General features: G+C 41.9%; 3 protein-coding genes and 1 long non-coding RNA gene across 5 annotated transcripts; 2 read left to right on the top strand and 2 right to left on the bottom strand.

Moving 5' to 3' along the window:
• Window positions 1–3,532: 3,532 nt before the first annotated feature.
• On the bottom strand, window positions 3,533–6,712 carry LOC132669254 (uncharacterized). Its single transcript, XR_009606055.3, has 2 exons — window positions 6,465–6,712; window positions 3,533–4,697 (listed from the first exon to the last, which is right to left on the bottom strand). It is a non-coding gene; the product is annotated as an uncharacterized LOC132669254 (long non-coding RNA).
• A 415-nt stretch (window positions 6,713–7,127) lies between these two features.
• Window positions 7,128–16,493, top strand: DLL4 (delta like canonical Notch ligand 4). Its single transcript, XM_060618908.3, has 11 exons — window positions 7,128–7,526; window positions 7,638–7,907; window positions 8,411–8,468; window positions 9,317–9,580; window positions 10,007–10,067; window positions 10,155–10,285; window positions 11,838–12,007; window positions 12,176–12,395; window positions 13,596–14,298; window positions 14,815–14,923; window positions 15,420–16,493. Exons 1-11 carry the CDS (start codon window positions 7,461–7,463, stop codon window positions 15,423–15,425), a joined length of 2,058 nt encoding a protein of 685 aa, XP_060474891.1. The 5' UTR covers window positions 7,128–7,460; the 3' UTR covers window positions 15,426–16,493.
• Window positions 16,494–27,117: 10,624 nt separating this feature from the next.
• On the top strand, window positions 27,118–29,686 carry CHAC1 (ChaC glutathione specific gamma-glutamylcyclotransferase 1). The gene is made up of 3 exons (XM_060618907.3): window positions 27,118–27,731; window positions 28,139–28,174; window positions 28,629–29,686. The coding sequence occupies exons 1-3, from the start codon at window positions 27,501–27,503 to the stop codon at window positions 29,028–29,030; spliced, it is 669 nt and encodes a 222-aa protein (XP_060474890.1). The 5' UTR covers window positions 27,118–27,500; the 3' UTR covers window positions 29,031–29,686.
• Window positions 29,687–50,217: 20,531 nt separating this feature from the next.
• INO80 (INO80 complex ATPase subunit) lies at window positions 50,218–186,924 on the bottom strand. Of its 2 annotated transcripts, none has more exons than XM_060618905.3 (36): window positions 186,406–186,924; window positions 158,760–158,945; window positions 158,355–158,524; window positions 158,194–158,261; window positions 156,095–156,262; window positions 150,326–150,446; window positions 148,795–149,009; window positions 141,159–141,212; window positions 140,138–140,341; window positions 137,931–138,126; window positions 136,988–137,055; window positions 135,926–136,135; window positions 135,334–135,414; window positions 134,434–134,529; window positions 126,006–126,065; window positions 125,439–125,581; window positions 123,608–123,692; window positions 122,438–122,555; window positions 121,419–121,504; window positions 118,015–118,182; window positions 117,663–117,796; window positions 116,310–116,377; window positions 115,520–115,613; window positions 114,224–114,395; window positions 96,208–96,348; window positions 89,958–90,183; window positions 85,733–85,860; window positions 74,640–74,734; window positions 67,568–67,640; window positions 59,924–60,082; window positions 59,204–59,306; window positions 57,625–57,713; window positions 55,028–55,180; window positions 54,573–54,732; window positions 53,719–53,934; window positions 50,218–51,806 (listed from the first exon to the last, which is right to left on the bottom strand). In XM_060618905.3, exons 2-36 carry the CDS (start codon window positions 158,900–158,902, stop codon window positions 51,589–51,591), a joined length of 4,683 nt encoding a protein of 1,560 aa, XP_060474888.1. In that variant the 5' UTR covers window positions 158,903–158,945; window positions 186,406–186,924; the 3' UTR covers window positions 50,218–51,588. The 2 variants fall into 2 exon arrangements, with proteins under 2 accessions (XP_060474888.1, XP_060474887.1); XM_060618904.3 differs by having other exon boundaries at window positions 55,028–55,183; window positions 186,406–186,921.
• Window positions 186,925–231,268: the final 44,344 nt, after the last annotated feature.

Below are 231,268 nucleotides of genomic sequence, written 5' to 3'. Positions count from 1 at the left end.
ATAGTGTAGACACTGTCATAGGAAGTTCTCCCATATGTCTAACCTAAGTCCTTCCTGCCATAATTGAAGCCCATTTCCTCTCATTCTGACCATGGGAGGAGAAGGAGACAGCCAGTCACCATCCTTTGCTAAAGACCCATCACCTACTTGACCATGGCAGTCAGATTCCTCCTCAGCCTTCTCCAGGGAGCCATGCCCTGCCTGCTCAGGCAGCTGTTCGGAGTTGGCACCTGTCCCTGATGTCTTTCTCTCTCCATGAGAGTATTTGAAACACAGCACTTCCTGGTTCAGGCCTGACCCTTCCCTCCAGTGAGGCTGTCTGAGTAGCCCCCACTCCCAGGTTCCTAGGGCTGCCTGTACCCTATCTCTTGCTTGCTTCAAGTCCTGAGTAGCAGCTGGGATCAGAGATCAGAGGCTGTGTGGAGAAATGAGAGGTCAGAGTTCCTTCCAGGAGATGAATTGTTGCTCGGTGGAAGAAGGTGAAGATCACACAAGGACCTGGGGACACCAAGGGGTCAGGGACAACACTGAGCCTGGATGGTAATGGAATGCCAAAGCCGGAAGAGGGGAGTGTGGGCCGAGTGGGAGAGTGGGGCTTGGGAGAGCTTCCCACCTATCAAAGTTTACAGAGAAGAGAGGTTTCAGAGATAAGTGATCTGTATGCTGGGGAGGGGCAAGAGGAGAGCACAGTGGAGACAGGCCAGCCAGAGGAGAGAGGACGAGTGCGAGTGCATGAGGAGGCTTCTTCCAGGAAAGAAAAACCTCAGCTAGGGAAGCCAGTCCAAGATCTAGGGCCCAGATGAACCTTTGCTTTCAGGCTCTGCCCCCACTCCCTCCATCCTTCAGCACAAATTGGCAGAAGGTTCTCTCTCAGTCCCATCATGCTTAGCAGTGTCTTTGCCCTGTACCCTCTGCTCTCTAGCCCGTAAACCACCTGTCAGGGTCCTCCGCACCCTGAGGGATATGGGCAGGAGTCAAGGGTAGGCTGGGGCTTGGCCTGCAGCCTGAGGGTCCCCATGCAGAGGCCTCTCTGAGCCTTCCCTCTTTTGCCCTGAGCCTCCCTGTTCATTCACTAGGGTGGGGACAGGAAGGAGCAAGGGAAGGGGAAGCCAGGGGCTCTGGGAAAGTTGCCGTGGAGGCTACCATAAACCCCGGACTCCTCTGTGTCTGGAAATACCCGCTGCATGGCTCCTGACCCTAGCTTTCCAGGCATCCCCTGGGTTTGGCAAATGAAGCTGGGGCAGCTGCTGGATCGCCACCAGTGAGGACCCTTGCTTTCAGCTAGGAGGTTTCCACCCTGCTCCTCCTTTCTCTCCTTTTCTCTTGATCAGCACACAGGAGGCCTCGGGAGAGCTTCCTTCTTATACAATTAAGAGGGGCTTCTCAGGTCAGGGGGCCTCAGCTTCTCCTCTCTTGAGCCCATTGTCTCTGCATGCTAAAATGTTCTCCTAGAAGGAGAGGGCCCTGTCCACACCAATAACTCCAGCTCCAGGTGCCAGAGGCCCTGGTCTTCCAAGAAGGCAAAGGAGACAGAGTGTGGGGCTAGCCTCAGACCTTGGGCTCCTGGGAACCAAGGAGATTGAAGGTGGGAGGCCCTCCTGGTCTCACGAGGAGCCAGAGCAGGCACTCTGCCTCATGCTCAATGGTCTTACCCATTCAGACATCCATTCTTTGAAACGTTGGGTCATCAGTCATGAGCCACCATCCAGTAGACAGTCCAGCCCAGTCTTTGGACCACCCAGCCCTCTCGGTGATGTGGGGAGGGCTGAGTCCCCCGAGTTGCCAGGAGCCTCAATGACCAGGGCAATTCAGAAGTTGACTTCTCCTTCCTCCTACACACCTCTGCTTTAAAACACCACTATGAAGGAGGGCTGCCATCTTAAGACCCACACTTGGCCCTAGCAGGAGAAATATCTCTGGAAGGTCAAGGCCATGGGCAGTTGGTTCTTCCCACCTTCATCTCTTCTCCAAACCCATTCTTCAAGCTTCAGTCTTCTCCCTCCAGCCAAGAACCTTATCATATCCTCTTCCCACAAAAGACTCTTACAGTCAAGGTTTTCTACTAGGTCCACCTCCTTTCCATGCCCCACCTGGCTTTCCTTGCTTTTTTTTCTGCCCTTTGCTTTCTTGCCTCATCCCTTATGACTATTTGCCTCCAGCTATCCCTTTTTCTTCCCTTCCTCCTGGACCTCATTTGATGTCAAGGATCTCCCTTCTACTCCAAGTCTGCCCTTGGCTGTCAGGATGTCACCTGAGGGAAAGGCAACTAATGTTTATTGAGCCCTGCAAATGTGTAATCAGATATAGTCCCTCAGTCACTCTCCCTAGTCGCTATTATTATTATCCCCATTGCACAGAAAACTGAGGGGCTTGAGTCAGAGTTAAATTACAAGCCCCAAGAGAGGCACCTGGCTGGCTCAGTCAGTAGAGCATGTGACTCCTGATCTTGGCATTGTGAGCACATGTTGGATGTAGAGATTACTTAAAAATAACATTTAAAAAATACTTCTTAAAAAATAAAATAAAAATAGGTCCCCTGGGTGGCTTAATCAGTTAAGCATTGGACTCTCGATTTCAGCTCAGGTCATGATCTCATGTTTGTTGAGTTCGAGCCCCACATCAGGCTCTGTGCTGACTGTGGAGCCTGCTTAGGATTTTCTCTCTGTCTCTGACCTTTCCCTGTTCACACTCATTTTCTCTCTCTTTGTCTCTATCTCTCTCTCAAAAATAAATAAATAAACATTAAAAAATAAGGGGTGCCTGGGTGTCTGAGTTGGTAAAGCAGCCAACTTCAGCTCAGGTCATGATCTAGCAGTTCGTGGGTTCGAGCCCGATGTCTGGCTCTGTGCTGGCAGCTCAGAGCCTGGAGCCTGCTTCGGATTCTGTGTCTGCCTTTCTCTCTGTCCCTCCCTGGCTCTCTCTCTCTCTCCCTCTCTCCCCCTCCCTCCCTCTCAAAAATAAAATAAACATTAAAAAATTAAATTAAATCAAATTAAATTAAAATAAATTACAAGCCCCAAGATCACATGGTTGAGAAGTGCCAAAAACCAGGTCCATGTTATGCTTATTCACCAGACTCAGCCAGAGCGGGCGCTGGGGAGAGGCCCCCATTCCAGCTCAGCCCTCTCCGCATCGCTATCATGGAGAGGCTTCAGGACTCGGTGTCTCTCGAAGTCCACGCCCCAGGTCCTACCCCTTTCTCCTTACAGGGGCTCTCACATCTTATCATCAGCCACTGCATCCTGTTCCCCCATGAAGCCCCAAATGAGTCCTCAAGGCCACCGCTATGTCATCATCTTTTCTCCTCCATCAGCCTCAGGCCTGTCCTATGGGAAACCCACTCTGTTCCGCGGGAAAGACCCTGCGCAGGCAGTTCCTTGTAGGGACTTGAGAAAGGTGAAGGAGGCCCCGCGGGGCACCGCCTGCCGAGCGGGAATCCCTGCCCTAACCGCTGGCGCCCCTCGAGGGGAGGGGTGAGGGCGGAGGTGGTTCTGCGGCGGCATCTGTCCCAGGCGGGCGGGAAGCTGCTGCATTAAATTGTAAAATCGATTTATTGACCGGCAGGTGCGAGCAGCGGCAGATGGAGAGTAGCGCTGCCGGGGCGCATCTGCGGGGAGCGGCGGCATCGATCCTGGCCCCCCTCCGAAACCCGTCCGTCCCGGGCCTTTCTCGTCGGCTCAATCCCAATTGCAGGGCCAAGGTCCGCGAAAAACTGCGGCGCCTGAGCGGCTAGGATAACTCGGTTCCCTTCCCCTCCCCCCTCCTGGCCTCAGGGCTCGGGCTGCGCCCCCACGGCTGGCAGGCCCTGCCAGCCCCACTGCCCCAGTTGGCACGCGGCGGGCCGGGCTGACGCGTGGCAGCGCCCTGCGGCAGATGAGGCACGCGCCGGCCTCATTTCAATGTGAATGGATCGAAAGGAGCAGCCATGTGGCAGCAACAGTTTGCAAATCTCCCCGCCTTCTGTGCAGCTCCCCGGCCGCGGCTCCCTGCACGTGGCCCCTTCTCTGCTGCGACCGCAGCGGCGCCCCTCAAGGCTTAAGCGCCCCGCCCAAACCAGGCCCTCTCCCCCGCCCCTGGCCTGCCCAGTGGGCTCTGTGGCCAGGCCTCAGCCGTGCTCCTACCTGGGCGCAGTTTGCCCGGCGGAGACCGGGAGTAGGGGGAGGGCGAAAAGACGCTGGAAGCCTCGGAGCTGGGCTCTTGGCTCCGGGGGCTGGGGGGCGAGCAAGGCTACCTAGTGGGGGAGGGGTCCAGAGGCTCTATACAGCCCCTGTTGTACCCCGAAAACCCGGGGTCAGCTTAGGGGCATGGCTGGAAGGCAACCTTGGCGCTTCAAAGTCCCAGGTGCGGGTGGTGCCTGCTGGGGGGCTGTGTGCAGCGGCCAAAAGGAGAGGGTAACAGAAGCAGAAGTGCCCTGCAGGGGAGGCTGTGGGCCTTGCACGATGCCAGGACTGAACCCTGCTCTGGCTCCTGATGTTGTCAGTGCGGGTCCAGATGAGGGCCGGTGGACTTTTAGAAGGTCCACAGTCAGTCCAGGGGAGCCTATGTCAGTTGAGGCTTGCACCCATGCCAAGCATCAGCATAGGGGCAGGGGCAGTAGGCACCCAGGAGGGTCCAACTCCATGTGGTTTGCAGCCTCCGATGGCCTCATGGCCTCCTGCTCCTGGTGGCCCCCAGGACACATGCTGGGTTCTTCTGGTCTGGAGTGGGAGAAAAAGAGAGGAGTCCCAGCTGTGGATATTTGCATTTCAGTTCTGGGCCTGCAGCAGGACCCTTTCTTGCTCAGCAAATGTAGGCAAAGAGGGACTCCAGCAGACTGGAGCACTGGTGGCTTTTCAGGGCCAAGGGTGGCATCTTAGCAGGATAGTGAACTTCTGGGACAGTGCCCAAGTGGCAAATAGATGCTTCATAAATGCCTTTTGATGATGAGGAGAATTTAACCCTTTCCTCCTCAAAGAGGATTTCTAGGTCTCTGGGATCTCTTGCATTTTGCATCCCTGAGGATAATAATACCTCTGTTTGGTCCTTGACTATTTGCAAAGTGCTTTGGGGCACATTAGTCAGGATGTGTAACAAGGGTAGAGAGTGTCCCAGATCTACCAGTATTGAGCAAGATGCATCCCATAGGGCTGGATGTGTCTCTTGAGGGTCAGACAAGTGCCAGAGTCAGAAAAGGAGTGAGTTCTTCTGAACTCCTAGGCTAGGATTTGGAGGTGGAAGCGGACAGAACTAGGCAGGGATGGATGCCAGCTCAGAGGAGAGCGAGGAACACTCTTTGGCATCCTAGGCAGGTCTAGGGATCATAGAGTATGGGTGGAGAGAGGGTGGGGAACCCACTTGTCAGGATCGCTGGGAGGCAAGCCCTGGGCTCCCCCTCCCTCGGGCCTGGGGACTCCGCCTGCCCATAACCTACATTAACTCTGGAGCGCAGCCTGGGCCCATCTGCCGGCCCCCCGCCCCACCTCGGTTCCCCACGCCAACCCGCTCGCGCCAGATGGTGGCTGGGAGGGGTGGCCGTGCGTGGGGGACCCCGGAGCCCATCTCCTCATCTCGCCCCTCCCCCAACCCACGCTCCCAACCTCTTGTTTCTCATCCTTCCCCCCCAATCCTCCAACACCACCCACAACTCAAAAAAATCAGACCGTGCGAGGCATAGGCAGCTGTTGTGCTCCACTGCCGTACCTCCCCCCCCCTACGGCCTTCCCCCCGGGCCCGCGCCGCGTCCCTGCCCACCGCCTCTCCCCTCCCCCACCCCCCCACCCCCGCGCCGATCTTATCGCTAGACGACAGCCATAGCTGTGCGGGCGGGCTGACAGCTGAAGCCACCGGGCCCCCGCTGCCCTCAGCGTCGCAGAGAGAGAGAGAGAGATCCCCAGCACCCCCGAGACTGGGAGAAGGCGGCTCTCCCTGGTCTAAGGCCTCCGGGGATCATGCCGGGTTCCGGGAAAGCAGCTGCACTGCCGCCGCTCGGAGAAGTGGGGCCACCCAAGGGAGCCGCGAAGGCGAGACGGGTGAAGCCGCCTGAAACTCAAATGAGTCCGCGCGCTTTCAGTTCCACTCTGCATCTTGCCCCTATGAGGAGAGGACCCGGGTAGCCCGACCTCAGCCCCTCACCAGGACTCTCTAGTGGCTTGAGCCAACGCTGGAGCCGGGGGAGTTCCACCCTGCCCCAACGGAGCGACAGGACGCGGGAAGGGGCTTGGGGCTGCTAGGGTGGGGGGAGACTGTGGGCAGTGGAATTGAAGCAGAACCCAGGTGAGGTGAGGCGCTGGAGGCGGGGTCAGACTCTCATTACCATACAGCTGAGGACGCGCCCCCCCCTTCTCAGACCTCGGGGACCACGCCCCCTTCCCTCATCTCCCGGACCACGCGTCTAGGGGCTGGCACCAGTGGAACCCAGGCTGGGGGCAGAAGGGAGAAGGCACGCGCTGGACACGCCCCCCGCAAGTAGGGAGGGAGACGCCTACCAGGTGGAGGATGGGAGCCCCTGAGAGCCCCACAGTCTTAGACTCAAGTCCCTCGCCTTGGCCAGTGTGGTCACTGAGAGGTTAAAGCGTCCGCTGGCTTCCCTCCTGCGCTGGGGACGCGAGGTGGGTGGGCGCTCACAGGTTGCGGGCCGAGGAGACTACAACTTCCGAAGCTCCGGGAAGAAGAAGATCCAAGTCCTTCCGTGCTATTTTCGCTTTGCGAGCTTAAGTTTCTTTTACCTGCTCAAAGGCTGAAGGTAACTAGCGCCGGCTGCGGACAGACCGCCTACCGGGACTCCCCAGTGTCTCCGCCTCCAAGACCATCCGGGAACCACTCGCTCACCTCCCGCCCCATTCCCCCAGGCCCTCCCCCTCCTCCCATCGCCGGGGTCTCGACCCGTAACCCCTTGGTCGCGGAGAACTGGTCACTTTGGCACGCGCAGACTTAGGGGACCTAGGGACTGAGAGCGCCACTGAGGGGCGGGGACCTATGTTTGACTGGCTGACGGAGACAGGGGATGGCGGGGGCGGAGGCCCCCTCCAGGCCGTGCTGGGGCTGTAGCGCTGGAGGCCCGGAGGGGAGGGGAGAGTGACCATGGGTTCTGAGTGACAGGCGGCGAAGAGAGGAGCCAATATATATAAGGAAGGCTCCCGAGCGCGCAGGTTTCAGTAGCGGCTCAGAGCGCAAGCTGGAAACACGAGGCCAAGAGCCGCAGCTCGAACCGCCTCAGTGCGCTGTACCCGGGCACTAGCCCGCTTGCAGCCCCAGGATTAGCCCGAGGACACGTCCTCAGTCCGGCCACCGCCCAGCCGCCCTCACCTGGATTACCTACCGCCGCAGCTGGAGCAGAGCTAGCGAGAAGGCGAAGCGGGAGGAAAGCCCCAGAAGAGCCTGGCTTCTCAGGGACCCCTCTGGCGGATAGACGCGCGGGAAAGCGGCGTCCCAAACGAAGCCAGCTACAGGGCGGGCGCGGGGAGAGAGCGACGCTCCAGGGGATGGCAGCCGCGTCCCGTAGCGCCTTTAGCTGGGCGCTACTGCTGCTGGTGACACTTTGGCAGCAGGTAACGTCCCGCGCCCCCTCCACCCCCTCCCGCCGCTCCCTGAGCCTGAGCCCTGGGCGTCTGCCGAGCTGACCGCTCCCCTTCTTCCTTCCCTCGGTCTCTGTGCAATAGCTCGCAGCCGGCTCCGGAGTCTTCCAGCTGCAGCTGCAGGAGTTTGCCAACGAGCGCGGCGTACTGGCTAGCGGGCGGCCGTGCGAACCCGGCTGCAGGACCTTCTTCCGCGTCTGCCTTAAGCACTTCCAGGCGGTCGTCTCGCCCGGGCCCTGCACCTTTGGCAGCGTCTCGACGCCTGTGTTGGGCACCAACTCCTTCGCCGTCGGGGACGATAGTAGCGGCGGGGGACGCAACCCTCTTCAACTCCCTTTCAATTTCACCTGGCCGGTGAGCACAGCCGGGGAGCACTGGGAGGTCACGAAAGACGTGAAGGGGGCTCCCTGGGCCCAAAGCCCTCTCCCCAGATTTCCTCGCTTCCAACTAAACAAAACAAAAAACAAAGGGCGCTCTCTTTTGATACTTTCTTCCGACTCTCTCCTGGGACCTCATCCTCAGGAAAGCTCTCACCAGGCTCCCTCTTCCCACTTCTAAGGCCTATCTTCTCCCAACTCTTGGGATGATTTTTATTACCTACTACCCCGGCGCGTTTCCCACCTTCGAATGACTCGCTAACATTCCCCTGTCTCCTAACCCTTGTCCCACTCGGGGTTCTCCTCTCATATTCCCTGGTCGCGCGATGCGGCGCACAGACACGTTATGTTGACCCGGGAGCCGTAACTGTATCCTGCAATTAGATTAATTAAACCCGCTGCCGCAAGGCACCCCCATCTCCCCCCCTTGCTTATCTCGCGCTCTCTCTGTCTTCCCCCGCCCCCTCCTTTGGCCTCCAGGGTACCTTCTCACTCATCATCGAAGCTTGGCACGCGCCAGGAGACGACCTGAGGCCAGGTGAGTAGCTCGCTCTGCCGCCACAGGGGGGCGACACAGCGCAGCGCCGAAAGAGTTAACCTGTAAAAGGCGGGGGAAGTGCGGGGTGGAGGTGGGGAGGAGGGGGGGGCAGGACGCTAAGCTCAGCCTGGAACTGCGCCCCGCGCTGGATGCTCGGATTCCGCCCGCTGCCTGGACTCTGAGCACAATTGCGTTTCCTGCGGGTTATTTTTGGCGTGGGAACGCGGGGAGCACGGCGGTGAGAAAGGCCGAAGCTGCCAGCGCCGCTGACGGGCCCCTTCCTGTATTTTACACCTTTTGCGAATTCCGCTCCTTTGGAAAGGGAATAATGGCTTTGGGATGTTGTTCTGACACAGAGGAAAAGGATATTTCAGCAGCACAACAATTCTCACTTTGAAAAGGAAAAAGAAAAGCATTACCCATCTCTGAGGGCAGAACCCTTGAATGGGCACCAGAGGACCCCTTGCTCACAGTGTCCTTCCAGCCTGGCTTTCTTTCCTTTTTCCTTTTTCTCTCTCTTTTTTTTCCTTCCTCATTTTGACCTCTTTTCCTCTTTCTTGGTCTGTCTGCCTCCAGAACACTGGGATATCTTAACACCCTTCTATTGTCCCTTTTTTGAATGGTATCAGGCATTCAGCACCCACCGGCGCGTGCGTGCGCGCGCACACACACACACACACACACACACACACACACACACCTAGAAGCTAAGCAGTGGGTCGCTTGGGTTCCTCTGGCCTGTGCTTGCTGGCAGGTGGGGATCATCTGGACTGTTGGTTTGATCCAGCAGTTGCTGGCACTCTCAGGGACTGGCTGCCCTTCCTTGACCTGGCCCTCTGCCCCTTCAGAGGCCTTGCCACCAGATGCGCTTATCAGCAAGATCGCCATCCAGGGCTCCCTAGCTGTGGGCAAGAACTGGTTATTGGACGAGCAGACCAGCCCTCCCACGAGGCTGCGCTACTCTTACCGGGTCATCTGCAGTGACAACTACTATGGGGACAGCTGCTCACGCCTGTGCAAGAAGCGTAATGACCACTTCGGCCACTACGTGTGCCAGCCAGATGGCAGCCTGTCCTGCCTACCCGGCTGGACTGGGGAGTACTGCGAACAGCGTAAGCAGCCAAGCTCCTGTCTACCTGGTGTGTGTGTGTGTGTGGGGGGGTTCCTGGAGCAAACACAGTGGCCTCTCTCTGGCCACAGCCTACCTCCCTCACTGAGCAGGTCTGGGCTGCCCACTAGCTGGGCCTCAGGAACAGGTGGGGATGCTTAGGACAGGTGTGGACTCTGACCTCTCTCTTCTTAGTGCTCCTCCCCATCTTGCCAGAGTCCAAATGACCCTGTTACTGCATTCCATCCAGCTTGGATTCTCCTTCCCTGTGCCACTGTTTCCCTTTATGCCCCCATGGCTCCTCTGGGAGGCCAGGAGTGGGAAGTGAGCCCAGTAGAGCTGGGGGGCAACCCCAGGGCCAGGAGAGGGAGAGTCGGACTTAAGAGTCCTTGGAATTCCACCCTCACCCAGCTCTGTTTTCTTTCCTCAGCTGTCTGTCTTTCTGGCTGTCATGAACAAAATGGTTACTGCAGCAAGCCAGCAGAATGCATGTGAGTAGGGGACAGGAAGCAGTGAGGAGGGAACTGTCTCCTGGCCAAGCCCTCACCTCATGGTCAGCTTTTCTTTTTGCTCAACAGCTGCCGCCCAGGCTGGCAGGGACGCCTGTGCAACGAGTGCATCCCCCACAATGGCTGTCGCCATGGCACCTGCAGCATCCCCTGGCAATGCACCTGTGATGAGGGCTGGGGGGGCCTATTCTGTGACCAAGGTGAGTCAGGGCAAAGAGAGATGCAGAGGGCATGAGAGAGATGGGCACGGGGTGGGAACCAGAAGTGTCACACTTCTTACGTGGCCACCACTGACTTGGCTTTCCCAGTATCCTTTAAGGAGTTTAGGACTTTTAAGGATCCCGACAATTGGCCTAGAATGAGATTGTGGGTCCTTCTTGCTCAGGTGCTGGGGAGGCAGGGTGGCTGGTGAAGCCCAGAGGATGACAAGTTGGCAGCCTGGAAGTTGCACTCAAATTCCAGCAAGGCCAAGGAGGAGGGATGCTGGGCTTAGTTCCTCTTTCTACCTTGTAGTTACCTATTAACCCCCTAAGTGTTTGCTTACCTGCCAGCCCTGTTTGAGCAGCTCTCCCTCAAACAGCTGTCTGGTGGGGTGTGCCCACCAGCTGCCCCGAGGCTGTGGGTGAGCTGCGCCTCTGGGCGGAGTGACATCTAACCGACTTCTTGCTGTGGGCAGAAACAGCCTCCCTTGTTCTTCCCCATTTGCATTTGCCAGGCAGCTGCCTGAGCCCACAGTCAAGTTCTGGGTTTGGGGAGGGCGGCTGGTCACTCTTCTGGCTGTACAGGAGTCTGCCAGCCCCAACCGTGGTGGCGGGGGGGGGGGGGGGGGGGGGGAGGGAGCCTCTTCTCCTTCATCCTGGTAGCCAGCTGCAGCATGTGTCTCCCATTTTCAGGGTCAAATAGGGTGGCTGCTGCCATGGAGACACCAGCACCAGGCTTGGGAGGGGTGGGCAGGGGGCTTGCCAGGATAGAAAGAACTTGTCTAGGCTCTGACTTGCTGGCAATGAGGGGCTTGGAATTCAGCTCCTGTATTCTGTGTGTGTGTGTGTGTGTGTGTGTGTGTGTGTGTGTGTGTGTGTGTTGCTTTCTCCCTCCTCTCCCCTACCCCAAACACACATACACACCTGGTTCCTGCCCATTCTCTTTCCTCTTCCCACATTTGCTCCCAGGTGACACGGTCATATACTCATCATATGTAAACATAGCCCTTACAGTCTGTATATTTGCTCTACATTTGCTCCCTCCCTGTCCTTCTCAAGTAAGAAAACAAACACTTATATTTCAAAATACTCTTGTAACACATTTCCCTTTTTAAAATACCTGGCCACTACTTACAGTGGCTTTGGCCCCTCTCTACCATTTCTACCTGTTAAAATTTTATCCCTCCTTCTGGGTGAATCTCAGCTGCCCCTCCTCCCTGAAACCTTTTCTGACTTCCCCCTCAACATGTGGCCTTGCCATCCACTCCTCTTCCTTCTCTTCATTCTACCCTGGTGGCCAGTTGTTGTAAGCTTCCTAGCAGGCAATTGTCCCATCTGTGGTTTTTTTCAACTTTGGCTGCTTGCACCAGTCAGATGTGGTTCAACGTGCCTTGATATACATGACTGGAGGAGGAGGGAGGGTAGTTGGGTCAGGACAACTTTGAGTTGAAGCCTCTGGGCCAAACACCGACAGTGAACCTGCACTACATGGAGCCTGGAGGTAGGGAGCATTCTACAGCCCTCCTCAGCTGGCTGGTTCCTGCCTCCACAGATCTCAATTACTGCACCCACCACTCTCCATGCAAGAACGGGGCAACGTGCTCCAACAGTGGGCAGCGGAGCTACACCTGCACCTGTCGCCCAGGCTACACTGGCGTGGACTGTGAACTGGAGCTCAGCGAGTGTGATAGCAACCCTTGTCGCAATGGAGGCAGCTGTAAGGTGAGCCTCAGGCTGGCGGTGATCTGGCCAGGCAGTGCCCAGGCATGCCTACCCCAGGTGGCCAGTGGACGTGCAGCCATGGGCAGACATTGTGGGCAGGTGGGGTCTAGCACCTAGCATCCTTACCCCCCAGGGTCTGACTTTTGCCCCTTTTTGGTCTCTCTCCAGGACCAGGAGGATGGCTACCGCTGCCTGTGTCCCCCGGGCTACTATGGCTTGCACTGTGAACACAGCACTTTGAGCTGTGCAGACTCACCCTGCTTCAATGGGGGCTCTTGCCGGGAGCGCAACCAGGGGGCCAGCTATGCCTGTGAATGCCCCCCCAACTTCATGGGCTCCAACTGTGAGAAAAAGGTGGACAGGTGTACCAGCAACCCATGTGCCAATGGTGAGTCTTATTGCCTCGCTAACCTAGTGGGCCAGTCTTAGGACTAAGAGCGCCTTCTGGTGAGGGAGGGTCAAGAGAGGAGCGAGGCCGGGTCTGTCCCTCTAGGCAGGCTGAGATGGTCCCAACCTGCTCTGGACAGTGAAGAGCCTATGTAATCATCTGGGTGGCTTTGGAAGAGGAGCAGGTGGGCAGTGGGTGCAAGCTTTAGGAGGAGGAGTGATGGGTACCCTGCTTCACTTCTTATCCTCACATCAGAGCCCTCTCCTGGCTCTGGGTGGCCTCTGGCCCTCCCCAGGAAGTCCTGGGCTCGGGAGAGGGACATGTGAGATCTTGTGTCCCTCCTAGAAGGAGGCTGGCACAGTCAGGGCCCTACTATTGAAGGTGTCACCTTGCCCCGTGGCCATTTGGAACCTGGCATGGCACAAGACATCTGAAATGCTCAGCATCTTGGGGCACCTGGCTGGCTCAGTCCGTAGAGCATGCAACTCTTGGCGGTGATCTGGCCAAGTTTGATCTGAGTTTGAGTCCTGTGTTGGGTGTCGAGATTACTTAAAAATCAAATCTTAAAAAATTTAAAAAATAAAATCTTCAGCAACTTTTAGGGGTGCAAGTCATGCTGGTTATCTTTGTCTCCTTGGCCTCCTGGTGACCTTCCATGAGGCAGGCAGATAGCTCCATGCAGGAGAGAAGCCTCAGGAGCTGGAGAGGAGTTGGAAGGGCTGAGATGAAGTCTGTTCTCTAGCTAATCACTGTGTTAATTCTATTAACTGATAATTACATTTATTTATTTGAGCATTTACTATATAGTAGGCATGTGCGCCTCCCTTCATGCGTCATTCTACCTAGCCCTCAGAGATCTCCTATGGAGGGGATAGCATTACACTTTAATTTAACAAGTGAGGAAACTGAGGCTTAGAATAAGGCAAAGCAACAGGTGCCAGGTTCCCTTCAGCTTGAGGGAGACAGCTGAGATTCAAACCCAAGCATACCTGTTCGATTCTACTGTGAAGCTCTGTAAGATGCCCGTAGTTTTTATACATGAGCTCACTGAGGCATACAGAGCCAGAGGCACCCTCAAGCCCAGGTCTCCTGACCCTTGGTACAGTGCTCTCTGTAGTGGGATCTGGGGTAGGGCACTTACCCACTGCACCAGGGGGGTTCCAAGGTGATTGCTGACTTGTGCCCCATATATACCCACAGGGGGCCAGTGCGTGAACCGTGGCCCGAACCGCATGTGCCGCTGCCGTCCTGGATTCACAGGCCTCCACTGTGAACTCCCCATCAGCGACTGTGCCCGCAGCCCTTGTGCCCACGGCGGCACTTGCCATGATCTAGAGAATGGGCTCATGTGCACCTGCCCTGCTGGTTTCTCTGGCCGGCGCTGCGAGGTGCCTATTCCTGGTGACGCCTGTGTCTCAGGACCCTGCTTCAATGGGGCCACCTGCTACCCTGGCCTCTCCCGGGACAGCTTCGTCTGCAACTGTCCCTATGGCTTTGTGGGCAGCCGCTGCGAGTTCCCTATGAGCATGCCACCCAGCTTCCCCTGGGTGGCTGTCTCTCTGGGCGTGGGACTGGTGGTGGTGCTGGTGTTGCTGGGCATGGTGGCAGTGGCAGTGCGGCAGCTGCGACTTCGGCGGCCTGATGATGGCGGCAGGGAGGCCATGAACAACTTGTCAGACTTCCAGAAGGACAACCTGATCCCTGCAGCCCAGCTCAAGAACACAAACCAGAAGAAGGAGCTGGAAGTGGACTGTGGCCTGGACAAGTCCAACTGTGGCAAACAACAGAACCACACACTGGACTATAATCTGGCCCCGGGGCCTCTGGGGCGAGGGACCATGGCGGGGAAGTATTCCCACAGTGATAAGAGCTTAGGGGAGAAGGCGCCACTGAGGTTACACAGGTGAGCAGTGCCTAGAGGCCCAGGGCCTGGCCACAGAGCCCTGCATGGTACTCCCTGGGCTCCCCAGGGCAGGCAGAAGGCTGGCACCAGGCCCCTGACTGCTCTTAAACAAACAGGGAGTTTTGCTACTGACAGAAAGCTCCTCCAACAAGATTTCTGCCAGGGGTCCTTCATGCCTCTTCCTCATGCATTCATTCATCCATTCATTCACAAATGTCATATGTCCACACTGTGTCTCTTCTGACTTCCATCTTTCCATTGCATGGCTTGCCTGTAGAGGCAGTGCTGGCTTTTTTCAGGCCTGAGACCTTGGTAAGGTTGGGGGTCTTGTGGCTCTCATAAGGGGCTGTTCCTAACTGCTCCCCCAGGCTAGCATTGGGCATCCTTGGTCCCTGTGTCCTCTCAGAGCCACCCCTGCCAGGGCCCTTTGGCTCTCCATCATCCAAGTTAGCGCTCCATCTGCCCCACCATCCCTCTCCCATCCCTCCCTCACCGGCCTGTCTTGTGTTCCCTCAGTGAAAAGCCAGAGTGTCGGATATCAGCGATATGCTCCCCCAGGGAATCCATGTACCAGTCTGTGTGTTTGATATCAGAAGAGAGGAACGAATGTGTCATTGCCACAGAGGTGAGTGCTGGGCTCGCCTTCCCTTCCAGCGTGTCCCCACCTGCCATTTGGGGATGGGAAAGAGGCCTGGTTACTTTCAAACCCCGGGTGGGTCAGAACCCCTCCTTGGCAGGCCAGGTTCAGTGGCTCTTGGGTCCTGGCTGGCCTTGTTGCCACAGAGGGTGTGAAACAGGAGCTGGGCCTAGCTCCTCTTGCTATGTTAGTGCTGGGCTGGGCAACCGCGGCACCTGGCCAGCTCCCCGGCACTGCTTTCAAGCAGTTGATGAGAGTGTGCCCTTCCTGCCCCTTCTTGCTGCTTCCTCCACCAGCCCACCTCACGAACACAGGCTCCCAGGCAGTGCATGTATCAGGGCAGAAGTCTGGGAAGGGCTGCCCCACCTTCTTCTCTTTACCCCAGCTGGCTGAGTGGCTTCTCTCAGGGAGGCCCAGGGTAGCCTTGGAGGCAGTGCCAGTGCTCCAGGGTAACCTACCTCCCCACTTTCCACGTGATCCCCAGGTATAAGGCAGGAGCCTTCCCAGGACATCCCAGCTTTGCCCCAGCAGCTGGATCTTCCTTCTGCATTGTTTACATTGCATCCTGGATGGGACATTTCTTAATATGCAACGTGCTGCTCTCAGGAGGAAGAGGGAATGGCATGACCTGGACAGACTGTGAACTTGCCAAGAGACGCAGTACCCTTCCACGCGTTGGGGTGTCTGTCTGGCATCAGCTTGGCGGCCGTGCCAGCCAGGGGAACAGAGAGGAGAGGTGCCACTGGGACCTGCCCTGCCAGCTGTGGCCTTCAGAGGGCTCCTCTGGGGATCTGGCCTCTGTTCCAGAGGGAGAGGCTGTGGTCCCCTGGGGCCTGGAGCTGCTGTGGCCTCCACTGGCATCTGTGTTTCCAAAAGTGCCTTTGGCCCAGGCTCCATGGTGACAGCTGGGTCCAAATCAGAGAGGAGAGAGGAGGCCAGTATGGGCAGGGCCATCTGTGGGCCAGGATACCACCAGGTGCGGCTCTTGGCAGGAGTTGCCCTGCAGGTGAGGTGAGCGCCTGAAGCGGGAGGAGCACTTTCTGCCCCGTGCCTGCAACCACTGCATGTGGGCCTTGCTCATAACTCCACTCCAGCTTCTCCCTGGCCAGGGCCCTCTGGGAAGGGCTGTTGGTAAGACTCATTTGGCTTCCACAGCCTCCGGCCTTGCGTGCCTCTGGGTTCCTGTGAGCAGACAGGTGGAGGGCATGCCCCATCTGTCAGCCAGGGACACCAGGCCCAACTGGGGAGCTCAGGGCAGTGATGCTGGAAATTCTAGCGAGGGAGAAGTGAGGTGCTGTTGCCGCCTAGGCCCTTTCGTCCCTCAAACCATTCCTACAGCCTTGAGCCTACACCCACTACTGCCCCCAGACCGCCCTTGAAGCCGATCTTCAGAAATCAATAATATGAGTTTTTATTTTGTTTTTTTTGTAGTTTATTTTGGAGTCTAGTATTTCGATAATTTAAGAATCAGAAGCACTGACCTTTCTACATTTTATAACATTATTTTGTATATAATGTGTATTTATAATATGGAACAGACGTGTACAGGAGTTTATTACTTCTTGGGTCCTGTCTTTGTGATGGCAGAGTGGGAATCCTCTCTCTATCCTCTCTGACTCCCCTTCTCATATTGCTGCTGGCCGCCCTGCCAGAACCCCCAGGACCTGTGCATGCACTTGGTCTTGGCCTGGCGGGCTCCTTCCAAGTCCTTGCAGAGCCCCGTCTCACCATCCAGTCCCAGGCCTATGCCAGCCTTCCCCGCCTGCTGGCTTTCCCCCTGTGCTTCCACCATAACTTGAGGGATATGCCCCCTGACCTGAATTATCCTCCTTTCTTTCCTTAAGCCTGAAAGTTGTGGGGCTCCCTAGTCAGCCTGGGAGATAGAGGAATTTGGGGAAATTCCTGTTTTCCTCTTTTCAAAAGGATTCACTTATTGGACAATGGGGTCTCTGAACCATAATGACATCAGGGTCCTTTCTCCTGCCATTGCAGGGTTTTAGATGGACTGGCACCTACATACTCTTTTCTCAGTCCAGTAGGGCACTGGTCTTGGTGGGGAGGGCCTTACCTTAGGTCTGCACTCCTTGCAGCTGGGCAAGGGTGCTGAGTCTGGACACCTGGTCCACCCAGAGCTGCAGGAATTTATTGAAGACTGCAGGGAGAGGAGAAGGAGGTAGCCTTCCCTGGGACCAGGTTTCTCTGGCTGAGGCACTAATGAGCGAGTTTCAGTCTCTACTTCATGTCTATCTTCCTCTAAGGTGCAGGATTGTCCTAGGGGTGGTCCCTAGGGGGCCACAGTCCTCTCTCTACAGCCACAGGCATACGGCATGGAGAATAAATGACGAAAAAATTGAGCTGCTGGCAAAAAGCCAAGCAGATGCTCCCAGCTCAGCCTGTCCACAGTAAAGCAACATAGGCCTACCAGATGCTCCCCATGGAGTCCAAACGTGTGCAGTGCCCTCTTGCAGTGGGCTCTTGACCTCCCTGACCTGGGAGCTTATGCCAGAGACCTGGGAGCAAGGGACCTCAGCTCACCCACACTCACACACACGCTCCAAGCCTCACTCTTGCTCCCTGTTCCCCTCATTGCACACACAGGGTATCAAACAGGAAAGCATTCAGGGAACCGTTCCCACAGCCTGAGCCGGCAGCAGGGGGAAGAACAACACGACCTCACTCTTCCTGCCCAAAATGAAACAGGAAAGCAGCTCCCGGGCCCTGGGGGCTGGGGAAACTGGGCTGGGACACAAGGCAGATGACGAGGCTCCCATGTGGGGGACAGGTAGGACACCCGCGAGCCTGCACGTCCACACAGCCAGGCTGTGCTGAGCTTCACCAGCAGTCAGCCCCTCCGAGAAGAGCCTTGGAGGGTAGCTGACTAGCCAAACCCACTCATTGGCTCTGATACCCTAGCCACGGAGCCGGAAGAGCCCACCACATAGGCTTTCTGGGGAAAAAGGGGATCTAAGCACAGGTTCGGATTCAGCAGCTCCAACCAGTATCCCCACTTCTAGTGACAAGAAGAAGCAGGGCCAAGCAGCTGGGGTGTGAACAGGCCACAGCAGAAGCCCTCCTATCCCTAGCCTGGAGGTCACGCCCTGAGGGTCCAGCCCCTTCTCATAGGTAACCCAAGACTTTCCTGATGGAGTCTTCAGGTATACAGGAGAGGTCCCAGGCTTGGCAGAAACAAAGCCAAACAGAGCACTGGGAAATGCTCTCCATGGTTTAGCAAATGCCCGTTTCATTCGCCCGAGTATTTCATAAGAGAAATCAGAGTTCAGTGGTTCCTTAACAGGCTGGAGGCAGTGCCCAGCCCAAAGGCTAATCTGGCCCCATGGTGACCTCCAGCTCTGGGGACAGCTGCTTTTCCAGGGCCCACTGGCTCCTAACCACCTGCATCTCTCTGTGGGGAGATGAGTCAGTAAGAGGCCGTGACTGGAGGAATGCCTTTATCCTACTTGTTAAACCAGGGCCCCCTCCCCTGCCTTAGCACCAAGGTCAGACTGGTTAAGGGGTAGGAAAAAAGGACAGTGGCTCCTATCCGCTCCCTCCATCCTAGGCTAGATAAGGCCATCACACTCAGGCAGTAATGGATGGATGCTACATCTCTGATGGGGACCCACACACAAGGCTCTCCTGTCCCTGCATCTCTCCCAGCCCTTCCTAAGCAGGATCGGCGAACCCAGCCCTCCGTCCCACGTGGCCTGCCGCATTCCGGGAAGGGGATGGAAGTGATTCACTCAGGGAACTGTGACTGTCCCTTCCCGGGGAGAGGATGCGACTTCCCCGGGTGGCCGCGCCCAGGGCGCACGGTTCGGCCCCTTGGCCCAGCCGTATCCCGGCAGACCCGGAGCCCCGCGCGGCGGAAAATGCAGGTGCGGCGCTCTCGCTGTGCCGGCACTCCACCTGCCGCAGCCGCCGCCGCCGCCGCCGGGCGCCCCGGAGGTCCCGCAGCTCCCCGCCCCCCGCGCTCTTTGTTACAGCCCGACTTCCTGTTTGCGGCCTCCCGACCCCGGCTCACTTCCCGGGCCGGGAAGCTGCCGAAGGCCGCGAGTTTCTCGGAGACGCCCCCACCCGCTAGTCTCCACCTCCTGCCTCCCCTAATCCCGCCCCCGGCCTGGGAGTCCACGCGGGGCCGGGGCCGCGGCAAGCGGGTGTCGCCGGCGGGCCAGCGGGCCGGACTGCCGGGTCCCCGCTGCCCGGCACCAGAGGGCGCTGCGCGGCCGGCGGGGCTGCGCACGGTTGGGGACCGCAGTCTCTCGCCGGGGGTCCGGGGTCAGCCCTTCTCAGTCCTGGGGCCCCGACGAGACTAGCCGGGGGACGGGGCGGCGGCCACGAGTTCAGTTTTTGTCTCTGTGGCGCAGAGCTCTCTACAGGCCCCCACCCCGAGGGAGTAAACTGAAGAGAGCTCAGCGCAAGCCTCCGGGAAATACGCCTCAGGGTATCCAGAGAAGCGAGATTCTTTCGCATACAGACAGCTCCCCCCACCACCTCCCAGTCCTCAGTCCTCAGCCCTGGAAAGGGCGCCGGGTCTGAGTTGGGAGACTGAAGTTCCTTTGCAGCAACACTTCTCATTGCCAGGTGACCTGGGACACAAGTCCATCTATTTCTGCATTCCTTCCACACTGATCAAGCACCTTTTATACGCCAGTCGTTGGCAATAAAACATGGTCTCTGCCCAAGGAGGCTAACCATCCAGTTAATTATCTCTAACCTCTCAGGGGATGCTAATACCTCTTGCACATTACTATGAGGTTGGAATGAGTTGGTGTATGAAAATATTCGTCAGCAACGAGTTCCCCAATGGTGGTTAATCCTCAAGCTTATGCCAACAAACCATTTTCTGGGGCTTCTACTCTCCCAGCCCACAGGATGGGTGGTGGGCTAGAAAGGAGCTTGGAGGCTGGCTGGATAGTCCCAGCAGTAGCCTTAGGATCAAGGAGGTGACTGAGATCCCAGGTTGTCTCCACCGTTGTTTCCTGACGTGCCCCTGTCTTCAAGGAACACTACTTGTTTAGGTCAGCCTCTGATGTGGGAATAGGAAAAAGGGGACCCTGGCTCTGGGAAGGGATGGCGGGACCCCAAGTCCTCAATAGTCCTCTTTCCCTTGGAGATCTGTCACAAGTGTCTTTTGCCACCTTTTCCCTGGCCTCTGGGGCACTGTACCCTTCTAACACTCAGGCCAAGAGCAGGCTCAGCCTGTTCCCTTCATGCCCAAAGACCCTCTGAGTCCACAATGCAGGATCCAAAAAGACAGTCAAAGCTATGGCAGACACAAGGTAACTAGCATCTCCAGAGTCTGGATTTAGCAACAAGTCAGCTCTGGGCAGGAGCCTGTCCTATGTCATGGCACCCCCTGCAGGGCAGAGCCAAAGCCCTGCCAGGCATGGCCAGCCTGTCTGTCTCTAGTGTTCCTGCTTCCTTGCTCAGTTTGGAGGCAAAGCAAGCCATGGGCATTAGCACTGCCCATGCCACTTGGCTTGTCCAAGAATTGCTGTCCCTTACCCACCCTGGCAAACATCAGGCCAGGCCCGTCCTCTTAGGCCCAGTCTGTTCGGTATCCTCTCCACCAGTGACTCCATTCACTCTGTGCTTCCTCCTCTATCTAAAAGTTTCTAGAATCTCCTTCCCATTTGCAATAGGCTCATGGGGGATGGTGTCCCAGCTGCTCTCATTTAAGGGGCTTTACTTTCTTGGCTCTCTGTGGGCCTGAGTCATACTTCTCCACATAGATTGTTTTTCTAGATTCTCTTAAGCCAGGTCTTACCTCACTGTAGCATTTCTGCGGGGTGTGACATTCGGCTCTGGTCCCATGGGCCGCCTCAGCATCCCTGCCACTCCACTGACATGCTCCTCATTGCCGTTCTCCTCAGCCCTGCATCCAGCCACTTCCTGCTGCCACAAAAGGCACCCTCCCCACTCCTCAGAATCAGGAAAGAGTCTTGGCCTTCCCAGCCCTCTGCTGGAGTCCTGGCCCCTCCCCTTCCAGGTGGTCTACGCCCGAGGTCTGAGTAATTGGAACGCTGGCCACACCAGGGTGCCCTATCAGCTGGGTGCCCTCCCTCCTTAGAAGCTAGAAGTGGAGCCAGGTTTTCCCACTATCCCATGCACCCTTCTGTCAGGACACAGGAAGGGAGAATCCTTCCAGTCCCTGCTTTTGTAGACAGGGAACCAAGTAAGCTTCCCCCCTTGGCCCTGGATCCAGCCGGCATAACCAGCACAACAGCTGTCTTTTCTCCCTCACCTGAGGCAGACTGTATTGGGGGATTTAGCCATTCCTTCTTCCCATCCTTCTGCCAGTGTTGACAGGACCTATGTCCTTGCACATGGGCCAAGGAAGTGAGGACACGCTTATCTCCCAGAAGTCTGTGGGAGGTGTAGCCCCTCATAGATTGTGCATTATTTTATTCATTAAATTTTTAAAATTTTTTTAATGTTTATTTTTGAGAGAGAGACAGAAAGAGAGAGAGAGCTTGAGTGGGGGAGGAGCAGAAAGAGAGGGAGATACAGAATCCGAAGCAGGCTCCAGGCTCTGAGCTGTCAGCATGGAGCGCACTGTGGGGCTTGAGACCACAAACCATGAGATCATGACAAAAGCCAAAGTCGGACGCTTAACCAACTGAGCCACCCAGGTGCCCCCATTTATCTTTTAAAGTTTATTTTGAGAGAGAGAGTGAGTGCATGTGTGCATGCACCAGCAGGGGAGAGACAAAGAGAGAGGGAGAGAGAATCCCAAGTAGGCCCTGTGCTGTCATAGCAGAGCCCGATGCAGGGCTCCAACCCATGAGCTGTGAGATCATGACCTAAGCCCAAAACCAAGAGTCGAATGCTTAACCAGCTGAGCCACCCAGGTGCCCCTCATTTATTTTAGCTTCCCTCCCCTCCAAGCATGCACAGAAAATCTCTCAGCTCAAGCAACTGTTCTATTAATAATGGGCTTGGGGCAGATTGTCACCCGTCCTGCCTTTTAAAAACACTCCTTTAGCACCCTATTTGCTAGAACAATCTGTGAATTGTATGGCAAGACTGGAGGGTGAGATAACCGGAGGTTTCCTCCATTGAATCAATAAGAATACCATGACCACTTTCCTGACCTACTCAATTCTTCTGACCTGTGTCAGACTCGAGAGGTAGAGTGAAGAAAAACAAACCCTTCCTGTGCTTTTCATCTATTCTCAATACTCCGCTATGACCATAGTTCACTTCTGACACCAGACCTGTGGGTTTTCCACATATCCAGCAATTCTGCCACACCAGCTGGACATGCAGCAATTTAACTTAGTCCTGACACCTTCTGCCTGGTGACAGCATCAGCCCCACAAGACTGCCTCCACCTCAGATGCCAGTGAAAAGTCCAGGTTACTTGTGCTTCTAACCACTATAGATAGGGTAGAGGTTCCCACAACTCCCTCCTTAGGTTTGATTAACTTGCTGGAGTGGATCACAGAACTCAGATTACTAAATTACTGGCTTATTATAAGCGGATATAACTCAAGAGCAGCCAGAAGGAAGAGACCCATAGGGCAAGGTATGCGGGAAGGAGCCCAAAGCTTTCAGGTCCTCTTTCAGGGGGCCGTCCTTCTAGCACCCCCGTGAATTTAACAACCGAGAAGCTGACCACACCCCTGTCCTTTGGGGTTTTTATGGAGGCTTCATTACATAGGTGTGGTTGATTGAATCATTGGTTGATCAAATCATTGGCCACAGGTGACTGAACTCAATCTCTAGCCCTTCTCTCCCTTACCCAGAGGATGGAAGTTGGGGCTGAGAGTTCCAACCCTCTAATCACATGGCTGGTTTCCCTGGCAACCAGCCCTTTCCCCCACCTCCAATCCTTAGGGACTTCCCAAAAGTTCCCCCCCAACATAAACTAAACTCAGGTGTGGTTGATATGAGCTTGTTTATCACCTTTCTCACTCTTATCACTGAGGAAATTCCAAGGCTTTTAGAAGCTCTGTGCCAGGAACAGGATGAAGACCAAATATATATTTCTTGTTATAAATGACAATAGTAGACTATGGCTCTATCCTGAATAAAATGGAAAGTGTATAGTTTGTAGTAAAAATAAGGAGCCAGGTGCTGGCTAAGGTCTCTTCCTCCTTCCTTCCTTTCTTTCTATGTTTATTTTTGAGAGAGAGACAGAGTGAGAGGGAGACACAGAATCTGCAGGAGGCTCCAGGTTCCGAGCTGTCAGCACAGAGCCCGATGTGGGGCTGGAACTCACAAACTGCGAAAACATGACCTGAGCCAGTCAGATGCTTAACTGACTGAACCACCCAGGTTCCCCTGAGGTTTTATTTCTTTCAATCCTCATCAGAACCTACAAGTTGGATACTATTATTCCTCATTTCACAGTTGAGAAAACTGAGAACCAGAGACAGTGAGCCTGATGGTAAATGATGGAGCTGGACTCAAATCTGGGCAAGCTGGGTTTAGAGCCCATGTCTAGGAAGCGTTTTCATCCCTTGGGGATCAGCAGCTTTATCAAGTAACCTCATCGGTTAGCATAATAAATTAGTATGATTCCCCCAGCTTCCAAACACATCCTTCCCTTGTTTCAGATGATTGTGTCCAATGATACCAGAAGTTGATTGCATTGACTGGAAGAAGTGAGTAGGAACAGATTATAAGGAAATGAGAAGTGATTGCCTGAAGGGGAACAATAAGGAAAGATTAAGTTGGGAAAGGACTAAAAAAGGAAGCCATCATGGATGCCTCATGTGCAAATCATGTGCCACTCTTCGAGGTGGAGGTGATCCTCTCATGAGCTGGTACTTCTGTGGGTATGACATCTGCAGCCCCTTCCTGAGGGGATTTTCAGAAGAAAGTCGGGATGGCTGCTTGCAGATGTTACAGAGGCACTGCTGAGTGGGATGATTTACTGCCTGGGAGTGTCCCACTGGAAGGGAAGGAGACATATGTTGGCAAGGATAAGTGAGGAATGGAAACAGGCAAGACTTGTTCCCAGGAAGGTGGCCAAGACCCCTGGGCCAACTTTTGTGGGGATTCCTATTTTGAGAGGTCAAGGTTGAACCTGTGTCTTGCAAGATTCCTCCTCCTCTGAACCCCAGGCTGCCCTGGCCTTTTCAAAGTAAAAGCTCCACTTCTACCTACTTTTGTGGAGAACCTTCCATGAGCCAGTCCTGTGTGGGTCCCCTGGGGGCTTAAAAGATGAAGTCTGCTTTCAGGGAGCTCTCAGGTTCTCAGAAAGCAGGATATGCAAAGCTTAGCAGCAAGGTAAGCTCTGGGGTGGGACTGCCTGCCTTTAGATCTAGGCTCCACAACTTGCCTTGCTGTGGCATCACCACGAGTGGGTTACCTAACTTCCCTATGCTCAGTTTGCTCACCTGTGAAATGATACTTCCCTCACAAAGTAGGGGAGAAGTTTGTAATTAGAACGGATGTAAAGCATTTAGCAAACTACCTAGCTCATGGTAAGCATTCAATAAATGATTTCTGTTATAGGCATGAGGTGGAGGGGACTGATAAACAGAAGCGAGGTAAGAAGTTGTGGAAGCACAGAGGAGGAAGTGCCTAACTTTCCTGGAGCAAGTGGTTCTTACTGATGACCTGACCAGCCGGCTTTGTTCCGTTGGGAGGAGGTCTGATCTTGAAAATGTTGCCCAGGTAATTCCAATATACTCTCTGCCTCTTAGCCCCCAGAAAACCTTACCTACCCTTTAAACTTTTATTATTAAAAATTACATTTCATAAGCCTTGAAAAACAAAGAATCACCTGCAACACATCCATCACTAGTATAGGATGCCCCCCTCTTTTTCCTTATGTATCTTGTTATTGTTTTAATAGTTTTAATCATAGTGCATGTGATGGTTATTATGCATTTTTGCCTGACTATGCAGTCCTAGGCATTTTTACTACATTGTTTTCCTAGTGGATTTTTTAAGTAGGCTTCACACCCAGCACGGAGCCCAATGTGGGGCTTGAACTCATAACCGTGAGAACCGACTGAGCCACTCAGGTGCCCCTCATAATGCATTTTTATTTTGACTTTTTCTTTTCTAAATGGAAGTGGTTTATGTTCTCTTAGACAATCCCAGACCATCTGAATTGGCATAAAAAAGAAAGTGCAAATCTCATGTAGTCCTACCACTCAGAGGTAATCACTGAACTTTTTATGTGTTCTTCTGGATTTTTTTCTATGCAAATACACACTATAGACTTTTTAAGTTTAAAACAGTTATATTATGTTATTTTATAACTTGTTTTTTCCCTGAATTATACATCACAGATAAGTTCCCTTGTCAGTAAGTATAGGCATACATCTGTTTTAATGACCACAGAGCTTTAATTTTATGTCTATATCAAATTTATTTAATTAATCATCTATTGCTACATATTTAAGTTATTCTCTTTGTGTGTAGTTCTCCACCACGTGGAGTAATCCTATAAGTTACTTAAATGTTTAGCTATTTTGGGATATTTAGGTAGTTTCTCTTCTTTTGTTTTGCTATAATAAATAACAATGCATTGAAAAATCTTTAGGGATATGACTTTTCCTATATTTTGAATAATTTCCTGGAGTGGAAGTATTGGGTCAAAGGTCAGGGACATTTTGACTTTTGATTTGTATCACTAAGTTGCTGTTTCAAAGCAATGTTTGTGCAAATTTAGATGCTTCCAGGAATATGTTGGTACCAGCTTCCTGCCTCCTATCCCACTACTGAAAGGTGGTAGAGGAGGTGGGGATATTCTTCTTAAGAAGCTAGTAGCAAAGGAGGCGGCCATATGGACTAAAGGGGACAGGATGGGGGGTACAGAAGAGGGGAGAGTGAACATGGAGAACGGAGGGAAAGAAATAACCAGAAACAACCATTTTGCCTGTATTTTTTTTTCCAATTGGAAAAGTAATTCGTGCTCCTTGTAAGAGACAAAACCAAAACAAACAACAGCTACCACCACCAACAAACTTTTTCATAAACATTTACATTTAATATTGCAAGTTCTTCTCTGGTGACAGGCTCTGTTAACAGTTTAGGTATATGCTTCCAGACTACTTCTTTTACCAATATTAATGTGTAACTTATTTTGCTTTTACAGAACTAGCTTCATACTCTACACACTGAAGTGCAACTTACACACTTTTGTGTGTATCTTATACACTTTTGGAATGACTACTTTAAGTGTGCAGGTGCTTTTTAGTTTAAACATCTAATTAGAATATAATGAGAAGCAATATTGCCCATTTCGCCTGCCAGAGGGCTCACCCTGGACCTCATTAGCAGTTTCCCCGAGGCTGTTCTGCAGTGGGGGGGAAAGGAGGGGGAGGGCGGGGGGCAGTTCTGCTGCTGCCTCTCTTCCCCCTTTCCATCCAGAGACATCCCCAGGGGCAGCCTTTTGCCCCTGCTGAGGGGGCTCAACCCAGACAGCCTGCAGACCCTCCGTGGGTCAGGAGGCCAACAGCCAAGAGAGAAGGCCGGTAGCTGCTCACCGTCGTCTGGGAGCGTCAATTTGGCTGCGTTGCCTGCCGCTTACGGAAGGTCCTGGAACTTCTGTGCCTAAGGATGAACCCAATCATTGTTGCAAAAGTTTCAGGTCTGAGCAGAACTAAACTTCTCGCCTCAGGGCAGAGAAGGACAGAGGCCTGTCTTTATGGCCTCTCTCCGCAGGTCTGGACACCACCACCAAAGTGACATAGGTGGTTGCAAGTGCTCCACCCCAAGCCTACCTGGGCTCAGAGGGTTCCACAACTGGCCCTGGGCGTACCCCTCACGTGAGGCCCGCAAGTTCCCGGCGCCCGGCCTGACTCAGCCTCGCAGCTTCTGCAGAACCACTTGCCAGCCCCGTGACTCAGTTTCTCCATTTGCTCACGCGGGCCAACCGCGTGAGGCACCTGTGTGGAATGCAGAAGGTGTCTCCAACTGCTTCTCTAGAGTACGTGACGTGCTCCCAGGCGGAGGAGCCCCAGAGACGGGCGCTTACGCCTCCCATAGAGCTCCTGCGGGACGTGCCCTGCACAGGCCCTGGTAATGAGTCCGTGCTAACTGGGGGCAGTGACCCGACCAGGTGCACCCGCAGGGATGCTGAGGCGACGCCCACCTGTGACCCGCCGGTCCTGGTTGCTGAAGGGCCCAGGCCACGGAGGGGCTGCCGGAGAGACGACCAGTGCCCGCGTCGGTGCCCACTGCCCTCCGCCTGACGCAATCCGAGGTGCCCTTGCTGCATGCCGGAGCTGGGAAAACCTCCCCCGCGGTTGCATCACTCCTGCCAGATTTGCTACAGAGGTGGAACCGAGCCAATCAGCGGGCGAGCTGGGTCTGGGGCAGGTCCATCAGTTACCCACTCAGAGGGCGGCGCGGTTAACCGGGAAGCAAAACACGAAGGTGATTGGTCAAAAGGGGACTTGCCCCGCCCCAATCACCGCGACAGCTGGCGCGGTGGGCGGGGGCCCGCCTGGCCGGAGGGTTTAAAAGGCGCCTCCGAAGGGGCCGCGCAGCTGGAGCGACCAAGCGGTGCCAGGCCAGGTGTGCGCGTCCGTTGGTCCTTCCGTGCCCGCGCCGGAGACCAGCCCCGGAGGCCGCCGGGCTCGTCCCTGTGCCCGGCACCATGAAGCAGGAGTCCACAGCCCAGAACACCCCTCCCGCCTCGCCGCCCACTTCGTCACCGGTGCAGCACCCCCGGGATGACGGTGACCCCCAAGCCCTGTGGATTTTCGGGTACGGCTCTCTCGTGTGGAGGCCCGACTTCGCCTACAGTGACAGCCGTGTGGGTTTCGTGCGCGGCTATAGCCGCCGCTTCTGGCAGGGAGACACCTTCCATCGGGGCAGCGACAAGATGGTGAGCATCTGACTATGCTCAGGGGAATGCAGGAGTTGGGGGCAGGGTAGTGGGCACCAGTGCCCTGGGGTTCTCTGGGCAGCCGGTGCCTCCGTGCTGGTGGGGGGAAGTGTATAAACCTGTGCTTGGGCTTTGTGGCTTAAATTTCTGTGCCCAGTAGATCACTGTGATGGCTGGAATCTGTGATCCTGTGGATCACAGTGTTGATGAATGTTTCTGATTTATCAGTTTGGGCCACTGCCATGGGTCTGTTTCTCCTGTAGTCATGCATCACTCTCTCCACTTTCCCCTGGATGCGTGGGGTTCTCTGAGGCCTGGGCCAGCAGTGTTAATATGGGTTTCCTTTAGTACCGGTGGCAGAGCTGATTCCTAACTTATCTTTTTCAAAATCTTTGCTTTCTCCTCAGCCTGGCCGTGTGGTGACCCTACTTGAAGATCATGAGGTAAGTGTCCAAGTCAAGAGAGAGACCCCATAGGGCCTAGCATGGAGGGTCTAAGAGAGTTTATGTGTCCTTGGCTGCAGGCTAGATTAGATGCCACACTGGCAGAGGGGAAGGGTGGTCTAGCTCAGTGCTTTTCACAAGAACCCTCTGAGGACCTTGTTAAAATGCAGATTTCAATTTAAATGGACCAGGGTGGGGCCTTAAATTCCTCACATTTGACTTAAGTGTACAGATGATACCACTGGTTCTCAAGCCACACTCTGAGTAGGAATCCTCTTCTGCCTTGGGGGCAGACCACCTTGTCAGCCCTTGTTAACAAAGGGAGAATGAGCTTGATGTATTGCTACTAGATGACTCATCAGTCCTCTGCCCACTTGCCTTATAGAGCGCAGACCTGAGGTGGGACCAGCCAGGAGCTGTTTTGACTGACCCCGGTGTCCGTGTTTCCTCCTAGGGCTGCACTTGGGGTGTGGCATACCAGGTTCAAGGTGAGCAGGTGAGCGAGGCCCTGAAGTACCTGAACGTGCGGGAGGCAGTGCTTGGTGGCTATGATACCAAGGAAGTCACCTTCTACCCCCAAGATAACCCTGACCAACCACTCAAGGCATTGGCTTATGTGGCCACCCCACAAAATCCTGGTTACCTGGGCCCTGCACCTGAAGAGGCCATTGCAACTCAGATCCTGGCCTGTCGCGGCTTCTCTGGTCACAACCTCGAGTACTTGCTACGCCTGGCAGACTTCATGCAGCTCTGTGGGCCTCAGGCACAGGATGAGCACCTGGCAGCCATCGTGGACGCTGTGGGCACCATGCTGCCCTGTTTCTGCCCCACTGAGCAGGCTTTGGCCCTGGTCTGAGGGGTTGAGCCCCTGCAGGGAGTGCCCACGTAGACATGGGGCCACATCCCTACTCCTGTGGCACACAGTGGACTTGATACAGCTGGAGCTCACTGAGAGGACTTGGTGGGTGGCTGGGAGCTTCTCTCCTTAAGCCCCTGCCTATCCCAGCAGTCTCCAGTTCTCCTGCCTGACACTGACTTATTACTTGAAACTATTTATTGCACCATGTTGGTGTAGTGGGCAGGGTGGGGGGCCTGCCCTGGACATAGGGGCCCTGCTGAGCGGTGCCTGACTAGATTCCCCCCAGTGCTGCTGCTAACCCCATACCACCCAGGCCACTGGCTCCCCATCCCCAGACCAACTGTTCCTAGCCCCGGAAATATACCACCTGTGAAAAGTCCCAGCCTGCTGGTAAGGGACGGGAGGGATTGAAGAGAAGGGGGCCTTACAAGAACTGAGGCACCTGCGGGTCTCGCTCTTCCTCTTCCTCCCACATTCCTAGGGCAGAACTGGATCTGGAGCCCAGGCACAGTTGCCTGGGCCTCTTTTAGCCATCTGGCTTTGTTTCCCTGTCCCTCTGTTTTCTTGTCTGTTGAGGCCTATAGCTCCTCACTAAAGGCCTGGTACCTTCTCAGTCTGACCGATACTGTTACCCATAAACTGATCCCTTATTATCTGTGTTGTGCTGCGTTGTGGTTCTTTCTTCAGTTGGGGCATTGGGGCAAGTAAGACGATAAAGCCCTGGAAGGCTCATGAGAGGGGCAGGGGCTCCCTCTTTGTCTCCATCCCTCTCTTCCGGGTAGCTGAGCAGACAGGACCAGCAACCAGGGCACAGCACTCTCACGGGCACCATTCACAACTAAGTGTCGTACAGAATTCAGCCCATGTGGCTCTACTCGGCAGCCTTGTAGGCAGTGTTCCTCCCACAGACCTGGTGCCCTGCTCCTGCTCTCAGCTGCCCCAAATAGGCCAGCAGGCTTGGAGGTCACACCAGGTCTTCCTCTAGCTGCTGCCTCTTCGTGACAGCATGACTGGACCCCTGGCTTCCTGCTAAAGGAGCATGTGGGTTAGAGTAGGGTGGTGATGACTTGAGTAGTGCTGAGAGCAGAGAACTATGGCCTGGAGGACCTAAGTGGCCCTGTGATTTTGAGATCAAAATTGTGGTTACTGTTGTCTTCTGGGACTGTGGTGTGATCTGTGCTTTCTCTGTTAACTTGACCTGCCAGGAGTCTTGCTCACAATGGAATGAGTTGCCAGGGTGCCCTCTTGGCTGCTACTTGTTCCCTCTCTGTGTGCCCCTGGCTGCTCCTCCCCACCCTGATCCGCAGGTGCAAATTCCCCCCCCACGGTCTCAGAATGGCGTCTCAGTGGGCTCAGCTTCTAGTCCTGGGCCTGCAGAATGGGTATAGGGCCCAGGTGACTGCCTTCTTGCAGCAGAAGAGCCTGCTTGCACCCCAGCCTCACTGGCCTAGTAACCTCCAAAAACCTCTTCAGTCCCCTGAGCATCAGTTTACATTGGGATGCTATGTGGTATGTTTTGCTGCTGCTGCTGTTATGGCTGGTGCCCTGGATTGGTCTGGGTGTCCCCAGAGGGGTCAGCTCTGACCAAGTTGGGCAGCTGTTGTGGTGCCCGGTGTGTTGGTGGCCTCGTGTCTTACCATTGATGGGAGAAGTGTGGAGTCCAGCCAAGTTCTTCTGGGAGTTTGTCAGGGCAACACAGCAGGAGGGGGCAGCGGGTGGCAGGGAGACTTGGACAGCGCCTCCTGGGCCAGGGCAGGGCAAGACAGCCAGTTTGGGTGCTCAGAACAGAGCCCTGCTCTCTACCGAGCAGGGGTGGGGAGGGCTTCCTGTCAGCTGTACATGGGCTCCCATTCTTCAAGCCTTATTCATTCAAGTATTTACTAAACTGCTGTATGCCAGACACTGACCTGGGCACTGGGGATACGGCAGTGAAGCAATCTTCCTCCTTAGGGTACTAAGAGACTCTGAATGGGACCATTTAGCATGAAATGTGCTGTGATGGGAGGCCAAGAGTGGGCTCCTGACATGGAGGTGGTGGTCAGGGAAGGCTTTCTGGGGGAGGGAATGATGAGGCCAAGCTCTGAGCCTGAGAAGGGGTCTCTGGTGAAAAGAGGCAAGGAACAACTTGTGCCAGAGAAGGAAGCAAGGTCAGGCTAGCTGGGACAGAGTGGACAGAGTGGCATGGGGGATTGGACACAGGACTGGACAGGTGGCAGGACCACATCCTGTGGCTGGGCCTGATGCTGTAGAGGTGGCATCCCTCCTGGGTTGGTGGGGGCCTCCTGTGAATTCTGAGTGAAAAGACTGCTTAAGAGGAGCCCTGGTTTCTGTCAGGTTGGAGCAGGAAGGCCAAAGACAGCCTAGGGAAGGATGAAGGTGGCCTGAGCTGAGGTGAGGCAGTGGGGACAGAAGGGAGGATAGATCTGACAGTCGCCAGGGCATGAGGCTGGCAGGGTTGGGTGTGGCTGGATGAAGGGGAGAGCGAGGGAGGGGTAGAGGTCCAGGGCTGCTAGTACAGTTGTAGGTCTGGAAGGGCAGGGGTAGAGATCAGCTCTGCATGAGTGTTTGATCTGGGGGTGCCTGTGTAGGGCAATGGCATCCACATGGATATTCAGGGGGCAGCTGGGGAATGTGGGTCTGTGATTCAGAGAGAAATATGGGCTGGAGTAAGAGATCTGGGGGCCATACACATGGAGACAGTACTTGAAAGCCTTGGAAGTGGGGAGAAAAGAGAACAGGGCCCATGCTCAGCCCTGGTGGCTTGAGTGAAGCAAGAAAAGTGGAGAGCAAGCAGCTGGAGAGATAGGAGAACCAGGGTGATGCTGCTGAATGGTCAGGGCAATAAAGAGAGAGGAGCATCCATTAGATGAAATAGCAGAGGGTGCTCTGTGGCCTCAGAGCAATTTCAGAAGAGTGGCATGAAGCCACAGAGCTGGGGAACCTGTAGGAGGGGAAGGAGATCACTCAAGAAATTGATTGCTAGGGCACCTGGGTAGCTCAGTCAGTTAAGTGTCCAACTTCGGCTCAGTTTGAGCCCCACATTGGGCTCTGGGCTGTCAGTACAGAGCCTACTTCAGATCCTCTGTCTTCCCCTCCTCTCTCTGCCCCTCCTCCACTCATGCTCGTTCTCTCTCTCTCAAAAATAAATATTAAAAAAAAAAAAAAAAGGTGCCTGGGTAGCTCAGCTGGTTAGTGTCTGACTTGGGCTCATTTCATGATCTTGCGGTTCGTGAGTTGGAGCCCCACATCGGGCTCTGTGCTGACAGCTCGGAGCCTGCAGCCTCCTTGGGATTCTGTGTCTCCCTCTCTCTTTGACCCTCCCCTGCTTGCGCTCTGTCTCTCTCTCTCAAAAATAAAAAAAGAAATTGCTGAGAGACGCAACAGAGGGGTGATGGAAGGTATGAGGATGTAGGGGTCTCAGGACTTGTTTACAAATTAAAAACTGAGGATCCCAGGGGTTGTTGTTTACCTGGGATATAACATTTGGCAACATTTAGTGTATTAGAGATTAAAATGGAGAAGTGTAAAATGTATTACTAAAAATAAAAACAATCTATTACATGTTAATGTATTTTTATGGGCGCCTGGGTGGCTTACTTGTTAAGGGTCTGACTCTTGATTCCAGCTCAGGTCATGATCTCACAGTTTGTGGAATTGGAACTCTGAGTGGTGCTGCTTGGGATTCTCTCTCCCTCTCTCTCTGTCCCTCCCCCACTTGTGTACTCTCTCCTTAAAATAAACTTTAACATTTTTAAGGAAAAATGAATCTTTTCCAAAACAAGCAAATTTAGTGAAAAGAACAGCGCTGTTTTATGTTCTTAATTTTTTGCTTGATGAAAGCAGCTGGGTTCTCATTTGTTTCTGCATTCATTTTGTTGCAAATCCACCTTTTGTAAAGTTATGGAAAACTCCACTCTACACTTGAGAGGAAATGTGAGTAAAAAGGCAGATAACCTCTTAGTTTGACTATGAAAATAATTTTGACCTTGCAGTCCCCCTGAGAGGGTTTTGGGGATCCACAGGCATTCCTGGGCCATTTCTTAGGACTTCTGGTATAGTGGCATTAAAAAAATATATATTTATTTTTTGCTGGTGGGATTCAAACAGAGTGATGGTTGAGTGCCGAGGCCTAGGCTGCAGCATTAAGGGGTTTCAGAGTTAGCAGGCAACTCGGGAATCAACTTGTCCATCTCCAAGGGCACCCTTCTGGAGAACCAGGAGTGAGTAGGAAGGATCAGCCAGTTCAACTGCTGTTTATTGAGTCTTTGGTAGGTCAAGCTCCCGCTGTGGAAGACGGGAGGCACAGGAGTGCCCTCACACCTGGTCTGGGTAAGGGCAACTCTAGGAGCTCGGGTTGGGGCAGAGGTGGTCAGGTCTAGGAGGGCCTTAAAGAAGCTGCAGGAATCCAGCAGGCAGAGGAGGCATTCTGGGTGTGTGGGGATGGCACAAGCAAAGGGGAAAGCGATATAGAGCAGCTGGTAGGTGGCCGCGTGCAAGAAGCCTTGCAGTGTTGGCACAAGGCTGAGAGCTACTCTGCAGTCAGTTCATAGAGGAAGTGTTAGACTTTATCTTGTAGGGAAGTTGAGTTCTATAGTGATGTTTTTGTTTTTCCTCCCACGGAAGGGTCTTTTTGTTCTTTTTGTTTTGTCTACTTGGAGTATTGTGTTCAGGCTTGGGTTTGTTGTGTCAGGGAAGATGATTTGAAGGCTGCAAGACCTGGTGTGTACCTGTTGCCATGTACCCAGGCAGGGGCTGGGGAGGGCTGAGCTAGAACCAGGAACTGGTAATGTGGGGACACCTCCTGGCAGCCCGTTAGAAATGGGGGACAAGTAGGAGGGAGGAGGCTGGGGATCCCAGGGTTTTGCCAGGGGGTCATGGACAGGCAGGGGGACATGGGTGAACCCCACTCTGGCCTCTCCACGCACCCTTCTAGGGTGGACAGGCTCCTAGGGGTTCTCCAGGTTGTCCCCCACTGGGCACCAGGAAGGACCATATTCCTCTGGGGGTTGCTATTTCCCCCAGACAGTGGCGGCACCCATGTGAGTCATCAGGAAAGCAGAGGGTGTGGGGAGAAGGACCTTGAATGGGGGAGACCCTGCCTTTCTGCAAGCTTGGCTCCGAGGTGGGTTGGGGTGCTCCAGGGTGTGAATCCAGCTTCAGTGCCCCGGCCAGGTTAGGGGAGGTAACAGTCACAGGGAGGGTGTCCCTGTGGGCCAGAGTTGGAGCACAAGGACCAGACTTGTGCTCCAGGCTAGGGTGACCACATATCCCACTGCCCAGGACAGGCCTACTTTACTCCTGTTGTCCTGGAATAATTATCACTTTCACTCTCAAAAGCATCCAGGTTTGGACAATAAATTGCATGGTAGCTGTGGAAACTGGGACTGAGAAGTTTTGCTTTACTGGCTGGCTGTCAGAGGGTGTTGACCAAAGCCCCTGATCAGCCTTCCCTTTGCCCTCCTCATCCTATTCCTGGACCTTCACCCCTCGCTCAGCAGCCCAGAATGGCCTCTCTCCTATGCCCTTTCCTGCTCTGCTCTTGGCGAAGGCCCCACCAGGCCTGCCCTTCCTGGTTTAGGTCTGCACCTGCCCTTACCCTCAGCCTGGGCATTTCTTGGGGTGTGAGAGAGAACTTGACACATCCTGAAGGTTCAACCACAGAGCTGCTCCCTGGTCACTGGTCCTTCCCCTGCAAGAGGGAGAGGGCAGCTCTACACCCACACACCCTCTTCCTCCTGTGCACGTCTCTCTTCCTTAGTCCTGGACCCAGCACTGTACGCTCACCTCTCATGCTCTGTTCCTTCCCCTGGCGCTTCAGTCCTCTTGGGCTTTGTTATGGATCCTTTGCTCAGCCCCTTCTTGGGCCACTGGCCCAACAGTAAGGTGTAGCCCAGGGTGAATGTTTCCCTCTCACCCAAACTTAAATGTGGGGCCCAGCCCTCTTCCTCAAACCTTCCCATTGTCTGGGATCTAAGGGCTTCTTATGTTCGCCCCACCACCACTGCCCTAATGTGTGCCCTCCTTCCCTAGATGATTGTTTTTTACGTCCAAACTGATCTACCTTCCCACTTTCTCCTTGGATATTCATTTTCCATAATGTAAAATGCAACCCTGGCCACGACCCTCTGCACTAACAAACCTCAGCAGTCCTTCCTGGCCCTCAGGATAAACTTCTCTGCAGCCTTGGCACTGCCCCGCCCCCCCCCCCCCCCCCCCAGCAACACCACCCCCACCTCATGCTATTTGTGGCTACCAAGCCTGTGCTCCCACTGCTTTCCTTGCCTGACAACTTTGCCCATGCCTCTCATATCCTTCAGAATTCAGTACCAGCATCATGTCTCCAGAAGCTGCGGCTGGTGCCCCTCCTTGGGCCCCCCACAACCCCTGTTTTGCACCCAACACATTGTATTGGTGTGCCCTGCTCGCAGGTCTGCCCCCACTAACTGCGCATCCTAGCACACAGCACAGCACACAGTCCCATAGGAGCTCAGGGGACCTACGTGGGAAGGGAGTTTAATGTGACACCCTTCTGAAAGCAATGTCACACATCCTTTTGGAGAGAAAGACCTGTGAAAGCCTCCGTCATAACCAAGGGGAAGTGCCAAGCTGCCTCCCCTAGCTAATATTCCACCTGAATATTTATGTGCACAGCCCAGGAATGTGGGACAGGGAACCACAAGGACAAGGGCAGACCAGCTGGGCATAGTCAGCCTAGTACGTACCTGACTGGGGCAGTGCTGACCCACGCTGGTGGCTGCCATACTGGCCTGGCCACTCTCCCTCTCCCTTCCTCTGTCTGAGAGAGGTCAGGCCCTGAACACATAAGAGGAGAAGGGCTAGCCTTGGGCATTCACGGTAGGGGGCAACTTCTATGCCCTTGCTTCCTCCTCCCTGCTCTGGGCGCTAAGCCAGAGGGCTGTTTGTGCTTCTCATGGGGTGCTGTTCCCAGTCCCCACAGGAAGGGGAGCTTGGCTTCACAGGCACAGCCTGAGGGTACTGGTGATGGGTGGGGGCAGGGAGAAAGCAGACAGTACTATATTCACCTGTGGCTCCTCCCCGCCCCCCCGCCCCAGTCAAAGCCTCCAGCCCAGCACAGCCCCTCCTGGGCCTAGTCATACTCATGCGCCAGGTCGGGAGTGCAGGACACAGGGAGTGTCAGATATGCTGATGTCTCTGGCTGGGAGGAATGGTGAGTCTTTGGGGGTGAAAGCTGATGAGCTGCTTACGTGGGGTGCCTGAGTCATCTGTTCACAGGAGCAGGCCCTCGCCCATGGGGGTTTCCACAGGAAGGGAGCCCCAGTTCCTGCTCACAGGCCACTTGCAGCCCCGGGAGCACAACACACACTGAACAGATGGGAGCTGACCCGAAAGAAACCTGCAACATGCCTGTGACATGAGGGGTGATTTCTGACCTTGTCCTGCACCTTCTGTTCCCTCACCCTGGAAGTCCCTGCGCTGCTAGCTCTGGCCTGGGGAATTGTCACTCAGACTTCAGGGCTCATGAGATGTCACCTTCTCTGGGAAGCCTTCCCTGACCCTCCTCTACCTAACTGCCAAGACGTGGCTGTGGGGCCCTGTCAGGTGTCAGAGACACTTTTTCTCCTGCAGCTTTGATAGCACTGTTTCTTGCCTACCTTCCAGCACCCCACAGAGCCTGACAGTAGGTGCTCACACTGCATTTGTTAAGCAAAAGCTTTGGACAGGCAGGCACTGGTGAGGGGAGGATGGGGCTGGGGAAGGCACTCTTGGGCTGTCTCCTCACAAGAAGGGGTGAGCTCAGTAGGAGTGCAAGGGAGGGAAGGGGACAGACCTACTATGATACTCCCTACCCTGAAAATGCCAGGGCCTGGTCAGGGCATTGAAGAGCTAGCTCTTCAGAGGCAAAGAACAAGTACTGACCTGGGATCCAGAGGTTCTAGTCCCTGTTTTATTTTTTTTAAGTTTATTCATATATTATTTCTGAGAGAGGGGGGAGAGAGAGAGAGAGAGAAAATGTGCGTGTGTGCACAAGCGGGGGATGGGCAGAGAGAAAGGGAGACACAGAATCTGAAGCAGGCTCCAGGCTCCGAGCTGTCAGCACAGAGCCCGATGCAGGGCTCAAACTCACTAACTGCAAGATCATGGCCTGAGCAGAAGTCGGACACTTAACCAAATGAGCCACCCAGGCACCCCTTATTTTTTCAAAGTTTCTTTATTTATTTTTGAGAGAGACAGAGAGCACAAGCAGGGGAGGGGCAGAGAAAGAGGGGGCCAAAGGATTTGAAGCAGGCTCCATACTGACAGCAGAGAGCCCAATGCAGGCAGGGCTCAAACCCACAAACTACAAGTTCACAACTTGCACTGAAGTCCAGAGCTTAACTTGACTGAGCCACCCAGGTACCCCTCTAATCCCTGTTTGTCTTAGCCAAGGCATTTTCCTTCTCTCTGGGCCTCTGTCTTAGCAAATGCAAAATCAAGAGCTGCCAATTCCCATCCAGTTCCAGTGGCTCCCCTTTTTCAGGACAGACATGGGCTTGGGGTCAGAGGGACTGGATTCCATGTATCTTGTGAGTCCCTGACCAGGTTATTGAATATCTCTGAGCTGCCATTTCTTCATCTCTGAAGTGGGATGGATAATCATAACTACCTTTCACATTCTTGGGACTAGGTGTGTTATAGGTGAAAACCTGTACACTTTAAAGCACTCTGTGAATGTTGCTTATTACTTAACCCTCTTAATGTTAAACTAATTTTCCACCAGTACCTAATTAGGTACTGGATTGTCTCTAACCACTAGAGTGTAAGCTCCATAAAGGTCATTGCTGGCACCTTCCTGCTCATTGCTATATCCTTGGTGCCTAGCACAGAGCCTGGCTTATTCTCAGGCCCTCAAAAAAAACAGTTGCTGGACAAATAAACAGATAAATGAGCTGACATGGATGAATGACTACGTGAATGAACTCAGCTACTTTGCAGAGCACTGAGGACAAATCAGGGTGACCAGGTGGAGGGAGAAAGGGAAAAGGGGGAGGAGGCAGAGGAGGAATGGAGTGCTGCTGGGGCTATCTAGGCTCTGCGAGTTGGGGAAGGCAGGTGAAGAAAGGCAAGGGGGGAAATGACAAAAACAAACTTGGGGTTAGTGAGACAGGCCACTTTGCTGCTGGGTGCCTGGCAGGAGGCCCCCCTGAAAAGCCCTCTTCCTGGTCAGGGCCCTCCTCTACCTCTCTCAGGCCCTGCCCTGCCAGCAAGTTGGGGAGAAGAAGGAGGAAGGAGGGCTGGCTGAGGTCACTCCATTTTGGTTTGTTTACCAACAGCACAATCCTCTTGGGTCATGACACAGTCAACAGCCTCTGACCCAGCTAAATATATCTCCTCTGTTGGCCAGCCTCTGAAGGCCAGGGACCACTCCGCTCATCCCTTTGGGTTGGGCCCTGGGTCTCCTCCTCACCCCAGAGCCCTGTGTCCCAGGGGGGCCAAAAGCCAATCATTGTCCAAACCAAATACAATTACTGGCTGAACCCAGGTGGGTAGATTCATATGGACAGAATCAGAGAACTTTCAGGGGGGAAACCCCTAACTGTCCAGCAGTAGGACAACCAGAAGGCTCACCCTCTTCGACAGCATATTTGCAGTCACTGTGAATATCTAGGAAGAGTATTTACTACTGTTACTTTCTTTATACTACTCTCTCAACATTACCGTATAATGTTAAATGAGAAAAAAAGCATACAAAGTTAGATACATAGTATGAATACAATCATGTCTTTTAAAAAGCATAGAAATGTCTGGAAGGAATCACCAAAAACTGTCAACGCAGTTTGCCTCCCAGGAGGGGAACTGGAGGCCAGGGGATGGGATGAGAAAGACTTCTTACACCCTTTTGTATGTTTTTGATTTTGAACGATGCAAATTCATTACTTATTCATAAGTAAGTAACTCAAATAGATAATAAAATGCAGATTTGAAAAAAAAAAGGGGGGGGGTGTCTATGCATTAAGACGTGGTGAAACAGCCCTGAGAGGTTAAGAGCACTTGTCTGGGTGGTGGGTTCCCTTTCCTACCCAGAGGAAAATCTGGCCCTATGCCCAGGTAAACCAGAACATCAGCCTTGCAAACAGAAATAGGGGCCCTATCAATGCTCAGAATCTAATTTGAGGCATGAAGAAGGACATACCTGCCTTAAACCATTTCCCCATGGTATTTGAAATAGCAGCACATGCCTTTGCCTGAAGTACAGTTTCTCTAAAGTCCCCTTGAAAACATTATTGTATGTGTGCAGGGGCGTTACCGTAATTTTATTTTATCACGTGAACCAAATGAAAGAGGGGGACATCTTGTAAGAAAGCTTTCATTTCTGGGAAGTATTCCTTACTGCTTTTGAGTTTTTTCCCTGAATTTCCCTAAGAAACATTTGCTTCTTTTATTTTTTTTTTTAACGTTTTTTTTTTTTTTTTTTTTAATTTATTTTTGAGACAGGGAGAGACAGAGCATGAACGGGGGAGGGGCAGAGAGAGAGGGAGACACAGAATGGGAAGCAGGCTCCAGGCTCTGAGCCATCAGCCCAGAGCCCGACGTGGGGCTCGAACTCACAGACCGCGAGATCGTGACCTGAGCTGAAGTCGGCCGCTTAACCGACTGAGCCACCCAGGCGCCCCTTGCTTCTTTTATTAATAGCACTTATAATTATATATAAAAAGAACACATAATCACAGTGGAAGTTTGGAATATAGAATGGGAGGAAGCATTAAAAATTCATAATTCTGCCATCCAGGGAAGTTTACTTCCTTCTAGTCTAACCTCTTACTACTCTATTAAAAACCTTTATTATATATATAGGTAAGTGAAAAGACAAAATTGATCATGTTCTACTACCTTGTGTCTACACCTTTTTGCCTAATTAACATTAAATTGTGAGGATTTTCCTATGTCCTCAAATATTTTTGAAAATATGATTGCTGATGGCTAATATTCCACCATATCAATGTACAAACATTTATATAACCAATCCTATAGTTTCCGTTCGAGTTGTTTCCAACCTTTTGCAAGGTTTGATTATGCTGCTATGAACCTCTTATTTTAATTGCATATAGCAGAAAATCCAGTCAAGTGGGCTTAATTTAGCCTAAGAGGAGTTATTGGCAAAACCCAGAATTAAAAGGAGCGTCAGGGAAAGGCTCTCTCAGGGTTTCTGCTTCATTTCTGGCCTCTCCTTCAGGTTGGCTGGCTTCTTCTTAGCCCCTGGGGCAATAGGCTTTCAAGTTCACACCTGAGGAGGTGGGAGAGCGGGAGCGAGGGCTCAGGTCCTGTTTCCCTCTGATTGGCCAATTTATGACAAGATAGCTAGGCAGGAGGGAAATAGGCTGATTGCCCTGGGGCTGGGGTCTGGCCCATCCTTGCCTAGGTCACGGTGGCAGGGTATGTATGTGGGGGTTAGGCCTACCCCTGTGGTTTTTGCACAAAAGCAGGAAGGAAAAATGCTGGCTAGGCAGCCAAAAAATGTCCTCTGCAGCCTGGCTACTCAGATTGGGGTCTGTGAACCAGCAGGCTCCACATCATCTGGAACTAATTGGAAATGCAAAAATCTTAGGGACCTCCCCACACCTACTGAATGGCAGTCTGCATTTTAATAAGAGCCCCACTCAGGAGACTGCTCATTAAGACTGAAGAGCCCTGCCCTACAGCAAACTTGATTATCCTCTGAAAATAGATCTCTAAAAGTGGAGTGGCTGGGTCAAAGGATGTGGATATTTCTAAAAGTCATGGTACATATGGTCAAACTGTCCCTTATAAATAAGGCTCTATCACTTTACATTCCTACCCTGGGATCTGGGTATGTGAGTCCTAAAGCTTAAGCAATTTGGGAAAACCTATCTTTAAGAAAAAGAATACAGGGGTGCCTAGGTGGCTCAGTTGGTTGGGTGTCCGACTTCAGCTCAGTCATGATCTCAGAGTTTTGTGAATTTGAGCCCCACATAGGGCTCTGTGCTGACAGTTCAGAGCCTGGAACCTGCTTCAGAATCTGTGTCTCCCTCTCTCTCTGCCCCTCCCCTGCTTGCACTCTCTTCTCTCTCAAAAATAAACATTAGGAAAAAAAAAGTACAAAAGTAAATATTAAGAATAAAAAAATCCTGAAAAATACTTCAAAATTATAATATTTAAAATTATCAATAGCTTGAAACATATGAAACTGCCATTATTTGTAGGTAAAAAAGTCACAAATGGTTAACAAGCAATTTCACTTTTTCCCTATATTTTTGGCTGCATCCCCCCCACCCCCGCCCTACTTTAAAGCTTTATTGAAATGTAATTCACAAACCACACAACTCACCCTTTAAAGTGTAGAATTCAATGGCTCAAGGAGGTATGCAATTACCATCACAGTCACCTCTGGAACACTTTCATTAGCCCAAAAAGAAACCTCACACCCCTTACCTGTTACCACCCAATCCCCCAGCCTTAGGCAACCGCTAAATCTGTCTCTATAGATTTGCCTATTCTGGAAATTTCACAATCATGTAATACATGATCTTTGGTATTTAGGTTCTTTCACTTAACATAACGTTTTCAAGCTTCATCCATGTTGTAGCATGTGTCAGCACTTCACTCTTTTTTATTGCTGGGTAATGCACTGTATGGACATACCACATTGTATTTATCCATTCATCAGTTGATGGACATTTGGGTTGCTTCTACTTTTTTGCTATTTAAGAATAATGCTGCTGTGAACCTTTGTGTATTGGTTTTGTGTGAATTTTTTCATTTCTCTTGGGTTTACCTGGGAATGGAATTCCCAAGTATATTATTAGTCAGGGCTCTCCAGAGATACAGAACCAATAGGTTTATCTGTCTATCTATCTAGTTGACTAACCTACAGAGAGATAAATAAGATAGATCTAGCATAATTGGCTTGTGTGATTATGAAAGCTGACAAGTCCCAAGATCTGCAGGATAAGCCAGCAAGCTAAAACCCAGGAGAGCCAGTGGTGGAGTCAGGTGCAAGAGATAGCAGCAAGAGTGAACATTTCAGTTCCAGTCTGAAGGCAGGAGAAAGCCAACATTCCAGTTCAAAGGCAGTCAGTCAGGATGAATTCTCACTTACTGGAGGGAGGGTGAGCCTTATTCTATGCAGGCCTGCAGCTGATTGAATGAGGCCCACCTACTGAGCAAGGGCAGTGTGCTTTACACAGTCTATTGACTTAAATGTTAATCTCATCCAAAAACACCCTCACAGAAACACCCAAATGTCAGGGTACTCTGTGGCCCAAACTGATACATAAAATCAACCATCATAGTAACTATGTTTAACTTTTTCAGGAATTGCCAAACTGTTTTCCAAAGTACCTGTAGCATTTTACTTTACCACCAACAATGAATGATTCCGATTTCTCCATATTCTCATCACTTATTATTATCAGTTTTATTATAGTTATTGGGTATGAAGGGCTGCATATTCTTTGATTGCCTTTTCAAGCAATAATGATATTGCAATTGCAGTTTCTATAGAAAAAATAGGAAGGAAATGTCTTTTTTATGGCATGTTTAATATACATTTTTTTTTTTTTGATAGTTTTGGGTGTCCTATTGCTACCTCTGTAATTTTCTCAGAGATGCCTGTTCAGTCTAGGCATCGCTCACTGATCTCAATAAACATGGTTTCCCATGGTCCAGTCAGCCAGGGCCTTACTGTTCTGGTGCCACCCACCATGCCTGTCCTTGGGGGGCTTGTTGGCTGAGAAGCCGAGATCAAGGTGGAACAGTGTCTTGTTCAGATCATTCTCCTTGGAGTTAACAGTGGGATCTGAACACTAGATGAACTCCAATGGCAGAGTTTTATTGGAGGTTGAAGAATAGTTCCAGGACCACCTCTTCCAAGGCAGAGGGGTTCTCCTAGGCTGAAGTAGTGCCCCATGCCATCTGTGCAAAAAAGGCCCACACAAAGTGAGGTGACCTGAAGCTTAAACTACAGAATCTCACAGTAAACGAGGTTCTGATTCTACCAGGATTTGTAACAAAGCACATTTCCTTGTATCCTCCCCCAACTCCTGCAACTGTTATTTAAAAATAAATCTCGGGGCGCCTGGATGGCGCAGTCGGTTAAGCGTCCGACTTCAGCCAGGTCACGATCTTGCGGTCCGTGAGTTCGAGCCCCGCGTCAGGCTCTGGGCTGATGGCTCGGAGCCTGGAGCCTGTTTCCGATTCTGTGTCTCCCTCTCTCTCTGCCCCTCCCCCGTTCATGCTCTGTCTCTCTCTGTCCCAAAAATAAATAAAAAACGTTGAAAAAAAAAAAAAAAAAAAAAGAAATAGAAAAAAAAAAAATAAATAAAAAAATAAAAAATAAAAATAAATCTCAGCCGGGGTGCCTGGGTGGCTCAGTCGGTTGAGCATCTGACTCTCGGTTTCAGCTCAGGTCATGATCTCACGTTTCGTGAGTTGGAGCCCCACATCGGGCTCTAAGCTGACAGCACGGAGCCTGCTTGGGTTTCTCTCTCCCCATCTCTCTGCCCCTCCCTGGCTTGTGCTGTCTCAGTCTCTCTCAAAATAAGTAAATAAACTTAAAAAAAGATTTATAAAAAAAATTAATAAATCTCAATCTGATAGGAAAAGCTTAGAATCTCATTGTTTTATTTTGTATTTCTTTGCTTATTAATGAGGTTGAACATTTCCCTGTATGATTATTAACATTTGCACATGTGTGTGTACATTTTCTATGCATGTACAGGGTCCAGCACGTAGAAGGTGCTTAATAAATAAATCTTTAATAAACAGTTTTGCCCATTTTCCTTTGGAGTGTTCCTTTGGAGTGTTAGTTTGGAGGACTAACAGCTATCCATTCAAATCTGTTCTCTTCTTCTTAAATTGTATGGCAGCCTCCTTTGCAGTTAGGTGGGTCTTTGGGTCTAAAGCTTGTTCTGAGAATGTTAGACAAAGTGCTAGAAGCCACTTACGGGTCTAACCCTTAAGACAGCAGGTTAACCTCCTCCCCAGTCTTTCCCCATCATATGTGTTTGCAAACCAGCACTGACTGACCATGAAGATGAGGACAATGCATGGAGAATTGGCAAGAAACAGAATGAAAAGAACGTGGGACCTTAGTGTGTACAACAGATTGAAACTCTTATGTGAGAAAACTATGGATTTATAACTTATTTGAACAATTGCATGTGGGATCTCTGTTATAGCAGTGTGTGCTACCCTAACTAACGTAAGCAACGATATTATTTGGTCAGAGGATTTATGGCCGAACCAGTGGACATCTGCAATTAGTCCCTAGGGATGACCAGCCTGTTCCCATAAAGATGAGGCACAGGGAAGAGGAGGAGATCAGATCAGGTTCAATGACACTGGCCTTTGAGATCACCCATTTCATTTTCCCTGCTCTTCCTAACCTAGGATGACGGACTATATTTCCTCACATTGCCTTCTGAGAGTGAGCTGCATCAATCTATTGCCTAGACCCCTTGGCAGAGCTGTTCCTTGTCATTTAAGTTAATCAGTACTTTTTTTTTTTTTTTTTTGCTTTTTAAGGGTAATTAAAAAAAGGGGGGAGGGGGTGCCTGGATGGCTCAGTCGGTTAAACATGTGACTCTTGATCTCAGCTCAGATCATGATCTCACGGTTCCTGAGATTGAGCCCTGGGGTCGGGCTCTGCGCTGACAGCACAGAGCCTGCATGAGATTCTCTTTCCTTCTCTCTGCTCCTCTCCACTCTCTCTCAAAATAAATAAACATTAAACAAAAAAAAAAAAAAAAAAAAAAAGGAGAGAAAAAATACAGACAGCAAACTTTAGTGAACTGGTTAAAAACCAGAACATGCTTATCTAAGACATTTGTCTTATCCAGAGCTCAGTTACTAGAGGCCCTCGGAGGGCCAGAAAACAGGACAAACAGGAGGCATGTACTGAAGCTCAATTACATCATTCCTAGAAGACCCCACAATTCCTCCTTCAGAGTACTTTTCATTGGTTCAGAAGTTCCAAATCCGGTAAAATGATTTGCAAGCCCTCCAGAATTTGGAAAAAGTTAGGAGAGGGCTACCTCATATGGGCACAAAAACAGTGAGGGGGCAGAGGCCATCTTCAAAGTAGACTTAAGAATTGTGCCAGTGTAGCTGTTGGTGTTATTTAATGTTGTGCACATGGTAGTCACTTTGCAGTGAGCCTGGGCACCAAGATCCTCACATGACCCAGGGCCTTGGGAAATGTTAAGACAGGTTTACTAGGTATGGTGTGTTTAAGCAGTGACATTAATAAAACCTTTTAAAAAGAGTTCTAGGGATGCCTGGGTGGCTGAGTTGGTTAAGCATCCGACTTCAGCTTAAGTTATGATCTCAGTTCGTGGGTTCAAGCCCTGCATTGGGCTCTGCGCTACTGTGCAGAGCCTGCTTGGGATCCTGTCTCCCCCTCTCTTAAAAATAAACAAACATTGAAATTTTTTTTTATCTTGTTTTAAACGATGTGCTTCCCATACCTGGGCAATGGGAAGGAAGCCCCTTCTCTCTTCTCTGGTAGAAGGAACAGCCATAGGTAGGCCTGATTTAGGGTGGGGTTTTTGGTTTGCGATGGTGGAGGAGGAGGTAAAACATTTGGGATGCTCCTGGCTATTCTCTCACAGAGCTGCTCTCTGGGGGATCACCAGCTGGGAATGGGGGAGCTTAGAAAAACTGCCATGGTCTCCTGTAACTTTCACAGGAGCTTCCTTTTTGCCTTGGGAATCCCCAAGGCTATGGAATCCCCAATTGCTATGGCCCAATCCCCAGTCCAGGTTGGACCCAGAGAGGCCACTCTAGCCCCTGGGGCCAGGCCTTCATTCTTGAGCTTTGGGTCCCAAGACACAGAAATCCCATGGGAGAGCAGAGGCATGGGCCCTGCAGGGGTGCTCACAGGAGCACATTCTCCTGCCTTTTGGGAAGGAACTCTTACCTATGAGGAAAGAAAGAGTTGGGGGGCCTCTCTCTCTGGAATCCTGGTCTCTCTCCCCCAGGTGCCAGGAACTAGGAACCAAAGGCTCCATGAGAACTGGAGAGATATCTTGAGCTTTGTGACTTCCTATGTCCAGTTCTGCTTTTACCTGGTGTCCTTGTTTTGATGACCAAGAAAACCCTTAACATAGAAAAAAGCAAGAGGTTTATCTTTGGCAGTATTTCTAGGAGAAAACCAGGGGTACATCCTCTTGCCATTATGGGGAGCGAGTGGTGGTGGAATGAGAGAGTGGGTGGTAGCAGTTTAAAATTTCAAATTTTAATTTCCATATCCAACATGGGCTCAAACTCACAATCCCGAAATCAAGAGTTGCATGCTCTACTGACTGAGCCAGCCAGGCACCCCTAAAGTGGCAGTTTCAGAGAGGAAAGGGGAACCACCAAGTCTGTGGACCGGAAGCAAAGTGGAAATGGGAACACAGGAAGAGGCTGGGAGCCTGGTGATTAGTGAGACATCCAGCCCTCAACACCCAGGAAGTGGGCTTCAGGCATGTCCTCTCTCCTCCCTTTTCCTTCCACCATTTATACCCATCCCTGGTGACTGTCACCTGAGACTAGCATCTCCATAGCCAAGGCCTGGCACTATTTGGCCCAGATGCTTGCGGGGTGACAAATGGGTGGGTCGTTTCCATGAGGGCTGAAACAGCCCAAGCTCCTGCCACCCCAGTCCTCAGGAGCCTCCACATAGGAGTCTTTCTGATCACCATTTGCCACCATAGATAGAGCAAGTGCCCACGTGCACAGTTTTAAGGCAGCCAGAGGCCCTGAGTTTTCTGCAACAGACTCTGCCCTCCACACACCTGCCCCATCTAAGTTGTCTAAATGAGCATTGTGAAGATGCTCGTGGGCAGCCAGCACTGACCACAGCTGCCTCCCAAATCACACGGCTTCACCACAAGCCAGGAGTCCGGTCTCTAAGAAGCTTGGGGGAGCGGCCAAATTTCCCCACACCCTTGAGAAGGGTTTAGCAATGAGCTAAGAATGCTAACTGACCCTGAGGAGTCTGGTGGCCATGACAAGAAAGGCAGCAGAAAGTGCGCCTAGGGATCACAGACTCTCCAGTAGCTGCCAGCAACTAAAGAGGCTACATCTTGGGGCGCCTGGGTGGCTCAGTCGGTTAAGCGACCAACTTCGGCTCAGGTCATGAGTTCACGGCTTGTGGGTTCGAGCCCTGCCTCGGGCTCTGTGCTGACAGCTTCGAGTCTGGAGGCTGCTTCGGATTCTTTGTCTCCCTCTCTTTCTGCCCCTCCCTACTCGCACTCTGTCTCTCTCTCTCTCAAAAATAAATATTAAAAAAAATTTTTTTTTAAATAAAGAGGCTACCTCTTGCTGGAAGCCACACCAGACAGAGGAACAGCAGCAGATGAGACCTCTCATACCTAACATGTTTAACAGAGGTGCTACCCGGAGGGGAAGTGTGTTAGAGAAAATCATGAATTAACAGTTTAAAAAAAACAAAACACTGGAGAAAACGCATATGAGACTGAATTTTCCTGGAAATATTAGGATTTCATTTTCTGTCATTAGGTGGATGAGGCGGAATAAGAGAAAAACAAAGCTGTTATATCCTTCACAAGGTTTCCTGGCTGGGGTGGCAACACACAGAGGTGGCTTACTTGGGACTGGCAGAGGTGGAACGTGCTCTAAGGCCCCGTTATTCCAGGCGTGGTCCAAGGACTGGCGGCATGGCCATCACCTGGGATGTAGTAGAAATGCAGTCGACTGTAGGTCTCATCTTGGACTTTCTAAAACTCAATCTGCATTTCAAGATCCTAAGGTGATTCATGCATATTAAGTTTGAGGAAAAACTGCCTTAAGGGATGATCCAGGTTTCAAATCCTTTTCTTTCCCTAACAGTTGAACTCCACACTGTACTGGTTAATTTGGGTGGCCATGCTGCTTTACTCCTCACAGCAGCCCTTGAGGCACATCTGGGGATCTCTAAAACTTTGAGACCCGCTAAAACCTACTATCTCACCTCAGCTCCCTGTTTGGCATTAACAGGAGCTAAAGAGATCTCTAATAACAGATGGTCTGCTGCAAGGGGCACAGGTGAGGGCATGTGGACTGTACTTGCAAGCCAGCATGGCTTTACTGATGGAACATGCTGCCAGACATCAGGGCAAGGCTGTGAAGAACCCCGCTCACTGCTCACTCGGCATTGCCCTGCCTCCTGCCCAGCCCAACCTCAGGACCACAGACACAAACAAGCCTTGGGTATGTCTCCAGAGTCCTGGGTGCCTCAACAAGTCCCTACACACAGAAACAAGGATAGTAAGCCCACTGCACACCCTCCATTTCCAGGGCTGTTCATACAGACTCACGATCTTAAAATTCACTCACCTGGGGTCCTCAGAGCTGGCTCATGTGGCAAAGTGACCTCGGCCAAAGAGACAGCCCTCACTGTGATCCACACCAGATCTGCACTCTAAGGCCTGGGCTTCTAGGCTTCCTGAGGGATGCTTCTTTTAGCAGGCAAGAGCCCTCCCCCAGCCCTTTTCCATTTTAGGGTACTGGCTCCCTGGGTTCCTGAGAGCTGGGCTCTCTCACATGGAAGATGTACAAGTCTTCAGAAAGTGGGTAGACAGAGCATGAGTCATAACTTGGGGACTGGTTAATGAGCTTGGAGTCTTCACTTTTTAGGTTCCAGTTTCATCCATCTATCCTCAGGGAAGGGAGAGACAGGTGAGGAGGAACATTAGGGCTGTGAGTGTTTCTCATTATGAAATGTTAGCTGTGTTTCTTTAGGGACTGGATTAAAAATGGGTGAAAGGGGAGTATGGCAGCATGTTTGGGAATTGAGAAGATTAGGTCTCTAATCCAAATCTTACATGTTTTTTCAGGCAAGGGCAACTAGCCTACCACATCTGGACAAAGCTGTGAGAGAATCTGAGTTGTCATGTCTCCAGAGAGGTGGCCACTGCCAACCTTGGCAAGGCTCCAGCAGGAATGTCATTGGGGGCCTTGCTGAGAACTGGAGAGGACCATCCTAGTGGGCTTGTTGACCAGAAGCCACAGCGGTGACAACAAGAGACCACCGGTTAATTGGGAAACTGATGCTGGTTTGTTCTGTGTGAAGCATTGGTCAAAGTTACCAGCAGGGAAAACAAGAGGGAGCATACACAACAGTGCTACTTGAGATCAACAAAACAAAAAGGCTGATCCTGTGACTGGGTGAGCAGCAGCTGCTCAGTACCCAGCCCTCTGCGATCAAGGGTGTGCAGGGTGAGCCAAGGCTCGGGAAGCCACACGGCCAGCACACTTGGGAACAGCACGAGCCCTGCTCAGAGGTGATGCAAGAGCATATCAGTGTTTTAGCTCAGTCAGAGAAACACCAACTGCCAGTTGAGGCTGGGAACTTGCTCTTTTACCAACTGATGAGAGAAGTAAGTTTTCAAAGCCTGGATGTCTTTGGAATCACTGAAACATATTTCACTCTATTTTCTTTCATGATTCTTACAAACACGGCTAACTCTGAGAACACGGGAATTCCATTCACAGTTTGTCAGTATTCACAGTCTGTTAGTATTTCTGCTAACAGATCTATATACGTATTTTTGTACACACGCCACAGCTTTGGATATTGGGACCATAAACTTGTTCCTATTAGCTGGATATTTTACACATTACACACTGCCAGGATCATCTCTCACTTGCGGTTTTTGGAGCAAGAACCTGTCGGTATTAAGATTGCCACCACGAAACTACCTGATGGTGGACCAGGCCAAGCTGTCCACACCTGAGTCTTAGAGTCTAGGTCCTGAGTCATAATGAGTTCACCCTCCAAGGGCCTCAGCATGCCAGGCACTGGTCAAGCCTCCTCTCTGATGGCTGGAGGCAAATTCCTAAGCCTGATTAAAAATGCCACTGGTGATGGGGCACCTGGGTGGCTCAGTCGGTTGAGCATCGACTTCAGCTCAGGTCATGATCTTGCGGTTTGTGGGTTCGAGCCCCGCATCAGGCTCTGTGCTGACAGCTCAGAGTCTGGAGCCTACTTCGGATTCTGTGTCTCCTTCTCTCTCTGCCCCTCCCCCACTTGTGCTCTCTCTCTCAAAAATAAATACATGTAAAAAAAATTTTTTTTTTTAAATTGTCCCAATGACGACTTGTTCTCTCCAACCACAGGAAGGATGTTGGGGCTCTGTGTCCCCTTTACCCAGTCACATTCCTCTAAGAACCCTACTGTGCCCCGAGGCAGCTGCAAAGACCACAGACATCCTGATTTACATAAAATTATCTCACTCCATTTTATTTAAGATTTTTTTTCTCCAGTTAGTAAAAGAAAGATGTGTCTCTCTTTGTACATATATACAAGTTCAGTTATAAAAATAGACAGCACATTCAAAGAGAAAAAAGGCTTGGCATTTTTCTGATTCCCTCTAAATAGCTTCTGTACACAAGAGTCTGGGTTTGGGCAGGGGAATCTCAATGATTTAAATTAAATGATTCCCCTACCAACCCTACTCCAAAAAAAAGTTTTAAAAATCAATCTGTCTAAACTCAATTCCGCGATTTTCAGGTGTGCAAATTAGAGGCTGGCCCTCCCGGAAGCACCCGCTCCACCAGGGACATCAGGCTGGGGGCAGGCAGGAACACCTCCCATGCAAACACCACCCCTTTGCCTCTCTGGGGGGAAGCAAGCTCAGGCGGGTGGGGCTAGGGCCGGGAGGGTTGGTGCTGAGCTTTGCCCTTTCTCTATCCTCTCCACCTCACTCCTGCTGTCCCTTCCTTTCTCAGTGCAATACAGACAGTGCATACAGCCAAGCAGGGGGCTGAAGGGCAGGGGTGGGGAGACTGTGCATTCAGGAAGGGCAAGGGGAGTTGCAAGAGGGGCAGTGAGGATGTCCTGCTGATTGAGGTGGCTCCTGGTCTCTTTACTGGCTTCTGGGAGTCCTGGGGTGGAAGCTGCTGCTACGGTTGCTGGTGGGACCTGAAGGTTCTCTGGCGTGAACCATGCAGGACAGGGGAGGAAATGCTGGGGAAACAAGTGCCTCCGGCATGCCTCCTCTAGCCTCTGTCACCCTCACAAGCCACTACCTTCTTACACTCACTGTTCTCTTCAGTGCTGACACTCTGGCAAATGGGGTCTGGAGACATGGGGAGCTGCCCAAAGACTGAGGATGCCAGATACAGGATTTCCTCCCTTCTTAGCCCTACAGGAAATCACAGCCCTAAGAGTGGTCTCCACTATGGAAGGTTCTTCACAGCACTTGCACAGCTTTTGCAAGGGACACGGCCAGAGCCCAAGAGTGAATGGGGATGGAGACTGTGTGCCTGAGCATCTAAATGGGATCTATGTCAGGCTCTTCCCCAGTGCGAGGTTTAAGACGTGGCTGTAAAGTTCATTTGAGATGCTGCAGGGCCGATCTCTGTCCTTGGGCCTTCTTCCTATAGGCCACCCCATAGCACTCCTCTTGACACACAGGTGAGAAAAGTGCTCACACCAAGCACCTGCCTGTCCTTCCCTTGCTGCAACTGGTCATCTCTGCCCTCTGACCTGGGATGTAAGATGCTGCACTGGGCAAGCCATCCAAAGACCACTTGCGGGCCAGGACTCTAGCCCCTCGTTTGGTTGAAAGAAGCTAGAGGGTTCAGGTAGTTACCGTCCTCCAGAGGGGTTGGTGCCTTTGCCCTGTTTCCGGACCAGGGAATCTGGGGCTAGGCTGCTGGTCAAGTGGAGGCTCTTAGGAGTCCCGGGAACATTATTTCCTTTGCTTAAAGGGGAACTCAAGGGAGAAGAGGCGCTTGAAGGTCCAAAGTCAGCAAGGCCAGCAGGCCGAACAAGGGACGTCTGCAGAGGACTGCTGGCCGAGATTCCTGTAGGAATGGAGAAAGAGACAAGAAGCGTATAGGTAGCAGGCCTGTCTGAGCTGCCCTGGTGCCTGACCTTGGTTAGTCTGGGCTGGAGGTGAGGCTGTGGAGAACCCCTCTCCCTGCCACTCCTTGCCAACCTCTTCTTAGCACAACCTCTTACTTGCTTTCCTGTCAACTGTCTTTTCAGTAAGAGGGATGTGTTTTTAAGAGAAAAATGATACCTACCTAGCCTTCTCCACATCATCTCATCCACAAGGACAAGATGTCTCCTTGGTGCTCAAGGACACAGCACACATTACACAAATGCGGGCAAACCAAGGCTACAGGATGGTATGTAACTTCCTAGGCGCTAATGTATTCTCTTACACATTCCTTCTTCCTTCTTGGGACACCGCTTGTGAATAACTGCTTCTTTCTTAACTTCACAAGATGTCCTCCACTCCCCCAAGACCTGTAGTTTCAAGGACCCAGTTGAAACTGCTCCTCTTCAGTGATGGTTCTGTGGGTGACAACTCTTTTTCCTTCATATGAGCCAAATCCATTTACACCTGATAACACAGTGTCTAATATGTGTCAATTGTTTCTTGTGGACTGATTTTACTTTCCTAAAAAAGCGTATTAAGCACTCGGTGGGCAGACGGCTGTCTCTTCCTATCCACAGTGGAGCTGCAAGAGATCTGTGAATCAGTCCATTCCCAGTTACCAAGCACTGTTGTTTTTCTTGTGAACTCTACCCCTGCTGCCTCACTTACCCCTCCTGCCTCTTCTCAGACCAGGTCTCCAGAAGAAAGTCTGATGGGTGTTATACTCTGCCCATCTGTGGGTGAGACAGCCTGCCATGGCAGCCTTGGCTGCTGGTATGACTGTTGTTTTTCAAGGATGTGATAAGCTGGCAAAAGGTTAAGAAATGCTGGACTAGCCTATTATACTTCATATTTGTAGAATGAAGAAAATACGTGAAAGCAGAGATTCCTGCAGGAGGAGGAAGTGGGGGAGGGCAGCTGACATTCACTAAATAAGCTAATGCCCGTACCTGCTACAACAACACTATCAGCTAAACATGAAGCCTAGGTTGTGACTGGGGAGAGAGGTCAAGCAGTCAGTCATAGATGTCCTACCAGCTATGGTTATAATCATCCTCCACGTGTCATGCTCACCACAGCCACTTTCTTTCTCACTCTTTCCAGAGCCCCTCATCACACACTTCATAAGCCCATCCCCACCAGGTCTTGCCCTGTTTTTCCACTCTTGACTGCTACTGCTCCTCTTAAGCACAGCCTGACTGACCTGCTTTGTGACCCCTGATAGGCCCAAATCTTTGTCATCCTTCTTTCTGAATTACAGATTGGCAACTTCATATTCAGGCCCATGGCTCCTCCTTTTTCCGGGCTACAACTACAATGAAGGCCTCCCCTCTTTTGTCACTCAGTACAAGCATACTGCTGTGCACTGCTGTTTAAATGTATTCCATGGAAAACTTCCCTTCTCACTTCTACTGTAAACTCCAGAGTGGGGTCCATGCACACGAAGCACGAGTGATGGAGCACACATACTTAGGTAAATGTTAACTATGCTGGCCTGGACTACTGAAACGTGAAATGCTGGTCTTAGGGAAAAAAATGAGTTCTCAAAGCAGGAAGAATTCTGATGGTTTAAAATAGTATAGTCCAGAAATACAACTCTCTCCTTTCATAGTTACTTCCACTTCAAAGGTGAAACTGTACTAAGTCACAAGGGCAAGGGGAGAGTCAGGACTGCTCAGTGCAGAAGCAGAACCCAAGGTGGCCTTTGGGAAGGAGCTTTCTGGCCTTGGGAGTGCCCTACCTGCTCTCCCAGAATGCTTAATAGACCCTCCAGACTGGCCCTCACCAGAATGGAGCCTGCAGCTCACCCTTGCCCCCTGAGGCCTCCGCACCTTTAGACACGTTGTACCCGTATGCAGCATAGGCGGCTGCGGACGCTGCCGCAGCCCCTGCTTTGGCTCCTGCCATAGCGGCAGCACTGCCTGCAGTGGACTTCCGGCTCCGGCCTTTCCCTGCTCCTTTGGCTGTGCTTCCTGAACCTTTGGGGCGGCCTCGGCTTCGCGCTGAGTGACCACGTCCTGCGGCTGGCATTTCCTGAATGGAAATTCCTGTGGGAACAAATGGACCAAGAGGTAAAAAAGTCAACATGTGATGTTAACAGAATTTTCCCCTAACAGGGAGGGCTGGCTCTCAGGGTATCTCAGGACTTCCAGGGAGGTCTCTGTCCCCATTTAGTGGCTGGGCCAAGGAGTCACAGAGTTAGTAAGAATTCTAAACAGCTAAAACTAGTTCATTACTAAATGAACCTCAGGGGTGTGCTCTCTGTGATTCATGTGCACACCTCAACATGCTCCTGCCCTGGAGAGTCAACTTTTACTCCCAAGATTTAAATCTAGAACTCCTCGAGAAACAGCAACAACACTGGGCCCCACAGAACAAACACTGGAAAGGCCCAGAAAAGCAAACTTTAATTAAAAACTAACAAAAATGAAGGTGAAATATGAAAGATAGGGCTGACTAGAAAACAAGTCTGAAATCTTTATCAAGTTCTTTCTCACTTTCAGTTGACAGGGCTACTGAAAGAATGAGCCTGTAAGTTTTTGTTTTTACTCCACTTGACTCTTCTTTACACAGCAGAAAATGTCATGATCTCAGACAGAACTGGGACCTTGGCCAGCACCAAACCAATGCTTCTCCTGAGGCAGAGGACCAGGCCCAAGCTATATAAGACAGCAGGATCACTTACCATTCACGGTGTCTGAAACGGAGCCCGTTATGGAAGCAGGAGAGTTGGTGGCTCGAGACTGGGGGGCTGAGGAGGCTGGGTCATCCACGATCACCAGCATATCACTGCTGCTCTCATCGGGGGGGATAGAGCCAGTGTGCAGTTCACTGCTGATGGAAATCTGGAGGAAGAAGGATCGAGATCACCACCATTCCTGATACTCACAGCCCATGGCCCTTGTACCCACGTGAGGATGTGATTCTTAGGCTATTTCTCTCCTGCCTGGCTTCACTCCAGAGGGTGAAATCCCCTGCCTTGGCTCCAGAGAAGCCAGCTTGTCCTCATTTCCTTTCCTCCTTACGGATTCCATGTGCAGCCCCCTTCCCCAAGGCAGGAGAACTCCAGGAGAAGCAAAGGCTACAATGTCAGGATGCAGTCTCCACTGCTGTGATGAAGGCATCTAAAAGGAGCCTCACCTCACTGAAAGGGCTGGGCATGGCCGAGTCCACACTAATGAAGGAGTCGTCCCCGTCAGCAGAAAGGTTGGAGTTATCAGCCGAGGGAACAAATGGAATTACTAGGTTCACACCCTCTTTTCTCCTTTTCCCATCCAATTCATCTTCCTTTTTCTTCTGGGAACACACAAATGAAGAAATATGGAAAAAGCATGAAGACAGGCATCAAAAAGAAAAGCTGAGTTGGTAAAGAAAGTGAGGATAGAAACCTCTCTGTAAACTTCCAGGTTTTGTTTTTTGTTTTCAATTAGCATACTTTTAAGGAAAGAAAAAACTCCTATGGAAGGAGGAAAGAAGAGCTCAAGAAGAGTTTATGTATATTCCACCCCAATAATACGGAGTTGAGAAGTAGGCCAGTCACACTGAATCAGAGCCGCACTAAGCCTCACCCATGGGGGTGAGCTCCACGGTCAGCTTCCGGCATGTCCAAGCTGCAGCACTTAGAGGGGTTGAACAGATTCAGTCCTATAAGAGGGAGGCCAGTGCCTTTAGTATATTTTCTGCACATCTGTTTTTACTCTGCTTTCTTTTTAAATATGCATAAGGAGAATGAAAGTTATCATATCCAAGAAACTGGTTTTTTTTTTTTTGTCATTTTCTCAGTTTACATGTAATTGCTTACGGGTTGAGCTACATTAAGCAGTTCTAGAACCAAGCTCAGTAGGGTGCTGTCACAGATTAGGGACCTGAAATCATTGAATGTGCTTGGAAAATTCTGGAATCACATTCAGCCACTGCATCTAACTACATTTGTATCTACATCTATATTAGGGTTAATGTCATTGCGTAGTTTATACTACCATTGGGGTTTATCTGAAACTTCTGTGCTCAGAGTGGGGATGGCTTCTGATGCAAACTCAGAAAACCCTACAATCTCTTATATTAGAAAGCCACCTTTTCTTCTTTGATGTTGTTTCTGCATGTTAGAGCTATTTAAAATCTAAACAGTAGTAAGTAATGGGTTAGAGATTTGAGAGTGGAGTCATACATAGTTCTTGGATGTTTCAACTTTATAAATATAGTGAATACTATATTTAGTGAGTACTTTCTAACCTTCAGGTTAGAAATAGTTTTGCTTAGGGGTGCTTGGGTAGCTCAATCAGTTAAGCGTCCTACTTTGGCTCAGGCCATGATCTCGCAGTTCATGAGTTCAAGTCCTGCATCAGGCTCTGTGCTGACAGCTCAGATTCTATGTCTCCCTTTCTCTCTCTGCCCCTCCCCTGCTCATGCTCTCTCTCTCTCTCTCTCAAAAATGAATAAACTTAAAAAAATTTTTTTAAATAAAAAAAATAGTTCTGCTTAGCAGAAGGTACAACTGAGGGTGTAGATTTTACAAAAGAAGGAAAAGGGACATAAGGCCCAATACAAGCTTGGATAAGGGGAAGAAGTCAACCTCCACTTAAGACAGAACAAATTTAAACATGTGGCCAGACAATATGCTTCAGACAAACCAAACAGTTCAAGGAAATGAAGCATGGACAACTGTTGGACTTGAGGGCCCAGAGCTATCAAGATGTCTGAAGCTCATGGCAGCTATCTTGCTCAAGACAAGGGGCTCAACAAGGGCTGATGAAGGGCTTACCCAATGGTAAGCCAGGCCCACTAGAAAAAATTAGGAAGCACTTTCTGGAAGGTAGCAAAGTGGTTCCGAACCAACAATCCTTGGCATAACTCTGGGAACCTAGTCAGAACCAATGGGCTGACTCCTGCAACTAGAATAAATCCTGAAGGCCTCACTTCGATTTACTTGTCAATAAAGACCAGGAATAAAGATCACTGAAACAGGGGCGCCTGGGTGGCTCAGTTGGTTAAGCATCTGATTTTGGCTCAGGTAATGATCTTATGGTTCATGAGTCTGAGCCCCACAGACAGCTCGCTGCTGTTAGCCTGCTAGTGCAGAGCCCACTTCATATTCTCTGCCCCTGTCCCACTTATGCTCTCTCAAAAAATAAATAAAATATTAAGAAAAAAAAGATCACTGAAATAATATTCTGGTAGAAACAGCAAGATTGGGAGAAATGTAGGGGAACTACATCCCAGTTAGCAGCTAGCCTAGTGGGCTCAAGTGGGAAATGTCAAAAGGGAGACAAAACACAGCCTGAATTTTTGGCATAAGTTGGACAAAAAGAGATGAACAGACCGCGCAGTGATTTATTTTGCTAACACTAGATGACATTGAATGGAACACTAGCAGAATTATGGTAGGATTGGACATAATGACATCTTAGGCCCTAAGATTCTATGGAATCTGATAATGTAAGATCGATCCATCTTACCCACATTTAGCCTTCTGCTCTCTAACAGTTTCAAGAAATGATTTCCATAATTACATGTGACCACAGAGACAGCAGGTCTGTGTAGGGGGTACTGGTCTAACAAGGCTTCATTTCTGTGGATCAAATGTCAATCAGCACAGAACTGTTGTTACTTATAACATATAGCTGCTGGAGCTGGATACCAACTAGTAACCAAGATGACAAGCCATGTACCCAAAGCCTTTTTGTAAGCACCACTCTGCCCCACACCGGTCCCTGTTGGCCACCTCAAACTTGAGATACCTTCTCTGCATACTTTTCCCGCTTGCGCTTGCGCTCTTTAACTCGGTTGGTTTCCTCCTGCTGCCGTTTCTCTTCTTGCCGCAGCCTCACTATCAAGAAAATTGTAAAGATCTGATGAAGTACCTGTGTTAACTGTAATCCTCATTCTCTGAAATTAAGGTGGCCATACCCCCTGATATTTGTGTTCCAGGGTACGACTTCTAAGACAGATAACTGGTGTTTTTTTTTTAACTTGGAGAAGGAACAGAGTTCTTGGATTCTTAACAGTTTTTTGGGTTCCAACTACTATTTGGTTTCAATGTTGTGGGCCTTTCCTTGCCTTTCTTCTTTTTCTTTTCAGCCTTTTAAGATCTCTGCACTGTACAGATCAAGTATGGTTGGAGAGTACTGAAAGGTTTTTAGAAGGTGGTGGTAAATGTGAGCACTGTAAGAAAGGAACCTCATCATGCTTTCTTGTATGATGCTATGAAATACTCAGGGGCTCATAAGGTAATTCTGAAACCAACTGTTCTCAAAAGCCAGAGATACATGGAAGAAGTGTTATAGAAGTATGGTTCTCAAACTTCTCCACGAAAACATTTCTTCGGTATATGCTAACTAATTTGGATGTAAATTAAAAAAAATAAAATAAAATAAATAATTTTAAATAGAACTACCCTGTGACTCAGCAATTGCACTATTAGTTATTTATTCAAAGGATACCAAAATGCTGATTTGAAGGGGCACATGCACCCCAATGTTCATAACAGCTCTATCAGTAATAGCCGAATTATGGAAAAAGCTTGTATGTATGTATACAGGCATACCTATATATGGTACACACACAATGGAATATTACTTGGCGATGAAAAAGAATGAAATATTGCCACTGGCAACCATGTGAATGTAAGTAGAGTGTATTTTGTTATGTAAAATAAGTCAGAAAAACAAATATCATGATTTCACTCTTGTTGAATTAAGAAACAAAACAGATGAACATATGGGAAGGAAGAAAAAATAAGGTAAAAACCGAAAGGGAGGGAAAACATAGGGTTTCTTAAACACAGACTGAAATCTGAGGATTGTAGGAGTGGAGGTGGGGGGGATGGGCTAAATGGGTGATGGCCATTAAGGAGGGAATTTTTTGGGATGAGCACTGTTATATGTAAGTGATGAATCATTAAATTCTACTCCTGAAACCAACAGTATACCATATGTTAACTAAGTTGAATTTAAATCAAAAATAATATGAAGAAATAAATTCTCTTTCAGACATCAAAGAAAAACAAAAACATTTCTTTGTGCAGAACAGAGTAAATTTGTCACTGCTGAGGAGTCTAGGGATACAGCTTCCCTGATGTAAATGAATTCAAAGTCATGTTACTTTTAAAATACATGCAAATTTTGCCTTCTACTCCATAACACATTCTTGCTTGGGTTTTAATACAAGTTATTAACATAAAAAATGTTTCTCCCCAAATACAGTCTTTGGCTTTGCTTACCCATGGCGCATAGCCAAGGGCCTCTACCATTTTCAGATATGTGGGGATAGAGAAACATCTTTTGCAGGGAGGAAAGGGCTTTAGTTTAGAGTACGTACATTTCTTCTCCAGTTCTTCATCATCTAGAAGAAGACTAACCACCTCTTTGGGTTTCAAGGTATCTGGTTTGAAGTTCCCACCAGAAATCACCATCCGCTGAATCTATACCAAAGCAGATCGAAACATCACTACCAGGCACCCATTCCCTTATGGCAAATATTCAGAAAGAAGGCAACATCTTTCTCAATCTGCTCCTCTGGCACTTAGATTCCCCATTTCCTCTCATTCATCTCACTGGATCATCCAGATTATTTGTCCAACACAAAGAACAATGAGAACTTCTTTTGCTTGGGACTGCTAATTGAGAGCTAGAAGATCCAATACTGAAATCAAGATTAAAAAAAAAAAATACACAAACCCCAAATAATCGTTTCTTTGGAAACTAACAAATCTGGCATACAAATTAGAGGCTGTCAAATCAGGAGTCCTATGATGAGAGCTCCTTCTTCCCCTGAATGTGAAAGTATGTGAAACACAAGGGCTATGACTGATGTCGCCGCCACATGAACAATAGCCCTATCTAGGCTGTAGAAGCCATTTATGTAGGAAAGGAATGAGGAATGAATAGCCAGAGCAGTACAGGCCCTGATTTTATTTTCTATTCAGAAGAAATTTTCTCCCCTTCGTGATGAATGAAAGGCAAGCATCTTAGCCCGGTAAATGTGGCTGGACTTTCCAATTTCTTCACCAGTACAGTACTCCCTCTACCTTGTGCTTACCTCACTCTTCTCCTTGGCTCGCTGTAGAATGCGTTCTTCAATGGTGCCTTTACAGATGAGCCGGTACACAGTAACCTGTTTTGTCTGCCCCAAGCGGTGGGCCCTGTCCATGGCCTGTTGGTCCACAGTGGGGTTCCAGTCACTATCATAAAAAATCACCTGAACAGGCAGGACAAAAATACAGCAAAGACTGAGGCATTCTCACAGAAAAACCATGGATTCTGAGAACAACCCAGCCGCTCGTCATCTGCAATAGTTTGATGCCAGATTTTTTTCTATGATAGTACGATGAGCCAATATCCACTCATAAAACCAAGCCATCCCTTCACTTGCCCGGGGCAAAATAGATACACTCTAGCTTTTTTTCAGGGTTTTCACATTTAAAAAAAGGGAACAGAGACACTATTAATAGTTAACCCTTAGTGCTTACCATTTGCCAGTCACTGTTCTAGGTGCTTTATGTGTGTTAACTCATTTAAATCCCATAATCACTATGACTTAGGTACTACTAAGACTCCCATTTTATAGATGAAGAAACTGAGGCACATAGGAATTACAGAATTTATCCAAGATCACATAGCCTAAGTAAGTGGTAGGCCTGGGAGGTGAGGGATATGAAAGCCTTCTCTCTCTGGCTCACCCCTGCCCCCCTTTTTTATAGTTTTTATTTAAGTAATCTCTAACCCCAATGTGGGGCTCAAACTCACAACCCTGAGATCAAGAGTCCCATGCTCTTCCGACTAAGCCAGCCAGATGCTCCTGAAAGCCTTCTTTTTAACACTAAGCTTACCATGGTAAGAAAGACAGGCATGGATTTCCTGGCATTCTCTAGCTCCTATTTCCTGTCCCTTGAATTCAGCAAAGAAATGTTTAAAAAAAGGGATCCCTGGCAGCTACTTTTAGTTTGCTAAACAACAAACACAAATGACAACAAAATGTACACCCCTCTCCTCTATCCTATGAATGACCCTACAATTAACAGACTCCTAAATTCTTAGCCCTAAGGCTACTATCGAATACAGGGGGCATCCTGAAAGAAAGCCAGTTCCAAATTATCCTTAGTCTCTCCCATGTGCCCTCATCTATATAGAAGCAAGTCACCAAATCTAGCCCCTGCTTCTTGAGAAATGAACTAATCCTTTTTAGAGTTCACTGTCCCTATCATGCAATGGCCCTCACCACCTGTGCCTGGCTCACTGCGGCAGTCAGACCAGCAGGCTTTCTAGGGCTCAGTTTCCCTTTTCTTCGGTCTACTTTGGATACCACTGTAGGCCACTCTACCTCTGTGCCAGTTATGTGATAACACACCAACTCCAAACTGCCCTCAATAGTCAGACCCTGCTATGCTGAGCCAACTTCATCACCATTCTTTTCTGAAATAAACACGCTCCTTCCCTTTTGTCAGGTCTCTTCAGCGTTCCTCACTTATGTTTGTTTGCACCACTTTTTGCTCAAGTTGCTTTTCTGACCTGGAATCCCTCACTTCTGAATTGGTCCTTTATAGGTTCAGTTCAAGTTTCCCACTGTCAGGAAGGCCTGATTTATTTCTTTCTTCCCTTTTTTTAAAAAGTAGGCTCCATGCCCAATGTGGGGCTTGAACTCACAACCCTGAGATCAAGAATCGCATGCTCTACTAAATAAGTCAGCCAGGCATCCCGGCCTCCCTGATTTCTCTTGCCTGTAACAATGTCCCTTTTTCCTATTTCTCATGGATTCCGAGTAGACATAATAATGGTTAAAATCTGTTTAGCACTTACAACATATCTGGCCCTAGGGTGCATACGTATTTCACTCAATTTTCACAAAAACCTGTATGTTTCTTTCATCTTATAAATCAGGAAGAGACTAGCCTGAGCTCACAGTCTTAACAGTCTGCTTCCACAACTTGCATTATTAAGAATACCTTGCATTGCCTATCCTGGTCCAAGTTCCCACTTATTTACTATCTTCCATGGGTAACCAATTATTTCATGTGTATTATGTAAAAAAATCTCCATATCTAGGGGCACCTGGCTGGCTCAGTGGGTAGAATATCTGACTCTTGATCCCAGGGCCATGCGTTCAAGCCCCACGCTGGGTATGGAGCCTATTTAAAAAAACAAACAAAAAAAACTCCCTATCTAGTCTTACTGTAGAACAGATACCATCCATCACTGCCAAGTAGAATTCCACAAATACTAGTCAATGAATACTAGACTAATCTCTAAGGGGACTGATCAACACTAGATTAAGCCTAAAAATGTAAACTGAAGAGTGATTCACTCCAAATGAATTTATTTGTTCTCTCATTTAAAATATGAGGCAATTCTGCCATTCTCTGCAGAATTAAGACTTTGAGTGAAGATAGACAAAAGGCATTGGCATTTTCAAAGCTCTCGCTTGTAATAATAAAACCTCCTGTGGCTCTTTCTTATGCTGCTCCTTTTGTCTGGGTTTTACATGAGGTATAATCCCGTAATTTTTAGCATTAAGAATCCTTGGGGAGAAACTACAAACTGTGTGCCAAAGAAAAAAAAAAATCAGTGTGAAAACTTACTGTTAATCCATAGCGTCCACAGACCTAGGCTTTCAAAGTGCACAATGCTTGCCATTTGTAAAGGAGCATAGCAAACCTGATCACAGGATATTTTAGAGATTCAATAGGATATGCAAAATTCTAGAAAATCTACTTTAAACTTTCAGAGAGAATAAGGAAGAGAAGACAGAGTTAAATGACAAGGAGGACTCCAAGTGGACTCGGGGGAAACACTACTTGCCCAACATACCTAAAATATCTACATATGTGGAAAATGACAGCTGATGTCACATCCAAAAGATAATACTTTTAGTTAGTTACCTAAGCCTGAGGCAATGGTACAGCATCAATTCACAATGGGAAATTCAATCTTATGAATCATTTTATAGGTGCTTCCTTACACATTTACATTTTTTCCTAGAAGTCTTAGTGGCAACCAAACCTGATTCAACTTGTGTTTTTTTTTTTTTAACTCATAAACAGGAAAAACATTAAAGCATGGGAGACAGGTCTGAAATTTAACTTCAAAACAACCCCTACACATTTAGTGGCTAATTATCATTTAAATAGGTTAAAAGAGGTGGGGAATTTGGGAGGACAAGAATAAAGTTAAGATTCTGTTAAGAAAAATACCCAGGAAAAAAAGAGTATGAAGTATGTATAAGCTCTAAGGTTAGAACAAGAATGAGAGAACTAAAAACAAAGCCAATAATATGGTTATTGTCTAACCTGACAATAAAATGAACACTGAATCAACCATGACATGAACTGGGGGTGATAGGGAGGGGTGCTGGGGGGGAGACAATACCCCCCAGAGTGGGAAAAAGATGACACCTATATTTGGTAATTAGGTTTATGGAGCTCAGTGAGACATTCCAGAGAAAAACAAATAACAATTAAAGGATAAGAACTAACTTAGCCAGGAAAAATTAAAGCAAGTCTATGCACAGCCATAAAGCATGACCCAGCAATGACGAAGGGGAAATACATTACTAGACAGCACCTTCATGAAGTTGTACACTCCAAGCTGGACAGGTATGGGGGAGGGGCAAGGTCAGAGCTGAGAGAGGGTGGAGGCGCCTGGCTTTATAGGTCAATGACAGGGAGTTTCAGGGGATGATGGAGTGAAACAGAAAACAGGAAAAATCTGAGAGAAACAACTAGAAAAAGTTGGACCAACACTCGGAGGGTGAAACTCTGACCCAAGAGAATGGGAGGGCTGAAAGAAGTCCCATCTTGTCCCATGGGACATATAGGAATTCTCACACTGCTACCAAGGGAGAAAAGCTCCCCCTTCTCTCTCTACATGTGAGCCTTTAAAACAGGTCTTACACAGGAACAAAACAAATAGTACAGTTTATAACAACTCCTCGCTAAAGAAAGTCAAATGTAAAGATACACCTACTTCAGAAAGAATACACGAAGAACATAGACAGTTAAGGGGCCATTAATCACATGCTAAAATCATGTTTTTACTAACAGAGTGGGCCAGAGTCCCATTGTTTACAAAAACATGTTTATATATGCATTCTCAATCATAAGACATTAACTTTTTCCTGACATTTTAGGCTGACTAACCTCTTCCTTGTCCATAAATGGTTCTGGGGATCTTCCAAAGCTAAATAAATCTCAGGACAAAGGAAGAATGCCAGGCAAGCAGTTAACCTATTGTTTGTCTAATCACACACACACACACACACACACACACACACACACACACACACACACACCTTGACTGCTCCCAAAGCATAACTAGAAATTCATTTCAATCTTGTCTCATTTTACTGAGAAGTATTACAGGAGGTTCTAGTTTACAAGGGAGTACCCAAGCCCTCCCCTCAAATTTAAATGTAAATTATTTTGGAATTGGGAACTCAATATACAGAGCTTTTCTCTAGCTGCTAGGACGAAAAGAGAATTCCTACTTCTGCTCCTCTAGCTATGGGTTAGGCCTACTTTGGTTCTTTGAGGCCGGCAGGAGCTCCTTACCTCCACAGGGTAAGGTGTAAATACTGGAAGCATAATGCAGATCTCCCCGCTGAAATCTGCTTTGTTTTTTTCTGACCATGCAAATAAGTAACTAGAAGAACTATTCCTTACAAACCATAGACCAAACCTCAGATCGGCAGGCTGAGAAGAGAAATGCATTTTAATCACATGAACTTATACTAGACTTCCCAGGTGACCTCATCCAACGTCATGACCTTAAATATCATCTAGGATCTGATGATTTAAAAACTACATCTTTAGCCTCAATCTTTCTACTGAACTCCAGACCCTGCTGCCTGGGTGCCTTTGCCCCTTAATGTCTGTTAAGAATCTTGACCTGAATATACCCCAAACCAAACTCTTAATTTCCCCACTCAAACCTGTTCCTTCTCACCTTTCCCTTAATAAGTAATTGGTGTCTTCATCGTTCCAGGTGCCTAGGTCAAACCCCCTGGAGTTTTCCATGACACCTCCTATACATCCCACATCCAGTGTAAGAGCCAACCCCAATGGCTGTGCCTTCAAAATACATGCAGATTCCTATTATTTTTCCCCATCTCTACTGCTTTAATCCTTGTCCAAGTCATCATCATCTTGTGTCTAACTCCTAACTGAATTTCCTGCTTCTACCTTTCTCCCTATAGCTCTTCCCACCTCACTCCCCCAAAGTTGGGGGGACACATTTAAAACCCAAGCCAAATCCTGTTACCCCTCTGTTCAAATTCTCCCAGTGGCCTCCCATCTCAAAATCCTTACTACAGCCCACCGTGCCTTACAGGATCTGCTCCACAACACCCATCTCACAACCTCTCCTCCTCATTTGCTACATCTACAAAGGGCCGCTTGCTATTGCCTAATCATGCCAAGCACGTTCTCACCTCAGGGCTTTGCACTTATCTCTTCTGCCTGGAATGCTCTTCTTTCTGCCAGATATATGCTTGGCTTGCTTCCTTACTTTCTTCAGATCTCAGCTCATGTATCACCTTATCAGAGAAGCTATACCAGTGCATATAAAACAACCCCTGATCATGAAAGGGGTTTTGAAGAACAAACAGAAGTTTACCAGGTGGAAGATGAGGCGCTGAGGAAACAGTTCATGCAGCAGTGTGATATAGTATGGTATGTTTAGGAAACAAGTCAATCATTATTTCTGGAACATAAATTTTGGAAGGTGGAAGTAATGTAGCAATTAGACTGGAAAGGAAGATAAAAGCCACAAAATGAAGGGCCTTGTAAGCCATGTAAAGGAGTTTATCCTTTATCTTGTAGATGATGGAGAGTCCCTCAAGAGTTCTAGGCAAAGGGAGTGGCATGACTAATCAAGAAGGGTATAAATAAACCAAGAGAATAAATATGGGGCTAAGGGATGAGATTGGAGTCCAAAAGATCCACTAGGAGAAAGTGGTGACTCCTGCATTTACATTGAAATATGACTAACCTGGGGCTGTATGGAATGCTTACAAGGTAGAGCAGAAAACCAAGGAGTAAAGAGAAAGCCAAATTTCTGCTATCTGATATGACACACGTGAGCCACCACCTCAGAGAACCCATAAGAACACACCTACCACCATCGACAGCCTTCCTTTAGGAAAACTGAGGCTGATGATGTGCATATTAGATACAGCATCTACCCTACGAGGCTTTCAGTGGTCCTCTGGTCCTGGAGCCTTGTCCAAACTTGGTAAAATGGCTAAGGTTTACATGCCAAGGATGGTACAGTTGAGTCCTATGGTTGATATTCTACTTAGTGTTGTTACAGAATCTGTTTTTCATTCTTGAGGCCAGGCAGTTTTACGGTATAATAGTTAATAAGGAGAAAGCAGACAGAGCCTAGGAATGGAGACTAGGAAACACAGGCTCTGCTTCTAGTTCTACAACTTAGGAGTCTATTCAAGCCTTTTCCCCCACACACCTCATTTCTCCAGGACTCTCTAGGGTTTGCATCTTCCTTCTATTCCTGGGAATTTTCATGCTCTGTATTTCACATAGAGGCATCACAGCCACATAAAATGACATTTTTATAGTCATGCCTTCTACAAAACAATTTCCCATTTATGCATTTTTATGTCTCAGGGTTACTGAAAGTGTTTTAAAATTTGTTTGGGGGTGCCTGGATGGCTCAGTCAGTTAAGTGTCTGACTCCTGATTTTGGCTTAGGTCACAATCTCATAGTTCGTAAGATCAAGCCCCACGTCAGGCTCTGCGCTGATAGAAGAGTCTGCTTGGGATTCTCTCTCCTCTCTCTCTGGCCCTCCCCCATACTTGTACTCTCTTTCTCTCATTCACAAAAAATAAATAAGTGAAAATTAAAAAAACATATATGTAGATATATATATATTTGAATCCTGGGAATAATTCTGAGATTCAAAATGAATGCTCTTTTCCTTTTTATTTATTTATTTACATTTTATCTATTTTTGAGAGAGAGTCAGAGCACAAGTTGGGGGAGGAGCAGAGAGAGAGGGAGACACAGAATTTGAAGCAGGCTCCAGGCTCTGAGCTGTCAGCACAGAGCCTGATGCAGGGCTCAAACTCACAAACCGTGAGATCATGACCTGAGCCAAAGTCGGATGCTCAACCAACTGACCTACCCAGGCGCCCCAAAGCTTTTTTCCTTTTCAGTCACTGAAGTATTCTTCCAAAGAGACTGGATATGAAAGGATAGATAATTTGATAGAATGTCCTTATTTTTTAAATTACCAATTTCATTGCTTTCCAACCCTGTTTTAAAGTTTGGGATACAAAAGTATGAGTTTTTCCCATGGTGGAATCAATGCATAAGAGTAACAAAATAATCATTTCTGATTTGCTGCTATAGTTTCTAAAACAATTTGGCTGGATTGACAGATTTTTTTTTTTTTTACTCTGTTTATTCACTGATATACTCTAAGTGTTTAGGACAGTATTGGACACATAGTTGCATTCACTAAATATTTGTTGAATGAATGTGTAAGAAAAGAGAATGGAGAGAAAAGTCCAGAAGGAAAGCTAAAATGTCCTAGTTCTAGGCAAAACGCAACTCTCTTTTAACATAATGAGGCAAAGAAAAAGTGTGACACAAAGCAAAGAATAACACCAACTGAACAACATATTTATAGTAGACAACCTGCTGTCTGATATATTGTGCTCTCGTTACTTACTGTATCTGCAGCAGTGAGATTGATACCCAGTCCTCCAGCTCGAGTGCTCAGCAGGAACACAAAGATGTCATTCCTGCAGAAAAGGGAAGAAGACAGGTTAAAAGGGAAAACTGAAAAAGAAAAATGGCATGTGACAAAAGACAGGGATTTCTGAATACAGACCAGTATCTAGGGCTAGAAAGCGTTACCTACACCTGATGCCTGACCCACATTTCTTGACACATTGTATCAAGGTACTCTAACATAAAAATCAAACGAGGTTGTCATCTTCCAATCTGCAGATATACTTCTGCTGCCCACTAATAATGATAGGCAATATACTTATAAAGATATAACAAATATAACAGACATACAAGTTATCATGGAAGTAGTCATGTAATAATCGTGTTTTAAACAAGTAAAACCATTCTTAGTTCATACAGAGGGGACAAATAAATCAACATTCCCTGGTGCCTCCCCAGAGAATCATGACTTCCAGTAATTTGGGAACTAATGATTATAATTCCCAAAGCACTCACTTTCAGATGAATAAAGTCAGTCCCAGAAAAATGACCTGAGGTCAGGACTAAGACCCAGGTCATGCCTTCTCTGTATTAAGCTGAATTTATGATTGATCTATGAAGACAGGCTAGAATTAAAGTACTTTTTAATGAATGGCAACATAGCCCTTACACAGAAATCATCAGATGTAGTTGCCTCAGTTTTTCTTTACATCCTTCATCCTTTTATTTTATTTTATTTTATTTTTCAAAGTGTTTATTTTTGAGACAGAGAGAGACAGAGCATGAACGGGGGAGGGTCAGAGAGAGAGGGAGGCACAGAATCCGAAGCAGGCTCCAGGCTCTGAGCTGTCAGCACAGAGTCTGACGCGGGGCTCGAACCCACTGACCGTGAGATCATGACCTGAGCCGAAGCCGGACACTTAACCGACTGAGCCACCCAGGTGCCCCTCCTTCATCCTTTTAAAGAAACCCAGAATTACAAATAAACCAATAGGTGCCACTGTCACTCAGGCAACAAATATTTACTGAATACCTTCTAGGACCAAGGACTGTGCCAGATCACAGGGAGCAGGCTTGGACTACAAGATTTATCTCTGTAGGCACATACAATTAGGGGCTCAGTTTGAACCCAATTCTTGCATATATTTTAAGATTATCTTGCATTTTCATGTTCCTGCCATACGAAGTTATTTTCTAGAAAATTTCTGAGGGAAAAGGACGGCATTATACTGGTAAGCGAACTTTCCAGTCCTTCAAATCAAGCTGCTAATCCCTTTTCTTCATGACTAAAATGAAGAGTGCAACTAGAAATTCATTTATACCAAGTGTTATTCAAATCGCAGGTCACACCTATTACTGGTCATGAAATCAGTTTGGTGGATCAGACTGCATTAAAGAAATAAAGGAACAGAACAGATTAAAAATATTGTAATATAGGGGTGCCTGGCTGGCTCAGTCTGAAGAGCAGATGACTCAAATTTCAGATATGGCATAGAGGTACTAAATTCCAACATAAAATGAATTTTTATTCTGTTGGTTCAAAAAAAAAAACACAAAACAACAACAACAACAACAACAAAAAAACAAAAAGCAAACAGTGATACCAGGATGTTCTCAAGGGCTCTTTTTTCTTGGTAAAGTCATTTAACTGCTGAAGGTCTGTTTCCTGGACTATAAAATGAGGATGCTCTGAATATAGCTGAAGTGACTAAGTGATGACATATCAACAGTAAACATGAGTATCAGTGAAGGAACTATTTTGAAATAAGCCTCCTTGTTAATCACTAAGCTGTGCTGGTCCTAGTAGAAATCTGTCCACTATTTGTATTTAGGTAAATACAAGGTTCCTAGAGGCAGGCATAATAATAAAGTATGTCTGCAGGCCTGATTCCAAAAGTTCTATACTCTCACTAATGTTCTACTAGTTTATCCTTGAATTATGTTATCAATTTAATTATTTCATAATTTTATTTATTTAATTTATAAAAGTCCTCTTTAAAATTTTTTTTAATGTTATTTTTGAGAAACAGAGAGAGAGAGAGAGAGAGAGAGAGAGCGCAAGTGAGCGTGGGGGAGGGGCAGAGACAGAGGGAGACACAGAATCTGAAGCAGGCTCTAGGCTCCGAGCTGTCAGCACAGAGCCCAACATGGAGTCTGAACCCACAACCTGCAAGATCATGACCTGAGCTGAAGTCAGATGCTTAACCGACTGAGGCACCTAGGTGCCCCAGAAGTTCTCTTTTATAGTTAACACATATAGGGCAAATCAAAAACTTAAAAGGCACACGCTAGTTTGCAAACATATTTTCTTACAGATATGAGATGATACAAATGGAAGCTTGACACCTTACAGCCCACAGGAAAATAACCATGAGGCTGCAAATAAAAACTGATAGAGCTTTCCAGGGCTATACTAATCTCTACAGAAAAGTCCTTCCCACCTCTGGCCCTGAGAGGATTGCTCTTCCACATACTTCTCTCTCCTGCTTTGGTGGATACAGAAGCAGGGGTCAGAAGGTTCTCTCCAACACCCTTGTGAGAGCTGATAGAAGCACCCAACAGCTAGGACTCTTTTGGTTATTCCTAAACAAGTCCAGACTTGAGCAAGGGGAGCGAGCAGAGGAAGAGGGATGAGACAGGGAGGGAGGTAGAAAGCAACTGGGAACTGCAATATAAGGAAGGGCAGAGGCAAAGGGGTACCTGGGTGGCTTAGTCAGTTAAGCGTCCTGACTTTTGATTTTGGCTCAGGTCATGATCTCACAGCTCATGAGCTCAAGCACCATGTTGGGCTCTGTGCTGACAGCAAGGAGCCTGCTTGGGATTCTCTCTCTCCTCTGTCCTCCCCTGCTTGCTCTCTCTCTCAAAAATAAACAAACATTAAAAAAAAAAAAAAAGAAAAAAGAAAGGGTAGAGACAGAAAGACGGGTCATTTCCATAGTCTGGACAGCCAGAGAGATAATTCCCCAGATATGGTAATGATTTATAAACAAGGACCATGTATAGAAAAACAGTGAAGGAAATGTAGGTAAAAATAAGTCAGCAGCAAAACTTAGAAATATAATGCTAGAAGACACTTTTTTTTGGGATATTAACTATATACGGAAAAGACACCTCAAAAAAAGAAAACAGAAGATGCCTTTTAATGATAAGGCAGATGGTAACTTTTTGGCTGTATTCAATATCATTTTATCACACAGTAATGGAAAAATAAGGATTATGGAAACCTTGGGTTGTTAAATTATTGTTCATTCTGGATAACAGTATTGGATCATTTATAAACAAAAACACCTAAATCAAACTGCTGAGTAGTTCTTTTCAACTTAACAAATCTAGTATTGATAATGTGAATTAATGTTTTGGGGACTTTGACTAAACAGAAGAAAACAGAATCCCTGAAGCATCATGATGGTTTGGGTGCCCTCTAGGGGGCTGAAAAAGAATTTCAACTCAGGGTTTCTGTTGGAACATGCCTTTGAGACCAGGCTTTTGGGTGGTCTGTGAAGGACCCTATGAAATCATGTAGCAAAGATATGCTCAGGTCTCACTCTTATTCTCATTTAATGACCCATTGAGGCTACTCTGCACCAGAATACCCAAACAGTGCTGGGTATGTAGCCTGACTGACTGCAGTGAAGACTTGCTGAATGAAAAAAGAACCAGAATGAAAGACAACACTGGAAGTCTACAACACTCTCACCAAGAAAACTTGATGCTACACTCACTTTTTCTCATATTTTCCAAAGGGTCACCCCAAGTGATCAGATAATGGGGGGGGGGGGGGTCTATTTGCTAAATGTCATGGGGTAGGAGGAAGGGAAGCAAAGGCCAAGGCACTCCAGAGCAAAGACCTTGTGAATGGCTTCTAGGATCATGCACTGATCACATGTTCTGAATGTTGCCCAGTCAGGACATCCTGGCCAAACAGTCTTTAGTCTCAGTCAGACTCTTTCCTGGAAGGATCCCTCATAAATAAATCTTGTATGAAGGGAATGTAAATGGCTTTTTATAGGAGTTCTTGTTTACTCTGGCTGACCTTTGAGCCACAGGGCTCTCTAGCTGAAACTACTTTTTTTTTTTTCTTTTGATGTCTTTTCATTAATAATAATGAAAATATTTGGCAAGGCAGACTTCTTCATTTTCAAAAACACCTGTCTTTTTCTCTATATTGGGCTACCTCAGCCACTCAAATTTACAAGTTGAGAATTTTTTCCCATTTGAAGGGGTCTGATAAGCTTCTGATAGCACTGGCATAGTTCGGACTCCATATACAAGAAGCAGGAGATTATATTCTAGCTGCAATCCCAACTCTGTCATCTGTCTAGCTCATAATGTAGGCAGGGAAAGACACATTCGTCTGTTTGTTTCATTTTGCCTAATATTAGATACAGGTGTTAAAATGATGGTTACTCAAATGTTGAACCTAAATAAAACTCACTGCTTCCTACTGACTCACAGTTGTAGGGTCTGGAAATTCAAGGAACGTTCCCCAAAGAAAGTCATGTATTTATTAAGCACATCTAGTACAGTTAATGGTGAAAATACCCTTCTTTTAGAGCTAAGGTTTCCAAAACTATCACACGATACTGCGAGTGCTAAAACAACTGTCCACAAGTTCAACAAAAGATTTTAGAAGTAATAAATCAGATACATCTACTGATTTTTTTCACTAGAAGGTCACTATAAAATATACGGTGTCTGGGATCTCACGTCCACTGGGTCCGCTAGAAGAGCTGTACCTCTACAACTCAGAAGACCAAATCATTACATGTGAACATACTACAGCTCTGGTTGGACTCTAAATCAGAACTCTGTACAAGGCAATATAACAATCAGCATAGTCTTAAATGTTCATATCCCCTTACGGTCAGTAATTTCCCTTGTTTGAATTTGTATTAAGAAAACTAAAATGATGACAAAGTTTTGTAAACAAAGATACTCACTCAACATTTTAACAACAGAAATACAGTATAAATATCCAGTGTAATGAAATATTAGTCATTGAAATTTATTACAAAGATTTTTTAAATGATACATAAAGATGTTTACGATATAATGTTAAGGGGAAGGAATCAGGAAACACAATCATATCTTTAATATGGTTATCAAACATGTGAATATAACCACATACATATTAAAGACTAGAGGGATATATCTAAGAGTTGAAGCTTTTACATTGGAGTCGGCAAGAACAAAGTAAAATATGTTTCATTTGATTTCAGAATCAAGAAAAGATGAAGATCAGCTGGCACAAAATTTTTTCTAGGGCAGGATGATTAACAATATGATGGGGTTGAGAGGCACTACAGTTGACCCTTGAACAATGCAGGGGGTTTAGGGGCACCAACCTCCTGGCACAGTAAAAAATCTGGGTATAACTTTTGACTCCCCCCAAAATTAACTATGAATTGCCTACTGTGGACTGGAAGCTTACCGATAATATAAGCAGTTGATTAATACACATTTTGTATGTTATGTGTATTACATATTGTAATCTTACTTCATAAAGTAAGCTAGAGAAAAGAAAATGTTATTAAGAAAATCATAAGGTAGAGAAAATACATTTACAGTAGTGTTTCATATTTATCAAAAAAATCCATGTATAAGTGGACCTATGGAGTTAAAACCCATGTTATTTGAGAGTCAGCTGTACTATGGATATACATGTCTCAAATAATCAATTTAAAAATCTGCCCATAGCTTCTGCTAGGTAAGAAGCTAGGTTAGGCCAGCCACACACAGTTGCTCCAAGGTAACAAACTCAAATAGGTCCAAAGCAGATCTTCCCCTCCACTGTCGGCCAAACAGCCACTTTAATTCACATGTATAATTTCAACTTAGGAGTTACTGGCTTGAGTACAGACTGTAAACCAAAACAGGGTTTATCTTACCTGTGCTTCATTATAAAGGAGCAAAATATTCAATCACAGGGCACTCTATGTTGAACTATGAATTTGTTTTATGCTAAGTTGTTTTACATTAAAAAAAAAAATTCTTTTTTTAATGTTTATTTTGTTTTTGAGAGAGAGAGAGCATGAGCAGGGGAGGGGCAGAGAGAGAGGGAGACACAGAAGCCAAAGCAGGCTCCAGGCTCTGAGCTGTCAGCACAGAGCCACCCAGACACCCCAAAATTGTTTTACATTTGAAGTAAACCATGCTTTAAAAGTGAAATGAAAGAAATTAAAAATAGTAACCTAAATACAAATGGCTATGTGCCTAATTTTCTTCCCAAGAATTCAAAAGTTAAATATTAATAGACTACAACAATTAAAGCCCAGAAATGCACAACTGTTGTGATTTACAGCAGCACATTAAGATCTACTCTATTCTTTAGTTATCCAGGTCTAGGGAAGAAAATATAAGGGTGGAGTTTAGCAGCCTATTAGTAGCTAGTGGAGCTTCGCTTTTAGGGAGCAGTAACCAGACTCTGCTTATTACATGAGAACCTGCGCTTAGGATAATTATGGCTCTGTAAGCCATCAGCATCCAGCAGGCAGTACTTGAAATTTCATAGGCTCATTATCAGGTGGGAGAAGTACTGTAACTGAGAGCTGCCAGCTGAATAGATTGCACATCACTGCAATTTGTCATACTGCACTGTATTATGTATTACTACAATGCTAGAGGGAAAGCAGGAAAAAGGAAGGTATTTTTCTTTAAATTTACACAAAAGAGGTAAGCAAAACAAACCAATAATCAACTATAAGTCAATATCCAGAGATAGTCATTGTTAACATTTAGAATATAGCCTTGTGGACTTCTTTCTACACATACATTTTCCACATAAAGGAGGATCTTGGTTTACACTCAGAAATCATTTCTTTTATTGACCAAAGAAAAGGGTGCTGATTTGGTAAAAAGGTATATTGTGAATAAAGGAATTATCGAGTATTCATTTTTTTCTCTCCCGCACATATAGATCTGAACCACTATAAACAGATTTAGCTACCTCTTAAAATGGCAGAACACAACTGCTTAACAACCTGAGATATGCTGACATTTCTTTTAAACTCATCATCTTAAGCATTAGAGGTAAATCAAACGCGAATTTCTGTAATTCCCCTTAACATTACCTGTTCTGAAAATCAGCAACCATGTCCCGCCTCTCTGAGATCTTGGAGGAACCATCAAGCCTCATGTAGGTATGCTTCTTGTAAACCATGTATTCCTGCCAATCAGAGTGAAAACATGTAAGTCTGAGGCAAATTACTGTATTCTAATTCCCACAACATCTACCTACCTACCACCTCATCCATACTGGGGGCAAGTCATCATATCCAAAATGAGAGACTAATCTTAAAAGTACAAGAATTTAATTTGTAAATGAATTTATTGCCAATATGTGAAAATTGAGGGTAACATGAAGAGTATAGCCACCCTCAGTTTCAACTTGGAAACTAATCTTGTTCCTGCAGATTTCAGTAGGTTTCATGAAAACAAAACAAAATGCAATTTCCAAACAAAAATGGCCTTTCAGTCAGCAGCCAGATGTTTCTCACAGCTATAGAATATCCAGTTTTCTTTCCATAAGTAACACTCACCCTAGTGCTTTTCTCCCCAACATATCCTTGCTGACCAATATCCTTGAATTTACAGCCTAAGTTTCCTTCTCCCAGCAGAGCATGCATCATTGTTAAGGGAGGCCTAAGCATCAGAGTGAACAGAAGACAAGGTAACCTTCCATGGCAGAGAATGTTCTTAACATCATCTAGAAAAGGAATTACAACTTTTAAGAATAGAGAAGAAACTTCAAGAGATGCAATGGAGAGAACATATTGCCATTCTTAGAAGCTGCAATTCTTCTTACAGATGATGACCAAATGAGCACTGATTTCCTCTTTCTTCACCCCTAATAATATGGATTACACTTCAGAAAGTCCATCTGTAGAGGAACCATTATCAAAAACTCAACACAGCTGCTTATTTGTAAGAAATACCATGAAACAATGATCAGTTCTAAAGTAACTTTCCCTACTGAAAAAGACTAGTTATTTCCACATTTGGAAGATGTCTGTATTAATTACTTTCCTATGGTTAAATGTTCTTTTATTTCAATATTCTCATAGGTAGCTCATATCATACCTGGCTGGGTACTGCAGCACACAAGGTTGCTACAGTTGGGTGCAGTTCATGTAGTGAATGTGGTAGCCTACTCTTAGAGCAAGTGAATACGAAAAACCCTTGGCTTTTTTGTATTGGCTTGGCAGAGGACTCTGGCTATGGTACCTATGAGGTGAGGCTGGTCAACAAAGTAGACAAGCTCACTGAGGCACATATCTTCATTGTGCTTTGCATATATTTTTACTATTTCTTTGTCTCAAGTGATTCTTCAAGGGCTTTGATAATCAAAGAGGGATAGAACATATTCAGTCAAAGAAGAGCTTCAAGTTCATATTTAGTGGTACGGCCCTGTTGGAACTGGATTAATGGCAGAAGAGTAGCGGGTGTTTTAGATAAGGAGGGATTCAGGAAAAAATGAAAAAATGAGAGCACAATGATAGTCTTTAGAGGCTCACTATACCTTGGCAGCTAATACAGTCAGGGATGCTGCCATCCAGAACAACCAAATAACTAGATTATACACACATATATCCCACAGGTTGGACTTTAACCACAAGGTAGGCTTTCTGCACAGGCAATCTTGCCTTCTGAACCAGAACTTCTAACCTTAGTGAGAGCACTGATGAATGAAATATTCTTATAGATCTTGCTGTTGACATCAGTTATGTGTCAAGGTCAACACAACACCAGAGATATTAATCCTAGACCATATTCAAACCAACACTGACTACAGAGCTTGTTACTGAGGCAAAAAAAGTGAATCTTTTCCGTTTACTGCTTTAAGCCTTTGCTCTCCCACTCAGGGAAGCAGTGGGATTTCAGAAGGCTTAGATGAGTTTAGATCTGATTTCAGTAAACAGCTTCAAAACAAGTAAATGGACATGGAAAAAGCAGTTAAATGAAGAATACAGGAATGTCTACATCCTTATACCACAGAAAAACAGCTAAAAGATAAAGGCGGAGATAAAAAAGCAATTCAGTATTTTCTTCATTCAAAAATTCTGGCTATACCAAAGCCATTTTAGATGTCTAAAATTCTAGGTGGTTTAGAAAAGATACATAATCTGGAAAGAAATGCCTCATTTCTTCCAACCACTAATTTCAAGACCTGTGCCCACTTCTATTCTTAGTTCAGTTTTTCTATGATCTTAACAACATCTAATGATTTAGTATAAAATTGAATTCTATTTTGTTAAATCGAAATACAAATTCTAATAATAAATGGTTTGATAAGTAACTCCAGCACTTTTGAAAATTTATTTAAAAAAAATCTACCTCCAAGGACACCACAGTGGCTCAGTTAGTTGAGCAACCGACTCTTGATCTCAGCTCAAGTCTTTATCTCACAGTTGTGAGTTCAAGTCCCACAATGGGCTCTGTGCTGAGCATAGAGCCTACTTGAAAAAAAATCTACGTCCAAGAAATATATATGTACGCTATATATCTATTTCCATTTAACAATCTCTACATCAAAATGTTTTCTTCTTTTTCTTTTTTAATTTGAGAGAGACAGACAGACAGCATGCGAGCAGGGGAGAGGGGCAGAGGGAGAGAGAGAGAAAGAGAATCTCAAGCAGGCCCCAAGTAGAGCCTGACATGGGGCTCGATCCCATGACCCTGGGATCATGACCGAAGCCAAAATCAAGAGTCAGATGCTCAATCAACTGAGCCGCCTACGTACTCCCATCACAATGTTTTCTAAGATTCATTTTAAACATTCCCAGTCATGCCCCAACTCTGTACTTTATGCCCATGTCTGAGGGCCACTGCTGGCCGATTTCCACTTGCTGGATGACTGTTGTGGTTTGTAGGAACTATGTCATGCTTAGCACTCCTGTGCATTAAAGAGGGCTACAGGACAGAAAGACCAACCATTATCCAGTCCTTCCTTATACATGGTACTCTGTATACACCAAGGTATCTCTCACTCAAGTCCCTTTTGGTATTTAGGAAAGACTTAGAAAATGATCCACCAGAATGATTAGATTTCCTAGAGCCTTGTAAAGCAATTCTTTTTGTTCCACTAAAAGAAGCAAAGACAGAAGGGAAACCAAATATAGACCTTCTTTCTCTTCCAGAGGTCTCATAATTTAGTATCCTCCTTTATAAACAAATATGAACATTAGTACTCTCAAGTGGATTCTTGTGGATCACTAACTACCAACCAAAGTAAATTCTAATACTGCTTAAACTAATAAAATAAAAAATATGGCTTTTAACATTTAGGAAGTCTCGAGAGCTATACAATTCTAGCAGATACTATTTTTAAAAATTATTGAAGAAGCCAAAGGGGTTATGGACAAGATGTACTTTTGGTATTTGAGCAGTGATTCTCAACCAGGATTAAAAATACATGTGCCTGGAACCACCCCAGAAATTCAGACTCTGTAGGTCTGGGCTAGGGCCCGGAGTGGTTTTTTTGTTTGTTTGTTTGTTTGTTTTAAAGCTCCAAAGATGAGTGCAATAGATAACCTATATCTGCAGCTGAGAACCACCACTACAAAAAGAAGGCAGAACATGGTCCCTTAGAATCTTGCTATTGCAGCATGGTCCTCAGAGAAGCAGCACTTGGAAACACCAGCAGTTTGTTAAAAATGCAGAATTGAGGGGGGTGCCTGGGTGGCTCAGTCAGTTAAGTGTCCACTCTTCTGATCAGGTCATGATCTTGCAGTTTGTGGGATCAAGTCCTGTGTCTGGCTCTGTGCACAGAGTGCACAGCCTGCTTGGGATTCTCTTTCTTATCTCTCTGTACCTCGCCCCCCCCATAAATACATAAACATTAAAAAACAAACAAAAAATGCAGAATTGAGGGGGGGGCGCCTGGGTGGTTCAGTCAGTTAAGCACCCAACCTCTTAATTTCAGCTCAGGTCATGATCTCATGGTTTGTGAGTTTGAGTCCTGCATCCAGTTCTGTGCTGACTACGCAGAGCCTGGTTAGGATTCTCTCTCCCTCCGTCTCCCCCACCTCTCTCAAAAATAAATAAACTTTTAAAAAAGTGCAGAATTGAGAGATCCATTCTATAACTAATGAATCAGAATTTGTATTTTAACATGTATTACCTGGGGAGCCTGGGTGACTCAGGTGGTTAAGCGTCCACCCTTGGCCTAAGCCATGATCTTGCGGTTTGGGAGTTTGAGCCCCACATCAGGCTCTGTGCTGACAGCTCAGAGCCTGGAGGCTGCTTTGGATTCTGTGTCTCCCTCTCTCTGCCCTTCCCCTGCTCACACTCTCTGTCTCTCTCTCTCAAAAATAAACATTAAAAAAAATTTTTAAATATGTTATTTGTAAGTACATTTAAGTTTGAGAAACACTGTTGTGGATCATATCCTATACTATCTTAAAAACCCTGGAACTGTTTTTTCCAAGCAAAATCTTATATGAAAACCTCCTAACATAAAATAGATAAAATGCATTATTATTCTGGTTGATGAAGAAGGGGGAGTCTAGGGCCCCACCTGCTTCATCTCTACCTAGGAATTCTGTCCTCTACCGGATCCCACCAATTTGAAAACCACTCTTAGAATACACATCGAGAAGACAGGTCAGTTCTGGATCATATCTATAAAGCCACATTTAAAACAGTGGCTACAGGGGCACCTGGGTGGCTCAGTCGGTTGAGCGTCCAACTTCGGCTCAGGTCATGATCTCATGGTCTATGAGTTTGAGCCCCGTGTCGGGCTCTGTGCTGACAGCTTAGAGCCTGGAGCCTGCTTCAGATTCGGATCTCCCTTTCTCTCTGCCCCTCCCCCCCTCATGCTCTGTCTCTCTCTCTCTCTGTCAAAAATAAATAAACATTAAAAAATTTTTTTTTAAATAAGAAAATGAAACAGTAGCTGCGGAGGTATCGGCATAACTCAAAATAGCTTCAGCAAGTACCTCTCCTTTAAAGTATACTAAATAAAAGCAAACTTTCACACACCCAAAGATGTATCACAAAGGGACTAGGTTCATCCTGAAGCAGTAGTGGTAATGATGATGGCTAGCACTTAACGAACGTTTACTAAGTGACAATCACTATGCTATACATTTTACCTGGTTTTGCGTATCTAATCCTCACTACAGTAGCCTTTAAGGTAGGTGTTATTATCGTCCCTCCTATTTTACAGATGTTAAGTCTCTAAAGTTACACAGGCAGTGGGTAATGGAACTCAAGTTAATTGGTGCCAGAGCCTCTGGCTTAACCCCTGTACTGCTTCTCACATGGAACAGTACGGGGGAAAAAGGTGGTGGTGGTGTGTGAGGGAGAAGCCATGTAAGGTTCTTTTTTTTTTTTTTTTTTAAGTTTTTATTTTTTTTGAGGGAGAGCCTCTCGGCAGAGAGCCTGATGCAGGGCTTAATCCCAGGAAACGTGTGATCATGACCTGAGCTGAAACAAAAAGTTGGATGCTTAACCGAGCCATCCAGGTGCCTCTATATGGTTCTTAAACATGTTGTCCATAACCTCCATCCATTATCATCATAAAGAAAGGATAACTGGGCATTTGAAAAACTAAAGGCAAATGTTTATATATCCCTAACATGAATCTTCCATTCTGAGTCTTTTCTATTTCAAAGTTGCCTCTGCTGTTCATTTAAACCCAATTTCACTTTCCCAAAACAATTTGGGGGAAAGACTTGGTATGATTCACAAACCTGCAGACCTGGCCTAACTTTATTTTTCTGAACATGCCCCTTTCCATCTTTGGGGCCTAACACCAGCAAAAAGTAAGGCTCATCTCAATGTCTATTACAACCTCTCTATTGTCCAAGCAAATTGCAAAATGAGTGAAATATGGCAGCCATCCTTCCCTTATCTAATACAAAGAGTCTTTTGGAGCAAGACCTAATCACAAGGGACACATAGGCCCACCATAATCTGCTTTCATAATACTTGTGTTACTCCCTTTTCTCCTACACCACATGATCCAATCACACTGAGCTAGTCCCCACAAATGTCTTGTACCTTCCCATCTCTGTGCCTTTGTACACCTGGCTTCCTTAGTCTGGAATGTCTTTCTCCCTGATGGTTGAAATTCTATTTAAGTTCAGTTCGGATGTCACTATCTATGTGAACCCTTCTTCAAGTGACCCAGTTAGAAATAAATGTATCCCTTTTGCTATCTTCAGCTCCGTTTATGCTTCATTTTGGCCACTGGTATCAGGGTACACTTGATAGTTGTGTGTGTGTGTTGTATGTGGTATATATCCTCCACTAGATACACTCCTCGAAATCAAAGATCACATTTAACTTACATTCACATCTGCCTAGCACGATGCCTTGCTCATAGCATGGAAAAGAAATGAATGAATGAAGCAGAATAAACATAGTGTGGTTGTAAGCTGACACATTTCCTTCCATCATTCCTAAAACGTAATCAGAATGCTTGATCCCAATTTGCTTTTCATTCCATGGAGCAGCTTTAGAATACCCAGCTTCCCAGTATGTTTAGAATCACAGCTCCCAAAGGTAATTTGGGACTTCTAAGAGAAGCCAGCTCATAAATGATAGAACATCTATTAAGGATGAATCCTCCTCTAGGAGGTACTTGCTGACTGGGCAAGTTACACAACCTAGTGTCTTAAATGTCATCATTAGCTATAGATTATCTGGATTTAATACTGTATTGCACTATTTTAATGTATTGGTGCAGTTCAAGATTTGTCTGGGTTACAATACTTAACAATTACACCACATACAGCACCAGCTGGCTGACCTGTTCCAAATACTTTTGTATTGCATAGAAAATACTGAAGCTTATTTCCTTAAAGTACAGACTCAGTTGCTTGATGTAACAGGAATGAACCTCAAATGAGACAACCCAAAGATGATGTAAGTCATCTGTAGTGAGTTAAAAGCTTTCGGCAACTATCAGAATATGGTGGTGGGGGTCGGGGAGTTTCCAAACTAGGGTAAAAATGGTGGTGGCAGGAAAAGTTTTGTTTGACATACAGGTGGATGCCATCATCCTAACTGCAAAGGGGCCATGTCTGTTTCCCCCCAGTATCCTCACCAGCAAAGACCTTACAGGTGATTCAGTAAATATAAAATAAATCCATAGCACAATATTTAGTGATCTAAAATATTCTCCCCTATCCAAAGCTTTGACTTTTGCCTGTGGCACACTAAAAACTTCTGGCCCTGGAAGTTTAGCAGCCTGCTTTTTTATCCCCTATCCAGAAATGGTATTTGGATACCATGGGAAAGAATAAAACATTTGTGAATATAGAATTCTCCTTGGAATAAGATCTGATATATTCACAAGAAACTTAAAGTCAGATTTTTGAGCAAGAGAAAGAGTCTATCAGTCACTTCAAAAAATACTGAGCAAATACTAAGTGCCCAGAACTAGTATTTCTCACAAAATACAAACCTGGTCATACAGAAGTATGTGGATTTTTACTGTCTTTTGGTTCTTCTGAGTCCTAGAAACAGTAAAAAAGATAGCCAAGGCTAAGGCACAGAACAAAAAGCCCAAAGAGGCTGTTGGATGAAAGAGATGCTGATGCGCTCCACAGTTACAAAACAGAGCTTCAATGCCCCCAATGTGAGTTTCCATGTCTTGCTCTACTGAAAGCTTTTCTTTCCCTCTTATATACAAGGTATAACATGCTATGGTAAAAAGAAAATGCTGGGGGGGGGGGGGGGATTTTTTTTTAATCTAAAACTAACCAAACAAAACCTACAACACATTAAGAATGAAGAAGGAAGGCAAAGGTCAAGGTACTTTTTTTTTTTAAAGAAAAGGTCAAGTGTACTCAAGGGAAAAAGCATTTATGCAGATCGGAAGGGCCTTTCTATAATATGATCCTCAGCGTTTATGTGCCAGGTCACGTTTTTTAAAACTTTTTTTTTTAATGTTTATTTATTTTTGAGACAGAGAGACAGAGCATGAACGGGGGAGGGTCAGAGAGAGGGAGACACAGAATCTGAAGCAGGCTCCAGGCTCCGAGCTGTCAGCACAGAGCCCGACGCGGGGCTCGAACTCACGGACCGTGAGATCATGACCTGAGCCGAAGTCAGCCGCTTAACCAACTGAGCCACCCAGGCGCCCCTGCCAGGTCACGTTTTAAAGCTGATACACGGCTATGGGGCACCTGGATGACTCAGTTCTAAGTTTAAGCAACCGACTTCAGCTCAGGTAATGATCTCATGGTTCATGCGTTTGAGCCTGCATTGGGCTCTGCAGTGATGGTGCGGAGCCCACTTGAGATTCTCTCTCTTTATCCCTCCTCCACTTGCATTCTCTCAAAATAAATAAATAAACTTAAAAAAAAAACCCTGATATGTGGTTCTAACGAATGTTTACAGTGAAAGCCTTTTTTTTTTTTTTTAAACGTTTATTTATTTTTGAGAGACAGACAGAACATGAGTGGAGAAGAGAGGGAGACACAGAATCTGAAGCTGGTTCTAGGCTCTGAGCTATCAGCACAGAGCCTGACATGGGGCTGGAACCCACAATCCATGAGACCATGACCTGAGCTGAAGTTGGGCATTTACCCAGCTGAACCGCACAGGCGCCCCTACAGTGGAAACTTCTATTATGACAATGACTTAAAAACCCATGATACTCTTTGAAAAGGTAAAGAAATATAGACCTAATCCTGTATTGTCCCAAGATCCACAATAGAATCATATATATTTTTCACAATAGGATTATATTTCAATAAATGGTTAGACATATATAAAACATCGTGGACGTTTTAGTTCTATGCCCACAAAATAGATTTAGAGGATTAACCTCCTGAAATACAGAATGTGGTTCACTGGAGTAAAATAATATAAAAACAAACAGAAAAAAGGATAATATAGTATTAAGGAAGTCAGATAAGAGTTTCATTTTAGTTTTTCAGTAAAACATGTAAACAGTCGCAACATTTTCTGGCTTCATCATCCTAGAGGCATGTTACCCATACAGCTAAGGAATGTTAGCAGTTATGAAGTTCAGGCTTTGAACTTGGTTTTCCCTAATTTAGAATTCCCCAAACAGAGATGCAACTACATTTAGAAGAGGTTCTCAAGCTGCCATGTTTGCAAAACCTACCCACAATACCCACATCCCCCCAACCACTCCCAAAGCCCTGCTGCATTACAGAGAGATAGGAAGTGACTCTATTGGGTAGGGTTTATAGCACTCATCCTTAACAAAACTCACTATCATACTCTGAATCACTTATTTTAGTAATATTTATGAAGACCTATAAGTGTATAATATACAGAATGAGGAACTACAATGTAGGACTGTACCACATTTAAATCATCTTCATCTACTAGAGCTAGCTTATTTTTTGGTAGCTTATCCCACTTACCCTTGGCACTTTCCTAAAAGCAACTTTTAGGACTCTATAACATACTGGCATAACCTTGGGGAAAAAAGATCATCATTTTCCCTACAAAATCTTTAGCATATTACTTTTTCTATAATTCACAGCAGTACAGTATCACCACACCTCATCTATGTTTCCCTGACTCTTCAGGACAAGGCAAGTGCACTTTATCTAAAAGAGCCCCAATAAAGTAAAGTTACTCATCTTATTTTGGCTATTGGCATCATTTTGAACAGAACATTAAAGATACAGGTAGTCCTTTTATTTTGGATTACTGCTGTTAAGACCCTTAACATAAGTTAAGATCTGCATCAAACAACTGCTTAATTACTTCTGTTATACTGACTTACACCCACCAACATTTTTCCATCATATAGAAATAGGTGACCTATTCCATAGGACAAACCAGAAAGTTCAACCGGTTGAAAGCAATCAAGGGGCTGAACACTGTATTAAATGCCAGACTTAGTGATTCAAGTTACCTCGAATATCATTTGTTAGGTCTCTTGCTATAAAAGATGTTGCCAGATTATTAAAAAGACCACAAAAATACTACGACAAAATTCAGCAAGCCAGGTCTGGCTTCCAAAGAACCTAAAACTTCTTCCCTATGCTACCTTTCATTCCATCTGTGCTGATATGATCCCTAGTCCCTTATTCCTAGATAGGGATTATCATGGTCCAATACTCCCTGGGGTAGCAGGGTTAGAATATGCAGCCTTAGCAATGTAAAGCCCATGGAAAAACATGAGAAAATTTATACACTACTTACATCCAGGTGCTTTAGCCTCCTGGCCAGTGGCTATCCAACTTTCTGGCTCTAAACACTAATCCTGGTAGTTTGTGATTATTTGTCCTCACTTTCACTCTCCTGTTTGATCTCCATGACTTCCTCTCTCTTAAGTAATTAGTCTCCACTGAGACAAAAAAGCAGAGAGAATGTCAACCTGGAAGCAACTAAAGAAACAGAGGCCGCCATATACAGTAAGACAAGCTGTATCTTTCACCATAACCCTACAGTTGTCAACTTTGGTTGCATATCAGAATCACCTCATAAGCTTTCAAATATCCTGATGCCTAGGCCTCATTCCAAACTTATTAAATAAGAATCTCTGAGGATGGGACAAGGCATCAGTATTTGTTAAAGCTCTTCCAAGAGAATGAAGTATGTATCCAAGTTGAGACCACTACATTAACTCAGATTGAATTGCTGTTCTCTGGCTTTTTACTTAGAAAACTAATCCTAAATCTTGTTTTCCATATAGAATTTCAGAGGACTTTTTTTTTTTAACGTTTATTCATTTTTCAGAAAGAAAGGAGAGACAGAGCGCGCACACCATCAAGGGAGGAGCAGAAAGAGAGAGGGAGACACAGAATCTAAAGCAGGCTCCAGGCTCCAAGCTGTCAGCACAGAGCCCAATGCGGGGCTCAAACTCGGAAAAGGCAAGATCATGACCTGAGCTGAAGTCAGAAGCTTAACCGACTGAGCCACCCAGGCTCCCCATCAGAGGACTTTTTAAGTAATTCCTAGGCTCTGATCTACTTTAACATTAGGAAATTTGTTCCCCAATAAAAGAAGGAGTAGGGGGTGTTCTACTTCACTTGTGTAGGGAAGGAGGTAAAAGTCCTTTGTATATTCTCACATCTGCCAGGAGCTGCTTCTTCTCCCTTTATAGACACTAAAATCACAAAGACAAATTCTAGGTTCCTATTAGGCAGGACTGACATGAGTCATAGATATGTGATTCCTGCAAGTGAAATGTCAAGGTGTCCTAGGTCCCCAAGGTTCCTTCTCCTACCTCCAGCAGGTCTATCATCCTGGTCATCTGGGAGTAGATAAGGACCCTATGTCCTTGAGACTTGAGCCGAGTCAGGAGGACATCAAGGGCATACAGCTTTCCACTGTCAGTGATGAGGCTCTCCTTGCCTGGGGAGAAGAAAAGGGAGGGAGGAGGGGGGAAACTGTATTTAATTGAGGCAGCAAAATCACTCACTGCAAAGCTGTATGCAGCCAAAATTACAACCAGGATGCTTATCACCATGAGAGCAGAAAAGTACTCTAGAGAAGAATCCAAAGCACTGTTAAATCATGATCCAGTAGTGCTCTGGGAAGCAGTATCCTGAAAGAGGGAGGTGTAGGTTCCCTTGCAATTGACAGACATTTGCTGCTAAGGCATTCAAAAGCTTCCCTGCTCCATGTCCTTATTCAGGGGATAGCAGGTACACATGGACATCCAAGAGGCCCACGTCATACATGCTGTAAGTGACCTGTTTCTCCTTGTTCATCCTATCTCTAGATGTCTGTTTCTGCTAGTTCTACGGCTATATGGTTTACACCCCCTAAAAGCATGAGAAACAGAAACAAGGGCTACTCTTGCCTGTCCCCAGAGACACTTAAATATTGAGAAATGCAAATAAACATATCCAATTCTGTCCCTTTGTTTAAATCCAAACTCCTTCTCCTGGATGATTTCAAATAGGTTGGTTGGTAGATGTCATTATCCTAAACTGTAATTTAATAAAGACTGGGTTTCTGTGAAATAGAAGCTGCTTTTATTCACTAACTTGCGCTTTCTCTCTCCTCTTCCCATTAAAAAAAAAAAAAAAAAAAAAAAAGAGTATTTTAGCCAGAGATCTTTACAGAACACTTAACTCCCAAATATTCATCTTATCCATTCAGTATCATTCAACTCCCATCACATTTCAGGAAGTAGAATTTCCTGTTTGCAGACTGGTCCATAAACATGCCCCAAACAATCACTGCTAGTAAGAGGGGAAGAAATGAGGCTTAAGGGGCTGGGAGAGTTAAGAGTACATGTGGAAGTGGCTCTAGGATGCAACAAGAGAGAGACCAAGGATAGACATATTACATAGACAACTAAGCAACAGAAGTAAAAAAGGAAACTATTAAAAAAACATGCTGTCTATCCCTAGTTTCTGGGTTTGAATCCATGGTTTTTTCCTCTCAGAACTGCAGAGGCTGACTGTTGAGAGCAATCCAAGAGTTCTGAATGGAGATTTCTCTGTTCTCGCCACTATTTGCCAAGTGCACAATTATTGTATAAACCGAACAAGAGCGGATGTGCTGACAGCACCAATAACAAATCATCAGCCACTCTGTTTTTGCTACAAAGCCACAGGCCCTGGATGTTTACTCCTCAGCACTGCAGCTTGCCTTTTCCCACCTTCGGAATGCTGCCAGGCCACATCTCTCCCTCCACCGCCCCCGCCCCCCCTCCCCCCCAAGCTATGGCACACACCTTTGTTCAGCCTCTTTGTTTGGTCCTGTTTAGATTATTGAAATGCTCTTCTTTTTGTTGGTCTCCTTACCAACACAATCAAATGACTGCAGCTGGGACAGAGCCGAATGCTAAGCCCTCTCCCTGGCACCAGACAAGGAGGCCTGTACAAATTCCAAATCTGACCAAGCAGCAACGCTTTCCTAACAACCTCAAGGTTTTCTTGTCACGATTACCTTACCTTTCTCATTTAATTGGATTTCTTGGGATCCCTCAATTTTGATAGCTCCTAAACATTCCCCACAGAGCTACCAATCAGCTTTAGACAATAGTTTCTTTCTTTCTTTTTTTTTCTTTTTTCAAAAAAAATTAAAAGCACAGGAAGGTGAAAAAAAAAAAGTCCATATATTTTTCAGTCATTGAGTACACTGGGCAAGCTAAGCTCATCAGATTTCTACAGCCTGCTTATCTTCTCTCTCCATTCACATCCACTCCCTCAACCAAAATATTTAAGCATATATAAATCTCTTGTGACTGCATACTGAGAAGCTTCATCTCAAAATCATGATTCAATGGTTCTCACACATTCCTGCTTCCTACATCTACTTTACTTTGCTAACTAGAGCAAACTGATGCTAAGATTAGGAAGGCTCAGAGATGAAGATGTATACAGACTCTGAAGGACAGAACTCTGATGCACCCAAAAGAATTAAGAGTGGCACCTGTTGTTAGCTATTACTGTGTACGTGGGGACTGAAAATAGATGGGCTGGATTTCTTTGGACCACTCTGAAAGAAAAGGCCTAAGAAAAAGACACTGCAGCAATAGTCTTAAAATACTTAAGCAATGAACAATATTTCTCCTTCTCTGTTAAGCATCCTAGACAGAGAAGTCAGCCCCCAGTACTTGTCCTTAGAAGATAAGCAGAAAAAATGGGTTTCCTTCCGTGCAAACATTGGTACCTTCTGGGCCTGGCATCCATTACCCAATTTTTTAGAAGCTACCAAAGCTGCACCAGACAACAGCACCACCTGTTACTAAGTAGGGCACAGAGCCAAGAAGAGCACGATTCCCTAGAAATTAGGCTGACTGTGCCAAGACAAACCTCTCTTAAAACAGGATCTCAAAACATGTTGAACAGACCTATCCTACCTTCCTGCAATATTTTCTACAATCTTGCAGTACAGTCTTATAGTACTCACTTAGACACAAGTTCTTACTGACCACAGCTGTGTAAGAGCCTACTTAGAAAATGAATATATCCCATGGCAGCAAAATTAGGGTAACAGATGAAATAATATCTCCTTTTTCCAAGAGAGAATTTTTAAAGGACTGTGCATCTTTCTCCAGGTGAAACAGGGAGATGCATTCAAGGTGTGAAAGAAATCCAGGAGATTTTGGTCTCTCGGGGACTATAATGGAACCAACCCTTCCTAAGGAAACAGAAAATGTAAAAGTATAGAGAAAAAAGAGATAAAATACAGGTTTCAGTGACCCTGCACCCCCACCCCTCACTGCCCTGCCCCAGCCAGTCTACAGAGCACAATGGGGTCAGTGAGGAGCTGGTTGGTTCTCACAGTAAACAGCCAGTGAGGCTGGCGCTTTTTATCGATGCGAAAAGAACTCAGACACTTCCTGCAATTTAAACAAGGTCCATTTTTCTTTCAAAGAACAGGAAAAGCCACAAGAGATTCCCACAGCGCCAGCAATAAGCCTTCTACTCCTGTACTGGGAACTTAGGAGCCACAGTGAAGGAAGGAGAAAGAAGAAACAAGGTGTTGTCTTGCTTCTTTCAACACCTGTGCTCATCTTCTGCCTGGGATTCTATGGTTTCCAGACCCGGTAGATTTTATTCTCTATTCCCACTACAAACCAGGCCTGTTTTACAATTGGGCTTTCCCTTTGTTTTCCTACAGTACACCTTCACCCAATGCTTTCAGGTGTTCTAAGACTGCTACGAGGACACATACAATGCTGCTCTCATAAACTCAAAATGGCATCTTCTGGTTCAAAGCACCCCCACAGCTCCTACCAGGCTGACCCTAAGTCCTTTGACACTTGGCAGATTCTTTTTGAATGCTTAGCTCTAGTTCACTTCCATCATATCCAGTAAGAAGAATACATTCAAAATATCAGAGAATCTGGACAACCAAAACTAACACGGTAGCTCTCAACTACCATTCCAGTTTGCCAGCAGGTGTAAGCAAAGAACATAAGCCTATGAACTCTGTGTTCAGTTTCCTTAACAGTAGTCTCACTAAAGCAAAGATGAAAACCTAGTTTCCTTTCAACCCTCGACCTTGACTCTAGGAGGTCTGGGAATCCGCTAGCATTTTGGCACAAAACACACTGTTTTTCTTCTGGTTATCATTCAGATCTCTAGTGCTCCGTGCAGGACACTGTTTATGCTACTTCAACGAGGCTTTCTGTGAGTGACGACATTCTCATTCACTCTACTGGCAATAGCACAAGACAACTGTACTCACTCAACCTGGAACCTTTCCTACCAAGTTTATTTCTATCCCCCTCCCCCTTTTAAAGGGTGGCATTCCTATCTCAGTTGTAAGCTTGTCAAAGGAGAGTACGTAAGCACAAATCGAAAAAACATTTCTCTCTTCAGTCATAAATTACTTAAGTATTTTTATCTATAAAGTTACTAAAGGCAAAACAGGAAACAAGCCCAAAACTTTGAATTTCAAATATCTGAAACTACCACATGGAGTATGTCTCTGGTTCCCCCACTTGCCAGAACTGGGAATACATTCCAAGAGAACAGAGAACTTACCTGGAATCCTGATGAAAGACCAGCCATTCTGAGGCCTGATGCTCCACAGTCCTCCAGCTGGCTCTGGGAAGAACTGGGATCGTCGATTTAGCCAATCTGTTGCCAGTTCAGGGGCCCCATTTAACAAACACTGCTTGGCTGCCAGACTCCCTCCTTCCTTCAGCACTCGCCGCTCATATTCTGCACTTCGGTCATTGCAGTAAGAATCCAATGGCACTGCGGTAACCTACAGTGAAAGATTCACATGAGATAGCTTTCACATTTCCTACACTTCAACTCTGAAATCAGACAAATGTGGATAATTTTTAGGCTAGTGGTTTGAACTTCTTTGTTCTGACAAATAAGCTGCCGTTAATAATGACCTAGTGAGCTGGTCCACGTAAAAGGTCAACCTCTTCAACATGAACCTGCAGCAAACTAAAGATCCAAAGAGTGCTGGAGTTTGCAGAAAAACTGGGATACCAAGTCAGGAATAATTCTATCACAGGTGTATATAGATCTGATTACTCTGCCACCTCCCCTCATTGCCGGATAGTGTTTTCAGTGAAGTTCTATTAGCCACCCACAAAATGGTGAGATCAGAAAGGGAGCTGGAGCTCCGCAGTCATTACTAAAGAACTAAAGAGTTATGGGCCCAGTGCATATGAAGTTATCTTTAATGCTTTTGTAGCAAAGCTCCTGTATTTATTAATACTTCTTTCTCTCTTCCCTGACCAGGTTGTTAATTGACAAACCTAATGGAAGATAAAAGAACCTTTCTTTTAGGCCATAAGCTGGGACACGGTAGAGGCAGGTGGAGAAAGCAACTGCCAAAGAGTAGTGGATTCGTTTCTTGGCTAGGACAGAGGCTAGGCACAAAATCTTATCACACCACAAGGTGCAACCACACTGAAATGCTGCCCCCCAATGGAATAGAAGGCTCCTGTTAATTTAGAAACAGGCTTTTTAATAATCCTTTAGCGATCTGGGTCTATTCCCACTGCTAATAAGCATCTGTGTATTCAGATAGCTGTGAAATCATCCGATTAGGAGCCCAAGTTACCGTCTGTTAAAATTTGGAGGCTCTGATTATCTGCAAGTTCAGGTTGAAAATAATGCTAAAGCCCCATTATATGCAGTAAATTGCTCAGAAAAACCCTGGAACTAGACCAAAAGATGGGGGAAAACTGGGTATAAGAAGGGCAGAGGTATAGGAGAGACCAGAACATAAAACACTGGTTGTACCTAGGTAGCTACTTTCATTGTTGCTATTATTTCCAAGAAGTTAGACATTTAGGAAAATATATCTTGCTATTAACTTTTCTATTTTAACGCCCATCAATCTTTAGGGCAATGGAATGGTTGTCAAGTTTTTGTATGCCTAAGAACCTTCTTGGGAGTTTATCTAAAGCGCAGATATTAATCCAGAAGACCTAAGGAAAAAGCCAAAAGCTCTAGGTTTCTAACGAGCACTACAGAACCTCAGGCTAAGCCTTAAGAACTACTGCCAGGGTGCCTGGGTGGCTCAGTCAGTTAAGTGTCCAACTTCGGCTCCGGTCATGATCTCATGGTTCATGGGTTCGAGCCGCATGTCGGGCTCTGTGTTGACAGCTTAGAGCCTAGAGCCTGCTTCAGGTTCTGTGACTCCCTCTCTCTCTGCCCCTCCCCTGCTCATACTCTAGGTCTCTAAAAAAATAAACATCAAAAAAACCAAAAAAGAAATACTGCCTTGGTTTACATTAACAATCAGCTAGCTGACTATGAGGCTGCAGGTGCCTCTGCTGAAGACTACAGAATACCATAAACAAGAGAAAGCGCATCATTTACTAATAGCCACAAGAGTGCTCTACTCTGGCTTACAGATGAAGCTGAACTGAGTTTGCTAGCGAGCAGTGCCATCTACAGTCCACATATCAAACTACAGGGAAGGTCAGAGCAAGCAGGGCCCCTACTGCTCCAAAACCCAGATAAGTTCACACATAAATCACTTTCACACACAGTACTAGGAGCAGGTTTTGGTAATCTCATACTACCTTTGCCCACTCAAAAAGGGGTATTTTTGCGTTCAAGTTATTCCTTTTTCCCACCTAAAGCTGAGCACAGGTAAATAAAGACAGAGTAAAACGCAGGTGGATAAAAACTGGATCTCTCCCACGATGGTCTGTCCTGGCTGCAGCTCAGCAGATCCTGGACCGGAGCAGGTATCTACCATCTAGGGTATGAGTCTCAGAACCTCACAATCAGTAGTAGTTGTACTTTCATAACAATGGTACAAGCAGCAGTGGATGAACTACAGAAGTATGACCAATTCTCTATACTATATACACTCTTGAATGAGTAGAGCATAAATGAGAGACTCATACAGTCCAATTTTATGCTCAAATATAACTGTTTTTGTTTTTATCATTATTGTTTATTTTATAGAAAAGCAGGACTTATACTGGAACTATATATAAGATGTCAGGCCCAAATGCTCCAGATGAAAACTCAAAAGCCAGAAACTCAGCATGGAGGAATAGGGGGAGAACAGGACACAGGGAGAATGTTTTTCCTGTCTAGAACTCACTCCTTGGCACTCTTATAGTTTATTATTTTTTAAAATGTTTACTTTTGAGAGAAAGAATATGAATAAGCAGGTGAGAGTCAGAGAGAGAGGGAGACAGAGTCCTAAGCAGGCTCTGCACTGTGGGTGCAAAGCCCAATGTGGGGCTCGAACCTATGGACCATGAGATCATGACCTGAGTCGAAGTCAAACGCTTAACTGCCTGAGCTACTCAGGTGCCCCAGCACTCTTATAGTTTAAAACCAAAACAACTTTTTCCAGTTATAAACTTTCACCTATTTTCCAATTTCATTTTGCTGATATCCTTCCAAGTCCAGGATTGAAAACTAGGAGGTTTGTGGGGCCCAGTTCTTAGTGAAATATTTTTTAATGTTTTAATAAGCTTCTTTGGCAGGAGCCCTGGATCAAGATATATGCAGAATCACAGAATGTCATGTTTTAAGTACGTAAGCAGTGAACTCATGAGGCATAAAAAGAGGCAAACAAGTCCACTTCTAATTAAATTGTGCTTCCCTAGTCAGCTCTATCCTAGACAGCCTCCACCCATTCTGCTAACCCCAGTGGCCTTCCTGACTGTTCAGAAACAGGGGGAGATGAAGCATGACATACCATTCTTAACTCCCCACAAATGGAAATGCATACTCCCTTTAGTCTCACATGAGCTAACCTCTGTTTCTTGCTTCATTAACTTCCTAAACTATAGGATCTTCAAGGGCTGTCTCCTCAAGCATTTAGCGCGTCCTTCCTGATGACATGTATATTCCTGCTCTAGCTCTAAGAAGCGTGACCACTCCAAGCGCTTCAGTTTTTTTTTTTTTTTTTGGTAAGATGGATTTCCAGGGTCTTAGTTCATTAACGTTGCAGAATTATTTCCTTAGCTAATGAGAAAAGAAATCCTATAATTCCTTCCTTAATGGCACAGTTCTTCCTGAACCGACCCTGAAGTTTCCACAGCACATGCCAAGGACATTAATTTGTTTAAGCTCAAGGCCAAGGTTAAGACTTCAAAGGAAATCAGTCTGTCCCTACCCCAGATGGGTTAAAAATCAATATAAGATAATTAAGGAATCACATGATTATTCACACTCTAGGCCTGATCAAGGTAAAAGCTTGTGTATGACTTTATAAAATATTCAGACATATTTAAAACTCTTCTTCCTGTCCTCATAACCATGGTGTTACTTATTCTCATTTCAAGTTCAGCACATACTTTATGAAGAAACTCTACACACAATTATAGATAAAGGTGCTGAGCAAGAAAGGAGGGTGCTGGGGAGGAGCCCTTCAGCCAAATGATAAAAAAAAAAGTTTTCTTCTGTTCCCTGCCTGCCACCACACCTTTATGCTACTATGGTCTTCTCTAAGCTACTCATTATTTATTGTTCTTTAGGGAAAAAGCAGCATCTGGCATGATAGTTTAGATTTTGGGCTCCTCAGAAAACAAGTCTCTAGTGGTACAGTTTGGGTATGCGTGTTTGAGTATGTTGGGAGAGTGGAGTTGTTCTTCAGAGTAGTTAGCTATACAGCTCTGAGTGGAACAAATGAGGAATCTTCATGCCTGTAAATGCAATGATGGTCCAAGGCACTTCACTTTTTAATTGGCTCTATAAAACATTGGGGATATGAGAAGTGAAAATGTCTAAAGATCCCTCTCAGAAATCCAGATTTCCTCTTATTAGGTCTCTAAGTATATACATCAGATTGGGAGAGTGAGAAGGCAACGAACTACACAACTATGAAGTCTAAAGACTGCTTTCTATAGAAACACCAGACTTTGAATGTTTTCTAGAAAAAGTGAATTTCCCTACATCAACTTAAGCTTCAAAGACCAAAAATACTTTGAAGAACTGGATACATATAAAATCTAAATATTTTCTATTTAGATAGCCAATATAAATCAAAGTTAACGGTGGCCTAGGAATCAAGTTCATATAGTAGAGGATCAGTAGGAAGAAGTTAAGGCAGGCAGGAGTCAGTGCGACTCAGTACTACCATCTTGTTTCCACTCATCAACTTTCTTGGGACCCTCCGCCAGATTCTGACCTTTGATAACTTAATAAAGGATGCAAGCAGATGTAAATACTGACAGAAAAATATCACTAAGGAAGATTCAAAAGGCTCCACCTTCTTTAAAGAGAAGTGTGAAACCAGCAGGCCTTCTAGGATGAGTGCAGAAAACAAGAGAAAACACAGAAGGGTAAGAAAGGTCAGCCTCTTGGTGCACCTGGGTGGCTCAGTCAGTTGAGAGTCGGACTTCGACTCATGCGAGGATTTCATCATTCAAGAGTCTGAGCCCCACAGCGGGGCTCGCTGCCCGTCCCGCTTTGAAGGTCCCTCTCTGCCCCTCCCCCGGACTCGTGCTCTGAGAGAAAGAAAGAAAGAAAGAAAGAAAGAAAGAAAGAAAGAAAGAAAAAGGGAGAGAGAGAGAGAGAGAGAGAAAGAAAGGAGGAAATAAAGAAAGAATGAATGAATGTCAGCCTCTTAAAGAGTCTTCGTGCTAACTGGAAGATGCCCCAGAGAAAAAGGAAATGAGCCAGGAAGACAGATACTTGTCCTCTGCTCTAACCAGAGTCTAGTGCATCTCTACTCTGTCCCTCTCCCTTCATATACTTCTTCTGGTGTTGTAAGAGAGCTTCTGTCTGGCTCTGATCAATAAGGACAAGAAAGGGGCGCCTGGGTGGCTCAGTCGGTTAAGCGGCTGACTTCGGCTCAGGTCATGATCTCGCGGTCCGTGAGTTTGAGCCCTGTGTCGGGCTCTGTGTTGACAGCTCAGAGCCTGGAGCCTGTTTCAGATTCTGTGTCTCACTCTCTCTGACCCTCCCCTGTTCATGCTCTGTCTCTCCCTGTCTCAAAAATAAATTAAAAAAACGTTAAAAAAAATTAAAAAAAAAATAATAAGGACAAGAAAGGGCACAAGAGGTAAGCAGAGTAAAACACTGCACTGGGCCAAGAGGAGCCTTTGCAGTGATGCTGTCAGGTATCACCAGAGTGCCCAGCTTTGATAAATGGGGTGTTAAGAGGCATCTAACAGTTGCTCAACGTTGAAACCATAACAGACACTGCTCCCAATCTGCAAATAAGACCAGGACTGCTGAATGGTGAACACAGCACGACAGTTACTTTTTAGGGCGAACATACTTGTGAACCAGTCTCAGCAGGGCTGCTAAGGAAAGTGAGAGGACACCAGATGAAGAAGTTTCTTGATGCTGGAGTGTTAGGTTTCCTTTTGTTATTTGGAGACTGCACTGAAGCGATATGGCCAGATCAAATCTCCCTCCCAATGTAGCCCCCTCCCTTGAAAAACCGTCAAAAACCTCAATGCAGGTAACAAACAGCTCCTTCTCCTTATCAAATATTCCACTGTCCTTGACCCTGCTGTTTGGTGATAACCTACGTGACAGATGGCTTGCTCCCATGATAGTTCAGAGCTCCTTCCTGACTAAATGAGAGGAACTACACAGGAGAGACTTGGTCAGGCAAAGAAGCCATTCCTATTTACCATACAATAGTTCTCTAACCAACAAAATTTAAAGGGAGGAGTGTTGTCTTGGCAAAGCCAGGGCCATGTATGCTTTCTAAATACTGAGGATTAATGTTTCTCAAGGTCCAAACAGCTTAAACACTTGTGTTTAAGAAATGGATCTCTTAAAAGTTGGTTTATTTCTTCAAGTATCATCTATTTTGTTTCTTCCCTCTTGTGGCACTTACTCGTGGACTGGCCACACACAAAAAAGATGGCAGTTCAGTGAGCAGGCAGCAACGAAGTGAGGAGGTAGCTGATCTCCGCTGATGGATGACCTGGTCTGAGTAGCCACTTACTGCTTTGCAGTGGCTGCTGAAAACCAGAGACTACAAAACAAAAACGCAAATTAGTGCCGTTGGTAATTATGTTTAATGTAAGCAAAACGGAAAAAAATGTCACATATTAAACATCTGACTTAAAAGACATTCTTCTAGTAAACATTATGAATCCTAATAAATAACCAGTATTTAGAACCAAATGTATAATATAGTCAGAGTCCATGCTAATTTTAAAACATGGCTTTATTAATATACCATAAGCAAGTGGCACTTCTGATTCTACCTTTTCCTGGGAAAGATACTATTAATTATAAAATAGTTAAGAACATAACATTCATTAGACGACACAATGCATATGTAGGGGGAAGTCTGGTTCATTTGTTATACCATGGATGCAAACTCATGTCTTAAGTTAAACATGATGACCAGGGCGTGTGGGTGGCTCAGGCAGTTAAGCGTCCGACTTCAGGTCAGGTCATGATCTCACAGTTCGTGAGTTCCAGCCCCACATCAGGCTCTTCATTCTCAGCACAGAGCCTGCTGCGGATCCTCTGTCTCTCTCTTTCTCTCTGTCCCTCCCAGCTCATGTTCTCTCAAAAACAGACATTAAAAAAAAAAAATTATTAAAAAAAAAAAACACACGATGACCAACGTTTCTTCCCAAAATTTTAAGGTACATCTGCTCAGCATCATGTGTGTATACTAACAATGCAGTGTACTGCTGACCCTTGAACAACATGGGTTTGAACTGTGTGGGTCTACTTATACATGGATTTTTTTTCAGCAGTAACAGAACAGTACTGTAAATGTATTTTCTCCTTCCTACAATTTAAGTTTATTTTGAGAGAGAGAGAGAGAGAGAGAGAGAGAGAGAGAGAGAGAGAGGAGACACGCAAACAAGTGGGGGAGGAGCAGAGAGAGAGAATTCCAAGCAGGCTCTGTGCTGTCAGCATGGAGAATGATATGGGGATCTATCTCCCGAACCTTGAGATCATGACCTGAGTTGACACTGAGTCGGTTGCTTAACTGACTGGGTCACCCAGGCGACCCTTCCTTATGATTTTAACATTCTTTTCTCTAGCTTACTTTATTTTAACGATACGGTATATAACATATATTACATACAAATTATGTGTTAATTGGCTGTTTATGTTATTGGTAAGGCTTCCTGTCAACAGCAGGCAATCAGTGGTTAAGTTTTGGGGGAGTCCAAAGTTATAAGCATATTTTTGACTGCAGGGGATCAGCAACTGTAACCCGTGCTATTCAAGGGTCAATTATAGTTCCAGCAAGGTGAGCTGTTTTATTTGGTGACACCAATACAAGTGCTCAGGAAAAGGAAATAAATTTTTACTACCTTTACCAGATCATCATTTTAAAAACATAAATTCTTCATATATATTACTATATCAATACACTTTAATCAGACTACAAGCTCATGTTAAAGTTTCAGTTTACAGCCATTCCTGTGAAAGACTTTTTAAAAGTCTGGTATATTCACATAAAATAATGTGTCTGTGGGATTCAGTGTTCTTTATTGCAGATGCAAATCTTTCTTCAGTGCAATGTTAGACATTTTATCTTTGGATCTTCATTCTTGATGACTTCACTTTTTTTCTTCATAGTTTTCTCAGATAAGGCAGGTTGGTAACCTAAATAACCATATAGATGAAGATAATACATATACAAAGTCGTCAAATTTATACACTGTTACATGGTCAAGAAAACAAACTGCAAGATGAACAGTAACTAGGACCCTCTACAGAAGAATAATAGTTATAATTTCAGTACTAAAAGCTTTCAAAACCAAATCTCTTCAAGGCTTCTTTCCTCAGTTACGTTTGTTCATAATTTTTCTCAAAATAAATGCACTCTTCAGGATCAGTATGAGGGAAGTCATCTCAAGTTGTCTAGCAGGATATGTGTATCATAATCTGCTTCCATGAACCAATCAGCACTTTCAGAATAATGGTCCTGAACAAAGTGAAAGGCTTTAACTGTTTTCAGTACAGCTGGGACATCTCCAGTGGTTTCTAACCACAATGTATGGAAGCCTTTACAATACTTTATTATAACACTGGGCTTACACAGTTTTGATGTATTTGATATTTTTCTCTAGATGTTCATGTTTCTGTCATTACCCAGAAAAGAATTTTAACCTTCTGATAGTTTTTCAACAGTATCTGTGTTCTCAGCTTTATGTTGGCTAGCATCTTTTAAGTTCATCCACTTTGCTACATATTTATGTCCATTATCTTCTGAATGCCTAGGGTGAGGATCATTACAAAGATTATTAGGTTGAGTATCACCCTGTTCTTCCAATATGAAACACTGGATAGCTAAGAACATGCACTTACAAAAAACAAACCCAATTCCTAATGCATAGACAAAGGTACTGAATTTTGTTTTTTGCAAGCACATTTTTTTATTATTGGTGGTAAGCCCTCTTGCCCCTCCTAGGGGGTGAAGAGAAGTGGTTAAGACTCTAGTAATTAGTGTTCACATCAACGAAATACAATAGTAGTTCAGGGTTGCTAGATATGGTGTCTACTGCCACCCAGGTGGCTGAGGTAGCAGTAGTAGCTGACCTTAAGTCTTCTGAATTGTTTACTAACTTCTTTTTTTAATTATTTATTTATTTATTTATTTTTTTTAATTTTTTTTTTTTAACGTTTATTTTTGAGACAGAGAGAGACAGAGCGTGAACAGGGGAGGGGCAGAGAGAGAGGGAGACAGAGAATCCGAAACAGGCTCCAGGCTCTGAGCTGTCAGCACAGAGCCCGACGCGGGGCTCGAACTCACAGACCGCGAGATCATGACCTGAGCCGAAGTCGGACACTTAACCGACCGAGCCACCCAGGCGCCCCGAAGCAGGCTCCGGGCTCTGAGCTGTCAGCACAGAGCCCGATGCGGGGCTCGAACCCACGAACTGTGAGATCATGACATGAGCTGAAGTCGGACGCTCAACCAACTGAGCCACCCAGGCGCCCCTGTTTACTAACTTCTAAAGAGCAGTAACTAAAGGCACCTGGGTGGCTTCAGTCGGTTAAGCATCTGACTCTTGATTTTGGCACAGGTCATGATCTCACAGTTCATGAGATCAAGCCCTGCGTTGGGCTCTGCACTGACAGCATGGAGCCTGCCTGGTATTCTCTCTCCTTCTGTGTCCCACCACCGCTCCCCCACCCCCCCGCCACTGGCCCATGAGTGTGCATTCTTGCTCTCAAAATAAATAAACTTAAAAAAAAAAATACAGAGCAGTAACTAAACAATGTGTCAGGGATCTCTCTTTCTCTATGTTTATTTTTGACAGAGATAGCGAGCAGGGGAGGGGCAGAGAGAGAGAGAGGGAGGGAGACACAGAATCTGAAGCAGGTTCCAGGCTCTGAGCTGTCCGCAGAGAGCCTGATGTGGGGCTGGAACTCACAAACCGTGAGATCATGACCTGACCTGAAGTCAGATGCTTAACTGACTGAGCCACCCGGCACCCCATGTCAGGGATCTCTTAAAGTCACCGTCGTTTGAAGTATTCTCAAATGGCAAAATTCAACAAAGCCTGTTTCTTACTTCATTCCTAGACTATAAAAGTAAAAGATGAAAGAATGAACATTTCCTTCAACTATTTTCTCTTCAACATTGTAGTTATTTATTAGGGTTACAGCATTCACTGTAGGGAGTCCTTTCAACACAATATGTTATCTGTGATATATTTCTGGAAAAAGTCTAATGATAATTCTCCTGGGAGTGCTCATTCCCAAATTAGAACATGTCTACTTGTCTTATATGAGCTAGGTTAAGATGGTATTCTCATTGGAATTCACTAAGGTAAGATGATTTTTAGCTTTCTGATTCTAGATTAAAAAAAAAAATTTAACTAGTTCAAAATGCTCGTTCACAACCTTAGCTTTAGAGAAACCTGACCACTCCTAGTATATTTTACTCAGGTTATTTTCTCTTAACATTGGTTCCATCAATTCTCTCTTAGCACAGGTAGTCCTTATAACCACATTACCCACATTCCCTTCACAGAACTACATCAGCTGCTTAAACACTGCCACCTACAAAAAAAATTTAATGCTTAACAAAGAACACGAAGGACACCTTAAACATCATTGCATAAGATGCTTGGGCGGGTAGGTGAAAGAGGGACAGAAAAGAAGGTTCATCTCTTCTTTAGTCTGTTTTGGCCAAAAACAAATAAAAAGAAACAATGTCACACTATGGGAGACATGATTTGGTTATGATGTGGTCACAGGTTTTGCTGTTCTGTTGTCTCTTCCTCATGCTCTTGAGTGTCTTCATTAAACTGTAGGCACTGGCAGCTGTGTGTGTCTTGCTATCAGAACCACAGTATGCACATAGCAGAGAAGTCAGGCTTTTGTAGAGTCTTTTGGTACCGTGAAAAAGTCTCAAGTGGAAATAAGTAGGGCAGAAAGACCCCACAGATGTACGCTTCTTGCCACAGTGTAGCACACAAAACATAGAGATGCTTTTCCCTCAGATACAGACTTACCCATTTAACAAGGGGTCATACTGTATTCTCCACCTCTTGTTTAAAGTTAAAAGGAAGATTTATGTTAACATTAGCTCCTCATGACTCAGAACTTAATTTTCTGCTTTTGTTTTTGAAGAATACATCAAACATACAGAGGAAAAGGTCTCACTTTATTCTTTGCTTTTTAAGTTTTTATTTTAATTCCAGTTAGTTAACATACAGTGTTATATTAGATTCAGAGATACAATACAGTGATTCAACAATTCCATAAATCACTGGAAGCTCATTATGACAAGTGAACTCCTTAATCCCCATCATCCCTCCCCCAGCCTCCCTCCCTGCTGGTAACCATCAGTTTGTTCTCTATAATTACGAGTCTGTGAGAAAAGGTCTCACTTTAAATGAAAGGGTGTAGTGTTTATAGATCAACTGCTAGACTACATGGATTCTATTTTCAGATATTTTAAGTGACCAAACAAAACGGGAGAAAATAAAGTACAGAAAAAGGGTGAATATAACAGCTTCCCAGGGCTTTCCACAAGAGGCACTGGCAGCTTTCAGGATACAAGAAATAATGACAGATATAAATACTGTAGCTGCAAATTAACATTTAGCAGATGAGTTTTTGAAAATGTCCTGTTTGGGGGATTCTTCTTTAATAGGCAGTCAAAGCTCTCCAAGCATTTAATAGAGAACAGTGTTTAAAACTTAAACATCACTCTTTTCAAAAACAATTCTTTATGTTTAGATGCTCTTGCATATTTTATTTTTTTTTACGTACTTTGAATCGCAAAATCTGAAATGCCCTTTAAGTTTGATGAGCTAGTTCACAGAGCTGTGGAGTATGTAAAGCTTCCAACACACATGATGCCTATGTAGACCATAACCATGACAACAGTTTCACTGAAACTGATATAGGAGATGGAATCAATGCTGGTGCAGGTTTTCCCCTGCCACCCGAAAGAGACTTCCTGTGAAACCTTTCATAAGCTGAAATGGCATAAAGTCAAGAAGCAATTACCATTACTCTCTATGGAAAAATTTTTGAGCATTCCCAGGCCCAAAAAATAACCTCTCTTAATTAAGCTTTTCTGATACCTTAGAACACATCTTGCTAACAGATGCACAAAATAAATTGAGATAAAGCACAGATGCTCATAGACACAGTTCAGAGCTATGGAGGTTTGATGCTGAGTATCATTCCCGGGAAAGGAGACTGGCAGTGACACACTCTGCTCCTGTGCATACCACCTCTGTAATGTGAAATAAATGCTGAACGCTATTTCCGCTTTTTGCCCTTTTTTTGTAAAAGCAAAAATCCTTTTCCGGTTTCTTTTAGTAAGTGAAACAGGTATGAATGCAGGTCTTTCTTAAAAGTGAAGTGGCATAAGCTTGAGCTTTTGAAAAGCGGGGGATACCTTGTACTCTACTTCTGCCAGTCATCACTTTTAACTGGATACAGCATAAAATCCATTTTGCCCCCCACAAAAGATGACTAAGTGCCATATATCTTAGATTCTGATTTTGTCCTTATTCTTCTAAGCAAAAAATATTAAAAAGAGAAAAAGACTCATATGTGTGAGACTTGTACTCTTTAAACCCTACAAAACTGTACAAGAAAGGAGATCTGGCCAGAGCCCACAGGAGGGAGGTGTGTGAGAACGAATTTATGAAAAATATGAACTAATTACTTACTATTCTTTCTTAAAATTCTCACCAGTAAAGCAGGGCAGTGCATAAAAAAAAATCAAGTGGAACACAGAGAACCATGCTGACTTTTGCTGCACAAGCATCACAAGAGAAAGAAATACCAGACAAGCATTCGCGTCAAGTTAGAGTTTAAAAGGCCCTAAACTTTGTTTAAAACACCCCTAAGTGTCATCTGATCTGTGTGCTTAGCCTAGTTCTTAGTTTCTTCATGTTTATATATTATCCCAAAGCCAGTATTATGAGAACGGTACTTCCTTGAACTCTGCAACACAGAATTCAAACTTAACATTCACTGCAGAGTGAGAAGAAGGGTTTTACAGGCATACTGGGCGGGGGAAGCTTCTCACCATGTAGATTCATTCACATCCATGATGGAAAAGAAAGAGGCAAGGACTGGGTTAGACTGCTACATGACTAAGTAGTATGGGATCTGATGTAGCTTACCAGGAACAAGATGACAACATGTAGCTAAGTCAACACTCATTATCTGTCTCCTTAGAGGAATAAGAACAAAGCCTTTACCTGGATCTGATGACAAGAAGCTATATTCAGAGGACAGGCTGCTGGAACAATAATTACTACTCTTTATAAAACAAATGAAGGCACCAAAGAGAATGAAGAATATTCTGCATTAAGAGGACAAAGCTGAATGCTAGAAAATTAATTCAAAGCTAATTTGGTAGCTCCAAAGGAATTTTATTTAAAATTATTTGAAGAGCACAAGAAAAAGAATTCTGACACGTGTTTCCAATTTTACCATTTTCCCTCATCTTTTCTTTCAGGTCTGTCCACTTAAGAATAATCCCAAGGGTGCCTGGCTGGCTCAGTTGGTACAGCATACAACCCTTGATCTCAGGGTCATGAGTTTGAACCCCACAGCGGGCATAAAGATTACATAAGGAGAAAAAAAATGAATCACCCCAAAATTCACCTTTAAAATTGATCTTGAACATGGAATCTGGATTCAAGTTGCATGTTTCCTATCAAAACTTTACTGTTGTTGTTTTTAAATATTTTATTTAAGTAATCTCCACACTCAATGTGCAGCATGAACTCAAAACCCCGAGATCAAGATCACATACTTCACTGACTGAGCTAGCCAGGCACCCCACTTCTATCAAAATTTTAAAACATAATTTGTGTTTACCTTGCATAGTGAAACAAGACTATTTATTCCATTTTCTAGTACCATAAACGAAGGCAAAACAAAGAGTTGGAAAAATATCATCTTTCCATTATGTTTACAAATAATCAAAGTTCCATAATCAGAACTAAGTTGGCAAATCATATGAAAATGCAAGATACAGAATACACAGAGCTTGCAGTAAAAAAAAAAATTTGCTTACAAGGACTTAGGGCATTTGAGCAATGAATTCCTGCTGAAAATGAAAGCCAGATACCATTATGTATTGAGTATCTTCCCCAGCTGACATTTGTTGTGGCTAATAAAACTGTAGACAAGATGAGTGATACAGAGAGCAGGGAGAGATACCAACATTTTTTTTTTTAAATTTTCTTAAATTTATTTATTACTGAGAGAGAGAGAGAGACAGACAGACAGACAGACAGACCATGAGTGGGTAAGGGGCAGAGAGAGAGGGAGACACAGAATCCGAAGCAGGCTCCAGACTCTGAGCCGTCAGCACAGAGCCCAATGCGGGGCTTGAACTCACAGACTGCGAGATCACGACCTGAGCCAAAGTCGGACGTTTAAAAAACTGAGCCACACAGGCGCCCGATACCAACATCCTTAGCAACACAATTTAAGAACTTTCGTGATGTCACATCACAGTCTGAACCCATCAATAGCCCAGGCCAAAATCTCAGAACTGGGAATACCAAAACAAACTTTATCATGAAAAAAGTAATATAAAGGCATCAGCCCAGCAGTAAGAGGCTCTGGTCATTTTAAGATATGTCCACAAATTCTTTGTTATCTTTCTCTTCAAAAGGTAAAGCCTACTTTGCTCTCCTTGCAGAACTCCCAAAACTAGGTCATAAAAGGCAGTGTGGCTCCTTCTTGCACTCTCTCTCTGAAATCACTTATCTGGGATGTGGATACTCAAGCAGCCCCATGTAAAAGTCGACACAGAAAGGAACTGAGGCCTTGAGCCAACAGCCAACACCAACTTGCTAGGCATGTAAGTGAGCTACCTTGGAAGTAGCTCCTATGGTTATAGTCAATCTTTCAAATAACTGTAACCTTAGCTGACATCTTGACTTCAACTTTCTAAGATTTTCTGAGCCAGAACCACCAACCCAAGTTGCTCCCAAACTCCTGATCAAAAACAACTGCAGGGTGAAAATAACTGATGTACAATCAATGTATCCACTGATAAAATCAATGGATGATCAAACAGGTTACCAATCCTACTACATTTCTCAACCTCCAAGGAAATGTTATAACTCTTCACAAAATTCTATTTTAAGTAATGAAGTTAAGATCATACTTAATTTCAGGCTGGAGGACATTCCCTTAGATGAGAATACACACCAAGTTCCAAAGGAAAAACTAACACAAACACAACACACCAATACTAAATACTAAATACACATAAATACTACTATTTTATGAAAAATAAAAGGATAGAACTGCTGCTTAACAACACTTTCTTTTTTCATGTTAAGCTTAGTTTCAGAGTAAAATATTCTTTGTGGTAGAGAGTACCTTCCTATTAACTACAGAGCTCCTAACAGTATTCACTGGAGTTTTCTGCCATATAAAAAGGATACTTAACTACTTTGCATCCCCATCAATTGTCTCTCTTGCATGTTCAATCTCCCTCTTTGCTGCCTTTTTCTATTTTAGTCTTCAAATCTGAGTCTCCTCTCTCCTACAATGCAAATCTGCCTTAAACCCAAGTGTCCTTCCTGAAATACCTTCCTATTCTTCTTTTTGACTGTCACACTTCATTACCTACTTTCCACAATTCCTAACCAGCATCTTTCTCCCTGTAAATGCCTACGGGCTTCTGCGTTCTATCTGCACTCATAACAACAAAGACTTACTAATCTTACTCCTGTGTGTTTGCTTTACATTTAATATAGAATTTATCATTCTCTCTGGATCTTCTCTTGAACTCTGGGTTTTGGAAATGATTCCTTCACTGACAATGCTCCTCCACCTTGAAATAAATCAGAATCCCTTGACCCCTGCTTCATAATCTTTTAGTTACAACCATTTCTGTTGAGTCCTTAGTACTTGATACTCACAACTTTTGTTCAACATTCTCCTTAACATGGACTTCTGTGTCCAATATTTCTTGACACCACACTCTGAGATTAATTTTCATCAAATACCAATGACAGAGATCCCTCACTGGTGTGCTTAGTGATTTGAGTGATTAAGTGGCCTTCATGAAACTGGCTATCAGAGTACTCCCTCCCATCGCTTGATAGCAGCCACCAAAAGTTAATTTCCCCTAGGCTATAACTGTAGCATCAAGAAAGAAAGCCAAGAAAAGGCTGAGTCTCCTAGGTTAATATCTAAACCCAATAGACTGGCATTCAAAGATTCCTACAATTTACCTTTCTGGCCCTTTCTCTCACTACTATCTATTATTTTAGTTCCAGTCTTTAACTTGTAATATTCTTCCTCCCACCCAGATCCCTATCACTCAAAATCCAATTAAAACAATACAATTTCTATAAAGACTTTTTGTCCATTTCAATCTAAGGTGATTTCCCATTCTAAACTTTACCACTAATCATCTACCATCAATCTGGCAGTTAATTGTCTTCTTTCCACTCTTAAAGTGAATCATTTGTTTTGTTTTTTTTTTAATGTTTATTTATTTTTGAGACAGAGAGATAGAGCATGAATGGGGGAGGAGCAGAAAGAGAGGGAGACACAGAATCGGAAGCAGGCTCCAGGCTCTGAGCCATCAGCCCAGAGCCTGACGCGGGGCTCGAACTCACAAACCACGAGATCGTGACCTGAGCTGAAGTCGGACGCTCAACCGACTGAGCCACCCAGGCGCCCCTCATTTGTGTTTTTAAAGTCCTTAAGTTTGTGTGTGTTTTTACTACATGCCTGAATAATTTTTCAAACCCGAAAACAGGTTTTAACCTGTTAATACACCTTGCTCACAGCAGATATTGCAAACAGGATGGTAAACAACACTGATTACATGCGATCTCTGCGGGTGGAGACTAACACTGAGAGGAGGCTACTCTGAAGGTAGCCTGAATCAGCAGAAAAAAAGGAGCATTAACCATTAAGCCAAGATCACATTCTACCACTAGAGATTCATTCAATCAGTAAGTTCTTCTGACACAAATCAATGCACACTTTTCACTCAATCCAATTGGCTCGTGGTATCCTACAATTAAAAATAGCATGAAGAGGGGCGCCTGGGTGGCTCAGTCGGTTAAGCGTCCGACTTCAGCTCAGGTCACGATCTCGCGGTCCTTGAGTTCGAGCCCCGCATAGGGCTCTGGGCTGATGGCTCAGAGCCTGGAGCCTGCTTCCGATTCTGTGTCTCCCCCTCTCTCTGCCCCTCCCCCGTTCATGCTCGGTCTCAAAAATAAATAAACGTTAAAAAAAAAATTAAAAAAAAAAATAGCATGAAGAGAAAGAGAGAAGGGTTTGTGAAGAAAAGGGAGTATTTCCTCAAGGAAATACTGGGTCTTCCCCTCCATCACCATTCCTTACTCAATTAGGCTTCTTTTACTGTCCAAATAGTCTCCAAAAAAACTTCAAATGTAAAATTCACAATGTAAATAACAGTAACATGTTAGTACATGTATAACATTTTAAATAAAATAATATATAGGTATTGGCAAAATGCGTTGTCTGTTTAATTAACAGGGGGACATAATCAAAAATCATTTGGAGAACAGTGGCCTGTGTTATCTACAATGCTAAAGAGTTTAAAATAAGATTTATGAGCTGATTCTAGGGGCACCTGGGTGGCTCAGTCGGTTGAGCAACCGACTTGATTTCAGCTCAGGCTGTGATCTTGTGGTCACGACGGCCCTGAGCTGATAGGACAAAGCCTGCTTGGAATTCTCTCTGTCCCTCTCACTCTGCCCCTCCCCTGCTCATGTTCTCTCTCTCTCTCTCAAAATAAACATTAAACAAAAAAATAAGGTTTATGAGCTAATTCTAAAATTTACATAACAATGTAAACAAATAATAATAAAAGATAACATTTACATAAAAATGCAAAGAGCCAAGATCAGCCAAAGCCAATACTGAAGAAAAACGAAGCTAGAGGATCTGTGCTACCAGTTATTAAGACTTATTATGAAGCTATAGGTTTAGAAAGAGTGGTACTGGTTTGGGGCACCAGGGTGGTTCAGTCCGTTAAGCGTCTGACTCTTGATTTTGGCTCAGGTCATGATCTCATGGTTTTGTGAGTTCGAGTCCTGCATCAGACTCTGTGCTGACAGCACGGAGCCTGCTTGGGATTCTTTCTCTCTCTTTCTCTTTCTGCCCCTCCCCTGCTCAAGCTGTCTCTGTTTCTCTCAAAAGTAAATAAATTAAAAAAAAAAAAAAAAAAAAAAAAGAGTGGTACTGGTTCAAGGATAGACAAACGGACTAATGGAACAATGACCCATATAGATACAGCCACTGATTTGGCAAAAACGATGCTGAGTGCAGTAAGGATGGTCTTTTCAAAAAATAGAGTTGGGTCAAATGAATATGGATATCTATATGTAAAAAAAAAAAAAAAAAGATAACCTTTACCAGACTAAAAAACTACCAAAATTCCTTGTAGATTTGAATGTGAAAGGTACATCAAAAAAACTTTTGAAGAAAAACATACAGGATTATCTTCATGACCTTTGTATAGGCAAAGATTTCTTCAACACAACACAAAAATGCTAACTATTTAACAAAAGACACTGTTGAGTTTGCAAAAGTTAGCTGCAGGGGAGAAGAAATCTGCAATACGTAAAGAACTACAAGTCACTAAGAAAATACAGATACCCTAATAGAAAAATAAGCAAGGTCTTGAATAAGAATTTCATAAACGAGGTTATCCAAATGGCCAATAAGCAGTAGAAAAAATATTCAACATCATTATTCATAAGAAAAATGTAATTTAAAGCCACAATGAGATACCACCACAAAGAAGGGCTAAAATGAACAAACAATAACTAATACATTTTGGCAAGGATGTGGAGCAACTAGAAACTCTCATATAATGTTAATGAGAATGAAAACATTGGTGCAATTGTTTTAGAAAATTGTTCGACATTATCTATTAAAGATGACCATATGCGGGGCCCCTGGGTGGCTCAGTCGGTTAAGCGTCCGACTTCGGCTCAGGTCATGATCTCGCGGACGGTCCGTGAGTTCGAGCCCCGTGTCGGGCTCTGTGCTGACAGCTCAGAGCCTGGAGCCTATTTCGGATTCTGTGTCTCCCTCTCTCTGACCCTCCCCCGTTCATGCTCTGTCTCTCTCTGTCTCAAAAATAAATAAACGTTAAAAAAAATTTTTTTTTTAAATAAAAAAAGAAAAAAGATGGCCATATGCATACTCCATGATTTAGCAATTGGACTACTAGATATATATCCCACAAAACACATATGAATTTTCACTAAAAGTTGCATACAGTAATATTCACAAAAGGAGTTATAACAACCAAATATTTCCCTACAGTGACTCTTGTGGGGAGGTCAAGGCAGTGGGGAGGTCAAGGCAGTGGAGAGGAAGAGTGAATGGAAGGAAGTAGGCACAAGGGACTTCTGGAGTAGAGTTCCAATAGTATTTTGTGAAGTAATCCAGCTGTATGTACACTTAAGATTTATGCGCTTCCCCATATGCATGTTAATATCTCTAGAAGGACAGCCAAGGCAACAAAAAAGAAGACATAAAAAGTTTCATATACATACAACACCTATTACTTCTGTCTCTCTAATCCATTTGGCTTGTTATCTACTAAAGCAAAGCAAATGCTCTTTTCAGAATCAAGTTAGCTTTTCTTAGAATCGTTGAGTTCAAGAGTCATTAATTTTGTTAGAAAAAAAATTTAACTTCCCTAATAACTTTGTTAGGGTACTGTGTGTCACTCCCAAATTTTCTTCCTCCCACTCCGAGTTTTAAAGATGGACTCCATATTTATGTCAGTCTTTTTCTAATCTTTCAAAACTTTTCTTGCCCTTCCTAAGTTTGTAATTCACCATCTGAATTATAGCAAATACCTCTCACGTTATACTATTAGGACATTTACTGAAAATAGTAAACACAGCTATAAATCTATTTTATGTGAAAATAAAAAATTCTGAGATTCCATAGTAAGATCCCTATTTAAATAAAGTCATCTTCCAAAAGATTTGTAAATTATATCCATCGTGCCAGAAGTATTTTTTTAAATCTCAAGAACAGCAAACAAGTCATATCATGAATGAAAGGCACAAAGCACACATGATGTATTTATCCCACACAAAAGAGCCCAAGACCTTGTATTTAAAAATCAATTGATAAATTCAAACATCAGCACAATAGACAATCATTACATTTAAACCTCAATGCTGTTATCCAATATTTGATGAGCTATCTTTTGAAAAGAGACTCATTTCTGTCAATCTTTTTTTTTTTTTTTTAATGGAAAACTGCCAGGATCAGAGTAGACTATGAAATTTCAAAGTATTTTTTTTTCCCTAAAGTTTATTTATTTTGAGAGAGAGATAGCATGTGCATGAGCGAGGGAGAGGCAGAGACGGGGGGGGGGGAGGGGGATCCTAAGCAGGTGCCATGGTGTCATTGCAGAGCCAAAAGCAGGACTCAATCCCATGAACCGTGACATCATGACCTGAGCTAAAAATCAAGAGTCAGACGCTTAACTAAGCCATCCATGCGCCCCTCAAAGTGTATGTAGGTGTGTGTATGTATGCTAAAATATTATGCATCTTAAGTTTTAACTTTTATATTCTTAACTTATGAATTTTGGACATCTGTTCTAAAGGATTAGGCATCCAGGGTCCCTGGGAGGCTCAGCAGGTTGAGCATCTGACTTCAGCTGGGGTCATGATCTCAAAAATCATGAGTCTGATCTCCGTGGTGCACTCTGCGCTGACAGCTCAGAGCCTGGAGCCTGCTTCAGATTCTGTGTCTCCCTTTCTCTCTGCCCCTCCCCAACTCACATTCTCTCTCTTTCGGTCTCCCTCCCCCCCCCCCCAAAATAAACACAAAATTGGGGCGCCTGGGTGGCTCGGTCGGTTAAGCGTCCGACTTCGGCTCAGGTCATGATCTCACAGTCCGTGAGTTCGAGCCCCGTGTCGGGCTCTGTGCTGACAGCTCAGAGCCTGGAGCCTGCTTCAGATTCTGTGTCTCCCTCTCTCTCTGCCCCTCCCCTGTTCATGCTCTGTCTCAAAAATAAATAAACGTTAAAAAAAAAAATTTTTTTTTAAAAATTAAATAAAAATAAAAGATTAGGCGTCCTAAATTTCCTTCTCTACTCTGCTTTGCAAAACAGACAAAACCAATGTTCTCTAGATAAATCCTTCTTGAATAAAAAAAAAATCTGTTCACAGAAGCCAGTGTGAGAAACAGGAAAGTAGTAGTAATAGACACATTCTAACAAAGTCATTCTTGAGGGATAGTTCCCATAATGAACTACTTTGTTCAAGTTTGAATCAGCTGGGTTCCTTCAAAATTACTTATCTTTGGGGCGCCTAGGTGGCTCAGTCAGTTAAGCATCTGACCATTGATTTCAGCTCAGGTCATGATCTCATGGTTCGTGGGATCGAGCCCCACAATGGGCTCTGTGCTAACAGTGTGGAGCCTGCCTGGGATCCTGTCTCCCTCTCTCTCTCTCAAAAATAAACATTAAAAAATTTTTAATTTTAAAAACTTTAAAAAAATTACTTATCTTTATTTATATAATCTTTGAATACCAGGGATATAACAGGTATGTACCAGAATATACCAAGAGATGGACCTTGACTGCTAACTAAAGGTCAGGGTAACTACACAGTGAAATGTGCATACTGCTTTCTGAGCAACATCTGGTCTTCTCTTCCATATTCAGAAAGTGAGACTCTTCATAAGCTCCAAATGTTAGTTTCTTTCTTTTCTTACTATTAAAAAGAACGATCCAGAATCTTCTACATGGTGACTCTCTTTACTTAGTCCTCTGGCTATTCTAATATTATGGAGCCGTGTAATGCTGTAGTTTTCAAACTGTGAGCAGTGAGGGTCATGATGTCATTTTTTTAGTAGGTTTAACTAACGTTAAAAAAAAAAAACGAGAAAAAAATCAGTACATTGTACATGAAGGCTAAGTATTGTTTTGTGAATACCGTTACAAAGAGTTATGTATGTGTATGTAATATTTTGTATATCTATACGCTTATCAGGTGGTGATATAAAATATTAAGAAAAAATACTGAGTTGTGGTCACACTTCAAAGGCCACAGATACAATGAGCTTTATTATATTTTTATTAATTGTTACATATGGAGTCTCAACAAAATAATTCTTAATTCAGAAGTTATGTTAACCTTTAAGGCTACATACCACGTAAAGATAATTCTGCTTAGTTGAAAGCAGCAATTTCTTAGAATAGATCAACAAACTCTGGCAAAACACACTGCCTGGTTGATGTATCAATATATACGTGTTGGAGATAAGGATGATGAGACCGAAAGCAGAACGGTGTTTCTACACATAAAGAATTAGCTTTCAGCTACCTGCAACCTACTGGGGTTCAGCAAGTTAGTATACATAGTAAGCTACTATGGCAGCAAATATCCATTTACAACATGAAATTAAAGAGGAAATGAAAGCAAATCTAACTTCAATTAGATAAACTTACAGATTTCACTACCAATTTCCCATAAGGCATACTGCCCACACCTGAATTTCTCAGAATATACATTTTGTTTTTAAGTTTATTTATTTTGAGAGAGAAAGCACGTGTGCAGGCTCCACACTCTTAGCACAGAGCCTGACACAGAGCTTGAACTCACAAACCATGAGATCATGACCTGAACAAAAATCAAGAGTTCAATGCTTAAGTGACCTAGGTGCCCCTCAGGAAATTAATTGATACAAGGACCTCACTGAACACATCCACTGAACACACTACGGTGTGTTTGAATACACATATGGGAAGGCATATGTGAGTGTTAAGTAAGATGCAAGTATCTATGTAAGAATACATAATAAACTCTTAAGAAAATGGTGCTTTCTGTACCAAAAATAAAACTAGCAACTATTTATAACTAGAGTAATAAAAAACTACCAAAAGTAGGTGAAATCAGTCAATAGGAAGTTAAGCAACTCTTTATCAGACAGTATCTCACTAATAGAAGTCACCCTGCCACCACTGACTACATTATTCCAATAGGACCGGAATCTAATTCTACTGTCTGTTTTACATTACCAGTCTTATCTCCAGAGTCCAAAAAAGCACATGGAGCAATACTTGAGAAACCAATTGGGGAAACAGAGATCATATGGGTTCTTCAGTGTACAGGGGGCAAATACCACATTCAACCAAAGAATATCGGGCATTCAATAGCAATTAACTATAAGACTAATGACCCATTAAATTTTCTAGAGGACACAAGGATAATGCCCTGCCTTCTGAACTTTTAATTCTGTTGAAGGACTGTAACATATAAATATATAAATCTCTTCTCAAAATTCTCCAGTGTTACCCATTTCATTCAAAATAAAATCCAAATCCTTGCAGTAACTGATGGTGTCCCTTATGATATGGACCTACATGTATACCCTTATGTTCTGTCACTTTCTCCCTTACCTATTCTACAATGGCCAAAACAATTATATGAAAAGGTATTCAACATCATTATTTTTCATGGAAATGGAACTTAAAATCACAACAAGGTCACACTGCAAATTGAACAAAATGGACTGACAATATCAGGTACAGACAAGGATGATGAACAGCAGCACACTTCTCACATTGCTTGTGGCAGTATAAATTCCTAAAACCATTTTGAAAAATTTCTAAAACTATTTTGCTGTTTGGCAGTAGCTACTAAATCTAAACCTACATATACCTGATGATATAGCAATCTCATTCCTGGATATAAACCCCAAAGAAATGAGTGCTTACATTTATCAAAAGACATGTACAAGAATATGCATTGCACTTTTATTTACAATAGCCCCAAAATGGAAGCAACCTAAATATCCACCAACAGTAGTACAGGTTAATAAATTGTGGTCTATTCAGACAATAGAATGCTTCATGGTACTAAAAAGAAATGCTATAATGCAACATAGATGAATCACACAATATTAAGGGAAAGCAGCTAGACATAAAAGTGCATATACTGGGTAATTCCATTTACATTAAGGTCAAGAACACAGGTAAAAATAACCTATGATGAAAGAATAGTTGGTTTGTTCTGAACCAGAGGTATCAAATGGGAAGATGTCTGAGGCAGACTTCTGGGTGCTGGAAATGTTCTATACCTTAATCTAGGTATAATCTAGTAGTTACACAAGTGTATACACATGAATAAATTTAAAGAGTTGTATATTTAATATCTGTGCGCTTTATAATAAAATTATACACAAAATACACATTAAATATACACATACGCATAGACATATGATACACACACACACACACACACACACACACCATCAATATATTAAATTATAACTCAGTACACTGCTTCCTCTGGAAATGTTGCGTTCATCAGGCCCTCACTTACTTTATTATTACTTTTAGTGATGCAAAGGAAAGGGGAGTACTAACATGGATAAGTGATGGTGAAATAATTGCTTACCTTTAACAAAGGGCAGCTGCAAAGGTTGGGAAAGGAGAGTGGAAAATTAACCCCAAGAAGGAAATCCTTGTTTCTCAGATATCTCTGCTGGCTTTCCCCTTCTGGCTCTCTCCAGGAGCGCAGCTGATGGAGCCTGTAGGAGGCTTTCAGAGACAGGAAAAGAGCTAACCATCTGAAACAAACCACAGCAGACATGCTTATTCAGTGCTCCATGGAGGTTTGAGGGTAGTTCATAGCAGCGAGGAACCTTGTCTTTCATTCACATGTCTCTTTTGTAAATCTTGAACATTTACAAACAGTTCTTTCCTTCTTTCAGATAAAGCTGTTTTGTACTTTTCTTCCATAAATTCTATCTTTGGCATGAGTTGGTTTGCTACTATGAAAACTAAAATCCTCCGTAAAGCTCCTCGTTTAAAGAATATTTAACTTTCCCTGTTTCCAATTCTGTGTCTCCCTCTCTCTCTGCCCCTCCCCCGTTCATGCTCTGTCTCTCTCTGTCCCAAAAATAAATAAAAAACGTTGAAAAAAAAAAAAAAATTAAAAAAAAAAGGGGCGCCTGGGTGGCGCAGTCGGTTAAGCGTCCGACTTCAGCCAGGTCGTGATCTCGCGGTCCGTGAGTTCGAGCCCCGCGTCAGGCTCTGGGCTGATGGCTCGGAGCCTGGAGCCTGTTTCCGATTCTGTGTCTCCCTCTCTCTCTGCCCCTCCCCCGTTCATGCTCTGTCTCTCTCTGTCCCAAAAATAAATAAAAAACGTTGAAAAAAAAAAAATTAAAGAATATTTAACTTTATCACAAAAATTCTATTATAAAAACATCCTCATATCAGGGAAATAGCCTTTTCTAACAAGGTCACTATTTATTATGTAAATACAAAATAATAACATTAAGTGAAAGCCATTATCCCAGAGGAAAAAAACATAGAACTAAATTTCCCAGAAGACTTAAGGTAGGCTATGCTGCAATCACTACTAACTAAAGGACTCAATGGCCATTATTTGCCCTGTGGAAGCAAATACAACATACTAAACTAACTAGAAATTAAGACGACTTAAAGACCTTCTGGTAGCATTTGGGGGAGGGGGAAGCCTAAATAATTTTTATTTAAGGTATATTATGAAGTATCATGCAATTATTAAATGACCAAAGAAAATCAGAACTCCCTTATAACAATTTTTACCCTTAACAAGAAAAAAAAGGCTCGTTAAGATGATATAATATTAAGTGTTTAATTTCACAGTCCAACCTCTCTCCCTATTTATCCCCAACTGCTCTGTCATCAAATTAAGCAAACTTCTCACCTGGCCAAAAGTCCCTGAAGCATAAGGTTTGCCATTTCTGCTGGCGATACATCAATAAAGCGAAGGAAGGAGAAACAGCTTTCTTCATTAACACCTGGAATATCAAAGGACAAAGTTAAACCCAACAGCGAGCAAGTCAACTAAAGCCTACTGAACTGCTGAGTTTTTATTTAAGAACGAAAAGATATCCGAAGGTTTTGTCTCAGCCACTACGATGTAAGTCACAGCATCATATTTTTGTATTACAATCACAAGTGGGAGAGGCAGACCTATGAGATATGGCATACAATGGGGCAGAATGGAGCTGGCTCACTGGCTACCTTTGGGCTTTTTGGTAGCTTGTCTAATTGCTTTTCTCTTTTTATCATGGCAGGAGAAAGATAAGTACAGAGCTGAAGATTCTGAACCTTTGCCTTAACACTCTAGATAATGCTCAAAGCTGAGCTGCTCCTTTCCCTTAGACTAAGCAGGAAGGAACTAAGTCACATTAATGATAGTCCTGCATTGTCTCTGTCAAGTTTCAAGGGTTTAAGAAACTCTTTAAGAGGCAGGTAAAAAATAAAGGTGGAAGGTCAATGTAGTAATTTTTTATTGCTTCCTGTTATAGCCACAAATCATAGCATCTACAGATGAAGACAACTAATTTACTTAAAGTTTATCAAGACTTCATAAATACGGACCCAGCAAGCAGGCAAAACCATTACTAGATGCAAATCAGTCACTCAGCAAAACAAAGAGCATTCTGGCAAATCCCTGGTATATTTTCCTGCCCAAATATCAAAATACCCACCTTTTCTGTGAAAGAGAGACTGTTGGATATAGTCTGGTGCAAATGGAGAAAGAAGAACCCTTAACCACCTGTGAAGTAAAATAAAATGAATCCAAACTCAATATAAATACTGGGAAGTTAACTAGAGGTTCAAAACTAAAGAGAATCTTTTAGATTTGAAACTGCTTCTACTTTTAAGAGGTTTGTTGTGTTGCCATATTACCAGACAGAAATCATGGCATAAATGTCCGAAAGTACTAAGTAATTAATATTCATATAAAAAGATAATACAAGTTCAAAGTCGTCTCATTTTATTTCAGGGAATCACAATTCAAAGCTGTAAGTTACCACATACTACACAAAACAGTGCTACAGCTCTGGTATGTTTCCCGTTTCTCCCCACCTATCTAGTTGAATAAAAAGCCTGGAGTTAACACAAAGAATTCTAAACCCAAGATGGGGTGCCTGGGTGATTCAGTCAGTTAAGCGTCCAACTTCGCCTCAGGTCATGACCTTGTGGTTTGGGAGTTTGTGAATTCGAGCCCTGCATTGGAATAGCTGCTGTCAGCGCAGAGCCCATTTCAGATCCTCTGTCTCCCTCCCTTCTGACCCTCCTCACTCACACTCTCTCAAAAATAAACAAACATTAAAAAAAATTAAACCCAAGAAATGTGCCTCAACTTCAGTTTCATTAGACTAAATACTGTTGATAATTATTTTGATAATGCTGCTTATATTGTTCTTCTACAGAATGAACTTTCTAAAACCATGCTTCTTAAATGTGGGTATGCTTAAGCATCCATTGGGGGGAGCTTGTTAGAAAATCCAGAAGCTAAGACTACTCTCACTCACAGGTGTGGAACTGACCCATGCAAGTATTTTCTGAATAGAACTGGCATATTATATTAACAACCACTTCACCTTTACCAAATTTGTCATTGCTGATTCTGGGAGGAAGGTAAATTAGATTAATCTGAAATCCAATCAGTTCTCCCACACCAAGTGTAAAATAAAACACACAAAATAATCTCAGTACTGAGGCAGAGAACTTTGGTGACCTCTCTTGGTTCAAGTACATATTCTCTCTCACACACACACACACACACACACACACACACACACACACACACACGTTCCACATTCAGAAAGGCATCTGGAAGCGTCTAGAGACGTTAGGTCAACCAGTTAAACCCTTGATATTGTACAGACTACTATCATAGTATCCATCAATAAATAGCTGTCCACCCTTTGCTTAAATACCTCATTGTTGGGGAACTCAAACGTTCTCCAGTAAAACCCCAAAAGCACTAAGCCACAAAACCCCAACTTACAAAAACACCCTTAAGCACCCTTAATATTAGTATTTTTGCTCACCTGTCTCGTGAATGGTTGAAAACCCTGATCTGTCCATGACGGTAGATAAACTTTGAAATCTGGTATGGCTTTAGGGAAATATGAAATGGAGACCAAGTTTCTTGTCGTTCAAATAACTCTGGGTGATTACACACCTAAGAGGAAGGGAAGTGATAAGACACCACTGTCATGAACACACATCACTCTAGGAATCATGGGGAATCCCAAAGCCTGAATGTTTACCTTTATGAATATATGCTTTCTCATTTCATCTCTTTTTAACAGGCTTTGTTTATTTGGCATCAAAGTTAGAGCCTTTTTCTTGAAATGAGTTAATGAAGACAACTCCAAGGCAGCTGACCTAAAATCTTACCTTCCTAAACTGCATGACCAGATTCATGAGGCTGCTGGTGGTGGTCTGTGCTTGCTGGGTAGAGCCCATAGAAGACTGCAATAAGTCTTCAATAGAAATTTTGTTCTTGAGTGCCTGATATAGCAGCTTTTGTCGGCTGGTTAGTTGGCAATACATTAGAATCTCAATCTGAAAATCAATAAGGACATATATATATTGAAAAACTGTAAGAAAATTCAGTATCAGCATAAAGTTGAAAACACATACAAGCCAGATTATGGCTGAAAAGATAATATACATACCTCTATAAACTCAGTATCTATGAGCCTGTCATGTGGCTAATTATCCAGAAAAATATTCTTTCTTTGACTCTTTTCCCTGTCACTCACTCTACATGTTGCCCCTGGGCAATCTCTTCCATTTCCAAATAGCACCAACTCTGACCACTGCAGTGACTTGCAAAAACATATTTCCAAACATCCCCAGCCCCATATTTTCTTTTTTTTTTTTTAATTTTCTTTAATGTTTATTTATTTTTGAGACAGAGACAGACAGAGCATGAACGGGGGAGGGTCAGAGAGAGAGAGGGAGACACAGAATCTGAAACAGGCTCCAGGTTCTGAGCGGTCAGCACAGAGCCTGACGCGGGGCTTGAACTCACAAACCGCGAGGTCATGACCTGAGCCGAAGTCGGACACTTAACCGACTGAGCCACCCAGGCGCCCCTTCAGCCCCATATTTTCAACTACCTACTATAATAGTACCACTCAGAGGGGGCAGGAAAAAAAATCTTTACCATAATTTATTAAACTGATTAGCAGCATTATCATTCACTTAGCTGCCCAAAAAGAAACTTTAATCAGCTCTGATTTTTCTCTCTCTCATGCTCATGTTCTGTCATTTCCAAAGTCCCTCAACTCCAACAGGAAATTAACCTCAAATCCCCCAATCTGACCATTCCCAATGTCTTACTGCATAATCTCATCATATCTAATCTTCCTGCCTACAGTCTTTACTGGTTCTAAGAAACTTTCCATACGAATCTTGTAAGGTAATTCCAACTGCTGGATATCCTTCAATGTACATTACTGCCTATATGAAAATATTAAAAATTCTCCAGTGGCCACTAGGCAGAGAAGGTCTCCCATACTCTTAACCCTCCTGTCCCAGTCTCATCACCATGTCTTCCTATATACCTTAGCAACACTGCTCTGAATAATGTCTGCTAAACATGCTGCATATTTGAATGTTGTTCTACCTCTGTTCACATTGCTCCTGTGGCCTAGCACCCTCCTTCTCACCATATTTTCCTAGTAAATGCCAATTCATTATTTCAGACCTAGCTCACATGTCATCTGTACTCTGATGCCTTCTCTAACTTTCCCTAACAGAACTACTCCCTTATCTGTGTTCCCATTATACTTCACATAGACAATCATTGTTCCTCTTAAGACATAATATTACTTAGTTATGTATTCATCTCCCTTGGAAATCTGAATGGAACCTGGAGATTACATCTTTATGTACCAGTGGCTAGCAGGCACTAAGAGTTTAATAAAAGAATATAATATCTAAAAACAGATTAGAAACAATACTGATATTTAAGAAATTTTGAGAAAAACACTATTCACAGTGGTTAAGAACCATACTACATCTTCTGATCACCTCCCCACTCACCACCAAATAACAGAAACTATGACACTGCTATAAGTTTTTTAGGCCTTTTCTGATACATAAAAGGATTCACTGTTTTAAAAAGTATTTTCCTTCCATAAGGTATACCTGTGCAATACTGCTATTTAGTTAAAATCAGCCAGTTTCACAAAACAAACATCAAGAATTATTAAAAATAAATAAAACAAAGGTACAAAGATACACTTGTCTTTAAAAGTGTACATCCCCAGGCACCTGGGTGGCTCAGCTGCGTAAGCGTCCGATTCTTGATTTCAGCTCAGGTCATAATCTCACGGTTCGTGAGTTCAAGCCACACACTGGGCTCTGCACTAACGGTGAAAAGCCTGCTTAGGATTCTCTTTCTCTCCCTTGCTTGCACTCTCTCAAAATAAGTAAATAAACTTAAAATAATAATAATAATAATAAAGGTGTACACCCCCCACAAAATCTTCCAAAGAGCATTACTAATTTCAAAATAATCCAAACTTCTGGCAATGACAGAGAATCACCTGATGTTATCAAGAACCCTGGAAGATGCCTTGTAGATAAAGAGTAGAATTATGAGAATAGGTGGAATCTATAAAAGATGGGGAAAAACTCTGATGGACTGGAAACTGGGAGAAGAAAACAAAGGAGAATATGGGAAGAATTCACAGGAGATTAAACACACACACACACACACACACACACACACACACACACACACACACACACCAGAAGTCTGGTAAGGATTCAAAAAAAGATATAAACCAAAATAAGGGTTTTTTTAATTTAATATTTAATTTTTTAAGTAATCTCTACACCCAACGTGGGGCTCAAACTCACAACCGCCAGATCAAGAGTCGCATGCTCCACTGACTAAACCTTAAGCCAGCCAGGTGCCCCAGTAAATCAAAACTGTTAGCTTAGTATGAGAAAAAATGTTACAACCTGAAGCACATGAAACTTCTAAATCTCTCAGGTTGCAGAAATACAGGAGACCACAGAACATGTTAGACAACAACACAATGATGCAATTAGCAAAATCCTGTATGTGGAAAATTCTACAGATTAAGTTACTCAGTTAGTTCAATAAAGGAAAAAAGTAGGGAGGGATTAAAAGTTACTTAAGACACCTATCACCCAAATGCTATGCGTGGGCCTTGCTTGGATTCTTATTCCAAAAATCTTTAATTCTTTACCAGAGAAAGTGGGAGGCAGGGAGCAGTAGATATTGGAGGGAGAAGGAGGGAGAGAAACACATACACAAAGACAAATGGGGATATCTGAGGAATGACTGGATATGTGATACTATAATGGAATAATTATCTTTTTCAGCAAAGGTGATAATATATGGTTATGTTTTTTAAAAAGACTAATTTTTTGGACACACATATGAAAATATTTGAAACGAAATAAAAGACATGGGGGACTTGTTTCAGAATAATCTAGATAGGTGGGAATGGCAATGAGTTGATCATTGTTGAAGCTGTATGGTGGTTACAGAGGTTCATTATACTATTTTTTCTACTTCTGTAATGCTTCAAATTCACCACGATAAAAGATGAAACAAAAAGAAGAAAAAGTTATTACCTGCTTTGGCTGTGGGACTCATTTTAAGTATTCCTTGATCCATTCAAGTGTAAAGGTCTTCTCTTAATCAAATTAATTACCTTCAACTAAACATTTACCAAGGAATTTTTTTTTTTTGGTCCGGAACTCTAAGGTGGTTGCCTGTCAAAGCTTAAACTAATGAAGTCTTCTTTTCTTACCTTGTCAGACAATTCATTTTCCACATCTTTCTTGATTCTCCTCAGCATAAATGGCTTCAAGATCATGTGTAAGCGAGAGAGCTGATCTGAAATGGCAGGAGGCCACCAGACAAATACATTATATGGATTTAACAGAAACAAAAGAAATACCGCAATCATATCTCACTAAACTGTTCCTACACCTTTTAGCTTAAAGAAACTCTGGAAGGAGACTGAGACTTAATCTTTTCCCTAAGTGGGAAACCTAGGAGTCTGAATTTTCACAGCATCTGCCTATAGTCATTGGGGCAAATGCATTTTTCTACCATTTACTCAGACCAACAAGGAATACTTTATTTTTACTAGAATTCACCTTTAGAGTGTTTTAGGATCATTTCATCAGTAACAGAGTTCTTGTATAGGTCAAATGGAAGCTATCTGGGACTCCTAGTGTTTCCCCAAAATGACTTTTTCAAACCATGTCAGCAAATTATCAAGTAGTAGTGTAAGAGATTACTTTAGGACTTCTCTATACTTGGTAGATTTCAGTTCATATCTATGTAATAAACACCTCATAACTCTCTTAAAAGGTATTATTCGACAAGGTTAAAAGTATCGATAGATAAGGTTTAAAATGTTAACAGTAGAAACAAATCCTAACATAGAAAATAACAAAAATGACGCCTCTGTTTTTATTACAGGATAAAAGCCTTACCCCATTTCATAAAGAATATAATTCCGATATGAATTTTTCAGAATCTATATGGAAACTGAGGATTCTGTAAGCCAAAATGTGGTATTTTATGAACTCTGCCTGTTCTACCTTGATTAAATAGTCAATAGGACAGCAGCCTCACCTGTATAAGTCCTTTTGGCTCTTTTAAATATGAACAAAGCACATAATTAACTTATAAGAGAAAAAACTTTTCCCCAGATTCTTCTATGAATACTGAAAGAAAAATTCTTTGCATAGAAAAAAACATTCAATTATGTGGTTGCCTACACTGATAGAAAGAAAGAAAGTTCATAAAAGCACTCACTCTCATCAATGGCAGATTTGTTTTCGGCGTGGCTCTCAATGTCCTTGGAAAACCACTCATTAAATTCCTCATGTGAATCAAATAATGTTGGCATAATGAAATGTAGCAGGGCCCAGAGCTGGAAACAAAAGAAAAGTGAAATTAACTGTAGGACAACAAAATGACGGTGAAGATGTAATGAGGGTTTGGACAGAGTGAAATCTGCAGGGGGGGGGAGGGTGTGTGTGTGTGTGTGTGTGTGTGTGTGTGTGTGTGTGTGTGTGTGTGTGTGTGTGTGTGTGTGTGTGTGTGTGTGTGTGTCTAGGTGCAGGTGTTAAGTGTGAGTCAGTGGGCAAGAAAGAAGGCATATGTATGCACATGCCTCATCAATCAACCCTAATTCTATAGGATGCTATAGCAAAATGAGATTTTTCAATTAATTTCACACTAAAAGTCTAAAAGTGCAAGTACTGCTCAGATCTTGTAGTGGGAAAGTTTTAAATAGTCTCATGTATTTAAAAAATCCACTTCACAACTGAACACAATCTGAGGTAGCATAACTTGCTTAAAATAACTCTTAATCAGGGGTCAGTAAATAATGGCCTATGGTTCCAAGGCTGTGCCAACCACATTTTTTTCCTGCCAACTATTTTTATAAATAGTTTTAATGGGACATAGCCATACCTATTCATTTCTGTATCATCCATGGCTGTTTTCACATTATAATGGCAAGGTTAAGTAGCTGCAACAGCAACTATATGGCCTGTAAAGTTTAAAATATTTACTATCTGGCTCTTTACAAAAACTTTTCTAACCCCTGCACTAGATAATCAATATACCTTTTCTAAATAAGGAATTTTAGTGCCTCTCAGTGCCAAAGAATATTAGCTTTTCAAATATTCTATCATAAAAACATCTCTACATTAGATGGGCTACATTCCTAATATGTTCATTATTTATTCCATAATTACAGAAGAATAAATTATCTGCCTCTGCCAGAGAATTAGAAAATAGGAATGATGCCAAAAAAAACCCCACTTAGGGCAAGCAACAAATTCTTCCTTTTATGTGGGGATTATAATTTGTACAGAGCAGTAACACTCCAGGTGGGCATGGAAAAGAATTCTATTCTGTGCTTAGAACCATTCTGTTTATTGCAGAAATAAAACTGAAGCTTCTACTAATGCCTACCTCTGCCATGGTGTTCTGAATTGGGGTCCCAGTTAGCAAAAGCCGATTCCGACACTGGAACTGCAAGAGGATCTTCCAACGAACACTGTCCAATAAAGTGAATTACAAATTCCAAGTGAGCGGTAAATCTTTCTTCACCCTACAGAGACCCTGTATTTCTAAAAATGCTTTCCAAAAAATTAGTGAACATCCAGAATAATCAAGCACTCAACCTTAAACAATACTATAAAATATTATTCAACAAAACTGAGGACAGGAAATAACTCCTGAATACTGAAAACATGGTATTAGGGTTTAGGAAAAATAGCCCTCAAATAGGCAGGGTAGGATCCTTTCTGGCTTGACAAATGCTCTACTATCTTTGGTCAGTTTGCTGACACAAGCCATTTACTTATAAGGTACTCATCTATAGTAAAAAGCTTTATAATTATTAATCTGTGCACTTACAGTGTCAGTTTAGAGAGATCAATGGAGAAAGGGGAAAGGTGTGAGAAGAAAATGCAAAATGAGTCTACCACTCCTGGCTGTAAGCACATCCTACTTCAAAAGAGTATAATATGAAGTAATGCCCATGAGAGATTGGAAAGTACCATCCTGCCAGTTAACATGGATTTCTAAGAAAGCCTTATGGGCTCACCAAGAGTTAGTAAGAATGCATGAAATGCAACATGTAATACCGCTTTAAAGTCAAGCACTGACTTACTATTCAGTTTTTGACGTTGAAGGTATTAGAGTATTTTTTTTTATTATTTAAATAAAATTTTTAATGTTTATTTTGGGGGGGGGGGAAGCAGGGGAGGGGCAGAGAGAGAGAGACACAGAATCTGAAGCAGGCTCCAGGCTGTGAGCTGTCAGCACAGAGCCCAACGCAGGGCTCAAACTCACGAGCTGTAAGATTATGACCTGATGCTTAGCAAACTGAGAAACCCAGGTACCCCTACAATGTTTTAAACACGTAACTTCCAAGAAAAAGATTCTTGTGGCTCTAATAACCATCCAGGGACTAGGACAACCTGCATAAAACATACAGAACCTACAGTCTACAAAATAAAATATTCTACTTCCTACTAAGACCTCCTGTCTAAAATAATCCCTGAATCAAAGGGCAGACAAGACTTCTCCCAAAAAAAGTTCCTTTGAAGAGGCACCTGGGTGGCTCAGTCAGTTAAGTGTCCAACTTCAGCTCAGGTAATGATCTCACTGTTCATGGGTTTGAGCCCCTCAATGGGCTCTGTGCTGATAGTGCAAAGCCTGCTTGGGATTCTTTCTCTCTTATTCTCTCTCTGCCCCTCCCTAACTCATGCTTTCTCTCTCAAAATAAATTAATAAACTTAAAAAAAAAGTTCCGGGGGCGCCTGGGTGGCTCAGTCGGTTAAGCGGCCGACTTCGGCTCAGGTCATGATCTCGCGGTCCGTGAGTTCGAGCCCCACGTCGGGCTCTGTGCTGACAGCTCAGAACCTGGAGCCTGTTTCAGATTCTGTGTCTCCCTCTCTCTGACCCTCCCCCATTCATGCTTTGTCTCTCTCTGTCTCAAAAATAAATAAACGTTAAAAAAAAAAAAAGTTCCTTAAGAACGAAGACTTAAGATATAGTAATTATTAAATAGAGAAATAGAAATCGTTGTATTCTAAACATTAATATTTGCATCCCATGAAAAATGCCTTCTGGTCAGATACATGGCTTATGCAGAGACCATATCATGCCATGTTCTGAAACCTGTCCGTCCTTTATTCATCTGTTCGTGTGTATATATCATATGTCTCTACCACATATTTGTACCACATTTGTACGGCCTCAGTCTATAGAATTTGGTTTCTATTAATCATGTTACCTGGAACTACTCTTGAGTGCTTGAGCCTCATCCAATACCATGTACTGCCACTTGACCCGCTGGAAATACTTTACATCCTGCACCACCAGCTGGTAGCTAGTAATTACCACATGGAAGGGGGCATCCTGAGTGTAGAGGGTCTTCTGTAAATATAAGAAGGGAAGAATGAAAATAGATACCTAATAATTCATAAGATAATGAGAAATGGACACTAATTTTTAAGATTAAAAAGTTCAAAACAGTCCTAAAGACGTGCTTCTCCTACGTGGTAGGTGTGCAGTAAATGAAACCATAACTTTTTTAAGTACTCACCTTAATTACAGATCATGTTAAAATTAGTCTTCAGCTTACTAAAGAGTTCTTACTTAATCCTAGACTGCAAGTCCAGCTAATGGTCTATATAATGGGAAAAGTGTTGTAGAAGATAAAAAAGTACACTGGCTTAGTACCTAGAAATATATGTAAGATTTTACACACAGGAAATTCTTCAGATCAATTGCAGAAACGATTGCATATGTATGTATATACGGGCGCATGTATGTATATATATAATAAGCTGAAAGTTACCTGACTCCAGAACCTCCTGATAACTTTTCTATCATGAGGATTTCCCCAGTATGGTAGCACCTGGAAAAAGGACCATTATACAGATTATTTCCTACTTATAATCTTAAAAGTATCGGCACAAATGTTAATTCAGAATGTTTTTATTTTTTTTTTTATTTTTACTTTTTAAAGTTTATTAAGTTTTCTCTATACCAAATGTTGAGCTCAAACTCACGACACTAAGATCAAGAGTCTTATATTCTTCTGAATGAGCCAGCCGGGTGCTCCCAGATGATTTAAAAAGAACCTAAAGCAGATATCACCTCACGCCAGTCAGAGTGGCCAAAATGAACAAATCAGGAGACTATAGATGCTGGAGAGGATGTGGAGAAACGGGAACCCTCTTGCACTGTTGGTGGGAATGCAAATTGGTGCAGCCACTCTGGAAAACAGTGTGGAGGTTCCTCAAAAAATTAAAAATAGACCTACCCTATGACCCAGCAGTAGCACTGCTAGGAATTTACCCAAGGGATACAGGAGTACTGAGGCATAGGGGCACTTGTACCCCAATGTTTATAGCAGCACTCTCAACAATAGCCAAATTATGGAAAGAGCCTACATGTCCATCAACTGATGAATGGATAAAAAAATTGTGGTTTATATACACAATGGAGTACTACGTGGCAATGAGAAAGAATGAAATCTGGCCCTTTGTAGCAACGTGGATGGAACTGGAGAGTGTTATGCTAAGTGAAATAAGCCATACAGAGAAGACAGATACCATATGTTTTCACTCTTATGTGGATCCTGAGAAACTTTAACAGAAACCCACGGCGGAGGGGAAGGGGGGAAAAAAAAAAAAAAAAAAAAGAGGTTAGAGTGGGAGAGAGCCAAAGCATAAGAGACTCTTAAAAACTGAGAACAAACTAAGGGTTGATAGGGGGTGGGAGGGAGGGAAGGGTGGGTGATGGGTATTGAGGAGGGCACCTTTTGGGATGAGCATTGGGTGTTGTATTGAAACCAATTTGACAATAAACTTCATATATTGAAAAATAAAAAAAAATTTAAAAAAAACTGAGAACAAACTAAGGGTTGATAGGGGGTGGGAGGGAGGGGAGAGTGGGTGATGGGTATTGAGGAGGGCACCTTTTGGGATGAGCATTGGGTGTTGTATGGAAACCAATTTGACAATAAATTTCATATATTGAAATAATAATAATAATAAATAAAAATAAAAAGAACCTAAAGAATGAATATAGGAGTTCCTCTTCTGTCACTGTCACTAGCCCTCTTCCTACAGACTGAATTAAAACACACATACAAAACATTGGTTTGAAGGCATGAGAAAGCTACTGAGGCAGTGGAGAATTATGGAGTCAAGATCCAGGAAACAAAGTCCAGAGAGGAAAGCCTAACACGTGGTACATGTCCTTCCAAAAGGTGCTGATCATTTCCAAAAGTTCCAGTTGTGAAGCTAAGAAATTAAACAGAATATTGTTTTAAGAGATACAGTGCCTACAGAACAAAAACTGTAGTTTAAGGAAGAAGGATTCTGATAACCACCCACCTCCCTGGTCTTAAGATAAGAATCACAGGATACATACCCATGGGTAGTAAAAGTCAATTAAATATAGACTTGCCTTAACAAGTACTGAATCCCAGCTATGAATCATCTCAATTCCTGACTAGCTTAAGGGGGGACTTTTGGATTGTTAGTGCCCCCCCCCCCCCAATTACTAGTGGCAAAACAAACAAAACAAACACAAAATGCCCAACCCCAAACACCTATAAATCCACAATCTGGAAGAAGAAAACAGAGCCCACAATGACCTCTACAATCATTCCTATATAATGTCTGGTATACAGTAAAAACATAAACAAACAAAATGTACAAAATATACCCAGGTATATAGAAAGATTAGACAATATGACTGAAAACCAGTATGAGAAACACGTACAAGAAATAAACACAGAGGAGATCCTGACAATGAAATATCAAAAGAACACTTTTTAAAAAGATGCTAATTTGTTCCTGGAATTAAAAGATAAGCTAGAGAATTTCAGGGGTGTATTAAAAATTATAAATACCAAAGAGAATTTCCCCAACTGGAAAATACAGTAACTAACACTAAGAATTCAATTATGGGTTTAATAACAGATTAGATGCATCTAAGAATCAGTGAAATAGATGATATAGGTCAGAAGGAAATATTTAGACGAAAGCATGGAGAAAGAAAAGAATGGGAAATTCACTTTTTCTGTTGTATCTCTAGGTATAATTTCCTTTCAAAGTGCTTCTTGGACCTGTAGCTTGATGTTTATTGTTGTTTTGAAAACTTTCAGCCACAACGAAGTAAAAATATACAGGAAGAAATGAAGATCAATGAAAACACTGAATACGTGAGTAATATAAATAAATCTAAATAAATTTAAAAAGTATAGATGATAATAAAATGCTTGGTGGGGTTTGAAAGATAAAATATTTACAATAGCACGTAAGTCTAGAGAACGGGAATGTAGTTAAAGTATACTAAAGCCCTTTTACTATCTGGAAAGCAGTAACAGTATTAATTTATACTACTTTTTAAAAAATCGGGGCACCTGGGTGGCTCAGTTGGTTAAGCATCCGACTTGGGCTCAGGTCATTATCTCCCAGTTCGTGGGTTGAAGCCCCACGTCGGGCTCTGTGCTGACAGCTCAGAGCCTGGAGCCTGCTTCTGTGTCTCCCTCCTTCTCTGCACCTCCCCTGCTCATGCTCTGTCTCTCTCAGCAATAAATAAATGTTAAAAAAAATTTTTTTTTAAATCAAGGATACATGTTCCTTGATTCCTGGGTATCTACTAAAAAATAAAATGAATATATAATTAGTATATTCCAAAAAGAAATTAGTAATTCCAAAAAGGAATGAGAAGAGTAGTAAAATATAATCAATCCAAAGGACACAAGAAAGAAGAAAAAGGAAAGTTGTAGAAGAAGAAAGAAAACAGTAAGGAAGATTTAAACTCCATGTGTCAGTAACTACATTAAAAGCATAAATGCTCCGGGGCGCCTGGGTGGCTCGGTCGGTTAAGCGTCCGACTTCGGCTCCGGTCATGATCTCACAGTTTGTGGGTTCGAGCCCCGCGTCGGGCTCTGTGCTGACCGCTCAGAGCCTGGAGCCTGTTTCAGATTCTGTGTCTCCCTCTCTCTGACCCTCCCCTGTTCATGCTCTGTCTCTCTCGGTCTCAAAAAAATAAATAAACGTTAAAAAAAAAAAAAAAAAAAAAGCATAAATGCTCCAAATAAAGGCAGGAAAAAAAACCTTAAATGGAAACAGAATGGTTAAATGAAAAAGCGATACCATATACAAACCAGAAGAAAGCTGATCTATTTAATACCAGAAAGAGCAGATTTAAGGCAAAAAGTCTTAACAAGAGGGATTTCATAATAATAAAAGGTTCAATTCACCAGTAAGACAAAGTAACTGTAAACTTGTATACAACTCACAGTCTCAAAGTAAAGAAGCAAAATAGAACAGAAATGAAAAAATCCTTAATTGTGGCAAATTTTAATATACTTCTTTCAGTCAGTAATTGAAGAGGCAGACCAAAAAATCAGTAAAGATACAGAAGAACTTAAAAAACCTAACCTAACCAACACACACAGAACGCTGCACTCAACAACTGCACAATACTTATTATTTTCAAACAGATATAGGACATTATTACAAACACTGACCATATGGTGGGAAAGGAAAGTTCAAAAGATTTCAATGGATCAAAATCACACAAAGCCTAATTTCTTATCACAATGGGTTTAAACTGTAAATTAGTAACAAAAAGATATCTAGTAACAAAAAGATTCCTCTGTTTGGAAATTAAGAACCACACTTAAAAAAAAATTTTTTTTTTAATTTTTACTTTTGAGAAAGATAGAGACAGAGTGCAAGAAGGGGCAGGGGCAGATAGAGAGGGAGACAGAATCTGAAGCATGCTCCAAGCTCTGAGCTGTCAGCATACATCCTGACGCACAACTCGAACTCACAAACCACGAGATCATGACCTGAGTCGGATGCTTAACCAACTCAGCCGCCCAGGCACCCCAGGAACTACTTTTAATTAAGCCATGAATCAAACAAAACTTGCAACATAAGCTAGAAATTATATTGAATTAAAGATTAATGAAAATGTGACACATCAAAACTTTGGATAGCTACAGTCATGCACAAGAAGATATTAATACCCTTAAGGACACTTACTGGAAAAAGCTAAAAATCAAGCATCTAAGCTCCACTTAAGATGTTAGAAAAAGAGGGGCGCCTGGGTGGCTCAGTCGGTTAAGCGTCCGACTTCAGCTCAGGTCACGATCTCGCGGTCCGTGAGTTCGAGCCCCGCATCGGGCTCTGGGCTGATGGCTCAGAGCCTGGAGCCTGCTTCCGATTCTGTGTCTCCCTCTCTCTCTGCCCCTCCCCCATTCATGCTCTGTCTCTCTCTGTCTCAAAAATAAATAAAACGTTAAAAAAAAAAAAATTAAAAAAAAAAAAAAGATGTTAGAAAAAGAAAAAAGTTCACAAAAAAGCAAACAAAAGTAATTTTTAAAAAAAGCAGAGATGAATGAAATAGAAACACACAAAATAGCCACTTTCAGGAATGAAAATGGTACATTATAGAAAAAACATAAATTATATTTCATGGGGAAAAAGAGGAAGCCTATGGTCATACTAGAATCTTAAAACAAGTGTTGCTCAGATACCTGTCACATAAAATAAATATTCAGATGCTATCATCATATGCCTAAGTATCTTTTGAATGTAAACTAACTATAAACTTGAGTACAGTCTACATTTAACTATGTTCTGCAGGGAGGTGGACACATTTCTGGACAACCTAAAGGAGCAATGGAAATTGAAGCAATGAATCAATATAGAAGAGACCATCAAACCTTTTCTGTAAGCAAATAACAACTATATGTGTTTAAATTTCATATCCCATTTGTTATGAAATATTCTTTTTAAATCAACAGTTTAAAAACAGAAAAGCTATTTTTAGCTCGTAAGCTGAACAAAAACAGCAAAATAACAGGTACCAGATTTCTCAATAAAATACAGAATGCGTTAGCAATTCCACTCCTAGATATATACCAAAAGAACTGAAAACAGGACAGGTGTTCAAATAACAACCTGTAGATGAATGTTCCTAACAGTATTATTAACAACAGCCAAAGGTGGACACAATCCAAACATCCATTGAGAGATGAATGGATAAACAAAATATAGTTTGTCTAGATAATTAAATACTATTCAGTCATAAAAAGGAATGACATGCTGACATGTGCTATAACATGGATGAACTTTGAAAATATTATGCTAAGTGAAAAGAAGCCAGATTTAAAAAACAAAACAAAACAAAACTAAAACCACCTACTATATGATTCCAGTTACATGAAATATCCAGAATAAGCAAATACAGAGACAGAAAGTGAATTTGCGGTAGCCAGTGGTTGGAAGGAAAGGGGAATAGGGAGTGACTGCTTAATGGGGAAGAGGTTTCTGTTTGGGATGATGAAAAAATTCTGCAATCAGACAGCATCCATCATTGCACCACACACCATAAATGTACTTATTACTACTAAACTGTATACTTTACAGGGGCACATTTTATGTATGTGTGGTTTTTGGTTTTTTTTTAAAGTATACTTTATTCACGGAACGCCTGGGTGGCTCAGTCGGTTAAGCGTCTGACTACAGCTCAGGTCATGATCTCACAGTTCGTGAGTTTAAGCCCCACATTGGACTCTGCTGACAGCTTAGTCTGGAGCCTGCTTCAGATTCTGTGACTCTCTCTCTCTGACCCTCCTCTGCTTGCGCTATGGCTCTCTCTCTCAAAAATAAACATTAAAAGAAACAAACAAAAAACAAAAAACAGCACACTTTACACCCAACATGGGGCTCAAACTCATGACCCTGAGATCCAGTTGGATGTTTAGCAAGTGATTGAGCCAGGTGCACCCATATATGTGCTTTTTATCACAATTTTTAAAAAATGAGACAAAAAAAAACCAGTGGCAACTAAAATAGGCTCAAAGGCTTATTCAAAAGTAAGCTCAACATGAACATGAAAGCTCGGTTCCAGGCAGAGGCATAAAATCAAAGGACAGGTATCAATGACATAAGTAGTTTGACATTGCCATCTAATGGTCAGTAAAGTTAATACTGAAAACTTAAGTGGTTTGGTGGAAATTTTTTTTTTTAATGTTTTTATTTATTTTTGAGACAGAGCATGACCAGGGGAGGGGCAGAGAGAAAGGGAGACACAGAATCTGAAGCAGGCTCCAGGCTCTGAGCTGTCAGCACAGAGCCTGATGCAGGGCTCGAACTCATGGACTGTGGGATCATGACCTGAGCTGAAGTCAGACGCTTAACTGACTGAGCCACCCAGGCGCCCCTGGTAGAAATTTTTAAGACTGAGTTTTTCAACTCCTGATTGTTGAACATGTACTGGAAAAGAAAAAAAAAAATGAATAAATGAAGAAAAAAAGCAGCTCCATATTCCATATAGCAAACAACTCTAGAGAAAATATTCAACAAACTACCTTAGAATGATCTCATCTCCTCCTTACAAATTTAAAAATGAGTCAACCAATGGGGCATCTGGGTGGTCACTCAGTTGGACACCCTACTCTTGATCTTAGTTCAGGTCATGATCTTGGGGTTGGTGAAATCGAGCCTGGCATGGGGTTTTGCACTCTCAGTGCTTGATTCTCTCTCTCCTTCTCTCTCTGCCCCTCTCCTGCTCACAGGCTCTCAAAATAAATCAACTAAAAAATAAGTGAAATGAAATGAAATAAAAATGAGTCGGGGCACCTGGGTGGCTCAGTCAATTAAGCTTCCAACTTTGGCTCTGGTCATGGTCTCGCAGTCCGTGAGTTCAAGCCCCGCGTCGGGCTCTGTGCTGACAGCTCAGAGCCTAGAGCCTGCTTCAGATTCTGTGTCTCCCTCTCTCTCTGCCCCTCCCCCACTCATGCTCTGTTTCTATCAAAAATAAATAAATGTTTAAAAAAATAATAAAATTAAAAATAAAAATGAGTCTACCATGTTAAAAGCTATACAACTTAATGTGCCTTGTAAATAGTTTCTAACTACAATTGAGGCAATAAGGTGCAGCCATAGCCACAAAGGTATCCCAAAGTGGAATACCCCTCATGTCTCCTTATTCCTTACAACGCTTAAGCCAGAAAAACATCAGACTCCCACATCCACCCTATCCTGTGTCCTTTAAATTGAATGGAACCCATGATTATGGACACCCCAAATCAGATCATATCAATAATTTTTTTTAAAGAAAATTTTAAGTTTATTTACTTATTTTGAGAGAGAGCAAGTGCAAGCAGGGGGAGGGACAGAGAGAGGGAGAGAGAGAGAATCAAAAGTAGGCTCCATGCGCTGTCAGTGTGGAACCCAATGTGGGGCTCAATCTCACGAACCACAAGATCATGACCTGAGCTGAAATCAAGAATCCGCTGCTTAACTGACTGAGCCACACAGGTGCCCCTCAATAATTCCTGATATACAATCTCCATAAAATCCTCTTTACCATGAAACTTCATTATCATTATGTCACTTTAGGGACAGAACACATAGTTACCTAATTTCCCCATTTTTACTTGCAAACACTATAATAAACCCTACCTGTTCTTTTCTTTTTCTTTAAATGTTTATTTTTGAGAGAGAGAGAGAGAGAGAAAGAGAGCAAAAGCAGGGGAGGGGCTGAGAGAGAAAGAGGGAGACCCAGAATCCAAAGCAGGCTCCAGGCTCTGAGCTGTCAGAACACAGCCCAATGCAGGGCTCAAACCCACAAACCTTGAGAACATGACTGAGCCACTCGGCACCTCTACCCATTCTTTCTTATATCCCAATAACTTTCCACAATTAAAACCTGTTTAATAAATCTTGTTCACATCTTAACCAACTTAATACAACATACTTCCCTATTGATCACTTCTGACCTCGATCTTACTATCTTTCTATCTAAACTCAGGCTAAAGATCTGACTTTGGAGTAATGAGAAAATGCATTATTTATGAATATATTGGGAGGGGATATGACAATGTCATAAATTATAGGGTATGTGCCCTGATGATATGATTTGCCAAAATCTACGTTAAACCAGCAAGGTAGATATTTTCTACTATGGCAGTTTGACCAGGAGCATCAATCCATGTGCCTAAACCAACAAATCATTCAAACTGGACTTTGGCTTTCTCACTTATGAAACAAAAGGATGTAATATGCTCTCTTACTGCTCCCATCAGTTACTTTCAAATGGAACAATGCAATGTATGCATTCCAAAGCATTTTGGAAAAAATGCAAGAAACTAAAAATTCTTATAAACAATTTAAACAAGTAAGGCAGAAAAAGAAAAGTCACAAAGTTTAAAGAGCAAAAGAAATTTTTGCTGGATTGATTTTTACCTTAAATTTAGGAACAAATCTTGTAAACTCCTGGTGCCAATTGTTAAGTGTAGAAGCAGGTGAAATTATTAAGAAAGGTCCCCAGATGTTCTCTCTCTGAAAGAGAAAAAATGGGTCAGCTAACTGCAGAAAAACTGAAGATATTTAGTTCAAAATTATAATTAACAAGAGCAGTTTAAGAATCCATAATACTTTATAACAAGAAAAATGGTGTCTAGATCCCACATTTGCATATTCAGTAGTAATAGTCTATGTTAATAACAACACATGGAAGGAATCTGCTCAGAAAAAAACTTGGGAAAAAATACCAAGCAATTACTCCCAACTCCCACCACTTAAAGGTCCTAATTTATATCACTGACAAAGCACTTACTACATCCTGACTTGTATGTGCTGCTTTCCCCTATACTAGATAACAATTTTACTAGTATTGGAGTTTTTGCTTTTCTCAAAATGTTTCTACACTTATTTTCACTTAATTCTCATAGAATTCCTCTAAGTAGGTATTATCCCCAAGTTGCAGAAGTAGAAACTAAACCTCAGAAAATTAAAGTGATGTCAAAGTAAAAAAGATGAGGTGAATGCTCAAGTTTACATTCTCAGTAAACAGAGTTAAGATGTGAACTTGGGTCTTCTGGTCTAACTACCATTCCTTTGCCATTATTCTAATGATTGTGGACAGGGGGTGAGGGGCATTATTTCCAACCACACACTCTCAAAAACTGTTCCAGTCTTGAAAACCTAAATGTTTCACCACACTATGTCACCTTGTAATGACCTTGAAGGCAAGGAGTAAGTCCTATAGTCCTGGTATGCTACAAAGCATGACATAATGCTTGATAATGGCTGATTCTCACCCTAGAATCTAGAGTGGGGAAGACAAAGACTGCATCTACCCACCTCAGCCAGATGGGCCAGGAGGGCAATACTCTGTACTGTTTTGCCAAGACCCATTTCATCTGCAAGAATGCCATTAATGCCCTGGAAAAAAAAATACACATAGTCAGTACCTCTCACATTCCATCACACAGGGGTTCAACATACTGTCCCAAAAAACTAACCAAACTATTAGACTCGTTTAAACAAAAATGACTAGAAATATCATTTCAGCACTATTACCCACTGCTTGTAATGATTCCTTTTGTCAACTCTACAGCTACAACTATGAATTATGATACCTGAGGTGATATCATGAGTTGAATAACAGGCCAAAGCCAGTTTTCCAGCAAATATAATCCAGGCAAAAAAACACAAACAATCAGGTTACCAAGACCACTTCAGGCAAACTATGTACACGATACAAATATTCTCAAACAAAATTTCAGGTTAAAAATACAGAAACATCTTTCTGACTCTTATCAGTCAATGAAACTTTTTAAAAGGGATGAAATTTAAAACATTATCTTGTGTCCATTTCGCAATACTCTGAACCAATGATATCAGAAAAACACGTAACAAAACAGAGTGGGTATGACACAGTTCTAAACTTCACCTGCTCATACAGATTTGCCAACCAATTCATGCCTTTCAGCTGGTAGCCTTTTAATTTGCCATTAAAAATGGTAGGTTGTGGAATATCTTCACCAGCTCGGATAGATGGGTTTGCCAGGCTGTAACTCTCCCCAAACCCAGTACCAGACTTGTTTGCTGCCCGGAGGGCAGCTGCTCGACTTTCTTTTGCATCTTCATCAAATGACCTTGTCTGGAAAATAAAAACATATTAGAAGAAAAACATACGAGGGAAAAATGGAATTCAAATCAAATTCATAATGACAATATATCTATTGTGTGGTAACTGGAACAAAATTTCTAATAATATTATGTAATATATTATGTATCTAGAACGATATATGAAACATTACTATTTTAACAATTATATTACAAGTTCTCTTATAATGAACAGACCTAAGCCATACTACATGATTACTCACTTCATCAAGGAATTTGTTAAAAATCTGACATAACATTTCTTTGGTTGGGGTTGGTGAGAAGGTCAACTTTGTATCTATCCTGACCTAGACCCTGTTAAATAGGGTTCCTATGCAGTATATTCTTTACTTTCTTTACTTATTTTAATTCAATCTAACTGCCATATCCTTCTGATTTCATGAAATATCACTACATCATGAATAAGCAAGCTATTACTAAGGTTTGAAAGAAGGTCCTAACTTAGCAGTTTTCTTAAGGCAATAGTATAGCTCTCTTAACAAGCACCAGTATGGTCTTCTTCACTAAACAACCATGATGCATTTCACACTCTATTACCCATGATTACTCAAGAGGACAAAAAAATAGGTATACTATCCTCGCTTCAATCAACACACTCCTAAAGCTCACACACAAGTGAATGCTTATTTTCCACCCTTCCTCAACTATTCCTATTGTTCTAAATGGAGACATAACCCACACCCAACACATAGTCACGTACATATACACACATCTGCCAGTGTTTCTCACTGGAAATAGGAATAAACTGAAAGGAAAATCACCCAAATGAAAGGTTGTGGGGTATTTCCAGAGCGCATAATAGGTTCTTTTCATTTGTAAGACTCACCCGAGCTTGATGAATATGGTAAGCATTTTCAGCATTCTTCAGGGCCTGGGCTTTGAAATGGTTACTATCTGAAAAGGAAAACTTATAGATTATCGCAAGTCATTAATTGATCTCCTTCAAAGTTGCAATTCACATTGACACTGTCAATCCCTAACTCCCCCAACCTACTCATCCCTAAATTCACAGAGGGTGAGAGAACAGAAAGGCTCAAATTACATGACAAAGGTTAGGACTTAGAAGTGGCAATGAAGGCAGAGGGGTGCCATGTCTCTAGTAGCTAAAGCCAGCTCACAGAAACCACCTGAGCTCCAGGCTCCCAATCCTGGGTTTTTTGCACAAAGCAATGCCAAAGCAAAGAAAAGCATAACAATAGGGATTAAAAACTGTGATAGATTTCTGCTGGGTGAAACTATCCCCAAAGAAGAAATCAAGACATGTGTAACCCCTAAGACCCATGCAGGAACGCTCATTCTTTTTATTCTGAGCTCAACATGATCTTTATCACTATTCTCTGTGAAATTACCCTCAAACTTCACCCCAATTCATCCCTCCCCCTGTGGACACAAAAATACCAAAACTGAACAGTCTCTTTCTCATGCTTGACTTATATCACCAAGAATCTTGTTAAGAGAGACATGATTTTCTCTGCTGAGACATGTTCACTGAATTCTTCTGATTCAATAGCCTCCATTCCTACTAACAAATCAAAACATATAAAATATTCCCAAACTTATAAGATCATATAAACACACCCTTCCCTTTCCAAATTCTTTAATTAAAAAAAGTTATTTTGTATTGATTTTATTCATACTTTCCCTACTCCAGCACAATAAATTCCCCTTTACTAATCATTGCTTACCAATCAAGACAAAACTTGCAAGAAACCTTAGGTATGAAAAAATAGAGGGTACCCACTTCCTCTACCTCCTGACGCAGGACTCACCATAATCCTCCTGTGTGATGTTAACTACCACTCCTCCACCAATGTCAATCTGTCTTTGGGTAGAACTGTCTTCCAGTTTCCTTAAGATTTCTTCCTGGATTCCATCATGACCCATGTCTCGTTTACGACTCATGAAATGGGCATACAACTCTGTCTGGGTGATTAGGAAGTTCAGTTTTCGTTGTTGCCTCTTGGCCTAAAGGGAAAAAAGTTAGAAGTGAAAACAGAGTCAAATCATCAATCACATACAACAAGAGGTGATCAACAGAATTCATAAAATCTATATATAGTTTGCATACAATTCTTTTATAGATTCTTTACCTTTAGAAAACTAAGAATTGTTAACGCACAGTTTTATTATAACCAAGTCAGTGGTAATAAAAGCAAGGAATAGTCTTCACTTATATTTAATAACATATGTTTTGCTCTCATTTACAACATGAAATGTTTTCTCCATTAAGCTTCTGTTTCTAAAATGCTTATTTCTTTACTGTATCAATTTCCTAGAGTGGCGCAGAGATACCAACTAAACTCAACCAATGAGCTTTATTCCATAACCTAGGTGGTAGATACCTGTATATAGTTTTAGTATTGTAAAAAATGTAAACATGTCAAAAGATCTTTATCACCGAAAGTGAAAATAAGTGACTAGGGGCTATAAATTATTCTGAAAGTCAACCAGAAGACATTTAAGAATAAGATGACAAAGGAAGAAAATACTCCCAAAAACAATGTATAGTTCATCTGTGATGACCTATAAAATATGAATACAGATCAAATGCACATGTCACTACTCTGCATTAACTATTTTATAATAAAATTCATATGAAGTAGAGTTGATTTACCCTTGGTCCACCTCCCCAAATGAAAAACAAAAATATAACAAGGAACTTAGCCAAGAAAAGAGACCAGTCCTAAGGTATGCTATATAAAACTATACTTTCTCTTTAAGGTTTTATAGTACTTGAGCCAGATTCAAATGAGAAGAAAATCTGAAAGAGAATTTGAGAGAAAATGGGGGTTATTTTTCATAATAAATACAGGTTTATTATAGCTAAAGTACTATCGAGAAAACCTTTCTAAATTAAAACAAAAAAGAGTAACACCTCCTTTACAACAGTCAACAACTACATGTTTAAATGAGCAAAGTAAATTAAAGGAACAATAAAGTTCCATCACAAATAGTTTTATTTCAAAGGTTCGGAGAAGGACATAAAACATAAACATGAATGAAACCCATCAGTTAATTATCAACCAAACTGAGAGAATGTTTCACAAACTTAGATCATACATACGTCTGGCCGCTTGCAAAACTTCAAGACCTACGACTCTCAAATGCCTATAAATTCACATGGAAGTATTCCATATAGCATCAAATGTTTACTAACACACTAATATGTTTATCTTGCATACAAAGATAAAAATTACCCACGAGACTTAAGAAACTTGGCAAAATCCATATTCACCCTCAAAGACAAGATAAAAGATAAAAGATCAAGAGCTCAGAAGAGGCCACAGCTCTGCTTTGACATGAGTACTTACTGCCTATACCTGAAAGAAAAGATTCTCCCATCCCTTGATTGCCTTCTTTCTTCAGACCTCAATTTTCCCTGCTCACAACCAAACTGGTTTGCCAATGACTTTGTCCTCCTACTTTCTCCTCTTGCTTCCCTGAACAATCTACTCACCTACATATTAGCTAACATCAGGCTTAGAGGAATACTGGCTGAAAGTTAAAACAGTGAAGCATGTAGGAGTGGGGGGATGGGTCTCAAAACTGGACTAGTTTGTCTATTGTTCTTATCTGGCCCTAAATTTGGCAACCAGCCCCGCTCTTCCAACAAGGAAGAAACTGCAGCCAGCACCTGGAACCAAGCCAAGATAAGCTGTAAGCTGTTTTCTTTCGTTCATCCCTATCCTTTTTCTTTCCTTTAATTTTTTTTTGGTCCACCAGAAATATAAAGAGGAATAAGGCTAAGAAAGAACAGAAAAACTTGGCATACAAAGAGAGGTGAAGGCCGGAGAGAGGGCCTTACCGAGGGATAAAAACAGAATCATTTTACTGGACTAAAATTACTATCCTCAAAATTATGTCTTAAAATGTTTTTTTCCAATGATTTCATTACCTTACAATTTATGTAGTATACACCAATCTCTTGATATGGCTGAGCAATCAGGGTTTTCAAAATTTTATACTATTGCCCTACCTCCCGCATCTCCTCATCCAACTTGCGCTGCTCCAAGGCTTCCTTCTCTGCACGCTTTCGGTGTTCCTTCTCCACCTTCTCGTATTTCTTCCAGTACAGAAGCATCTCCTTGGTGAGGCGGCGGGCACGAGGCAAGGTCTCCTTACAGTTCTTTTGGGCCTGCAAGGCAGCTCGACGCACCTCCTTCATGCACTGGTGGGCAAGCTGCAGATGACAACAGCATTCTCACAAAGGAGAAGGACCCAACACCACGGCCAGTCTTCCCTTAGCTCTAAACCACAGCATTCCCGTCAGTTCAGTGCACACAGTCTTTCTACGACCACATCTCCTTTTGCCACAATGTGGTTAATGCCCCTGAACAGTACTAAGATCCAGACACAGACCCTGAGGTAACACATGGAATGAAAAATTTATACACATACTGGCACCTTAGATGGAAAGAAAGAAAAAAAAAAGTATAATGACCCGAGATGTGCTGGGAAGCTACAAAGTATTATTGTACACGTTAATAATAGTGGCAATTAATGCTTATTATATGCTAGGCACCACTCTAAGCCTAACATCATTAAACTAATTTATTTCTTCACATAAACTCTACAAAGTTGGTAGTACAGACATCCTCATTTTACAGATGAGGAAACTGAGGATGAGTGATTAGATTAGCCCAGGAAAACAGAACCAATAACATTACCTCATCTGATCTCAGAGATCTCAAAGGAAGTTGTGTTACTTCCCTCTAAAGGAAGGTATTAATATTACTAACCATCATTTCTTAGATAAAGAGACTGAGCACATGAACTGCCGAAGGAATTAAGAGCAGGCTATGGTCTCATTCAAAAAGGTTCAAATACCAGAAATGTGAGGAAGAGCAATTTTATTTATAAAATAGAGAACATTCAGAAATTCTCTTAGGTACTACTATAGTACCTAAGGTATTCTACCAGGTCACAAGAGACAAGAGCAGCAAACGGAGACATATTCCAACATAACAAAAAACGGGAAATATAAAACTACAATTTACCTTTCGGCTATTGGTGAGAAACAGGTTACGAGCTGAAGCTTTCTGCTTGTTGGCCTAAAATATTTAAAAACAATTATATCATTTAGGAGTCCTTTTGAAATAAGATTGTGTAGACCGACACTGTCTGTTATTCAACTCCTGAAGGGTTAAAGTCATCCAAAAGCACCAACTGAGAACCACACACAAAGCTACTAAAGCAGCATTAGGAAGAATAAGCTAGTGCTGTGGCTACCTTAAACAGAGTCTTCTGTATACTTTAGAAAGAATTTAAGTTATATTTCAGGCCTGAAGTGGAAAATGTAACAACATGCCCTAAACCCTAGCACCACACTAATACACACGGCTTTGCAGAGCCCATCTGCAAAGAAGCTGAGATAGCAGGCAATGACATACAGGAATTGTTACAACGGTAAACTAGCCTTCCAGTTTGTGTTTCTATCCTCCAACCAGAACAAATCTGCTGCCACTATTAATTTCTGCCAACACTTAAGCTTCACTAAGCTTCATCTTCTCTAACAAAAAATTCTAAGGCAGACCTAACACAAGATGACTCAGCACCCAACAAACCAGTCATGAGCTGATTCTGTCTTCCAATTCAGTTAAAACAAAAGAAGCTCAATAAAAAAACATGATTTCCCATGATGATCCAGTTGACATGGGAGAAGACATAGCACAGGCATACGTGAGTGACTGTTAAAGAGCTCTCCCCCTAAATCTGAAGAAACAGTGGGTACGAAGTTAGACGTCTTAAAAGCCATTTCTATAAAATTTGCGTCTCAGATGATCTGCTTACAGGAATTTTTACGCCCTTTATCAAAACTTTCTCCTACTAATGCTTAAGCAGCTATTGCTACTTAAAAGACAAGAATCTTGGGGCACATGGGTGGCTCAGTCGGTTAAGCAGCCAACTTCGGCTCAGGTCATGATCTCATGGTCCGTGAGTTCAAGCCCTGCGTCAGGCTCTGTGCTGACAGCCTGGAGCCTGCTTCAGATTCTGTGTCTCCGTCTCTCTCTCTCCTCCTCTGCTCACAATGTTTCTGTCTCTCAAAAAATGAATTAAAACGTTAAAAAATTAAAAAAAAAAAGACAAGAATCTCAAATATTCCTATGGAATTCTTGATCATAGAAAGGGCATTATGTTTTAAAAATTATTTTTATTTGGGGTGCCTGGGTGGCTCAGTCGGTTGAGCGTCTGACTTCAGCTCAGGTCATGATCTCACAGTTCGTAAGTTTGAGCCCCACGTAGGGCTCTGTGCTGACAGCTCGGAGCCTGGAGCCTGCTTCTGATTCTGTGTCTCCCTCTCTCTGTCCCTCTCCCCCTCACACTCTCTTTCTTTCAAAACTAAATAAACATTTAAAAAAATTAAAAATTATTTTTATTTTTTTAAGTAATCTCTACACCCAATGTAGGGCTTGAACTCAAAACCCTGAGATTAAGAGTTGCATGCTGTACCCACTGAGCCAACCAGGCACCCTAGATGGGCATCATTTTGAAGTCTATTCACCAGGTACAAAGAGGATTTCCCTATAACTTCTCTCATCAAGAATGTTCTTCTCTCCAAAAATATTTATTAATTGGCATGGGGGGGGGGGGAATGGTAATTGTTAAGGAGCACAAACATACCAAGGGATCGAAGCTAATACCATCAAATTGGAACAATGGGTCATGTGCCTCCCAATGTGACATATCAAGAAGGATATATCACTCCTTTGGTAATCCTGCCCAAAATGAATAACCCAAATCTAATCATGAAGAATCATAACTCAAATTCAGAAACACTGTACAAAATAATAGCCCTATACTCTTCAAAAATAAAAATGTTATGAAAAATGAAGGCTGAGAAACTATGTCAGATTTAAAGGAGATTAAAGAGATGTGACAACTAAATGAAACATGTACTTCTAGATTGGATCCTGGATTCAATCAGGAAAAAAAAGCCCCAACCTTTATAGACAACTGATGAAATCTAAATATGGTCTGTGGATCAGATAATAATCTTTATAACTGTATTGTGGTTCTGTATGACAGAATGTCTTTTTCTTAGGAAACACACATTGAATTACTACAAGGAAGTTCAGTACAAAGTGTCAAACTAACCCTCAAAATGGGTGAGAAAAAAGTATGCATTTATGTAACAAAAGCAAACAAAGCAAACATTGCTAAATATGAGTAAAGGATACATGGCAGTTCCTTGCATTACTCTTGCCATATCATTTTAAAACATTTTGTTTTGAAACAATTTTAGACTTACAGAAAAGTAGCAAAAAATAATACAGAGTTCCCTTATATTGCTCCTGCTGCTTTTCCTCATTTAGCATCTTACATAACTTGAATACAATTATTTTAAATGTTTATTTATTTATTTTGAGAGAAAGAGAGCATGAGCAGGGGAGGGGCAAAGGGGGAGACAAAGAATCCCAAGCAGGCTCCCCACTGTCAGCAAGGAGCTCCACAGGAAATACAGGATCATGACCTAAGCCAAACAAGAGTTGGATGCTTAACTGAATGAGCCACTACTCAGGTGCCCCACAGAATACAATCACAGTAAAACCCAGGATTGAGAGTAACTTGCTCTACAAGTGTGCCACAAAATGAGCAAACGTTTCTAATAATTTTAACTTGATAAATGAGTGATGTCTTGCAATACAAGTAGTGCGAGATGTCGAACATCACATGATCATAAGTGAACCAATGGATCTTCTCTCTCTCGCTCTGTCTTTGTGGGATTGGGGGTGACTGTCTCCCATACTCGGATGTTCAGTCTCAGGCCACAGTGTTTGATAGAAATCATCAATTTTTTAGAATGCTGGAAGGTGCTCACACCTGGCACTAGTTTCTTTGTCACTTCAAAGCACCTATGAACAGTCCTTTGCTTTTCCAAACAAGAGTACGCTTAGGAATGCTTTGCTTCATTTTAGGTCAGGCTGCCTACATATATAGACCCTTTCCTATGCTGCCTAATTGCCAGTTACATTAAATACAGTATATGAGTTTATTATTATTGTACTGTAGTCAACATCCATGCAAGCATATACGACGGCCCCCGTGCAGAAAAAGATTCCATTGAGCCAAGAGACAGCAGTGATTCTATTAGTGATAGTGAAAGTAGTCCTACACAATAACCTTGTCTCTTGTCTCCCTGAAACCAGCCACAAAGGCTTTCAAAGGCAAGTGCAGGTTAATTTATTTTTCTTTATATTTTGTATTTTCTTTATTATTTTGTATTATATTACAGCATTGTAGTTAATTTTATACGAATATTTTTGGGTTATGGAACGAATCATTTGAGTTTCCGTTATTTCTGTGCTCGCTTCAGCAGCACATATACCAGTATTTCTTATGGGGCAATTCACTTTGACATACAAGTGCTATGGATTACAAGCATGTTCCCAGAACAAATTATGCTCGCAAACCAAGGTTTGACTTTATTAAGAAAGGAAAATAACACTGGTAAAATATTAATTAAACTACAAGTCTTATCTGAACGTCAACAATTTTTCCACTAAAATCCTTTTCCTGTTCCAGGATCCCACAATGTATTTAGTTGCTTTTCTCCTCAGTTCTCTTCCTGCATATATAACATTCTTCAATCTTTCTCTCATGTCCTTGACACTTTTGAAAGGCACCAATCAGTTACTTTGTAAAATCTCCCCCAAAGTTTGTGATTTTCTGATGTTTTCTCATGATTGGAATGACATTACACATTTTGGCAAGAATACCCCAGAAACGACATGTTCTTCTCAGGGCATCAAATTAAGTTCACAATATCAAAATTTCTATTACTAGTGTTACTTAGATCTTTTGGTTAAAGTAGATTCTACCACCTTACCATGGTAGTAACTACCCATGATTATCACTATCTTTCTTTTTGTGCTGAGATGTATATGCTGGGGAGATGCTTTCAGTATGTGCAAGCTCTGGTTCTCCTGTATCTTTCGTCCTCTGATTTTAGCCTTCATCAATGGATCCAGTCTGCAACAATTATTACCATGGTATTTGTGTTAATGATGATTCTCTACTTCTTTCTGTCCTATTAACTGGAATTCTACTGCAAGGAAGAGTTGTTCCTTCTACCTTACCTGTTTTCTTATTTAATTATTTATAACAGTATGGACTCACTGATATTTCTTTTATTCTATGTGTTAAAATTCAGTATTATTATTATCGATTTCATTGCTCAATTATTCTAACTTTGGTGATGAAGAGCCCCTTCAGATTGGCTCCTGTGTTCTTCTGACAATCCCCCACTTCCACCTTTCTTCAAGTACCTCCTTAACTTTATTAGAGAATAAAAAGTGTTGAGAAATCAAGATCTGGGAACTAGATAACTTAATTGTTACTGGGATATCACTGCGTCTAGGCACTCTCTGCAAAGAGCTAGCTAGAAATTAAGTATATATGCATACTAACCTATGCACACACACACAACTATATTTCTGTACACATCTGTGTGTGTGTGTGTGTGTGTGTGTGTGTGTGTGTGTGTGTGTACTGAGAGCTCTGACTCCAATCAAATTTCAAAGGCTTCACTTTAAATGTTTCCAACAGCGAGAAACTGGCTGTCATCTACAACATATTTACTTATTTGTTCAATTCTAGTACACATACAGAGTAGATTCAAAATTCTAACCCATTCTTTTGTAAGAAACACTTACTATGTCAATCATAGCATTTACGTACAGTTCTTTTGGTCTCTAGCCTTACATATCAAGTCAAAATACTGATTTCCTCAGTTACTTCAGGGAGTCCTTTTCTTCCCCAATCCCTGCAACTTGATTATATATTACTCATTTCTGATACAGTTAACATTTGTTCTTGACTTTTTTTTAATTTTATTTATTTTCAGAGACACCATGTGTGTGCACGAGTGGGGGAGGGGCAGAGAAAACTAGGAAAGAGAATATCCAAAGCAGGCTCCACAGTATCAGCACAGAGCCTGGACACCAGGCTCAAAGTCACAAACCATGAGACCAGAACCTGAGCCAAAACCAAGAGTTGGACACTCAACTGAGTGAGCTACCCAAGCACACCATTTGTTCCTGTTTTTATTCCACTTTGCCCAAATATCCCCTCAACCTAATTCCCTTCCCACACCCTGACTGGTTTCAATTGTTTTATTATCAGTGTATATGAGGAGTATATGAAACATTACCATGATTTTCAAAGTCAGCCCTACATACAAAACGATGTACTCAAAGACTGCCCCTCATCCCTGCTAACCTGCTCCCATTCCTTCCTTTCTTTCTACATTTTTACCACCTGCCCACTATAAGAAATCAACACTTTAATTTCAGGCTTATCCTTCTTGAATGTCTTTTGCATGAATGAGAATTTGTGTATTTTCTTATATTCCTGTTTTGCTTATATGAGAGGTAAATACTATAGATACCTGCTTTTGTTTTGCTTTTCTCACTTAACACTATGTCTTTATCCCATGTCACTTCAGAAAGGTCTTCCTCATTATTTCTTTTTAACAGCAGCATAACAATCCACTGTGTATATCTACCAGAGTTCAATTCAAGCCCCATGTATAGGCATTAAAGTTGTTTATTTTGCAATTAAAAATAATGCTGTAATGAGTAACTTTGTTTACATTGTATAGTTGCAGGTTTAGCCTCAGCATAATTCTTAGAAGTGGAAGTGCTGGTTTGAAAGGTAACTGCATATGGAGATTATTAGGTATTGCCAATTTACCCTCCAGAATATTGCTCTCTGATTTGCACTTCTAGCAGCAATGTAAAAAAGTGTCTGTTTCCCCATAGCCTTCTTAAGAGAATGTGTTATCATATTTTCCAATTTTTGCCATTGTGATAAATGAAAAATGGTATCTAGGTGTTATTTTAGACTACTCTAATTATGAGACTTTGAACCTTTTTAATATTTAAGAGCCATTTTTGTATCTTTCTTTGTGAATTGTCTATTCCCGTCATTTTACTTGCCTACTGAATTTGTGGTTCTTTGGCTCTCAATTTTCAAAAGTTCTTTATATACTAGAGATACGAGCCCTTTGTGACAATGTAAATAATCTTTCCCACTTTGTCAGCTGTCTTTTGTCATGAAAAAATTTATTTGTATTTAGTCAAATTTACAAATGTTTTCTTTCATTGCCTCTGGATGTTGAGTCATACTTTTGCTGAGCCAAGGTTAAATAGGAATGTAATCCTTTTCCTCTAGTATTTGTATGATTTCATTTTTTATACTAAGAACCTTAATATGTTCAGAGTATATGTGTGAGAAACAGATCTACTTTTATCTTTTTCCAAATGGCTACCTAGTTGTTCCAGCACCATTTTTTAAAAAGTTTATTAGTCTAGGGGCACCTGGGTGGCTCAGTCAGTTAAGCATCTGATTCTTGATTTTGCGCTCAGGTCATGATCTCACGGTTCATGAGACCAAGCCCCATGTCAGGCTTGGTGCTAACAGTGTGGAGCCTGCTTGAGATTCATTCTCTCTCTCTCTCTCTCTCTCTCTCACACACACACACACACACACACACACACACACACACACACAGTGTGGAGCCTGCTTGAGATTCTCTCTCTCACTCTCTCTCTCTCTCTCTCTGCCCACCCTTGCTCACATGCTCTCTCTTAAAATACATAAATTAGAAAAAAAATTTTTAATTTTTTCTTTTTTTAACGTTTATTTATTTTTGAGACAGGGAGAGACAGTGCATGAACGGGGGAGGGGCAGAGAGAGAGGGAGACACAGAATCTGAAACAGGCTCCAGGCTCTGAGCAGTCAGCACAGAGCCTGACGCAGGGCTCGAACTCACGGACCGCGAGATCATGACCTGAGCTAAAGTCGGACGCTTAACCGACCGAGCCACCCAGGCGCCCCAGAAAAAAAATTTTTTAAGTCTACCATTCCACTGATCTATTTGCCTATGCATGTGGCAGTACTACACTGTTGAATTATAGAGGTTTTACGGTATATTTTAATGACTGATGTGTCTTTTTCAGTGTTCTCTGGCAATTCTTGCATATTGATTCTTTTCCTTGAGTTTAGTATCAGTTTATCTAAATTCAGAAAATACCCTATTCATATTTCTATTAAGGCTACGCTCAATTAATAAGGCAACTAATTAAGTAAAATGCAAACTGAGTCGAGGGTATATGGACATTCCTTGTACGATTCCTGAAACTTTCAAGTTTGAAATTATATCAAAATAAAATATTACCAAAACCAAATTAAAATAGCAAAAAGAATGCCTACACATCTTTCTCTTGAATCATTCACATTTTTTCTAACGTCTGTGATTCTTCAGTAACATTCAAATATTTATAAATTCTCTAAGAATCATAACTCCACCATTTCATTTTAATTTCCTCTACTATCACCTATCAATTTGTTGTTCAATCTCTACTGCTATGAGTAAGAAAACTGCTTTCCTTTCTCAGAGAGGTTTCCCTCCATTTTTTGGACAATAAACACCTCAGAACAACTAACTGTCTTGTGGATTCTGATCAAAATCTGGAAAAAAACAGTCAACTAATAAGAGTACTATTCAGCATTATCTTAATTCCATCAGATTAGTTTCCTTTCTGAACACTGTAAAGGTATCTAGCTCCAACAGCTCCTCTTTAGAGGGCAGGGAGACAAAACTTGCCATCTATGCTGGAGGCACTCACGTACCTTTGGTAGTTCCTTTTTCACAATGCTGAGCCATACTTTTCTACGACGAGCATTAAGCTGCTCAATGGATAAGTGCTTCTTCTTGGTGCCAGGAGGAGGTGCATCATGAGAGAACTTGGCAAAGACTTTGGTCTGGTGGTGGTGGCAACGAGGAGATTCTTCAGAGGAAAGTTCTTCATCCCTTCGCCTTTTTTTCTTCACTTTTTTCAACTTGGCTGCAAAGGAAACAGACTCTGAGAATGTTGCATTTCTGCCCTTCCACAGAAGACAGCCACAAACAACCTCATCACTTTAAAAAAATTCAAGGTTCCTTCCTCATTCCAAGTGAGGCTGGCAATGTTTACCTCTTTATGTATTCGGGCCTATGACTATTCCAAGAGAAGTATCTCACTACCTTGGAAGAATACTGGATACTCCCTATGTTTACATGAAAGAGAAACACAAAATAAAACCTAAAAACTGAATTTCTGTTGAACCCAACAACAGGAAGGGAGACTTATAAAGTACCACGAACTCAAGTAATGGCCAAAAGGAAGGAAACATATCTACTTGGTGGCAATGTAAAGTGATTGAAGAAAAAACTAAAGAAAGAAAAAAATGTGCTAACTGATAGGACATCATGGCCTGTGAAGAGAAAATCACACGTGGCACAAAAAACTAATTTGGGAGGTGGGGTGGGGTGGGGAGGGGAGGGTGCAGAGGATGAGAAAATAAAAAGAGGGGTGCGTAAGTGGCTCAGTTGGCTAAGCGTTTGACTTTAGTTCAGGTCATGATCTCGTGGTCCGTGCGTTCGAGCCCTGCATCAGGCTCTAAGCTCTCTGGAGCCTGCTTCAAATTCTGTGTCTCCCTCTCTCTCTGCCCCTCCCCTGCTTGTGGTCTGTTTCTCAAAAATAAATATACAAAAAAATTTTTTTAAAATACAGAGATAAACTAGGAGGATGTGGGAGAAAGGGGAGAAGGCTTAAAAGAACTTCTGAGTAGAGTTCATACCTTTAGGTGAACAAAATCTAACTTGTACACAGAGTTTAAAACTTTCCCTTCCTACCTCCTTCCTGATTTCCAGCTGCTTAGAGCTCAGTAAGGGAGGAAAGCACATTTCCTGGCAAACAGGCAGATAAGCATTACACAAGACAGAGAGGTGATCTATTTTGAATTTCCACAAACAACAACAATCATAACTTATTCCCAACACTTCAGGTTGCTCTTCATACTTCCCTGTGCCTAACCAACTTCTTCCTCTCCCAGAACATTTTCAACATTTGGAAAAGTATGTAGAAGAAAGAAGGAATAAACTAACTGACTTAAACCTTTCGCTAGGAATCTGTAGTTTTATGTCTTTATAATTCTAGAAGAGATCATAAACCAAATACGAAATAAGGTTAATAATAGGACTTAGATAAGGAAGACTAGGGTTTTTGAGATACAGCAAGTCTCTACTACATGCGTTATGTTCAAAGTCCAAATGTACCAACAGGCTACACACAACCCTGAAACTAAAGAGTAAATGTGGAAGGCAGGTCAATATGCTCACCTTTAAGTTTCTTTTCCTCCTTGAATTTCTTTTTTTTGGGTCCAAGTAGGTGCCGTTGTTGCTCATAGAAAGGGTCGTACGTGGACAGGAGGCCTGCACTGTAGTACTGGTACTGCTGCAACTGAAGCAAAAGCAAAGACAGTGGTGAGGCTTAGAAGGGCTGGTCTGTGTTCGAAGCCTGCCTTCAAATCACCTTTACTACAAAAAGTTGAGCCAGAGAAAAACCAAAGCTCCTAAAACATGGTCTTCTTCCCACAAAAAGACCCACAAAGATTTAGTACTTCAAAGTGAATTATTTCCTTACTTCAAAACAAAATGGGTTCATCAGCTATGTGCATGGCAAGTTGCTGAAAATAACTTAAGAAAGGAAAACGCTTCATGCTTCTCAATTTCCACCAGAATATTTATTTGGTCCTGACACATATTTGAGAGATGCAATTAACTGCAGAAAGAGCTCCTCATGGTATTCATCAACAAGAAATAAACTGTATTTCTATTACCAACAGGTCCTAAGATTTACTAAGGTTCTGATAGCTGTTATTCTGGCTTTTAGTCTTCTATCTGGTTCAGAGAATTCCCAACCATCCCAATTCTTTCAAGTCTTTTCACTCTTTATCTCCCACTAAGAGAGCCTGCCAATATTATGGATAATGCCTCTGTTGCCAGAATTCTAACACATGAATAATCAAATTTTTTTCCTCTTCAGAGACAGATTCTTTCAAACACTGCATTTCAATTGACCCGCTAGGCTTACATTCATTTTGTCTTACCTATTACCAATGGATAAATATGAATATAAATTAAAATTAAGCAGTCCACTACTGAATCTCTTTCCTAGATTACAGCCAGTCTAAGAACTGAAACTAGGACAGAAAAGTGACATGGATAACTTGTCACAGAGTGACATGGTCCTCTGTCAATGGTCAAAATTGAATGAGCATTCATTGAACTGCATAGTTAAGGCTGATGGGGGGTGGGAGGGAGGGGAGGGTGGGTGATGGGTATTGAAGAGGGCATCTTTTGCGATGAGCACCAGGTTTTGTATGGAAACCGATCTGACAATTTCATATATTTAAAAAAAAAAAAAACGGGGCGCCTGGGTGGCTCAGTCAGTTAAGTGGCCGACTTCGGCTCAGGTCATGATCTCACGGTCTGTGAGTTCAAGCCCCACGTCAGGCTCTGTGCTGACAGCTCAGAGCCTGGAGCCTGTTTCGGATTCTGTGTCTCCCTCTCTCTGACCCTCCCCCATTCATACTCTGTCTCTCTCTGTCTCAAAAATAAACGTTAAAAAAAATTTTTTTTTAAAAAAAGAACTGCATAGTTAATAAAATCTATAAAGTTTCCCATATGTATGTTTTACTTCAATTAAAAAAAGACCAGGTAGGGGTGCCTGGTGGCTCAGTTGGTTAAGTGTCCAACTCTTGATTTTGGCTCAGGTCACGATCTCAGTTTGTGGGTTCAAGCCCCGCGTCAGGTGTGCTGATAGTATGGAACCTGCTTGGGATTCTCTCTCTCCCTCTCTCTCTCTCTGCCCCTCCCTTGCTCCCGCTTTCACTCTCTCTCTCTCTCTCTCTCTCAAGAATAATTAAAAAAAAAAAAAAAAAAAAAGACCTGGGGCAGCCAGGTGGCTCAGTCGGATAAACATCTGACTTCAGCTTGGGTCCTAATCTTGCAGTTCGTGAGCTTGAGGCCCACAGTGAATAGTGCAGAGCCTGCTTGGAATTCTCTCTTTCCCTCTCTCTCTGCCCCATCCTGCTTCCTCTCGCCCTCTCTCAAAATAAATAAAGTAAAAAAAAAAAAAAAAGCCAAGTACTGCAATCCCTATTAAAATATCAAAAACGTTTTCCACAAAACAAAAAATAACACTAAAATCTGTACGGAACCACCCCAAATAGCCAAAGCAACCTTGAGAAAGAAAAACAAAGTTGGAAGTATTACAATTCCAGATTTCAAGATATACTACAAAGCTTTAGTAATCAAAACAGTATGGTACTGGCACAAATAGAGACATACAGATGAATGGAAAAGAATAGAAAACCCAGAGATAAGAGGTGCCTGGCTGGTTCAGTTGGTAGAACACATGACTTTTGATCTCAGGGTCCTGAGGTGGAGCCCCATGTTGGGTGTAAAGCATACTTAAAGAAAAACTTTCAATAATACAGAAGAGAGAACTAAGAAAGAAACCCATCCTTATGTGGCCAACTAATCTATGTCGAAGGAGGCAAGAATATACAGTGTGGAAAAGACAGTCTCTTCAATAAATGGTGCTGGGAAAACTGGACAGCTATATGCACAAGAATGAAACTGGACCACTTTCTACCACTCCAAACAAAATTAAACTCAAAACGGATTAAAAACCCTAAATTTGAGACCTAAAACCATAAAAATCTTAGAGGAAAACATAGTAATTTGACATCAGCCATAGCAACATTTTTCTAGATGTGCCTCCCAACGCAAGGAAAACAAAAGCAGAAACAAACCATTGGGACTACTTCAAAATAAAAAGGTTTTCACAGTGAAGGAAACCATCAACAAAACAAAAAGACAACCTAATGAGTGAGAAAAGATTTTTGCAAATTATATATGCAATAAGGGGTTAATATTCAAAACACATAAAAAACTTGTACAACTCAACCCAAACCAATCAATATGATTAAAAAATAAGCACAGAACTTGAACAATTACCCAAAGACACACAGATGGCCAACAGACATATGGAAAGAAGATCAACATCACTAATCAGGGAAATGCAAATCAAAACCACAATGAGATTATCACCCTACACCTGTCAGAATGGCTAGTGGCTAGTATCAAAAAAACAAGACAGGGGCGCCTGGCTGGCTCAGTCGGTTGAGCGTCCGACTTCGGCTCAGGTCACGATCTCACTGTCCGTGGGTTCGAGCCCCGCGTCGGGCTCTGTGCTGACAGCTCAGAGCCTGGAGCCTGTTTCAGATTCTGTGTCTCCCTCTCTCTCTGACCCTCCCCCGTTCATGCTCTGTCTCTCTCTTGTCTCAAAAATAAATAAATGTTAAAAAAAGAAAGAAAGAAAGAAAGAAAGAAAGAAAGAAAGAAAGAAAGAAAGAAAAAGAAAGAAAGAAAAAGACAAGACAGGGGCCGCCTGGGTGGCTCAGTCGCTTAAGTGTCCGACTTCGGCTCAGGTCATGATCTTGCGGTTTGTGAGTTCGAGCCCCGCATCGGGCTCTGTGCTGACAGCTCGGAGCCTGGAGCTTGCTTCAGATTCTGTGTCTCTCCCTCTGCCCCTCCCCAACTTGTGCTCTATCAAATATAAATAAAATATAAAAAAAAATTTAAAAAAGACAAGACATAGGCATTGGCAAGAACGTGGAGAAAAAGGAATCTTTGTGAACTGTTGGTAGGAATGCAAATTGGTTCATCCAATGGAAAACAGTATGGAGGTTCCTCAAAAAAATAAAAACAAGTATCATACGATCCAGTAATTCCACTACTGGGTATTTACCCAAAGAAAATAAAAACACTAATTCAAAAAGATACATGCATTCTTATGTTTACTGCAGCATTATTTACAGTAGCCAAGATACAGAAGCAACCTATGTGTTCACTGATAGGTGAATAAATAAAAATGTGGCATATATATTTATATGTATACGTACGTGTGTGTGTATGTATGTATATGTGTGGATGTATGTATATGTGCGGATATATATATATAAACTCTTCCCATCTGTGACAACGTAGATGGACCTAGAGGGCATTATGTTCAGTGAATTAAGTCAGACTGAAAAAGACAAATATCACATGATTTCACTCATAACTGGAATCTGAAAAACAAAAAGCAGAATCAGACTTGTAAAGAGAAAAGACTGATGGTTGTCAGAGGGGAGGGTGATGGGGGTTGGGCAAAATGGGTAAAAGGGAGTGGGAGGTATAGGCTTCCAGTTATGGAATGAGTAAATCACAGAAATAATAGGTCCAACACAGGGAATCAGTCAATGATATTGTAATACCGTTATCCAGTAACAGATGGTAGCTACACTTGTGGCCATAATATAATGTATAGACATTTGAATCACTATGTTGTACACCTGAAATATAATACTGTATGTCAGCTATACTCAAAAAAAAAAAAAAAAAAAAAAAAAAAAAAAAAAGACAAACTATTTCAAGCACCAAATGCCTAGCACTGTACTTTATGAAGGAACTCTACGTTTATTCTTTTTTTTTTTTTTTTTTTTAAGAGACAGAGAGCGAGAGAGCAGGGGAGGGACAGAGAAAGAAAGAAGTCTAAAAGCCAGATATCTTACTATTTATTACTTCTGCAGGTTTATAACCTTGAGCATGTTATTCAGTTTTCTGAACGTACTTTGGATGGTAAATAATTGCTGGAATGCTTTTAGGGCCTCAAATATGCTATTGCTTATTATGTACAAAGTGTCACACTTCTGACAAAAATCAGAAGTAACAGCACTCAAATAGTTGCCACTTAAAACTGTCATTAATCTAATGTTAGTATGCAAAGAAAGGGAGTTTTTTAAAGATAGGAACACTTCCAAAGAGCAACTGCATTATAAAAGGAACCACAAGAATTTAAAATGGTGCAGCCACTCTGGAAAATAGTTTGCCAGTTCCTCAAAAGGGTAAGTAAGCACAGAGTTATCATATCATATGACCCAGCAATTCCTCTTCTAGGTATATACCCAAGAGAAATGAAAACATACATCCACACCAAAAACGTGTATACAAATCTTCTTGGCAGCATTATTCATAACAGCCAAAAGTGGAAACAACCCATTTTTCATAGTTATCATTCATAAAAGCCAAAAAGTAGAAACAATCCAATTAATTCATTAAGTGATACGTGGATAAGTAAATGCAGTACGTTCATACTATGGAATCTTATTTGGCCATAAAAAGGAATAAAGTACAGGTACATGCTACTGAATGAACTCTGAAAACATGCTAAGCAAGAAGCTAGACACAAAGGATCACATATCGTTCCATATGCATGAAATGTCTAGAACAGGCACATTTATAGTGACAAGTAGCTGCCTGGGGCTGAGGGGAATGCAGAAAATGAGAGGACACAGCTAAGGGGATTGGGGTTTCTTTCTGGAGAAAACATTCTGGAATTATATAGTGACAACAGTTACACATCTCTATCAATATACTAAAAACCACTGAATTATACACTTTAAAAGGGTAAATATTTTTAGTATATGAAATACATTTCAATAAAGCTTTTATTACAACCACCACCATCAAGATCTAAATATAAAAGTAAGGGGTACCTGGTGGCCAATTTTGGCTCAGGTCATGATCTCACATTTTGTGGGTTCAGGCCCCGCATCGGGCTCTGTGCTGACAGCTCAGAGACTGGAGCCTGCTTCCAATTCTGTGTCTCCCTCTCTCTCTCTGCCCCTCTCCCACTTGCAGTCTGCCTCCCTCTCCCTCAAAAATAAATAAACACGAAAATAAATAGATAGATAGATAGATAGATAGGTAGATAGATAAAAGTAAAATGATGTATGGGGCGCCTGGGGTAGCTCAGTTGGTTAAGTGTCAGCTCAGGTCACAAGCTCAGTTTGTGAGTTTGAGCCCCATATTGAGCTCTCTATGGTCAGCATGGAGCCTACTTGGGATCCTTCTCTCTACGCTTCCCCTGCTTGTTCTCTCTCAAAAATAAATAAACATTAAAAAAGAAAAAAAAGGGTACTGACATATCTTCAATGAATGTTAACCAGAGGCTAAATACCCGGCATGGAGGTGTGAGATTTCTCCTGAAACCTTTACCTCCTTGTCTTTACTATACTTATTCTGGTGAAGTTTCTTATATTTGTGCAGCCGCAACATGTTATGAAGTTCTTCTCTGCTGAGGTTGAGTTCTTCCTCTTCTTCTTCTTCTTCATTGTCTTCACTCTGAGAATCTGCCTCACTGGACTCATCACTTAGCAGAATGCTCTGCAAATGGGAGGAAATGGAAATGGAATCTCTCGCTATGAAGTAATTCCGTTTATAATCCAAGCATTTTTCCCCAACAGAAGGACAGAAATAGCTGGAAGACAGTCATTCCAGTTTCCCTTACATTATCCTTTACCAATCTAAGTGGAAAAGAAAAAGGTACCAACTGAACCTAGTATGCATGAATTAGAGAGCAGTAACACATGGAAATGCTGTAAACAGCAACAAAGCTTGATATCACTAAGTACTTACACTTAACATAAGATATTTTAACTGTCAAATACCAAGGCAAAAAAACTAAAAACAAAGAAACAATCTATTGGGTATAAAGGAATATAGAAAGCAAGCTGTGATGGCTAATTAAGGAGAAACAACCCAAAAAATATTAATTGATTTTGATATTATCCAGATAATGAAATGTTATTCAGCCATGAAAAGGTAAGTAGTTCTGATCTGTGCCACAACATGAATGAACCTTGAAAACTATGCTAAGTGAAAGAAGCTAAGTACAAAGGACTGTGTATGATATGGACTTCACTTATATGAAATGTCCAGAATAGGCAAATCCATAGGGAAAGAAAACAGATTAGTGGCTGCCAGGGGTGGGGGAAGTAGAGAATGGGAAGTGACTGCTAATAAGTGCAGTTTCTTTTTGGAATGATGAAAATATTCTGGAATTAGTGGTAAGGGCTACACAAAACTTTATGAATATACTAAAAATTACTAAATTATATACTTTAAATGGGTAGATTTTATGGCATATCAATTATATTTCGATTTTTACAAATGTGATAAGCTAAACAAAGATTTCTACATTCCCGAGAGCCACGCTGATATGAAGCAAATTAGAACCTTTTAAAGGACTTAGTGATAACAATGAAAGAGTACCTTTAAATTACTTTGAGCTCTTCACAGGAAAATTAAGCAATAGAGAAAATATTGGTTTCAATAGAAGAAATGCTAACTCAGTTGGGCCAATGACTGTTATCTTGTAAGAATATCAACAAGATTATCCCATTTCCTTGCCTATGAATACTCACAGAAATTTACCAGACTAAAATACAAATTCCTTAACATGTTATACAAGACCCTACACAATCAGGTTCTTGAACCTCATCTTCTATCATCCCCTCTCATTGTGCTCCAGCCATACTAGCCTTCATTCTCCCCCAAACATACTGTGTTGCATCCTGTGTCAGGAAGTTTGCAATTGTGTTCCTTCTGACTGAAATGCTCTTATCTGAGGGGTGCCTGGGTGGTTCAGTGGGTTAAGTATCTGATTCTTGATTTCAGCTCAGGTCATGATCTCACAGTTCATGAGTTCGAGCCCCAGGTCAGGCTCTGCACTGACCATGTGTAGCTTGTTTGGGATTCTCTCTCCCCACTCCCGCACTCTCTCTCAAACAATTTTTAAAAATGCTCTTATGTAAAACATTCACATAGTCCTGATAATTCAGAAATCAGCTGAAATGTTACCTCTTTAAAAAAGCCATTTCTATTTCTTTGTTTACAGACATTACTCACTACCTCCCCCCATCTGAATGTAAGCTCTACAGGGCAGGAATGCTGTCTGTCTACAACAGTACCAGACAGATACGATGTATTCAATCACCATTTGTTGAACTACTCAGTAACTAATGAAAAGGACATTAATAACCCTGATGACACTGTGAGCCAGTGAGAGCAAAGATCTCATGTTTTTTTTACTCCTTGCTCTTCACAGTACTCTATACTCAGAAATGATTGCTAAAGTGAACTTCATTGAGGCCTCCACATTTTTCTCCATGATCTCTTCAAAAAACTACACCCAGAATAGAAGACTCTTCTCTAGAAAAATCTCTGCCAATGTGCCAGAATGAGTCAATAACTTTCCTTTCTATTTGTAATTTTAGTAGGTTATTTGAATTATAAATATTTGCCTTATCTCTTACCTTTAGCCACTTTCTGCTTTTCTTCAACTTAGAGAAGTTATATAAATTCCCTTTGTCAGATTTTGATTCTGTGTGAAGAAACATAAAGAACAACAAAAAATGAAAGGACGACTGCCCCAAGAGAACGGATAGTCCAAAGAGGGACCTCATACCACACTGACCTGACTGCAGAACTCCATTCAGTGAGTATGTGTTTAACATTCCAGAATTGCCTGCTCCAGAAGTTTCACCAAGCAATGAATTTGGAGGTTCTTCCTTAACTTGTATTAAGGGATCCCCAGACTGGGGCAATAAAGGATTACTGTCATCCAGTCCATCTTCACTTTCATCACTATAAATTAAAGAATGATAAATCTACAATTACAGCTGACCCAGCAGAATATTTTCATTTGTGGTTAGTAGACAGAAGAAATGGATCCTTTAAATAAGTTAATTGTGTTCTATTTGAAAGAAGGAAGAAAAAAATATCACATATACCAAAAACCATAAAATACATAAATGCTAAAACTAAAGAGATAATGGGAATCAGAAATGTGGTCAAACATTGGGAACATGTAATGGCATACCTAGAAATATTCCTGTTGAAGATGGCTGATGTCTGTCGCAAGAAATGGTCCAACCGGAGGGCCCTCTCCAGGTACTGAAGATAGAGGGGCTTTGCCAGCTCAGTGCAGCCGCCATCGTCCCCGGCACCCAACTCCGAGGCCATAGAACAAATCTGTCTTCATGCACAAGGGTCTCCGACTTCACGGCTACAGAAGCAATAAAATAAGAATACTGTTTATTCTCCTTTTATTTTCCCTACATGCCATCAATGTGAAGAGAAACCACACCTTCTAGAACACATGACAAGAAAACAGTAGTCTACAGAAAGATCTTAATAAAGTTTCTCAGTACGCACTGTTTCCTAATACAAAGGCAGAAGTGAAAAGAATGAGAACATCAAGAGGCACTTCGGCATATCAGTTGGTTAAACGTCCAACTTCAACCCAGGTCATGATCCTGAGCTTCATGGGTTCAAGCCCCGCGTCGGGCTCTGTGCTGACAGCTTGGAGCCTGGAGCCATGTCTCCCTCTCTGTCTGCCCCTCCCCTGCTTGCACTCTCTCTGTCTCCCAAAAATAAACATTGAAAAAAATTTTTTTAAAGAATAAGAACATCAAAGTATAGAAATATTGTCATGTGTCACAACAAAAATTCATATACTTCTTTGAAATAGTACCTTAAAATTTACACCTACTTCACTTCTGTCCTACAATTAACAATCATTCACAATTATCTAAAATCTACTCCACAAGCTCTCTCTTGTACACATCATAGAGGACACTTGTTCTCAGCATCACCTTCAAAACGTGTTCCCTTTTTCGTTTTTTATTTACACTTGTACATGTGTGAGGTATTCCACTTACAAGGGAACAGATACATTAGCAGAGTATTTTACACACTTATAAACATTCTTGAAAGAGTTAGAAATGATTTAGAAAAATGGAAGAGAGTATAAGAGTGAGAAACAAAGGTAAAGCCTGTGCATTTTTTTTTTTTTTTTGCTACCTTACGGTGTTAAAGGAAACCATAACATCTTTGAGTTGTCTTCTCTTTTTATTATAGTTCTTCGAAGTTTCCTAATATAATCTTTCTTCTTAAAGAAATGTTAAAAAAATTCCCCCAGCTAATCTATAGATTGAACATAATCTCCAACAAAATCACACTTTTCTTTTTCAGAAACTGACAAGCTAATTCTTAAATTTATATAGAAATGCAAAGAAACCAAAATAACCAGAGTAATTTTGAAAAAGAACTGGGTTGAACAACTTATGCTTCTTGACTTTAAAACATATTAGGGGTGCCTGGGTGGTTCAGTTGGTTAAGTGTGACTTCGGCTCAGGTCATGATCTCACAGTTCGTGGGTTCGAGCCCTGCGTCGGGCTCTGTGCTGACAGCTCGGAGTCTGGAGCCTGCTTCGGATTCTGTGTCTCCCTCTCTCTCTGTTCCTCCCCTGCTCACACTCTGTCTCTCTCTCTCACTCTCTCAAAATAAAGATTAAAAACAAATTAAAAAAAAAAAACATATTAAAAAGCCACAATAATCAGGTCAGTGTGATAGTGGCATAAGGATATCACATAGACCAACAGAACAAACCTGAAAATCCAGAAATAAACCTATACATTTACAATCAATTTTCAGTGAAGGTGATAAGGTGTTGAATAGAAGAACAGACAGTCTTTTCAACTGGATATCCACTTACAAAAAGATTAATTTAAACCTTACCTTACACTATGCATAAAAATTAACTCAAAATGGATCAGAGACCTAGTAAACCCCAAACTATAAATTTTCTACCACAAAACACCAGGAGAAAATCTTCATGATCTTGGTTAATCAAAAAGTCTTTGGATATGACATCAAAAGCACAATCCATTAAAAAAAAATGCTGATAATTAGGCCACAAAAATTTAAAACTTTTGGAATTCAAGCAGTATTAGCAAAAAGATAAAAACAAGCCACAGGAGAAGAAAATATCTGCAAGTTGTGTATCTGATAAAGGACTTGTATACAAATATCTAGTTATAAAGTCATGGAAATGCAAAGTATAACATAGAGAATACAGTCAATAATATCTTAGTCACAGTAACAGATAATGACTACAGCCAACAGAGTGAGCACTAAGTAATGTGTAGAAGTGTCAAATCACTATGTTGCATACCTGATGCTAATATAACATTGTATATCAACTATACTTCCATATAAAAAATAATTACATGAATATTCATGAAAAAGCTGTAAAACTAATGAACAATAAATTGCTGTGGAAATCTAAAAAAAGTAATAATAATTTTAAGATGATATCCAACTTTTCTATGTATCCTCTAAAGATCTGCCTTCTCTACTTCAGGGAATCTTTTAAGAATAAAACAGTATATGTGAAAAGGCTTTATAAGAAATACCAGCGTATTGGGGCACCTGGGTGGCTCACTCAGTTAAGTGTGCAACTCTTGATCACAGCTCAGGTCGTGATCTTGCTTTCAGGAGATCAAGCCCCATGTCGGGCTCTGCACTGACACCATGGAGCCTATTTGGGATTCTCTCCTCTCTCTCTCTCTCTCTCTCTCTCTCTCTCAGCCCCTCCCCTGCTGGTGCCCTAAGTAAATTAAATTAAATTTTTTTAAAAACGCCAGAGTATTTTCAAACAGTGTATATTCAAATATTCAGAGTTGGAAGGGATCATAGAGATTATGTAGTCCAACTGGGTCATTTTACAGATGAGGAAACTAAAACCATAAAGATTAAATAATTTGTTCACAATCACTGAGCTCTTTTGCAGAGCCATGTTTCCTGGTTCCTAAACCGGTCTTTTTTTAATCTCAGCAAACTGTCTCTCCAGACAGGATCTACCACTCAGTTTGCTCAGGTTTATACTTTGGTGTTAAGAAGAACACAATCCCAAGAACCAAATATTTTCAAAGCACCAATTCTTCAGAGTATAAAAATAAATAAACACGTTTTGAAAAAGCAAGACAACTTAAAATGCACAAGGATTACAGGTGACTTTAAAATTTTACTTGCATTATTTGAAATATCTTTCTAGAAACCATTCTTGCTCACTGAGGTGCAGGGTTTTGTAAAAGCATTAACAACTAGGATTTATGTTAAGCTAAACAGATTAGTCCTTAGTTTAAGGTCAATAAATGGCCAATATAAGCTGTCAATAACCACCATTTTTTAACTGATTTCATTACAAAGACACTAACACAGAATAACAGGTTAATAGTAGAATAGCCTTACCTAAAGTTCAATTCAATATTGTTTTTAAAATTTAGACTTAGAATTATTAAAGAAGAAATGGTCAATAGGGCGCCTGGGTGGCTCCGTCAGTTAAGTGTCCGACTTCAGCTCAGGTCATGATTTCACGGTTCGCGAGTTCGAGCCCCACATCAGGCTCTGTGCTGACAGGTCAGAGCCTGCAGCCTGCTTCAGATTCTGTGTCTCCTTCTATCTCTATCCCTCCCCCACTTGTGCTCTGTCTCTCTCAAAAATAAATAAATGTAAAAAAAAAATTTCTTTTAAATAAAAAAAAAAGAAACGGTCATAATTTTTAGTTGAAATAGCCAGGCAACAAATTAATTTGTTTATAGTGTTTGCATGTTGGAAGAAAACCCTTTTGGATGCTAGGTTGAAACTACTGTGTGTTCACTCAAAACAGAATCTCACTGGCAGAATTTATAACAAGGGTGGCAAGGCTTGAAGCTCATAAAGCTAAGATTCTGAACTGTTCTGATAGCAAAAATCTTCACTATATAACCTATTTAATCTAAACTTTGTATTCAGGTGAATTATATCAGGAAGTGTTACTAGGTTTCAATGGGGGGGGGGGGGAGGCGGACTTGTAGCCACAATATATAAAGAACTCCTACAACAACTCAGTAAGAAGACAACTAAAAAATGGGCAAAAGACTTTGAATACACATTTCACGAAGAAAGATACACAAATGGCTAATAGCACATAAAGATGCTCAACATCAAAAAAATGCAAATCAAAATGGCAGTGAACCACACTATACTCACCAGAATGGCTATAATAAAAAAGATAGATTATAACAACTGTTTGGGAGGATGTGGAAAAACTAAAGTCTTCATACACTGCTGGTTAAAATATGTAATACTACAGGGGCACTTGGGTGGCTCAGTCAGTTGAGCATCTGCCCCTTGATTTCAGTTCCGGTCATGATCTCACAGTTCGTGGGTTCGAGCCCTGCATCGGACTCTGTGCTGACACTGCGGAGCCTGCTTGGGATTCTCTGTCTCTCTTTCTCTCTGCCCCTTCACCACTTGCACTCTCTCTCCCTCAAAAGAAACATTTTTTTTTTTAAAGTAAAATACTATAACCACTATAGAAAACAGTTGGGCACTTTCTTAAAATTTTAAACATAGAGCTACCCATATGACCTAGCACTTCTACTCCTAGTTATTTACTCAAGAAAAATAAAACCACGTGTCCACCCATAGCTTTTAATGTGAACATTCAGTGGCATTATTCCTAATAGTCAAAAAGCAAAACAATCCAAATGTTTATCAACCAGTGAATAAACAAAATACATATCCACACAATGGAGTATTATCAGCAATAAAAAGGAATAAACAATTGATACATACAACAACATGAATGGACCTCAAAAACATTATGCTGAGTTAAAAAAAAAAAAAAGGCCAGACAGAAAAGACCACATATTATAGAATTCCACTTACATGAAATATCCACCAAAGGAAATCTATGGAGTCTGGAAGTACATTAGTGGTTGGCTGTGTATGCAAAAGGAGACTAACTGCAAATGGATATGAGACTTCTTTTTTAGGGAAAGTGGAAATGTGCTAAACACATGCTGTATTGTTGGTTATACAATTCTGTAAGTTTGTTTAAAATCAATGAACTATACATTTAAATGAGGTAAATTTCATATGTAAAATAGCAGTCTTTGTTAACACAAAGAGAAAAGAATGTTAAAAGTTCTTTTTTATAAGGCTTTAATAGGTTCTACTTTTCATTGTGGGAACTAACATGCACCCACTGCAAAAGATTTCAAGGAAACGCTTTTAAAAATACAGCAAAATTCTCCAAGAGAATATATGTAATTCATCTTGATGTACATACATATAAATTAAAGTATATAAAATTCCTAATTGGCCTCTTCCTAAGGTTTTACTAAAAAATAAGTGATCTCATTGTGTCTGGCTAGCTCAGTCGTTGAAACATGTGACTCTTGATCTCGGAATTGTGAGCTGGAGCCCCACATTGGGTACAGAGATAACTTAAAAATAAAATCTTTAAAAAAAATAACTGACCTTATGTATTTATTTTGGCTGATAATGAAAATGGTCCTAATTAAGGAGGTTTGCAAGTATGACTACAAAGTAATACTGGGTGATTCAAAAAGAACTATTTTCAAATATAATTCCTCAGTAACTAAGCTGTACACGAACATGAAGTCAAAACCAATTTGTCCAAGAAAGACCAAAGTTACTTCTATTACAATGCTCAATAATATGTGGCCCCATGTGACTCCCAGTATGCATCAATCCTGTAGTCTGATTCTCCCAGTATGACTTTGTAAAATATCACCATTGATGGCAGAAATATCAAGCATGATGCCCTCTCTTATTTCCACAAGTCTAAAAAAGAGAAGTTGCTACAAGTATGAAGTTTCTGACATATCTCCACAAGAAGTAGTCTTATCATGATACCTGGAAAGTAAGGGAATATTTTTAAAGTGTTCAATTAGATTCCTTTTATTGTGGTAAAATATACATAACCTAAAATTTACCACTTTAATCATTTTTAAGTGTTCAGTGGCATTAAGTACATTCACAGAGTGGTGCCAATCATCCATGAACACCATCCTCCATTAGTTTTTAATCTTTAATCGCCTTTAAGATTGGTAGCCTCTCTATTCAACCCAAATGCCTTGGCCATCTGTTAAAAGGGGCTTCTCTGAGGCACCTGGCTTGCTCAGTCAGTAGAGCTTGCAACTCCTGATGTCAGGGTTGTTAAGTTCAAGCCCCACACTGGGTACAGCAATTACTTAAAACTAAAATCTGGGGGTAAAAAAAAGCAGCTGCTTCTCTAATAACCTATACTTTCATCTCCTACATTTGTCTCTTATTCTCCACAAGGAAACAACAGGGCCATGCTAACCTGACCCACCAGCTGTTATCCAACTTCAACAGAGCACAAGACATTTCTCAACAACCGTTTAACCCACCTCTTATCAATTGTTTCTCATTCTCTACAAAGACTATTGCAGTTTCTCTCCTCCTCAAAATTATAAACTCATTCTCTCTTTCTTGGAAGGGCTTGAGGAGCAAATCTCTCCAATCTTTTCTATTCCACTGTAGTTCATTCTTTTCTGTACTTTTTCCTTGTAGTATTTGAGTCACAAATAAAAGCCGCAAAAAAAGACTGTCAGTCTACATTTGTTAACTCTTCAGTCAAGGTGACTCTACATACTGATGCACAGACAGGACTACTTCATTATGTCATCCACTGTGGGTCATGCCCATGCAGTCACATTTTAAAATACATACAATACACATATTATTATAAGTTACTTTATTTTTTTCCAATGTAGTATAATTGGAGCATTATACTGCCTTTTAAATTTATATACACATAGGTGCGCCTGGGTGGCTCAGTCGGTTAAGCGCCCAACTTTGGCTCAGGTCATGATCTCATGGTTCATGAGTTCGAGCCCCATATTGGGCTCCGTGCTGACAGCTCAGAGCCTGGAGCCTGCTTCGGATTCTGTGTCTCCCTCTCTCTGCCCCTCCCCTGCTCATGCTCTGTCTCTCTCTGTCTCTCAAAAATAAATAAATGTTAAAATTTTTTTTAAATTTATATTTACATATAAATTTATATATACTTTTATATAAAATATTATCTGAAGATTTCATTTCAGGATAGAAAAGAGAATACTATAAAGCATTTTCATAAAAAGGGAGAGTTGGGTCTGAAAAGGATGAAAGACCCACTCTCTCTGATAAAGCACTATTTATCAAAATGGATAAACAAAAGTCAATATTGTTGGCTAACACTTACTTCTGGATACTCTCCAGGTCTCTGACAACTTCTTGGACTAATCCTTCCTTCCCTCCTTAATGGAAACTTTATTCTAGATGTGGAGTCTACTACAGTTCTGTCATCTATCCTTATCCTTTAGAAAATCTCACCTACTTCCAAATTTGGATTAATACCGCTGTATATGGCTGACTTTCTAGCTTCCATCTTACAAAGTACACAATCCACATTTCTAGATGCTTGTTGGATTCTATCCTTGATATACCACTGAACCCTTCAAACTCAAAACTTCTCATCTGCCCCTATACCAGCTAGTTCATCTGTCTTTCCTATTTATACAACAGTTAGCTATTCAGACTCAAAATCTGTCAATCATTTTTAGATCACTCTCGACTTCTCTGTTTACAATCTCCATGTCTACTTAATTCTTCTCTAGGGATGATGTCTGGAATCTGTCCTTGTTTTCATTTAGGTTCTTATCATCTCACACCTAGATTACTGCTTCCTAATTTGGCATCCCACCTCCAGGTTCTTCTCGCTCTAATCCATCCTCACAGCAACTGCCAGATTAGTATTCCCAAAACATTGCTCTGATTATGTTGTTATCCCTCAACAGCTTTGCAAAATTCAATAAAGTCTAAATTCCTCTGCCTGAAATTCAAAGACCTTTATCATCTGGCTCCAACTTACCTTTCCAATTTAATTTTTTACTACCCTCTTACACTCCAGACAAGTTAAGAATACCCTGAAGATGTCTCTTAACTTCCCGTCAGACCCATCCCAATCTTCAAGTGTTCTTTAAAATTTATCTGACCACATACTGCCATTTCAAAGACTGAAAGGACTATTAATATATGCTGTTAGAGCCAATTCACCATTGATTGGCCTGCTTCATACCCTGAACTCTGGCTCTTTAAACCTGGTTATCCTCCAACTGGACTCTGATCATACTTCAGAAGCCCTGACTACAGTTTGATATCCATGGTAAAGTGTCTACTCCTAAATCATGCTCACATACATATTTCCTCACCTGTGTACCCATGTGTGATCCCAGAATGACTACTCTGCACTAGTTACTGCAATGCCTTTATGGAAGCTGCCTTGCCTTTGTCCTACAAATTATGTTTCTGTAGGAAAAGTCTTACCAAGTTGAACCAAAATCCTTCAAAGACAAAATGAAATATCTCATTGCAGGAAACACTCATAGATTATTCCCAAGTAAGACTATTCTCTCTTCTCCGAAGTTCTAAATGGTTGAAAGCCTGGCACTTACATGATATTACAGTCTACTTACTGTATACATGCATGCCTTATTTCTCTTCCTAAACTATAAACTATTTGAGCAAATAGTCCCTATCTCATGAATCTATTTTGGTTCTAGTATTTACAAATGACCATATTAATTTGCTTTTTCATGCAAATTAAAAATCAAAGGTCAAAGCTACAAAACTCTAGTTCTTTTTGTTGTTGTTATTTATTTATTGAGCAGGAAAGCATGTGTGAGCGGGAAGGGGGAGAGAGAGAGGGAGAGAGAATCTCAAGCAGGCTCCGTGCTGAGAGCATGTAGACTGACACAGGGCTCAAACTCACAAACTGTTAGATCATGACTGGAGACGAAATCAAGAACTGGATGCTTAGCCAACTGAGCCACCCAGGAGCCCCCAAAACTCTATTTCTGCTACATTCTACATAAAGATCATCTATAGTCCATGACCATGTGAGGCCTCTACTCCATCCTGGACACATGACTTGGGGGATGAAACCTTGAATAAAACAAATGAAAAGATACGAAAGTAGTCAAGTAATAGAAAGTTAAGCAGAATGGGTTCAAACATTCATTATCCACACTTGCTGAACAGGAGAATGCATGTACTAAAAATCTTTCAGGCAATTCCACATAAAAATAATCTCAGACAAGCTTTAGATAAGAGGTAAGAGGTAAGAGGTAAGAGGAGAGCAAGGTGTTACTGCTAGACAAGAATCTGAAGGATAGCTGCACCAAATGCCAATGCTAACCAGAGGACAGGATTTTTATCTTCTCCCAAATGATAAGCCTGACAAAGATAACTACTTGGAGAGAAAGTCACCCTATCTCTAGATGGAGATGAGCTAAGAAGCACTGTTCAAATGATAGCCTAAACAGCTTTTAGTTTGGTTTAAAAATTTTTTCTTTCAATTTTTAAAGAGAGAAGAGTTGGCTTTTTACCTTTTTGTCTAACAGCAATGGTAAGAACGTGATATATAATGACCACTTCATAAAGTACTACAAACTGCAATGATGGCCATTAACAATTATTTGTCTTAAGACCTACCCATTTAAACTTTGCATGCTCAAATCTATTTTCACCTCTGATTTCCTCTTTATAGACCATGCCCAAAATTGGTTTCATACCAATCATTTGCAGAAGCACTTCCCAAAGTTTGCCTCTCTGAATACTAGGATCAAGATTTTGGAGCACCTGGCTGGCTCAGTCAGTACAGTGCACGATTCTTGATCTCAGGGTTGGAAGTGTGAACTGCATGGTGGGTACAGAGATCACTTAAAAATAAAATCTTTAGCAGTGTCTGGGTGGCTGTCAGTTGAGTGTCCGACTTCAGTTCAGGTCATGATCTCTCTGTTCATGGATTTGAACCCTGCATGGGCTCTGCACTGACAGCAGGGAGCCTGCCTGGGATTCTCCCTCTCTCTTTGTCCCTCCCCCACTCACACTCTATCTCTCCCAAAATAAAACGAACTTAAAAAAAAATAATATAATAAAAAAATTTTAAATAAAGTCTTTAAAAAATATATTAAATGTCCATTAATACTGAAAATATTAAAGCATTAAAGTTAGGCCTAAGATTTTTTAGTCTTCAATATGCTAATGTGCTCATAATCTCTCTCTAAAAGGCATTCCAAACTTATTTGACTTTTTTAGCAAAATACCAATCAAAATAGCTCAAAGAAGACTAGATAGGGCATCAATGATTCAGTCAAATATCTAAATAAAGAGTTCAATTATATCTGCCTTTAAGAAGTAATTCCTAAATTTACCAAAACTAATACAGAAAAGGCCAAATAAAGTTATAATTCTTAGGAACAGAACTATAGCTATGAAGCATTTGCAGGACTAAAGACAGCCTGTAGGTTAACAGGCTGTAGCTTATACAAAAGGCCAAACATTAAGGGAACAAAATAACTGAATTTCCCACCTCAGCTCCCCTATAACTCAGACACTCTATAGCCCAAACTAGTTGTGACTGAAAGTGATCTACTGCATCAGATCCACAGGTTATACTGATAATTTGTAGGACTATGGCACAAATAGCAGGACCAGGCCAAGTAAATGAACTTCGTATTATTTTCATAAATGGAAATAAGACCAAAAAGAAGTGAGATATAATTTTCATATGAACATTAAGAGTAACATTTCATTCACTCAGGCATTCAATTGCTGAACTCTAAAGTGCAGTGTAGAAAAAGTTGTTTCCTTCAGAATTCAGTTTAATAGAAGAGATAGGACTCAAATAACAATAAAAAATACACTTGGGAAGTCACTTAAAAGATATACAGATAATGTGCCACTGGAGTTTAGGAAAAAAATGATTATTTGTTGAGTGTTAGATCATGTTAAGTGTCACAATAAATTTGTCTCCAACCATAAATTCTTGGGAAGAAGAGTCCTTTATTCTGAGGTGGATAGTTTTCCTAAAAATTTGGAAGTTAAAATATCTTTATTGTAAGCCATAATGGTGATATTAGTGTTTTGTTTTGTTAAATGTCCTTACTTAGAAAAAAAGAAAAAAAAAAAAGGGCCAGCATATCTGTCAGTCCCTAAAATTATTTGGAAATTTTACTGGACCAGGAAATCCAAATTGCTAGGAACCAATCACTGGCTTAGCTAGTTGACCTCTGACAAGTGGGACATACAGACTCACTTCTGGGCTCTGCCTTCCGACAGTCGTGACTTTCAGCTAATGCACTCTGGTGGGTTTCAGGCTCCCTATTCCAAATGTGGGGAGACTTGTCCTGGCCTAAGCTCTGCCCAGGAATGTTTTAAGGACACATTTTAAGAAACTAAAGACCTTTAGGAAAGGAGGAGTTTGATAAATATACGATATTGTGGCTCCTTTATAAAAAAACAAAACAAAACCAAAAAAAAGGTGGGGGTGCGTGGGTGGCTCAATCAGTTAAGCATCTGACTCTTGATTTCAGCTCAGGTCATGATCTCACTGCTACTGAGTTCAAGCCATGTGTCAGACTCTGCACTTATAGCATGCAGCCTGCTTGGGATTCTCTCTTTCCCTCTCTCCCTGCCCATCCCTCCAACTCAAAATAAATAAACTTAAAAAAAAAAAAAAAAGGAATGTGTCACTCCTGACTGTATTAGTCATTAGTTATAAATATCTATATCTTTGATGAGGAAACAGCAGATTAAGATATGGAAGATTCTGAGGCACCTGGGTGGCTCAGTCGGTTAAGCATCTGACTTTGGCTCAGGTCAGGATCTTGTGGTTGGAGAGGTCAAGCCCCTTGTGGGGCTCTGTGCAGACAGCTCAGAGCCTGGAGCCTACTTTGGATTATGTGTTTCCCTCACTCTCTTCCCCTCCCCCGCTCCTACTTTATCTCTCTCTCAAAAATAAATAAATATTTAAAACAAAAAAATTTTTTTTAAGATATGGAAGATCCTTCTATGTATTTCCAACCAACAGAACAGAAAATGAGTAATTTGACAATCATATAAAATTTAATACTTCCAACTTCCCACCAAAAACAAAAAACAAAAAAAAAAACAAAAAACAACCAGGTCAATGGCTCCAATGGTGAATTGTATCAAACATTTATATGTTTGTTTATTACTATCAATTAGTATCAATGCTTCACAAACTCTTCCCGATCACAGAAGAGTAAAGGACAATTGCCATGTCACTCTATGTGGCCAGCACTACCCTGATTCCAAAGCCACCCAAAGACATAAGAAAACTACAGACTAATATCCCTTATAGAAACAAAAATCTTCAATAAAATATTGACAAATGATTCTAGCAACATATAAAAAGGATTACACATAATTAACAAGTAGAATTTATCCTACAAATGCAAGGTTTGTGTAACATTTACACATCAACCAATGCAGTATATACCACATTAATAGAACAAAGTATAAAAGCCACCTAAGCATTTCAATTAACACAGAAAAATGATGTGACAGAAGCCAATACCATTTCAAAATAAAAACACTCAATAAATTAGAGATAGAAGGAACTCTCTCAATCTGATAAAAGGCACTTACAAAACGCTCACATCATTCTAATGTGAAAGAATGCTATCTCCCTTAAAATCAGGAATAAGACAAGATTGCCTACTCTCACAACTCATATTCAAAACTGTACTTAAAAATAAAATTAGGGGTGCCTGGGTGGCTCAGTCAGTTAAGCATCCGACTTCAGCTCAGGTCGTGATCTTACGGTTCGTGGGTTCAAGCCCCTCATCAGGCTCTGTGCTGACAGCTCGGAGCCTGCAGCCTGCTTCAGATTCGGTGTCTACCTCTCTCTGCCCCTTCCCCATTTGGGCTCTGTATCTGCCTCTCAAAAATAAATAAAACATTAAAAAATATTTTTAATAAAGTAAAAATCAAATTAAATAAATAAATAAAATTCTACTTAAAGTTCTACCCAGAGCAATTAGGAAAACAAAACAAAACAAATAGCATCCAGCCTGGAAAGAAGCAAAACTATTATTTATAGATGACCTGGGGGCACCTGGGTGACTCAGTCACTTGGGCTTCCCACTTCAGCAAAGATCATGATCTCACAGTTTGTGGGTTCGGGCCCCACATCGGACTCTGCTGACAGCTCAGCCTGGAGCCTGCTTCGGATTCTGTGTCTCCCTCTCTCTCTACCCCTACCCTACTCATGTTCTCTCTCTCTCTATCTTTCAAAAATAAAATAAACATTAAAAAAATTTATAGATGACCTGATCTTATCTAAATAGATAATCCTAAGAAATGCACTAAAATATTATTATAACAAGCTCAGTAATCGTATAATGTACAAGATCAATATACAAAAATCAATAATATTTCTATATACTAGCATTCAACAATTTGAAAATAAAATAAAGAAAATAATTCTATTTACAACAGCATCAAAAAGAACAAAATACAAGAGTGCCTGGTTGGCTTGGACAGTAAAGCATCCGACTCTTGATCTCAAGGTTGTGAGTTTGAGCCCAATGTTGATTGTAGAGATTACTTAAAAATAAAATCTTTAAAAATACTAAAACAAACAAAAAAAAAAGCAAAACAAAAAAGCCAAAATACTTTGGAATAAATTCAACCAAAGAACTACAAGACTTATATATATACTGAAAACAAGACATTATTGAAAAAAATTAAAGAACTACATAAATGAAAAGATATCCCATGGTTCTTGGATCAAACGATTTGATATTTTGAAGATGGTAATGTATCTAGATTAAATATAACACCTATCAAAATCCAAGCTGGCTCTTTTGCAGAAATAGATAAGCTGATCCTAAAATTCATATGGAAATACAAGGGACCTAAGATAGTCAAAACAATTTTGACAATAAAGAACAAAGCTGGAGGGCTCATATTCCCAATTTCAAAACTTACTACATAGCTGCAATAGTAAGATTTGTGGTATGACATAAGGCTAGACATACAGATCAATGCAACAGAATTGAGAGTCCAGAAATAAACCCTTACATTAAGAGTTAACTGATTACAAACAAGGCTGTCAGGATAATTCAATGGGAAAACAACAGCCTTTTCAACAAATGGTGCTATGATTAGAAAAGTCACATGCACAAAAATGAATTTGGATCTCTTTACACACAAAAATTAACCCGGGAGAGATCACAGAAGGAAAACATAGGGATAAATCTTCATAACCCTGAATGAGGTAATGGTTTCTTAGATATTCTACAATAGCAAAAGCAACAAAAGGAAAAAAAGATAAACGGGATTTCATCAAAATTAACTTTAGTGCTATAAACAAAACTATTAAGAAACTGAAAACCCACAAATGGGAGAAAAGATTTCCAAATCATGTATCAGCTGAGGGAGTGATATCCCAAATATGTATTTTCACAGACTCTGTGCATTAGTACAGGCATCCACACTGTGAACCAGCGGGAACTATTCTGGTACTAAGACTTCCAGCTGCTTCTGGTATTGCATATGATTCCTTACTTACCAAACAAATGAGAAGATAATGTAGAAAGATCTAGGGTTAAGAACAGTCACAATGAGACATAACCAACTAAGAGAAATGGGGATTACTTAGTTTGCTCCTTTTAGAATATATTAAATTGTTGCTTCCCATAAAATACTAGAGAGTTAGGAAAGACATTCTTGTTTATTTTATCAGTAAGGGATACTAGTTAAGCACAGCATATGTTATGGGAGCTTTTAGTATCTACCTTAGACTGGGACTGGAGGAGCACAAAAAAATACTTTTAAGGGACATGGCTAGAAATTGGATCCTAACTGACTGTAAAAGAGAACATGTACTAGGATCTTTTGGAGTAATTCTGGATGGGCTTGGAACTTCTCAGACTTCCATGAGAATCCTGATTAAGGTTATGACATTTGTGTGAGAGAGAATTTGTATTTTTATTTGGCATGGAGTTGCAAATGGGGCCCTTAAGCCTGATTACATATTACAGTATTTGCAATGCCTTCTACAGACTGATTTTTTTTAAATATTCTTGTAAACTGATAAACAATAAAACCAAGGAATGATTAACAATTTTAGAAGTTTTTAATTTTCATGAAGTCACTTTATCAATATTTTCTTTTATGGTTAGTGCTTTTTGTTTCCTAAGAAATTTTTACCTACTCCAAGGTGACAAAGATTTTTTTTTTAATTTTAGAGAGAGTGTGGGAGAGGGGCAGAGAGAGAGACAGAGAATCTTAAACAGGCTCCACGCTTAAATTGGGTTACTTGTTGGGGTGTGGTGACTCAGCTGGTTGAGCGTCTGACTTCAGCTCAGGTCATGATCTCAAGGCTTGTGTGTTCGAGCCTCGCAGCAGGCTCTGTGCTGACAGCTCAGAGCCTGAAGCCTGCTTCTGATTCTGTGTCTTCCACTCTCTCTGCCCCTCCCCTGCCTGTGCTTTGTCTCTCTCTCAAAAATAAATAAGCATTTAAAAAAAATTTTTTAATTTAGGTTACTTGCCATTTTATTACTGAGTTTTTAGAGTTAAAATGTGTGGATGCCTGTACTAATGCACAAAGTCTATGAAAACTGCTCCTCTTTGGTTTCCTTTTTTAAAAGCCACAAACAAGTAAAATTGACAAAGTTAGCAAAATATCAAGAAATACAAGAGGGGAAATAATTCAAATACCAAAAGAGAAAACATAAGTCTGCACAGGATAAATATTGATAAGAAACTGAATGAAATTCTCATTTAAATCATTTTTTACCTATCCAGTAAAATTTGTATCAATCCATTAAGCTGAAATAAAGGTTCCAAGTGACTATTGTGCTAAATCAAAACTATTAAAATATCTTTCAGCAATTCTGCAAAAAAATAATTGGTAAAAAAAAGTTTTTCATGAACATTTTGAGAAAGAGTAATCTGGTTTTGTAGGGTAGTCATTTCCTGCCCACCATATTATACAATTCAACAAAAAATAAGCTCAATGGCTCAACTGAAAAACATTTCTGCATTCACTAAAATGTTTCAGTGAAATGTTCCAGTTAATCGTAACCATTAAAAAAGCTCTTGGAGAGCCCGGGTGGCTCAGTCAGTTGAGCGTTGGACTTCGGCTCAGGTCATGATCTCACGGTCCCTGAGTTCCAGACCCGCGTCCGGCTCTGTGCTGACAGCTCGGAGCCTGGAGTCTGCTTCAGATTCTGTGTCTCCCTCTCTCTCTGACCCAACCCTGTTCATGCTCTGTCTCTGTCTCAAAAATAAACATTTATATAAAACAAACAAACAAACAAACAAACAAAAAAACTCTCAAAACCAGCCTCAGTTGAAAGCAAAAACTCTAGTTACAGAATGATGGGAAGAGAGGACGAGGGACCTACACTGAATAAGAGCACACTAGCATGGGGGCTTTTCTGTCTCAGATGCTTTCCTAATACTAGCCCATTTAATCCTCACAGTAATTCAAATCTTATTCTCATTTTAATATTTTTTTACTTTTTAAGTTCATTTTTGACACAAAGTGTGAGTGGGGGAGGGGCAGAGAGAGAGGAAGAGAGAATCCCAAGCAGCCTCCACACTGTCGGCACAGAGCCCAACTCCGGGCTCAAACCCACAACCCAAGAGATCATGACCTGAGCCAAAGTAGACGCTTAATCAACTGAGCCACTCACACTCCCCAAAACTTATTCTCATTTTAGTTAAGCCAAGTAATTTGCCCAAGCTAGAATAAGAACTCAGATCTATTATTGGTTAACACCAAATTCCCAACTCTTTACCACCAGACTGCTATAACAAAAACAAAGAAAAGAAGCCTCGTGATTTGGGTGACCATACCTCCCAGCTGGTTTGCCCAAGACAGAAGTTCATGCCTACTGTTTGTCCCTAAGCAAAATTACTAATAATCCCTCTCCTTTCACTTTCACAAGTATCCACCTTTGAACAATAAATTTTCAGTCACCCTAACACATGGTAGATGAGAAGTAAATCAATCACAGAGCAATCTTTTAAATAAAATTCTAGTTGAACCAAAACTTTCCTTTCAGACCATCAAATATTCACTAAGAGGTTATCATATACCAGAAAATGAATGAGAAGACTTGTCCTCAAGGAACAGAGGCAGACAGAGCCCTCTACAAGCAGGCCAGAAACAATCTGCTCAAAGGGATCACTGCAAGAGCCTGAGAACAGTCTAGCAATTTAACAAGCCCAGAGTTTACCCAAAGCACAAAGTTTCAGAAATAATTAACACCTGCATTTTAAACTTTTTTTGTAAAGAGGGAGAGAGCATGAGCAGGGTGAGGGGCAGAGGGAGGGAGAGAATCATAAGCAGGCTCCACACTCAGCACAGAGAAAACGTGGGGCTTGATCCCACAACCCTAGAATCATGACCTGAGTCGAAATCAAGAGTCAGTCAACTGACTGAGCCACCCAAGCACCCAACACCTCCATTTTAAATAGAATGAAAAACCCCTGGCCAAAAAAGGAAAGACCTTTCATAAATCTCTAAAAAGACAAAGAGAAAATATTTTGGCCTACCCCACAGGTCTAGTGTAAGAAAAAATGCTTACCCACATTTTCCCTTTCCTAGTGTTCTTCATTAATGAAATTGGACTACTACTATGCCAAAATGAAGTATGTTACCAAAAATAAAAAATTTAAAATGCATTTGATTTCTTCTAGAAAAGTATGATTTCAACTTCCTAGAAGAGTATCTTCACCAAGATAGGGAATAAACACCTTATCAGAATGGAAAAAAAAAAAAAACAAAAAAAAAAACGCCTATTACTGCAACTGCCTCTATGGAGTTCCATAGTATAAATAATAGAATCTTTAGTCAAACAAGCTCAACCCCCACTTATTAAGCATTTAGGGTTTATATATTACTAAATCAAAAAATCCAAAAGGGAGGAAATGTTTCCTGAGGTATCGAATGGACCTTTCCACATGGTAACTTAAAAATTTTTTTTCTGGGGTGCCTGGGTGGCTCAGTCGGTTGAGTGTCCCACTTCAGCTCAGGTCATGATCTCACGGTTTGTGAGTTTGAGCCCCGCATCGGGCTCTGCGCTGACAGCTCAGAGACTGGAGCCTATTCCGATTCTGTGTCTCATTCTCTCTCTGCCCCACCCCTAAACATGCTCTGTCTCTCTCTGTCTTAAAAAAAGTAAATAAAACATTAAAAAAAAAATTTTTTTTCTAATGTTTATTTTGAGAGAGAGATAAAGAGAGAGAGGATCCAAAGCACGCTCCACGCTGACAGCAGAGAGCCCAATACAGAGCTCAAACTCAGGAACTATGAGATCATGAACTGAGCTGAAGTCAGATGCTTAACTGACTGAGTCCCTCAGGAGTCCCATTCTTTTTTTCTTCTAGTGAAAAACACCCAATCTGAACTAATAACAATTCATCACATTAAAAATTTGAAAACAGGGGCACCTGGGTGGCTTAGTCAGTTGAGTGTCCAACTCTTGATTTCAGCTCAGGTCATGATCTGACAGTTCATGTGTTCGAGCCCTGTGTCAGGCTCTATGCTAACAGCACAAAGCCTGCTTGGGATTCTCTCCCTCCCTCTCTCACTCTCTGCCCCTCCCCCCCAAAATAAATAAACTCAAAAACAATTTTTTTGAAAACAAAACTGAAGAGATCTTACTGAAGAACCAGTGATTTCAACAACTTTTACAGTTAGATTCATGAAGACACTTACCTATTCCAGAAATGACATAGATGAGAAAAAAGATGCTTCCATATGAGAGAAATTAAAGGACAGAGATCGACAACCCAGAAATCTTAACAAACTCAGTTCATTCCTCAGCAAAGGGAAGACAGCATTAGCTTAATAGTTACTCGTGAAAAAGAGGGATCCCTCACAAAGTGCTGGGAAAATTTAGCTATCAATTCCATACAGTTAATTCTTCATTATCATAGGAGAGATGGTAAAAAGTCATTATTGAGAATAAAAAGTAAAAGACATCCAGGGGTGCCTGGGTGGCTCAGTCGGTTGAGCGTCTGACTTTGGCTCAGGTCATGATCTCATAGTTTGTGAGTTCGAGGCCCATGTCGGGCTCTGTGCTGACAGCTCAGAGCCTGGAGCCTGGAGCCTGCTTCAGATTCTGTGTCTCCCTCTCTCTCTGCCCCTCCCTAGCTTGTGCTCTGTCTCTCAAAAACAAATAAACGTAAAAAAAAAAAAAATTTTTTTAAGAGACATCGTCCATAAACAGCCAATATTTCCAAAATTCACAATATTTAGTTTTCTTATACTAAAAGTCAATTTTCATTTTGGAAGTGACACACTAACAGAGAAATTCTGTGGAGCTATGTTCTCCAAAGAAACCTGAGAAACCTAAGTTCGGGTAATTCATCTTAGGGACAAACATCTGTAAATAAGCACGAGTTGAACTATATACTAAATTATAAATTAATCTTGCTTTTCAACCGTTAAACATTTAAGTCACTTAGGTGTGTAATGATTTCATTAACACTAAATACATTTACTCTCACTCTCTTCATTATACAGTCATTATACAGTATACACAGTCACTATACAGTCTACAGTCAATTAGAACAAGGTAGGTATGTTTACATCAAACTATGTGCTCAATAAAACACTTGTTAAATTGAAGTTAGACTTTTTCCTCTCTTCAACAGAAGCCTGGGGGGGTGGGAAGGGAGACTTAATTACAAACAATTCCAAGTGAGATTCCAAATTTTCTGACCTTGTATCAAATACTACTGTAATAAAGAGGCTATATACACATTCTTTTGAGAGCTATGTGCCAAATATTTTATACATACATGCACTTTATATTTGCATGAATTCATTTAATCCTTTTATGACAGAGGCACTATTATAACTTCCATTTTACACAGCCAGAAGTGGCAGAGCCAGGTCTGAAATCCAAGAAGTCTGACTCCAAAGTCTCACATACTTAAACTCCAGTATTGTCGCAAGGACCTCAAGCAAACCAGAGGCTCCTGGGGCATAAAAATATGTTAATGGAGTATTCTAGAAGCAGGATATTCATTTATTCATTTAGTTACAACATTACAGACTTGGAAATATTGATTTTATATTATGAGTTATAATCCAATGCTGCTTTGTTTACTTTGCTGCTCAAATCGTACCAGTTTTGGCCATTGAGAGTTCTCAGCAGGCTCCCGTGCTCCTCTGACTTATCCTTATCATTCAATTGTGTTGTTGTGGTGATGGGTGTTAGAGTACTTCCCTACTTTCTGGCACTACAAGATGTTCCAGGCTCATCTTGTATATTTCCTGCCCAGTCCTATAATCAGTCATTTCTCCAAGGAGCTCTTGTTCCTTGTATTAAATAACGACATTATTCACAATTGATCTATGGAGTCAATGCAATTCCAATTAAAATACCAATTAAAATTTCGGGGCACCTAGTTGGCTCAGTCAGTTAAGCATCCAACTTCAGCTCAGGTTATGATCTCATGGTTCAAGAGTTTAAGCTCCTGTCTGTTGTCAGCACAGAACCTGCTTCAGATCCTGTTTTCCTCTCTCTGCCCTTCCCCCACTTGTTCTCGTTCTCTCTCTCTCTCTCTCTCTCCCTCTCCCTCAAAAATAAACTTTTTAAAAAAATGGTATTGGAAATGAAGATCTAGGTACTAGGTGTTGCTACTGGGTTTCCTTCAACCTTCTCAGCGGACACAGCACAGAAATATATGTGGGTATAAATCCAAGCATGTATACATACACATACATGACTATTACAATATGTAACCATCTGTGTTAAGCTAAAAATATGAGTTCATGCTGATGTCCCCAACTCCAATCTATTACCACATGAATCATTCTAGCCTCCGTCCCTTGCTTATCTGTAAATTCACACTCTAACAGTGAGAAGAAACCTGTCTCTTGCCATCCATTTACTTAATTGTTCAATTGCAATATACATGTATATCAGTATCAGAATTAACCTGCACCTTCATGGGATACAACTTTTATCAATTAGACTACAGTGCTTATGTGCAATTCCTTTTGTCTTAGATTCCACTCACTTCCAAGTTTACTTAGGTCAGCACCTCCCTTCCATTTTCAGTGAGGCTGTTTCATATATTTCTAACACAATTAAATTCTCTTGTCACAGTCTGCACTCCTTCCTGGGATCTCTCTACCTCCAAAATGATTTTTGTTTTATTTGTACACATTAAAGTTTACTTTGCGCTGTAAAGCCCTATGGGATTTGAAAAATGCATAATGTCATGTATCCACCATTACAGTATCCAAAATAATAGTTTTATCAAGCAGCACTTTAACTACCGGGGCACCTGGCTGGCTTAGTCAGAATATGCACCTGCTGTCAGGGTAGTGAGTTCAAGCCCCACACAGGATATGGAGCCTACTTTAAAAATAAATTACAAAGCACTACAATCTTCTAAGGAAGCAGCATGGTTGGGCAGAGAAGTTGAAGTCAAAAACTGTAAGTTTAATGCTATCAACAAGCCACAGATAGACTTTAGGACTATCAGCTATCCCCTCAAGGTTCCAACAGCTTCATTATAAAATGAGGAGTTCACTGAGATGATAATAATATATAACATTTATAGGGGCACCTGGGTGGCTCAGTCGGGTTAAGCGTCCAACTTCAGCTCAGGTCATGATCTTGTGGTTTCGGGTTCGAGCCCTGCATCAGGCTCTGTGCTGACAGCTCAGAGCCTGGAGCTGCTTCGGATTCTGTGTCTCCCTCTCTCTCTCTGCCCCTCCCCACTCACACGCTGTCTCTCTCTGCCCCTCCCCACTCACACGCTATCTCTATCTCAAAAATAAATAAAAATTTAAAAAGTTTTTTAATAAAAAGTAATAATATATAACATTTATTAACACTACGTGTCAAGGATGGTGCTAAGCACTTAACAGGTTATCTTATTTATTTCTAAGAACCATATCAAGTAGATACTATTATTATCCCCATTTAATAGATGGCATTAGGCTTTATACTAACTTGCACAAGATCTCCTAGCCAGAGTTGTAAAGACTCTAGAGCAGGAATCAGGACACTATGGCTTGCATATCAAATCCAGCCCACTGCCCTTTTCTTATTCCTGATAGATAAGAATGTTTTTTACATTTTTAAATAAGTGAGGGAAGAAAATCATTATTTCATGACACATGAAAATTCTATGAAATTAAAATGTCAGTGCCCATAAATGAAGGGCAGAGTTGAACAGCTCCAACAGAGAAGGTATGACCAGCAAAGCATATGATTTATTTGACCCTTTACAGAAAAACTTTCCTGAGCCCTACCCCAGAGCCTGGTCTTCTGTTATATTCTAAGAATGATTCTAAAAAAGGCAAACTATTACTAACATTAGAATAACATGCAGGACAGAAATATTTTAGACCCTGAACTAAAATATGTCATGTTGCAAAATACCACATCTCTGAGTTATCTTAAATATTGACATCTAGTGGTATTCATTACATAAACACAAAGGTTAATGCATTGTAACTATTTTCTTTATTGGTGTATTTTTTCCCTGCCTTATCTTAAAAAAGATTTGAGACTCTTCCTACTCAAAAAAGTTCTGATTTCAACACTTTACAAACTAAAATTTTAGATTAAGCTAATTAAACTGTCAAAAAAGAATGTTACTTGTAATTACAGCTAACATTTGTGGAGAAACTATGTGCCAGAGACCATTCTAAGCAATTTACTCATTTATTTCTCACAATTACCCTCTATGAAGCAGGTACTATTACTCTCCTAATTTAACAGATGAAGACAGTGAGGCTTAAATAGCTTTCCAGAGATCATACAGTTAATAAGAGAGTTAAAATTCGAACTCAGGTTATCTGGCTCTAGGATCTAGAAGGGGCTCGGTATAATATACTGCCACTGGATTACAACGCTTCTGTTAACAAGGTAGAACAGGGCCTTTAAACATATGAAAAGAATGTATTTTTTTTTTTAAAAGACAAAAAAACTACTACTAATTCCTATCAACAACTCAAAAGAAATATTTAGGTTTATACTTACCCATGGCACCTAGAGTTTGCATAACCCTGTTTATCTTTGCAGAGCCCCTCTGTGCTCTCCACACATATACATACAAGTGGATTAATTCTCTTGTACATCCCCAGAATCTACCACAGTCCCTTGAGTGTGGCAGATGCTCAACAAATTGTTGTTGGGAAAATCAAAAAGCACTCATTAGGTGTTCAATGAATATTCATCTAATGAACAAAATAAGGAGTTACATAAACCATTAGGTACAAGCATCATCAAATGGCTTGCTGACCTGAAATGAACTAGGACTGGATCATAAAAGTCTCTGGCTTTATAACCATAACATTGTGTCTGGTTTGTTCTTGAACCTTAACCATCTTCCTTGCTAGTAAGTTTCATAAACAAACCACTCATTATACACCTGTCAAACAATATTCATCCTTCAAACTGATTCTAATTTTCCAGGATTATAATGCATGTTTTTATCTAATTCAATTTAATCATAGTCCATCCCAGTCTTCATCATTTCAATATGGAGTCAAATTTCTTTATCTTCACATGTAAGCCCTACCATTGCCTTCATCATTTATACTGCCATTTTCTGGAAACTTCCCTCCTGTTTATTTTGACATTTTATTTTTCAGTAATCTCTAAACCCAATGTGGGACTTGAACTCACGACCCTGAGATCAAGAGTCACATGTTCCTCCAACTGGGCCAGTTAGGCACCCCTTAATTTATTATTTTTTGAAGTGCAGCAATTGAAATCCATTCTATAGTCTATGAGTAGACGTAACTGTGGTTTTGTACCAAGATAACAAAGTCCGTTTATTTTTTCATGTCTTTCCAGGGAATGACTAACATTTTGTCGGCCTTTCTGACAACACTCAGGCAACATTCTCAGGAATAAACTGAGCACCTGAACATCCTTTTTACCATATTGATGTTTACTAGCCATTTCTCTGTTCTTGCACAAAACTGTGAAAGATTTATCCTGTTTATTCTACTTAGCTACTAACCTCTTACACAAAAGAGCTAGCTGTCACATACAAACCCAAAGGTACCTTATTTGTTCTTTTACAAGAATATCCTTAGTACCATTATCAAAAGATGACTCTATACTTGAATACGCAGAGACAATCCCATATACCATACAGGTTGCTCCTACTACATAGTTTCCTTTCTCCCAAATCAAAACTAAATGTGTATCATAGGGGATCATAGGGGAGCCAGGGTGGTTCAGTCAGTTGAGTGTCCGACTCTTGATTTTGGCTCAGGTCACAGTATCACAGTTCGTGGATTCAAGCCCCAAGTCAGGCTCCACACTGACAGCATGGAGGAGCCTGCTTGGGATTCTCTCTCTTTCTCTCTGTCCCTCCCGTGTTTGTGCTCATGCTCACTCTCTCTCAAAATAAATAAACTTAAAAAAAATTTTTTTTAAATGAATGTATGGGGCACCTGGGTGGCTCAGTGGGTTAAGAGTCCAATTTCGGCTCAGGTCATGATCTCACAGTTTGTGAGTTCCAGTCCCGCATCAGGCTCTGTGCTGATACCTCAGAGACTGAAGCCTGCTTAGGACTGTGTCTCCCTCTCTCTTTGTCCCTCCCCCACTGGTGCATATGCTCTCTCTCTCAAAAATAAATAAACATTAAAAAAAATTTTTTGAATAAATATATGTCCTAGCTTTTGGCGTATTTCCTCACAGACAAAAATAAACCAACATTCATCAATATGCTGTCTTACAGTTAACATGTCATTTAATCTCAGAAGTGAAAATTATTCCCATTTTACAGATAAGGAGAACTGAAACTCAAAAATGTTGAGTAGCTTACCCAGTGGTTAAGTGGGACTCAAACCCAAATCTTTTTTTAGTCTAAAAACAATGTCTTTCCATCACATTACCAGGTTTCCCCTTAGCTAAACTATCACTTGCTTTTCCCATAAGAAGTCATGTTCTTGAGAATATGAATTTAAGAGTCCACATCCTACTTCTTGTTATGGAAACCACTGGTTTGCCCCACATGAAATCACTTATCTATGCATCCAGGCCTCTCTAAGACAAAGGCTTTCTTAAACTAGGGTCCATAAACTTGGATGGGGAAAAATTCACATTCTTATTTTTGCTAAACTGTAACTGAAAATAGCATTTCTTTCATTTCTGAATGTAAGCAGCACACCCCAACTTTTACTATTTGTTTCAGTAATAAAAAGCGTATTTCTTACATCATAAATACGTGAACTATATTTTATACATTTAAATGTCATATTCTGAGAAGGTGTTCACAGGTTTTTTTAGACTGCAAAGGGGTCCAGGGCACATAAAAAATATTAAGAACCCTGCTCAATAGACTGTCACACAGGCTGTCAAATCCTTGGGCAGTGAAGGTTTATAAAATCACGTCACACAGTTGATTCACAGTCTTTTAGTCCCTTAAAAATATGAATAGCATTTAGTTCCAATGATTTATTTACTTTTACTTTTTTTAAATGTTTATTTGTTTTTGAGAGAGAGAGAGTGGAGGACAGAGGATCCAAAGTGGACTCTGTGCTGACAAGAGTGAGCTCAACACGGGGCTTGAACCCCCAACCGCAAGATCATGACCTGAGCCGGTTGGACACTCAACCAACTGAAACAGCCAGGCACTCCCCCAATGATTTTTTAATATCTGTCAATTACATTTATAATTACTGATCTCCTACTTCTGACCTAACATATATGGAAATCTCTCTTATGTATTTATTAAATCCAGGCATTATACTTTGTGATCTTTTCAACCCTAACAAACCTACCACATCATGATTAGCAAGTGAATCGAATGCTTCTATAAGTGAATTTCTAACTTAATGTAAGCCATAGTCTGAATGTTTGTGACCCTCTCCCAACCATCATATGTTTAAATCCTAACTCCAAAGATGATAGTATTAGGTGGGACCAGAGCCCTCAAGATTAGGATTAGTACCCATAATAGGTATTTAGTATTACCAACTCTTTTCATTCTCTGTATGCTACAGCCTATCATGTCAAAATGTTTATGCTTAAGATTCAACTTTAAAACTTGCCAACTTTAAAACGTCATTTTCCCACACAAATTCAATTTCCTATTAAACCTATCCCATTCTGAACTCTCGAAAATTCATTGTACCCCAGCACTTACATTTTGTGTGAACTTGTATATTGACACGTTAAACCTCGAAGCCAGTTTTAATCTTCTTGAGGGCAGCAAGATGTCTATTATTGCCTCTCTAGCCCCATGTCTACACAAGCAACAGCAGTCAAAAGCTGTTATGATACCTTTCCTTGGTAGTACCATGACAAACTCTTATTACATGAAATCATAACACCATAGCTTATTGTCTGTTGCTTAGACTCAATCAGATGTTCACCTTGATGTACTCAAAACTGTTTTTTATCAGTCATAAGCTTTTCTAATCACGTTTGTGCTCTTTACAGTTACCTATTAAAAGACACGGATCTTTGAAAATTAGTTTGGATTCTTCTGAAACCAAAATAAAGAGGAAAAGAACACAGTAAACTAAAATAACAGAATTTAACCCTTAAAAACACAAATTTACTTTATTATCTAGTAAGGTATGTGACTTTTACCACATTTAATAACCTCAAATTGTTGATTTATAGGAAGAGCTTGAGAATTTCAAGCATAAAACACAAAGGGAATGGATTATTACTGGCAGCAAAAGGGAACAAAGTCCTGATACATGCTACCACATGGATGAACATTGAGAGCATGTTAAGTGAAAGAAGCCACTCACAAAGAGACACATACTGTATGATTCCCTTTATACCCAGTATCCAGAATAGACAAATCTACAAAGACAGAAAATACATTAGTGGCTCCTAAGGGCTACGGGAAGGGTTGATGGGGTAGTGACTACTAAGGTGGCTTTTTGGGGTGATGAATTACATAGAGTTGAAAGATGTACAATTAACTCTGAATATATTAAAAATCACAGAAGTGTACACTTAAAAAGCTTGAGTCTTTTGGTATGTGAATTATATTGCAATAAAGCTGTTGCCTGAAAATAAAACGCCACCACTAGCAAACCAGAATGAAAACCTCCTTGGGAAAGGCAATCATGAAAGTCACTGACTGGAAAAGTAAGCTGTTACCTGTGATTTTAGCAAAGTCAACCTCGTAATTTTCTCCCATTCCTCCCAACAAGTAACCTGCTAATTCCATTTCCCATTCCTACCAACAAGTACCCGAACATAAAACTAGGCAGTGTATGTATGAATCAAAGAATTTGCGAACAGTTGGCTGCAAACTAAAATAGTGAGTGCATTCTTAGGCTCTATCACTCCTAAACTGTAGGGGGCTTCCACCCTCGCTGATTACGGAAGTAGTAGTTTTCTTCAGCTAGCTCAAGAAGGAATGTCAAAATAGGATGACACTTGCCTGGACACCGTACAAAAGCCTGGACACCCTACAAAAGGACACACAATGGGTATCCCCTACGCACTCCTAAGTATGTGCACGTGTTAGGCTGTCCCCACCTAACACCAACAAGCAGCACGCACCATTCACCCACATCCCAACTTGCTCCCCATAAACTGACACACTATCAAGCTCTTAGATCTCATTTGTTTAAGAGGACAGATAAAGACCTCACGGAGTCCCCACTCGAGCCTAGCCGCCGCCCTGACCCACCCCACCCCCAAACCCACACACGTGTTAGCCCGACACCGCCCCACCGGGTCCCACGTGCACCTGGTCTAACACACTCCCCACGTGTGGGCGCCCCACGGGCTTCCTCGGCTATCTGAGGTCACCGCGTGACCCCAGGCCTCTAGAGGTATAAAAGGGGGAAGGACGAGGCCCAGGTCCCTGAGGTCCCAACACTACGGGGAGTGTCCACACCCATCCTCCCTATTAACCCCAACAAATCCAAGGGCCGGGGGCGACGGCCCCTTTAAGACGCGGCCCAGTCGTCGCCCGCAGAGAGGGGCGCAACGGGGCCTACACAAATCCCCCTCCGTTCGCCCGCCCACGTCAAGTCGCCTCACCTCGGGCCGCCGGGCCCCGCCGCCGCGGCGGCGGCGGAGGGGGGGCGGGGTGCGGGCGGGGTCCGAAGGGGGGGGGGTCGCCCCGCCGACGGTGGAGCCGCGGTTCGCTCTCTGAGGCTGTGGGACGGTGACTGCGTTGGGCGTGGACGCTCCTAGCTCGCTCCCTCGGCGGCTCCTGGGACCCCAAGATGGCGGCGGCGCTGAGGCGGCTGCGGGCGCTGGGCCGGCGGCGGCGGCGGCCACTTTCACTCACTGAGAGGAGCGGAGCAGGGACACGGGGAGCCATGGCGGGGGGGAGGAGAGGCGCCATAGCCAGGCCAGAACAATCGAGCCGCTACTCAGCTAGCTTACCCCCGCCCCGCCCACGCTCACTGTTCTTCGCCAGCCCGTGGCCTCTCGCAGTGCCGCTGCCGTCGGCCTCGTGCAGCTCGCACCCCGCCGCCGCCGCCTGACGCCCAGAGCGGACTGGGGTTCGGGGGGAGACCCTGATCCATGCCATCTGAGTGCAGATTGGTCGGGGCTGGGACTGGCGAAGATTGCCGAAAGGCGGCGGGGAGGAGGAGGAGGATGTCATCGCAAGAGTGAGCAAGCAGATCTCGCGGGAGCAAATGTCGCGAGACCTCTCCAGTCCTGCAACCGCCGGAGAAAGGTTACTTTCCCCGGAAGTAACGTCAATCGAAACGGCCTGGGATCCTGGGAGTATTTGTTTCCGCAGGCAGGAGTTGGGAGGGTGCTTATGATTAGTTTGTTAGAGGCCACCGAACACTGAGATCACTTGAGGGAAGGGTTACGCTCCGGTGTGATAGTTTATCCTGTTTGCAGCCACTTTAGGCGGGTTGGGAAAGTACCTACTGTGTAAAGCCACTCTTTCAATACGGTACAGGTTTGGGCTTCCCTTTAAGGCTTAGGGACCAAGATCACGATGCTGTGGCCTCGTTAGGTAAATGCCTAGGTGGATCTTTAGGAATCAAGGACTTGGGAACACCTAAAACTGTCATCGGAAATGTCTTTCTGTTCTCACACCCACCGAATGAGCCTGATGTCTGTGCCAGCTCCACAGTGCAAGCCCCGTGCTAGCCACGTTTACTAAAGTTAGTGAGATTCAGTTAACAGGATCTGTGATTAGAAGTACCTAGTGAAGCCTAACTGAAGATAAGGATTAGATTTTCCTACAAGTGAACTATGCTGCAGTATTTCAGTTTCCTCACATTTAATGCTTTAAATCCTTTAGATCTGGCCCTTAACATTTAAGCAGAACATCATTTCCTTAAGGTCATTAAGTAGACTTCTACATGTGCTAAATTCACTTTTAAAAAGTTAATTTTGCTTAAAGGCAAAAGTATGGTACTTTGCGTAAGAAAGAAGGGGACGTAGGGAAACGCAAGTATCTGCTCATTGGCGGGGTGGGGGGGTGGGGCTAATAAACTAAAGTGATTGGTGTCTGGCAGGAGAGGAGGGTGGGAATAAGGGGAGGAGTGGAAACAGGGTAGCAGGATTAAGGAGGGAGTGGCAAATACTGTTGTAAAGGACTGATTCTTTTCTTTTTTTTTTCAATGTTTTTACCTATTTTTGAGACAGAGAAAGACAGAGTATGAGCCGAGGAGGGGCAGAGAGGGGGGAGGGGGGACACAGAATCCGAAGCAGGCTCCAGGCTCTGAGCTGTCAGCACAGAGCCCGACGCTGGGCTCAAACTCACAGACTGAGATCAGGACGTTAGCTGAAGTCAGACGCTCAACCAACTGAGCCACCCAAGCGCCCCAGTAAAGGACTGATTATTAAAACCATAGTTATGTTTCACATACCCCCCAAAATTAAACACCTAAAACCAAGTAAGATAATATTTCAGTAACAATGAGCTGACTGTAGTATAGACCAAAAGGAAAAGAATAAAGGGGATAAAGTCAGTAATCCCCTAGAGGTAGTAGAGTCTTAAAGTTCAAGTGTGTGTTGACTGTTTTATTTCTTTTCTATTGCTATGCTAATTACCACAAATGCAGTGGCTTAAAATAACACGAACTTAGTATCTTACAGTGCTATAGATCAGAAGACTGATAGCGGTCTCAAAATGGGCTAAAATCTCAAGGTGTTGGCAGGGCTGCCTTACTTCCTGGAAGCTCTTTGGGAGAATTACTTCCTTTTCTACCTTCTAGAGGCTGCTCCCATTCTTTGGCTTTCATTTCCAAAGCCTCCATTTGCAGAGCCAGCAATGGCAGGTTGGGTTCTTCTCACATCGTATCGAGCCAACTCTTACCCTTTTTCAGCACCCTCGTGATTATATCAGGCCCACCAAGATAATCCAGGATAATCTCCCTGTTTTAAAATCAACTGATTAGCAACCTTAAATTCACCTGAAACCTTAATTACCCTTTGAAATATAACCTAACATTCGCAGGTTCTGTGGACATCCTGAGGGAGAGGGCATTATTTTGTTCCCTGCATCTGTCCTAAAACCTCTGAAGTACAACTCTGTTTTCATCTGTGATTCTCACACTAAAGTCCAGCTTTTTCCAATCTCTAATGCAGTCTTACTTTTTTTAATAGTTTATTGTTTTTTTTAGTAATCTCTACACCCAACTTGTGGCTCAAACTCACAACCCCAAGATCAAGAGTTGCATACTCTTCCAACTGAGCCAGCCAGGCATCCCTACTATCTTACAATCTTGATTAAAAGTATGTACATTCTTGGGGTGCCTGTGTGGCTCAGTCGGTTAAGTGTCCAACTTTAGCTCAGGTCATGATCTTGTGGTTGGTAAGTTCGAGCCCACACGGGGCTCTGTGCTGACAGCTCAGAGCCTGGAGCCTGCTTTGGAATCTGTGTCTCCTTCTCTCTCTGCCCCTCTCCTGCTCACACTCTGTCTCTTCCTCAAAAATAAGTAAACACTAAGAAATAAATAGAGTATGTACATTCTTTGCCTCAGAGATTTAGTACATCATATAAAATTTAATCCACGATTTCTTGGTAATTTGGATTTAAATTGAGATTTAATATTTTTCAGAAATATGATTTTACATTAAAGTTCATTGTAACATTTTGTTTACTATCCAAATGGAAGAGTCTCTTTGGCTTGAATGTTTTCACAACCATTCAATATGCAGTATTTAATTTTATCAGGGTAATGTTTAAAATACATTAGAGGCTCATTTGGTTAAGTGTCTGACTTCAGCTCAGGTCATGATCTCACAGTTGGTGAGTTTGAACCCCACGTAATGCTCTCTGCTGACAGCTCAGAACGTGGATCCTTCTTGAGATTCTGTGTCTCCCTCTCTCTCAGCCCTTGCGCTGTTCAAGCTCTGTCTCTCTCTCACAAGAATAAATAAACATTTAAAAATTAAAAAATAAAATACATTAGAAAATAAAAAATACAGAATTTTTTTTAAGTAAGTAGGTTCCATGCCCAATATAGGGCTTGACTCATGACCCTGAGATTAAGGGTCACATGTTCTACCAACTGAGCAAGTCAGGTGCCCCAAAACATACAGAATTTTTTTTTAACGTTTTTATTTATTTTTGAGACAGAGAGAGACAGAGCAGGAACAGGGGAGGGGCAGAGAGAGAGGGAGACACAGAATCAGAAGCAGGCCCCAGGCTCTGAGCCATCAGCCCAGAGCCCTCACGGACTGTGAGATCGTGACCTGAGCTGAAGTTGGACGCTTAACCGACTGAGCCACCCAGGCGCCCCCAGAATATTTTTTTAATGTTTTATTTTTATTTTATTTTTGAGAGAGAAACAGAGCACGAGCGGGGGAGGGGAAGATAGAGAGGGAGACACAGAATCCGAAACAGGCTCCAGGCTCCAAACTGGCAGCACAGAGCCTGACATGGGGCTCGTACACACGAACCACAAGATAATGACCCCAGCTGAAGTCGGACGCCCAACCGACTGAGCCACCCAGGCACCCCCATAATATTTTTTAATGATCATTTTGCACTTAACAAATGGACACTTTAACCAATGGAGCCACCCAGGCACCCCAAACAAAACATTTAAAAAAGAAAAAGACCAAATGAACTGTACATAAATGCTGTGGTCCACGTACTATTTTTCAGAGGTGTGGGGGGTAGGTTAGCAATTTGAAACAAATGTGTACACTAGAATTAAACAAATATATTGTAGATCATGAGCTGAATGCCTCAATGTTAGAGAAAAAAGTTATTAACTAAGTAAAAGGGCAAAGCTAAAATTAAGCTTGTGGTGCTAGATTGTTGGAATCTGAGGTATTAGCATAAGTTTATGGTTTTATGTACAGGTACAGAAATATGGATTGGTGGGTATGTGTGGATTAATATAAATATATTTGAAAAAAATTTAATAAATATATTTGCTAGTTCTGTCTGCTATAGGTATCTACAAGCAATAAGGATACCTAGTACACAGGTACTTATTTCTAAACACCATTCTCCAATAAAAAGAACAAGGAGAACCTTGGAGAAATGATTGATTCAAGATGAGCCTAGAATATCTTCTGGTGCCAGAAAACAATGTTCAAAAAAGGACATCACAAAAACAGGAGCCAACCTGAAAGAGCTCTTAATAGCCAAAACAGAAGATACGTAATGATAATATTGCATTCTGACCTATAGATATTTATTTTTTATGTGCATCTATACTGATACAGTAATTGAGGTTTTTTATTTATCATTTTTAGAGAGAGCGTGAGTGGAGGAGAGAGGCAGACAGGGACAGAGGAGAGAGAAAGAGAGAGAAAGAGAAGCCCAAGCAGGCTCCACACTTACTGCAGAGCATGACAGGGGGTCCAATTCCACAATCCTGAGCTGAAATCAAGACTTGGATGCTGAACTAACTGAGCTACCCAAGCACCCCAATAATTGGTTATTTAAATGAATGAGGGAGAAGAGATAGGTCTTTCATATTTATTTAGTAATTTCTACACCTAATGTGGGGCTCGAGATCAAGGGTCACACAATCTTCTGACTGAGCCAGTAAGGCACCCCAAGACAACTCTTTCTTAGAGTAGAATTCCATTTACTAAGTGTAGAAGGTAAGAGAGATAACAAAAATTGCCATTAAGCAAACACTACAGTAGTGACTCTTGCAGACAAAATCCACTGATGGATGCTAAATTCGTGGGTGAAAATTTAAGGATTTACGTAGATTCAAAGTGTCTCACCCAAGATACATTTTAGCACAAAAGAGAAAGGTGGTAAATTTACACTGGTGAAGCTTGGCAGAACCACCTTAACCAAGTGATCGATCTGAACATAAGTAATAAGACATATGGTATGACGGGTAAGATTCCTATACATGTACAAGGAGCTTCTAATCCCCAAGGGGCTGAACTGGAGCAGTGGGTTAAAACAGACAGGCACTTCCAGAACCATCGGATTGTAGAGGAGGAAAACAAGTATCCAAAAATGTAGGGTGCTCCTCTAGGTAGCCAAAACAATAAGTGTCAAATGGTAAAATAAAACCATAAAGGTGCTAGAAGAAAGCACTGATTAATATTTTTAACCTTGGAGTGAAGGATCCCTTTTAAGCCTGCCATAAAAGGATGACATAGAGAAGTCAGAAAATAAAAATGCTGATAAATATAACAAAAACAATATAACCTAACCTAAAAATCACCATAAGTCACAAAAAGAAGCCAATTTCTTTAATATACAAGGAGCATTTATGTACCAAATTTTAGAAAGTAACAGCCTAATAGGAGAAGAGACAAAGAAGAAAACACACAATTCATTCATTTGTTCAGTAAGTGGTTGCTGAACGCTTAATATTTGCAAGGCATGGTTCTAGCACTGGAGATGTGGCTTTGCAAAAAACAACAAAAAGGAGTGCCTTATTGTCTCAATCCATAGAGCATGCGACTCTTGATCTCAGGGTCCTGAGTTCAAGCTTCACACTGGGTATAGATCCTACTTACACATGCACACACACACAATTAAAAAAATAATTAATGGGGCATCTGGGTGGCTCAGTAAGCATCTGTCTCTAGATCTCAATGTAGGTCTTGATCTCAGGGACTAGGTTCAAACCCCATGTTGGTTCAAGCCTTGGTTCAAGCTTCCACACCTAGTGTGCAGCCCACCTAAAAATATACATCTATAATTTTTAAAATAGCAATTAAAGGAGAGTCTGGGTGGCTCAGTCAGTTAAGCATCCGACTCTTGATTTCAGCTCAGGTCATGTTCTCGTGGGTCATGAGATCGAGCCCCACATCAGGCTCCATGCTGACAGTGTGGAGCCTGCTTGAGATTCTCTCTCTCTTCCTCTCTATCTGTGCCTCCTGTGCTCACTCACACACACACTCTCTGTCTCTCAAAATACATGAATACACTTTAAAAAGAAGTAATTAAAAAAGAAAAAGAAGGGGAGACTGGTTGGCTTACTCAGTAGAGCATGCAACTCTTGACCTTGGGGTTGTGAGTTCAAGCACCACATTGGATATAGAGATTACTTAAAATCTTTAGGGGAGCACCTGGGTGGCTCAGTCGGTTAAGCGTCCCACTTTGGTTCAGGTCATGATCTCGCAGTTTGTGAGTTTGAGCCCGTGTTGGGCTCTGTGCTGACAGCTCGGAGCCTGGAGCCTGCTTCAGATTCTGTGTCTCCCTCTCTCTCTGCCCCTCCCCGACTTGTGTCTCTCTCTATCAAAAATAAATAAATGTAAAAAAATAAAATAAAAATAAAATAAAATCTTTAAAAAACAACAACAAAGAGGGGCGCCTGGGTGGCTCAGTCGGTTGGGTGTCCGACTTCAGCTCAGGTCACGATCGCGCGGTCCGTGAGTTCGAGCCCCGCATCGGGCTCTGGGCTGATGGCTCAGAGCCTGGAGCCTGCTTCCGATTCTATGTCTCCCTCTCTCTCTGCCCCTCCTCCGTTCATGCTCTGTCTCTCTCTGTCTCAAAAATAAATAAACGTTAAAAAAAATTTTTTTTAAAAAACCAACAACAAAGAAAAATAAATATCAAAGGTTGATAAATATATGAAAAGATTCTCAACCTCACTTAAAAGCAAGTAAATACTTTCTTTCAAATTGAGATACTATTTTTCACTTACCTAATTACCAAAGATTAAGCTTAGTACAGGTAAGGCCAAGGGGATATAGGCACCACTATACACTAAAGAAGTCTAAATAGGCAGCATCATTTATTTTTTTTGAGAGAGAGAGCACAAGCAGTGGAGGAACAGAAAGAAAGAGGGAGAGAGAGAATCTCAAGCAGACTCCACACCATCAGCATGGAGCCCAGTGCAGGGCTCAAACTCACAGAGAGATCATGACCTAAGTGGAAATCAAGAGTCAGATGCTCAACTGAGCCACCCAGGTTCCCTTTGTCAGCATCTTTTTAAAGGACTCTTATTTATTACTTTAACACGTCCGGTGTGTTTGAGGTTTGATTAAGTATCTATTATTTACTCTTTATAATTCAAAAAACGATTATACAATAGTCCCACTTTGTCCATGGTTTCACTTTGTTGTTTTTGTTACCCAAGGTCAACTGCAATCCAGAAGCCAATGATCTTCCCAACACATTCTCAGAAGGTTAATAGTAGCCTAACTACATACTTCACAATGCCTACATCATTCACCTCACTTCATCTCATTAGATAGGCATTTTGTCATCTCACATCATCACAAGAGGGTGAGGACAGTATAGTATTTAGAGAGAGACCAAATTCATATAACTTTTTTTACAGTATATTGTTATAATTGTCCTATTTTATCATTATTGTTGTTGTTAATCTCTTACTATGCTTAATTTATTTTTTTAATGCTTATTTATTTTTGAGAAAGAGGGAGAGAGACAGAGCATGAGCAGGAAAAGGGTAGAGAGAGAGGGAGACACAGAATCTGAAGCAGGCTCCAGGTTCTGAGCTGTCAGCACAGAGCCTGATGCGGGGCTCAAACTCTTGAACTGCGAGATCATGACCTTAGCTGAAGTCAGAGGTTTAACCAACAGGCGCCCCTCTAGCTTTGTATTCTTATTATTCATTCAGCAAATATTTACTGAGCTAATTGCTGTATGCCAAGCAATGTGCCAAACACTGGGTATATAGTCTAATAAGGGAACATCAGATTAAATAATCACAGCATAACATGACGAGTACAGTATAAGAAGTTTGTATTTGGGAAGCTGAGAGGAGGCATCAGTAACTGCCAACAGACTTATCAGAAGAGTTTTCAGAGGAGGTAACTGAGCCAATTCATGACAGAAGAGGAGTGGTTTTTTGCCATGGGTTTGCCATCCAATAAACAAGTGGGAAATTAGAAGAACCACATCAATATCAAAGTCATCAGGAAGGTAGATTTAGATATGGCGACCATCTCTTCAATTACAAATGTGATGAAAGAAAGGAACCATTGAGAGTCGGAGAAGGAGGCTGGTGATGTGGAGACACCTTGGTGTAGACGCTGAAGGCTGAGCATGAACACGACACCATCATCAATATCTCTCTCATGAAATTTTGAACTTTATTTAATAACCCAGGTCACAAGATCCTCATAGAAAACATCATTACAGGAACATATCAGGCTGACATTGCTGTTCTGATTATTGCTACTGATAAAATACCAGGCTACTCTCTCAAGGAATAGGCAGACTGGTGAGCTTGGAATATCAGTCTGTATTTTTCTTTCCTTGCAATGTCCTTTTCAGATTTTCATATCAAGGTAATGTTGGCCTCACAAACTAATTTGTAAGTGTCTTTGTTCTATGAAAGAATTTGTGTGATCATTTTTAAGGCCTTATTTGTTAGAGATATATACTGAAATATTTACAGGAGATATTATATAACCTAGGATTTGTGTTAAAATGATTCAGGGGCACCTGGGTGGCTCAGTTGGTTAAGTGTCCGACTCTTGGTTTTGGCTCAGGTCATGATCTCATGGTTCGTGAATTCAAGCCCTGCATTGGACTCCGTGATGACAGTATGGAGACTGCTTGGGATTCTCTCTCTCCCTCTCTCTCTCTGCCCCTCCCCTGCTCACTCTTCTCTGTCTCTCTCTCTCAAAAAATAAATAAATAAATAAATAAATAAATAAATAAATAAAAAGATTCAGAAAAAAGTGAAAAGATGAAACAAGAATGATAGAATGTTCTGCAAGTATAATTATGGGTACCTGGGAGTTTATTATACCATTTTACATACTATTAAATTTTTTTCCAATGTTTTTTTATCTTTCATAATTTTTTAAGTTTGTTTATTTGTTTTGAGAGAAAGAGAGAGCACGAGCAGGGGAGGGACAGAGAGAGAGGAATAGAGAGAGAATCTGGAGCAGGCCCTGCACTGTCAGTGCAGAGCTGTATGTGGGGCTCAAACTCACAAACCATGATATCAAGAGCCGAAATCAAGAGTCAGATGCTTAACTCACTCAGGCATCTAGGCACCCCTATTTTTACATAGTTTTAAATATATTAGACATTTCTCTAAAAAATGTTTTTTTTTTAAAGGGAAAAACTCTGGCTAGTATATTTCAGCACACTCTAGTTATAATATTGACCGAACTTAGAAACTCAATCTTCACTCAAACTTGGTGATAAAAACAATCTGCCCTTCCCCTGGAGAAAAAAGACACAAGGATTGTCAATTTGACTAGTTGGGTATAGAGGCAATCCAAGACTTCAAAGCATGCTTGCTTCAGTGGAAACTCCTTACAGGTGACCTACTATGCCTTGATCCATGTCATGTTAGAGTTTGGCTCTGGCACTTATCCCCAATTCAACCAGAAATGCTACTGGAAGGGCACCTGGCTGGCGCAGTTGGTGAGGCATCAGACATTTAACCACTCAGGCGCCCCAACCCTACTCATTTTTAATGGAATTACTTGGAGGTCTTTTGCTACCAAGTTGCATTTTTGTGTCCTCTTTATGATATCTTCTTAATGTCACAAAGATTTTTCTCCTGTGTTTTCTTATAGAAGTTATATCTTAGGTTTTAAGGATTTAGGTCTGTGATCCTTTTTAAGTTACTTTTTATAATCTGTTGCAAGGCAGTGTCAAGGTTCATTTTTTTTTTTTTTTTTTTTTTTTTTTACATATGGATGTCCAATTGTTCCCACAACCATTTTCTGAAAAGATTATCCTTTCTCCATTGAATCGTCTTAGAATCTTTGTTGACAATGAATTGACCATGTATATGTGAGTCTGTATCTGGACTCAATTTTTTCCATTGACATATATATTTATACCAATACCACACAGTCTTATTTTTTTTAATGTTCATTTATTTTTTTGAGAGAGAGACAGAGTATGAGCAGGGGAGGGTCAGAGAGAGAGGGAGACACAGAATCTGAAGCAGACTCCAGGCTCCAAGCCGTCAGCGCAGAGCCCGACATGGGGCTTGAACCCACAAACAGTGAGATCATGACCTGAGCTGAAGCTGGAAGCTTAACCGACTGAGTCTTCCAGGCACCCCAATACCACACAGTCTTGATTATTACAGCTTCAGAATAAATGTTACAATTAGATAGTAAAATCGTCCAACTATGTTCTTTTTCACAGTTGTTTTGGCTATTCGAGAGCCTTTGTTTTTTCATATACATTTTAGAATCAGCTGACCAGTTTCTATCCCCAAATTTGGGAAGAATTAATAGTTTAACAATAGTGACTCTTCAACACATAAACAAGGTTTCTCCATTCATTTAAGTCTTCCTTAATTTCTGTCATCAACTGTAGTTTCAAAATACAAATCTGTTAGATTTATCCCTAAGTATTTCATGTTATTTTTTCTCTTGTAAATGGCATTTTTAACACTTTAATTTCCAGTTACTTGTTGCTATTACATAAAAATATGGGAGCACCTGGGTGGATCAGTCAGTTAAGTGTCCAACTCTTGGTTTCGGCTCTGGTCAAGATCTCATGGTTAGTGGGTCCAAGCCCTGTGTCTGGCATGCACTCTCAGCGTAGAGCCTGTTTGGGATTCTCTATTCTCCTGCTCCCTTTCTCTCTGCCCCTACCGCTCTCTCTGTGTCTTAAAATAAATAAACATAAATAAAAGAAATGTGATTAGTATATATTAATCTGTGTCCTACAACACTGTTATTCTCACAGTTCTAGTAGCTTTTTTATAGATTCTCTAGAATTTTCTGTGTAGGTGATCATGTTGTCTTTGGGGTTCTTTTTAATTTAATTTTTTAGCTTTTTATTTTTTTATTTTTTTTTAATTTTTTATCTTTTTAAAAATTTTAATGTTTATTTTTCAGAGAGAGAGAGAGAGAGAGAGAGACAGACAGAGTATAAGTGGGGGAGGGGCAGAGAGAGAGGGAGACACAGAATCTGAAGCAGGCTCCAGGCTCTGGGCACAGAGCTCAATGCTGGGCTCAAACCCACAAACTGTGACATCATGACCTGAGCCAAAGTTGGACACCTAACCATCTGAGCCACCCAGGTGCCCTAATTTTTTAGCTTTTTTAAAAGCAATCTTTTGCCCAATGTGGGACTTCAACTCCCAACCCCAAGATCAAGAGTTGCATGCTCTACCAGTCAGATGCCCCAATCTTGTCTTTTGATGAAGACATGTCACAGAGACTTAAGAATAACTAAAGGGGGATTCCACTGGCCGAATCTGGGACAATTCGAGCATCAAAATAAATACTGATAGTAAAGAATTATTATTTATAAGACTGTATAAGCTGATATGAATAGATAAAGATAAATGAATGAATTAGTGAATGAATGGTGGAGAAGGGAGAGCTCTTCTTTTGGTTAAATGTAAATTAATAAATGAGGAAGGAATGATAAGATTAGAAAATCATCATTGGAAAATCATCATAATAATTGATTCAGACAAGTATCACCACTGTATGTGGCAAAAACTAGCAGGTGAAAGTTTGAAGAGTAAGAGGATATTTATACGGTCTCAAAGTATGTCCCTACAAAATACTACAAAAAAGTAACTTCAGAGTGGAGGAATCTGGCAAACATCACCTTAAGCAAGTGAACAAAAGCAAGGGAAAATAACATCACTGGTAATGATATTAATTGACAGCATGAGCCTTCTGCTATGATGCACGGAAAAGAACTCAGCATCACTTCTGTGGAACTACAGCTAAACTAACATAACCTAAATCTAATATCAGAGAAAGTAAAATTGAGAGACATTAGCTCAAAAAAATAACTGGGTTTACAGGAAGGTGGAGTAGACAAACTTCCCTATTCCTCCTACTCATTACAACTAAACCCCCTAAACACTGTATAAAAACAAACATAAGAATCTGAATGGTAGAGAGAAGATTAACCAGCAAGGAACCCCAGGACCCCAGGAACAACATGGTAGCAGATCCCTGGGATTTCTTTTTGTCTCATGTATCAGATTTGGATCTGAAGTCCCTGGTAACCTTGAAAATAATGGGTACAAACCAAAAAGCCCCAACAAAAGCCCCAATCTTTTAGCCAAAGAAGCAGAAAAAGGGCCACCTAGCAAGACAAAACATTTTTACACAATACCACTTTACTCCAGCCAAATAACACAGGAAAAAACACAAAACAAAAAACAAAACTATGGCCCAGCACCCACATCCACACCAGCAAAGGCTGACTGGGGAGCCTGTCTAGACTTTCACTCTTACAGCCTATAACAAGGTGCCCTAACACCCCTTTGAGATAGCAGAAAAGAAAGCCAAGTAGGGAGCTAGGGCTTTCATCCCATCTAGGGGTAGCAAGGACTCCTACCCGATGGCATCAGTGGAGACCACGTGGAGATATGGAACTCAAACCTCCCACCAGCATAACAGGGAGTCCCCACATTCAGATATCAATGGAAACCAAGTGAAGAACCTGGATTTCTATCTCCCCCTGACAGTAATAAGATGACACTGCCCCCTTCTCCTATTGGAGTGGTGTCAAAGGAAGCCATAAGACCCAGAATCATATTCAAAGACATAATATGAAAATGTCCAGGTCTCAAGTGAGAGTCACCAAGAGTCAAGAACTCAAACTGAATGAAAAAAAGACAATCGACAGAGCCAACACTAAAATGACAGAGATGACACATTACCTGTTCAGGAAAAATAATTCAAATGACAGTGAATTTCTTTTTTTTTTTTTTTTTTTGTAATTTTATTTATTTATTTTAAGTAAACTCTACACCCAACATGGGGCTCAAACTCACAACCCTGAGATTAAGAGTCACATGTCTACTCACTGAGCCACACAAGCACCCCTAAATATCAGTGAATTTCTTATCAGAAACCATGAAGGCCAGAAGAAAGTGGCACAATATTTTTCTAATGATGAAAGAAGTGGCAACTCAGAATTCCATACTCAGTGAAAATATCTTCCAGAGTTGAAGAGGAAATCAAGATATTGTCAGATGAAGAAAAACTAGGTGACTATGTAGTCATCAGGCCTCTGCTAAAAGAATGGCTAAAGGAGTTCTCTAAACAGAAAAGAAATTATAGAAGAAGGAACCTTGGAACATCAGGAAAGAAAAAAGAACATGCTAAGTAAAAATACAGGTAAATAACATTAGGCTTTATTTCTCCTTTTGATTTTGTTTGATTTAGTGTTTGTGGTATGTTTGTCATGTACATTCCTCATGATTATGTTTGACAGTTGAAGCAAAAATTATATTACTACTATGGGCTGAAAGTTGTGTCCCTACAAATTCATATGTTGAAAACCTAAGGCACATGGTAATGGTATTAGGAGGTGGGGGGTTGGGGAGGTGATTGGGTCGTGAAGTCATAGCTCCTATGAATGGAATTAGTGCCTTTTTAAAAAAAGACCCCACAGGGGTGCCTGGGCGGCTCAGTCAGTGGAGCCTCTGACTCTTAGGCTCAGGTCATGATCTCAGGGTTGGTGAGTCTGAGCCCCATGTTGGGCTCTCTGCTGACAGCAAGAAGCCTGCTTGGGATCTTCTCTCTCTCCCTGTCTCTCTGCCCATTCCCCACTCTTTCTCTCCCTAACTCTCTCAAAATAAATAAGTAAACTTAAAAAAAAAAGACCCCACAGAGCTCCCTAGCCATGTGAGCTCTTCCACCATGTGAGATAGACTGAGAAGTCAGTAATCTGCACCCAAGAAGAGGATCTTCATGAGAACTTGACAAAGCTGGCACCCTGATCTTGGACTTCCATTCTCCAGAACTATGAGAAATAAATTTCTGTTGTTCAGAAGCCACCCACTCTGTGGTATTTTGTATTAGCAGTCCAAATGGACTAAGACAATCACTGCCTGATGTTCCAAATATATAGAGAGGAAATATTTGAGACAGCAGAATGCTGGAAGTCCTAGAATTACTCTAAGGCAAGTAAGGGAAATAAAAGGCATTCCAGGGACGTCTGGGTGGCTCAGTCGGTTAAATGTCCGACTTTGGCTCAGGTCATGATCTCAGGGTTCGCAGATCTCAAGCTCTGCATCCGACTCTCTGCTGTCATCGCAGAGCCCACTTCAGATCCTCTGTCTCCCTCTCTGCCCCTCCCCCACCCTCCCTCCCTCTCTCTCACTCTTTCTCTCTCTCTCTCAAAAATAAACATTAAAAAAAATAAAAGCATTTCAATTGGAAAGGAAGAAAGAAAACTGTCCTATATTCAGATGACAAGATTACATGATTGTCTGCATAAAAAAAAAAAAAAATCTACCAAACAAAATCTAAGAAACAATATGGGAGGTCAGCAAGATCTTAAGATATAAGATAACCATATAAAAATAAACTGCATTTTTATATACTAGCAATGGCCATGTAGACACTGAAATTAAAATACAATACCATTTGTGGGTGCCTGGGTGGCTCAGTCAGTTAAGCTTCCGACTTCAGCTCAGGTCATGATCTCACAGTTTGTGGGTCCAAGCCCCACACTGGGCTCTGTGCTGACAGCTCAGAGACTGGAACCTGCTTCGAATTCTGTGTCTCCCTCTCTCTCTACCCCTCCCCTGCTCACTCTCTCTCTCTCTCTCTCAAAAATAAACATTAAAAAAAAATTTAATACAATACCATTTAAATCACTCAAGAAAAAAATACTTAGGTATAAACCTAGAATTATGCCCTATGAAGCACAAAATGTTTTAATTTTGATGAAGTCCAATTCATATATATTTTTTCTTTTGTGGTTTGTGCTTTTGATGTGATATCTAGGCAACCGTTGCTTACTCCAAGGTAACAAAGAACAGCTGAAGTACAAAAGCAAATCAATATAAGAAAGTAACCTTTTGAATCAACTAGAGTAACTGGATGCCCGTAGACAGAAGAATGAACCTTGACCTAAGTCTCACATTACATAATGAAATAACTCAAAGTGGATCATGGACTTGAATGTAAATAAATGGTAAAACTACAAAACTCTCAGGGAAAACTATAGCAGAAAATCTTTGGGATATAGGACTGGGCAAAGAATTTTCAGACTTGAAACCAAAAGGATTATCCATAAAAATAAACTGATGAGGAGTGCCTGGGTGGCCCAGTTGGTTAGGCATCTGACTCTGGCTCAGGTCATGATATCATGGTTCGTGGGTTTGAGCCCCGCATCAGATTCCAGGATGACATCGTGGAGCCTGCTTTGAATTCTCTGTCTCCCTCTCTCTCTGCCCCTCCCTGCTTGCTCTATCTCTCTAAAAAAATAAATAAACATGAAAAAAAATAAACTGATGAAATAAACTGTGAAAGACCTGTTGAGAGGATAAAAAGATACTACAGACTGGAAGAATGTATTTGCAAACCACATATCTGACAAAGGACAAGTATATATATATAGTGTCTGCAGTTCTACTGAAGACACTAATGAAAATTCAGTCGAGGTTCTTACTCTTGCCACCTTTGTTCAAATCTGCATGATCTGGTCTGGAAATAAGGCCTCAGTTAAGCGCCACCAGTGTTTGCCTCAGTGCACAAAGGGATAGGTTACATCAGTTTGGACTACGTGATATTCCTTGAATGACTCATCCAAGACATCTATTGACAAAACAAACAGAAAAACAATGCCAGCTCTTCGTACTTTAAACAACAGAGACAACAATAAGAACAACAAACTAAACAGTAAATAGGAAACAATCTTTTTTTGTTATTTATCTAAGTAATCTCTACACCCAACATAGGGCTTGAACTCACGACTCCAAGATCAAGAGTAGCATGCTCTTCCAACTAAGCCAGCCAGGCGCCCCTAAGTAGGAAACAATATAAATAGCAAGCAATACAAAAGCAAAGAATCCGTGGACAAAAGAGACATTTGCACAAGGAAGATATACAGATGTCAAACAACACATGAAAAGATATTCAGCATCGTTAGCCATTAGGGAAGTGAAAAATAAAATCATAATGAGATACCACCTCACCCAACTCACACTGCTAAAATAAAAAATACAATACCAAGCAATACTGAAGATTTGAAGAAAATGGATTACTCATACATTGCTGCTGGGAATGCAAAATGGTATAACAACTTTGGAAAATAATATGACAGTTTCTTTAAAAACTAAACATGTAACTATCATAAGACCCCGCAGTTGCACTCCTGGGCATTTCTCCCAGAGAAATAAAGATTTATAATCACAGGAAAACTGTATACAAATGTTTATAGTGGCTTTATGCATAACAGTAAAAAATTAACACAACCCAGATGCCTTTCAACAGATCCATACCATGAAATACTACTGAGCAAAAAGGAACTATGGATGCATGCAACAACCTAGATGAATCTCCAGAGAACTATGTTGAGTGAAAAAAACCTAATCCAAAAGGTTACATAATGTATGGTTCTATTTATATAATTTCTTGAAATGACAAAATTATAGAAATAGAGAACAGATTACTGCTTTCCAGGGCTAAGGAAAAGATAGGGGTGGGAATGAAATTAAGGTGGCTATAAAAGGGCAACATGAAGGATCCTTCTGGTGATGGAAATGTTCCTTATCTTGACTGTATCAATGTCGATATCCTCGTTTTGATATTATGCTATAGTTTTGCAAGATATTACCAATGGGACAAACTGGGTAAAGAGTAGGATTTCTCTGTATTATTCCTTACAACCGCATGCAACTCTATAATTATCTCACATTAAAAGCTTAATTAAGAAGTAACTTGCCTAGGGGGTGCATGGGTGGCTCAATAAATTAAGTGTCTGACTTTGGCTCAGGTCATGATGTCAGAGTTTGTGAGTTCGAGCCTCACATCAGGCTCTGTACTGATAGCACAAGCCCTGCTTGGGATTATGTCTCTCTCTCTCTCTCTCTCTCTCTCTGCCCCTCCCCCACTCACGCGGTGCACACACACGCTGGCGCGCTGTCTCTGTCTCTCTCCCCCTCAAAATAAATAAATAAACTTAAAAAAATAATAACTTGCCTAGGGACACCTGGCTGGCTCTGTTGATAGAGTATGTGACTCTTCATCTTGGAGTCATGAGTTCAAACCCCCGTTGGGCACTGAGCCTACTTAAAAATAAATAAATAAATAAATAAATAAATAAATAAAAAGGGGTGCCTGGCTGGCTATGTCAGTAAAGCATGAAACTCTTGATCTCAGAGTTGTGAGTTTGAGCCCTATGTTGGATATAGAGAATACTTAAAAATAAAATATTTTTAAAAATAAAAATATAAACAAACAAATAAATAACTTGCCCATATTCTTAAAGAAAGTCATGTTATGGAATATAAACAGGGGTTCCTGGCTGGCTCAGTCAAAAGAGCATGAAGCTCTTGATCTCAGGCTCATGGGTTTGAGCCCCACGTTAGGTACAGAGGACACTAAAAAAAAATAAGTACATAAACATTTTTTTTAAATTTTTTAACATTTTTGATAGAGACAAAGACAGAACTTGAGTGTGGGAGGGGCAGAGAGAGAGAGGGAGACACAGAATCCGAAGCAGGCTCCAGGCTCTGAGCTGTCAGCACAGAGCCTGACGTGGGGCTCGAACCCATGGACCGTGAGATCCTGACCTGAGCCAAAGTCGGACACCCAACTGACCAAGACACCCAGGCACCCCAGTAAGTACATAAACTTGAAAAAAAAATAATAGGGGCGCCTGGGTGGCTCAGTTGGTTGAGCATCCAACTTCGGGTCAGGTCATGATCTCACAGTTTGTGGGTTCCAGCCCCGTGTCCGGCTCTGTGCTGACAGCTCAGAGCCTGGAGCCTGTTTCGGATTTTGTCTCCCTCTCTCTCTGCCCCTCCCTGACTCACACTCTGTCTGTCTACCTCTCTCTCAAAAATAAACATTAGAAAAACATTTTTTTAATAATAATAAAATTGTACTCGATCTACAAGGCTGTTATGGTTTAAGTGAATGAATATGTTCTTAAAAAAAGAAATATAAAGTTTCAGTTGTTAAATGTTCTGTTAGTATGAGAGAATTTCTTGTTTGTTTTAGGTAATAGACACTGAAGTATTAAGGAGGAAAGGGGCATCAAGAATACCACTTGACATAATTTAGAAAAAAATCAGGGAGGGGAAAAGAGATAAAGCAAATGTAGGTAAATGTTAACATTTGGAGAACCTATGTGAAGACTATCCAGAATTCTCTGTGCTATTCTTTTAACTTTTCTATAATCTGAAATTATGTCAAAAACCATTCAAATCAAAAAACATAAACTATGGTATAACCATACAATGAAATGCTATTCTTCAACAAAAAAGAACTGCATGGAACAACATGGTTAAATCTCATAAACATTATACTGAATGAAAGAAGACTTACTCAAAAGAGTACATGTTGTACAATATGTTTATATGAAGTTCTAGGATAGGCAAAATTAATCTATGATGGAAAAAATCAGAACAGAGATTTCCTCTGTAAGTTGGGGTAATGTTTCTTAGAAAGGACATGAGAGAACTTTCTAGATTGTTCAGGATCTTCAGAACCTTCATAGAAGTTTGATATTACACACTTATGAACATTTGTCATAACTCATTGAATGGTACATTTATGATTATACATTTCATGGTGTGTAAATTTTATCTAAAAAAAAACCCATAAATACCAAATGCTACTTAATATTATGTATGCTCAAGTGTTTGGGCAAAGTGTTCTATTGTCTCTAACTTACTCTGAAAAACGTCAAACAATAAGATGGCAATTGTAGAATCTAGATGGTGGATGTAGTGTTCACTGTAAAATAGTTTGTGTGTATGTTTGACATGTTTATAATAAGATACCAGGGAAAAAGTCACAGGAATCAAATGGCATATGTTCCAGGTTTCTGAAAAAATTCTAGGATTCAACTGCATACAAATATTGAAAATATTTAACTTTGGGGGTGCCTGGGTGGCTCAGTTGGTTAAGCATCCGACTTCAGCTCAGGTCATGATCTTGCGGTCCGTGAGTTCGAGCCCCACGTCGGGCTCTGTGCTGACAGCTCAGAGCCTAGAGCCTGTTTCAGATTCTGTGTCTCCCTCTCTCTCTGCCCCTCCCCCGTTCATGCTCTGTCTCTCCCTGTCTCAAAAATAAATAAACATAAAAAAAATTAAAAAAAAAAAAGAAAATATTTAACTTTGTCACTGAGCCAAGATTTTGATGAATTGCTACATATTCCTAATCCTGAGAAGGGCTCCAGAAGTGACCTTGCCAACCCTGACCAGTAAATTTCATTTTCCCTACTTAGCATTGATTTCTCAAGTTCTTTTCCAATTCTCACTCCTCCATGAAACTGTTCCTGATTCCTTCTTTTCTCTTATTGACTCTAGTCAAATTGGATCAAATCACATTCTGATGAACTGTTTCCTGCTTATTCCAGCCCCTGCCCCAGACATTTGTAGGCACTCAGAATCTGCTACCTGCAGATTCTGCACCATCAGCCCCAAACTAATGAGGACCTTGCCTGGCACAATTCCTGTTCCTTTTCCTCTAGTAAGGATATAGTCTGTTGTCCTTGACCTGGTGTGAATAGTCTTGGATGTCTGCAGGAACACTGAATTGAGTCTTCCTGTTTACCCCTCCAATGTGCATGACCAGTCTAGACAAAGACTCTGGCCTGGGTCCCTGGTTCTCACTCCAGTTTCCTTCCAGGGTTGCATCCTGCCCCAGGAACCTATTTTTCAGTCAACATTCTGACCCCTTACAAAGTTTCTAACTATCCCTTTATGCAGCATTACTTACACTGACTCATATGATTCTTTCTCTTCTACTTGTTGGCCAGTATCTGCTAATGAGAAATCCTGTAACCATGTCCTGAAACCTTTGCTTTGGGACCTTCAGAAACTGACTGCAAAATGATTTTATTTGGACTCAATGATGGGACTTCATCCTAGCCCACCATGCTTCATCCTGCTCTCCCCTATTCTAAGGCCTTTCTAGAAGGTCCCAGCATGTGAATCTGAGAGCCATGTCATTACAACAATTATTTCCACACATCTTATTTTTCCAATTGTAAGAGCCATAAACGTAGGGGTGCCTGGCTGTCTCACTTGGAAGAGGATGCGACTCTTGATCTCAAAGTTGTGAGTTCAAGCCCCAAGTTGGGTACAAAGATTAATAATTAATTAAAAATTTAAGCTTTAGGGGTGCCTGGGTGGCTCAGTCGGTTAAGCGTCCGACTTCAGCTCAGGTCACGATCTCGCGGTCCGTGAGTTCGAGCCCCGCGTTGGGCTCTGGGCTGATGGCTCAGAGCCTGGAGCCTGCTTCCGATTCTGTGTCTCCCTCTCTCTCTGCCCCTCCCCCATTCATGCTCTGTCTCTCTCTGTCTCAAAAATAAATAAACGTTAAAAAATTGTTTTTTTAGTTTAAGCTTTAAACATAAAAGCCATGTCTAATTTATCTCTCACAATACTGAGGATACTGCTTGCATAGAGTAAATAAATAATAGACTGGTCAAATATAGAATAAATGAGAGGGTTCCATGAATATTTTCATAAATTGCTGGGGGAAAAAAATTCTCATTGCCGGTCACACTGGACAACTTGGTATGTCCAAATATACCCTGCGCTTGCAGGATTTGCACCTACCTTTTAACTATATATATTTTCAGGATTCACCCTAAATTTACTGAACACTGGTATCTGAGAACAAAGTCACAAGTCTATTTGTTGTAGTGGGTTGAAACTTCACACAATGCTAGTTTTGTGGAGCAAATTGCTACAGGGGGCTCACTTTAGCTTTTCAAGGGCAGATTCCTTGAGCCCCGCTCCAGAGACTGATTCAGAAGGGCTTGAGAGGACCCCCAGAATCTGGATTATAAATCAGCACACAGTGGTTGTGATGCTGGCAGGTCTGAGACAGACTCTGAAAAACACTGACTTGAGAAATCATCTTTTCACCCATAGAAATTCCTGTCGTTCCCTCCAGACGCAACAATAGATAAATTGTGGTATACATTAAAAATGAAATACCGTACAGCAGTGAAAACTAATGAGACATGGCCACGGACAACATATAACAACAGAATAATATTGCACGAAAAGAGGCCAATACAAAAGAACATATACTTTATGATTCTATGCATATAAAGTTCAAAACCAGGCAAAGCTACGTGCTTAGTAGGGAATTCATAGTCGGACAGTGAACCTGTAAAGAAAAGCAAGAACGTGTTTGCCATAAAGGTCAGGATAATGGTTACCTCTGGAGGTGGGTATGTAGAGGGTATTGTGATAGAAAAGGAATACAAGGTAAGATTCTATGGTACTGAAAATGTTCTAGTTCTCGAACTGGGTGTTCATTTTAGGTTTTTCTTTAAATGGTGAGTTTTCATTATGTAAACTTCTATGTATATTTCACAACAAAAAAGTTTTTAAAAATTCCCTGTCATTGCTCATTTGTTCCTCTAAGTCTTCTTTGAAATTTTCCGGTTACCCCTCTCACCTGGAAATCACTATAAGTTAATTTCGTAATTGAGATTTCACAAGATGCTAGATCAAAATGCTTTACTGATAGCCTAATCTAGAATATCTAACACTTCTCTTCTCTTATTCCTGGAATTCATAATCCAAAAACCCCCCAGAAAACCACTCACATCAATCTGGCAAGGTCCACTATTTATAATTCCTCACTGTTGATTAGTCAGAATTCCTTCATCCTTTAGAGGCTACATATTTTTCTTTTAAAATATTTATTCCACTATTTTATGTAGTGTTTGAGATCATAGTTGCATGATGGTAATTCCCAGAAACACATTTTGAAATTCATGTATTTCTTCCTCATTCTTCCATGATTCATCTTATTCATTCAGCACCTGTAGTATAGAGATGAATGAAAATTAAAATGATATATTGTTAAGATTTTAGAAAAATTACAACTTTTATTTTTTTAACTTTTTTACTGTGTATTCATTTTTGAGAGACAGAGAGAGACAGAGTGTGAATGGGGGAGAGGCAGAGAGAGAGGGAGACACACAATGTGAAGCAGGCTCCAAGCTCTGAGCTGACAGCACAGAGCCCAACACGGGTTCATGGAACCCATGAACTGTAAGATCATGACCTTAGTCAAAGTAGGATGTTTAACGAACTGAGCCACCCAGGCACCCCCGAAAATTACAATTTTATACTTAACTGATGTCACATGATAAGAAGCGCTACTAATGGACGATGCTTTGATTTCCCCGTTGTTCTTTAAATATGAACAGTGAGTCATAGGACATTACTAGTGTGTACCTTCCATCATGATTGGGCCCTTTTTTCTTCTTACTGATGGGAGATTTTCAATGTACATTCAGCTTTTCAGTCATCTACCTGACTTTCACTTCGTAATTCCTCTCTGGTTATCAAGTTATCAAGTTTCTTCTAATCTCATTTACAGGATATCACCCCAAGACCACTTCCTTTCCAACAGTTAGAACTCATTAATAAACCATTTTCTAAAATATCATCATTTCAAGCTTTCCTCATTTAATTCCAACTGCATCTCTGAAAATAAGGTGTCTTTATATCCTCAGTCATGACATGGCTGGCAGGGCACAGATAATACAACATATATCCATACGATACGATTTCCTGTCTCTGGGAGAAATCACACATGCTTGTGGCAAGCACTACAGGTACCCTCTTATGACATATCTCGAAAATTATGTGGTATAACCCTATATCAGTGAGGATTAACTGGTAAACAGAAAACACCCTAAGTATTTGAAACAGAGGAAATTTAACACAGGAAATTAATTACACAGCTGATGGAGGAGAGGGGAAGTTAACAGTGGATTAAGAGGTGGTCCAGAGATTATCAACAGCAAGAATGCTCTACAACACCTAGGTTGGAGGAACAAAGAGCTACCACTTGGAAAAAGGAAAGGATTTATTCCCCAATGTACCATGGGAGGATAAACAGATGAAAAATTCAGTGAAGTGAATTTCAACTCAAAATAAGGAAAAACATTTAAATAAACAGAACCGTCTAAAAAGGGGAACAGTTTGCCTTGAAAAGTGGCAAACTTGGGGGTGCCTGGGTGGCTCAATTCGTTAAGCGTCCAACTTCGGCTCAGGTCATGATCTCACAGTTTGTGAGTTTGAGCACCGTGTTGGACTCTGTGCTGACAGCGAGCCTGGAGGCTGCTTCAGATTCTGTGTCTCCCTGTCTCTCTGCCCCTGCCCTGCTCACACTTTGTCTCTCTCTCAAAAATAAAGTAAAAACAGAAAAAAAGGCTTTAAAAAGAAAAATGGCAAACTTGGAATCCATAATTCTGTAAATATTTGAACAATTATAAATGGAATATCTGCTCTACGAGTTCTATATGATGTCATTAAAAGCCACAAAAAAGTGTTGATAGACTCTAGGTGGTAGGTCTATGGGTATTTACCGTAAAATCTTTTGACTCATCTGTATGTTTGAAATTGTCTATAATAAGATGTTAGAAGGGGTGCCTAGGTGGCTCAGTTAGGTACGTGTCTTACTCCTGGTTTCAGCTTAGGTCATGATCTCACCGTTCATGAGTTTGAGCCCCACATTGGGCTCTGCACTATGAGCAGAGCCTGCCTGGGATTCTCTCTCTCCCTGTCTCTCTACCCCTCCTCTGCTCTCTTTCACACTCACATTCTCTCTCTCAAAAACAAATAAACAAACTTTAAAAAAGTAAGATGTTAGAAAAACATCACTGAATTCATCGAGACATCTAGGCCCACAAAGTGGAATCATCTGTTCACAAATATATTTGTTATCCATTATTGGATTACCAATTACCCCAAAACTTAGCAGCTTAAAACAGCAAACATTTATTATTTTACAATTTCTGAGGATCAGGAAACCAGGATCCATTTGGCTGAGTAGCTATGGCTCAGAGTTTCTCCTGAGGTTTTAGTCAAACTGTTGACTGGGGCTGCAGTTATCTCAAGGCCTGACTGGGGAGGATGTACTTCCAAGGTTACCCATGTGGTTGGTGGCAAGACACAGTCCCCCATAGGTTATTGGCCGGAGTTCTAAGTTTTTTTTCCCAGGTTGACCTCTCTAAAGGGCTGCCTGAGTGTTCTACTGACATGACAACTGACTTAACCTCAGGGCGAGTGATTTGAGAGAGAGTGCACCCGTGAAGGAAGCCACAATATTAGAATTTTCAGTGAAAACAGAAGCATATACCAAGATTCTGGGAAGGTGGCAGCAGTGGTTGTGGTGGCACAGTTTTTAAATTCCCACAGAAAAAACAGAATAATTAAATATCAAAATCTCAAACCCTTGAGCAATTTTTACAACAAAACTTGGTGATAAAGTATCTGTAAACTGTACAAGCAGGTGAGGACAAACCACCAAGAGCTATTGGGATCCATGTAAAAAAAAAAAAAAAAAAAAGGAACAATGGGACATCTGACAGACCTAAAAAGAAACCCCTAAAATAGCCAATATTATTCATTAGAAAGTAAGGGCCTTGGGGCACCTGAGTGACTAGGTCAGTTAAGCATCCAACTCTTGATTTCAGCTCAGGTCATGATCTCATGGTTGTGGGATCGAGCCAGTGTTGAAATCTGCTCTGGATGTGGAGCCTGCTTAAGATTCTCTTTTTCCCTTTCCTTCTCTCTCTCTCTCCCTCTCTCTCTCTCTCAAAAAGGAAAAAAAGTAAGGGGCAATTTGAGAAAAATGGCTGAAACCAGGAGGGTTTTGCCCAATCCAATAGCAAATGAGTGTAAGGGTCCCACAATATGAAGGTCTACATTGGCTGGAACAGCCTAGACCCTATACTCCAGAAAATAAGCAACCATGGCTCCCTTCCAGGACAGCATCCTACACTGAGTAGAAACTGCTAGAGTCAACAGGGAAAACAGGAGTCAAGATAAAAGTGGGGCAGGAAAATAGAGCCAGGAAATCTCAGAAAGCAAATCAAAATAGTTTTAACATTACACAAAAACAAGAAAACAGGGAGCTCTGTGAAGTTAAAAAAAAAAATGAATCAAGCATCCTACCAAAATTTTAAGAAAATTACTTTTACATAAATATAGGCAAAAAAAAAGCATGCCACTCAAATCCCATACAAGTTTATCATAAGGAAAAAAGATAATGAAAAGCAGAATAATCTCTGAATGAAATCATGTCAATGAGACATACTCAAAAACAGATCAACACTCAAAAGTGCTATTGCATAACAAGCTAAAAGGCATTGAAAGTATTATCCAAGATAATAAAGAACATAAGAATTAGAAATATTCAGAAATGAGGTGACAGAACCCGAGAATTAAAAATACAATTTAATAAATCATTTTAAAAATAAAGACTAAAGTAGAAGTAACACATAAGCAGATAAACACAAGTGATGTATTAAGAAAAAGAGGGTGAAAAGGAGGAACAGTCTTTCAATAAAAAAGAAATGAAGAAAATATAAGGATTTGAGAGAAAATGACAAATACCGAAGACAGGCAAAGAATATCCAACACATGGAAAATAGAAGCCTTTTTTGAAGTTTATTTATTTTTGAGAGAGTGTGCATGCACATGCACACACAGTGGAGGGGCAAAGAGAGAGGAAGAGAGGGAATCCTAAGCAGTCTCTGTGCTGACAGCACAGATGTGGGGCTTCATCCATCCCACAACCATGAGATCAGGACCTGAGTGGAAACCAAGAGTCAGATGCTTAACTGACTGAGCCATCTAGGTGCCCCGAGAAAATAGAAGCCTTTAAAGAATAAAAACAAAGCAAGGGAAGAGAATAATACTAAAAATATAATTCACGAAAGCACTCCTGAAATTTAAAAAACAAATAAGCTAAAACCGCATATATAAAAAGCATGTTGTGGGCTCCACCCTGGGCTTGAAGCCTACTTTAAAAAAAAAAAAAAAAAAAAAACTAAAAAAAAAAAAACAAAGCATGCTGTAGGGGAGCCTGACTGGCTCAGTCAGTGGAGCATGCAACTCTTGATCTCAGGGTCATGAGTTCAAGCCCCACATTGGGAGAGGAGATTACGTTAAAATAAAAAAATAAAATCTTAAAAAAAATAGCACACTGTGTATCTCAAAATGGTCATCCAGGATAACCAATATCAACATATAATCAAGTAAAATTATTTAGCTTTAAATAAAGAGAAAAAAATTCCTTTAGGCATCCAGGCAAGAAGACCTCGTGACATAAAATTAGAAATAGCATTAGATTAGTATACCTAGATTTTAATAGCAACATGGTGTGCCAGAAGAAAATGGAATAACATAATTAAGATACTAGGAGAAAGAAAATAAGAATCAAGGACTTTATATCCAGGAAAACTGAGCTGTAAATATAAAGGGCAGATAAATTGATTACATCATGTATGAACTCAGGGAAGTTTGCTTCCATGAGCCCCTGTTAGTGAATCTACTAGAGGAGCTTCAGACAATCAAAATGACTAGAGAGTCATGGACACAAGAGCTGGTAGTAAACATTAATTATATGGTTTCTTAGAGAACTAAGACTAAAGGAAAGTGAAAGAGTTAGATTATAGTATGTAACAGCTAAATGATTGGAAAATGTAGATATAATGCCACTATCAGAAAGAATAGGGAGATAGGGAGAATACATGCAGAAAAATGTTCTTTGATTTTAGTAATCACAATTTGGTGGTGGTAGTGGTGCTAGTATTACTATTATGAAACCTCTGCCTGTGTAAAGTTGATAAAGCAAATGAGTAGTTATAGGATAGTCTAATTCTAACAACCCTCATGCCCTTAGGAACCCGAATTCTTTATGTGGAAAAGACACAGATGTAATATAATTATCAGGATGGCCCTTACTTTTGGAGAGAAGCTAGGGACTGTGATTGAGTTGCCGCATGTTGGGCATCTTCTGAGATGTCTAACAAAGTTCTCTTGCATGACGTGGGTTGTTGCTACAAGAATGTTCACCTTATTTTACTATGCTATAAAAATGCGTATCTCCTAGGGCATCTGGCTGGCTCAGTCGGAAGAGCCTGTGACTCTTGATCCAGGGGTTATAAATTCGAGCCCCGCAATGGGTGTAGAAGTTCCTTAAAAATTAAATCTTTTAGGGGCGCCTGGGTGGCTCAGTCGGTTAAGCGTCCAACTTCGCTCAGGTCATGATCTCGCGGTCCTGTGAGTTCGAGCCCCGCGTTGGGCCCTGTGCTGACAGCTCGGAGCCTGGAGCCCGTTTCAGATTCTGTGTCTCCCTCTCTCTGCCCCTCCCCTGTTCATGCTCTGTCTCTCTCTGTCTCAAAAATCAATAAACGTTAAAAAAAAAAAATTAAATCTTTTATAAAATGCATATCTTCTAAAAGCAATTATACATCTAAAATATTAGTGAAAGAAATGTTTAAAATAATTTGAGGCTAACGGTGTACTTTGAAAAACACTCTGGAAGTTCCTTAAAAACTTAAACATATACTTAGCATATGATCTAGCAACTCCACTCCTTAGGTATACATACCTATCAGAAATGAAAACTGTCCACATGAAAACTTACATACAAATGTTCATAGTAGCATTATTCATAATAGCCAAAATGTAAAAACAACCCATATGTCCATCAACTGATGATTGGATAAATAAAACATGGTACAGGACACCTGATTGATTCAGTCAGTACATCATGCACTTCTTGATCTTGGGGTGGTAAGTTCAAGCCCCACGTTGGGCCTAGAGCTTACTTTATAAATAAATGAATAAATAAATAAATAAATAAATAAATAAATAGTACATCTATATGATACAAACATATATGACCCTTAGAAATATTATGCTAAATGAAAGAAGCCAGTCACAAAATACCACAATGTGTGTGATTACATTTATTTGAAATATTCAGACTGGTGATTGCTTACATCTGAGGAGAGGTACAAGAGAGAAATAAAGTGTGACAGTCCATCCTCCAATTTAAACCAGGATGTTCTAAAATCTACTTTCCTGATCATTTAGTTTCTTGTTCATAATTCCTCAGTGGTTTTCTATGTGATAAAACCTATTTTCTATGGCATAAAACCCATTTTCTATGGGATAAAATGGTTTTCTACAGGATAAAACCTAAATTCAACAACATATATCCTCAATTCCCCCTTTCTTTGGCAGTGCACTTAAGATTTCTTTTGGGAACTGGGGTGCCTGGGTGGCTCAGTTGGTTAAGCTTCCGACCTCGGCTCAGGTCATGATCTCACTCTGTGAATTCCAATCTCTGCGTTGGGCTCTGTGCTGATAGCTCAGAGCCTGGAGCCTGCTTCTGATTCAGTGTCTCCCTCTCTCTGCCCCCCCACCCCCGCCACTTGCACTCTGTCTGTCTCTCTCGCTCAAAAATAAATAAATATTAAAAGAAAAATTTTTTAAAGATTTCTTTTGAGAATTACCTTTTCCCCAGTGTTGGCAATGTTGATTGGGACAATAAATCTAGGTAACATAAATGGGTGGGTGTATGATATAGTCAATTATATTCTCTCTCAGGATTTTGAATCCTGAGTCAAATTATGCAGGGAAGGGGAAAAAATGTATTGGCACTCATTCACTCAGACAGTTGAGTGGTTCCTGCTGCCCAGAGTTCCGCAGCTGCTCTTGATCTTATTTCCAACCCTGTTTTGCCCGCTTTCCCGTCAATTCTGTGAGCCACGGATCTTTCCAATAAATTCTCTTTTTGTTCACATTAGCCAAGTCCAGTTTTTTGCTTAAGAGCAAAAAAACTTAACAGATACACAGACCCTGTTTCCCAGCCTTACCTGTCACCATCATACCCTATGTGTTTTCCTCTCTGCAATAGTGAATTCCTTTTAGTTCTCTTATCCAAAATGCATATTTCCCCTAACTCTTAAGAAGCCTGTTGTCACACATCTCAGTTCCAGGGCAAGTGCTATCTCCTCTCCAAGGCTCTTCTGTCTCCCCTACTCCCATCCCCACCACCAATGCACTGGTACACCTTGAGCATAACGATTATTTCCATCATAATATTTGTACATGTCTCCCACTAGACTTTGTTCTTTGAGACTAGGGACTGTGTCTTTTCTCTTTTTTTTATGATTATTTAGTTTTGAGAGAGAGAGAAAGAGAGAGACAGAGCACGAGTGGAGCAGAGAGAGAGAGAGGAAGACACAGAATCCAAAGCAGGTTCCAGGCTCTGGGCTGTCAGCACAGAGCCTGATGCGTGGCCCGAACTCACCAATTGCAAGCTCATGACTTGAGCCAAAGTCCGACGCTTAACTGACTGAGCCACACAAGTGCCCCATGTGTCTTTTTATCTCTGTTAAAAGAGATAAAGCCAGTTCAGTGGCTGGCTCCAAAAACGTACTCAAAAATGTTCGCTAATGAATGCAGAAATAAAGCCTTCTATGTTGAACATTGAAGTAAGTGAGCCTCACAGCCACAGTGCAGTGTTCAATATTTTAGAGGCAAGTATGAATATGAGCTACTCACACATGTAATCTTTTCATTTATATTTTACTTCTTTTATGTACCTATGTCTTCTCATAAAGAAGGGCTGAGGAAGAGTTTTCTTGACTCTATCCAAAGTTTGCTATTTCAATGGCTTCTTAAAAAGCAAACTATGGATGGCATCTCAACAAGTTACACAATAATGAAGAGAGCCTTTTCCCTGATCTCCCTCATTCCTGGAACTTGCAGTTTTGGCTCTTCCTGAGGAATGTTTTCATTAGAATTTGTTTCCATTACAAAGCTTTTATTTAGAACATTCAGGGTTTAGCCATCAGGTGGCTTTCAAGCTATAAACAATTCGCACTCTGGGGAATTCGAGAACTCCAGAATGTGGAAGTCTCTCATACAAATCGGAGAGGCTACTGATGCAATGTAGAGATGAGGAGCATCTGTGTAAGTTATTGGCCCTTCTGGTTTACATCACAAGTGCATTTCATGAACTGATCCTATCTACCAGTTTACTCTCTAGTTCATTGAGGAAAAAGGGGGTGGGAAATGAAAATATTAAAAGTGCATGCCTCTGGGGAAAAGTGCTGAGGCTGGTCAAGGATGAGGCAGGGGGATATTCATTTTCATTATAAGCCCTTCTGTACTATTTATTTTATAACTGTGTGCATATATTACTATTTCTTTTTAAATTTTGTTTGAATTTTATCTGATTTCATTAGTGTTAGAAATAGGCCCATCGACCTAATCAAAGGAAGGAGGCCGAGACTCTGAGCACAGTGAAGTGAGGCTTTAATCAATGTTCTTGCAAGAGCTGGTGTCAGATGGATAGGTACACTTGGGGCAGTTACAGCAGACAATTTATCTTCGAGCAAGCAAATCTCCTAGCATGAGAAACTGAGAGCGGAAGAAGAACTAGGAAGTGAAGTGTCTAAGGGTTTGGGACTCAATCAATAACGTCGATTAATTGATCAGTATGTCCGTACATATTTCCTAACAGGTTGTAAACCTATTGTTAACTAGACAGCACTGCTTTTATTTGGTATTTCTGAAAATGAATCATCGCCCTTATTTCTCACAATTAGCAACATATATTTGCTTCTGTTCATTGGCATCACTTAACAGACTATTGTAATCCTAACAATTATCTCCCCTATACCCACTAGAACCGTGGCTTCCAAATGTTTTAAAATAAATTATTGAGGCACAGTTTATATACAATAATATCTATGCATGTACAGCTCAGTGAGTTTCAATAAATGTATACACTGGTATAACCACCATCACAATAAAGATATAGAACACCCATTCACCTGAAAAAAATTCCCTATGCCTCTTTGTAGTCAATCCTCAAATCCTACCTCTACTCCCAGGCAATCACTGATCGGTTTTGTGTTACCATAGATTAGTTTTGTTTTTACCAGAGTTTCATTCAGTTGAATGACACAGTATGCACTCTTGCTTCTGGCTTCTTTTGCTCAGCAAAAATATTTGAAAGTTGTTCAGGTTGTGTACATTGTAGCTTGTCCCTTTTTATTGCTAAGTACTAGTCCACTATAAGGATATACCACTATTTTTTTTTTTTTAATCCAAGTGCCTATTGTTGGAATTTTGGATTCCAGTTTAGGGCTATTAAGAATAAGGCTATCAGGGTGTCTGGGTGACTCAGTCAGTTAAGCATCTGACTCTTGATTTCAGCTCAGATGATGATCTCACGGTTCCCGGGATCAAGCCCTGCATCCAGCTCTGCGCTGATGGTGTGGAACCTGCTTGGGATTCTCTCTCTCTCTCTCTCTCTCTCTCTCTCTCAAAAATGAATAAACATTAAAAAAATTTTTTTAAGTAAACCTTAAAAAAATAAGGCTATCATGAGCATTTGTGTCTGAGTCTTTGTGTAGGTATATGCTGTCACTACTCTTGGAATAAATCTCTAGAAGCAGGTAATAACTTTATAAGAAATTGACAGCCATTGTCTAAAGTGGTTACAAGCATTTTATAGTTCTGGTTGTTCCATATCCTACAATACTTGATGTTGTCAGCCTTTCTTAGAACTGAAAAAAAATCAACTTTATTGATGCATAAATACCCAGGAGTTGAATTTCTAGATTGCATGGTAAATGAATATTAAACTTTGAAGAAATAGCCAGAACTTTTTTGAAAATGTTTGCACCATTTGACATTCCCATCAGCAATGTATGAGAGCTCTGGCTGCTTCACATCCTCACCTATATTTGGTAGTGTTAGGTTTTTTTGTGGGTTTTTTTTGTTTTTAATTTTAGCCACTGCAGAGGGTGTGTGATGGTATCTTGTGAGCTTAATTTGTATCCTCTGATAATTAATACTGAATGAATAATATGGTACTGGGGTGCCTGGGTGGCTCAGTCAGTTAAGCTTCTGACTTCAGCTCAGGTCATGGTCTCACAGTTCATGGTTTCGAGCCCCGCGTCAGGATCTGTGTTGACAGCTCAGAGCCTGGAGCCTGCTTTGGATTTTGGGTCTCCCTCTCTCTCTGCCTCTCCTCCCCTCGCAGCCCATCTATCTCTCAGAAATAAATAATATAATATAATATAATATAATATAATATAATATAATATAATATAATATAATACAGTGCTTACTGGCCATTCATTATCTTCTTTTGTGATGTTTCTGTTCAAATCTTTTGTCCATTTTTAAGTTAGATTGTCTTACTGACTTATAAGATTTTTTTTTTTTTTTAAATTTTTTTTTTTTTTTTAACGTTTATTTATTTTTGAGACAGAGAGAGAGACAGAGCATGAACGGAGGAGGGGCAGAGAGAGAGGGAGACACAGAATCGGAAGCAGGCTCCAGGCTCTGAGCCGTCAGCACAGAGCCCGACGCGGGGCTCGAACTCACGGACCGCGAGATGGTGACCTGAGCTGAAGTCGGATGCTTAACCGACTGAGCCACCCAGGCGCCCCAAGATTTTTTGTGTATATACTAAATGCAAATCCTTTGTCAAAATATATGTTTGGCAAATACTTTTTCCCAGTCCGTGGCTTGCTTTTTCATTTTCTTTGAAGTATCTTTATTTATATTTTTATTTATTTATGTATTTTTTAATGTTTATTTATTTTTGAGACAGAGAGAGATAGAGCATGAATGGGGGAGGGTCAGAGAGAGAGGGAGACACAGAATCTGAAACAGGCTCTTTATTTATATTTTTAAAAAATTGGGGAGAGAGAGAGAGTATGAGCAGGGGTGAGACAGAGAGAGAGGGAGAGAGAAAATCTTCAGCAGGCTCCATGCCCTGCAGGGAGCCTGATGCATGACTCAATCTCATTACAAATTAAGTTCACAAGATACCACCACACACTCACTGCAGTGGCTAAAATTAAAAAAACAAAAACAAACAAACAAACAAAAACTAATACCACTAAATACAGGTGAGGATATAGAGCAACCAGAGCTCTCATACATCGCTGGTGGGAATATTAGACCTGAGCTGAAATCAAGAGTCGGTCACTTGGCCAACTGAGCCACTCAGGGGCCCCTGAAGTATCTTTCAAAGAGCAGAACTTTTAGATTTTAAATGATATCCAAGTCATGTTTGTTTTGTTTTCTTTCTTTATGGTTTGGGCATTTTGTTTCCTAAGAAATTCTTGTCTGTCTCAGTGTCATGAGGATTCTCTATGTTTCCTTTGTCGTTTTTTAAATTTTAGCTTTTTTTAAAAGTTTATATTTAAGTAAACTCTATACGCAATGGGGGGCTCAAACTCATGATCCTAAGATCAAGAATCACATGCTCTTCCAAATGAGCCAGCTAGGCACCCATATAATTTTAGCTTTTACATTTAGGTCTTGATTCATTTTGACTTGTTTTTGTGTGTTATGAGATAAGGACTGGCTTCCTCTTTTCATATAGATACCTAGTTGTTTTTACACAATTTTGTTCAAAAGACAGTCTTTCCCCTACTGAATTTACTATGGCACCTTTGTCAAAAATAAATAGCTTATATGTGGTGCTCTATTTCTGGGCTCAATATTCTCTTTCATTGATTTTATGACTACCTAAAACCAAGACCACACTGTTATGATGATGCTTTTAATGATGTAGTGCAAATCCTCCACCTTTATATTTCCTTTTCTAAGTTGTTTTAGCTAATCTAAGTCCTTTGCATTTCCGTATAAATTTTGGAATCACCTTGTCAATTTCCAAATAAATATTTGCTTGGATTTTGACTGTGATTGTAATAAACCTATAGATCAATATGGAAATAACTGATATCTTAATAATACTAAGCCTGCCATGGTATATTTTCCATTAATTTACATCTTATGGACACCCGAGTGGCTTAGTAGGTTCAGCATCCTACTCTTTTTTTTTTTAATGTTTATTTATTTTAGAGAGAGAGTGTGATCAGGGAAGGGGCAGAGAGAGAGGGAGAAAGAGAATCCCAAGCAGGTTCCACATTGTCAGAATGGAGCCCAACACAGGGCTTGAAGCCACAAACCATGAGAACATGTCCTGATCCAAAGTCGGAGGCTCAACCAACTGAGCCACCCAGGTGCCCCAAGCATCCTACTCTTGATTTGGGCTCAAGTCATGATCTTGTGGTTCATGGAATCAAGCTCTGCATGGGAATCTGGGCGGACAGAGTGGAGCCTGCTTGGGATTCTCTCTCTCTCTCTCTCTCTCTCTCTCTCTCTCTCTGGCCCTCCCTTGCTTGAGCATGTGTGTTCATGCTCTCTCAATAAATAAATAAATAAATAAATAAATAAATAAATAAATAAACATTAAAAAAAAGGAAAAGAGAAGACCCACATGATGCTGTCAATAGATACAGAAAAAGCATTTGACAAAATATAGCGTCTTTTATTGATAAAAACCCTCAAGAAAGCCGGGATATGAAGCAACATATCCTAATATCATAAAAGCCATACATGAAAGGCCCACAGTTAGTATCATTCACAATGGGGAAAAACTGAGAGCTTTCCCCCTAAGATCAGGAACATGACAGGGATGTCCATTCTCACCACTGTTTTTCAACATAGTGTTGGAAGTCCTAGCCTCAGCAATGAGACAGCAAAACAAAAAAGGCATCCAGATTGGAAAAGAAGAAGTCAAACTTTCATTGTTCACAGATGACATGAAAGTATCTCTACATGGAAAACCCGAAAGACTCCACCAAAAAACTGCTAGAGCTGATACATGAATTCAGCAAAGTCGCAGGATATATACCAATAATGAAGCAATACAAAGAGATATCAAGCAATCGATCTCATTTACTATTTCACCAAAAACCGTAAAATACCTAGGAGTAAACCTAACCAAAGAGGTAAAAGATCTGTATGCTGAAAACCATACAAAGCTTTTGAAAGAAATTGAAGAAGACACAAAGAAATGGAAAAACATTCCATGCTCGTGGATTTGAAGAACAAATACTGTTAAAACATCAATACTACCCAAAGTAATCTACACATCCAATGCAATCCCTATCAAAATTACACCAGCATTCTTCACAGAGCTAGAACAAACAATCTTGAAATTGTATGCAACCACCAAAGACCCTGAGTAGCCAAAGTAATGTTGAAAAAGAAAACCAAAGCTGAAGACATCACAGTCCCAGACTTTAACCTGTATTACAAAGCTGTAATCATCAAGACAGTATGGTGTTGGTACAGAAACAGATACACAGATCAATGCGATAGAATAGAGAACCCAGAAATGGATCCACAAATATATGGCCAACTAATCTTCAACAAAGCAGGAAAGAGTATCCAATGGAAAAAAGACAGTCTCTTTAGCAAATGGTGCTAGGAGAACTGGACAGCAACATGCATGAGAATAAAATTGGATCTTGCTCAGGAAGCAAGGGAAATATAAGCAAAAATGAACTATTGGGGCCTCATTAACACAAAAAGCTTCTGCACAGCAAAGGAAACCATCAATGAAACAAAAAAGTGTGATGTGTCATTTGCAAATATCTTCTCCCATTCCATTGGTTGCTTTTTTGTTTTGTTGATTAGTATCCAAAATCTTTAAAGAACTTAACAAACTCAATACATGAAAAACAAATAATCCAGTGAAGAAAACAGCAGAAGACATGAATAGACACTTTTCCAAAGAAGACATCCAGATGGCCAAAAGACACATGAACAGATGCTCAACATCGCTCATCATCAGAGAAATACAAATCAAAACCACAAGGAGATACCACCTCACACCAGTCAGAATGGTTAAAATTAAGAACTCAGGAAACAACAGATGTTGGTGAGGAAATGGAGAAAGAGGAACCCTTTTGCACTGTTGGTGGGAATGCAAAGTGGTGCAGCCAATCTGGAAAACAGTATGGAAGTTCCTCAAAAAAGCAAAATAGAACTACCCTATGACCCAGCAATTGCACTGCTAGGATTTTATACAAAGGATACAAAATGTTGATTTGAAGGGGTACATGCATCCCGATGTTTATAGCAGTGCTATCAACAATAGCCAATTATGGAAAGAGCCCAAATGGCCACCAACTGATGAATGGATAAAGAAGATGTGGTGTATATCTATCTATATCTATATCTATATCTATATCTATATCTATATCTATATCTATATCTATATCTATATCTATTTCTATATCTATATCTATATCTATATCTATACCTATACCTATAGATATATACCACACACACAATGGAATACTACTTGGTGATGATAAAGAATGAAATCTTGACATTTGCAACAACATGGATGGAACTATAGTGTATTATGCTAAGCAAAATAAGTCAGTCAGAGAAAGGCAAATATCCTATGATTTCACTCATATGTGGAATTTGAGAAACTCAGTAGATGAACATAGGGGAAGGGAAAGGAAAATAAGATAAAAACAGAGAGAGAGGCAAACCATAAGAAACTCTTAAATAACAAAGAAAGAACTGAGGGTTGATGGAGGGGGTGGCTTAAATGGGTGACAGGCATTAAGGAGGGCACTTTTCAGGATAAGCACTGGGTATCATATGTAAGGGATGAATCACTGGGTTCTACTCCTGAAGCCAAGACTACAGTGTGTCAACTAACTCAAAAATAGATTAATAAAAAGAAAGAATTCCATCTATGATAGTATAAGGAATAAAATACTTAGAAATAAATTTAACAAAAGAAATACAAGATTTATATACTGAAAATTACAAAATATTCTTGTATGAAGTTAAGACCTAAATAAAGGAATAACATTCCCCCCTGAAAAAAGGAAAAAAAAAATATTATTTACATTTTCTTTAATTTCTCTCAGCAACATTTTGTGGTTTTCAATATGCACTGGTCTTGAACATATTTTATTAAACATATCAAGGATATCACGCTTTTGGACATTATAATAAATGGTACTATTTTTAAATTTTCAATTTCCGATTGTTCTTTGATAGTATTTTTTGTATATTCACATTTCTGTATATTGACAGTGTATCTGTGACATTGCTAAATTCACTTATGGGTTCTAGTAGCGTTTTGTAGATTCTTTAGTATTTTATATGCACCTGATCATGTCATGTAATAATACAATTTTACTTTTTCAATTTCTAATCTATATGCTTTTGTTTTTCTTGCCTTATTTCACTACTTAGTAAGTACAGTACATGTCAAAGTAGTGACAGCATATATTCTTTCTTTGCTCTCAATGATATGTGGAAAACATTCAGGCTTTCAACATTATACATGTGATGTTAGTAATAGGGTTTTCCCCCCAATTTTAAGAAATGTGATAAAATACATATATAATTTACCACCTTGTTCATTTTACATGTTCAGGGGACTGGTATTAAATACATTCATATTGTTGTAGAAACATGACTACCATCAGTCTCTAGAATTCTTTTCATCTTGGAAAACTGAAACTCTATAGCTATAAACAGTAACTCCCCATTCCTTCTCCCCAGCCCCTAGCAACCACCATCTACTTTCTGACTCTATGATTCTGACTACTTTAGATAGCGCATATTTGTTTTTTGTGATTGACTTATTTCACTTAGCATAATGTCCTCAAGATTCATCCATGTGTGACATGTATTAGAATTTCTTTTTTTTTTTTTTAAAGCTAAATCTTATTCCATTGTATAATATATCACATTTTACTTATCCATTCATCTGTCAATGGACACTTGGGTTGTTTCCATGTTTTAGCTATTGTGAACAATATTGGTATGAACATGGGGCACAAATATCTTTTCAAAACCCTGTTTTCCATTCTTTTGGGTATATACCTAGAAGTAAAATTGAATGAGATTTGATATTCTATTTTTAACTTTTTGAGAACACCATAATGTTTTCCACAGCAACTATACAATTTTACATTCCCACCAATAGTGCACAAGGGTTCCAATTCCTCTACATCTTCACCAACACTTGATATTTTCCTTTCTTTTCTTTCTTTTTCTTTTCTTTTCTTTTCCTTATTTCTTTCTTATTAAGTAAACTCCACCTCTTTGTGGGGTTCAAACTCACAACCCCAAGATCGAGAGTTGTATACTCCATCGACTGAGCCACCCAGGCACCCCCATTTCTGGGTTTTGATAGTAGCCATCCTAATGGGAATTAAGTGGCATCTCAGTGTAGTTTTGACTTGCATTTCTCAGTGGTTAGCAATATTGAGCATCTTTTCATGTATTTATTGGAAATTTATATATATTCTTTGGAGAAATGTCTATTCAAGCCTGTTGCCTATTTTTGAGTCAGGTTTTTTTCATTGTTGAATTTTAGGAGTTCTCTATATATTCTGGATATGAATCCATTATCAGATATGATTTTTAAATCTATTCTCCCATTCTATGGGTTGCCTTTTTACTCTCTTCAGTGTCTTTTGATGTACAAATTTTAAAAATTATCACAAAGCCCAATTTGTCTATTTTTTTTTTCTTCTGTTGCCTAGTCCTTTGGCTTTGTAAAAGCACTTTATTAGGTAAAAGGAGTACTCACCTAATTCTAGTCTGCTGAGAGGTTTTTTTTTGTTTTGTTTTGTTTTGTTTTACCATGAATTGATGTATATTTTTATCCAAAGTATTTTTCAGTAGTTATTGAGACAATCATATAGTCCTTCTCTTTTATTCTGTTAATATCATGGATTATACTTTCATGTTAAACTATATTTGTGTCCCTGGAATAAACACCAACTGGTCATGATGTATTATCCTTTTTATATATTTCTAGATTCTATTTGCTAATATTTTGTTAAGGATTTTTACATATATGTTTGCGAGGAATATTGGAGTATAGTTTTCTTTCCTTGCAATATTAGTCTAGTTTTGGTATCAGAATAATATCATATTTATGGCCTCATAAAATGAAGTGGGAAGTGACTCCTCCTTCTTTATTTCCTGTAAGTATTGCTATTATTGCTTCCTTAGATATTCACCAGTAAAGCTAACTGGGTACAAAGTTTGCTCTAGGGAAAGTTTCAAATTATGAATAAAATTTGTTTAACTGACTTAGAGCTATTCAGGTTTTCTATTTCTTGTTTTTTTTTTTTTTTTTATTAAAAAAAATTTTTTTAATGTTTATTTCTGAGACAGAGAGAGACAGCATGAGAGGGGGAGCGGCAGAGAGAGAGGGAGGCACAGAATCAGAAGCAGGCTCCAGGCTCTGAGTTGTCAGCACAGAGCCCAGAGCCCCACATGGGGCTTGAACTAGAAAACTGTGAGATCATGACCTGAGCTGTAGTCGGTCGCTCAACCGACTGAGCCACCCAGGCACCCCATTGTCTTTTTTTTTTAATAAAAATTCTTTTATATTATTCCAATAAAAAATACATTCATACAGGGGCACCTGGGTGGCTTGTTCACTTAAGCAACCACCTTTTGATTTCAGCTCAGGTCAATATCTCACAGTTTATGACTTTGGGCCCTGCGTTGGGCTCTGCGCTGTCGGTGTTGAGCCTGCTTGGAATTCTCTCTCTCTTCCTCTCTCTGCCCCTTCCCCACTCACATGTGCACTCTCTTCCCCTCTTTCTCTAAATAAACATTTCAAAAATACATTCATACAGAAATATAACAATCTTGCAAAACCAACTTCAAATAAAATCTTTAAAACAAAATTTTACAAACATTCTTTTAAGGTTTTCTATGTGGTGATTTATGTTTTTCAATGATTTGTGCTTTTCACTGAATTTTGGTGGTTTGTGTTTTTCAGTGAATTTGCCCATTTCGACTAATTGTTCAATTTGAGGGCACAGAACTGTCCACAGTGGTCTGCTGTTATCCTTTTAATATATGTATGATCTATACTGATGACCTCTCTTTCATTCCTGATATTGGTGATTTGTGTTTTTGTTTTGTTTCGTTTTTTATCTTGGTCAATATAGTTAACAGTCGAGCAATTTTATTGATATTTTCAACCAATTAGGTGTTGGTTTTATTGATTTTTCTCTGTCTACTTTTGATTGTATTGATTTCTACTCTTAACATTACTCATTTTATCCTCTACTTACCTCATGTTTACTAATCTTTTTTCAGTTTAAGATAGAAGCTGAGATCATTGACTTAAGATCTTCCATGTTTACTAGGTAAATAAAGATATAAATTTCCGGGGCGCCTGGGTGGCTCAGTTGGTTAAGCGTCCAAACCCTTGGTTTTAGCTCATGATCTCATGGTTTCATGAATTCGAGTCCTGCATTGGGCTCCATGTTGACAGTGCAGAGCCTGCTTGGGATTTTTGGTCTCCCTCTCTCTCTGCCCCTTCCCCACTTATGCTGTCTCTATCTCTCTCAAAATAAATAAATAAACTTAAAAATTAAAAAAAAAAAAAAGATATAAATTTCCTTCTGTGCTTATCTTTAATAGTTTTGTTTTTGTTTGTTTGTTTTACTGCAACTAGCAATAGATGCACACATACCCCAGGCATACAACCAAGAAAAAGAGTTTCACAAAACAATATTTTCCCTTACTATGTGCAATACACTCTGATATTTTCTATTCCATCCCATTGTTTAAGAAATGCTACTCATGACTAAATTGAAGCATAGTCTAGACTTTTTTCTTTTTGCAATGACTTATGTTATTTTAAGATCAGATTGCTGATTATGCCCTGATTACAGTTTGACAGCTCTTCCTGTTTGACGAGGTCTATTAAATTGTAGAGTCACTGGCTCAAATCCAGCTCAAATCCTAAGAGAATATGGAAAAGAATTTATCAAACTTTGTCTTAGGGTGAACCTAGCAATTTAGCTAAGATTGTTTCATATAACAATAAACATCACTTTCTATAATATCCCTAAAGAGAGCTCTGAAGACATTTCAAAGATATTTTTTATCATGAGTATATAGACTTTGGCTTTATTTTAGGGTTTCTATGATTTAAATATTTTATCTGTAACTTCATCCTTACTTAGAGATCAGGGACATTTATTGAGATTCAAACATCCCAAATATTTATGTTTTCGTTAATTTTCATGATATCAAATGCAGGTAAGTTATAAAATTTGACAGGAAACTTTGCATTTATAAATGAAGAAGTTAGAATTTTAAAGGTCATATGTATGCCATGCCTCTCAAGAAAAAGAAAAAAATCTAATGTTTTCAATGATGCTTCATTACTACAAAAATTGGAGGTGGCAATATAATTGGTTAACACTTTTGGAAAGTAACTTAGCAAGAGCTTAAAATTTTTTTTTTATTTTAACTTGTTTTAATTTTTATTTTTTAAAGTTTACATCCAAATTAGTTAGGATATAGTGCAACAATGATTTCAGGAGTAGATTCCTTAGTGCCCCTTATTCATCTAGCCCATCCCCCCCCTCCTACAACGCCTCCAGTAACCCTCAGTTTGTTCTCCATATTTATGAGTCTCTTCTGTTTTGTCCCCCTCCCTGTTTTTATATTCTTTTTGTTTCCTTTCCCTTATGTTTATCTGCTTTGTCTCTTAAAGTCCTCATATGAGTGAAGTCATATGATTTTTGTCTTTCTCTAATTTCACTTAGCATAATACCCTCCAGTTCCATCCACATAGTTGCAAATGGCAATCATTCTTTCTGATTGCTGAGTAATACTCCATAGTATATATATACCACGTCTTCTTTATCCATTCATCTATCGATGGACATTTGGGCTCTTCCTATACTTTGGCTATTGTTGATAGTGCTGCTATAAACAGGGGGGTGCATGTGTCCCTTCAAAATAGCACACCTGTATCCCTTGGATAAATGCCTAGTCATGCAATTACTGGGTCATAGGGTAGTTCTATTTTTAGTTTTTTGAGGAACCTCCATACTGTTTTCCAGAGTGGCTGCACCAGCTTGCATTCCATTAAAAATTTTTTTTTAATGTTTATTTATTTTTTAGAGAGATAGAGTGTGAGCAGGGGAGGGGCAGAGAGCGAGGGAGACACAGAATCTGAGGTAGGTTCCAAGCTCTAGGCTGTAAGGACAGAGCCCCAAGCAGGACTTGAACTCACAAACTGTGAGATCCTGAGCGAAGTCAGATGCTCAATCAACTGAGCCACCCAGGCACCCCTAGCAAGAGGTTTAAAAAAATTTTTGTAATAACAAAAACAAGAAAACCTCTTTGACCTGCTGTTTCTATTTCTGCAATTTCACTGTAACAAAATGATTCAAAACATAGAAAAACTTTGCGATAGCTTTAACATGAAATATGGAATTGGAAACAAGCTGAATATATCACAATATAGTTAAATAAACCATACAGCATTTTCTTAGAAATATTATGTAGTCATTAAAAAATCTTTACAAAGTTGTGCAACAGCATAGGAAGACATTCATAAAGTAGAATATATTCACATATCTATGATTACAACTGTGTAGGAGCAAAAATCCTATGCATAAACACTGGAATTAACAAAAGTGCTTTTACTGTTGGGTTAGAGAAATAAGAGTAAATTTTTTATTTTCCTGTATTTTCCAAATCCTATTTAATAGTACATGAATATTAAAATTTAACATCTACTAAACAAATAAAAATAAAAGTAAACATCTACTGGGGCACCTGGGTGGCTCAGTCAGTTGAGTATGTGGCTCTTGATTTTAGCTCAGGCCATGATCCCAGGGTTATGGGATTGTGCCCCGAGTCGGGCTCCATACTGTACATGGAACCTTCTTGAAATTCTCACTTTCCGTCTCTTTCCCCCCTCAACATCGCCTGCCCCCCACAGACTCGCTCTCTCTCTCTCTCTCTCTCTCTCTCTCGCAAAATAAAATTAAACATCTACTAAAAATGTTGTCTGTTAGGATAATGAAATGGAAAAATATATGACTTAAAAAACAAACTAAGTGTATTTACATTATAATTATGACTGTTTCAAGTTTGTGGGCCAGGAGGTGGGGGGGGGGGGGAGAGGAAGAGAATGAAATAAGATTCAAAGAAAAACACCAAGGGGCGCCAGGATGACTCAGTTGGTTAAGCATCTGACTTGGGCTCAGGTCATGATCTTCCCATTGGTGAGTTCAAGCCCCGCTTTGGGCTCTGTGCTGATACCTTGGAGCCCAGAGCCTGCTTCAGATACTGTGTCTCCCTTTATCTCTGTCCCTCCCCCACTCACACTCGGTCTCTCTGTCTCAAAAATAAATAAAAATGTTTTAAAAATTAAAAAGAAAAAAAAAACACCGAAATACTAGGAAGGATTATATAATGTGAGATGATATTTTTTCTCCTTATTCTCTAAATTTCCTGTAAGGTATTTATTTGTGTTACTGCTATAATAAATGCCTAGCAAGTATACCTTGCTAATTACCCAGAGGCCCCCTACTTTGCCCCGGGGCCTCATCTCAGCTTGCTAGTGGAACTTGCCTTGTATCAAAACAATGAGAGGTCTATAGGGCATTAAAATTCTATTGTGTCGTGTTAGGATTTACCAAGCCCACAGCAAGATTGGAGGCAAAGCTGCTGCAGTGACTTTTCATAATATAGGTGAAAGAATATTGAATAGACCAAGAAACAGCTCTGGTTCTATCCTGTGCATTTTTGTCCAGGGAAGTCATTGAACTCCGTTTCCTAATTCCCAAAGTAAAAGGGTCAGATTACATATAAGAAGCTCTAATTGTAGGTCATGTACAGAAAGGTGAGATTAGAAGTCAGACCTGAGTACAAGAGATGCGGGAAATTAGTATAAACTGCAGCAAGACCCCAAGAGTTTGGGAAACCATTTAGTAGGTTTATTAACTCTCAACTAGAAAAATACAGAGTAACTAAAGAAGTCAATGGTGGGTGGGGATAAGAACCTAGGATTTCCCAAAATTCTGGGCAAATGGAGACAAGAAGTCCGAATAATGGCACAGAGCACTTGACAGGGCTTGAACAACACAGGGATTTTTCACTCTATTTATTTATCTATTTATTTGGGAGAGACAGAGACAGAGAGAGAGAGAAAGAGGGCAAGTGCATTCACACACAGAGGAGAGGAGCAGAGGAAAAGAGAATCTTAAGCAGGCTCCATGCTCAGCGCAGAGCCCCAGTAGGGCTCAATCCCTCAACCCTGGGATCATGACCTGAGAGGAAATCAAGAGTCGGGCCACCCAACCAACTGAGCCACCCAGGTGCCCCATGGGTTTTTCACTCTAGCCAAAAAAGAACTTCACAGTAAGAGCTGGGCACATACATGGGGTTTAGGTTGGCACTCCAGGCTAGAATGAGGATGTGGAGAACACTGCAGTTCCAGGCATATGATTGTCCACTGAGAAAATACTGTGATGAAACCCAAAAGTTTCATTTAGTTCTGGGAGTCAAAGTACTTCTCAACTAGCACTGTCCAAAAGAACTTTCTCAAATGATGGAAATACTCTTCATCTGTGACATTCAATACTATATAGTCCCTGGGCATATGGGACTACTGAATACTGGAAATATGCAAGTCCAACCAAGGAACTGAATTTCTAAATTTAATTAATTTAATCTTAAATTTCAATAGCCACACATACAGCTAGTGACTACCATATTGAGCAGCACAACAAAGGCCTAACACAGCCCAAAAGTTCTTTTTAAATATAGCCAAAACAGGGTGCCCGGGCGGCTCAATCGGTTGGGTGACCGACTTCGGCTCAGGTCATGATCTCACAGTTCATGAGTTCGAGCCCCGTGTCGGGCTCTGTGCTGACAGCTCAGAGCCTGGAGCCTGCTTTGGATTCTATGCCTCCCTGTCTCTCTGCCCTATTCCCACTCATGCTCTGTCACTCTCTGTCTTAAAAATAAATAAAACATTAAAAAAAATTTTTTTAAATTACAGCCAAAACAAACATAATGAAACAAGAAAGCTTTTTTTTGAATATGAAGAATATTTCATTTTTGTTTGTAGCCTGTATGTATATATGTTGTGTGTAGTAATTTAATAGTTCCATAAGAAGTTAAAT

Source organism: Panthera onca, chromosome B3 (genome assembly GCF_046562875.1).
Source record: "Panthera onca isolate mPanOnc1 chromosome B3, mPanOnc1 haplotype 2, whole genome shotgun sequence".
Lineage (NCBI taxonomy): Eukaryota > Metazoa > Chordata > Mammalia > Carnivora > Felidae > Panthera > Panthera onca.
Note: the sequence above shows the minus strand (reverse complement) of the source record. Positions and strands in the feature narration are given on the sequence as shown.

Excerpts from the sequence above, each read along its gene's own strand:
- INO80 (XM_060618904.3), bottom strand. The coding sequence starts at position 158,902 with ATGGCCTCGGAGTTGGGTGCCGGGGACGATGGCGGCTGCACTGAGCTG. Across the intron at positions 158,262-158,354 it reads GAATGGAGTTCTGCAGTCAG|AATCAAAATCTGACAAAGGG; the intron begins GTCAGTGTGGTA and ends TTCTTCACACAG. Across the intron at positions 122,556-123,607 it reads TTCAGAACACCATGGCAGAG|CTCTGGGCCCTGCTACATTT; the intron begins GTAGGCATTAGT and ends TTTTGTTTCCAG.
- DLL4 (XM_060618908.3), top strand. The coding sequence starts at position 7,461 with ATGGCAGCCGCGTCCCGTAGCGCCTTTAGCTGGGCGCTACTGCTGCTG. Across the intron at positions 10,068-10,154 it reads AGCAAGCCAGCAGAATGCAT|CTGCCGCCCAGGCTGGCAGG; the intron begins GTGAGTAGGGGA and ends TTTGCTCAACAG. Across the intron at positions 10,286-11,837 it reads GGGCCTATTCTGTGACCAAG|ATCTCAATTACTGCACCCAC; the intron begins GTGAGTCAGGGC and ends CTGCCTCCACAG.
- CHAC1 (XM_060618907.3), top strand. The coding sequence starts at position 27,501 with ATGAAGCAGGAGTCCACAGCCCAGAACACCCCTCCCGCCTCGCCGCCC. Across the intron at positions 27,732-28,138 it reads ATCGGGGCAGCGACAAGATG|CCTGGCCGTGTGGTGACCCT; the intron begins GTGAGCATCTGA and ends CTTTCTCCTCAG. Across the intron at positions 28,175-28,628 it reads CCCTACTTGAAGATCATGAG|GGCTGCACTTGGGGTGTGGC; the intron begins GTAAGTGTCCAA and ends GTTTCCTCCTAG.